The sequence below is a fragment of the Chlorocebus sabaeus genome, chromosome 2 (assembly GCF_047675955.1).
Source record: "Chlorocebus sabaeus isolate Y175 chromosome 2, mChlSab1.0.hap1, whole genome shotgun sequence".
Classification (NCBI taxonomy): domain Eukaryota; kingdom Metazoa; phylum Chordata; class Mammalia; order Primates; family Cercopithecidae; genus Chlorocebus; species Chlorocebus sabaeus.
Genome location: NC_132905.1, coordinates 38,384,298 through 38,670,256, shown reverse-complemented (window position 1 = coordinate 38,670,256; position 285,959 = coordinate 38,384,298). Strand labels below are relative to the sequence as shown.

General features: G+C 50.6%; 2 protein-coding genes across 15 annotated transcripts; one reads left to right on the top strand and one right to left on the bottom strand.

Moving 5' to 3' along the window:
* The first annotated feature begins 55,078 nt into the window (after positions 1–55,078).
* Positions 55,079–203,038, top strand: NOL4L (nucleolar protein 4 like). 8 transcript variants are annotated; one of them, XM_008020545.3, is made up of 11 exons: positions 55,079–55,876; positions 115,000–115,155; positions 121,865–121,976; positions 131,844–131,953; positions 171,582–171,723; positions 190,144–190,421; positions 192,361–192,546; positions 192,628–192,819; positions 193,115–193,237; positions 193,698–193,899; positions 198,304–203,038. In XM_008020545.3, the coding sequence occupies exons 1-11, from the start codon at positions 55,556–55,558 to the stop codon at positions 198,522–198,524; spliced, it is 2,043 nt and encodes a 680-aa protein (XP_008018736.1). In that variant the 5' UTR covers positions 55,079–55,555; the 3' UTR covers positions 198,525–203,038. The 8 variants fall into 8 exon arrangements, with proteins under 8 accessions (XP_008018736.1, XP_072863943.1, XP_072863946.1 ...); XM_073007842.1 differs by lacking the exon at positions 55,079–55,876 and adding an exon at positions 106,919–107,071; XM_073007845.1 differs by lacking the exon at positions 55,079–55,876 and adding an exon at positions 107,101–107,693.
* A 4,158-nt stretch (positions 203,039–207,196) lies between these two features.
* On the bottom strand, positions 207,197–282,203 carry ASXL1 (ASXL transcriptional regulator 1). Of its 7 annotated transcripts, none has more exons than XM_073007831.1 (13): positions 281,677–282,203; positions 273,807–273,889; positions 272,562–272,651; positions 271,177–271,285; positions 218,227–218,347; positions 218,053–218,150; positions 217,059–217,152; positions 216,437–216,589; positions 214,989–215,152; positions 214,794–214,890; positions 213,494–213,599; positions 212,559–213,192; positions 207,197–212,040 (listed from the first exon to the last, which is right to left on the bottom strand). In XM_073007831.1, exons 1-13 carry the CDS (start codon positions 281,731–281,733, stop codon positions 209,134–209,136), a joined length of 4,713 nt encoding a protein of 1,570 aa, XP_072863932.1. In that variant the 5' UTR covers positions 281,734–282,203; the 3' UTR covers positions 207,197–209,133. The 7 variants fall into 7 exon arrangements, with proteins under 7 accessions (XP_072863932.1, XP_072863937.1, XP_072863930.1 ...); XM_073007836.1 differs by lacking the exon at positions 281,677–282,203 and adding an exon at positions 281,209–281,362; XM_073007829.1 differs by lacking the exon at positions 281,677–282,203 and adding an exon at positions 281,113–281,211.
* Positions 282,204–285,959: the final 3,756 nt, after the last annotated feature.

Sequence of the window (285,959 nt, the reverse complement as noted above, 5' to 3'; positions counted from 1 at the left end):
TGGCTTACTGCAAGCTCCACCTCCGATAGTCACACCATTCTCCTGCCTCAGCCTCCTGAGTAGCTGGGACTACAGGTGCCCGCCACCACGCCCGGCTAATTTTGTGTATTTTTAGTAGAGACGGGGTTTCACTGTGTTAGCCAGGATGGTCTCCATCTCCTGACCTTGTGATCTGCCCACCTCAGCCTCCCAAAATTCTGGGATTACAGGTGTGACACTGCGCCCGGCCAAGTTTTGTATTGTTAATAGAGATGGGGTTTCACCATGTTGGCCAGGCTGGTCTTGAACTCCTTACCTCAAGTGATCTGCCCACGGCAGCCTCCCAAAGCGTGAACTGCCGCGCCCAGCTTTTTTTTTTTTTTTCACTATTTTAAAAAAATATTGTTACAGGGGGGAGGGATTGCATTGGGAGTTATACCTGATGTAAATGACGAGTTGATGGGTGCAGCACACCAACATGGCACAAGTATACATATGTAGCAAACCTGCACGTTGTGCACATGTACCCTACAACTTGAAGTTTAATAATAATAAATAAATTAAAAAAAAAAATATTGTTACAGGGTCTTGCTGTGTTGCCCAGGCTGGACTCAAACTCCTGCACTCAAACTCCTGCACTCAAGCAATCCTCCTGCCTCCACCTCCTGAGTAGCTGGGACTACAGGCTGACCCCACCATGCTCCTCATAATGACAGTTATGAACCCCATATTACAGATGAGGAAACTGAGGCTCAGGGAGGTGCGGTGATTTGCAGAGTGGAGCTGGGGTTCATTTCCAGGTTGGCCTGGTTGGAAGCCCATGTTCTGCCCACTTCTTGGCCTTCCGAGGAGGGGCAGCTTTGAAAGGTGTTTGTACTGTCCAACTGAGAGACTGTGTTACTGTTTCCCAGACTTGGGTAGAGGGAGAAACATCCAAAGGAAGAAGTCACTGTTCCCATAGCTCAAAGAGCAAGGATTGTTTTCAGCTGAGCCTGCTGTGTGCCGAGCCCTTTGCTGGGCTGTGGAACACCGTGGGTGGTGTCTGCTGCCAGGGACTACACAGGCTCGTGGCAGGGAGCCAGGGGAACAGGGCCCTGCATCCTGGGTAGGGGCTAGAGGCACAGGCTCTGGAGCCAGATAGTCGGGGCTGGTACCCTCCTTCTGCTAGTGGCTTGGGCAGCTACCTCGCTGCCTGAACTCTGTTTCCCTGTCTGAACTTGTTGGGTGTAAGAATTAAGTAAGTCAGAGCATCTTCAGTTGCACAGCACAGCTCCTGACACAGAATACACACTTGGTATCACCAGGTGAGTCAGGCCGACGTTACCGAGTGCGGGAGCAGGGACCTGGGACAGGGGCCACTGCCCGCCCCCTGCTTCTCTCTAGGGCCAGTGCATGGCAGCTAGCCCATGTGGAGGCCTGGAGACAGGTGGTCCACGGCTTCTGTGGCCATTTTTCAGGAGAGAAGAGGAAGCAAGGGCAGCTTTGCTGAGAAGCTGGCCTCCATCTCCCCAGCCAGACCTGGTCTCTCCTGTCTTCAAGTTCTGGGCAGCTGTTTTGCATTCAAGCACAGCTCCTGCCTGGCCCTGGGTCTCTGTCCTCTTCCCTTTGGTTACCCTCACCTCTTCCAGGGTGGCCACTGAGTGGGACCTCAGCCTCCTCTGGCATCCTGGACCTGCTGAAAATCTCAGCAGACCACCTCTGTGACCCTGGGCAAGTGACTTCACCTCGCTGATCCTCCTTCCTCTTCTGCAAACGGAGTCTCCAGCGCCAGGGTTAGCAGCGCCCTCCAGAGTCTGACTGTGACCCCCACTTTCTTGCTGTGGTCCCCTGAGCAAGTCACTCAGGCTCCCCAGCCTCATCTGCAATACGGAGGCAATTACACTTCAGAGATTTGAGAATTAACTGAGAAAACATACATGAAGCACACAGAACAGTGGTTGGGACATAGCAAGTGTTCAATATATGTTGGCCATGGTTATTACAATCCAGGCTTTCTTTTAAGGCTGTTGCAAAGAGCTCAGGGTCCTGCCCCAGAGACCCCACCCCCAAATGCCAGGTCCTTGGCTTCATACACAACCAGGCATGATGGCTCTTTGAGTCCTCACCCTGGCCTCTGCCCCTCCTGCCATCAGATTGGGCACTCTGCTTTGTATACACACACACACACATGCACACACGGAAACACACATGTACACAACACACACATGCACACACACGCACATGCATGTACCCGCACACAGGCACACACACAGGCACATGCATGCATGCACAGTGACGCAGAGGGCACTGATGTCTGTGGAACAAATTAAACAAAAGACGAAATGTGTGAGAAGAAGGCCAGGAGGCTCCACCTTTTGCAGGAAAGCAAGGATTCATTCATTCAATGAATTCTTACTGAACACCTATTATTCTAAGCACCGGAAATACCTCAGTGATCAAAACAGACAAAAACCCCTGCCCATGTGGAGCTGGCACTGTGGTCCAAGAGATGGACCCTAGTGAAAGTGAGCAGATGACATGGAGAATGTCAGTCGGTGATACATGCCAGGGAAGCTTGTAAAGTGCGGGTGGGGAGTGGGGAGGCTGTCATCTGAGAGGCAGTCAGGGAAGGAAGACCTCATGGAGGAGATGATATCTGAGCAGATTTGAAGGAGGCAAGATTACTGTTTGTTTGTCTACTCATTCATTTATTTTTCTTTTATTTATTTATTTATTTATTTATTTATTTATTTTTTATTTTGAGACAGAGTCTCGCTCCGTCGCCCAGGCTGGAGTGCAGCAGTGGCATGATCTTGGCTCACTGCAACCTCCTCTTCCTGGGTTCAAGTGATTCTCCTGCCTCAGCCTCCCGAGTAACTGAGACTATAGGCACCTGCCACCATGCCTAGCTCATTTTTGTATTTTTAGTAGAGATGGGATTTCACCATGTTGGTCAGGCTGGTCTCGAACTCCTGACCTCAGGAGATCCACTTGCCTCGCCCTCCTCCTAAAGTGCTGGGATTACAGGCATGAGCCACTGCACCCAGCCCTGTCCACTCGTTCATTTCATCTTTCCTCTAGGCAGTCAGCCAGCATCAGCAAACCTGTCCTTGGGCCTGTTCTGTGGCCTGGCCTTGGCAGGGTTGGGGAGGTAGAGAGCAGCCCAGCCCCTGTCCTGGGTGACTCTCAGGCTGCTGTCTCCCAGCAGTGGGCATGTGAACATGTCCTGCCCACCCAGTGAGAGTCAACAGAAGCCAGGGTGACCAGTCCTCTTGGTTTGCCCAGGCCTGAGGGCTTCCAGGACACTGGACTTTCAGTGCTCAAACTGGGCAGTCCTGGGCAGACCAGCATGAATGGGCCACCCCAACAGAGGCTGCCCTTGATGCCAAGGGTTAGACCAACTATCAGGGGAGTCCTCCACTTCTCTGAGGATGTCAGGTTTGCAAGGGACATGGAAGGGAAATGAGGCCTCCCTGGGTGAGCGGGGAGGACAGAGGTTCCATGGCTCAAGTCCAACAGCACATGGGGGTCGCAGGTGGATGTGAGGACGAGGCTGTCTTCCAGAGCTCAGTGAGCGATGAGGCAGGAAGGGATGACAGGGGCCTTGCGTGTCTGCAGAGGGGCTGTGCTGACTGTTGGCAGCCAGCCTCCAAGTAGGTGGGCAGCTCCTCTGTTAGCATTTTAGAAAGGCCAGCGCTTTGCTGTGCAAGGTTATCCACTGGGGCCAAAGGCAGAGGGAGCAGCGCCGTGTCCTTGCTCTCCCTTTCGTTGATTCCAGCAGGCGTTAAGCACCTTCCAAATCCCCAGCCCTGGCCAAGTGTTCAGATGTCTGTACTAGTTCAGCAAGACAAAGTAAGAGAGAAAAAGCAAATTGTGGCAAATCTGAGTGAAGGGTGTTCATTATACCATTATTTTTGGTTTGGACATTTTCAGAATAGTAATCCTGGGACCTATACAGCCCCTGGGGAAGAAAGGTAAGGCCGGTCCTTCCCCCAGCAGCTCGCCATCCAGGCAAGTATCTGGGCGTGCACACCCGTTGTTCAGTGGCAAGGGTGCTTTGTGTGCATGACCTCCCCAGTGGAAGGACCCTGAGGCGGGCCTGGGGGCTGGGGGAACTGTGCCAGATGGAGAGAGAAAGCAGAGGGCATTCAGACAGAAACAGCAGGAGTCAGAGCACATGGGCTCACTGTACATGGGATGGGAGGGCCACACGTCATTCCGGGTGGCTCCCTGGGGGTTTGTGCTGGGATGGGAGGAGGCTGGAAAGAGAAGTTGTGGCCTCATGGAGTTGCCTCCTAGAATCCGTCTCTGAAAATGAAAATGTGAGACTGGCCCACCATTACAAAATCAGAGAACACAGGAATGTTTCTTTTAGACAGGGTCTTGCTCTGTCACCTAGGCAAGCGATCCTCCCACCTCAGCCTCCTGAGTATGGGAATACAGGCACATGCCACCATGCCCAGCTAATTTTTATATTTTTGTAGAGACAAAGTATCCTCATGTTGTCCAGTCTTGAACTCCTGGGCTCAAGGAATCCAGCCGCCTCAGCCTCCCAAAGTGCTAGGATTACAGGCATGAGCCATGGTGCCCGGCTGAGGAAATTATTATTATTATTATTATTATTATTATTATTATTATTATTTTTTTTTTTTTTTTTTGAGACGGAGTCTCGCTCTGTCGCCCAGGCTGGAGTGCTGTGGTGCAATCTCGGCTCACTGCAAGCTCCGCCTCCCGGGTTCACGCCATTCTCCTGCCTCAGCCTCCCGAGTAGCTGGGACTACAGGCGCCCGCCACTGCGCCCGGCTAATTTTTTCTATTTTTAGTAGAGACGGGGTTTCACCATGGTCTCGATCTCCTGACCTTGTGATCCGCCCGCCTCGGCCTCCCAAAGTGCTGGGATTACAGGCGTGAGCCACCGCGCCCGGCCATATTATTATTATTATTAATTTATTTTTCTTTCCAAGATGGAGTCTCACTCTGTTGCTCAGGCTGGAGTACAGTGGCGCGATCTCGGCTCACTGCACCTCCCAGGTTCAAGCAGTTCTGCCTCAGCCTCCCGAGTAGCTGGGATTACAGGTATGTGCCACTATGCCTGGTTAATTTTTGTATTTTTAGTACAGATGGGGTTTCACCATGTTGGTCGGGCTGGTCTTGAACTCCTGACCTCATGATCTGCCCGCCTTGGCCTCCCAAAGTGCTGGGATTACAGGCATGAGCCACCGTGCCTGGCCCATTTTTATTTTTTATTTTTTTGAGACAGGGTCTCACTCTATTGCCCAGACTGGAATGCAGTGGCACGATCTTGTCTCACTGCAACCTCCACCTCCTGGGTAATTCTCCTGCCTCAGCCTCCAGAGTAGCTGGGATTACAGGCGTGCGCCACCATGACCGGCTAATTTTTGTATTTTTGGTAGAGACAGGATTTTGCCATGTGGGCCAGGCTTGTCTAGAACTCCTGGCCTCAAGTGATCCGCCCACCTTGGCCTCCCAGAGTGTTGGGATTACAGGTGTGAGCCACTGCATCCGGCTGAAATTATTTTTAAAAAGGAAATACAACCCCCAGGTTAGTCTATCACCAGAGATAGCCACTGTGAAGCATTTGACACATTTCTTCCTATTTTCTTTCTCTTTTTTTTTTTTAAGACGGAGTCTCACTCTGTCGCCCAGGCTGGAGTGCAGTGGCGCGATCTCGGCTCACTGCAAGCTCCGCCCCCCGGGTTCACGCCATTCTCCTGCCTCAGCCTCCTGAGTAGCTGGGACTACAGGCGCCCGCCACCGTGCCTGGCTAATTTTTTGTATTTTTAGTAGAGAAGGGGTTTCACTGTGTTAGCCAGGATGGTCTCGATCTCCTGACCTTGTGATCCGCCCGCCTCGGCCTCCCAAAGTGCTGGGATTACAGGCGTGAGCCACCGCGCCCGGCCCTCTTCCTAATATATTTTCATATATATACATACGCATGTAGATCTCCTAATAAAAAATAGTTTGCCTCTTGCTGTCTTTTACCTACAGTTACATCAGATGCATTGTCTGGTGCCTTTAAGTAGTCTCTGAAATCTGACTTCTCAGCCTTTTGGATGACTCCAGCCGGTCGTGGCCCCTTGGCAAGTATGGCCCCTTCTCATGCCTGGGCACAGAGGCCGTTTCACTCGTTTTCTGTAATAAAAACACCGCAGTAAACATCCTCCGTCCTGTGTAACCTCATGTCCACATTGCTGATTGTTTTGTTTATTTTCTGATACATTTCTAGACATGAAATGCTTGGAAGCCCTGCTGTGTCCAGAGCTGGCTAGGTACTCAAGGGAGGGTGTTGGGCTTCCCAGAGCCACGTGTCCACACCTGAGGACAGCCTGGACCCAGCTGTAGGGAACAACGTGCACTTCTTCAATGTCTCACTCTGTCTTCCACCGCTTTGTCCATGATGTCACAGTACCCCTTGCCTCCCCTCCCAATGCCTGTCTTGCTAATTCTTTCTTATCTTTCCAGACTCCAGCATAACCTTCTCCAGGAAGCTTTTCCAGAGCCCCCAGGCTAGGAACCTCCCCCCAACCCCTGAACTCAAGCCCCAGCAGCCTGTGCCTGCACCATCTCCATCAGAGCTGAATCTCTCTGGGTCTCTGGGTAACAGGTGCCATTTCTTTGTTGTTTTCTGTGTCCCCCAAGGACAAAGCTCAGGCTGGATTCATCTCGGAATTCCCACCACCAGGGGTAGAACTGGCTCTTTTCAATTTCAGTCAATGTTTGTTGAGCAAAGGAGTGAAGAGTTGGACAAATGAATGAACGCATGAAACAGTCCGGAGTGGGGAAGCTGAAGCTCAGGCATCGGGACCTGGGAGAAGCATCCAGTCCAGGCAGACGGGGTGGAGGGGTTCAGAGCAGGGGCCCCAAGTCAGGAGTGGGAGGCAGGGACGGCAAGACCTCCTTCCATGAAAGGAGGCTGGGACCGGGGAACCAGGTAGTGCAATGCGGTGAGGGAAGGGGGCTGGCAGGGGGACTGGTCCGAGGAGTCAGAGGCAGGAGTCACCACTGGGTTATAGACAAGGACATTCTATGAGAGAGAAACGTGTCATGGGCTCTGGAGCCCCTGTCCAGGTTCAAATTGTGACCCTGTGCCAGGGCAGCTTCTTTGTGCCTCAGTTTTTCCCATAAAATGAGGATACTAATACTTCATTCATTCATTTTTTTCCCCCTCAACAAACATTTGTTGTATGTCTGCTGTGGGTCCAGGACAGGAGGCTGAGAGGGAGCTGACCATCGTGGTCACACAGCTAAGCCCTGCAGCTGAGATCTGACCCCAGTTTGCCTGTCGCAAGTTCTGTTTGTGCCCCGTTGTCTGCTTCCTGGGGCTGTTATGAGGGCTGAAGAAGGGGCAGGCACAGAGGAGACACTTACTATATGATCATTGTCCTCCTAGAGTATCATCACCATCAGGTGGACTTCAGTGGCCATCCCAGGCCTCTACAGCTCAACCACAAGATCTTGGAGCATGTCCTTATCCCTCCAAGCCTGAGTTTACCTTTAGGGTGACCAACCATCCTGGTTTTCCCAAGACTGAGGGTTTTCCTGGCACAGGCCCAGGCAAACTGGGATGGTAGGTCACTGATATAGTTTGGCTCTGTGGTCTCCACCAAATCTCACCTTGAATTTTAATAATCCCTATGTGTCAAGAGCAGGACTAGGCAGAGATAATTGAATAATGGGGGCAGTTTCCCCCATGCTGTTCTCATGATAGTGAGTGAGTTCTCACGAGATCTGAGGTTTTATAAGGGGCTTCCTCCTTTGCTCAGCATCACTCTCTCTCCTGCCACCCTGTGAAGAGGTGCCTTCCACCATGATTGTAAGTCTCCTGAGGCCTCCCTAGCCATGCAGAACTGTGCGTCAATTAAACCTCTTTTCTTTATAAATTACCCAGTCTCGGGTATTTCTTCATAGCAGCGTGAGAACGGACTAATCCAGTCACCCTGGTTTTCTCATCTCTAATACAGGGACCACCTGCCTCCCAGGGCTGTTGTGCAGAACAGAAATAAGCCTACGGAAAAGGCAGAAAACCATGGAGCCAGAATTCTAGGTCTGGTTACATGAATACTAAAGACTTTTGCATGCCATGGAATTCCAGGCATGAAAAAGAACGAGGCGGTCCCGTGTACTGCTGTGGAAGAACCTCTGAGATACATGTGTTTTATTTATTTATTTTTTTTGTGAAAAAGGCCAGATACCTTTTTCTGGCCTTTGTGGGGAGTGCTTCTGTTAGTACCAAGTTGGGGGAGGCAGGAACACACATGCACGTGCTCCAGTGCACACATGGGTTCTCCCGGGAGGGGACTGGGGGCTGAGGAGAAAAGACTTGCTTTTCACTATACATCCTTTTGCTTTGTTTGAATTATTTTAACCCTTTGTTTTCAGTAGCTGGCCAGAAAACTTCCCAAGCTTCCATGTGTCAAAAAGAACTCACTGAACAAGATTAAAAGGCCAAAGTTAGGGAGTAGGAAATGTGTCTAGCTCAGGGCCCAGCATCTAAGGAGTGCTCTGTGAAAGGCCTTCTCCCCTCTCCCACTCCTGACCTTGCTGACTGCTGGGAGTACAGGGGCAACTCCCCCAGTGTGGTATTTGTGAGGCTCAAATGCAAGCCCAGGCTGGGGAGACTGCTCTGGGTTCCAGGCAGCATCCTGCCTAAGCCCTAGGTGTCCCAGAGGTCCCTGCCTCCCTTCTCTGCCTGTCTCAGGTCGCCCTCTGGCCAGTTCTGAGGTCCTGCCCCGGCTTGAGATGCAGAGGTGGCAGAGTTGGGCCCACCGCACAGGGTAAATGTCCTGGTTTCACATACCTCCAGCTCGCAGGGACCTGCGTATGCTGCTGCTGCTGCGGAAACCAGTTCTGGCTCTGCCCTTGGGGAGAGGGAGCCACAGTTGATTTAGGAAGAGGCTCCAGACGCAGCCTGAGACTACCAAGCAGGCCTGACCCCCACAGACCCTGCCTCTTGTGAGCGCCCAGACTCAGCCCTGCCTCAGGCTACCAGCCATGTGGCCAGCCACTTTTCTTCTTTAATTTTTAGCATCACACAAATATTTCAAGAAAATATTCTCATTGTAAAATCTCAAACAGTAATAAAATGTAGTGAATAAAAGGCCAAGTAATTCCTCTTTACGTCCTGAGCCCCATTCTATTTAAACCATTGTTGTCAGCTGGTCAGTGTATATACCTATACCCATGCCATGCCTATACCAATACCTGTACCAATATCTGTAGCTATTCCTATGCCACTACCCGCACCTGTATCATGCCTGTACCGACACCTATACCGAGACCATCTATATCTGTTTAGATGTGCATATTTTGTTTAAGTGTGCTTCTCACATGAGTAGTAACATTCTGTATGTTTTATTCTGCAAGATGCTTTCTTTTTTTTTTTTGAGATAGAGACTCATTCTGCTGCCCAGGCTGGAGTGCAGCGGCGCGATCTCGGCTCACTGCAACTCCTGCCTTCCAGGTTCAAGCGATTCTCGTGCCTCAGCCTCCCGAGTAGCTGGGATTACAGGTGCACGCCACCACACCCAGCTAATTTTTGTATTTTTAGTAGAGGCGGGGTTTCACTGTGTTAGCCAGGCTGGTCACGAACTTCTGACCTCAAGTGATCCACCCGCCTTGCCCTCCCAAAGTGCTGGCATTACAGGTCTGAGCCACCATGCCTGGGCTATTTTTCTTTCCCTCCCTCTCTCCCTTCCTTCCTTCCTTTCTTTCCTTCCTCTTTTCTTTTTTTCAAACAGGGTCTCACTCTGTTCCCCAGGCTGGAGTGCACTGATGTGATCTCGGCTCAATGCACCCTTGCTTTCCTAGGCCCAAGCGATCTTTTTACTTCAGCCTCCAGGTAGCTGGGACTACAGGCACACACCACCACGCATGGCTAATTTTTGTATTTTTTTTTTTTGTAGAGATGGGGGGTCTCACCATGTTATCCAGGCTGGTCTCAAACTCTTGGGTTCAAGTGATCTACCCACCTCAGCCTCCCAAAGTGCTGGGATTACAGGCATGAGCCAGTGTGCCCGGCTGATGCCTTATTTTTCACTGAACAACGTGTCATGGACATTTCTGAGCCAGTGCATACAGACCTGCCTCCTCCTCTGTGCTGGGCAGTATTCTGTATGGGAACTGGTTCATCCTTTATTTGCCCCCTGGCCTATCAATGGGCATTTCCATTGTTTCACGCCCACACACAGCCCTGAGCAGGCCTCACTGTGCACTCCAGCAGTTTCTCCAGGATAGGTACCCAGCTGAACCCCTGGCACTACTGAAGAGGACGGGTACCAAATTTGTGATTGGTATTATACTAAAAACTTGCCCTCTGGAAGTCCAAACTAAGCTCTCCTTATTCTTAGAGTTCCAATCACTCTGTTGGGTTGGCTTTTAAAGCTGGGCCAAGGAGAACTTTTCAACCATCTTGGCTTGCTCTGTTGGTGGGTGGGAGACAGGGTTCCCGGCCTGGGGCAGTTTCAGAGAGAAGGGGAAGAACTCGCCCAGTCCCCAAATTTCTGTCCCATCTAAATGCCCTCCGACTTGAAAATGGAGATAATAATAGAGCATCCCTCACAGTCATTCTGGGGACACTGCGAAAAACAGCCAGGATGGAGATCTGGTGCAGAGGGACGAGGATAATAACAGTCGTGGTGCAATGTCCAGAAGCCTCACCAGGCTGCCCGGAAGCCTCGCCATGCTCCAGGCACTCTTTGGAGGCCCACCACCATCTTCTCCCTTATGGTGCCTGACACACATCATTGTCATCACTTGCACTAATGCGAGTCCTACCAGTGGCTGGTGCTGGTTCTCACATGCTCCTCTGCATCACGCCTGATCCACATCGTTCTAACCCGGTGGCCTGTGAGTCCCCGTGGCTGACATTAGCTGCAGGGCTGGCCCAGAGCGCTGTCTCCCAAATTTGTATCCAGAATCCTTCCCCAATATTCCCAATGAAAACCCCAGGTGCTATGTGGACAGCTGGATCCAAAAGAGTTCTGGGATCAGTGGGACTTACTTACCCAGTCTCAGCTACTCCAAGTTCTGGGAAACAGTGGGTTCTTTGGGCCTGGGCCAGGCCAGAGCCTCAGTGTCCCCATCTGTAAGATAGAAGTGGTTGCAGTCAGACTGGATAATTCCAAAGTGCATTTTTGTTTGTCTTGGACCTCCTGCCCCACCCTCTCCAGCTTATAGTCTCAGAAAACATGCTGCTAAAAGGAATGGCCCAGTCTTGGCTCCTGTTAGCCTCTGTCTCAGGAGGGCAGGGGACCCAAGGACCAGGGAATCAGTCGGAAGTTCAAGTTCTACTCCTGACTTCAAGTTCTACTGTCTCCTTCTAGCTGCACCCCTAGGTGATGTTTGCAAAGGCCCCTGTAACTTCGTGGGTGCTTAGTCATGGTCCCTCTCCTTTCCCTGCCTGGGCAGATCCCCTCACTTTTCTGAGCCTCAGTTTCCTTACCTCTGAAATGGCTGTGCCTCCCTGCCTGGCTCAGTGCCAGGGCTGTTTGAAGCTAGCAGAAGATGCTGGATGGAAAGAACTTTGCAGGTAGAAAACGCCAGCCTGTTGGGAAGATTTATTGCTGGGACTGTAAGTGCGAGGTCCAAAGGCCATCGAGGCCGAGCCAGTCCCTACCGAGAAGGCTGTACCAGGGACCAGGCTGCTGTCTCTCCACCCGCACTAGCTGAGCAGAAGGTCTTCTCCCTGAGGCCCTAATGTTTGGTGGTGGGCAGGGGCTGGGCTCTATTTCAACAGATATTTACTCTTTTATTTTAGAGCGTCTGTCCTCCAAGCAGGGCCCTGGTCAGCGGCTCGATGACCAAGGCCTGGGGAGGGGCACAAGCAGCCTGAATCCTTCCCGTGCTCTCATCCCTCGTGTCCTGTGGATTCTCCTTCATTTTCCTTTCTCAACTGCAGCCCCAGGGGACCCTTGCCTCGCCCGTGGCCCCTTGCTACCCCCGCCACCTTGACCTCCTCCTTTGTGCTCTCCCCACTTCCACTCTGACCACCAGGATTCTTTGTGTGTGTGTGTGTTTTGTTTTGTTTTGTTTTGAGATGGAGTTTTGCTCTATCGCCCAGGCTGGAGTGTAGTGGCGTGATTCTGGCTCACTGCAACCTCTACCTCCTGGGTTCAAGCGATTCTCCTGCCTCAGCCTCCCGAGTAGCTGGGATTACAGGCACGTACCGCCACGCCCAACTAATTTTTGTATTTTAGTAGAGACAGAGTTTCACCATGTTGGCCAGGCTGGTCTCGAACTGACCTCAAGCTATCCACCCGCCTTGGCCTCCCAAAGTGTTGGGATTACAGGCGTGAGCCACCGAGCCTGGCCTCAGGAGTCTTTGGAAAATAAGATTTGAGCAGTCTCTCCTGCCGAGTGCCAGCCTGTGCAGGGTCCTCAGGGACAGTGGAGCCAAAAGGAGAGGAGACAGCGTCCCTGAGCTTTGTACCCTGCTAACCCCCGGCCACTGCTCCCTAGCTCATGTCCTGCTGGGATGCACCCCACATTCTACCACACAGATCTGTTCCAGCGCCAGACCACGCTTCCTCTCTCTCCCCTTGGTGCCTCCCCTCCCCAGCCTAGACCCCTTCCTTTCCCTCTGCCTTGACGCAGCCTGCTCCCAGGCTGGGTAAGGGGAGTCCTGGTCTGTGTTTCCTCAATGGAGTTAGCTCCTCAAATCCTATCTGTATGTCTCCTGAGGGGGTCCGTGAGCCCCACAGGCAGAGGCACACCTGCGTCACAGCAGGGGCCCTGAGCTCGACCCTAAGTGGCTCCTGAAATGCTCCTGGACGCCTGAATGAATGCCCTCCACCGGCCACCCGGGGCAGTTGGGAGTGTGAGACCTCAGGCTTGGCCCGGCAGAGCTATATTTAGACACCAGGGCCAGGGCAAGCTTCTGAGGCTGAGGAGGTGGCAGGGCCCACGGTGGGGCCCCAGGGGAACCACCTCATTGAGGGGACTGTCCCTGGGTGAGAGGCCAGAGCCCATTCCAGTTGCTTTGGCTTCCACTGCCCCCAAAACGGCAGAGGAAGGATTCTATTTGAACAAAGGAGGCTCTCTGGCTGGTTTGGTGTGTGTATTATAGCTGGAAAAAATAAGTTCTGGGCTGGCTGGTCAGCTCCAAGGGTGGCCCAGGACTGGCGGGCCGGGGAGAAAGTGGGGGTTTCCTGGCCAGCCCCTGGGCTGGTTCCTGTCTGCTGCAGAAGCCTGTATGACTGTCCTCCCCTCCATACCTCGGGCAGGCATCGTGCCAGGCCAGGGTGCGGCTGCCCGGCGGGTGAGGAGGGGCTGCCCTGGCCCCACTGCTCGCTGCCCAGCTCTTGGAGCGAGCTGGAGGCAGGATGGATGTTCGCAATAATTACCCAGCTGCAGCTTCCCCAGAGCTGCCGCCATAGCAACGGTGCCGGGCGCCCCAGCCGGCCAAGTGGCAGGAGGGGGATGTGGGCGCTGTGGGCAGGTCGGGGAGTGGGGTGGCACGAGCCCCAGGCACAGCCCCACTGGCTCCCTTTGTCAGCTCCCACACCGGCCCACCCCTTCCCTAGAGGCCGGGGGAGGGGGGCTTTGTCTGGGCATAGGAAGGTTGGCACAGCCCAGAGGAGGCTCCAGCAGACGCCCCATTCCCACTGCCAGGGCCCATGTGGCAAGGGGGAGCAGGTGTCAGGAGGGCTGGGAACGCTCAGGGTCCCCATGGCTCAGGGTTCAGTGGAGGGTGTGCTGCGCCCCACCTGGCGGCCCGCCACGCACCCGGGCTCCCCTGGTCTCATTGCCCACAGTGGCGTCTTCTTTTTCTAGAAGGGAGTGTGTGGGCACTGGGCGCTCCCTGGGAAGGACTCCACTCACCCTGCCTTGCAGGGGTCCTCTTGGAGCAGGCCTTGGGTGGAACTGGCTTTGGGTGGGGCTTTACCTGTGGGGGAGGCCCTGGGAACCCCCATAATCCTGCCCTCATGGTACCCATCCCCTCTGTCTGTACTAGGAAGCCCCGACAGCCCCTCCCTCCTGTGAACATTCAGTCTGATGAAGAGACTGTGGTTAGTCTGTTTTCCAGTTGGGGAGACTGAGGCCAGAAAGGTCTAGGACTTGTCTGGGATCACAGAGCTAAAGTCTGTGGAGCCCCAACCCCGTCCAGGGTTGCCACCATGGTCACCCGGCAGCACAGCCTGGTGGTGACCCAAGAGTGCACGGCCTGCGACCCAGGGGCCCGGCCGGCCTCGCTCAGTTTCAGTTTTCTCCTCTGTGAGATGGGGATGGAATTGGAGCTCTCTGTATGGGGTTGTTGCAGGGATTCGAGGAAACTGCATGGAACGCGAAACGCCTGGCATGTGGGCAGTGTTAGCTGCTATTGCTGTAGGAAATATTATTTTTTATTATTGTTGTTACAACACGTGGGGGTGGACCTCGATGTTCACCAAGGCCCCTTTTGGCTCTGGTCTCCTGGAGCGCTCCAGGTGGGCGCCAGTCACCACAGGCGTGCTGGGAAGTGGGAAGCTCGCAGCCTACTGAGGTGGGTGTTAATCCCCTGATCCCACAAGTGCATCTGGGTGTGGGCTGGGTGAGAGTGAGGGAGACATGGGGCTGAGGCGGAACCCGCGCTGGGTGATGAGACTCTGTTTATACAGAGTGACGGGGGCCTGTCCTGGGGTCATCCTGGAAAGGTCAGAAGAAGCACATTCTAGAAGGTGGCCTTGCTTGAGGAACCAAAGGGGAGCCAGAGTCCTGGAGCACAGGGAGGGACAGAAAGGGACAGGGAGACTGAAGGTGGAGAGGTCCACTAGGGAGGACCAGGCTCCTGGAGCTTCCAGGGCCACCCACGGAGGAGAGGGCTGTTTTTGAGACAGTCTTCCTCTGTCACTTAGGCCGCAATGCAGTGGCACGATCTTGGCTCACTGCAACCTCGACTTTCCGAGCTCAAGCGATCCTCCTGCCTCAGCCTCTCAGGTAGCTGGGACTATAGGTGTGCACCACCACACCTGGCTAACTTTTGTATTTTTTGTAGAGATGGGGTTTTACCATGTTGATCAGGATGGTCTCGAACTCCTGGACTGAAGTGATCCTCCCACCTCGGCCTCCCGAAGTGCTTGACTGCACCTGGCTGAGAGATTTTGGAGTGATTCTAGAAGCTGGGGAAAGCTGGCAAGGGGCTTTAAATAGAGGAGGTCAGTATGTATGTGTTGAATGAAGGAAAGCTTTATTCTGCCTTGGCCAACCACAGAGCTCCTCTCCCTTCACCTTTCCCTCCTTCCTGTCTCACACCCCCTCCCTCATCACCCCAGCCCTCCCTGGCTGGCTTAGTTTTGTCGTTTATCGCCACTGCCCCTAGGAACCCATAGTCATATGGTGGAAGATTGACAAGTAAAGGGAAGAATCCTAGTGTAGCAATCTGGACAATATGGAGGAGTGTTCTGAGGAAGGACAGCTGACACCAGGCCAGTCAGGGCATTGCCTGAGAGGGGTGTTGAAGGATTAATAGGAGCTCACTAGGCTGCCGAGGCAGAGGACACAGCATCTGCATAGGCTCAGCAGAGTATGCTGCGGAAGATTTTTAGTCGTTTCATGGGATAGTGACAAATAAGGGTAGCTACATTTATTGAGCACCCACTGTATATCCTAGTCTAGGGCTACACACGAGCTTATTGGAATCGCACAATTGAAACCCTGCTCCCCTTGTGGCAGACCTATTTCACTTTTATGGATGAGAAATCAAAGTTCAGATAAGTAACTTGCCCAAGGTCACACAGCAACCACAAAGCCCATGCTCTCAATGACCCAGGGAGTGGTAAGGGGTGGGTTGGAGAGACAGGCCAAGTTGGAACAGGAACGATCCTGAAGGCCAGACTAGGGTGTCAAGACCTAATCCTGGGGCCACCAGTGGCCCATGGTAGGGTTTTGAGTAAGAGCAGGGGGTCTGGCCTGTGTCTGAGACAAAGACTCTGTGACCTCTGTGGCAGGTGTACAGGGTAGCTGAGACCAGCCTGAAAGCTACTGGAATAGTCCAGGCGAGGGCTGACCCCAAGGGGGACATGCTTGGGGAAGGGAAGGAAGGGATGTCTTTAGGGGAGACAGTGAGGCAAATGCAAGGCCAGGGGAGCAGGCTGAGGCCACTGGCTGAAGTGCAGATCGAGATCGGAGTTCAGGTCCAATGAGTCTAACAGCGAGTTGACGCTCTTTCCTGCTTTCCAGCCAGTTGTTATTTCCCTGATATGTAAAAGACCACATCTTCTGGCTGAGCGTGGTGGCGGGTGCCTGTAATCCCAGTTACCCAGGAGGCTGAGGCAGGAGAATCGCTTTAACCCGGGAGGTGGAGGTGTAATGAGCCAAGATCATCCAAACTGCCCTCCAGCCTGGGGGAGAAAGTAAGACTCGGTCTCAAAAAAAAAAAAAAAAAAAAAAAAAAAAAAAGACTTCACATTTTCTCCCTTGTAAAATTATAGGCGTTTTTTAAAAAGGTAGGTGGGAGAGGGCAGTTCTTAACCCACAATGGCGACAATGGCGCTGGCTGCTGGTGGCTCTTGGGCTTGGTAGTACCACTGGGAGTTTTCTCCAGAGTCTCCAAGGTCCCCAACAGGCTGAAGGCAGAAGGCCTTGCTCGTGGTGGCAGCGACCCTCAAGTGTGCATATGGGACCCGGCGTTTGTGAGGGGTCCAGCAGGAGTCAGGCTGCCCTAGATCCGTTCCAAAAGTTGGTGGGGCTGCAGAAATTGGAGAAGCTTCTGGAAGTCTGGCAGCAGCACACTTGACCTCTCTCTCTGGGGTTCCTGAGGTTGGGCTGGTGAACCGAGGCCCTCTGGCCTGCCCGCTGCTCTGGGAATATTGTCACCAGCAGGCCAGGCAGGTGGCGGCTCGAGCTGCAGGTGCTGTGTCACCTGAGCCGGGGTCATGGCCGCTCCACGGGGGAGGGAGCCAGGCTCACAGCACAGCCTGCCCGCCGGCCCTCTTCCTCACTGCCACAGAGGAACCACGGCCAAGAGCCTTTCCTGGCTCAGAATCTGGAATGAGGATGCTGTTTTCTCTACCCCACCCACACCCAAGCCCCTACCAGGGGTCAGGTGCCAGTGGGAACTGCGACTGGGGAGAGGGTCCAGCACCTACAAGGCATGGCCCAGCCTGGCTGCCTGTCCCCCTGGCTCACTCTACTGCCCCCCTTTGCTGTCGCTCAGACATTTCAAGTACGAGCCTACTTCATGCCTTTGCACCTGCTGTTCCCTTTGCCTACAATGCCCTTTCCCCAGTGTCCCCAGGGCAAACTCCACAGTGCCTTTTTTTTTTTTTTCTTTTTTTCTTTTTTTGAGACAGGATCTCACTCTGTTTTCCAGGCTGAAGTGCAGTGGCACAACCATGGTTCACGGCAGCCTTGCCCTTTCCTGGGCTCAAGCGATCCTCCCACCTCAGCCTCCAAGAGCAGCCCTGGATTTACCTTCTGGCTTTGCTACTTAACCCTCAAGTGGCCTTGGACAGTCACCATTTTCAGCCTCAGTTTCCCCACCTGTCAATGGGGGCTGGTAGAAGACAGAATGAGATGGTGAGTGTTGGCCAGCCCAGACAGAGTAGACAGGAGGCTTGGGCTCCTTTCTCCTCTCCCTTCCCTGTCCTCTCCCTTCCCTAGGAGAGGAGTGGGGCCAAACCAAACCAAAACCAAACAAAATTGCTGGAAGCCTGACAGGCCTAACGATGGTTTGTAAGATGCCCTGCTTGAGCCGGATGTGCTGTCAGCTTGGCGTCCAGATGGGCACCCCAGAGCAGGGCACGCCTGGCCAGCGCAGTGCACAGATGGTGAAAGCACAGGAGGCCACAGCCAGGACTCCGGAGGCAGAGCCAGGACTGCAGCGACGGGCAGTGGAGGTGGCAGTGGCCCCTCAGCCTCCAGGCCGTTGCTTCCTCCTGGTGGGCCTCAGCTGCCCGGGCCGGGCTCTGCCACTGGTGGTTGCACTGTGGGACACCAAGCATCGCCAGCCTTCAGGAATCCTTCTCCATCCCTGACCCTGTCTCCCTGTGACAAGGCAGACAGCAGAGGTCACAGGAGCAGACAGGCTTGAGGTGGTAGAGTCAGGACATGAACCCCAGGCTCTGTCTGCACTGCCAGGTCCCCTCCAAAACACCCAAGATCCTTGCAGGGTGGGGCAGTCCCTCTGGCCTCAGCACTCTGAGATTTTCTTCTCCAAGAATCTTGCAAGGCAACCTGTGCAGCTTAGGCCACCACCATTCCCACCCCACAGATGGTACAGGGCACAGCTTCGTTCACTTTAAACCTCATTTGGAGCATGATAAACCCCTGCTCAGAGCCCACCATAGCCTTCTGCCGTCCCCGGAGGAATCCAGCACCCACGAGGCATGACCCAGCCTGGCTGCCTGTCCCCCTGGCTCACTCTACTGCCCCTCTTTGCTGTCACTCAGACATTTCAAGCACGAGCCCACCTCATGCCTTTGCACCTGCTGTTCCCTCTGCTTACAATGCTCTTCCCCAATGTCCCCGGGGCAAACTTCACACAGCTTTTTTTTTTTTTTTTTTTTTTTGAGACTGAGTCTGGCTCTGTCGCCCAGGCTGGAATGCAGTGGCCGGATCTCAGCTCACTGCAAGCTCTGCCTCCCAGGTTTACGCCATTCTCCTGCCTCAGCCTGCGGAGTAGCTGGGACCACAGGCGCCCGCCACCTCGCCTGGCTAGTTTTTTGTGTTTTTTAGTAGAGACGGGGTTTCACTGTGTTAGCCAGGATGGTCTCGATCTTCTGACCTAGTGATCCGCCCATCTCGGCCTCCCAAAGTGCTGGGATTACAGACTTGAGCCACCGCGCCCAGCCCACACAGCTTTTTAAAAATTTTTAAAAAAATTTTTTTGAGACAGGATCTCACCCTGTTGCCCAGGCTGAAGTGCAGTGGCACAACCATAGCTCACTGCAGCCTCGACCTTCCTGGGCTCAAGCGATCCTCCCATCTCAGCATCCAAGAGTAGCTGGGATCACAGCGTGCGCTACCACGCCGTAGAGATGAGTCTCTCTCTATGTTACCCAGGCTGGTCTTGAACTCCTGGCCTCAACGGATCCTCCTGCCTCAACCTCTCAAAGTGCTGGGATCATAGGCCCCCAACCCACACGTCTTCAAGTCTCTATTCTCACATCCCCTCCTCCTCCAAGCCCTCCCTGACCATCTGAAGGCACCTCCTCCTCAATTGGTATTCTTTGAGTCTGCTCTCTTCTTAGTGCTCGTATTATACTTATCTTGATTGCCTCTCACACCTCTGCCCCCGAGAATGTGAGCTCCAAAAAGCTGGGAGCTTTCTCTTATTCAAGGCTGAATCCCAGGGCCTAGCACCATGCCGGGTATAGAGGAGTCACTGATACATTTGTTGAATGAATGATCAAATGAACAAATTCATCACTCAGCAAACATTTATGAGCACCTATTGTGGTCAAGATATTGCTGTTGGTAGAAGACGCAGGGAACCAAATCCCTCGTACTGGGGCCTCAAGGGGACACAGAGCAGAGAACAGAAGGGAGGTAGTGAGGACCCTGATGGGCCTGGGTTCTTATCCAAGCCCATCCTCCATTTCCCAGCTGAATGGTCTGTGGCTTGGCATTTGGCCTGTCTGAGCCTTACAATCCTCATCTATAAAGTGGAATTGAAAATACCTCCCCATTACCCCACCCCAGCCTCCTCCCTACCAACCCACCCCAGCCTCCTCCCTACCAACCCACCCCAGCCTCCTCTCCACCCTAGTCTCCTCCCCACCCCAGCCTCCTCCCCATCCCAGCCTCCTCCCCATCCCAGCCTCCTCCCCACCCCAGCCTCCTCCCCACCCCAGCCTCCTCCCCACCCCAGCCGCCCTGGCAGATCTATACTCCATTATTTACATGGCAGCCAGAGGGGCCTTTCTTTTTCATTTTCTTTTTTCTTTTTTTCTTTACTTCCAAAAAGTATTTATTTATTTATTTTTGACTAGGTAACAAATTTGCATGGCTCAAAATTCAAAAGGTGCAAGAAAAGATGTAGAAACTATCCCTCCCACCCAGTCCAGCCAGCCGGGACTCCTCCTCACAGGCAGGCAGCTTCTCCTATTTTCATCTCTCATGCCAGAGATAATTTTATGCATATACAATACATACCTTTTTTTTTTTTTAAGCCTACAGTAGCATACTGTGCATGTGGTTCTGTCTTGTTCATTTTTCATTTGACAATTTAATCTGAAGACTTTTCAGAGGGTCTTTTATTTTTTATTTTTTTGTAGAGACAGGGTCTTGCTCAGTCGCCCAGGTTGGAGTGCAGTGGTGTGATCATAGTTCACTGCAGCCTCAACCTTCTGGGCTCAGGTGATCCTTCCCACTCAGCCTCTTCAATAGCTGGGACTACAGGTGTGCACCATCACACATAGCTAATTTTTTATTTTTAAAATTTGAGACGGAGTCTCCCTCTGTCATCGAGGCAGGAGTGCAATGGTGTGATCTTGGCTCACTGCAACCTCCACCTCCTGGATTCAAGCAATTCTCCTGCCTCAGAGTAGCTGGACATTCAGGCATGCGCCACCATGCACGGCTAATATATATATATATATTTTTTTTTGAGATGGGGGGGGGTCTCGCCATGTTGGCCAGGCTGATCTCGAACTCCTGACCTTAGGTGGTCCACCCGTCTTGGCTTCCCAAAGTGCTGGGATTACAGGTGTGAGCTACCACACCTGGCCTTAATTAAAAAAAAAATTATAGAGACAGGGTCTTGCTATTTTGTCCATGTTGGTCTCAAACTCTTACCCTCAAGTGATCCTCCCATCTCAGCCACTCAAAGCACTAGGATTACAGGCACAAGCCACTGTGCCTGGCATTCAGGGGATCTTTTTAAAATAGATAACCAATCCAATAAATAGATAAACCAATAAAACAGATAACCAATCCGTCCCCTGCAAACCAGCCCTGTGGCAGATCTTCATCATTCTTAGAATAAAATGAAAACATCTAGAGGGTCTCCCAGGAGCTGGCCGCTGCCGTCATCTCTGACCCCTCCTCCCACCTCCCTCCCGCTGGCTCACTGTGCTCCAGCCATGCTGGCCCCTCTCTGCTCCTCCAATACTGCAGGCAAAGCCCCTCCCAGGCCTCCTGCACTTGTGGTTCTCTCGACCTCTTCCTCTGAAAGCCTCTCAGCTCCCTCTCTGTTTTTCCAGGTCCATCATCAATTGCCACCTTCCCAGGTAGGCTCTCCTTGATTATCCTAACTGAAATCTTCCCCCTCCCCTCTGTCCCTTTACTCACCTTCGTTTTCTTGATATACCGATTACCATTTTTGAGGAGATGTATTTGGTCACTGTCTGACTCTTCCACCAGCCCGAGTTCCATGAAGTGAGAGCACTGGCTCTGTTTCGGTTACCGTCCATCCTGACACCGGGATTTCAACAAATACTCCAGCTGGGTGCAGTTGCTCATGCCTGTAATCCCAGCTCTTTGGGAGGCTGAGGCAGGTGGATCACCTGAGGTCAGGAGTTCAAGACCAGGTGAAACCTCATCTCTACTAAAGATACAAAAAATCAGCTGGGCGTGGTGGCAGGTGCCTGTAATCCCAGCCACTCAGTAGGCTGAGGTAGGAGAATTGCTTGAACCCAGGAGGCAGAGGTTGCAGTGAGCCGAGATGCGCCACTGCACTCTAGCCTGGGGGACAGAGCAAGACTCCGTCTCAAAAAACAAACAAAAAATCAAGTACTCCATAAATATTTGTTCTCTGAGCTAATTCATGGGTCCTCATTTTACAGATGAGGAAACTGGAAGTGCAGAGAAGGGAAATCCCTTGCCCAGAGTCAGGGTGGAGTCACTGAAAGTCAAACAGCCCAACCTCGGTTCCCATTGGAGTTCCAGCCTCCATTTCCTAGCTATGTGGTCTGGGGCTGGACTTTTGCCCCCTCTGAGCCCGCCAGTCCTCACCACCCATCCTGGGGTCTGTGAGGAAAATGAGATGGGTGTCCCTGGTGCTTTCCTGGGGGACCACCAGGAGCCCCACCTGGACTCGCTAATGACCATCTAATACAATGAGAAGGTTCCTGGCCATTTTTAAACAACAATCCCAAGGAAATATTTTTTAAATCCTGAGGCGTACTAGGGAACAGCTCTGAATTATTAACTGTTCAACAGCCCTGCTATATTTCTTGACAGAGTTTATTCTGACATGCACTATTTTCCTCCTGGTAATTTATGAAAAGTTCATTCTCTTCTTCAGGAAATTGTACCCCATTCTCCTGAGCATCCCACCCCAACTAGAATGTTTCCTGGGTAACTTCAACACACTTTTATCCTTATAATTTATTTTTTATTATTTTATTTTATTTTTTGAGACGGAGTCTCGCTCTGTCGCCCAGGCTGGAGTGCAGTGGCGCCATCTCGGCTCACTGCAAGCTCCGCCTCCCAGGTTCACACCATTCTCCTGCCTCAGCCTCCCGAGTAGCTGGGACTACAGGCGCCCGCCACCTCGCCCGCCACCATGCCCGGCTAAATTTTTGTATTTTTAGTAAAGACAGGGTTTCCCCATGTTAGCCAGGATGATCTCGATCTCTTGACCTTGTGATCCTCCCACCTTAGCCTCCCAAAGTACTGGGATTACAGGCATGAGCCACTGCGCCCCGCCGGGGGTGCTGTTTTCAGTAGGCGTCTAGGACAGAGGTCTCCATCCCTCCTCTCCCTGCAATTTTGTCCCCCAGGAGACCTTTGGCAGTATCTGAAGATTTTGGTGTCGCCACTGGGGGTGGGTGCTACTGGCATCTAGTGGGTAGAGGCCAGGGATGCTGCTAAATGTTCTACAGTGCCTGGGACAGCCTGCACAACAGAGTCATCAGCCCAAGTGTCACTAGTACTGGGGCTGAGAATCCCTGTGGTAGGGCCTGTGAACCATCACAAGGCCTTGAGCTTTTCCTCTGAGTGATCCAGAAGCCAGGAGAGGGCTTGAAGCAGAGGAAAGACACCACCTGTTTTAGAAGAACTCCTGTGACTGCTGGGCAGGAAATGGGCTGTATTGGGGAGTAGGGGTGGCAGATGTGTCCTCAGATGCCAGTGTAGAATCCACTCTGCCACTCATTGAACTCAGCACTAGGTGCTGCATACACAGCCACACACAGGACACCAGGGCCTGCCCTCCCTGAACTTATGTTCTACTCAGGGGAGAAAGACAGACAAAGCCTTGCTCTGTCCCAGGCCCTCGACTGGCTCCTCCCATCACCCTTGGGACCAGCCTCAGGGCCCCGGGGCTCTGTTGATCCCTTGCTGGCCTCTCCAGTACCCTACTCCTCCTCGCTTACTCCTGTATCCTCTGGATGTACCAGATGTGTGCTGGCCCTGGGTGGGGCAGGTCCTTGCAATGCAGTGTCCTCTGCCCCAGCGCTCACAAGGCCCTTCCCTCCTTCCCTCTTGATGCTTCTCTTTCTCTCTCTCTCTCTCTCTTTCAGACAGGGTATTGCTCTGTAGCCCAGGCTGGGGTGCAGTGGCACAATCATGGTTCACTGCAGCCTTGAGTTCCTGGGCTCAAGTGATCCTCCTGCCTCAGCCTCCTGAGTATCTGGGACTACGGGTGCGCACCAGTATGACCAGCTAACTTTTTCATGTTTTCTACAGACAGGGTCTCACTATGTTGTCCAGCTGGTCTCTAACTCCTGGCCTCTGGCAATCCTACTGCCTCAGCCTCCCAAAGTGCTGGGATTACAAGCATGAGCCACAGTCCATGGCCCCCGATTCTTCTCAGATGTTACCTCCTTTGAGAAAAGCTCCTCCACCCCCAGCCACCCTGTGGAAACAGCCTTTCCCTCACCTTCTCCCTTCTGGCTTCTTACTCTGCTTCTCTCCAGCCATCCTTCACGCTCCCATTCATCCAGGCTTCCATCTGTTCATTTGTTCATTCATTCACTTAACAAATACAGTGGCTCGCACCTGTAATCCCAGCACTTTGGGAAGCCGAAGAGGGAGGATCCCTTTCTTTCTTTTTCCTTTTTTTTGAGATAGAGTCTGGCTCTGTCACCCCAGACTGAAGTCCAGTGGTGTGATCTTGGCTCACTGCAACTTCTGCCTCCCAAGTTCAAGTGATTCTCCTGCCTCAGCCTCCCGAGTAGCTGGGATTACAGGCGTGCGCCACTGTGCCTGGCTAATTTTTGTATTTTTAGTAGAGATGGGTTTCACCATGTTGACCAGGCTGGTCTTGCACTCCTGCCCTCAGGTTATCTGCCTGCCTTGGCCTCCCAAATTGCTGGCATTACAGGCGTGAGCCACCGTGCCCAGCCAGGGGAGGATCTCTTGAGCCCAGGAGTTCAAGACCCATCTGAGCAACGTAGTGAGACCTTGTCTCTACAAAAAAAAAAAAAAAAAAAAAAAGTAAAAATTAGCCAGGCAAGGTGGCACATGCCAGTAGTTCCAGCTATTTGGGGGGCTGAGGCAGGAAAATTTCTTGAGCCCAGAAGTTTGAGGCTGCAGTGAGCTATGATCACACTATTGTATTCCAGCCTGAGTGCAGTTTATTTAAAACCTTTATATTTAAAATAAATAAACTAATACTCAATGAGCTTGACTTAGTGCCAGATGCTGTGCTAGGTACAGGGGCCTACGGGGGAATGGGACAGACAGCCCTAGGCCCCTGCCGGTTCGAGTCCCGGGGGACAGATGTTACTAATCATGCAAGCACATGCCTGCAGCTGTAAGAAGAACTATAAATACAAGTCCAGGCTGGGGGTCAAGGAGGGCTTCTTTGTGGAAGCAACTGCTGACTTGAGATCTGAAGGGGAGTAGGAGGTAGGTGGGTGAAGTGTGGGTGCGTTGGCTCTGAGGCTGGGGATGGGTGGCAGAGGAGTGTTCTAAGCCTTGGAGTGGATGAGATCATGGTGCCTGTTGGGGACTGCAAGGAGACCACGTAATAGCAGAGCATGGAGGGATCAGAGATTGTGTGCAGGCAGTGGAAGACGAGGGCCAGAGGTAACTCAGTCCCAGTAAGGAGCTCCAGGATAGCCAGTGGGAGACTTGAGGCAGTGGGAAGTGGGGGCTAATTTACATCATAACTCCTCCTACTGCTCTCAGAGAATGACCTGAAGTAAGGTCTGGAAGGCAGCAGGGAGCCCTAGTGATGGGTGCTATGGTGTCCAGGTTAGAGGGGGTAGGGCCTTAGTTGGGAGGTGGTAGGGGAGTTGGAGAGAGAGTTAGAGGTAAAATAGATGGGCCCTGGGAGTAGAGTGGATATGAGAACTAAGAGCAAGGGAGGAGTGAAGGGCTCATTTGCCCACTAAATTGCCCTTTACCTAAGTGGAATCAGGCAGGGCTCATGCTGGGCACTAAGGAGTCTACCAGTTCAGGGGCCCTTCTCTCCATCCATCCATTCACCCATCCAACCATTCACCCATCCACCCATTCACCCATTCACCCTCCCATCCAGCCTCCCATCCATCCATTCACCCATCCATCCTTTCATCCAACAATCCTCTCATCCAGCCTCCCATCCATCCATCCATTCACCCACCCACCCTGCCAACCAGCCTCTTATCCAGCCAGCCAACCAGCTGGCCAGCCAGTCAGCCTCTCATCCATCCATCTATTTTCCATTCATCCAGCCATTCACCCATTAATCCATCTAGCCTCCCATCCATTCATCCATCCATCCATCCATCCATCCATCCATCCATCCATCCATTCATCCATCCATCAACCCATCCATCCATCTTCCCATTCATCCCTCCACCCATCCATCCACCCATTCATCCATCCATCCTCCCATCCATTCATCAATCAGCCTCCTGTCCATCCATCCATCCATTTATTTATTCATTAATTCATTCATTCATCCATCCATCCATCCATCCATCCACCCACCTATCCATCCAGCCTCCCATCCATTCTTCCAGTCAGCCAGCCTCCCATGCACCCTACTATCTATCCATCCAGCCAAATGGCCAGCCAGTCAGCCTCTCATCCATCCATGCATTTGTCCATTCATCCAGCCAGCCATTCATCCATCCAGCTTCCCATCCATTCATCTATTCACCCATTCATCCATCCAGACTCCCACCTGTTCATCCATCCATCTATCCATCTATCCATTCATCCAGCCTCCCATCCATCCACCTGTCCATCCATCATCCATCTATTCATCCATCCATCCACCCACCCTCTTGTCCATCCATTCATTCATCCATCCACCCATCTAGCCAGCCAGCCTGTCATTCATCCAGCCAGCCAGCCAGCCTCCCATCCATCCATCTGTCCATCTATCCATCCACCCATTCATCCAGCCTCCCATCCATCCACCTATCCATCTATCATCCATCCATCTATCCATTCATCCATCCATCTGCCCACCCTCCTGTTCATCCATTCATTCATCCATCCACCCATCCATCCATCCAGCCACTCATTCATCTATCCATCCAGCCAGCCTCTCATCCATCCATCCATCCATCCATCCATCCATCCATCCATCCTCCCATCCATCCTCCCATCCATCCATCCATCCATCCATCCATCCATCCATCCATCCACCCATCCTCCCACCCTCCTGTTCATCCATTCATTCATCCATCCACCCATCCATCCAGCCAGCCACTCATTCATCTATCTAGCCAGTCAGCCTCTCATCCATCCATCCATCCATCCATCCATCCATCCATCCATCCATCCTCCCATCCATCCATCCATCCATCCACCCATCCATCCATCCATCCACCCATCCTCCCATCCATCCATCTATCCATCCATCCATCCACCAATCCATCCATCCATCTATCCATCCATCTATCCATGCATCTATCCATCCATTTATTTATTCATTCATCCATCCATTGATTCATCCACCCACCCATCCATTCATCTATCCATCCAGCCTCTCATCCATCTACCCATTCATGCATCTATCTATCCATCCTCCCATTCACCCATCCATCCATCTTTCTACTGTGCATTCCTCAGCATCTACTCTATCAGGCTGAGGGTTGAGACCCAGGAACCAGAAGGCCTAGGATTCAGCCAGCTAACACTGGGAATCTGGAAGTCCAGTTTCAGTCAGTGGATCTTAGCAGGGCTAGAAGGGGCCTTAGCTGTTGCAGAAGGCAGGTGCCATTGTTCCAGGGACACTAAGGCCTGGGGAAGCTCAGGGACCCATCTAAGATTACATGACTAGGCAGCAAGAGGATCAGGCCTGGAACCAGAGAGGCCTCATGCCTCCCACTGCAGCCCTTTCTCTATGTGTCTTGGTAACTGTGTGTGGCACCTGTAGATCCCCAAGGAAGCCCTGCAGCTGGCAGAGGAGCAGCCTTCTTGTGCCCAGGCCCCTTCTTGCAAGCCTCCTTGTCCCACCCCCACCCTCACCCCAACAGCTGCAAGAGAGACCTGGCTGGGAAAATGCTTCTGTGTTGCCCAAAGGGCCCTGGGATGCTGATTCATGGCTCACAGGAGCTGCCTGTTAAATATGTGGAGTTTGGCCTGTGCCTGTCTCTTTAAGGAGACCTTGGGCCTCCTTGCTCAGCCAACATTCCCTGAGGAACTGGGCAGGCCTAGAGGCTCCCCTGGCATAGGCCCACTGACTTCAAGTTGTTAAGGCAGCCTGGGGTGGGGCCCACAGGTCCTTGGGTGGGGCAGGGAGGACCAGGGGCTCAGAGGAGTCCTCCCTTATCCAAGATCCTAGTCTTTGGAAGGGAGGGAAACTAGACCCCAGACCAGGCAGCTGGACCCCAAAGCCTGGGTTCGTGGCGCTTGGGAGGTCCTGGGTTAGGATGACCAGCTGTCCAGCTTGCCTGAGACTGAGGGGTGTAACTGTGATGGTCCCAGGCAAACTGGGATTCCATCAAGACCAAAGCCATCCCCATGCCTGGGCAGGCAGCCTTCTCTGCTGACTGAGCTCTGTGGGGTGCAGAATTCCTGGATTCCAGAGGCTTCCCCACCTGAGACATAGCTGTGTGACCTTGGGCAGGGCTCCTAATATCTCTGAGCTTTCATTTCTTCAGCTGTAACATGAGGGTGTGGCCACTGCCCTGCCCCTTTCAAGCCAATGGGAGAATGCTGGGAGGTAATGGCTGCCAGAGTAACTTCATCCTTCATTTGAATCTCTGTGCCCTGGAACAGATGTCTTTTGAGCCTCTGGATAGCCCAATGTGGGGAAGAGGGTTCATTGATTCACTCAGCACAGGGCCTGGCGCATAAGAGGTGCTTAGTGCATATTGAATTAATGCATGCATGGAAAGTTAAACGTGCATCTGTGCCTCCTCTGTGCACAGAGCTGGAGAGACAGAAGAATAAGACCATCTTGGCTCTCAAGGAGGTCATCTTTCGTGGGAGGGGGACAGAAAAGGAGTCGGTGTCCAGAGTGGCCTCGTTTGGAGCTTCTGAGCTGTACTACTTCCCAGCCAGGAGAACTTGGGAAGCTCTCTTTACTGCTGCATGCCTCAATAATCTCCCTGTGAAAACAGCATTAAGAATGGCACCCTCCCTGTAGGTTGTTAAAGAAGTAAGCCATGTGCATACAGCTCAGTGCCCGGCATGGTGTCAGTTATTATGACTGCAAAATTGTTATGTGAGGGAGGCAGATGGGAGGAGGGAAGTTGCCAGGAGAGGGGGCAGCAGCATAGGGAAGAGCCAGGAACCTGTGAGGGTGACCTTGGGGAGGGTGCCTGGCCTCTGTCTCACTGGTGGTTACAGGAGGAGTTGGAAGCCAGCATCTCTTGGGCCTCTGGGGTCTGCCAGCTTGTGAGTCTGCACTGAACCTTCAGGAAGCTCAGCTCCCTACCATGGCGGGGCTAGAGGAGGTGGGGTGGAAAGGCTGGCACTCCCGGGTGCAAGCCCCTCGCCTGCCCACAGCTTGACTGGGCAAGGGTTGGATCCAAGCACAAATCATGCAGCTGGTTGCTGTGCCAAGCAATCTCCAGCCCTTTCACAGGACCACAGTCTAAATCCACGGCAGCTTAAGGTTCCCCACCCCCTGCTGAGCAAGGTCGGGGCAACCATTTCCTGTCCCAGAGCCACCTTTTCCCCAGGCCCTGTCCACACAGACCTCCTTCAGCTCTGCCAGGGAGGCCCTGTCATCCTCCATGAGCAGACGAGGAAGCTGAAGCATCCCTGAGAGCAGGCAGAGCCAAGAGGGCAGGATGTGGGCAGTCAGTCTCCGCCTGCTGCCTCCTGGGCTCCGGGGCATTCACAGGCCAGGGACAGATGACAGGGCTTCTCCCCTGGGGGAGGACACAGTGGCACCAGGGCATTATCCGAGACCACCACCCGTGCCAGCAGGCCTACAGCCCACAGGCTCCGGTGCCCAATGCTGCTGGTGTCTGCCCTGCTCCAGGATTCCTGGGGGACTCTGTGGCCAGGCTCACTCATGACGCAAAGGCCAAAGTGGCTCCAGCTGACTCCTCTGCTAGCTCAGGAGCTCAAGTCCAGGGCAAGGGGCTCCACAGTGAACCAGTGGGTAAAGGGTCCACAGCCTGCCATGCACTGGGCGGGCAAGGGTCCCGAGCCACTTCCGGGCACCCGCTCACTCGCTCGGCGGCATTTGCCATAATTATCCAGCCATCCCCTTCAAGTGTATGGCAACCATAGCAACAGACAGATGTTCTGTCCCAGCCACGGTCCACAGCAAGGCAGGAGCCAAGCACAAAATTTAACCCTTTCCAGCTCAAGCAGGCAAGGACGAGACTGGTCCATGGGCCCAGGGGCCCAGAGACCCCGGCCAGGCACCCAACCTTGCTGGACTCTGTTACATGGGACTACAGGAATCCTGAGCACCTGTTCACCTGTGATCCTTACTCTCCCTTGTTTGCCCCCTTCCACCTCTTCTACTTACATTTTCTTTCTTCCCAGGACCGAAAGAGGGGGATGAGGGATAGAGGTTGTATCTGAAAGGCTGGGGTGAGGTTGGTTGAGCTCTGAGTGCTAGTTACGGTGTAGGCTGAAGAGCACTGGATGCAGAGTTAAGTGAGCTGAGCCAGGCTCCTGCTGTGGTTCTGCCTCTGGTTTGCTGTGTAACCTTGGGCAAGTGACTTACCCTCTCTGAAGCTCAACTGCTGCTTTTGTACAATAAGGGGGGTAGACAAGTTCTCATTCCACAAATATTTATCAGTCATCTACTGAGTGTCAGGCCTTGTGCTAGGCCCTGAGGAGACTTCAGGGAACAGGATCCATGAGGTGCTTACACCCCAGTGAAGGGACAGGGCATTGACAATAGACAGGTCCACAATACATGGGGGTGCCTGGTATTTTTGTTAAATGCCATGGAAGACCTTAAAGGGCTCTCAGATGGAGAGCGAGAGGGGGTGGGAGCAGGGCTGCTTGAGACAGGTGGTCGGGGGCCTCTGAGGAGGTGACCCTTGAGCTGGGGCGCAAGTTGGAGCAGGAGCCAGCACACAAGGATTAGGGGAAGAGTCCCTGGCAGAGGGACCAGCCAGGGCAAAAGGCCTGTGGCGGGAGGGAATGAGCATGGCCATCTGGGAGCAGCGGGAGTGACCCACAGGCAGTGAACCGGGGAGGACAGGAGTAGTTGCAGTCCCAGCCGCAGAGGGCAGGGCATAGCAGCCGCCTGCTCTAGACTCTGGGAAGGTTCTAGCAGGGGCAACCTGGCCCAACTTCCCCGTGGGCTCTAGGCCCCCAGCGGGTAATGGCCCAGCCTGTCAGCCTGACCCCAGCAAATCTGGCTTCCCCCCGATGCTGATGGCCCAGCTCTAGGGAGACCAGGGCTTCAGCTGTTCCCCAGCTGGCCCCACTCACTGGCTCACTTACTAGGCTTTGCCCCAGAGGCCACAGGGCTGAGCCTATACCTGGGGCTCCTGACCCAGCGGGGCCCCACCTGGGTTAGCTATTAATGAGTAGAGCATGGGTGAGCTCCAGGGTGCACAGAGAGGGCCCCTCAGGCCAGCAGACCCAGGTCTAGCCTGCCTCTGCCACTCCTTGTTTTGTGGCCTTGGACTTAGCACTTAGCTTCCCCGAGCCTCAGTTTACTCTCCTGGGAAAGGGCTTAGTAAAACTTCTCCCTAGCTCAGTCCCACCCACCCCGCTTTCCCCTGGTTCACTCAACTCTGGCCTCACTTACTGTTTTCGGAACACATAGAGCTCAGCCCTGTCTCGCAGCCTTTGCTGTTTACTGCTTCCTCCACCTGGAATATTCTTCCTCCACGCGTGCTTAGTCCTTCACATCACTGGGTCTCAGCTCAGTGCCACCTCCTCAGAGAGACCACCCAGATCACCGCAGTCAAAATGGAGCCACCCCTCACTCCCATGTGTCTGAGCTGTACTTTATGTACTCATAGAATGTACAGATTTTATTTCTTTATTCAGCAATTATTTCCTCCATGCCTGGCACTGTTCTCAGTGCTGGGGACAGGGCAAGGAACAGAATAGACAGCTCCTGTCTGTCCTTCCCAGAGGGCACATCCTTGTGGATGAGACACACAAAGAAAGCAGGGAGAGGGATGAGGAGCTGGGGGGACTATGGCAATTTTAGACTTGGTGGCGAAGAGGCCACACAGAGCTGGTGACATCTGAGCAGGGAGCTGAAGGAGAGAGGCAGAGTTTGGGGATCTATGGGAGGGGTCTGGGGAGGACGTATTTGCCTCCCTAGCTGGAAGCTGCCTCCAGGGGTGAGGGCAAGGCATACCTTCTTGTTCCATTCTTGGTCCCCAGCACACAGTAGGTGCTTCATACCACAGTTGTCACTGCTGTCCCCATGGGCCCTTGGAGGATTATACATGGCCTGAAGTCCTTCTCGCATGGGGCCTGTACAAGTGGGCCCTGGAAAGCACAGTGCTGTGAGGAGAATCCACCAGGCAGCGTGTGAGGGCAGCTCAGAGAACAGGCCGCCACCGGGGAGATGGGGGCAGATCTGCAGGGGAGGAAGAGACAGGGGAAGGGGCTGGGGCTGGGTCTCCAGGGGCCTCCTTGCCACGCAGAGACTCTGGACATGATCCTGAGGGCCACCAGCAGCCACTGCAGGGCTCAGGGGAGGGGGTGACATAATTAGGTTCAGTTTTTTCAAGGCCTTTCTGGCATCCATTATGGGAAACGGGGTGGGTCTGAGTGGGGCCACGGGCTGGAGGGAGGCAGGGCCAGTGAGAGCTGTGGATAGCAGTGAAGGCAGGGAGGCCACAGGCCCCGCTGAGGGACTGGCAGGCATAGGTTGCGTTGCTACAGCCGCGCCCAGGCCCCTTGAGCTCTCACCCTGCATGCCCTCACTGTGCCCCTCCTGGGCACTCCTTCACCAAGAGCGGCCTGGCTCCCAGCTGCAGGCCAGGCCCTATTCTAGGCCCGGGGGAGGCAGCGCGAACACGGGCCCAAAGCCCTGCCCTCCTGGGAGAACCCACTACAAACATGGTAAAGAGATGAAATAGGTGGTGTGTGAGGAGAGCACAGAAGAGAGGAGGGAACAGGTCGGGAAGGGCCAGGCAGTGGTCAGGATGGTGGACAGGGCACGGGCTGGGCCTCCCCAGAAGGAGACTCCTACGCCAAGCCCCGAAAGAAGGTAGGACGTTTCTGCTGCTGCTGCTGGGAAAAGAACTTTCCAGGAGGCAAACACCCCTGGCAGGAGCTACAGTGGGTTCAGCCTGGCGGGGGAGGGAAACTGGGCAGGAGAAGCCATGGTCGGGCATGTACAGTCTCAAAGAAGACGTCTATGAGGACTGGGCTTTTCCGAGTGACACAGGAGCCACTGCAGGGCCTGAGCAGAGAGGGACGGGCCTGACTCCTGGGACGGGGCCCTCTGGCCGCCGGGTGGAGAGTTGACTGCAGGCGCGGCAGAGTGAAGATGCAGGTGAGATGGTGGAGGCTGGCCCAGGGGAGGCCGAGGGGATGGGAGCAGCTCTGGCAACTGAGATGTGTTTGGGGTCAGAGTCCGTGGAATTCACTGATGCAGTGATGTGGGATGTAAGGGAGAGACACAGAGTCAGAGACACAGAGTCAGAAACGGAGAGAGACAGAGAGTCAGAGACAGTCAGAGACAGAGACAGAGAGTCAGAGACAGAGACTGAGGGAGACAGAGGGACACAGAGAGTCAGAGACAGAGGGAGACAGAGACAGAGAGACACAGAGAGTCAGAGACAGAGAGTCAGAGATAGAGAGTCAGAAACAGAGAGAGACAGAGAGTCAGAGACAGAGACAGAGACAGTCAGAGACAGAGACAGAGAGTCAGAGACAGAGACAGAGGGAGACAGAGGGACACAGAGAGTCAGAGTCACAGAGTCAGAGACACAGAGTCAGAGACAGAGACAGAGAGTCAGAAACAGAGAGAGACAGAGAGTCAGAGACAGTCAGAGACAGAGACAGAGAGTCAGAGACAGAGACTGAGGGAGACAGAGGGACACAGAGAGTCAGAGACAGAGAGTCAGAGATAGTCAGAAACAGAGAGAGACAGAGAGTCAGAGACAGAGGCAGAAAATCAGAGACAGAAAGTCAGAGACAGGGACAGAGAGTCAAAAACAGAGACAGAGGGAGACAGGGGGACACAAAGAGTCAGAGACAGAGGGAGACAGAGACAGAGGGACACAGAGAGTTAAGACAGAGAGAGACAGAGACAGAGAGACAGAATCAGAGACAGAGGGAGACAGAGTCAGAGACAGAGAGTCAGAGACAGAGTGTCAGAGACAGGGGGAGACAGAGAGTCAAAGACAGAGACAGAGTCAGAGACAAAGACAATCAGAGACAGAGGGAGACAGAGGGACACAGAGGGTCACAGACAGAGGGAGACAGAGACAGAGGGACACAGAGTCAGGGACAGAGAGTCAAAAACAGAGACAGAGAGTCAGACAGAATCAGAGACAGAGGGAGATAGAGAGAGACAGACAGACAGTCAGAGACGGGGGTCAGAGACAGAGGGAGACAGATTCAGAGACAGAGAGACACAGAGAGTCAGAGACAGGGACACAGAGAGAGACAAAGACAGAGTCAGAGACAGAGGGAGATAGAGACAGAGTCAAAGACAGAAGGAGACAGAGACAGACAGTCAGAGACAGAGAGAGACAGAGACAGTCAAAGACAGAGAGAGACAAAGGGAGACAGAGAGTCAAAGACAGAGAGAGACAGAGAGAGACAGAGACAGTCAGAGACAGAGTCAGAGACAGAGAGAGACAGAGATAAGAGAGAGGCAAAGTCGGAGTGACAGAGTCAGAGGGAGAGAGACAAAGACAGAGGCAGAGAGAGAGATGCAGAGAGAGAAGGAATTAGAGACAGACAAGAGAGAGTTAGAGATGGACGGGGCAAGGGGTTGAGGATGACAGCCAGTGTTCTGGCCTGGGCCAGGGGAAGAATGCAGTTGCCATTCTCTGGGATGAGGAGGGTTGAGGGTGGAACTGATCCATGTGCAAATATCAGGAGATCCTGGAGAAGCCCAGAGGAGCTGTGCAGGAGAATGTGGATTTGTGGCTTTGGAGCTCAGGGGCGATGTCCAGGTTATTGATATCAGCATGGAGAGTAGCAGAGAATCGGTCTTTAAAGTCAGCCAGGGAGGAAGGCAGATGGAAAGGGACAGCAGCCCAGCGATTGAGTCCATGGTCCCCACCCTGAGAGGTGAGGGAGAGATGGGCGAAGAGGCAGAAAATGGACTGAGAAGGGGCAGCCAGGGAAGTGGCGGGAGGATTCTTCTCACAACCAGGAGAGGACAGCGTTTGAAGGAGCAGCAGGTGTTAACTGCATCTGATGCTACTGACAGGTCGACTGGGAGGGCCGAGAGATGGCGTTGGGCAGGTTTAGCAACGAGAAGATTCTTCATTTCCTCGGGAAGAGGAGGGGAGACCCTGTGGGGAGTGAATTGAAGGGAGAAGAGGGGAGAGAGACTCTGGAGATGGTGAGAATAGGTGCGTTTTCAGGGCGTTCCAGCAAAGGGCTGGAGAAAAACCAGACAGCTAGAGAAAAACGGGACATCGGAGAAGGGAGGGGTGCTCAGGGAAGGGTTCTTTTAAAATTCAAGAAAACCCAGCACTTTGTATGGGGAGAGTTTTTGAAGCGAAGTCTTAGGGATGACAAGAGGGAGGGGTCACTGAATCCTTCCCATGGCCCTGGACAGTGAGCAATATTATCATCCGCGCTTTATAGACATGGAAACCTCAGCCCAGCGAGGTGGGTTCTCCTGCCCAAGGTCACACAGCCGGGCAGTGGTGGCGAGTCCCTGCAACTCTTCCCGGGCCTGGGCTGTTATCCTGTTTGACAGATTAACTAGTTACTAGTCTGAGTTCACAGAGCAGGTTAGTGGCCAAGTTAGTAGGTCGATTTAACAGGCTGTGTGGGGAGAGGCTGTGGGAGGAGCCAGGAGTGACTCCTGGTGCTCAGCCAGTGGTGCCACTCCCCAGGCTGGGAACTGAGAGAGGAACAGGTCTTCAGAGCTGAGTTCAGTCACGGGTGTGCATGAGATTCTCCATCTGTGAGATGAGGCTGATCGCAGAGCTGACCTCACAGAGATCCTGTGAGACTCAAGCGAGCTGTGGTCAGTCCCAGCACACAGCAAATGCCGGGGATCTCGTGTTTGTTCTCATTTCTGAGTCTAGCTAGTTGGGTGCACAGTGGGACTTCCAGGCACCAGTGTACACAAGCAGCTGACTCCTGGGTGAGACTGGCAGGATGAAAAGGTTGATGGGAAGTTCAGGATGACATGGACCCTTCGGAGGCCCTTCCTGGAGGAGCCACACAGCTCTGAGTTTAGTCCTGGGTTTTGAGGCCCAGCCTTCAGGGGACCTTCAGGAGCCCTTAAGCAGGTCCAAGGGTGTGGCCTCCGGTGGATGAGAAAGGTCCTGGGAGAGCCTTCCCTTCTCAAAACCTGATGTCTTCACCTGTAGGATGGGTGTTCTGAGTCTCACGTTGTGGACATGTGGTGCCTGTGAAATGTGCTCACAAGTGTCCAGCGATTGCTCAGGGTAGATGGCCTGAATGAACCCTGGGGCTGAAAGTCGGGAGGGCTGGGCACCCTCCCTGCTCTGCCCTAATTTGCTGTGTGAACTTGGACACGTAGCCTAACCTCTCTGGGATTTAGCTGTGAAGCCTGGATGGTGTAAGGCCCCCCGCAGCATGTGCACTTCATCGTGATTTAGAGCGTCCTGATTTTATTAGGTGGTAACACCTTCCCTGCCCGCCCTGCTACACCTGAGTTTTTCTGCTACAAAGTCCTGCTTCTTGCCAGGGCAGGAGAGGGCAGGAGAAAGTACAATGCAGGTCATCTTGGCCTAAGGGTCCCACTCTGAAGCAGCCCTGCCCCAGGCACACTCTGAGGTTCCTAGAGTGGTATCTCGGGTGATCCATTCATTGATCTGGGACCCAGAAGCTGTGGATCCCATTTCTCATCCATCTTACAGATGAGCAAACTGAGATTCAGAGGAAACATGGCTCACCTGCCTTCAGAGCCTTCTCTTGCCACAACTCCAGGCCACCCCTGAGGAGCTGCCTGTCAGCAGGCAGGGATCACAGCCTCAACGGCATCCATGGGCCTCTGACCCTGGCTCCTTCACTAATTCATTCGGCCCATGGGCAGCACCTCCCATACACCAGGCTCTATCCTGAGTACTGGGGACACCAAGAAGACTCAGGCGGACTCCTGGCCTCCTCTAGTGGAAAAGACATATGTGAACAGAAACCAAAAGAAAGTGAGAGGGGACCGGATGAGGTGGCTCACGTCTGTAATCCTAGCACTTTAGAAGGCCAAGATGGGCAGATGGCTTGAGCCCAGGAGTTTGAGACCAGCCTGGGAAACATGGCAAAACTCCATTTTTACAAAAAATACAAAAAAAAAAAAAAATTTACTTGGGCATGGTGGCACACGCCTGTAGTCCCAGCTACTCAGGAGGCTGAGGTAGGAGGATCACTTGAGCCCGGAAGGTCGGGGCTGCAGTAAGCTATGATTGCACCACTGCACTCCAGCCTCAGCAACAGGGTGAAACCCTGTCTCAAAAATAAATAAATAAATAAAATAGAAAGAAAGAAATTGAGAGGGGCTGGGGTCACTGGGGAGGGAGTGATTCATTCTGATCTAAGGATCTGGGGGGGCTTCCTGGAGGAGGAGCATCCATGATGGCTCTGCAACACCAGGAGTGACTGTGACCATCTTGGGCTTCAGGGCACAGTTCACCTTCCCAGTCCCCAGTGAGGCAAGTCCTACCCTTAGTCCCACTGTACAGATGAGAAAACTGAAGATCAGAGAGCTGAAGTGATGTGTCCAGGGTCTTGTGAGAGGGGCCTGAGCCCATTCCCAAGGTCCTGGCAGGGATCGGTCCCAAGACCCACTGTCCCCAGGCCAAGGAGGCAAGGAAAGACCCCCGCTCCAACAGCCTCAACCCAGGAGGCCCAGGCCTTCCTCCAGCCTGGCGTCCCCGATGCCCAGTTTCACTTCCTGAAACACAGGCCTATTTTGGATCCTGCTGACTTCCTTTCTCACCCGTGGCCGTTCAGGCTCCGAGGACTGGGCAACCGTAGGATGGATCTGGTGCCCCTGGGCCTTTCCCAACCCGCTCTTACACCACCCTGGAGTGGGTGGAACTGCCAGGGCTGCCACCGCCTTCTCCCGGCCTGGCCCACCATGGCCTCTCAGGGAGGGTACCAACCGCAGGGGGCCTGGCAGGGCCCCTGCCACATGCCAGCTCAGAGGTCCTGCTCCCAGCCCATGCCAGCCTGAGCCAGACAGAGCAGGAGCCTTGGGCTGGGGTTCAAACCCCAGCCCCACAGCGTCTTGGCCTTGTGACCTCGTGCAAATTGTTTTCCTCCATGAGCCTCAGTTTCCTTCTCTGTGACAGGAGATTAGGGTGACCTCCCACCTAGAATTGTTAGGAAAACCACTCAAGTTCAGCACGTCATTACCAAGCATCTACCATGCTCCAGGCCTGTTTTGGGCATGGGCCACTCGAAGAACCTTGTCCTCAGGAAGCTGAAATCCTAATGGGGGAGACAGCTGGGAATAAACACTATGAATAAGTTCATTAGATGGTACGTTAGAAAGTGACGCACATTTTGGAGAAAATGGAGAGGAGAATGGCATGTGTGTGTGACGGGAGGAGATGTGGGGCCATGTTAGACGGGGTGGGGAGGCCTCCTGGGAAGGTGGCATCTGACAACAGGAAGGAGAAGATGGAGCCAGCCCCGCAGACATCTGAGGAAGGGCACGCCAGGCAGGGGCCCGGCATGTGCAGACGCCCGGAGGCAGGAATGCCAAGACGTTGTGAGTGTGCAGAAGCAAGGGGTTGGACGAGAGCCTTGAGGACACATGGCCAGAAGGGGTGGGGTGGCCAGAGCATGAGGCCCTCGAGGGCCAGACTCAGGACTTTCTTCTGAGTGAGGTGGGGAGCTACGGGGCTTTGGAGTAGCGGAGGGGTGCAACCTGACTCTCGTGTCCGCTGCTTCCCTCTGACTGCGTTACGAAGGGTGGGCGGTAGGGCCAGGTTGGAGGTCAGGTGCGGGGAGAGGTGCTGGGGTTTCAGCAGCGAGGCAGTGAGATGTGGTCGGATTCTGGTTATGTTTTGAAGGTGGAGCCAAAAGGATTTGCTGATGGATCAGATGGAAGGGGTGAGAGAAAAGGGCCAGGGGCAGACATGACTCCAGGGCTTTTGGCCTGACCCTCCCAAGTCTCCTGACTCCCATTCCACGCTCCTGCAGTCCAGTCAGTCCCCAGTAGCCAGAGGGGTCTCTTGAGAACCCAGGCCAGATGGTGTCTAGACCTTTCCAGTCCAGTGGCTCCCCATGGCTGTGGTCTGGAGTCGACACTCCTTGCTTGGCCTGGCCCCAGCCCACCTTCCCAGCCGCTCTTAAGCCCACTGGCCTCAGCTTATACTGTGTACCAGCCTCAGGGCCTTTCCATGTGCTGCGCTGGGTTCCAGTCTGTTCCTCACCCACTTGGTGGCCCTGGAGATGACACATCTTTTGGGGCGCCCTCAGTTTCTCTGTATGTAAAAGGATAAGTTTACACCTCTTGAGCCCTAAAGAGGGTTTTTGGAATTACAATCCATGGAGAATTGGGAATTACAATCCATGGAGAAGCTGCCCTTCTCTGCCCTTCTCTTGCCTGGTGAGATCTTGGGCAAGGTGCTTCATGTTCCCCGCTCTCTGAAGTCTTATCCACTTTCTGGGGTCTCTCTCAGGTACTTATGGCTGGAAAAGGAGAGATGTGTTCCTGAGATCATGTTCCTGGACGAGGGTAAAGATTCAGACAGGCTGGGGGCGGTGGCTCATGCTTGTAATCCCAGCTACTCGGGAGGCTGAGGCGGGTGGATCACCTGACGTCAGGAGTTCAACACCAGCCTGGCCAACACGGTGAAACCCCACCTCTACTAAATACAAAAAAATTAGCTGGACGTTGTGGCACATGCCTGTAATCCCAGCTACTCGGGAGGCTGAAACAGGAGAATCGCTTGAACCTGGGAGGGAGAGGTTTCAGTGAGCTGAGATTGCACCATTGCACTCCAGCCTGGGCAATAAGAGTGAAACTCTATCTCAAAACAAAAACAAAAACAAAAGATTCAGACAGACCTGGGTGGGCTGGGGAAGTTCCCTGCCCTGCCTTGAGCCTCAGTTTCCTCACTTGTAGCATGGTGCTCGTGATCGCTGAGCAGTCTGGTGACCACAAAGTAGGATGCCTGGTCCACTCAGTCATTCAACAAGCCTCCACTGAGTGCCTGTCAGTGGGCAGGGCCTGGGCTGGGTGCTATATACAGTGGGGACGAAAGATTCAGCCTTGCTGTCATGGAGCTGGCCCCTACAGGCACCAGGCAAATGATGTGATTGACTAACAGGGCACATCTCAGGCCTGGTTTCCTCGGGAGATAGGGCTGTACCTGCACTTCCCACCAATGCCTTCTGCCCAAGCTCTCCCCAGCCTGTCAGCCCCAGCCCAGGACCTCTCTCCAGGACTCCACTTCCCAGGGCTGACTCAACTCTGTCCTCACCCTTTGGTTCCTGGACTCTTCAGAGCAAGTGACCCCAAGAGCAGGCTCTGGGCATGAGACCTGTTTCTGCAAGTCACAGCCTATGGGACTTAGACAAGGCACTGGCCTTAGCCTTGGTTTTCACACTTGTAAAGTGGGAGAATAATAGAACCTGCTTTTTTTTTTTTTTTTTTTTTTTTGACGGAGTCTTGTTCTGTCACCCTGGCTAGAGTGCACTGGCGTGATTTTGGCTCACTGTAACCTCCGCCTCCTGGGTTCAAGCAATTCTCCTATCTCAGCCTCCCAAGTAGCTGGGATTACACGTGCCCGCCACCACGTCCAACTAATTTTTGTATTTTTAGTGGAGAAGGGGTTTCTCTACGTTGGCCAAACTGTTCTTAACTCCTGACCTCAAGTGATCTGCCCACCTTGACCTCCCAAAGTGCTGGAGTTACAGGTGTGAGCCACCATGCCCGGCCTTGAGCCTGTTTTTTATAGGGCACTTATGAGGATTCAGTGGGTTGCGGAGTAGCAGTGGGCTCAAGGAATAGTCGCTGTGATCTTTGAAGCCTTTCTCTGACTTTTTCTCCAGTAGCCCTGAGGGCACGAAGCTGGGAGCTGATACTTCTTACTCCAGAGCCTTGGTACAGAGAGAGGACTTAGTCACTCCCCTTGTTCCTGGCCAGGTGAGCTCTAGAGTTCATATTTATTAGAAACTGTCTCAGACCTTCCCTGCTCTGGGTGCTTTGTTCTATTGACTAGTTAACTCAGAATTCCCCCAGTTCACAGATGAGGGAACTGAGGCACAGAGAGGTTAAAAGCACCCGAGCAAGGTCACACAGCTGGCGAGTGGCAGAGCCAGGGTTCTAACCCAGGCCGCCTGGCACCATCCTGCTACCCAAACTCTTAGAGCACTTCTGCCAAATTATCCACTCCCACGGGTTGCCCTGTGGTGTGATCCATCATCTGAAGCTTCAGGGTCATCCAGGGTCAAGGCCAGGAATCCTCTGCCTCAGCCTAGCAGGAGAAAGGTATCAGAGTTAAAAAACTACAGATTCCCAGCCAAGCGCGGTGGTTCCTGCCTGTGATCACAGATACTCAGGAGGCCAAAGCAGGAGGATCGCTTGAGCTCAGGAGTTCAAGACCAGCCTGGGCAACATAGCAAGATCCTGTCTCTACAAAAAAATTTAAAAAATTAGCCAGGCATGATGTTGCATGCCTATAGTCCCAGCTACTTGGGAGGCTGAGGCGAGAGGATAGCTTGAACCTGGAAGTTGGAGGTTGCAGTGAATTGCGATCACACCACCCTGGGCGACAGAGCAAGAAACTATCAATTTATTTTATTTTATTTATTATTATTATTATTATTATTATTATTTTTGAGACGGAGTCTCGCTCTGTCGCCCAGGCTGGAATGCAGTGGTGCAATCTCGGCTCACTGCAAGCTCTGCCTCCCAGGTTCACTCCATTCTCCTGCCTTAGCCTTCCCAGTAGCTGGGACTACAGGCACCCACCACCGGGCCCGGCTAATTTTTTTATATTTTTAGTAGAGATGGGGTTTCACCGTGTTAGCCAGGATGGTCTCGATCTCCTGATCCACCCGCCTCAGCCTCCCAAAGTGTCAGGATTACAGGCGTGAGCCACCCGTCTAGCCGAAACCATCGATTTAAAAAGAAAAAAGAATTACAGATTTCTATTGTCCCCACCTTGCTGTTGACTGGCTGAGAACACCCTAGGCTGATCCTTGCCCTCTGTGTCTCTTCCTGCCTTTGTCAGATGGAGAGAAGAAAGCCCTTTCAGCTTCATCACCCCTGGGTCCTACCTCAGCCCTGTCCTGTGCCTGCCATGTGAGCCTTCCTCCAGCCAGCCTCCCTCTGGGGCTGTTTTCCTTGTCTGGCAAATGGAGCTGACGCTACCTGCCCTTGTAAAGCCCTCGGCTGGCTGGGAGAGCACCCAAGAGAGTGTAGACGTGGGTGTGCACTGCAAACAGCATGCCCCTCTCGGGGCTCCTCTTGTCTCCCAGCCCACCTACTGAAGGCAGGGCCTCTCACCACCTCAGCTCCCAGGGAAGGGTGGAGCCCCTCAGGTCCTCAGTGGCCTCCCCTCTCCCTCCCCACCAGGTCTGCTCTGCATGGGTGCCTGGAGGGAGGAGCTTCTGTGAACAGAGACAGCCCTGTACTGGCCCCAAAGAATGGGGAGGTCGTCTGCCCATCCATTCAACAGCTGAGCATCTCCTCTGTGCCAGGCCCTGTGCTGGGTGTCAGGGACACCGCAGGGACCAAGACAGATCCAGTCTCTGACCTCAGAATTCACAGCCAGGGGTGCGGTAGACAGTTCTCAACCCAGGAACGACATAAATGTGAAATGCAGGGGTGGGTAAGTATTACAAAGGAGAGACATAGGATTCTGTGAGAGTGCGTCCTGGAGGAGGGTTCTGGGGAGGTGTTCAGGAGGTGATGATGGAGCTGAGTGCTGTTAAGGATGAGTTGGAGTTAATGAGGTGAATTTGGCTGGGCGCAGTGGCTCATGCCTGTGATCCCAGCACTTTGGGAGTTGAAGCAGGCAGATCACTTGAGCTCGGGAGTTCGTGACCAGACTGGCCAACAAGTGAAACCCCGTCTCTACTAAAAATACAAAAATTAGCCAGGCGAGGTGGTGGGCACCTTTAGTCCCAGCTATCCAGGAGGCTGAGGCAGGAGAATCAGTTGAACCCGGGAGGCAGAGGTTGCAGTGAGTCAAGATTACACCACTGCACTCCAGCCTGGGTGACAGAGCAAGACTCCATCTCAAAAAAAAAAAAAGAAAAGAAAAAAAGTGAATTTGTAGTAAGCGGAAGAAGGGCTTGTGCAAAGGTCCTGGGGTGGGAAGGAGCTGGAAATTTCCAGGAAGCAAAGGAAAGTCAGTGTATCTGAACTGCCCAGTGATGGCCAGGGAGGTGAGCACGGGTCAGACCTCACTGGACTGGTTGTGGATTTCACAGAACCAAGAGAGAAGAATCTCAAAACCATCCAAACTCCTCATGGCACAGATGGGGAAACCGAGGCCCAGTTGGGTAAGGGACATGGCCAAAGTCAGAGAAAGTCAGGGGCGGACCCAGGGCTAGGACCCAGGCTTCCTAACTTCTGCCCAGGTCATTTTTTGCATCTGGGGAGTGGCCTGAGAATAGGCGGAGAAAACCAACCCGACTTAGCGCCTGCAGTGCGGTCGGAGTGCTGTGTGCATCTGCACATGCACACGCTTCACCTCTGGGCCCCTGGGCCTGAGACAAAGGCCTTGCCCTAGGAATCCCTTCTAAAGAGAGAAGAAAGGGAACCTGCAGAGGCGGTCTGATGCAGCCTCCTGTCACTGTCTCAAGGCCTCACCCCATTGTCGCCTTTGAAATGCTCGGTGGCCAATAGGAATTATAATCCCCATTTCGTGGATGAGCAAACCGAGGGAGGGAGAAAATGAGGCAGTGACCCCAAGTCCCACGGGATCTGTCAGTCAAAGCTGTCTTGACTCCTAGCTTAGTGCTCTTTCCTAGGTCAAGCACAGCCCAGGTTTTAGCCATCTGGCAGGGCAGAAGTCCCTCCTGCTGTCTAACTGAAATCTCTCTTGCTTTCATATATTGGCTTCTTGTTTGGCTTGCTGAAGATATGGAGAAGCTCTGTGTTCCACCTCATGGTCCCTGACTATCCATCTTGAAGGGGACTGAGCTGGGGGTAGGAGACTCAGGGACTTCCTCTACTACAACACCACAAATCTGAACCCAGGGTGTGAGTTTGCTGGGGTGGGGTGGGGAGAGTGGCAGGCCATTTGCCAGTGAGCCTTTCCTCTGAGGGAAGGTTCTGGGAAACCTCTATAAGAATTCCCCAGGGGAGAAGCCCTTCTGGATCGCCCCAAGGACACACTCTCCCTGGGATGCAGCTGCCCAGGGGCTGAGCTCACGGCCAGTGGCTGGCAGAACTCAAGGCCTCAGATCCACCCCCATGGCTACAGGCAGCCTTGCGTCTCCTGCCTGTACGACTTGCTTGTCAGAAACCACTCAACAAAATCCAATTTATAGAGCCAATATGAAAATGGGGGGAAGTTCTTCTAAACAAAAACCACCTTTTTTTCAAGTGAGGGAGGAGGAAGGCCCAACATCTGGGCTTCCAGAGAAGCAGGCCCCATGTAGGAGTTCAGCCCAGCCTGAACCTAGTATTTAATTGGCATCTTTCTCCGGAGAGACCACAGCTCTCTAAAGACGACAAGGCTCAGTGTGTCTGGTATTTCCTGAGAAATCTAAGGTTATAGAGATGCTGGTGGCAATTTATTGGGGGTCTACTATGTGCTGGGCACTGTGCTAAGTGCTTTTTTTTTTTGAAATGGAGTCTCGCTCTGTTGCCTAGGCACTGGAGTAAAGTGGCTCTTGGCTCACTGCACCCTGCGCCTCCTGGGTTCAAGCAATTCTCCTGCCTCAGCCTCCCAAGTAGCTGGGATTACAGGTGCCCACCACCATGCCTGGCTAATTTTTGTATTTTTGGTAGAGATGGGGTTTCACCATGTTGGCCAGGCTGGTCTCGAACTCCTGGCCTCAAGTGATCTTCCCACATAAGCCTCCCAAAGTGCTGGGATTACAGACGTTAGCCACCTTCCCTGGCCTATGCTAAGTGCTTTTATGTGGACCACTTCACTTACACCCTGACAACAACCCCATAAAGGAGGTGCTGTTATTGTCAACACCTTACAGATGAGGACATTGAAACTCAGAGGGGCTAAGTCACTCAGTCAAGGTCACACAGCTGGTGAGAGCAGGCACAAGACTCAAATGCAGGCAGTCTGGCTCCAGAGCCCTCACTCTTAACGTTTTGGGCCTGAAGCAGTGGGATGTAGAGAGGAGGGCACTAGGGGACAGAAGCCTGGACTGAGGGCCTAGATCTGCCATCGAGTGCCTGGATGAGCCTGTCCCTTTCTGGGCCTCAGTTTCCCCATTCCTAAAATGGACCAGATGACCTCAAACTGTTGCCTAGGCCAGCTTTGGCATTCTCTCCCTTTCAGGGAGGGTTGAAGTGCTATTATTAGCACATGAAAGGCTCTGAGAAGTCCTGCAGTAAAGAAACCCCAGTGAGTGGTTAACTGGAAAAGGTGACCAGCAAAAATAGTTACCTAATGGTTTGCAAGGATTTCGGGAATATGAACTTGGCTCTTTGTCAGGGAAGAAGGTATCCAGGTGGGAGAGAATAACCACATCAGGTGGTCACTGCATGAAGGAGACCAGCCGGGGAGCTTGAGGTGCCGGGAGAGAAGAGACATCTTACCCTGCCTAGCGGTCAAGGGAAGCATGGCAGACGGAGTGACAATCAAATGGGATCTTGAAGGATGAGTAGGAGTTTTTCAGGAAGAGAATTGGTGGGGAAGGGCAGTCCCAGGGATTGAGGGGAACAGCATATACAGATGATCCCCAACTTAACGAGGGACCAACCCACAATTTTTCAACTTTACGATGGTGCCAAAGTGATATGCATTCAGTATACTCCTTGACTGCAAAGGGGTTACATCCAGGTAAACCCACTGTTAGAATAAGTTGGAAATGCGGTAAGTTAAAAGCGTATTTTTGCTGGGTGCTGTGGCTCACGCTTGTAATCCCGGCACTTTGGGAAGTCAAGGTGGGTGGATCGCTTGGGCCCAGAAACTTGAGACCAGCCTGGGCCGTATGGCAAAACCCTATCTCTACAAAAAGTACAAAAATTAGCCAGGCATGATGGCACACACCTGTGGTCCCAGCTACTTGGGAGGCTGAGGAAGGAGGATCGCTTGAGCCCAGGAGGTGGAGGCTATAGTGAGCCATGATCTCACCACTGCACTTCAGCCTGGGCAACAGAGTGAGACTCTATCTCAGAAAACAAAACAAAATAAAACAAAACAAACAAACAAACAAACTCAGACTTTTGACTTACTTACAATGATATATATTTTTTGAGACAGAGTCTTGCTCTGTTGCCCAGGCTGGAGTACAGTGGTGCGATCTCGGCTCACTGCAAGCTCTGCCTCCCGGGTTCACACCATTCTCCTGCCTGAGCCTCCTGAGTAGCTGGGACTACAGGCGCCCACCACCATGCCCAGCTAATTTTTTGTACTTTTTTATTAGAGACGGAGTTTCACCATGTTAGCCAGGATGGTCTCGATCTCCTGACCTCGTGATCCGCCCGCCTCGGCCTCCCAAAGTGCTGGGATTACAGGTGTGAGCCACCGCGCCCGGCCTACAATGATATTTTCAACATACAATGTGTTTATCAGGACTTAACCACATTGTAAGTTGGGGAGCATCTGAACATAGTCTGAACATAGTCTTGCTGTTCAGGGGAATGGAAGGTTCAGTGTGGCTGGTACAGGGAGAAGTAGAGGCTGGAATAAGATGGTGAAAGGCCTTGAATGCCACACCAAGGAGTCTGAACTTTATTCTGGTGTACCAGAGGGGAAAACCTAGAGGCCAGGAGTGCAGAGAGGAGGCTGGTATAGCCATCTGGACCAGACCAGAGGGGGTCTGACTGCACTGAACAAACGGTACACTCGTCAGGGCTCATGGGGTTGCAGGAAATCCAGCACTGAGAGACCTAAGTGGAGATGAAAAGGGCCTTTAGGTGTGGTTGAATCCAGGGGCTCAAAGGGTGTTGTCAGAAATCTTTTTTTTTGAGATGGAGTCTTGCTCTGTCACCCAGCCTAGAGTACAATGGCATGATCTCGGCTCACTGCAACCACTGCCTCCCAAGTTCAAGTGATTCTCCTGCCTCAGCCTCCCAGGTGGCTGGGATTACAGGCAGGCACCACCATGCCTGGCTAATTTTTGTATTTTGGGTAGAGACGGGGTTTCGCCATGTTGGCCAGGCTGGTCTCGAACTCTTGACTTCAAGTGATTCGCCTGCCTCGGCCTCCCAAAGTGCTGGGATTACAGGCGTGAGCCACCGCGCCTGGCTGGTGTTCTCAGAAATCTGGTCACAATCACGGTGGTTGGGACACGGGATGCTTTCAGTGGCCTAGTCGTTCAATGCTTTCAGTGGTCAGGTCAGACCGGCTCCAGCAACATGTTCTGAATATGAAGGAGGCGGTTTCTCAAAGGGATTTCAGGACACTGTTACCAGGAGAAGAAAGTTGCTATGTAGGTAAAAGCAGCAGCCCATCTTGGTGGATGGTGAGTGCTGCGGACTTGAGAGGAGGATGGGCACTTTTCCAGCCCAGGCTCCCGGCAGTTCTGAGGCTGAGGCATGTAACTGAGGGCTGGTGTGGACAGGGCAGGCTTCACGGAGGAAATGGCCTGGAAGGAAGACCTGAGCAATTAGGTAGGGTCTGGGTAGACAGAGTGAGCATTGCAGGAGAAGGGGCCAAGAGAACAGAGGTGCAGAGGTGAGAATGAGCTGTAAGTGTTTGGCTGCCCGTGACATGCCAAGTTCAGAGGGCTGGTGGAGGGAGGGGAGGCTGAAGCTAGATGTTAGAGGTTCTCGAAGGCCAAGCACCCTCTGGCCTGACTAGCAGGCCTCTTACAATATATAGGTCAGGGGGAAACAGTGGCTTTATTGCTCAGCAGCCTCCCATGGCTACCCATGTCCCACCAGGGAGGCCCAAGGCTTAGCCAAGCATTCAAAGCCCCAGCATGCCCACTGCCTGCTTCTAGGGCCCTGGTGCTCTCCCAGGTGGGTGTGCCCACCGCAGTCCAAACAGATCACTCCCTTTTCCCTCCAAACCTCCACTCAGCTGCTTCTCTGGCCTAAAACACACTCTCCCTTTGGTATCTCCATCCACCCGCTGGAGGCCGGTTAAAGGTTTCAGCCTTAAGGAAGCCTCCCATGGAAAGGGCCTACTCTTAGTTTTCAACTCCCAGAGCTCTTACTTTTTATTTCAATTTATTTATTTATTTTGAGATGGGATCTTACTCTGTCACCCAGGCTGGAATGCAGTGGCCACTGAAAGCACCCCACGCCCCCCGGACCACTATGATTGTGACCAGATTTCTGACAATCACAGCTCACTGCAGCCTCCAACTTCTGGGCTCGAGCAATCTTCCTGCCTCAGCCTCCTGAGTAGCTGGAACTCCAGGCACACACCACCACACCCCACGAATTTTTTAAATTTTCTGTAGAGACGGGATCTCACTATGTTGCCCAGACTGGTCTCAATCTCCTGGCCTAAAGCAATCCTCCTACCTTGACCCCCCAAAGCACTGAGATTATAGGTGTGAGCCACTGGGTCTAGCCAAGAGCTTTTTTTTTAGTGTATGTGTGTGGTTTTTTGTTTTTTGTTTTGTTTTTTTTTTTTTTTTGAGACAGGGTCTCATTCTGTCGCCTAGACTGGAGTGCATTGGCATGATCTCAGCTCACTGTAACCTCCGCTTCCCAGGCTCAAGCGATTCTCCTGCCTCAGCCTCCCGAGTAGCTGGGATTACAGGCATGCACCACCACACTCAGCTAATTTTTGCATTTTTAGTAGAGATGGGGTTTCACCATGTTGGCCAGGCTGGTCTTAACTCCTGACCTCAAATGATCCTCCCATCTCGGCCTCCCAAAGTGCTGGGATTACAGGTGTGAGCCACCGCGCCTGGCCCGTTTGTTGTTGTTGTTGTTGTTTATGCCCGTTGGCCCAGCCAGCCTGAGTGGGGTGGGATGGCAATAATGTGCCCCGGCTTTAGAGCCAGGCAAATCTGGGTGCAAACCCTCCTCCTGCCCCTACTAGCTGTGCGACCTCAGCACGTTTAAGCCCTGTATGAGGCCTAAATGTGGTTATAGGTACGAAGTTCTTGGTGCATAGCAGGCCCTCATGCAGCTCTCACCATTTTGGTTGTTTGAATTATGTCCACTTTAACCCTCTGTGAGCTCAGGCCAGGCAGGAACCACATTTGTTTTTTTCTGCCTGCACTGCCTGGCACACAGAAGGGGACGGACTTGTAAGGGCTGACCTATCAGTTTTCCTGGGCTGGGCAGACCCAGGCTCCTCTCCCCTCCCTGCCTGGGTGAGGTTGGGGTAGGCCCAAGGGCCCTACACCTGCTCCCTGAGACTGACCCAGCAGGCTGCTGGGTGCCAGCATCCAGCATCAATAAATTACTGGCGAGTTCAGGTGACGGGACAGATCCAGTGTCAGCTTCCTTTGTGTCCTGCAGGGAAACTCAGGCCCTGGGATCCCCCTCCACACGCCTCCCCCAACAAGGGCTCCATCAAAATAAGAGTTGTCCACCTACTGTGTGCCAGGCCCCACCTAGGCACTTTGCACCGTATTTCATCAACACTTCGCAAAGATTCTGTAAAGCAGGCACTAACTTATTTTACAGATGAGGAAACTGAGGCATAAGGAAGGGAAGTGACTTGCCAAAGACAAAATGAATATAAGCAAAAAGGCCCCTGCTTCTCCAATTCAGCAGAAATCTTCCTGGATCTCATTGCAGTGTATAGTCAAAACACACTCACACACACTCAGGGATTTTCATTCATTCATTTGTTCAGTTAACACATATGGGACACCTACTATGTGCCAAGCACTGTTCTGGATGTTGGACATACTGCAGTGAACAGAACAGAGCCCTGCCCTCTAGGAATGTACATTCCAGTAGGTGAGATGAACAGAGACAGGAAACAAATACATACGTATTATAAAGGAAGGTGGCACTGAGTCTATGAGGATGAACCAAGTAAGGAAAGGGAATGGAGGGCCACTGGGGGACTTTTAAGAAAGGCAGTCAAGGAAGGCGCCTCAGGGGAGGTGACATGTGAATGAAATCCCTCGACAAGTTAGTTATCTTATCTCTTTATGCTTTACTTTCTGGAAAAAAGGGAATGCTGGACTCGAAGGGGTCTCAAACTCTGTGAGGTGGACAGAATTTTTTCCCACTCAGTCGTAATTCCACAGGCAGCGTGGCGTGGGCCTCTGCAGGACTAGAGACACTTTTCTTCTCCCCTCCACTTCATCCAGTGCTCCATCCTCCGGTCCAAAGGATCCTTAGGGCACTTAGGGCGGGGCTTCTTGAAGGTGCTCATCTGGGCTCCCCGCTCCCCTGCCATGCGTTCTCATAGTAACTTTTTTTTTTTTGAGACAGAGTCTCACTCTGTCGCTCAGGCTGGAGTGAAGTGGTATGATCTTGGATCACTGCAACCTCCGCACCCCAGGTTCAAGCAATTCTCCTGCCTCAGCCTCCGGAGTAGCTGGGATTACAGGTGCCTACCACCACACCCGGCTAATTTTTGTATATTTAGTAGAGAGGGGGTTTCGTCATGTAGGCCAGGCTGGTCTCGAACTCCTGACCTCAGGTGATCCGCCCACCTCGGCCTCTCAAAATGTTGGGATTACAGGCGTGAACCACCACACCCAGCCTCATGGCAACTTTTTGTTTTTAATTCTAAACCCATTTTTTTTTTTTTTTTTTTTTAAGACAGTCTCACTTTGTCTCCCAGGCTGGAGTGCAGTGGCACAATCATAGCTCACTGTAGCCTCTACTGCCCAGGCTCAGGCAGTCCTTCCACCTCAGCCTCCCAAGTAGCTGGGACTACAGGTGCACACCACGACTGCCGGCTAATTTTTTTGTACTTTTTTGTAGACACAAGTCCAGGCTGGTCTTGAATTCCTGGGTTCAAGCAATCCACCCGCCTTGGTCTCCCAAAGTGCTGGGATTACAGGCGTGAGCCACTGTGCCTGGTCTGTCATGATCTTTTTAAAGTCAGCTAGTCCCTGAACTTCACGGGTCAGGTTCCTCTTGTTTATTACTGTATTCCCAACACCAAGCATGGCGGCTGACATACAGAAGATGCCCAAACAAGCATCTGGATGATGGATGGGCATAATGACAATAAGAGCTAGCATTTGTTGAGTGCTTATTCTCACGACAGCCCTGTGAGTTAGGGATAATTGTTAATATTCCCATTTTATCGGCATTGAACACTGAGGCTTAGAGAGATTAGGGGACTCAGTCACCCAACAGCAGAGCCTGTTAGGAGAAGCACAATAAATGCTGATGGATGGACTGATTATGGAAGAAGCATAGTAGCATGGTGGCAAATGCTGTAGACTTCAGTCTAGCACCTGCTTTTTGAGGATAAGCCCATTCATTCATTCGTTTGGTTGGTTGCTTATTTATCCATTTATTCAATAATGATTAAGCCTCAGCTCCTGTGCTGGGCACGGGTCGACACAGGTAATGAGGCCATCGTGATTTGCTGTGGTCAGAGCTGGGAGGGGAAAAGCCCAAGGCTCTGTGTGTGTGACCAGAGAAAGCCCCTGATCCAACCTGAGAGGTCAGGAGGCCTTTCTAGAGAGGTGGGCATGGAGCAGCGGCTCAGCATGGCTGGCAGACTGCAAGGGGATGCTATGGAATAGGGGGATAGCAGGGGGTGGCACAAACTCTTGATGGAAGGGGCACCCAGTGATGGAAACTACCTCTCCCCAAGGCTCTGGGGCCTCTCTGTTCTTCCTAGCCCTTGGGTGGACAGGCCTCTGTGGGAGCCTGAGTCACTCTGCCCCACCCCAGGCCTGGAACTTCCTGTGGGCACAGTCAGGGCCACCTCACTGTCGAGTTGCAGGCATTCCCGCTCATCTGGGCCCAGGGTCAGAGATCAGTGAAAGGCAAGTGATCCAGGCCAAATCAGGCAAAGGCCAGGTGCCTAGTTCTGTCCTGCGGCCCTGAGCCTCTTTTCTCCTGTGGGACTCAGTTTACCCATCTATCAGAGGCACGGTTTGCACTGTATTCTCTGAGAACCCTTCATCACCAAGCTCTTGTGACCCAGTGCGTTACTATCCATATTCAGAGTGAGCCCTGGGGGCTTGGACTCACTGCACTTCGACTCCAGTCTCCCTTGGACACCTGGACTAAGTGTAAAAAAAAAAAAAAATCCAGAGGCTGGGTTTGGTGGCTCACACCTGTAATCCCAGCACTTTGGGAGGCCGAGGCGGGAGAATCACTTGAGCCCAGGAGTTTGAGACCAGCCTGGGCAACAAAGAGAGACCCTGTCTCTACAAAAAATAATTTAAAAAAAATAGCTGGGTGTGGTGGTGCATGCCTGTGGTCCCAGCTACTGAGGAGGCTGAGGTGGGAGGATTGCTTCAGCCTGGGAGGTAGACACTCCAGTGAGCCGCAATTGCACCACTGCACTCAGCCTGGGAGACAGAGTGAGACCCTGTCTCAAAATTTTAAAAAATGCAGAGGATCTCCTGGCCTTTGATTCATGGGGCAGCCTACTTTGTCCTTTGGCAGGTGTCTGGAATGGGAATCAAAAAGGAGCAGCTGCCCCCTAGGACTGTGATTGCATACCCCCAGGAGCTGGGCATTGTGGGAGACTTACCCCCCTCCCCCACCCACCATGCCCCTCCTAAAGGACCCCAGTGACACAGATAGGCCGAAGACTCAGGATCTGTTTCTGCAAAAGTGGGGATGGGCCCCAGTAGGCCGTTCTCACTCCTTGGCCGTTCTACTCTCCCAGGAGCCCTTGGGGCAAGAGGCTGGGACATGCCGGGTGCAGTGAGCTGTCACACAGTGGGGGGAACTCCAGACCTCTGACCTCCAAGACCACAGACCTCTGGACCCCTGCAGCTGTCCTCCGCTCCCCACTTCTTCTCTACCCCACAGTCTTGCTCGTTTAAAACTCGCCAGTAGCTCCCATAGCAGCTGGAATGCCATCCAAAGTATTTCCCAGGGTCTTCAAGACTCCTGCCCTCCAACCCCTCCTCCCTCACTTCAGTCTCACCACAATGGATGCCTTCCAGCTTCTAGAAAATGCCAATCTCCTTCCCACCTTGGGGCTTTTGCCTTTGCTCTTCCTTCTGCCTGGAATGCAGGAACAACATGCCTTGGCACCTGTCATTTAAGTCACTGCTCAGATGCTACCTCCTTAGAGGGGCCTTCCCCGATCTCCGTAAGAAAAGCAGCCCCTTCTATGCATTATTTGCTATCACAGCTCCCTCTCTCCTTCATGGCCCATTCCCTGGGCTGTTGTAATCAATAGCTGGTTTGTTCAATAGCCATCTTCCATACCCATTGGAGCACTCCTGTAGGGCAGGGACCTTGGGGATCCCATGACCATATCCCAAGCCCCTGCTGCACAATGGCTGCTAAACAAATGTTTATTGAATGAATGAAGCACAAAAAGTGTCAACAATGCCTGTCTTCCTCCTTGAATACTTTGAGGTCCCCTGAGGGAGAAAATGGCACTTATTGGGCGCCCATCACAGGTCAGGCACTCTCATCCTGTTGAATCTCTACATCTGTGACGTCCTGTCCCGTTATACAGATGATGAAGTAGGGGCTCCGTGGCCTGCCTGAGGTCACTCAGCACAGGTGTAATGATGGCTTCATTCCACCGGGAAGTAGCCAAGTGGGATCTGTGAGCATGAAGAATGCCATGCCAAATAATCGTCAGGACTCACTTCCAAATCTGACTCTACCCGAAGCCCATGTTCTTTTCATTATACTATACATTCTGCCGTGCCAGAACTCAGCCCAAGACTGACAACCAGGTTTTTAGCTTCTGAAAGGCAGGCAAAGATCCAGACTGGGTGGAGAGGTGGTCCGGCTTAGTGGTTATTGAAGTGGGTCCTGGAACTGGACGGAGAGACCAGGGCTCATACAAGGACCCCATCACCCAGGCACAGGGTATATTTGCCACAAGTTATCATTACCATTGCCAGGCTAGAGCATCTTTGCTCTCAGGAAGAGTCTGCTGGAAGGATAACTGTCAAGGGACACATAGAAAAACTCAGGGTCTGAGCTTCTTAATAACAGAAGCCCCTGCGCCCCTGGGGCTGGCCTTTGGGTAGTGACTTCCCTGCTCTGAGTGGTCACCTCTTAAAAACGGGCATGCATACCAGCATAGATCCAAAAAGAGCTCTTGGGAAGATAAAGAGGAAAAATGACTGTGGAGTTGTTGGTGTATATAAAGTAACATGAAATGTAAATTATCTAAAAATAATCTCCCATGTGAAATGCAGAGAGAGGTTGGGACTTGGGAGACCTCAAGGGTTCTTTCAGCATTTATTGGCACCTACTGTGTGCCAGGTGTTGTGCTAGGGCCTGTGCATATGAGGATGGGTCAGATATGGCCCTGAGCATCTGGAGCTCCCTTTCTACTGGGGGAAGTGAGCCAGGTATTTACAGAGTGGGGCTCTCTCTGAGCGCCGAAAGGGGAAGACTTTGTGTGTGATACGGCAGCAGGAGCCAGGTGTACATGAGCTGAAACCCACCCCTCCTTCCTGCATGACCTTGAGCAGGTCAGGCCACTTCTCCAAGCCCCAGGCCCTCATCTGTAAAATGGGGCCTTCCCCTCTGCCTCACAGAGTTGCCAGGACATGTCATGTAGTAGGTCCTGGGGTGGGGGACTTTGGGATGGGAGAAGCCAGTAGTTCCTAGGCAGGAAACGGTCCTGCACTAGCCAAAGTCTGGGCCTCAGGACTTGGATGGTGAATTGCCTGCAGGAGTGTCGTGGGGACATGGGGTGGATCCCAGAGGACAGCTGGGAGGGAAGTGCAGCAATTCCTCATGAACTGTTAAGGAAGTGGGGGATAGGGGTGCAGAAATCCTGGAAATTTGGCCTGTGCCTTTATTTATGTTGGAATTTCATTAAGGGGGAGGGGACCAGCTAGCTCTACCCAAGGTCAGATCTGCCCAGGTAGGAGGGGGGCGGTGGGGCCACCTGAGTTTACTCAGCAAGAGATTCCTGGTCAAGGCGCACCCGGGAAGGCAGGGCGTCTCAGGATGAGTTTGTGGATGTGTTGAGTGCTTTCTGAAGCCGAGGTGGGATTGGGCTGAGGCCACAGGCGACTTCCCAGGGGGCCCGGGCCTGTCCCAGAGCAGCGGAGCAGGCAAGCAGAGGCAAAGCTGGTCAAACTTCGGGGAATTCAGGGTGAGGCAAAAGGAGAGGAAGTTTGGGGGCCCCGAAGGGCGGCGATGTGGGGTTCCCCCAGGGGAACACTGCTCTTCTGGCTTTGGCTCACGGGAGAGAGGTCAAGCCAGTTGCGGGAGCGAGGGACGGGGAGCCTGCCCTACACCTCCCCGGCCGGGCTAAGTGGGGCGGGGCGGCCGGGAGGCCGGCTGCTGGGCCGGGGTCTGCGCCCTACTCCCCGCGGGACCGCCGCGTCCGGGAGGAGCGGGACCTGCGAAGCTCCGGGCCCGACCCGGCGCGGTCCCTGGGCTGGGCACTACGCTCCTGCGGTTCCTGCCCTCTCGGCGGCTGCGGGCGCGGCTGCCCCCGCGCCCCCAGGGGCCGGGCCGGGCGGGGCCTGGGCCCAGCGGGCGGGCGCACGAGGAAGGGGGGGCGGGCGGCGGCGAAGGCTGCGCCGCTCTAACAGGTGGGATCCCGCGGCGTGGTGGAGGCGGGCGCGGGAGGAGGAGGAGGAGGAGGAGGAGGAAGAGCCGCGGCAGCGGGAGCCTGAGCAGGAGCAGGATGAGCCGCGCAAGCTGACAGCCACTGCTGCCGCCCGCGCCCAGGCTCGGTCTCGCTCCCCGCGCTCGGGGCCGCTCCCCGCCTCCCGCCTCCCCCGGCCGCCCGCGGGGCGGCCCGCCCCCTCTGCACCTCCGGGCCCGGAGCTGCCTCCATCGCTCCTGCATCCCGGCCGGGGGGAGGAGGAGGCGGAGCAGGAGGCGAGCCGGAGCCGCCGCCGCCAACGCCGCCGCCGCCGCCGCCGCCCGAGCAGGACAGAGCGCGCCGCAGCCCCGCGCGTCCGGCCGCCGCCCGCGCCCATCCAGCAGCCTCGCCGGAGCCACACCGCGGGACAGCTGCGGCCGCGGCGCGTCCCGGCCCGGCCCAGCCCAGCCCAGCTCAGTCCCGGCACCGGGCGGCCCGGCGGCCGGCCCGCCCCCGAGGGCGCCGGGCGCGGCGGGAGGATGCCGAAGCCGACGCTGCTGCTGCGCGGGGGCTGGGAGCGCGAGCGCAGCCCCGGGGACTCGGAGCTGGGCCGCCAGTTCCGGGACTGGTGCTTGCGCACCTACGGCGACTCGGCCAAAACCAAGACGGTGACACGCAGCAAATACCAGCGGATCGCCGAGGTCCTGCAGGGCGGCGGCGGGACCGGCGCGGGCAGCGGCCCCGCAGCGGGCGAGAAAGGCAAGTTCCAGTTCTGGGTGCGCTCCAAGGGCTTCCGCCTGGGCAGCGGCCGGGAACCCAAGATGGGCCAAGTGGTGTATGTGCCGGTCAAGACGGGCTCGGTGAGTGCGCGCGCGGCGGCCGCGGGCGGGTCCCGCGGCGGGGCTTGGGGCGGGCGGGCGGGGGCGGGGTGGGGGTGTGGATGTGTGTCCGAACGTGTGTCCCTGAGGTTGTCCGTGTGTCGGGCCCGCCGGAGGCGCACGCGTCCCTGCTCACCGGCCCTTCCCGGCTCGCCTGGGCAGCGCTCCGGGTTCGGGGCGTCCCTGCCCCCCTCCGCGCCGCTGCCCGGGCCGTGGCCGTGCCGGGCAGGCTGTCCCGGGCTGCTCACCCCAGCATGTTCCGTCCTCCCGTCCCCTCCCCCCGCCAGCAGGCGGCTCCTCTGGAGCCCGAGCCTCCCCCCGCCCGCCCCGGGGCTGCCTGTCCCGGGCGCCTCGCGCTCCCGCCCCCGGGCCGGCTGGGCGGTGTGTGTGTGTGTGTGTGTGTGTGTGTGTGTGTGTGTGTGTGTGTGCGCGCGCTGAGGGTGGTGCCGCGGGGTAGGGGGGAGGGAGGCAGGGGCAGCCGCGGGACGGGGAGTCCGCCGGGCCTCCCAGCGCCAGGGGAAGGGGCCCGCCCGGGCACTGTCGCCCCGACCCCACCCGGGGCTAGCCCGGGGAGGGGCGGCCGGAGCCGCAGCCTGGCGCAGGAGCAGCCTCCCGCGGGTGGGTGGGGCGCCCCCTCAGCCCCCCGGGCCCCTCGCTCCCCCCTCACCGGGACGGGGGCGGCCTGACCTATCCCTCCCCTCCCCTCCCCCGTTCCCCGGGCCGGCCCGGTCCGGGCGGGGTGGCGTGGGGGAGGGGGCGGGGAACCGCAGCCGCCTAAAGGGAGGAGGCGGGCGGCCGGGCGGGGGCGTCCCCTCTGGCCCGGGGCGCCCTGGAGAGGGCGTGCGGCGCGGGCCCCGCGGCTCCCCCGCCGGGACCTCATTGTTCTGCAGAGGGTGGGGGCTGGGGGGGGTGGCCGCTCCCGGGGCGCTGCTGAGCTTTGAACTTTCCGTCGCCGAGACCCTCCATTAGTGCGTTCCGCCCCCGGCCCGGTCGGGCCGCGCCGGCCTCCCCCCGCCCTTCTTGCTCCCTCCCCGGCCGGAGCACGAGAGCCGGGCCGCCCCGCGCCGGCCTCCCTCCCTCCCCCGCTCTCCCGCTCCCCCCTCCGCGCTCCTCCCCCGGCCGGCCCGCCCGCCCCGCGCTCAGCCCCGTCCCCGGCCGGAGCGGGCTCTTCACACACAATTGATTCGGTCGTTACGAAAAGTGCACTTGTCCCCTCCCCCTCCCCCTCCGCGGCCGCCCGGGCCCGGCCCGCGGGGTGAGGGGGCCGCGAGGGAGGGAGGCGGGAGCCGGGGAGCAGATCCGGAGGCGCCTCCCCCCGCGCCCAGGGGACGGGGCTGCAGGCCGCGGGGAGTGGGAGCCGCGAGCGCGGAGGGCGGGCGGCCCATCTGCGAGGAGCGCTGATAACCGCGCTGCGGCCGCCAGCAGCCCATCTGCGCCGCTGCCGCCTCCGGCCGGACCGGGAACAGGGGGCCGGGGCCGGGCCGAGGGGCGCGCCGGGACCCGGTTCCCCGAGGGGGAAGCTGGGGCAGTGACCCAGCCCGCGCAAGGCTGGGATCCCCCCAGCCTAAATCCGCACTCTTGCTCAAACCCGGCGAGTCTGGGTCATTGTCCCCTCCCCCGATCGAGTCCAGGACCCCTCCCCCAGCCCAAATCAGTGCCCACTTTCCCAGATGGGGCGCATGGGTCAGCCCTCCCCACCCTGCCAGGTCGGTCCCCTCCTCGGTTCTCCCATCTTGGGTCACTGCGCCCCGCCGGAGTGCGGTTTTTCTGAGGTCAGTGACCCATGAGATGGTTGGCTGGGTCCTGCCTCCTACCCTAGGTCAGTGCCCTCTGCCATCAGGGCTTCCCGGGTAGGTGCCCCCCCCCCATCCTGGTTACACCTCCCTGAAGAGCTGGAAGCCTTGGCCCAACCTTCTTAGTCTGAGGCAGGACCCCTGAGTCCACCCTCTCCTGGAGTTGGGGGTTGACCCCCCCCAGACCTGGCAGCAGGCTCACTGGCTTTCTGTGTAGCTCAACTTCTCCCTAGGGTGTGGGCATCTGGAGCAGTCGTCCACTCTTTATCCACACAGCTGTAGAGGCTGAGCACCCCCTCCCCCATCCAGGCCACATGCAGAAACTGGGTGTTAGGCCTGGACCCCAGGTCCTGCTGGCCCGGCTGCTGGCTTCAGACGCTCCCTGAGGCCCACGCTGACCCTCCCTGCCTGCCCCTGGCAGCGCGACCGTCCCCAGTCTCCACCCTGGCTCTCAGACCAATAATGAGCCCTCCCTGAGGGACCACCTGCCTGGGAGGCAGAGAAAGGGGACCCAGGCCTCCCAGTCCAGGCTGCCAGGAGATCGACAAACACAACAGATGTGCCCTCCCTCGACAGCCCGCTGCTCGGGCTCCCCACGCCCGCCTGCCTGGCCTGCTGGTCCCCAGAGAGCCCGTTAGTTACCTGCCACTCGCCCAGCCAGCCGGAGCCAGGCAGGAGATGCCACCCCCATCTCCAAGTTCCTTCCTGGGGCCCAGTTATTATTTTTATATTTCCATTTTCCTTTTCACTGATCCAAGAGGAACAAATCCTGCTGGGAATTCTGGGGCAGCCATTGGCCTCTTCCTGGGAGGGGCTGAATGGGACCTCCTTTGAAAGGTGCAAAGGACATCTCCTACGGTCCCTGGCCTACACACACACACACACACACACACACACATCCCTGCCCCTGGTGTCAGTTGGGAGAGAGCCTGTAGTTTGGTCCTCGGTGGGTTTTTGTGAAGGTCATTGGGCCATAAACCTTTGTCCAAAGCATTTGTTTAGTACCCACAGGCCTTGTGCGGGCACTGGGGTGCTGGGGTGGGTGGGGCTCTGTGCCTGCTCCCAGGTCACCCAGATGTCAGGAGTGGTGGGCATAGCTGAGGACAGGATAAAAAAGCCCATGGGGGCTTCAAGAGAGAGCAGGTAGGAAGATTCCAAGGAAGAAGGGAGGTGGGAGTTGGGTCATCCAGCCGCGACAGGCCCCATATAGCCTCTGTCCCCAGGGTGGCCATGGTGTGTCACCTCTCTTCCCCATTGCTCTCTGGCTGCCCCCACCCTGGGCCTCCCTTCCTCCTCCCACAGCCATATGCGGTGCTGCGGTCGGGGCCCTCTCCTAGTCCCGGCCAGCCTCAGGTCGATGATCTGACACCACTTGTCCCGTCCCATCTGGCCCTGAGCTTTTCTGGGTGTGTGTGACAAAGGCTTAATCTGTCCGGACGGGCCCAGGGCAGAGAGAGGGCGAGGGGAATTACACTCCGCAGGGCCTCCTGCAGCTGGGGCCCGGGTGGGGGTGGGGCAGGGCGGGGGTCGAGGAGAAGCCTGGGCGTGGGGGGAGAGGCAAGTTGGCCTCCAGTTTGCAGGTTGTCACAGGAAGTAGAAGGTGGAAGCGGGGTATGGAGGGGAGGAGGGCGGAGTCCTCCACGGGCAGCTAGGGGTGCTGGTGGGGATAAGATCTCTTTATGACAAGAGCCAGCTGGGGGCCTCCTGGCCAGGCAAAGCCTGGTGAGGATTTATTTCTTACGTTTGGCCTGCTCCAGCCCCTGTGGGCTGCCGAGAGGGGGAAGCAAACCCGTTGGAGACAAGACCCTCCAATTCTGTTCTGGCATTGGCCACAAAGTCAAACAACCCCTTTCCGTTTCCTCTGGCGTCTCGGAGTAGAGCCGTCCACAGAGCCTGCGAGGGCCACAGGTTATGGCTGAGGTGGGTCTCTGGGCTGTCTGTCATTTCCTAGGATCAGAGAGCCCCGACTCTGTGGAGAGATAGAGGTGCTCAGCCCAACTGTACCATCTTCCAGATGGGAAAACTGAGGGCTAGAGAGAGGAATTTTCCATTTGTTGGGAGCTAGGACTGGAACAGGGTTCTCTGTGCACCGCTGTAGCTTCTCCGTGGACCTGCCACATGCCAGGAATCCCACCATTAGAGCCCCATTCCCCAAGGGAAACTTCGAGATTGCCAAACTCCACTCTCAACACCAGGCTTTTGCAAGCTGGACCCCAGGTGTTCCGCTACCCAAATTGACTAATGGTGGTCTTTTCCCAGTTTGCAACAACGTTCATTTAGTGGAAAGCCTTTTCAGTCCTAAGTCTGTCTCCCTAGAGCTTTTGTGTAAACCTTTGACACCTGCGGCCGCTGGTCTGGGCGGGAAATGGCCTCTGACTTAGCACCGCGTAATATGTGCTGTGACCTTTGGTTGAGTCCCTCAATATTTCCTGGTTTTCCCTGAATTATCAGTACAGCAGCTGTTTCGGGGGTCACCTACTGCGTGCCTGTCACTGGGCTGAGGTGCTGATACGCATCAGCTTATGGAATTCTCACAGCAGCCTAGAGGCCAGTGCTGTGATTACTGCTACTTTCACATGAGTAAACTGAGGCTTAGGGAGGTTCAGAACTTCCCCTAGTCCACACCAATGCCAGGGACCTTGCATACCTCTCCATTCTGACTTTGAAGGATCTTGCAACCTGATCCAATTTGAAAGCATAAGTCCTTCATATCAAGCTTTCAGTCCATTACACTTTAGTCTGAATTAGTTTCAAAGCATCCCTCTGATCAAGATGTCTGTATTCACAGGCTTGTGCCTGAGGCAGGACTGGCATAGCATAAAGTCTGTGGGCTTTCCTAGGGCTCATGAAGATGGGTGGGGAGGAGGAGGACGCCTCTGTTGTCCTGGGCCCTGGGGGGCTTTGGGAAGAAGGTTGACAGTGATGCCTGGCACAGGCCCCGTTTGCATTTTTCGTGAGTGGCAGAGCGTGCGTTTTTGTCAGTTACGCCTTGTGATTTGGGTGGCATAGTCCTGGGTAACTCTGGGGGGCTGCATTTCGGTGTCAGGGTGATGCAGACAGGTCAGGCTCTGCCTTCCTGGGGCCTCCCCTCTAAGTCCTGGGTCACTCTCTGCCTAGGGGTGGGGACACTGTGCACCCTTCTTCCTTGGGTAGGAGCTGGCAGGAAAACCTTCTCCTTTATGGCCCCTGCAGGCTGCTTTGCCGTCCCTGCATGTCTGGGAGGCTGGAAGGCCCATCTGGGACCTCGGAAATGCTGCTGGGAGGATTGGGGGGTGGGGAACCTATGGCTGGGGCTGTCTGGGGACCAAGGTGGAGGGCCTCAGGCATACCTGGGCTTCTTCAAGCCAGATCTTAGCTCAGAGGTTGTGCGACTGAATCCTGCACGTGTGCGCTCACGGGCTAGAATATGCATGTGCATGTGTGTGTGTGTGTAAAAGTGCAACTGTGTGGGTGTGAGTGTGCTGTTCCTATCTATGTGCAGGCTGGAAATGCTTGTGTGAGTGTGTGTGTGGAGTGTGTGCAGGACACAGGTGGAGAGGCTCCTCTGTGTGTTTATCGGCATCTATGTGAGCACCTGGGCTGTGGGCCTTGGCAGCCGCGGGTGTGACTGTGTGTGCGTGCACTCATGTGAGATCCGGATCGGACTCACCCTGTCTGTCTGCCAGTGTGGTGCTGTCGGGGTGTCCTCCATCATCATCAAGTCACCCGAGCTGCAGCCCTGGCCCCTGCCATCCCTGGAGTCTCAGCAGCTGGCTGAAGCCAAGTGGTGGCCATAAGAGGTGGTGCCATGCCCATGTCCCCATGACATGACTGCAGCCAAGGCATCTCCTTGTTCCAGCTTCCCACCGCCACCCCCTACCCGCCTCTTGCTATGGTCCTATAACAAAGCCAAGCACGGGGTGGAAAGGTCCTGGGAGAAAAGGCTCTGAACTTGAAGGGAGGGGGCCAGGGCCTATGGGGTCCTAACTCAACTGTTTAATTGCCACATGACCCCGGAGAAATAGCCTGCCTCGCCTCTCTCAGTCTCAGTTTCCTTTTCTGGAAAATGGGCTCTAAAGCTCCATTTCTTGGCAAACTGGAAAAGGCTCTGCTGTCATTTGAGGATGGTGGCTAAGGAATGTGCTTGAGGCCACCCTGCTCACTCATGTCAAAGCCAGGCCTACCAGCCTGGGGACATGGTGAGACCCTGTCTCTATACAAAATTTTTAAAAACTTAGGCATGGTGGCATGCATCTGTGGTCCCAGCTTCTCAGGAGGCTGAGGCAGGAGGATCACTTGAGCTCAGGAGTTAGAGGCTGCAGTGACCTGTGATCATGCCACTGCACTCCAGCCTGGGTGACAGAGGGAGACTCTGTCTCAAAAAAAAAAAAGAGAACCAGGCTAGGCCTATGGGCCCCAAAGCAGGTAAAGGAGCAGCTAGAAGTTGGTGACAGCACCCACCAGGGCCAGTGGCTTATTAGAACAAGAACTCTTGAGTCTGCTTTGATGTAGAGAATAGGTAAAGGGCCTGGGCTTTAATGCTACAGGGCCCTGGGTTCAAATCCCATCTCTGCCCTTTTATCAGTTTGGCCTTAATTTTCCTTCCTTCCCTGCCTTCTTTCCTTCCCTCCCTTCCTTCCTTCCTTCCTTCCTTCCTTCCTTCCTTCCTTCCTTCCTTCCTTCCTTCCTTCCTTCCTTCCTTCCTCTCTTTTTTGATGCAATATTGGCTTACTGCAACCTCCACCTCCCATGGCCTTAATTTTCTCATCAGTAAAATGGAGCTGTAATCATATTCTTTTTCTAGGAATGATGTGGAAATTAATGCTTTCATGCACGTAGGGCCCCCAAATGTAGCAAATCTTAGGGAATGTTAGCTGCTATGTGATCTCACTGAGCCTCAGTATTCCTCATCTGGAAAATGGGGATGGTGATGAAGGATGTTGTGAATATTAAATGGCACAGTGGAGATGAGGCACCCAGCCAAGTCCCTGGCATAGAGTAGGTAGGCAGCAACTATGAGTTCCCTAGAGGTTGTATCTGAGTCATTTCTGTGTCTTCAGCACTATCAGGGGCCTGAGAAATGTTGCACTGAATAGAACAGAGAAGGCTTTTTCTTTTCTTTTTTCTTTTTTTTTTTTTTTTGAGTCAGATTCTCACTTTGTTGCCCAGGCTGGTCTTCAGCTCCTGAGCTCAAGTGATCCTCCTGCCTCAGCCTCCCACGCAGCTGGGCTTACAGGTGGTGGACACTGCAGCTGGCCCCAGAAGTCTTGGTGAGGGATGGAGGTGTGGCATGAACCCCCAGAGCTGGGAACTTGCAGGCTCAGGGTCTCTTGCTGCCCTGACTGGTTCTTGCCCTGCAGTGAGCCTCCTTAGCTTTAGTTATGACATACAGAAGACTCCAGTGATCTCCCTGCCTCTGAATTCCTCCGAGGTGTCAGATCCCAGAAGTCAAGGAAGGGCGCTGGAGGGCTTTCCCAAGGCCAGGCAGGCACCTGCTGAGTAGAGGGACAAGCCTCTCGCCCTTCTTCTATATGGACCCGACCCCCACCCGGTCCCCGCCTTCTCCATATGGACTGCACCCCCGCCCGGCCCCCTGGCTGGGAACCTGAGTTCCTGGGGTCTGGATTTGTAAGGGGAACACATAATGGCGGGCGTAATGACTGCCTCCCTCCGGCAGGGGTCTGAGCCCATCTCCCAATTTTTCAAGCCCCTGCCATGTGCCAGATACATTATTCCATTTAATCTCCCCTGGGTTCTGTGAAGTAGATGAGAACTTGGTACCAGAGAGGCCAGGGGACCTCCCCAAGGCCCACAGTGAACACATGACTGGACTGGAGCTCCAGGACTCTGTCTGACTCTCCAAACCCCAGGGCCTGGAGGCGGGGTCCACGGGAGGACCCCTGGGAGTGAAGGCAGCAGGGGTGCCCTAGCTCTCCATCCACCCCTGGCTCGTGGTGCCCTCTCACCTTTAGTAAGGACACCCCACTTAAGCTTTCTAGACCTCGAGGCAGCCCTCCCACCTGGCCAGACCCAGCCTAATGGGAGACAGATGCCCCCGCTGCCTCTCGCCCATGCTCTTCCCCTCGGATTTCAACTGCAGCTGTAGGCCTGGCCTGGGCGGGCTGCTGGGCCAGCAGACGGGAGTGGGGGGGAGTGGGGAGACGGCAAAGCAGGTGGGAGGCTGGGCCCATCCTCTCACCCACATGGTTGTGGATCCCAGAGCACTAGTCCTCTTGGCTACCCTGGACATGGAGCTCCTCCCCTGCAGATGGGGAAACTAAGGCAGACTGGAGGGAACTCACTCAAGGTCCCACTGAGCTCCAGAGCTGAGTGTGAGCCTCTGGTTCCCAAGCCCAGGTCATTCATTCATTCACTTCCTCGCTGTCCTTCCTGCACAGCAGCTGCAGCTTTCCCCTTCCTCAGCCTCACCTGAGAGTCACTTCCGACCCCTTTCTCTGACCTCCTCTCCCTCCCAGTCCAACCCATTTGCAAATCCTGTTGATTCTACCTTCAAAGCACATCTCAAATTCTACCATGTCTCATGGCCTCCACTGCCTCCAGCCTGGTCCAAGCCTGGAGAGGCAGCTGCCTCCCCACGGGGCCCCCTGTGTCTACCCTGTTCCCTGCCCACATAACCCTTTCTTCCCACAAACAGCCAGAGGAAATCTTGGAAACCCCAAGTCAGGTTGTCTTCTTCCTCTGTCCAGAACCCACCAAGACTCGTCTCATTCAAAGCAAGAGCCATTGCTTTCCCAGTTGCCTGCAGAGCCCTGCACAACCTGGCGCTGGCTGCCCGCCGCTCTCAATTCCCGCTCCCCTCGTTCATTTGGCCTCAGCCACACTGGCCTGTTTGCTCTTCTGCAAACATGCCAAATACAGTCCTGCCCCAGGCCCCTTGCACTGGCCTTTGCCTAGCTTGGAATATTCTTTCTTCAGATCTCTGCATGGTCAGCTCTTCTCCTTCTTCAGGTCTTTAGTCAAATGTCACCTGCTCAGAGTGGGCCTCCCTGATCACCCAGTGAGGACCACCTTAGATCCCTTGGACCATCTCCCATCTCTCTTTTCTACTTGATTTTTCCTCTGTGGCCCTTATCACCCCGTGACATTCTACGTATTTCACTAGTTTCTGTGCTTAGGATCTATCTCCCCCAAGGCCATGAGCACCCACAGGGCAGACTGCATCTGTTTTTTTTGCTGCTGTATCCCCAGGACCCAGACCAGCCCCTGCCCTTAAGGGGCTCCCCACTGGGCAGGGGGGTTCAGCAGATGTCACAGAGCCGAGTTCTGAGAACTGCCCAGTTATACACAGAGGCCCTGAGGAGCTCCAGGGCGCAGACCCACCCTCAGGACAGGGCCTGAGAAGTCCTCGGGGAAGTGACATTTCACCATTTCACCTGGACCTTGAAGGCCAAAAAGGACTTTTCAGCAAGAGCAGAGCATGGGGAAGCTCATTCCGGGGGGGTGGGACTGGTTTTGGTGGGGGCAGCGTGGGCTGTGTACAACGGATCCCAGGGCCAATTTTCTTAGAGAAGCATGTTTGGAAGAACATTCTAGATGGAGTGGAGATGAGTAAATGGCCAAGTCAGCTTGAGAACCGCAGTGGGGTCCGGAGGGGGTGAGCTGGCACGATTGTTTGGGGCCAGATGGAGGAGAGGGATCTGAGGAGCCCATCGCATCAGGCACAGCAGGGAGCTCGCAGGAGGGTGCTTGTGTGGAGGGAGCTAAGGTCACACTGGGGTTTTAGAAGGAACGCTCAGATGCTGTGGTGAGAGGCAAGAGGGCGATGGAGAAGGAAAACCAGGCGGGGGCATAGCGAGATGAGGGGAGAAAGGCATGGTGGGTTTCCTCAATGGACCCGAGGTTGAGTGGCTGGGGCTTGGGGAGGTGGGAGTGGGGTGAGGGAGGCTAGAGGGTCACAGTCAACCCTGGGATTCTTGGGTTTAGGAAAAATGGGTGGTTTAGGAAACCGGAGTGCAGATCTGGGGTGAAGGCACAGGGGCAGGGTCTGGGACGCAGCATCCAAAGGTGTCCTCCCGGCTGGCAGCCTGTGGCAGTGAGAGGCTGCGGAGGGGACCCCGTGACTCAGGCCTCCGTGGGGCCAGCGTGGGAGTCATCGTGTTACCCAGGCACCCCCCCAGCTCCAGCTTGGAACCCTCCCCTCCCGGCTGGGACCCGACACAAGCTCCTGGGAGGCCTGTGCTTGGGTGGATGACTCATCGTTTTCTCGGCATCCCCAGGCTGAGGAAATGTTCAAGGAGACATGGGGCCCTTCCTTCAGCAGGCCAGGCCCTAACTGGATGCTGGTGAGTCAAGAACAACACAATCAGGCCTCCGGCCTTGTCTGAGGACAGCCTGCAGGGGTGCTTCCGAGAGGCCCTGGCTTCCACAGCCTTGCACGTCCTCAAGCACCCAGAAAGGCTGTTATGACCCCATTCTACAGGTTAGCAAACCAAGGCACAAGCTCTGCTGGGCCCCCAGCTAAGCAACCACTAGATGCCTCAGTTTCTTTGTCTGTAAAATGGGTCTGATGATTGCTCCTCCCCTACAGGTTGTTGGGAAAAACTAAAGGCAAGAATCCATGTGAAATGTTTAACCAGTGGGCTTGTCATTGTCATGGGGATGTGGAGAGGAGTCTGCCCGGGCAACAGGGGCTCTTGACTAGGCAGAGCCACCGTAGGGACATCCAGAAGGCAGTATGGCCAAGGACAGTCCTGCATTTGGATCCCAACTCTGGCACCAGCTGTGTGGTTCTAGGCAAATGGCTTGCCTGCTTTGATCCCTGACCCCTTTTATATAAGGGGGTGATAAAACCCATACCCCAAGGGGTAGCTGGGAAGATGGTGTAAAACCAAGCCTGTCAGGCAGGCCACAGAATAGGGGCTGCTGCTCCATCTTGGGGTCTCTCAGAGCAAAGATCCTGAAGCCAGGCAGCTGTGAAGCTCCCAAGGGTAGCTCTGAGGCTCTCTGTGAGGTGATATGAAAGCCTGGGCTGAGGGGAGAGAGAAGGGAGATAGCTCAGAGGGCTTAGGCTGGGAGGCTCCATGGAGGATGGATGTTCTCTGGAGCTCTTGAGGTTGGGACAGGAGCAGGCTGGGGGTGAAGGGCTTTATGTTGATTCAAGGCCCCTGCAGGTCAGCAGAGCAGTGGGGGTCTGGAGCCAGGGGCTGGGTCCAGGTTCTGCCACTTTTACTGCTGTGCAGTCTTGGGTAAGTTACTTCCCCTCTCCAAGCCTCGGTTTCCTCATCTGTAAAATGGGATGATAATAGCTATCGATTCAGTTATATCCTCCTTGTATGCTATTGTATAGAAGTATCTATACCAAGGTGTGGACAGTCAAGCCCTCAATGAAAGGGAGCTGTAATGGGGATTATGACTGTGATGGAATCAATAACCCTAGAAGCTGTGATGAAGCCAGGTGAAGCAGTGCCACCAAGTGGGTCTCTGGAGCTCAGACTGGCCGGGGTTTCAATGGATCTCTGTGACTCATTAGCTGAATGACCTTGAAGCAAGTTGCCGCCCCTCTCTGAGCCACAGTTTTCTCATCTGTAAAATGGATCCAGGCCAGGCACAGTGTTTCATGCCTGTAATCCCAGCATTTTGGGAGGCTGAGGTGTGAGGATTGCTTGAGCCCAGGAATTTGAGACCAGTCCTGGCAATATAGCGAGACCCTGCCTCTATATAACTTAAAAAATTAGCTGGGCATGGTGGCGCCATTCCTGTGGTCCCAGCTACACTTGAGCCTGGGAGGTTAAGGCTGCAGTGAGCCATGGTTGTGCCACTGCGCTTCATCTAGCCTGGGTGACAGCGAGACCCTGTCTAAAAAAAAAAGAAAAAAAAAAAAGGGGATGCAATAGTATGACATATCTCTCAGGGCTGCCTTGGGGAGGTGAAGAGAGACTCCATGCCAAGTGCTCAGCTTGGGAAACAAGAGCTGCTCTTTGCTTATGCCTGTGGCGTGGCCAGTGGCAGTGAGACCTATGGACATGGCGTCTGGGGCAGGGGCAGGGGACACTGGAGCAGAGAACTGCAGAAGAAGCAGTGGGCAGAGGTAGAAGTGAAGCCAGAGTGCGTGCAGGGAAACTGGGCTGGGGGGCTTCCAGGAGGGTGGTGGTCAGCTGGGTTTGCCTCCAGGATTGATAGGGCCCCAGCCCCCAGATTTGGAGGAGAGGGGGCCTTGATGGAAGCCAGAGGGCAGAGGGACGGCGCCGAGCCAAAGGTGGTGGGAAGCGGAGGCTGGGAGTCCTGCTGCTCCAATCAGAGGCTGGTCATCGGGGAGCAGGGGCGAGGGGCAGTGGGCTCCACAGAGTCCAGGCTGTGCATTATGGGACTGAGAGCGGGTCTGAGAGCCCTGGGTTCGAATCCTGACTCACCAACTGGCTTGGATCCATCTTAACTTCTTCCATTCTCACATCTATAAAATGGGGAGAGCGATGTCAGCTGCTTCTTGGAGTTGCTGTGGGGAGAATCTGGAATACATGAAGTACTCAGTCCCTGTCTGCTGCAGAGTGAGAACAATGGCAGTCATGACACAACCAGTATTGTCCAGCGCTTAGGAAGTGCCAGGCCCTGTGCTAACACTTTATGCACACAACCCCATGTGATTGTCCAAACTTGGTGACCGCTGTGATCCTTATCTCGCCAATGGAGATTCGGAGGCTCAGATATGTTAAGTAAGATGAACAAGAGCACACAGCTGGGAAGAGGCAGAGCACAGACTCGAGCTCGCACAGGGAAGGGTTGTGTCCTCAGCTCCTTAAATCGCCGTCCTTCTGACAGCAAGGCTTAGATTCTGGGATCCTCTGTGGCGTTACCTGGTCTTGGACCGTGGTTCATCCCAGGCTGGGGAGTCGGGTGTGAGTCTGCCTGGCAGAGGGTGCCAACCTTGGGATATTAGGCACAAGTAGGGTCTATTGGTAGGGTTCACCCTCAGGGATCCCCCAGAGATTCTGCAGTTCAGGGAGGGTACAGAGTAGCATGGAGCCCCACAGCCAGCTGCTGTCCACTGCACGTCAGCCGAAGCTGGGAGAGCCTCCTGCTGGCTCCTGGGGAAACCAGGCCTCTGGCCGCAGCGGGTGGGGCCTAAATGGGGAGGTGCAGCCCCACACCCAGCCCAGGCCAGCTACCAGCTGCCCCAAGAGCAGACGAGTGGCCAGTGCATGATCTTGGGCAACCCCCTAGGGGGTTAGGACAGGGAGAGCATGCCTCGGTGGCTGGGGAGGAAGCAGGGAAAGCCTCTGGTGAGGAAAGGAGCCATGCAGTGGGGAGAGGAGGAGATAGGCCTCCTAGGAGGGGGCAAGGTGGATGAAGGTACACGAAAGAGGGTTGTTTTAAAGCAGTACACGCACATGATTTAAAACCCAAACCAAAACTGGCAGTTGGCTGGACATGGTGGCTCACGCCTGTAATCCTAGCACTTTGGGAGGCCGGGATGAATGGATCACTTGAGGTCAGGAGTTCGAGACCAGCCTGGCCAACATGGTGAAACCTGGTGAAACAAAAAACAAACTTCTCTACTAAAAATACAAAAATTAGCCAGGTGTGGTGGTGAATGCCTATAATCCCAGCTACTTGGGAGGCTGAAGCAGGAGAATCTCTTGAACCCGGGAGGCAGAGGTTGCAATGAGCCAAGATCGTGCCACTGCACTCCAGCCTGGGCAACAGAGCGAGACTCCGACTAAAAAAAAAACAAACAGAAAAAACACCCAAAAATAACAAAAAGCAAACCAGCAATTCCCTAGGGCCTGATAAGTGGTCATCCCATCCCATTTCCTGCCCCCTGGTTCCCCTGCCTGGAGGGGTCCACTCCCTTCTGTGCCCGATATATTTGGCTCTGGAGTGGGGTTCCTCGGTTTGAATCCTGAATTCACTGCATACTCAACTGTGTGGCTTGGACAACTTGCTGAAGTTCTCTGTGCTTCAGTTTCTACATCCAAAAAAGTGGGAGTACTAATGGGACCTGCTTTCCTGGAGGCTGTAGTGAGCATTGAGGGCTTCTTAAGGGTGGTGGTTGAGTGCTCGGTGAGTGTTGGCCATCATCACTGCGGCTGCTGCTATCATTATTATTATCAATTATTATTGTGCATATATAGCTAAGCACGCCCTGCTTGCAGTTTTAAATGCCCAGCTCCCCGTGCAGGTCCTAATGCTCAGTTTTTGTGGTTTTGCCTATTCAGGAAAAAGAGAGGTAGAGGTAAGAGGTCAGCCCAGGGTCAATCCAGTGGCCCCAGACCTTGAGAATGGCCTCTGGTGTGGGCGGGTTTTCTGGATACCCGCTGGGCCCCAGGAAGTAGCTGCTGCTTCGTGCAGGGCTCGTGGTTTGGGAACTCAATCCCTGTCCCTGTGCTGGGTACACAGGGTGGCCGTGGGGACAGGAAGGGGAAGGGGACTATGGAAAGAGCCCTTGGTCAGGCCCCAGAAGATGGGGGCTCAAGGCCTTCCTCTGCTGCCCCTTTGCGGTACCATTCTTGGAAAAGTTCCCAAGCTCCAAGCCTTTGGACTCCTTATCAGGAAGGTGGTGCCATTCTCTGAGCTGCCGTGGAGAGCCAGCGCAGCGCCTAAGATGTGATGGAGGATTGGAGTGTTCATCAGGGACCCCAGGGATCCCTGCCCTCAGGAGGATTTACAGTTGAGTTGGGAATGACGGTGTCATTGATAAGATCCTGGTTCAGGAGGTATTAACACGTAGCTGAGAAGAACCCAGCCCTGGGTTGGAATCTTGGCAGTGCTGCTTAGTAACAGAGTGACCTCGGGGAAATTAATTAACCTCTCTTGCCCTCAGTTTCCTCCTCTGTACAATGGGCCTAGCAATAGAACCTGCTGTTTGGGGTTGTTTCATGCTGGTAAGAGACGTAGCCCAGGGCCTGGCTCCTGGCAAGGGTCTGTGATCGCAGCAGTTGTAATTATTTTAAGAAACTCAGACTAACACGAGAAACTACCAGCAAATGATACAGGGCTGCAGGCAATCCATTCATTCATTGATTTGTTCAGCACATTTTGACTGGTGCCTGCTATGTACCAGGTCCTGTCATTCATTCCATAAAGATTGCCAGAGCACCTACTCTCCACCTACAGCTAGGAGCTGTGCTAGGTACTGCCTCCGTGGTGGTGAACAGGACTTGATCTCTGCCCTCTCAGAGCTGGGAGTACCAGGTACCCCCCTGGCTGGAGGTCAGGGGCAGCCTAGGGGCTGGTATGCTCTCCAGCTGGTTGGCTTAGGGAGCCAGCCCCTCTCCTGGTTGTGCCAGGCTTGCTGAGCTCCAGGACATGGCTTCTGCCTGGAGTCCCCCATGCCAGCCCTGCTGCCCTGGTGTCTGGCTCCTCTGAGCCCCCCTTTCCCAGGAAGTAGTGCTCTAGGGAGTGTGAGAGTGCAAGGCTTTTTTCATCACTACACCCTACCCCAGCTCTTGTCACTGCCTCCCCAGCTGTAGCACTCATTGTCCTCCCTCTTACTTCCTCCCCACTTCACACTGTGGCCAAAGTGCTGTGTAAAAAATGTGAACTTGACCATGCTCCTTCTCTGCTTAAAACTCTCCTGTGGCTTCTCTTCACTCTCCAAGCAAAAGTCACCACGACCTGCAAGGCCCAGCTCTGGTCCCTCTCTCCAGTTCCTTGGCCTCTGCTCACTTTCCTTCAGCCACACTGGCCTCCTGGCTGTTCCCCTGGACTTCACTGGGCTCTGCTGAAATGTCACCTCCGCGGGGAGGCCCTCCCTGATTGTCTTTTCAAAATGTCATTGGTTCCCATCACTCTCCAGCCCTTACACTACATTTGGAGCCCTTATGGATATATGACAAATGCTGTGTTTTTGTGCGTGTTTCTCTTGGGCTCCATAAGGACAGGAATATTTGTTGTCTTGTTCACTGCTGAGTTCCTAGCACTCAGTGGATATTTTTTAAATGAATGCCTCAAGCCTCGTCTTTATCCATTTTGTGCCTCAGTTTTCTCCTTTGCAAAATGGAGAAGCAGAGCCGTTGTGGGGCCAACATGAGGGCTGGCGAGATGGCCAGGGTCCCCCACAGAAGCAGCCTGCAGTCCCATCAAGGGGGGCCCGACCTACCCAACAAGCAGGCTCTTCCAGTCCCAGGATGGAGAGACTCAGGAGCCTGGTGGGGTCAGCAGGGCTGAATCATCATGGGCCTCAAGCCCCATCAAGAGGATTTCCACTTCCTCTTGGCCATGTTGGGAAGCCCAGGTGGGGCAGGGGCACAGGCGGTGGGAAGGAGGGAAGGAAACTGGCTTGAAGGGAGGTGCAGGGCTGGGGAGATATGGCTGGATGGCCCCATAATGGGGCCCCAGAAAGCCGGATCTCAGGGATTGGGAGCCATTGAGTATTGTAGAGCAGGAAGAACGAGGGGAGGGAGGTGTTTAGGGAGTGAGTCTGGTCCAGTGTGTGCGGGGCAGAGGCTGGAATCTGAGGTCCAGGGAGGCTGTAGGCTCTAGGGGGCAGTGCCCTAAATGGGAGCAGAATTTACAGGAATGAGGGGAAGGGGCTGGAGGCGTGAATCAGTCTCCTCCTCATCAGCTGCTTTGCCCTCCACAAAGAACTCTTCACTCATTTATCCATTTAGCAACCTGGAGAGGGCCTCCTGGGGTGCACTATTGAGACCCCTAGATGTGGTTCTTGCCTTGGCAGAGTTCAGGACATATTGTGGGGAATAGATGCTACATGGCACAGTTACGGCGGTGGTGGTGGCAGTGGTGGTGCTGACGGTGATGATGGTGTTGGGGATGGTGGGGATGGTGGAGATGGTGGTGAGGATGGTGATGGCGGTCATGATGATGATGATTATAGTGGTGATGGTAATGGTAACAATAGTGGTATTAATGGTGGTGATGGTGATGGTGATGGAGACAATGATGTTGATGTGATGATGATGATGATGGTGGTGGTGGTGATGATGGTGATGAAGATGATGGGATGGTGATGATGGTGTTGATAGTGATGGTGATGAAGATGATGATGGTGATGGTGGTGGTGATGATGGTGATGAAGATGATGGTGATGATGATGGTGGTGATGATGGTGATGAAGATGATGGTGATGATGGTGTTGATAGTGATGGTGATGAAGATGATGGTGGTGGTGGTGATGATGTGATGAAGATGATGGGATGGTGATGATGGTGTTGATAGTGATGGTGATGAAGATGATGATGGTGATGGTGGTGGTGATGATGGTGATGAAGATGATGGTGATGATGATGGTGATGATGGTGATGAAGATGATGGTGATGATGGTGTTGATAGTGATGGTGATGAAGATGATGGTGGTGGTGATGATGGTGATGAAGATGATGGGATGGTGATGATGGTGTTGATAGTGATGGTGATGAAGATGATGGTGATGGTGGTGATGATGGTGATGAAGATGATGGTGATGATGGTGTTGATAGTGATGGTGATGAAGATGATGATGGTGGTGGTGATGATGGTGATGAAGATGATGGTGACAGTGATGATGGTGGTGGTGGTGGTAATGATGGTGATGATGGTGATGGTGGTGGTGATGACAATGGTGGTGATGGTGATGGTGTTGATGGCAATGATGGTGTTGATCGTAGTGTGTCAGCTCACGTTTATTGAGCACTCACTGAGTGCCAGTCTATACTAAGTGCTCCCTGTGTGTTTGCACACTGGGCTCCTGCAGCAATGCTCAGAGGTGCTGAGATCTTATGCAACTTGCCCAAGGGCCCCTGTGAGCAAAGGGCAGCACCCAGATGTACACTCAGGCAGGCGGCTGACCAGCAGCTGCTCCCAGCTATGGCCACCTGCCGCTTCCAGCAGGCAGTTTCCTCCTTCTGTGTGGGGCTCAGCACAGGGAAAGTGTGTGAGTCTGACTTGCCAGAGCAGAGTTTGAGGTCTGGTTTTGCCCAAGTAAGTTTGGACAAATGGTGCCATGGCTCCTCTGCCCTCAGCACCTTGTCTGTGAAAGGAGAGACCCATCCTCCATGAAGGCCACCAGGAAGGCAAGGAACTGCCACCTCGCCATGGCAGCTAGTGTGTCTGGGGCAGATCTCATTCCCTAAATCAGGAGGAAGAAAGAAAAGAAAGCTCTGTTCTCAGCCTTGCCTCTGGGAACCGGAATGGGGAGTGGGGCAGGTGGGAAGCCAGGGTCTCTTGGAAGGACACATTCTATACAACCACATTGCTGTTTCCCCCAACACAGGCCCCAGGGCAGGGGCTGTTCTCCCACCCATTGCTGGCTCCCATATCTCTCAGGAGGGGAAGGAGGCAGGGACCCAGGCTCCTGCACCCCCGATTCTAGCAAACCCAAGCTGATCCCATGCCAGTAAAGAGAGGGGACAGATGCCCAGGGCTGGGGGCAGAAGGCCAGGACATAAATACTGCCCCTGCTCTTCCTGTGCAGCCTGGGGCCCACCAGCTTTCCTCTCTGGGCCTCAGTTTGATTCACTTGTTCAAATATTTGCCAAGCACTGGCTCTGTCTTAGACACCCTACTCTGGAGGCATAAACAAAATCCCTGCTCTCAGAGAGCTGACGTTCTAGGGCAGGCTGACAGTACCCAATAAACAAGGAACAGGCCCACTGTGTCCGACGCTGGTAAATGCGTGGAGAAAAGTAAAGCAGAACCAGGGGATCTTGAGGGGTTGGGGCGGGAGGTGTTAGAATTTTAAACAGGGTGTCAGGAGGGCCTCAGTGAGAGGCCTTCATCTATGAAGTGTGACATTTTGAGCAAAGCCCTGTAGGAGGTGCAGGAGCAAGTTATGCAGGAATTGGGTGGAAAAACATTCGAAGTAGAGGGAACAGCAAGTGCAAAGGCTCCGAGGCAGGAGTGTGTCTGGTTTGAGGAACTGCAAGGAGGCCAGTGTCCCCAGCTCCTCCCACCCCCTGTATCTGGGAATCAAAAGACCACATTTTACTCTGCAGGACCTTGGGCCTCAGAACAAAATGATTTCTGAGCCCTCATAGCCCATCCCCACGGGAGTCAGTGATGCCAGCCTCTTACGTGGGGCTGGGGCAGGTGCCTTGCTGCCCATATCTTAAAAGTGCTGAGTGGGTTTGAGGACCCATGGGGACTCGGAAAAGAGGCCACCATCATCTAGCTCCTCACTATGAGTGGCGGATTCTCAGATGGCCCTGGATTCGAATCCTGGGTCCACTGCTTTCCAGCCGTGTGATCTTAGGCAGATCACTCTCTGAGCTTCAGTGTCCTCAACTGCAAAACAGGGACAGGAGGCCCATAGATCTGGGTTGCAATGGGACTTACAGAGACCACTCTGGGAAGCGTGTGTGTAAGTGCCCAGCCTGGGACCTGGCTGATAGGAGCTTCTCAGTAAATGTTTATTTTTATTTTCTTATTTGTTAAGACAGTGCCTTGCTCTGTTGCCCAGGCTGGAGTGCAGTGGTGCGATCACAGCTCACTGCAGCCTTGACCTGGGCTCAAGCATCCCACCTCAGCCTCCTGAGGCTGGCACTACAGGTGAACGTCACCACACCCAGCTAATTTTTTTTTCTTTTTTTTTTAATTATTATTTTTTTTAGAGATGGGGTCTTGCCATGTTGCCCAGTCTGGTTTCCAACACCTCAGCCTCCCAAAGTGCTGAGATTACAGGCATGAGCCACCGTGCCTAATGTTTATAACCAGAACCTAACATTCTGGTATGACTCTGAATTGTTTTCAGAGTTGTTGGATATTTGTCCTATCACTTGAGTCTTCTAGGAACCCCATGAGGAAGACGGAACAAGAAACAATAGCCCCAGTTTACGGGGGGGGTGAGTTGAGGCCTGGAGAGGATGTGTGACTTGCCCAGGGTAACAGTGAGACAGGACTGATGGGGGGCTAGGACCAGGCTGTCCTGGCTCAGACAGCCTGGGGGGTTCAGGGCAGGGGAAATCGTCCAGCGCCCTTACACCCCTCACCACGAGCAGCCCCATGCATGCACCTCCTGCACATGTGTGCTATGCAATAATAGCGTCTTTCAGATTTGTGGTCCCGGCCAGGTTTTGTAAGGCACGGCTTGGTGGGACAGGAGGTCTGTTGTAAGGATGTTGAAAGGCTGGGAGCCTGGGGAAGCTCAGGCCACAGGCAGGCAGAGTCTGGGGCAGGTCTCGGCAAGAAGAGGAAGAGGTACCTCACGTGACCGTCCACTCGGCCTGTGTGTCCATCCGGTGTCTGGCCTGGCTGGGCTGGGAGGGCGGGGTCTCCAGACTGTTCCCTCAACAGCCTGGCCCCAGTGCCTTGTCATCCAGATGCCCGTCCCTGTCAGCTTCTCTGAGCCTCAGGACAGCCCTGTGAGGAGCTGCAGATGAGGAAGCTGAGGTTCAGAGAGGCACATGCCTGGTGGGGTTTGGACCCGGGCCTGCCTGATCCCAAGCCCCAGGGTGCTAGTCACAATTCGGGCAGGTACTGGCAGACGGGCTTTGTGCCGGCGGGCCCCCTCCTCCCTGGGCCAGCCTTCCTGGCCACGGCACATCCTCCCAGCCCTTGACAGTGGGCCCTGCCCACAAGTCTCTGCTCCTTGGTTCCTGCAGCCTGAGTCTCATCTCACAGGGCTCCTGGCCCCCGACTCTAGCTGCACCTGCTTCAGCCCCACTGAGGCACTGGGCTGCTGGACCCCTCAAAGGAGCAATCAGGAAGCCCACCTTTGAGCAGCACCTCGAAGGGCCAGATATCCTTTCCCCAGTGCCCACACAACTCAGAGATTCCTAGCCCATTTTACAGATGAAGAAACGGAGGTACAAAGAGGGAAGATTGTGTCCTGAAGCACACAGGACATACGAGGCAGAGCTGGGACTCCAAAGCCCAGCTTCTTCCATTCTGTAGCCTTCTGCCCTCAGTTTCTTCCACTGCAAAATGGGAGCCTCGAACTAGACAGTCTCAATTTAGATCATAGTGAGAATAGTACAAGCTCAGCAGTGAGATGGGCTGAGCTCTAATCCTGGCTCCTTCATGTCCTAGCAGGTGGCCTTGGGCAGTCGCTTCATCCCTGTACCTCAGTTTTCTCCCCCGTAAATGGGGCTGAGAGCAGTATCAACCCATGAGTGGCTGTGAGGTTCCATAAGCAACACATGCAGAGCATCCAGAAGATGCTGGAATGTTCGTGGGAGTCATCCGCTTTTTCAATCTATAGCTCCCTGTCCACCTCCCCTGCAGTGCTCTGAAGGATGACAGGGCCATGTTAATGCTCTCTTCTGGCCTTCCTGGGGCATGGCCGCGTGGCCCACACTGGACAGAGACTGTGTGGATGTGTCATGGGGACAGAGAGACATCCCAGGGCCCACCGTGGCGGATGGCAAGTGGCAGGGAGCTCTGGATGTAAAGCCGGCTCAGGCTGCACCCAGGCAGCCAAGGGCGCCTTTGTCCCTTTGTCTCCTCTCGTGCAAATTAGCAATTACCTTTCCTGCTCCTGCAAGCTCGGCCTTTCCTGGGAGAATTGCTCCAAAACAGCCACTGAGCAGGCAGGAGCCGCCTGGCTAATTAGCGGGTAGCCGCCGGGGACAAGCTCAGGGCCTAGTGACCAGAATTGGGGCCACAGCTGCCTGGGGGCTGCTGCCACCTTGGCCGGGAGACCAGGCAATGTCCTGGGCTCTGGGACATCATGACTTTTCCATCATGGGGTGTAAGTCCTAGCGCGATGGCTTGTCAGCTGTGTGATCTTACATAAGTCACTTGGCCTCTCTGAGCAACAGTTTCTTCATGTTTAGTATTATGTGGGTTTTGGAGCCCAGTGCCTAAATGGTGCCTGTTATCAGCTGGTGTTAAGATTACTGCTGTTGCCACCGCTGCCATTGCCTTGGGCCTGGGCTGGCTGGCTCAGGGTGAGAGAACATGAGGAATATGCAAGCCCTGTGATGGCCCTTGGGGACCCCGTAATGTTGCCTGAGCAGCGCAGGCAGCACAGGCAGCGGAAAAGCCCAGGGAGGCCTCAGGCCCTAAGGCAAGAGGGAGGCTTCATCTCTCCAACCCCAATCTCCTTTCGGTCCTCTATAAAATGGAGTCATCAAGGTATTGGTTGGCCATGTGCCTAGAATAGGGCCTGACCCAGGGCAAGTATTCTGTAAAGGTGAGGCTCTCTCCCTCCCTCCCTCCACCCTCCCTCCCCACTCTCACTCCCTCCCCTCCACTCTCCCTCCCTCCACCCTCCCTCCCCACTCTCCCTCCCCTCCACCATCCTTCCCTCCACCCTCCCTCCTCATTCACCCTCCCTCCCTCCACCCTCCCTCCTCATTCTCCCTCCCTTCACCCTCCCTGCCATCCACCCTCTCTCTCCTCCACCTTCTCCACTCTCCCTCCCTTCACCCTCCCTCTCCACTCTCCCTCCCTCCACCCTCCTTCCCCACTCTCCTTCCCTCCACCCTCCCTTCCCACTCTCCCTCCCTCCACCCTCCCTTCCCACTCTCCCTCCTCACTCTCCCTCCCTCCACCCTCCCTGCCCACTCTCCCTCCCTCCACCCTCCTCCCCACTCTCCCTGCCCTCCACCCTCCTTCCTCATTCTCCCTCCCTCTACCCTCCCTTCCTCCACCCTCCCTCCCAACTCTCCCTCCCTCCCTCCACCCTCCCTCCCCACTCCCTCCCCACTCTCCCTCCCTCCACCCTCCCTTCCTCCACCCTCCCTCCCCACTCTCCCTCCCTCCCCTGCACCCTCCCTCCCTCCACCCTCCCTCCCCACTCTCCCTCCCCTCCACCATCCCTCCCTCCACCCTCCCTCCTCATTCACCCTCCCTCCTTCCACCCTCCCTCCTCATTCTCCCTCCCTCTACCCTCCCTGTCATCCACCCTCTCTCTCCTCCACCTTCCCCACTCTCCCTCCCTTCACCCTCCCTCTCCACTCTCCCTCCCTCCACCCTCCTTCCCCACTCTCCCTCCCTCCACCCTCCCTCCCCACTCTCCCTCCACCCTCCCTCCCCACTCTCCTTCCCTCCACCCTCCCTGCCCACTCTCCCTCCCTCCACCCTCCTCCCCACCCTCCCTGCCCTCCACCCTCCTTCCTCATTCTCCTTCCCTCCACCCTCCCTGCTCTCCACCCTCCCTGCCCTTCACTCTCCCTCCCCACTCTCCCTCCTTCCCCACTATCCCTCCCTCCACCCTCCCTCCCCACTCTCCCTCCCCACTCTCCCTCCCTCCACCCTCCCTGCCCTCCACCCTCCCTCCCCACTCTCCCTCCCTCTACCCTCCCTGCCCTCCACCCTCCCTCCCCACTCTCCCTCCCTCCACCCTCCCTCCCCATCCTCCCTCTACCCTCCCTCCCTCCACCCTCTCTGCCCTTCACCATCCCTCCCCACACTCCCTCCCTCCACCCTCCCTCCCCACTCTCCCTCTGTCCACCCTCCTTGCCCTCCACCTTCCCTCTCCTCCACTCTCCCTACCTCCACCCTCCCCACTCTCCCTCCCTCCACCCTCCCTGCCCTCCACCCTCCCTTCCACTCTCCCTACTCTCCCTCCCTCCACCCTCCCCACTTTCCCTCCCTCCACCCTCCCTGCCTTCCACCCTCCCCACTCTCCCTCCCTCCACCTTCCCTGCCCTCTACCCTCCCTGCTCTCCCTCCCTTCACCCTCCCTGCCCTCCACCCTCCCCTCCATCCTCCTCATTCTCCCTCCCTTCACCCTCCCTCCCCTCCACCCTCCCTCCCCACTCTCCTTCCCTCCACCCTCCTTCCCCTCCACCCTCCTTCCCCTCCACTCTCCCTCCTTCCACTCTCCCTCCCTCTACCCTCCTTCCCCTCCACTGTCCCTCCCCTCCATTCGCCGCCCCTCCACCCTCCCTCCCCACCCTCCCTCCCCTCACCCTCCCTCCCCTCCACCCTCCTTCTCCAGTCTCCCTCCCCTCCACCCTCGCTGCCCTCCTCAGGAACACAGCAGCTCCTGGAGCAATAGCATGGTGGAAGGGCTGTCAGCTTGTGGCTTGGGGTGATCAGGGAAAGGCCCCTCCCACAGGAGCAGAATGGGGAGGGCCGAGGGCTGTGGATGCTGAGTGAGAAAAGGACTGGCAGCCAGGCCTAGGGCAAAGGGTGCCAGCCGGGAAGCTGTGGAGGTCGAGGGAGGGCAGAGATTCTGGATATAGGATACCAGGCTGGGAGCATTCTCCCCGCTGGCTGGTGACTCGGGGAGGAGATCTCCCAGGGCTACAGAGAGGGTGTGGAGCAGGGGAGGAGTCCCTGGCTTGGCCTGGGGAGTCTGGGCTGGGGAGATTTTCTGGCCAGTATACCCTAGGGCTGAGGCTCACTAAGGGGCTAAGCAGAGGGTGGGTGTCCCAGGTAGAGGAGACAGCCTGTGCAGAGTCACGGAAGTGCCATTTAAACCTGAGGTAGGTGGAGCTGTAGCACACAGGCCTCTAGTACTCAGCAAGTTGGCCTGGATTTTATATGGGCACTGGGGAGCCTAGGAAGGTTTGGGGCAGGCGATGTTGAGGTCTGATTTTCAGAGTCAACGTACAGCACTGTTAGTCGGGGAGGTTGAGATAGTGGCTGAGATAGAGAAACCGGAAGCCTGATGGGCGGGTGGTGGGTGGAAGTCAATCTGACATCTCACGCTCCCCAGTGTCACCTAGGCAAATGCCATTCCTCCTGGAGCCTCAGTTCTGCCTATGGCCAGTGAGTGGACTGTGGACTTCCTGCCTCCCTGAGTGCTTAGGGGTGAGAATGGAATAGTCCTGATGGCCTGCCTGGAGCCAGGCACCCTATGGTGCCTCGGAGTAAGCGCGCCCGTGGTCTTTCACTGACCACTTGCTATATGCTAGATATTTTATTATTTATTTATTTGAGACAGAGTCTCACTCTGTCACCCAGGCTGGAGTGCAGTGGCGTGACCACGGCTCATTGCAGCCTCAACCTACCAGGCTCAAGACATCCTCCCACCTGAGCCTCCCGAATAGCTAGGACTACAGGCACGTGCTGCCATGCCCAGCTAATGTGCTAGGTACTTTACACGAATTATATTGTTTCATTCTCATAACCACCCTTTTAGGTTCTCCCCATTCATTGAGGAGGAAACTGAGTCACAAGGGAGAGAAGTAACTTGCCCAAGAGACGAAGCTGGGATTTGGGCCCATGCTGGGGTGACCCCAGAGTCCTCACTGGTTGCTCCCCCACACTCCTATCCCCAAACCCAATCCTGGCCGGGGCGTGGCCCCGTCCCCAGCCAGTTCCCCAGGGCCCAGTTAATCCCCTCTCAGGGCCACCAGCATGAGAGCCAATTAGTGCCTGCTGTGCTGGGGGCACCACACCTGTCCCCTGCTGTGGGCCCCCCAGAGCCCCAGCCCTGCCCAGATCCTTTGGGCACACCCTTGGCTCTGCAAGCTGATGCTTCTTGTATTGCACCATTAAGAAAAAGGACTCAGCCCTGTTTTTTGTCAGGGAAGCTAGGGGAAAATAAAGCCAGTGAGAGAAGCATTCCAGCGTCGGGATTTTTCCAAGCCTCGGCTGGGCCGCCCATGGAGTGCTGTCTTCCCACTGCAGGCTCCCCTCATCCTTCCAGCACCCACCTACCTCCCCCAGGAACCAGGCTCCAAGGGCCCCCGTGGTCCCTGGTGACGGGGGCTGCTGGTGGGGTTGGCTGCGGTTTCTCACCTGCGTGCCGGGTCTGGCTCCAGCGAGAAAGGAGGAAGAGGGAAAAAAAGGTCCTTGAGATGGTGACAAAGGTCTGAGTGTGGGCCACAAGAGCAGCCTGTTTCCAGGCAACTGCTATACCCTGGGCTCCCCATGGTGGCGGGCACATCCGTCATGCCATGGCTCGGCTCTGGAGGGAGTCAGGCCGCCCCGGCAGTCCAGGCACACTGCCCACCGCCCCCAAGCTCCGGCCCTGCTGGGGACATGAGGCCCCTCCGGCCGGCACTGCGTGAGAACGCCTGGTGTTCTCGTGGCCGCTGCTGGCTAAGCTCCTACTAGGTGCTCAGCCTCAGGCCTGGTGCACGTGGAGCATAGTTGTCAATCATCAATCCCATCTGTCATTCTGTCCATCCCCCTATCCAACCGTCCAAGATAGAACTGTGGTTTAGTGCGCAGGTTCTGGAGGGCTGGGTTGAAACCCACTCCACCAAATTTTTGCATTTGTCCTTCAGTGCATTGCCCCACCTTGCTGGCCTCAGTTTCTTCATCTGTGAAACGGACATAATAACAGTTCTTACCTCACAGGGTTGTTGTGAGGATTAAATCACATAATATAGGTAATGCCTTAGGCACAGTGCCTGCCACATATTAAATTTGCTAAATGTTCATTGTTTCTCTTTTTATTATTAATTGTTTGTTAGGTGACAGTTGGGGCAGCAGGTAGCATGCCATCTGTGGCAATCAGATAGACCTGGGTGGGGGGCGAGTTTGCCCCACTTTGAACTGTATGACCTTAGACAGGTGGCTCAGCCTCTCTGAGCCTCAGTTTCCTCTTGACTACACTGGGGAAATAATAGCTGCCTTGACACACTCCCCTCCCCAGCCTAAGTGTGAAACCCCATCTCTTGTCAGGAGGATTAGCAGTGTCCACGTGTGCCAGGGCCCCACCCTGGCCACACTCAGTACTCACAAGGTCATTATTCAACAGGCCACGATTGGTGCCCACTGGGTGCCAGTGTGAGGGCTGGGAGAGGAGTCAGGCCTGGCAGGGCGTGGCCTTACCAGCACTCCCTTCCCCTGCCTTGGGGCTGCCCAGCCCTGCCCCCCATCCTCCAGCTCCTTTGTGAAAAGAACCTCTGCGAGTGCCCTGGAGCGAGAAGAGGAGGACAAGAAGGCAGCCCGCGTGCCAGGGGGCCGGGCACACCGTCGCCTTTGTCTGGGCCACCCTGGAGGCAGAGGGAGGCTCGGTCCCCCAGGGCAGGCCACACTGCTGGCCTGCTGGTGGCTGAGGGAGGCCGCGTGGGCGGCAGGGCCTGGGCAGGCCCAGGCTGGCAGCGGCCCCCTGGGACAGCTTGGCCCACTCAGGCGAGAGGGATGCCCACGCCTGGGAGGAGGGCGGCAGCCAGCTTGGAGGTGACTGTGTCCTTCTGGGGCCTGTTACAGACACACCTCAGTACCTACTAAGTGCCAGGAACAGTGGCAGCCACTGGGCCCTCAGAACTAGGCCATGCATTCCAGTCCTGGCGCCTGGGGGTCCGGGTTGCAATGCCTGCTCCGCTGTTTGACAGCTGTGTGGTCCAGGCAAATTCCCTCCCCGGTGTAGGCCTCCATTTACTGGTCTGCAAAATGAACGTAATAACAGTCCTACCTCAAGTGCTCCGAGCAGTGCCGGGAACAAAGAGAGCTCCCAGTAACTCTGGGAAATTTGTCATTGACTCTGCCCTTGAGGAGAAAGGGCTGAACATTTGTTGAGTTCCTACTGTGTGTTAGATTTCTGACCTGAAGAGAATGCAATTCAAGAAACATCTACTGAGTACCTACTACGTGCCAGCATCTGGGCTGGGCTTTGGGGATACCTGAATGCAAGACCTGGGGCAGGGGTGTGGAGATAGAAGGAAAAGGAAAGGGAAGGGACATTGAGGTATGAGATCCTACTATGTGCCAGGCTGTTTGCTGAGCACTGGGAGTCCAGAAAGGAAAGCAGTGGCCCCTGCCTTCATGATAGGGAAAGACAGACATCCAGAACCCAATGATTATGACCCAGGGTAGTCCCTTGGGGGATACCTGGGGGCCAGGGAAGGCTTCCGGGAGGAGGTGATCTGGAATCTTGGCATTATGGCCACGCTACAACTCTCTTCTACAACAGCCCCATCATGTTGTGATCTGGCCTCAGTTTACACATCTGGAGATACGGGACACACTACCCAAGGAGGAATAGACTTTTTCCATCTGCGATCGGCTCACCTTCCCTTGCGCTGGTTCTCAGCGGCCCCTCCACTGCTTCTGCTCTCATCCAGGCTGCAGCGGCTCTTGCTTCGGCCTGCCGGCTCCCTCTCTCCACCCAGCAGCCAGAGCGATCTTCTGAAACATAAATCACACATCATCAGTTCCTAGCCTAAAACCCTTCAGTGGCTCCCCAGGGGCTCTTAGGACAAAGACCAGACTCCATACCACAGCCTGCAAGGCCCAGCCAGACCCAGCACCGCTGACCCTCCAGCCCCACCAGTCAGAGGAAAGGGGCACAGTCAGGCCAGATCCTCCACCTGCCGGTGCAGCTGGAATCCTTGGTTACGGCTGTCAGGGGATGAGTGGTGTGGGGTAGTGGGGCAGCCGTGTACCCAGCCAGCTGTGTGATCTCAGCATACAGTCCCTTTCTAGATCCGTGCCTCAGTTTCTTCATCAGTAAAACAAGAGGGCCTCAGGGGTGATGCCCTCAATACTCTCATTCAGGGTGCTGAGGCCCCTTGGACTCTTGTGAACTCACCCCCTTACACACACCCTAGGGCCTCCATGACAGAATATTTCATGCCCTCCCCAGATCTGATCAAAAGAAGAGACCAGCAAATCAGGGTGAGATTATGATGTGGATTTCAGCAGCTGTCTTGATCGTAAGGAGGAACTGAGGCCCATAAGGTGAAGTGACCCTACTGGGCTCATTCTCTTAGCCAAGCTCCTCTGTGGCCAGCTGTCAGTTGTCAGCAGCAATGACACAGGGCAGCAGCACTGGGAATCCCTTAAGAGAGGTCATGCAAACTCGGGAAGCTGGGGATTTTAATCCCTTCACTTGAAATCTAGATTTTATTATTTTTAATTTCAACTTTGTTTAAATATACAGTGCATTCACATTATTACTGTTACATTGAGACAGGGTTTCATTCTGTCACCCAGGCTGGGGTTCAGTGGCATGATCACAGCTCACTGCAGCCTCCACCTCCCCAGGCTCAAGTGATGCTCCCAAGTAGCTAGGATTACAGGCGCGTGGCACCATGCCTGGCTACTTTTTATATTTTTTGTAGAGACAAGTTTTCACTATGTTGCCCACGCTGGTCTCAAACTCCTGAGCTCAAGTGATCCACCCGCCTCAGTTTCCCAAAGTGCTGGGATTATAGGCATGAGCCACTGCGCCTGGCTGTGCTCACATTATTTAAAATGCAAAAGTTTAAAAATACAAACTTTTTCTTTCCCCCAGCCATTCAGCGTCCTTCCCAGAAGGTTCCCCTGTGACTGGTTTCTTGCCTGTCCTTGCAGAGATACTTGATGCATGTGTAGGCAAATGCCGGTGTGCGAAATTCATTTTTAGCGCTAGAAGGAACTGGTCATTGTCTGAGTTTGCCCCCTGCCCACCATTAAGGGCTTGCCTGAGGTTGCAGAGCTTGGCAGTGGGTAGAGCCCTCCGCCATCCTCTCCCTGCTGGAGCACTGGGCATGCCCAACCGAGGAGACTCGGAGAGGCTGGCTGGGGTTGCTCTGACTTTGCTGCACAGGAGGCCGAGGAGGCTCCTGCCTCCAGAGCGTCTCTTCTGTATAAGCAGTAAATAGAGACCGAGGAGATGTTGAGAAAGTTCTAATTAGCTGCACTGAGCACTTGCAGCACCATCAGAACACAAGTGATAAGGAGGCTTGGTGCTTGGACTCAAATCAATGGGACTGCAGGGGCAATGGGACTGCAAGGGCAGGACGGTGGCAGGGAGATTGCTCCCTGGCCAGGGCGGGGATGCGTGAGGGTGGACCCCACTTTATGCAATGAGCTCAGCAGTTTGACCCTGCTTTATGTAGTGGATAGGCTCTGTATTACAGGTTTCAGAAACATTGTTTCAACCCACGCATATCCCTGCCTGGTAGACACAGTTAACCCCCTGTAACAGCTGAGGAAAAGTCCCAGGGAGACAGAGTTCCTTGGCTGAGATCACATGGCTGGATTTAAAATCGGGTCTACCTGATTCCTAGAATTTCCCACCCTGCTTTGCATCAGGAGCTTGATCAATATCACACAAGCTGCCTCCTGCATAGTCACGTCACTGGTGCAAAAGGAGCAAGGTGTCCGTGTGGCCAGCCACTGTGGCTCCGGCACTTCCAGCTCTGGCTCCACTATTAACCGGCTGTGTGGCCTTGGGCAGGTCACATGCTCTCGGTGGCCCAGGATCTCTGCCAGGCCCACCTCAGTTCAGATCAGACCTGCCCAGTGGAATGAACGGAGGAGGTAGAGCAGTTTCCCCTGGGGCTGAGGACTCTTGTGTCACCAGATGCCTTCGCTGATACGCCTGGAGATGGGACCAGGCCAGAGTTGAGATTCACAGATCAACCAGCCTCTGCTCGGCTGTGTGACTTTGGATCACTCTCTCCCCCTTTCCGAGCCTCCACTTCAAGTCTCTGGGCCCCCGGGGATGAGCATTTGGAAAAGGGAAGTTTGGAGTGTAGCCCAAGCTGGCAGGATTTGGGTAGGGCTGGAATAGGGGATCAGGAAGAACAGGGTTCAAGGAAAGACAGACACAAGTAGCAGAGGACGAGGTACCTTGTCTTTTGCTGACTTCAGGAATGAGTTTCACATTTTTCAGCAAGGATTTGATTTAAAGTCACTGGACAAAACTGAGCCTGACAGACCTGAGGGGCTCCAGGGAAACCCCCTGAAAGGAAATATTTGCTGAAGAGGATTGAAGTTCAAAAGTTCCAGAGGCCGGGCGCGGTGGCTCACGCCTGTAATCCCAGCACTTTGGGAGGCCGAGACGGGCGGATCACAAGGTCAGGAGATCGAGACCATCCTGGCGAACACGGTGAAACCCCGTCTCTACTAAAAAAATACAAAAAACTAGCCGGGCGAGGTGGCGGGCGCCTGTAGTCCCAGCTACTCGGGAGGCTGAGGCAGGAGAATGGCGTAAACCCGGGAGGCGGAGCTTGTAGTGAGCCGAGTTCGTGCCACTGCACTCCAGCCTGGGCGACAGAGCAAAGACTCCGTCTCAAAAAAAAAAAAAAAAAGTTCCAGAAGCCTTGGTGGTGCTGTTTTGGTCGGGGAATAGAGGCACAGAGGGAGGCAGGAGAGCTCCCGAGGCTGCAGAGCCTCTCTGGCTCTTCCCTTCTCATCTCACTCCGCACATATTTAGGGAGAACCCACTATGCACCTGACACTGTGCAGAGACCAAGGCAGATCCCGTCTGTGCCCTTGTGATTGTCACCATCTATGGAGGACACAGCCATTAACCAAATGGTCACAGAAATACACAGAATACTGTGGTCATGAGAGGCGCCGTGAAGGACACAGCATTCACAGGGTCCCAGCTTGGGAGTAGGGGTTCAGGGAAGGCTTCTCGGAGGCCACCTAATGAGTCTGCCTGGGCAGCCATGACAGAGTAACACAGACCGGTGGCTTAAACCACTGACATTTTCTCACAGCTCTGGCGGCTGGAAGTTCAAAATCAAGGTGTCAGCAGGGTTGATTTCTTCTGGGGCTTCTCTTCTTGGCTTATGGACAACCACTTCTGTCTGTGTCTTCTCATGGTCTCTCTGTGAATGTCTGTGTCCTAATCTGCTCTTCTTATGAGGACATCGGTCACGTTAGAGTGCGGCCACACTAAGGACCTCATTTAACTTAGTCATGTCTTGAAAGACCCTGTCTTGGCCAGGTGCATTGTCACTCCTGTGACATCCTAGCACTTTGTTGTGATCTGGCCTCAGTTTACACATCTGGATATATAGGACACACTACCCAAGAAGGAATATACTTTTTCCATCTGCGATCAGATCACCTTCCCATGCACTGGTTCTCGGTGGCCCCTCCACTGCCCCTGCTCTGGTCCAGGCTGCAGCGTCTCTTGCTTCGGCCTGACAGCTCCCTCTCTCCACCCAGCAGGAGAATTGCTGGAACCCAGGGAGTCGAGACCATCCTAAGCAACATAGTGAGACCTCATCTCTATGAAAAAAAAAAAAAAATTAGCCAGGCATGGTGTTACATGCCTGTAGTCCCAGCTACCTGGGAGACTGAAGCAGGAGAATCACTTGAGCTCAGAAAATTGAGGCTGCAGTGAGCCACGATCACTCCACTGCACTCCAGCCTGTGCAGTAGAGCAAAACTCACTCTCAGAAGAAATGTAAAAATTTTAAAAAAGGTCCTGTCCACAAATACAGTCACATTAACAGGGGTCAGGACTTCAACATATGAATTGGAGGATGCACAATTCAGGCTGTAACAGGCAGTAACACTTGAGCTGAGGCCTGAAGATCAAGTAGAAGTTAACATACACCAGGAAAGAAAGGGTGTTTCAGGCAGAGGGAGCAGCCTGGGCAGAGGCCAGGTGCCGAGAGGGGGCACATGGTGCAGATGTGGTTGGGGGAAGCCAGCGTGGTCAGGGTGCAGGGAGGCCACGGAGCGGGGTTCAAGAGGAGGCCTGAATCCCAGTTTGGCTGCTCCATTGCTTTGTTACTGGATCCATTTCCAGTCCTCGGTTTCCTCATTGGGGAAACAGCAGTAATCAAAGTTAGCCTTTTGGGGCTGGGAGCTGGAATGAGGTCATATACTTCTAAAATGTCTTGCCCCATGCCAGCTCCTAGTAGGCGCTCAAGATGAATTAGCTGTCCCTTTCTCCTCCCTTCCTGGACCACCTTTGGTCTCCCTAGCCCCCCGTCCTTGTCCCCTACCCTGATTTGGATGACCTGGCTTGAGATCCTGAGCTCCAGGGCCAATGACTCTTAACAAACAGTATTGTGACTCATCGAGGCCCTCTGGGCCTCCTGGGAGGCAAGGAGAAAAGGAGGATTTCCTGGGGGGTTTCCCAGGAGAGGGTTCCTGCTTCTGAGTGATACAGGACCAGGGGTGGATCCTCAATGAAGCTTCTGAGCCTCCTGTGATATTTGGGAAGAAAAGCTCCACCCTCCCCCAACACAACACTGTCTTTCATTGCAAAAGAAATGAATCTTCAGTGACAAGGGCCTCCTTCTCTTGGGGAGGTGTTTGCTGGGCATCTCTGCCGATGAGCCACTTTCTATCTGGCTGTGCAGCCTGTGACAAGTGCCTTCACCTCTGAGCCTGTTTGTTCATTTGCACTTACATCCAATACATTCTTTTTGTTTGTTTGTTTGTTTGTTTGTTTTGAGACGGAGTCTCACTCTGTTGCCCAGGCTGGAGTGCAGTGGCGCGATCTTGGCTCACTGCAAGCTCTACCTCCCAGGTTCACGCCATTCTCCTGCCTCAGCCTCCCGAGTAGCTGGGACTACAGGCACCCGCCACCACGCCCGGCTAATTTTTTGTATTTTTTTAGTAGAGACGGGGTTTCACTCTGTTAGCCAGGATGGTCTCGATCTCCTGACCTCGTGATCTGCCCGCCTTGGCCTCCCAAAATGCTGGGATTACAGGCATGAGCCACCGTTCCCGGCCACATTGAATACATTCTTAACATTTCAGTAAATGGTTTATTGTAGGGTCAGTTTAGATTTACAGTTACAAAGTTGCAAAGATAGTCCAGAGAGTTCCTGTCTACTCCTCACCCACTTTCTCCTGTGGTTAACATTTGATATTACTAAGGAACCCATCCAGGCACATCACTATTAACTAAACTCATACTTCTTTTTATTTCACTAGTTTTTCCCTAATGTCCATTTTCTGTCCCAGGATCCAATCATAATACTACGTTACATTTAGTTGTCATGTCTCCTTAACCTCCTCTGGTCTGTGACAGTTTCATAAGACCCTGTTTTATTTTGACAAATATTTCTAAGCACCTACAATGTGCATTGATCTGTTCTTTGTGCTAGGGAAAGAAACAGAATCCCATCTTCCGTGGAGCCTATATGTCCAGGAGTGGGGAGACAGACCATGAACCCTAAATGTAAATGTTCAATATATAGAAAAATAAAGCAGAGAATGGGGCCAGGGCTGGGGGCTGCTGCTTGAGATAGGTGTGGGGAGGCCTCCTGGAGACATGGGAGCAGAGACCCACTGGAGGTGAGAGACCATCCATGTGGGGATCTGGTGGGAGAGGATTCCAGGCAGAGAAAAGGATAAGTGCAAAGACCCTGCAGCAGGAAGTGCCTGGTGAGTAGAACCAGGAGAAGGCCAGTGGAGTGGGCTGGAGCCCTGGGTGTGGGGGTGAGTGATGAGAGGTGAGCGCAGATCTGTGTGGGGTACAGAGTGGGGTCGGGGGTGAGGGTGGAAGCTGGGAGGAGGCTGCTGCAGTGATCCAGGTGAACCAGGGAGAGAGGGTGGCGGCCTGGACCAGAATGGTGCCCATGGTGGGGTGAGAAGTGAGCCGATTCTAGGCCTGTTTTGGACTTGCTGGTGGAAATGGGGTGGTGCTGAAACCTTCTGGTAGGGCCTGTGTGAGGAATCTGAAGATGGTTGTGAGCAGGCTTGGTTGGCACACTGTAAAGTAGGATTCCTCAGGGGATCTCCTGTGCTTTCAGAGCCACCAACCAAGCTCATCCTCCGACTGAGAGCCAGTGAGTAATCTTAGCTTAATGCAGCTTCCACCTCCCAGATTCAAGCGATTCCCCTGCCTCAGCCACCCAAGTAACTGGGATTACAGGCACGCGCCACCATGCCTGGCAAATTTTTGTATATTTCAGTAGAAACTGGGTTTCACCATGTTGGCCAGGCTGGTCTCGAACTCCTGACCTCAGGCAATCTACCCCTCTTGTCCTCCCAAAGTGCTGGTATTATAGGTGTGAGCCACTGTGCCCAGCCAAAAAAGGTGTTTTTTTGTTTTGTTTTGTTTTGAGATGGAGTCTCTCTCTTGTCACCCAGGCTGGAGTGCAGTGGCATGATCTCGGCTTACTGCAACCTCCGCCTCCCGGGTTCAAGTGATTCTCCTGCCTCAGCCTCCCAAGTAGCTAGGATTACAGGCACCTGCCACCACGCCTGGCTAATTTTTGTACTTTTAGTAGAGACAGAGTTTCACCATGTTGGCTAGGCTGGTCTAGAACTCCTGACCTCAGGTGATCCACCCGCCTTGGCCTCCCAAAGTGCTGGGATTATAGGCATGAGCTACCGTGCACTGCCAGAATTTCATTATTAAAAAACAAAACAAAACAAAACAAACAAAAAAACAATTCATCAAGTACCAGTGTACTGTTAAAAAGAAAAAGTCCCCTTTCTGGCCCTGCCTACCAGTTACCCTGTTCCTCTTCCCAGGCGAAATCACTGTTATTTCTTGGTTCTCCTTTCAGAGATGTTTTATACTTATATATGCACATATGCAAATCTATTTCTGGGTTTTGTTTCTAGTTTTACACAAAATATGTTGTACATTGTTCTATAGGTTGCTTTTAATATAATAACTTTTTTTTTGAGATATAATTCACATGCCACACAATTCACCCATTTAAAATATGATTCAGGCTGGGCATAGTAGCTCACACCTGTAATCTGGCACTTTGGGAGGCCAAGGCAGCAGGATCATTTGAGCCCAGGAGTTTAAGACCAGGCTGTGCAATATAGCCGGACCCTGTCTCTACAAAACATTTAAAAAATTAGCTGGGCATAGTGGTGTGTACCCATAGCCCCAGCTACTCTGGAGGCTGAGGCGGGAGGATCACTTGAGCCCAGGAGTTCAAGGCCACAGAGAGTTATGATAACACCGCTGCATTCCAGCGTGGGCAACAGAGTGAGACCTTGTCCCTAAAAAAATAATAATAAATATAATTCAGTGGCTTTCAGTATTATATATTCAGAGATGTGCAACCATTGCTGCAATCAATTTTAGAGCATTTGCATCACCCCCCAAAACCCTCCATACCCCTAAGCAGTCACCCCTCCTTTCCTCCTGACTCCCTCCCCCAGCTAGGGAGACAACCTCTGCTGTGCTTTCTGTCTGTTTAGATTGGCCTTTTCTGGACATTTCCTATAAGTGGAATCATATAGTACGTGGTCTTTTGTAATGGATTTCTTTTACTCACATTTTCGGGGTTCATCCACGTTGTAGCATGTATCAGTACAGTCATGCACCACTTAAGGACATTTTGGTCAACAATGGACCATATATATATATGACAGTGGTCCCATGAGATGAGGATGATGATCATGATGATGATGATTATTTTGAGACCAAGTCTCACGCTGTCACCCAGGCTGGAGTGCAGTGGCATGATCTCAGCTCACTGCAACTTCCGCCTCCTGGGTTCAAGTGATTCTCTTGCCTTGGCCTCCCAAGTAGCTGGGACTACAGGCACCCACCACCACACCGGCTAATTTTTGTATTTTTAGTAGAAATGGGGTTTCACCATGTTGGCCAGGCTGGTCTCGAATTCCTGACCTCGTGATCCACCTGCCTCAGCCTCCCAAAGTGCCGAGATTACAGGCATGAGCTACCATGCCCAGCCTAAATTATTAGAATACTGTATTAATTTTTTTTTTTTTTTTTTTTTTTTTTTTTTTTTTTTTGAGATGGAGTCTTGCTTTGTCTCCCAGGCTAGAGTGCAATGGCACAATCTGGGCTCACTGCAACCTCCACATCCTGTGTTCAAGTAGTTCTCCTGTCTCAGCCTCCTGAGTAGCTGGGATTACAGGTACCCACCACCATGCCTGGCTAACTTTTTTGTATTTTTTTTTCTTTTTTTTTGAGATGGAGTCTCGCCCTGTTGCCCAGGCTGGAGTGCAGTGGCATGATCTCGGCTCACTGCAACCTCTGCCTCCTGGGTTCAAGCGATTCTCCTGCCTCAGCCTCCTGAATAGCTGGGATTACAGGCACATGCCACCACACCTGGCTAATTTTTGTATTTTTAATAGAGACAGGGTTTCACCGTTTTGGTCAGTCTGGTCTCAAACTCCTGACCTCATGATCTGCCCACCTCAGCCTCCCAAAGTGTTGGGATTATAGGTGTGAGCCACCGTGCCTGGCCACTTTTTTGTATTTTTAGGAGAGATGAAGTTTCACCATGTTGACCAGGCTGGTCTTGAACTCCCGACCTCAAGTGATCCGCTCACCTTGGCCTCCCAAAGTTCTGAGATTATAGGTGTGAGCCACCGCGCCTGACCTATAATACTGTATTATTGTTTACTGTACCTTTTGTATGCTTAGATATGTTTAGATATACAAATATTGGCCGGGTGCAGTGGCCCAGCTACTCGGGAGGCTGAGACAGAAGAATCGCTTGAACCTGGGAGGCAGAGGTTGCAGTGAGCTAAAATCGCACCATTGCACTCCAGCCTGGGCGACAGAGTGAGACTCCGCCTCAAAAAAACAAAAAATCAAATATCATTGTGTTACAATAGTCTACAGTATTCAGTACAGTAATAGGCTGTGTTATCTAGGATTGTGTAGATACACTCTATGATGTTCGCACAACGATGCAATCACCTAATGACGCATTTCTCAGAACCTATCCCATCATTGACACTTGACTGTACTTCATTCCTTGTTATTGCTAATAATATTCCATTGAATAGACATACCACATGTTACTTATTTATTCAACAGTTGATGGACATTTGTGTTATTTCCTCATTTCGGCTATTTTGAATCATGTTGCTATGAACAGTCATGTACAAGTTTTGGTGTTCACTTATGCTTTTTATCCTCTTCCATGTAGGAGTGGAATTGCTAAGTCATATGGCAACTCTATGTTTAACTTTTTGAGGAACTACCTGTTTTCCAAATCAGTACATCATTTTACATTCCCACCAGCAGTGCATGAGGGTTGCAATTTCTCTATATTTTTGCCAGAACTTGTTATTTATTTATTTATTTTTGAGACCGAGTCTTGCTCTCTCGCCCAGGCTGGAGTGCATGGCGCAATCTCGGCTCACTGCAATCTCTGCCTCCCTGGTACAAGTGATTCTCCTGCCTCAGCCTCCCGAGTAGCTGGGATTACAGGTGCAGACAATCACTCCCGGCTAATTTTTGTATTTTTAGTAGAGACAGGGTTTTACCATGTTGGCCAGGCTGGTCTTGAACTCCTGACCTCAAGTTACCTGCCCGCCTCGGCCTCCCAAAGTGCTAGGATTACAGGCATGAGCCACCAGGCCTGGCCAAAACTTATTAGCTGTCTTTTTTATTAGAGCCGTCCTAGTGGGTGTGAAGTGGCATCTCACTGTGGTTTTGATTTGCGTTTCCCTGGTGGCTGATGATGTTGAGTATCTTTTCATGTGCTTATTGGCCATTTGTATGTCTCTATTGAGGAAATATCTATTCAGATCCTTGCCCGTTAAAAATATTGTATTACTTGTCATTTTACCATTGACTTGTAAGAACTTTTCTGTATTCTAGATACAAGTCCCTTATCAGATACATGGTTTGCACATATTTTACCCCAGTCTGTGAGTTGTCTTTTTGCTTTCTTAATGGTGTCCATTGTAGTACTAATGTTTTTAATTTTGATGAAGTGCAATTTGTCTAATTTTTATTCTATTGCTTGAACCTTTGGTGTCATATCTAACAAGTCATTGCCTAATCCAGGGTCACAAAGATTTATCCCTATGTTTTCTTCTAAGAGTTTTATAGTTTTAGCTCTTACATTCTTCAGGTTGTTTTTCCCACTGAACAGTAAATCTATGTGCTGTCAGTGCATAAGTATGTCAGAACATAAAGAACTTTCTCCTTCTTTTTTTACAGCTGTGTAGTATTCAGTTTTATGGATGTACCGTATTTTACTTATCCAGTCCCCTGTTAACGGACACTTGGATTGTTTATGATATTCTGCTCTCGCAAGACTTTAGTGAACATCCTTGAACATAGATGGCCATTTCAAGCATGGGCGAGTTTATACCAAGGAGTTGAATTGCTGCGTCCGAGGGCATGTGCTTTTGGAGATGATACAGACTGCCCTCCACAGACAGGGAACCAATTTTCACTCCCGGCAATAATGTCTAGAAAGTGAGCCATTCGTGTAATGACCGTGGTTACTGTATATTGAGCACTCAGTGTATGCTGGCACTGTGCATCCCCTCGTAATGACCCTGAAGGTCAGAATTAAAATCCCCACTTTACAGAGATCTCAGTTCACATGATCTATCCGACTTCTGATCCTATTTATTTTTCACCATTTGATTCAGCCCCCATGCCTTGGGAGTGTCTCCGACCACTTCTGAAATAACTACCAGAAAAATGCCAATTCACCCTGGAGAATCTCTAAGATCATACTTAAGTGTGCAAAAGGCAATTAAGTGTGGAAGCCAAAGGCAGTCAGTTACTAGGGAGTCTTGAATGAGCATCTGTTGTATGCCTGCCAGTGAGACGTGGTCTGGTTTAGGGGCTTAGAAGTCTAGCTTTGCAATTTGTCAGGCAGATGTAGGTTCAATCCTGACTCCATCCCACGCACCTTTGGCAACTTGCTTCTCTTCTCAGTGCCTAAGTTTCCTTATCTGTAAAACAGTATTGACAATAGTACCTACTGGGACATCAGGAGTGTTTAATACACATTGGCTATTATTATCCTTGTTGGCAAAGTGTTACAGGAAATTGAAGGCAAGAGACATGTTGGGTTGGGGATTGGGGGAAGGTCAGGGAAGGATTCCTGTGGAGAGAGAGAGGGCATTTGAATGAAACCACTCAGTTCTGGGCATTCCAGGCAGAGGGGACAGTGTGTGTCCAGGCACAGAGGCAGGATGGCCCCAGAGCCCATGGGAGGAGAAGCAGCCAGGGAGGCTGGAATGTCAGGTTTGTGCTAGGACCTCTAGGAGGAGGAGACATGGCTGGAGCTGCTTCCAGGGGCCTCAAATCCAGGCATGGGCATGAGTTTTTGGATGGCATTTGACAGGCAGTACAGAGCCATGGAAGGATAGTTAAGCTTGCAGTCCTGCCCAGTATGTCCCCACCTGCAACTCAGGTGCTTCCTTGGGGCAGGCTTCCCAAACCTCATTTCTTCTTGAGGGGCAGCCTAGGACACTGTTTAAGAATGAGAAAGCCAGGCATGGTGGCTCATGCCTGTAATCCCTGAACTATGGGAGTTTGAGGTGGGAGAATGGCTTGAGCCCAGGAGTTCAAGACCAGCCTGGGCAACACGGTGAAAACCCATCTCTACAAAAAATACAAACATTAGCTGGGCATGGTGGCTTGTGCCTATAGTCCCAGCTAATTGGGAGGCTGAGGTGGGAGGATCGCTTGAACGTGGAAGGTTGAGGCTGCAGTGAGTCATGATTGAGCCACTGCACTCTGGCCTGGGCAACAGAGTGGGATCCTCTCTCAAGAAAGAATGAGAGTTCTGGGGCCAGGCTGCCCGGGCTGGTCTCTAGCTCAGGTGCTTTGTGCTGTGTGACATTGGGCATGTATGTCACTTTCTTCTCTGGGCTGCAGTTTTCTCCCCCATAAAAGAGAGTTGTCCCAACCTCCTGGGGCTAGAGTGAAGAGTCAATGAGTTGATATATGTAAAGCACTTAGAGCAGGGTGAGGCACACAGTAAGTGCATGGTAAATGTCTGTTGTTACAGAGAAGGAAGGCAGTGGCATTAGATTGTCCTGCCTGTTTCTCAGATGGGAAAATCAAGGCCCTCTGAAAGTTAGTGAATGCCCAAGGTCCCTCTGGAGGACCAGGAGGACTCATTCATCACTTATTCTTTCAGTACACGTTTCCTGGGCACCTACTCTGTGGTCAGCTCTGGCAGATACTGGGGATGCAGTGGTGAACAAGATAGCCTCCATCCCAGGGAGCTCCTGACCCAGGGAGTTGAAAGTCAAGACTGTCATTGCCTCCACCGCCCATGCTTTCCTCTTGTGTCCCACCTGTGTCCTGCCCAGGCCATAAGGGAATTAGAATTACAGCCTTGCCGGGCGCGGTGGCTCACGCCTCTAATCCCAGCACTTTGGGAGGCTGAGCCGGGTGGATCACCTGAGGTCAGTAGTTCAAAACCAGCCTGATCATGGAGAAACTCCGTCTCTACTAAGAATACAAAATTAGCCGGTGTGGTGGCACATGCCTATAATCCCAGCTACTCGGGAGGCTGAGGCAGGAGAATTGCTTAAACCTGGGAGGCAGAGGTTGCGGTGAACTGAGATCACGCTATTGTATTCCAGCCTAGGCAACAAGAGTAAAACTCTGTCTCAAAAAATAAACAAATAAATAAAAACATGGAGAAACCCCATCTCTACTAAAAATACAAAATTAGGCGGGCATTGTGGTGCATGACTGTAATCCCAGCTACTTAGGAGGCTGAGAAAGGAGAATCACTTGAACCCAGGAGGCGGAGGTTGTGGTGAGCTGAGATTGCGCCATTGCACTCCAGCCTGGGTAACAAGAGCAAAACTCTGCCTAAAAAAAAAAAGGTCGTGCGCGGTGGCTCACGCCTGTAATCCCAGCACTTTGGGAGGCTGAGGCCAGCAGATCATGAGGTCAGTTGTTCGAGACCAGCCTGGCCAGCATGGTGAAACTCCGTCTCTACTAAAAATACAAAAATTAGCCTGGCATGGTGGTGCCTGCCTGTAATCCCAGCTACTTGGGAGGCTGAGGCAGGAGAATCGCCTGAACCCAGGAGGCAGAGGTTGCAGTAAGCCGAGATCGTGCCACTGCACTCCAGCCTGGGCGACAGAGCAAGACTCTGTCTCAAAAAAAAAAAAAAAAAAAAAAAAAAAAAAAAAGAATTACAAGCTAAGTGTCTTGTAAACAGGCTCTTCCTAGCTCCAAAATCTGGACACAAGAATAATGGGAATCCAAATATCTTTCTCTAGCCCGTCCTTCTTACAGACAAGGGAACTGAGACTCAGCACGCTAGACTAACGGCACATGCTTCTCCCTGCACCTCCAGCCCCTGGGACAGCGGAGAATGCAGCTGCATTCTGGATATAGTTTAAAGGGGGACCCAACAGAACTTGGCCATGGATGGGATGTGGGCTGTGAGAACCAGTGAGCTGTCAAGGATGCCTTCAGGGTGTCTGGCCTGAGCAAGGGAGATGGAGAAGCCTTCTGGGGGAGGAAGTTTGGTGATGGTGGCCAGGACTGTGGGCAGGGGGGCAAAGGGGGTCTAAACGCTTGTTGGATGAGTGGATGGATGTGCTCCCTGGCTCTCCAGGGGGCCCTAGACACACACTTGCTTTCAGATGTGTCCAGTCGGCTGTCCAGCGGCAGAGGAGAGGCCCATGCTGGAGATGTCAACCTGACATCGCACACGTGTGAATGGCCCCAAAAGATGGGCGAAGTTCAAGGACTGGAGCTTGGGGTTGTCAACATCAAGTGGTCCTGTCCAAAGTTCACGTTTTTCTTATGTCATGAAAAGTCCCATTTTAAAAAATGTTTTTATTCTTTAGAGACAGGGTCATGCTCTGTCACCCAGGCTGGAGTGCAGTGGCACTGTTATAACTCACTCAGCCTCAAACTCCTGGGCTCAAGTGATCCTCCTGCCTCAGCCTCCTGGGTAGCTGGGACTACAGGCAGGCACCACCATGCTCAGCCCCAACTTTTAAGTATCAGCAACAAACTCAAATTGTAATAAACCTCTGTAGGTTCCCCCAAATACGTCCATAGACCCCACTTGGCCTGAGACCTCCTGCTTAGGACCTGTGGTATGGGTCTGGAGTCACACTGCCTAGATCTGAACCTGGCTGTCAATTCCCAGCTGTGTGCTTTTAGCAGGCGACTTAGCCTCAGTTTCCTGATCTGTAAAATGGGAATAATAATAGTACTCACCTCTTGGTGTCATAGTACGGGTTCTTTGGCTGAGAGTCGTGATGAAAAGCTATTTGTGATGGATTTTACTAGTGACCAAGGCTGATGATGGCAAAGGGGAACAGTACACTGGATTTCAGGTTCACCCCGGGGTGGGATCCATCTCTGCCATTGACAAGCTCTGTGACCTGGGGCTGGTTTTAGACCCCCAAGAAAGTGGTTTATTGCTCTTGGAGTTGGGAGCTGGCCAGGATGCCTACTGAGGCCTCTGAGCCCCCACTGACCACCCTCCCTCCCTGCCTCTCTCCTTCCAGCCTCGCCCACCTGCCACCTCCCACCCCTCTACCCTGCAGCCAAAATGATCCTTCAAAAGCACAAATCTCAGCATGGTCTTTTCCTGCCTGGAGAAAAATCCTTGTTGACACCCTGCTGCCTTCAGGATAAAGCTGGAGAGCCTTAGCCTGGCGTAGGGAGGTGGGAGGTGGCCCTCACCTCTTTTCTGCTATCTCCTTTCACTAACTCTGCTCAGGTACCAGCTGCACACAGCCCCTCAGCACGCCTCAAAGGCCCCGTGCCTCTTAGTACTCCTTTCCCCTTCCTTTCTCCACCCACCCCCTGCCTTCCCATCATCCTTCCAGCAGCTCCTGGGCCCTGCTATACCTTGGGTCTAACCACTTCTCTCCCCCAGTGATCCAGCTGCCTCCTCATGGCTTCCCTGCCTCTCTCTCACCCCTTCTTCTCCATAGCCCATTTTCCACAAGCAGTCAGAGAGATCATTTAAAAATATCCTCTGGATGGTGTCACCCGCCTGCTTAAAATCTCTCTATGGCTGCCTGTTTCACGTGAATACAGCTGCCACCCCATCCATCCCTCCAGCATGTTCAGCACAGCCTCCCCACCATCCCACTCACCGCTGCCCACGACGCCGGCCGCCTGCCTGCCTGAGGGCCTTTGCACAGGCTGTTGGCCATCAGAGGTGACTTAACATCACACCTTCAGCAGAGGTTCCCTGTCCACCACCCTTTTCACGGGCACAAATAACTCGTTCAGAAGTCAGCCAGGTCTGCCTGTTGACTTTGTAACCACAGTGCCTGCCCCTGTTTTGTTTTTTTTTTGTTTTTGTTTTTTGTTTTTTGTTTTTGTTTTTTTTTGAGACAAGGTCTCACTGTGTCACCCAGGCTGGAGTGCAGTGGCGAGATCTTGGCTCACTGCAACCTCCACCTCCTGGGTTCAAGTGATTCTTGTGCCTCAGCCTCCCAAGAAGCTGGGACTACAGGTGTGCACCACCAAACCCAGCTAATCTTTTTTTTTATTTTTGTGACAGAGTCTCGCTCTGTCATTCGGGCTAGGGTACAATGGCATGATCTCAGCTCACTGCAACCTCCTCCTCCTGTGTTCAAGCGATTCTCCTGCCTCAGCCTCCCTAGTAGCTGAGATTACAGGTGCCTGCAACCACACCCAGCTAATTTTTGTATTTTTAATAGAGACAAGGTTTCACCATATTGGTCAGGCTGGTCTTGAACTCCTGACTTCAGTGATCCACCCACCTGGGCCTCCCAAAGTGCTGGGATTACAGGCGTAAGCCACTGTGCCTGGCCCCAGCTAATTTTTGTATTTTTAGTAGACACGGGGTTTCACCATGTTGGCCAGGCTGGGTATCACCCTTTCTGGTGGCAAAAGTGCCACTCATCCTTCAACATCCAGCCCAAATATCACCTCCTGTGTGAAGCCTTCCTTCACGCAGCCCCACTCCCTGCCCTGTTCCCAAGGGCCCTCTGGATCGTTCTTTTCTATTGCATCCCCTGACAGCAGAGCCAGCTGAGCTCCGTGGTGGCTTCCCGCGAGCTTTATTCTCTTCCCTTTCCCCCACACTCGACACGGTAATGATCACTCGCTGGCGAGCTCCTCAAGGCGAGAGCACCCCAGCAAGAGAGCTCGTGTTTATCGAGCACGGCTGTGTGCTCAGCGCTTTCCTGCATTCTCTAAAATCCTCACAACCCCGTGAGGTCGGTTCTCCTAAAAGCCCCATTTTAAAGAGAAGCCAGTGGAGGTTTAAAGAGGTTAAGTCACGTGCCCAAGGTCACCCTGACACCAGAGCTAGAGCTTGGAATGAATCATGGCAATGACTTATATATAGCACCTTCCACATGCCAGGCACTATTAAGGTGTTTCATCTTCACAAAAACTTTCACTGCAGCTTCATGTTATGGCTGGGGAAACTGAGGCATGGAGCGGTTAAGTAACTTGCTAAAGTTCAAGAGGTGAGTCAGAAGTGGAGTAGGGCCTGAGCACAGTGGCTCACACCTGTAATCCCAGCATTTTGGGAGGCTGAGGCGGGAGGATCTCTTTTTTTTTTTTTTTTTTTGAGACGGAGTCTGGCTCTGTCGCCCAGGCTGGAGTGCAGTGGCCGGATCTCAGCTCACTGCAAGCTCCGCCTCCCGGGTTTACGCCATTCTCCTGCCTCAGCCTCCCGAGTAGCTGGGACTACAGGCGCCGCCACCACGCCCGGCTAGTTTTTTGTATTTTTTTGTAGAGACGGGGTTTCACCGTGTTAGCCAAGATGGTCTCGATCTCCTGACCTCGTGATCCGCCCGTCTCGACCTCCCAAAGTGCTGGGATTACAGGCTTGAGCCACCGCGCGCGGATCTCTTGAGCCTAGTAGTTCGAGACCAGCGTGGGCAACACAACGAGACTCTGTCTCTACACAAAAAATAAAAAGATTAGCCAGGTATAGTGGCACATGCCTATGGTCCAGCCACTTGGGAGGCTGAGGTGGGAGGATTGCTTTTAAGCTTTGGAGGTCGAGGCTGCAATGAGCCATGATCCTGCCACTGTACTCCAGTCTGGGTGACACAGCGAGACCCTGTCTCAAAAAAATTTTTTTTTTAAAGAAGTGGAGTAGGATTTGAGCCCAGGCTGTCTGGCTGTTGGTCATCTCTTGGTCATGCTCTCAAACGTCATGCTGTACTGGCCATTGTAGCCTTCTCCCTCTGACCTGCCTGAGCAGCTCTCATTGTCTTGGTGCCCCCGAAACCTGGACTAGCAGCCAGCCCCAGGAGGCACTAGTTAGTGAGAGTGTCAGGAATAAGGGTGCAGGTAAGCCAGTGGACACGGGACCCTACCCCAGCCATTCCGAAGCTCTGTGTCCCGAAGCCCAAAGATGTGGGCACCCATCTCCTGGACTCAGTGCCCCCACCACCCGCCTATCCAGACAGCCCCAGGGAAGGACCAGATCCATAAACATGAGGCTCTACTTGGGCTGGGAGGAGTGCTGGGCACTGTAGAGTCCTCAATATTATTGCTTTATTGTCATTTAAATGGAGCCTGCCTCAAACAGGCCACCCAGTTCTAGCCACCAGCTCTGGACAAAACCCCCATTGAAAAGCCAATTACAATCACTCCATCTAAATTGTCATGGATTTGTATAGAAAATTACATCTCCATTTAGTCCTAAAGCGACGTCCTGGGCATGGACAGAGCAGAGGCTGGCCCATTTACCCCCGCCAGCTCAGCGCGGGTGCCGCGGGCAGACAGAAAGCCCAAGCTGCTGGGTCTTGGCCGGCCTGGGAACAAAGGCCAGTTTGTGGGGGCCCAAAGAGAAGCTGGGCCTCTGAGGGCAGCTCAGATTCCAGGCCTGGGCCGATGGACCCTGCACCGCCAGCTGGTCTCCCCTGCTGGCGGCTGTGGCCAGACGAGCTCCTGACAGCCGGCTTCAGGCGGCCCATCAGCCCCGTCACCATCCAAGGTGGCTGGAGCTTGGCTCATGTCCACGCTACCAGGAAATGAAGCTCAGGGAGCACTTGACTGGGATCCTGAGATCTTGGTTTCATTCATTCATTCACTCACTGACACATTCAGTGCCTGCTAGTAGCATGAGAAAGGCAATAGCGTAGAAGTGAGCTCCAGCTTCAGAGTGCCCTGCGTTCAGTTCCAGACTCTGTCCTCAGTAGCTGTGAGGCCACTTGCTTAGTCCTTTAGTTTTGAAATAGTTGTCGAGCACCTACTGTGTGCCAGAGAACAGGACAAAATGGTCTTTACTCTTGGGTCTTAAAGTTCAGTGCCCTGAGGGATATAAACAGGGGCTGACACAGGCTAGTATCCCCATTTCACCGAAGTGTAAGTAGGCAGCTCAGAGGAGCTGGACGTGCTGTATACAAGTGGGAAGGGCATTCCAGCCAGAGGGAACAGTGTGTGTGTGTGTGTGTGTGTGTGTGTGTGTGGAGGGGGTGGCGAGGCAGGTTGGAGCAGCACAGTGGCATGACACGAGGTCAGTGGGGCAATGTACAGACTGTGAGCCTCTTCTCTGAGCCTCAGTTTCCTCATCTGAGGAATGGGGGCGATGGCCCCAGCTGCTGGGGTCTTGGGCAAGGGCTCAGGGAGATAATGTGTGCCAGGTGTTCTGCGTGGAGCTGGGCACAGGATGTTTTTGGCTAACCAGGATAGCCTTAGTTAGACGACACTCTCTATGGGCCAAACACGGACCGAGGGCTTTCCACTCATTCACTCCTAACAATGACAGTCCCATTGGGGAGGGCTAGGATTCCCATCTCACAGACGGGGAAACGGAGGCAACAGCACAGCTCAGCTAATTATTTGTTCCTGTTCCAGTCATTCTGATTATGGGTTAGCCCAGGGCCTGCACAGAGAAGACCCTCAAAAAGGATTTGTTGAATCAGTGAACACATCTGGAAGGTCGGTGCCAGGCAGGTGTGGGGGCGCTGGGAGGAAGATTGCTGTGTACATGTGTGAAGCTGTGTGGAGTGGTGTGGGATTCTGAGCGTGGCTGTGGGCCTGCGTGTAACTGCGTGTAACAGTGTGTGAGACTGTCCAAGGACTGCAGATGGTTGCATGTGTGAGGCTATGTCCGTGTCTCTGTGACCTTAACTGTGTGTGACAGTCACACATTTTCTCCCTGAGTCCTTGCCCAAACGCCCAGTGGCCACAGGGGCTCTGTCAGACTGACTGTGTGTGTGTGTGACTGTGTGTCATGGCCTACACACGTCTGTCCGGGCCCAGAGGGACACTTGGTACCCTTCCTGGGATGGCTGGTGGGCCCGGAGGCTACCTCAGGGCAGGACAGGCAGGTGCAGAGATGAAGGGGTCAGAGTCCCCAACCTCCCCTGCCCAGCCCAGCAGACAGACCGGCAAATGGAAAAAAATGTTCACACCCGAGGCAAGCTGGTGGCTGCCCCACCAGGGACTGCTCTGTGCACAGAAAACAAGTTCTTCTGGTATCAGCTTGGCAGGAAGTGGCTTTTGGGTGGCAGGAAGCTGGATTCAGCTCATATCAGCCCTGGCCGAGGGGCAGGAGAGCAGTTATCTGGGGTTAAACAGAGTTACCGAGAAGTGGAGCCCCCAACACGCCTTGCCTGATAGAGTTGAGGGCACAGCCCGCCCCTGATGGCCCTTTGGAATGATGGGTGGGCGGTCTTGTAAAGATGAGCCCCAGGCCCCAGACAAGGCTCGTTGTCCACCTCTCATTTACTCCCATTTAGAAGATGTGCAGACTGAGACTCTGAGAGGCAATGACTTTTACAAGATCACCAGTTAAGTAGAGAGACAGAAGGGAAAAAGACTACAAGAAATTTACATCTAGAGACGAAAAAGGCAGGACAGAAGAGCAAAGAGAAGAGGAGTGATGGGACAGGATGGAGCTAGGAGTCACACGAATGCAGACAGCAGTGAAGCTGCACCATGGGAAGGCCTGTGTGTGCCCGCCACGTGCAAGGTCATCACGTGGACGTCACAGCTGACCTTGAGATCCTGAACCCATTTCCCAAATGAAGGGAGTGAGACTCAGAGAGTCTCACTGGCTGAGCCAGGCCTGGAATCCAGATCTGATTCCAAAGCCCAGGTTCTTTCAGGTCATGCCCCCATGCCCAACTTCCAGGGAAGGGAAGTGGCTCTTCTAAAACGGACACCCAGTTCCACTAGCTGCTTTCCTGGGTGCTCGGTTGAGGAATTCACTCAGCTGGCTTGTGGAGAGCCAGGGTTCAAACCTAGGCAGGATGGCTGCAGAACTCACGTGCTTAACCACGTGACAGGGTGTGCCCAGCGCTTTGCTGGAGCAGGCAGAGAAAGCCATGGCCCTGCCCTTGGGCTGGGACCCAGAGGGTCCAGCCACTGGAACAAAGCCCTACAGCTGGCAAGAAACTGAGTCTCCCAATGCTCAGCCCTAGACACTCTGTGCCGCCCCCCACCCCACCCCCACTGGAGCCCCTGGGCACTGGGCTCTGGTCCTTCTGCTCTCATCCCAAAAGCAGCTCTCAAGCTGTTCCCTGGCTGAGATGCGGATTTGAAGCTCAGTTTGCATGTCGTTTGCACATTACTCAGTGTATGTCAGAAGGTACGAACATCTCCCTTTCCGGGAGAGGGCTGCCGGGCCCCCCTGCCCTCCTCCAGACAGCAAAAATGCCAGCCGGCTAGACGGGAGCGACGCCCTGGCCTCTGACGGCACCCGCCTGCCGCTGCCTCCCCCATTCCCTCCTGGAGCCAAATTTAGGCAGCTCTGCTACTGAGAGATGGGGAGAGCGGAGGCAGGAAACGGTGAGGTTGGAGGCAGCCTGGCCTTGGCCCTCCCAGGGTGGAGCAGCCCCACGGGTGCCCCTGTCCCTAAAGCTCTGGGCGCAGCCTCCCCCCACCCCTCCTCCCACTGGAATGCTGGCGGGGTTGGGGAACACTGGGTTCTCAGCTGCAGCCCAGGGTGCTGGCTACCCCAGCCATGAGGGAGGAGGGAGGGAGGGAGCTAGGGAGGGAGGGAGGAGGTCATGGCCGGGGCAGTGGGGAAGGGATCAGATAGCCTCCTCCTGCCCCAGACACCCGCTGCCACTGGGGACACAGAGCCGGCTCTGCTTCTTGGACACTTCCTGTCCCTCCTTGGTGTGTACGCCCCAACCCTGGGACTGATTGTGGGTGGGGGGCAGGGGGCACAGCCAGGCCTAAGGGGACTGAACCCTCCCTGTCCCCCAAAGGCTCTCCCAGGCCATCTCTGACTTGGGCCAGCCTTGCAACTGAATGGTCTTGGTTCCCCTACCTGGGAAATGGAGGGAGTGGCCTAGAATGACTTCCAAGCAGCTTCCTGCACTGACAGCAGGAACTTCTGAGAGGCCTGACAGAAATGAGGGTTGTGGGCCAGGTGTGGTGGCTCACGCCTGTCATCCCAGCACTTTGGGAGGCTGAGGCAGGCGGGTCACTTGAGGCTAGGAGTTCAAGACCAGCCTGGCCAACATAGTGAAACCCTGTCTCTACTAAAAATACGAAAATTAGCCAGGCATGGTGGTGTGTGCCTGTAATCCCAGCTACTTGGGAGGCTGTGGCAGGAGAATCGCTTGAACCCAGGAACCAGAGGTTTCAGCGAGCAGAGATCGCACCATTGCACTCCATCCTGGGCTACAGAGCAAGATTCTGTCCCCAAAAATAAATAAATAAATAAATAAATAAATAAATAAATAAATAGATGCAGATTGTGGCAGTGGCTTTAGGCCTAGAAACTTCTTAGATTTCTCAGGTATAGCTAGGAGAGGCAGCTACTCACGATGCTGGGACAGAACCTGCGTGGGCTGAACTGTGGAAAGGAAGAAGAGGTGTGGGCTGGATTTCTACCACCACGAATCCAGGGGTGGGACTAATGGAGCCCAGTAGTTGGGATCCTGGGGTCTGACTCCCTGGATTTGAACCCCAGCTCTGTCACTCTGTACCTTGTGACTGTGGGCAAATTGCTTCAGCTCTTCTGTGCCTTCGCTTCCTCACCCTGGGGCAACAGATCTCTCGCTGCTGTTGCGAAAGTGAACTGAGGCCATGAGTGCTTGGCACACAGTAGGTGCACCGCGACGCCAGCCACCGGTGTGACTGTTTTGCCTCCCAGGACGGTTAGGAGGCCCCGGAGTCACAGCAGATGTGGATGTGGACGCGGTGGGAGGCGCTGTATCTTGGTTGTTAAATGGGCACAGGGATGGGGGGTTTAAGTCTGCGTGACCCTGGGCAAACGGCCACACCCCGCTGCGCCCTGGGCGGGGAGCAGCAGAAGCGCTGACCGCGGAGGGTCTGTGAGGATTACGGGAGATCAGGCTTGGCACGGCGCCTGGCACATAGCGGGCGCTCCCTGAAGGAGAGCTGGCAAGATCGAATGGTACCGCCCTGCACAAAGGACAGGTGGGCAGCGTCTCGGGGGGCGGGGCAGGGCAGGTGCGCCGGGAGCGGGTTGGCGGGGCCGGAAGGGGGACGCGAGGCCGGCGGGCGCGCGCGCAGCAGGTGCGCGTGGGGTGGGCGGAGCCCGCGCGGGCGGGGTCTCCAGGTGAGCGGGCGCGCGCCTGGAGGCTGGAGACTGGGGGAGGCCAGCCGCCCCGGCCCGCCGCCGCCGAGCGTCCCTGTGTCTTTAACGCCCCCGTCCCTGCGTGTCCCCCCCGCCCCGTTGGTGCGTCCCCCCCAAGCCGGGCTGCAGCCGCGGAGCCGTCCCCCCTGCACTGACAGCTGGTATCTAATTACTGTGTGAGAATGGAAAGTCAGGCTGTCCCAGCTCCGGGGAGAGGGGATTAACGTCTCCTGCAGAATACACTTCCTCTGGTGGGTTGCCATGGTTACTCTCATTACCTGCCTGCCCGCGAGGAGCCCGCGCGAGCCGCTCCAGCAGGCCCTCCGAACCCGGCCCGGCGCGCGCCTTCCCGCCCCTCCCCACCGGGGCGCGCGCCTTCCCGCCCCTCCCCGCCGTGGCGCACGCGCCTGCGCCGTGAAGAGAGTGCGGCCGCCTCGCCCCCGCCCCTGCCCCCCGCCCGAGCAGCTGTCAGCGGCGCGCGCGGCCAGCCGGGCCCCAGCGCGCGCTGTCAACAGTCATTAGCGCGGCCCGCTCCCCTCCCCCTCCAGCCCCACCTCTTCCCCCGGCCCTGGGTGGGGCCCGCACCTGGGGCTCTCCGCTCGTTAGCGCTCCTGGGCCGACTCCTCGGCCCGAGAGGGACCCGCCCGCGGGGCCTGGCTGACTCAGGGCTACCTCCTTTTGCCTAGGACACCCGCCTCGGTGACTCCCGATTCCTTGTCCTAGGCTGCGGTGCTCTGGGAGGCGGGTCTCCAGAGTAGCTGACAGAGCTCTTTACTGGGTGTCTTCTAGGGCAGGTACTGTTTGTGCATCATTTGGGTTCCCACATACTTCCTATGAGGTGGCGAAAGCGTTATGCCTATGGTGTCACCTCACACAGGAGGAAACTGAGGCCCAGGCAGGACAGCCCCTTGCCTGGGGTGGGGGCTGGGTTGTCCTTAGGCCTGTGACTTCACCTCTCGAGCACCCCCTGTGGCCCCCCTCCCTGTCTCCGCCAGGCCAGAGTCCTGCAGCCAGGCTCAGACCCTGTCCTGTCCGGCCGGCCGGGGATGCTGGACAGTGCCCCTCTCTCCAGCCCTCACAAGTCATTATCATTCGGATCTGCCTTTCCCCAGCCCCTCTCCTAACTGGGGGCACTGTGGCCCACTGTGCCCCTTTCTCTTCCCATTCCTTCCTCCACACCCATTCCAGACATCCCAGAGTTAACAAAACCCAAAAGAAAAAGAAAAAAGACTCAGAGCTGCTTGGAGGAGATGGCATCCTCAAATGTAGCGCTGTCGTTTGAGGGGCTGGTCCCAGGCACCTTTCTCTGTGGCCTGGGGTGTGCGTTTTGGTCCCCGGCGTGATTTGAAAGAAGATGGAGGTTCAGCGAAGCAGAAAGGAGGTCTTGGAATATGTGAGGCCTGTTCCAGATGGCAGGTGCGACTCGGTGGTGGTGGTGGCAGCGGCGGCTACGCGCTAACAGTTGGAGATTGTGCACAAGGGTGCAGAAGAGGCAGGTGCTATATTGAGTCCTCAGCGCCTTGTTTATGTATTTATTTATTTATGGGGAGAGTGTGGTCACATCCCTCTGCCCCATCCAGGTCTACGAAGCTCAATGGAACTTTGGGTCCTAAAATTCTGGGGTAAATTCCTATTTTGGAGGATTTTTTTTCAGTTTCCAGTCCCCAGTAGGTAGTATTCAGAACCGAGAGAAATTAAAATACTGCCTTTGTCCCAGTGAAGCAATACCCTCTCTTCAATCACCTGATTGCCCTTTACAAATTATGACAGCTTCTCTTGGGGATGCTCAAGAGAGGGATTCTGGGTGTTTGGGTGATGGTCTTCATTCTGGTTTTCTTCTCTTTTTGTTCTCTTAGTTTAGTGTGGTTTTTAATTTCCTCTCCACCTCCTTCCCTTCCTTCTGGGGCCCCTTTGCAGGAGACTGACTCCTCCCCCTTGGTTCTTTTTTCAGCCCCACCAGGAGCTGAAATGAGACTTTGCAGGAATCCCCCTAGAAGCTTCCAAAACTCTGGTTCTGGCTGACTTTTTTTTTTTTTTTTTTTTTTTTGAGAGGGGGTCTCACTGCGTCACCCAGGCTGGAGTTTAGTGGTATGGGCGTGACTCACTGCAGCCTATACCTCCCCAGGCTCAAGTGATCCTCCCACCTCAGCTTCCTGAGTACCTGGGACGACAGTCGAATGCCACCACACCCAACTAGGTTTTTTGTAGTTTTTTGTAGAGTCCGCCTGGCGGCGGAGGGTGGGGGGAGGGGGTCGCCATATTGCCCAGGCTGGTCTTGAACTCTTGAGCTCAAGGGATCCTCCCACTGTCTCCCAAAGTGCTGGGATTACAGGTGTGAGCCATTGCACCCAGCCCTGACTGAATTGATTGAAGCTGGGTTTGGGGGACAGGAGGAATGACATGGTTGCAAAAGTTGGGAAGAGCATGCTAGTAATTAATAGGCAGGGTAACTTTTGTCTCTGATATTGGCCACTTTGATGGCCTGGATGGGATGGAGCAGCATCCTCACATTTGCCTGTGCCATCAGCCTCCTGAAGTCCTGGGCTCCCACACAAGTGGTAGCTAAAGATTTGCTTCCTTTGGGGTGGGCTCTACTGGCTGACTTTCTCCTCCAATAACAGTCCGTTGATTTTTATGCCTTGTCAAGAGCGGGATCTGAAATGCACCAAAAGGCATATCCTAAGGCCTTTCTCTGTGGTTTCTTTTTCTACCGTAGCAGAAACCCAGTTGAGAAATATCTCTGCTATTTAGCCGCATCCTCTCAACCATGGCCTCGACGTTGCTGGAAGGCACACTCTACTAATATAGTGATGGTGGCACACTAAATGGCACCCTGGTGGCCTAAAACTGTGATCCCACCTTGATAAGTATGTAACTTATCCATACCAGCAAGTGACTTCGAAGTTCTAATGGAGATGACAGAACTGCAATCCATTAGCAACTGGACTTCACTTCACCATCAAGGGCAGGGATCCATTTAATTGGCTCATATGGGGAGACAGGCAAGATTCAGTCTGATTCACGAGCTCCCTGAGGTCGCCCTGGCAGGAGCCTGTCTAATGCCGCGGTAAGACATGCCGGTCCCCCCTTAGGTCTGCAGCCTGGGACTTAGCAATCTTCTCGTGCTGAGCATTCAGATCCATCTGAGGAAACCAAGGAAGCCAGAAAGGACCTGCCAAGGGATGCCCTGCTTAAGTATTAATTAACTTTGCCAGGGAGGACTTAAAAATCTGATGTCAGGATGTGGGGCGTTCCTGCTCCTTCTATCCATAATCCACATTAAGTCTCTGGGCAGATGCCTTGAGTTTATACTAATGTTGCCCAATAAGATTCTTTTGTTCTCACCATTAGGAAAATTGGCCTTCATTGGAAATGAAAATATTAATATATTAGGCCAGGAAGCACAGAGCATGTCTATATTTAATGAGCCAATGCCTGTTTTCCTACAGTTACCTCCCTGTTTCAATCATGGAGACATTCTAATCAGCAATTCTCAAAATCTGTCTTGCATCAGAATCATCTGGGGTGCCTGTTAAAACCCCCAGAGCATCAGATTTGGTAGGTTTAAGGTGGAACCTGAAAATGTGCATTTCTAACAAGTTCTCTGGTGATGCCAATGCTGTTGATCTAAGGACCACTGCTGTAATATTTTGAAATATCAGCAGTATTTAAGTAGACATTTGGTGATTTTGTCAACGACCTGCCATCTAGCTTTTTGTTTAGAACCCAAATAGGCTGGTTTTAAGGGAGTTGGTGATGTCCAAGAATGTAGCTCCGTAAATGTGTAGTGGGTTTTTTTGTTTGTTTTTATTTTTGTTTGAGAGATGGGTCTTGCTGTGTTGCCCAGGCTAGACTCAAACCCCTGGGCTCAAGTGATCTTCCCACCTTAGCATCCTGAGTAGCTGAAACTACAGGCATGTGTCACCATGCCCAGCTTCTCCATACATTTTTAAAACTATTACCATGTCTGATTCTGTTGGCCTGGCTCTGGCAGGCTGTTTGGGGGTTGGATGGTTCGAAAGGATGGCATGTGTTACCATGGCAATGTTCTTCTCCATGCAGGAAGGCCCCAGAGGTTGATCCTGCACCAGTGACTGTGTTTTCGTGGTTTTTCCCATGGGGTGCTGCAGGGTTCCATTCCATTACTCCTGCTGAGTGTTTCCAGGAAGCTGGGATAGTCAGGAGGCTCCAGGTCCCTTCTTGATCCAGCCTGTAGATGAAGTGAACTTCCTTTGTCAATCCACTGCCCAGTTTGCTTAGGGCAATGGATTAGATGAAGCTAATTTGGGTACCAGGGAGTAGGCGGATGGCAGGGGCTTCCCAAGGCTACAGGGAAGGTGCTTTCTGCTCCCTTTATTAGTAGCTCTTCCCTTGCAGCACTGTCTGGATCCTTAGCCAGGGAAGGCCTGCCTCTCCTGCAGCCTTTAGCATGAAGGTTATTACCTCCATGGATGCGAGGGATAGCAGAGATGTCTGTGGCACGTGACTACTGTCGGATCCCTTTGTTGCTGTCTTCTCAGGGTTCTCCTTGAAGGCCACGCAGACATCCTGGCGTTCTTCCCCTAGGGTGTAGCACACATGGAATCCAGGTGGCCCCAGCTCACCAGAGGACAGTTCAAGGTGTGGCTCTGCAGCCCTTGTGTGTTTTGAGTTCTGGTTGCTCCAGGCCCTTTCCTTTCCTATGTAAATCTTTGCTGTAGAGGTAGTTGGATTACAGGACCCAAATTTGAACATCAAGAGAGAAAGTGATCAATTTTTAAAGAAGGAACTACTGAAAATTGCTTCCCTGAAGAATTTTGCTGGGATTAATTTTATAGTCACATCAGACCAGGTGCAAAGCTGTTGTTTACGAGTTGGCCTAAGAATGCAGGTGGGAAGCTGGGATAGAGACGGGCCATATGGGACAGTATGTTTTGCTTTTTTATCTGGGTTGGTCAATTACACTTTGACTTTTGGAAAGCTTATTCCAAGTTTGTGGGAGCCTTAGCATATTATTTAGGAATTAAATAAGACTGTGCATCTCTTCTGATGGTGGGTGTTACTGAGGGGGACCCATTTTGTCATGGGTCCCCTCTGGATGCGTTAGAGGGACCGGAGGTAAGAAGAGATTCCTAAACACAAAATGTCCAGACTTGGGAGGTCCAAGGAAAGAGATGAACATTAACCAAGTCTGTATGTGCTGGATGCCTGACATGCATGCTTGATCCTTGAATATCCCACTAGTACTTTTTAGGCCCATTTTACAGGTGCAGAAACTGACTTTCAAGAGGTATAGAAATAGGCGGGGCACAGTGGCTCACACCTGTAATCCCAGCACTTTGGGAGGCTGAGGTGGATGGATCACCTGAGGTCAGGAGTTGCAGACCAGCCTGGCCAACATGGCAAAACCCCATCTCTACTAAAAATACAAAAATTAGCCAGGCATGGTGGTGGGCACCTTTAATCCCAGCTACTTGGGAGGCTGAGGCAGGGGAATCGCTTGAACCGAGGAGGTAGAGGTTGCAGTGAGCAGAGATTGCACCACTGCACTCCAGCCTGTTTGACAGAGCAAGACTCTGTTTCAAAAAAAAAAAAAAAAAAAAAAAAAAAAGAGGTATAGAAATAAAGTGACCCACCCAAGGCCCCCAGTCTGGTTGGGGGAAATTTCTATCTCATCTACGTAAAATATTGTCTCCTCATCAGATTGCCTTCTTTCTCCATTCCTTCCCACAAAATTTTATCTCCTTCCTTTTCCAGAAATATCTGTGTTCTGGTCTGAAACAATTTTGAACAGGGAGGCCTACTGGCCTTTAAGCAGCTAAGCCTCCAGAGCTATGCCTCTGGATTCAGGTGATCCAAATGTGGCGGACTTCACTGTCTACTTAAAAATGGTAAAGATGGTGCATTCTGTATATGTATCTTACCTGAATTTAAAAATTCAGTGGAACTATCCCATGATATTCTTTTTAAAAACTGTTTTTTTTAAATTAAAGTTTATCACATATACAGAAATATACAGATTGTAAATGTTAAGGTTTTTGGTTTTTTTGAGACGGAGTTTCGCTCTTATTGCCCAGGCTAGAGTACAATGGTGTGATCTCAGCTCACCGCAACGTCTGCCTCCTGGGTTCAAGTGATTCTCCTGCCTCAGCCTCCTGAGTAGCTGGGATTACAGGAATGTGCCACCACACCCGGTTAATTTTGTATTTTTAGTAGAGACGGGGGTTTCTCCATGTTGGTCAGGCTGGTCTCAAACTCCTGACCTCAGGTGATCCAGCTGCCTGGACCTCCCGAAGTGTTGGGATTACAGGTGTGAGCCACTGTGCCCGGCCAAATGTTAAGATTTAATGACTTAATAAGTTGAACACACTTCTATAACTACTGCCCAGATCAACAAATAGAAACCCAGCTATATTCATTCTTAAGGTTCATTTTATTTATTTTCACCAATGTGAACCTCTGGTTAGAAGTGTCTTGTAACTGTACATCCCAAATCCAGATCTTTGCTGAGTAAAATTTTTTTAAAAGTCTAACTGACCTATCATAATATTTGTCCCATCTCAACCTGTCATGGCAGTATTTGAAGGGCCCCGTAATGCTGGACATTTATGGATCAATAGTGAGCAAGTTAGTCATTGTTCAGCCCGTACAGATGGCCTGAGATGTCAGAGGGGGTGGGATATCCCCCAAAAGAGGTAAAATTGATTCCCGAGAGAGGTTAAGAAGAGAAAGGTCATGGAACTTCACAGCTCACCTCATAAGTGAAGTTTGGGGAGGTTGAAGGGTTTGCCCACAATCTCAGAGCGAGGAAGCCGGACCAGCAAGTGGCTTCTCCTGTACACGCAAAGAGAGATATGCACTATCTGAGACGTCCCATTGAAATGGGTTCTGACCAGGAAGGAAGCCATTGGCAAGAGGGCCTGGTTGGGGCCAGTGAGGTCACCTCCCAGCGTCACCACTTAGGGACAGTGCCTGCATCCCAGATGCCCTTTGCCCCCCATCTGCTTTCTGCTCTTGGATGGGCTGCTGGTGAAGAGACACTACTGTTCGCCCGTCGTGGTGTGTTGGGAAAGCTACTGGGTGAAACCAAGACCTATCTTTGCCAGAACCTGTTGTGAGCGAGCGTCCCCTGCCAGTGTGGCCTGTATTCTCCTTGGACTACAAAGTCCGAGGTCTGAAGCCATCTCTGCCACCCACCAGCCACCGCACCTCAGGCAGGTCCTGACCCTAACAACCTCCCAGTGTTGCCCCGGTGTTCAGCTCTCTCATACCTGGGGGAAACATGGCGAACTGCAAAGCACTTCTTAATAACAATATTTATCTAGCAATCCCTGTACGCCAGGCTCAGTGCTAAGTGCTGCATGCACATCTCAGTTCTTCCCCGCAGTAGCTCATGGGAAAGGGGCTTCTGTTATCCCCATTTTACAGATAAAGGGACTGAGGCTCGAAGCACAGTAAATGCTTGGGGTCACAGGGCCACTTCCATGATGGGGCTGTATTCAAACCAGGGCAGAGTGTGTCCAAGTGTCCCTGCCCAGCTGCCACTTAGAACCACTCAGTCATCCAGTCATTATTTACTGACTACCTACTATGTGTCAGGAACTGATTTAAGTGCTGGAGAGACAGCTGAGAAGGAGCAGGTGAAGCCCACATCCTCTTGTTGCTGACATCCTTGAGTTGGGGTCCTTTGGGGAAGAATTCTCTTGGAGATGTGTCTTTGGGCACTTTTGGAGAAAAGCCTGCTTCCTTTTCCCCCAGATTCCCTCCATACGGCTTGTTCTTGATCTTCAAAGCCCCCTGACATCCCCAAAGACTCCCCTTAAGGAGCTGGCGGCTGACAGTCTAGTGTCCCTGGGTCTGCGTACCTCGCTTGCGGGGACTGCCTGCGCGGAGCAGTTCCCCAGCAGTCTGTTCCCTTCTGGGCCCTGGCCTCGCCCCCAGCCTCCTGCCCTGTGGTTTCCCTGCAGCCCCTTTCCTGCTGGAGGGGAGGACAGGCGTCAGCCCCACAGCTGTTTGCTATTGAAGGACCCGTCTTGCTCCTGGTGCACCTTGTCGGGCCAGCTGACACCACTCATGCCAGCCTGATAAGAGGCTCGGGGCCCATGGCCACCCCGTTCACACAGCCCTGCCACCTCCTCGTGGCCTCGTGCCTGTTATTCTGTACATCTCCACACACAAAGAGCCCGGGTGCAGTTGCTGGCGCTCAGCTGCTGGAGTGGGGAGGGCAGGCAGCCGCGAAAAGCTTTTCAGAAAGGCCAGGGCGGAGGCAGGAGTCACCCAGGTGATCAGAGCGGTTCCCCCGGGACCCCAGCCCAGGCCCACAGTGAAAGGTTACTGCTAATTGGCGAGCTCCTGATGGGGCCGCATCTATTTAGCACTCCCCCCTCCCCAGAGACTTCCAGGATGGTCTTGGCACAGCATGTGATTCAAGAGCTCCCCGCCCGAGTCTGGCACAATCTGTCTGAAATTGTGAACATGGAGCCTCTTGGTTTTTTAATTTGTGTTTTCGTTGTCGCCGTTCTCTGCCCATTGTCGCTGGCAGATTTCGTAACTGCAGCCACCCTGACTCTGGCGTCCCCCCTCCAGGGAGCCCCCTCGGCAGGCTCCCTCCCCTCCCCACCCCAAGACCCACTGTCAGAGGCATTGCCCGTCCTGAGTCCTGACCCATTGCCCCGGCCTCAGGGCCCAGTTCTCACCCCGCCATCATCCCTGACACTAACACAGCTTGTCCACCCTGTCGCAGGGGGCAGATGGCCTGTCGGAGCCGGAGGGCATCTCTCTGAAGCGGGTCGCTGTGGTGGAAGATTTCTTTGACATCATCTACTCGATGCATGTGGAGAGCTCAGCAGAGCCAGGCAAAGCCCCCAAGCACGCTGGGCAGAAGAAAACCTACCGAGCGGTGAGATTTCTGTCTCTTTGCCTCCACTGGCAGCCCCAGGCCTTGGCAGGAGGCCATGGGCTCCGCACATGTTGGGCTAGGGGGGCGGGGCAGGGAGCTGAGGCGTGATGAAACGGCCTTTCAGGATCTAGGGGGGCACAGGGCAAGGGCACGGCAGCCAGAGATGGCTCACAGGGCGAAGGGAGGGGATCTGTGGTCTGAGCACAAAGGAAAAGCAGGTTGAAGGGGGTGAGAGGGAGGGAAGGAGAGGGATGAGGGCAGGAGGTGCCCTCCTCTTCCCTGTTTCTGCTTCACTTGCTCCTACCTGACACCGCCCCCCCAGCCCCCTGCAGCCTGTTCTGGGGCTGGGGTGCTGGGGGCAGATAATGAACAGAGGAACAAATGCCTCCATGGCATGGCATTTACCGCATGCCAGGCCTGAGCTCTTTCTGTGTGTGAGCTCATCCTGTGAAGTCAGGACTGGGAGTTTCCCAGGGGAAGTCAGAGGACCTGCTCCCCACCCTCCAGGAGATCACAATTGGATTTGGGGTGGGGAGGCTGAGAGCAAAACAAGATACATGAGAAGCAGAAGTGTCTCCAAGGCTCACTTTGAGAGAGAAAGAACCCAGGCTCAGGGGCATTTAGCAAAGGCACTGCCAGATGCAGATGAGCCTGGGGGGCTGTGTGGAGAAGGTGGCACCTGTGCTGGCATTCTATGCTTTGGGGAGGCATAAGGGCAGAGAAGGCAACCTAGGGGCAGGGAGCGTCACAAATGCGGGAGAGGTGGAAATAGATGGGACTGGTCAAACCAGAGGCCCCTCCTCACCCTACAGAGGGGCCTGCCTGTGTTCTGATCCATCCCCTGCTGACCCACATGTGAGCCTATCCACGGCTCATGCACAGCTCTGAACCTTTTGTCCAGTGCCCAGGGAGGCCAGTAAAGCCAAGCCCTTCGTGCTCATTCAAGCCTTGTGGCAGTCCTGTGACCGAGGCACTGAGGACACATTTCACAGTTAAGGAAACTGAGACCTGGAGAATTGGGTCACCTGTCCAAGGTCAGATGGCAGCTGAGTTGCAATCAGCTGGTGTCCTCCATGCTGACTTTCTCTGGAGCTTCTAGAAATGTGCCCTTCTGTGTCTGGGCTTCCCCACCCAAGGCAGATGTGAAACTCCCCACCCCAAGTTCTTTGTATAAATAACTTTGGACTACATGGAGGTGGCTGTATAAGTCTATAATTTCCCCTTATGGTCTTTTTTTATTTGTTTGTTTTTGTTTTTGTTTTTAATGCAACCATTCGGTTAGTCCTTGTCCTCAGAAAATGGCTTTTGCCCTAAATGGATTTTAAGGATTGACCCATGTGCCAAGGGCCTCAGAGAGGTGAGGTGTCTGCCCAGGGAAGCAGGAGGTGGTGATGGTCTCCCCGCCCCTCCTGCTTCTCGGTCTGTGTGCTCTGGGAAGTGGCTTGTGGGAAGGGAGTTCTGAGGGTATTTCCACCAGAGGGCCATAGAAGAAGGAAGAGGCACCCAGGCTGGGGCCGACATGGGCCCCTTGGCACTGAGAAGACCACATTTTCTCAGCATTAAATTTACCATTGTGGGTGGGGCATGGTAGTTCACACCTATAATCCCAGCACTTTGGGAGGTCGAGATGGGAGGATTGCTTGAGGCTGGAAGTTCAAGACCAACCTGGGCAACATAGCAAGACCCCTTCTCTTAAAACAAACAAACAAACAAAAAAATTGGGGCTAGGCGCAGTGGCTCATGCCTGTAATCCCAGCACTTTGGGAGGCTGAGATAGGCAGATAACTTGAAGCCAGGAGTGTGAGACCAGCCTGGCCAACATAGCAAAACCCTACCTCTACTAAAAATACAAAAATTAGCTGGGCGTGGTGGCGCATGCCTATAATCGCAGCTACTCAGGAGGCTGAGGCATGAGAATCATTTGAACCCAGCAAACAGAGGTTGCAGTGAGCAGAGATCATGCCACTGCACTCCAGCCAGGGTGACAGAGTGAGACTCTGTTTCCAAATATAACAATAAAAAATACATTAAAAAATCCAGGCCCAGTGGTATATGCCTATAGTCCTAGCTACTTGGGAAGCTGAGGCAGGAGGATTGCTTGAGGCTGCAGTGAGCTGTGATCGCACCACTGCACTCTAGCCTGGGTGACAGAGCAAGACCCTGTCTCAAAAAAAAAAAAAAAAAAAAAAAAAAAAAAATTAAATTAAAAAAAATTCACGGTTGTGCCGAGCAGTCAGCATGTGCTCTACACCAGCACTTCCTATACATGTATGAAGGTTGCATGCATGAAGCAGGTGCTGTTGTTACCTCCATTTTAAGATGAGAAAACTGAGGCTCAGAGAAACACATAACCTACCTGAGGTTGGTCAGCTGACATTCAGCGCTGGGCCACCCACCCCAGAGCCTGTGCCCTGACCACCACACATCCTGCCTCTCTGCACCCCTCCTGTGGTCAGCTAGTAAGCCGCACGACTTGCTGTTGTCCAGGCGGATGGGCTGGAGCCAGCTGGATCATGTGATTTCCCTGGCCCTTTCGGTGCCCAGCATCAAGCCTCACCTACAGGCACTCTTTGGGCGGTTTAGGAAGGAAGGGGTCTGCGGCCTCCATGCTGTGAGGAGAGCAGGGCTGGGTTGGTTCTGCCAGCACTTGCATCCCTGGGCCAAGCGGACATCCAGCCCTTTGCTCTGCACTTCCTGGCTTCTCGTCCATATGCCTGCCGCGTGCCCCACTTCCCGCTGCCCAGCCTGGAGCTGGCACATGACTGGCACTGAGCCAGCTGGGCTGCGCACAGAGCTGGAATTTCAGCAGCAGGGCCAAGGCTGAGCTGAGCAGGCCAGGGCCCTCCTGCAGTGGGTGTGAGGCCGAGGGGGCTGGCACACCTCCCTCCTCCCCTGTGTGCCTTCTCTCCTTTTCCCCTTCTCCTCCCCATCTGTCACCCTTCTCATGCCACCCTTTTCCTTTTTTGGGGTCAGGAGGTGGTGCCTGGATGCCTTTGTGCCCCTCTTCATCTGCTCCCATTTTCCTCGACCCAAACATAGCTCTTCAGCCCCACTTTGCAAACTCAAGGCCCCCACCCATCCATGCCTGTGGAAAGAGCCCCCAAGGAAACCCCTGCTGATGGCTGTAGAGGGGCACAGCCTAGCCAAGGACTTTTTGGATCTATCTCTGTGTTTTGCCAAAGCTGAATCCTCGGACTGCCTGACAGTCTCTAGGGCACAGGGCCCCTCTGGATTTTTCCAGGCCTGGGATACTATAGAAGTCAGGACTGGCAGGGCGGCGGCAGACTTGTTCAGTGCACTAAAGGAGGCACATTATTTGGTGGGGAAAAGAGCTTTTTTGCATCTACTGCTGACCAGCCATGGATCAGATAGGGCGGCCAATGAGCTTTCTGAAACTGGCGGTATTCGAGCTGGAATTAGATGGCCATGTGCAATGGATAATACAGGGATTCCCATTTCGAGCAGGAAGTTGCTGTCTCACTTAGCTTCTCGTGTGACCTGAGGTCCAGAGGATCTCGGAGATCTCACCAGCACCAGGATTTGAGGAAGGTTCCAGCTGGTTCTACAGAGTTTCCTGAACTCACACAGAGGGCCAGTCCTTTTTCCAAGGGGTCTTCCTGCTTTTCTGATTTCTGCATCCATCTGGGTCAGAACAAGCCCTTTTGCTTCCTTTCTCCCTCCCAGGGTGCTGGTAGGTCAGATCAGGTTCCACAGTCCGGATCTAACTGCCCAGGCCACTTTGGAGTTGGGGCCAGATGTGGTCAGCAGCTGCTCCAGGCCCACCACGTGCTAATCCACCCGCAGGGCAGAAGAAGGATCTTGTAAAGTGGTGCAAATCCCCCCAATTGGTCTCATCTGTCTTTGTCGGCCTCTGAGTTGGGGAGTGAAATGGGGCCTTGCAAGTCAGCGACTCTGCAAATAGCTCCTGCTCTCTCTGCCAGTGAAGTCCCTGTTTTTTACCACCAGGAAAAATGTAAAAGGCAAATTCACATACGGGACTCAGTGTCTAGGCAGGAGGCCCGGGGAGTAAGGCAGCAGGCAGCCCAGGGCAGCGGAGGGCAGCTGGGCAGGGACAAGGGTCCTGGAACTTCCCCTCCTTAGACACAGCAGCTCTGTCTTTATCTGTTTCATGTTTTGGGCTTCAGTATATGAGTCTATTTCTAGAACAGGGTCTGCAGCTCTAAAACCATCTGAAAACCACCATCCTATTAAGTAGAGCATCTGCTAGGATTGTCCTCCTGGTTTCGACTCATTCTGTGGTCCTGTGGCCTTGGGCATCCATGCATTCAATCAGAAATGGAGGTCCCATTTCTGGTCCCAGGCAAGCCAGGAAGATGAATAAGATGCCTGCTGAAGGTTGCAGGGGGAAGGTTTTTTATCCTCTATATGGGTCCCTACTGCAGTGCAGAGCTGGGCTGGACTCTGCTTTCTGGACTCCCCAGGGAGCTCTAAGCCAGGCTTGCAGACAATCCCACCTTGCCTTGTGGGGCAGGGCTTCCCTCCCTGGCCCTCAGGCAGTTCCAAGGACTTCTCACCTGTCAGCCTTCTATCCTCCCCTTCCACCGTCTGTGGGACCCAGGGCCAGAAGGTGTGTGCTCAGCAGTCCTCATCCCTGTGGCACGCCAGCCAGCCTTTGCACACTGCTGGGGTCCCTGCCAAGGCCAGGATAAATGTGGCCACCACTCTACCCCTGGAGAGGGAGCCATTCCTATGCCCTCAGCAGGCCAGACAGCAAGAAGGGCCCTGTCCATCCTGTGTGCAACCCTCAGCAGAGCAGCCAGGCCAGGAGGACCCCCTGAGCACTTTAAAAAATATTTCTCTGCCCATTGGCAGGTGAGCAGGCAAGCTCCGGGTAACTCAGTAGGGCTGCCCTCATGGTAGGGACCTGACCCTCTTCTCCCAGCTGACTGTGCAACCCTTCTCCCGGGCCCTCTACTGAGCTCTCCTGAGGCCTGACCTAGGGTGCCACATCTCAGGGTAGCCGAGGGGCATCTGTCAGCCCAAGTCAGTTACTGCCCTCTGCTCGGCCTAGCACACGCCCTTCCCTCCTGCACGCTTGCTCCTGCAGCTGCCACCCTTCAGCCAGGCATCTCCCTCCAGACCCAGCAGGCCTGAGAGCAACATGCCCCCAGACTTCCAGGCAGCCCTGGGCTGGGGATGAAGCTTTCTGTGTGCATGGCAGAAAAGCCCCATCCCTCGGCTTTGACACCTGACAAGGACCAGCTGCATCCCTGATGTTGCCCTCCAATCCACTGCTCCAGTCAGAGACACTGGGGTTTGCCCTTGTCCCTGACCTCCAGAGGAAGGCAATCAGACAGGGAATTTGGAAGGGAGATAACTCATCAAGGAGCCTGCCTGCTCCGCAGAGCATCAAATCAGCTGAGAAATAACAATTGTGTCACCAAAATTAACTTCGCATTTGCAGCTGGCAAGAGTGGCCCCTGGACTCTGCCAGTGGGCTGAGCTGGAAGCCGTGCCTGAGCTGGTCCTCCAACGGCCCAGCCACAGCCTGGGGCACCCCAGGCCTTCTGCATCCCCCACAACTCCACTCCCCAGCCCTGCCCTAGCCCATCTCTACCCTCCAGCCATCGCAGAGATGGAGAAGGACATTCGTGCATTTCCAAAGGAACAAACCCCTGTAGTTGCTGGGGGAAGGCGGGGCTCAGCGCAGCCCAGAGCAGCCCCTCACCCTTGGCCAACTTTCCCAGCCAGGCTGTGGGCTGCGGCGAGGACAGCGGAACGCTTGGGTGATGCTGCCCCTTAGTGGAGAGAAGCGGGAGGACCCAGGCTCCAGGAAGCACATGGAAAACCAGGGAACCTGGGACTGAAGGGACTCTTTGGCCCCACCAGACAGCTAAATCAGGGTCAGTGGCTTTTCCAAAACCCAGAGCAAGAGGAAAGGGCTGGACACCTGGGCCCACAGCCACTTCTTCCCCACTCCCCCACCCAGCCCTTTTTTCATGTTCCCTCCCTTCTGTGTGTCTCTCCCCCAGCCCCCTGCATCCCTGTCCTCCTCCTTAACTAGGGAAGGCCCTCTGGAGACAACTGTGGAGTGGTGTCACCTGGAGCATGGGGTTTAGTCTGGCACTACCTTGAAAGTGCCATGTGACCTTGGGGAGTCGGCTCACTTCTCTGAGCCATAGTTGCCTGGAACATGGGGGTCCCGCAGTGCCTGTCTAGTTTGAAAAGTCTGGTACCTGGTACTAGCCCTTGACAGCTCTCCCTAAGAAGGTTCTTGACCTGTGAGTGATCACAGGAGATAGTTTGTTTGTAGGACCTTTGGTTCTGTATATGGGTCCAGGGCAGTGAATTTATCTGTGGGTCTCAGTCTATCCATCTCTAAGAGGGGAACTGCTCACCCTATGCTAGAGCAACGTTTATAAGCCCATTTTTTTCATAGCAGCTATAAAATGTTCTGAGGAATGTTACTTATTAGGATATAGGTTAAAGACTGGATAATGTTTAAAGGCTTTGCTTTTTCAATTTTTAACCTCCTTTATTGAGATTTTTAAAACAAATGGTTTTCCACAAAAGTACTGTCTCATTTCCACAGCTGAGAATCCAGGACACCTGCCCCTTGCTCCCGAAATCCCTGACTTTCCTTGCCAGAGCCAAAGCACTTGCCACCAAAGCTCAGACCTTGGTGACCTCATGGCCAAGTCGCCTCCCCACGGATCCATATAACAAGTGAAGCTCTTGTCTCCTCCAGATCGCAGAGACCTATGCCTTCCTCCCGAGAGAGGCTGTGACCCGGTTCCTGATGAGCTGTACAGAGTGTCAGAAGAGGATGCACTTTAACTCCAATGGCCTGGAACCCAAAGGTAGTGGGGGTGGCGTGCTGGAGGGCTAGGGCGGGGGCCGGCTGAGAGTTGACTGTCCCTGAAGATGCCAGCTTTTGCTGGCACAGAAAAGTGTCCAGCAGCTGTTGTTGCTAGCCCCAGAGGCCAGTATGGGTCCGTGGTGCTGCCCAAAGAGCCTCGTTTTGTTTTGTTTAACTTTTTTTAAATCTCAAGTTTCACTTAAAAACCAACCATACGGGCCAGGCGCGGTGGCTCAAGCCTGTAATCCCAGCACTTTGGGAGGCTGAAGCGGGTGGATCACGAGGTCAGGAGATCGAGACCATCCTGGCTAACACGGTGAAACCCCGTCTCTACTAAAAAATACAAAAAACTAGCCGGGCGAGGTGGCGGGCGCCTGTAGTCCCAGCTACTCGGAGGCTGAGGCAGGAGAATGGCATGAACCCGGGAGGCGGAGCTTACAGTGAGCCGAGATCGCGCCACTGCACTCCAGCCTGGGTGACACAGCGAGACTCCGTCTCAAAAAAAAAAAAAAACCAACCATACGAAACAAAAAAGCAAACAACATGTTTCCCCTGCCTCGCGAGGCCCAGGACAGCCCCTCTCCTCACAGCCAGATTCTAGCTGGGAATGGCCAGCCTACCCCGTTCTCAAAGTTCCATCCATGCCTCCCACTGCTTCCCGTGCACGAGCCGTGGTCTGGCCTGTACACTCCCTGAGACATGTGCATGCGTCCTCCCACCCACATACCTGCTAATGATATGTTTTCCCTGGTGCTTGTTTCCACCCTGTGCACACCCATGTGGCCTTTGATCAGTAAACCCATGGGGGACTGATGAGAATTTTTTTTTTTTTGAGACGGAGTCTCGCTCTGTCACCCGGGCTGGAGTGCAGTGGCGCGATCTCAGCTCACTGCAAGCTCCGCCTCCCAGGTTCACACCATTCTCCTGCCTCAGCCTCCCAGGTAGCTGGGACTACAGGTGCCCGCCACCATGCCCAGCTAATTTTTTTTTGTATTTTTAGTAGAGACAGGGTTTCACTGTGTTAGCCAGGATAGTCTCAATCTCCTGACCTCGTGATCCGCCTGCCTTGGCCTCCCAAAGCGCTGGGATTACAGGTGTGAGCCACGGCATCCGGCCAACTGGTGAGAATTTAAAATGTCCAGGGCAGGCTGGGCACAGTGGCTCATGCTTGTAATCTCAGCAGTTTGGGAGGCTGAGGTGGAGTGATTGCTAGAGCCCGGGAGGTGGAAGCTGCAGTGAGCCATGATCGTGCCACTGCACTCCAGCTTGGATGACAGAGCAAGACCCCGTCTCAAAAAATAAATACAATAAAACGCCCAGAGCACTCGTGACCACCAAAGTTGGTCCCTTGGACCGACGTCCATGCCTTCCAGCTCTGTCCTGCCCAGTGAGACCAGCAAGGACCTCGCTTCAGTACCCCCACACCCCCTCAAACTGAACATCCCAGAGGCTTCCAGTAAATCTGGGGGCCCATCTGTTTGCAGGTGGCTTTGGCACTGTGAGACGGCCCAGCACATTTGGCTGGTACAATTATAACACTGCCCTGAGAAATGGTGCCCAGGTGGGCGATTTATCAGGGTTTCCAGGACTGCCTGGTGCATCGTGCCAGCTCCTGGGCATTGGGCCTTTGGAAGGTGCTGAAGTCAGTGGGTGTTTTGCCTGAGGATGGAGATAGACTCGAATGAAGGGTGCGCCGTTTATCCAGGCGGCACTCAAGTAGCATCCCTTGAATCTGGGGAAGGAAAAATCCACAGCAAAGCCTGAACAGACAACAAAGAATCAGGAGCATGGGCGTCAAGCGGGGCTTTCTGCTCGTGTTCATTGTCCCTGACACACGTGAATGGCTTCTGACAGCAGCTGACTCACCAAATCCAGAGGCTCCCATGCCCTTGGGAGCCATCAGGCCACGGCTGTTTTATCAGGCACATGGGCCAACTTCAAAGCACGAGGGGCAGGAATGGATGTAGTTAATCCCTCGTAAATGCTGGTTCCCATGTTAAGAACAGGGCTTCAGGGCCACACAGCCATTCAGCTACTGTGTGTCCTGGGCAAGAGACTTCATCTTTCTGAGCCTCAGTTCCCCCATCTGTGAAATGGGGTTTATCAGAAGGCTAACAAGATGTGAGTTAGTCCCTGTACTTGGCATTGGTACAGGAAGACAGAGCTGTGGCTATTGTGGTTCCTGTGATAACGCGGGACACTCCCACGATGCATGCCTGAGCCAGTGATCCTGAATGCTGCTACCCACGTGGCCTGCCCCTGGCCAGGCAGCGGCTGCAACCCCTGGGCCAAGACAGCATTTGGTACCTGCAGATGGGCTAGAGGGCTTTCCCTGCCACTCTCTCCACCCTGCTGGGGTCTAGGCCACAGGGGCCAGGGGTGTGTGTCCTAGTGGTGGCTGCCTGGTTCCTGCCCACCCATCCACCTGTCCCCTCCCGTTCCTGTCCTCGTTTCCATAGCAGCTGGCGGAGTCAGACACAGAATTGCTTGCCTGGAGGAACAGAGGTGAAGCCAAGAGGGGCTCCGTTTGTGGGCTGCTCTGGGGTGTCTGAGGCGCCATCCACTCCCCTCCCCTGCCACGCATCCCACTGCAGTGTGGAGGGCGTTCCTCAGCTCCCCCTGCACTCCTCACTGACGGCTGCTGGGTCTCCCCATGCTGCAGGCTGCACGCCTCATCTGCAGGCTTCTGTGTGGCCAGGAGGGCAACGCAGAGCACAGCAGTGGCCTGCTTCCTCTCCTCACTGGCTGCCACCACCACGCCCCACCCCCAGGGAGGAGAAAGAGGCCAGGGAGGGAGGGAGCACACAGGCCAGGAGCCATCTAGAATATAAACCAGTGCTGTGGGCTCGCTGCTAAAGCCTATCTTTTCTGGGGCTTGCTTCAGGCCGGACAGAAGATGAGCACCATGCCCATTCTCACCCATCCTCCCCCATCCTCAGGCACAATGCCACCTCTCTGTCCCAGGTAGCGGAGCTTCCCTTTGCAGGGCGAGGAGAAGACGCTGAGGGAGCAGGAGCCCGGGGAAGTGGCGCGTGGCAGGGCATGGCCTTGGAGTCAGGCAGGTCTGATGTGCAGCCCTGTTCCCCACTACGTGTCCCTCGGCAGGACAGGGAACCTCTCTGAGCAGCTCCTGATCATTACAGTTACGAGTATCCTATGAGGTGTTAGTCCTGGCTTACAGGTGAGGAAACTGAGGCACAGAGAGGCGTTGAGGTGAAATCATTCATCCAGGCTCTCCCAGGAGATAGAAGTGCAGGCAGGAAACTGCATTTTCTCATCAGCAAAGTGGAAGAAATGCCATCCTTTCAGGGTGGTGAGGGTGAGCCTGTTGTGGCGGGCACCTGGGATGCAGCGGGTGCCTGGGGAGCATCACCCTGCCTCCTGCCTCCAGCCCGTGTCGTGGCCTGTGGTGCCCAGACACAAGGCTGCTAACGTCCAGGTGGCCCCACAGAGACACAAGGTCTGCTTCTACCCAGGTGGGGTCAGATGTGGCCCCCAGTCCTGCCAGGCAAGCACGCTGGATCCACACCCTGAACAGGGTTAGAAGGGAAGGGCTTGGTTTCTGGAAGCTGCCAGTGGAGAGTTTAGAGTCTGAAAGGCTCCACTGTCTGCTAAGTGGCCAGAGGCACTCGCCTCCTGGACCGTCCCCAGGTTCCCCTCCTCCTGCCCCCACTGAAAGCCTGCAGGTCCTATCTCTGCCCACCATGCTGGCCTCTGGATGCAGCTATATCCTGCTGTCTCCCAGGAACCCCTGCATTGCCAGCCCTCCCTTCTCCCTCTCCAGCTGCTGGGAAAGCAGAGCCTGCACCAGCCCCAGAGACAGGCCCAGTGTTCCTGCCCCAGGAAGGTGGGAGGGAGTGGGGACACGGGACAGGATGGAGGCTTTTTGAGGGCTACTGGGAGAATGCCTGACTTCCTGGCCTCATGTTAAAAAGAAACAAAGGAAGTAGAGTGGCCTTCTTTGCTCAGCGGTCTCTCCCCAGCAGAGTGGGGGGGCCTGGACAGCCCCATGCCCTCCCCCAGTGCCAGGAGCATAAACAAAGGAGGTGGCAGAGGATCAGGAAGTCTGAGGACGGGAAATTCCAGGGCCTCCTGACTCCACACTACTCTTCCACCAGTCCCTGAGGAGTTGAGGACAGAGCATGCAAACTGGGTGTGACTTCAGACCAGCCCAGCTCTTGGGGAAAGGAACCTTTGGAGGCATGTCTCTGTTTTCTTTGATGTGACAAAATATTGTTGCATGGTTGCAAACTGGGAGTAGCCAATGGGCAGCAATGCCAACTCTTCCTCAGCAGGCAGGTTGTCCACTTGGGTCTCCGCCCCTTCGCAACCAGGCCCAGACTCCTCTGCATGGTTTCCAAGGCCTCCATGCCTGGCTCCTCCTTGCCGGCCTGGCCTCTCCCAGCTCTCACACTCACTTGCTGTGGGACTGTGGGAAGGTTGCATAACTCCTCTGTGTGCTGTTGCCTCATCTGTAAAGTCAGGGTATTACTATGAGCACCCACCTCACAAGGTTCCTGGGAGCCTCTAACCAGAGGATATGTATGGAGCCCTAAGCAGGTGCTCAGGAGCTGTCAGCTGAGCAATAGATCATGAGTCCCATTCAGATCCTCTCCATGAAGCTTCCTTGAGCTACTCTGGGGCCCTTTCAGCTCTTCCTCCAGTGACCCTAATGGCCTCACATCCGTCCCACCCTGCTCATCCTTCACCCTTGTTTCCTGAGCCCGAGGACAGCCCCGCACACAGTTTCCTCACGTTCCCCACCCCGAATACATGCACATCAGCACTCCATGAAGACTTGCCCATTCATTGATTTACTTCCCCAGGAAGGAGATTTTTTTGCCGACTTTTGAGCTGGCCTCAGGCCTTGGATCTCTGTTTCCAAATTTGAACCCCCTGAGGCTAGCTGGTCTCACGGCCTCTCTGTGCCAGGCCCCCATCGTGCACACGTCCTTCAGTGCCCACCCCTGCCTGGAAGATCTTTCATACCTCTCTCTGGACCGAGAGTTCTTCGTGCTGTAGGTGAAAGCTTGTGAGAATCACCACCTGGTGTTCCCGCGAGGAAACGAGGGTCACTCCTGCGGTTGAAGTTTGCATTGGTTGATGAGTGCCATTGGCGCCCAGCTGCACAGGGCAGCGGACAACTTGGCTTGGCCCAAGCACCCACATCATTGATTATTCTTGAGATTGCATAAAACTAGGTCTAGTGCCTGGGCTGGTTTCCATTTTTCTTGGCAAAGAGATTTTGAAACATCTCTCTGGGCACTTCCTGTGCTTCTCTTGCCAGCAACGTGCTGGATGATTTAGGCTCCATGACCCTTGCTAGCTCCTAGCTCACTCTTCTCCATGGCAACAGAGTCCAGCAGTGCCGCACCGTCAGGTCATTTGTGGAGGCTCGAGTGTGGCACCCCGTGGTGATCATGGGGCAGAGAGGGGGGCAGCCTGTCTCAGCGGAGCCCAAGGAACCCACTTCTTCCTTGTTCACGTTTCCACCTGAGCTCGTCCCCCATCCTGGCATTTTTCTCCCTGGTGAGCATCTGACTCTGCGGTTCCCACTGGCCCCTGCTCCGTCTCTCTTTCCCGCTAAGCCCATCCTCTCAGTGTGCACCCACTTACTGAGTCCAGAACACCTGGGGCTCCTCATTGCTGAAAAGCTTGCCTGCCTTTCTCCTCATGGTGTGGTTGAGCTCTGACCTCCCACCCGTGGCTCCGTGGCTCATTTCCTCACCTAGAATGTCCCCTCCCCGCCGAGGTCCTCACAGAACTCTCATTCTGGAACGGCAAAATCCAGCATTTCACCTTACAGCAATGTTAGGTGTTCTCTGATGGGTTTAGGGGTCTGCTTGGAATGTTCCAGCTTCCCCAAGACCAGGGCATCCTGCCTTCCTCTTCTGAGCTCTCTTGGCTCACCTGCAGGCACCGGAAGTGGTTTCTCATCTCTGGAGATGCTGGGGCAGGTACAGGCCAAGGAAGACCTCTTGTCCCGCCTCCCAAGGGTACTGTCCTGGCCACTGTTTTATTTTTCCTAAGCTACCCTGTCACTAGCTTTATTAAAGATACTTTCTCATGAGCAGCATGACACTGCAGTCAGGACAGGGGCGACCATCAATGAAAGAACACAGCTGCCCGCCTCCATGCCTCCCAAACCTAGAGAATCCCTGCAACACCCAACAAAGGGCCGACCGGGGCCACGAGAGTGATGGGCACCCTTCACATTCACCGTGATGCTTAACAGCTTCTCACCAGACAGCCTCCTCTTAGAGGAAACAGAAATGGCAGAATTCTCAGTCCGAACATCCACCTTTGAAAACAGGACCCACGGCTCTTCTGAGTGATACCGTCTCAATGTCATCACTAGACTGTGCCTGACATATCGCATCCGGCCTGGTCAATGTATGGGGCTAGGGCTCAAAACCCCACTGAGGTTAAGAAAGTCAAATCTAGGTTGATGGTGGGGTGGAAACCCATTTGAGTTTGCCACGGGGTCGACCGGTGCGGAGGATCCCTGCCACCCAACCAAGTGGAAGTCTGTCTTAAAAAAGGGAGGAGGAGGGGGTGGTCCCTGTCAGGCCAGTTTCTTAGCCATTCCATTAGTGACGTTTACTTTTTCTTTTTGTTTTTTCTTGGGACGGAGTCTTGCTCTGTTGCCAGGCTGGAGTACAATGGCGCAATCTTGGCTCACTGCAACCTCCACCTCCCGGGTTCAAGTGGTTCTCCTGCCTCAGCCTCCCAAGTAGCTGGGATTACAGGCATGTGCCACCATGCCCAGCTAATTTTTGTAGTTTTAGTAGAGCGTGGTTTTTGTTTTGTTTTGTTTTGAGATGGAGTCTTGCTCTGTCGCCTAGGCTGGAGTAAGGTGGGACCATCTTGGCTCACTGCAATCCCGGCCTCCCGGGTCCAAGCGCTTCTGCTGACTCAGCCTTCTGAGTAGCTGGGATTACAGGCATGCGCCGCCACACCCGGCTAATTTTATTTGTAGTTTTAGTAGAGATGGGGTTTCTCCATGTTGGTCAGGCTGGTCTCGAACTCCCGACCTCAGGTGATCCACCTGCCTCGGCCTTCCAAAGTGCTGGGATTACAGGTGTGATCCACCACACCCAGCCAACATCTATTTCTTCCTCAACAAAGAATGAAACATTCTATGTGTGACAGGGTAGCTTTAAAGAGCAAACTAAGTTCTGCATTTCTGTAAAACTTGATTCAAAATGTTATTCAATCTGTAAAGTCACCAGAAGTACGCAGTGTCAAAGCCGACCTCCATCCTCTAGGCCCCAGCTATTCCGGGTCCCCACCTTTTCTGCAGGGCTGTTCCTATCCTTGCCAAGCAGGAACTTCCCTTGTCCTCTTTGGGTAGCTTCACCCCTTGTTTGCAGACTTTTTTTCTTTTTAAATTATGGTAAAATACTTACAGCATAAAAACTTGCCTTTCATATATATATGTATATATATATATATATATATATATATATTTTTTTTTTTTTTTGAGACAGGGTCTCTCTCACCCAGGCTGGAATGCAGTGGTACCTCAATATCCTGCGCTCAGGTGATCCTCCCACCTCAGCCTCCCAAGTAGCTGGGACTTCAGGCACACACCACCACACCCAGCTAACATTTTTTTACCTTTTAGTAGAGATGAGGGACTCACTATGTTGCCCAGGCTGGCCTTGAACTCCTGGGGTCAAACAGTCCTGCCTCTGCCTCCCAAAGTGCTGGGATTACATGCGTGAGCCACTGTGCCTGGCTTAATTGTTCCGTTTTAAAGATATTATATTCACACTGTTGAGCAATCATCACCACTACCTATTTCCAAAACCTTTTCATCACCCCAAACAGAAACTCTGTACCCATTAAGCAATAATGTCCCATTCCCTCAGCCTCCAGCCCCCAGTAACCTCGAGTTACTTTCTGTCTCTTTGAATTTGCCTATTCTAGATATTTCGTGTAAGTGGAATCATACAGTGGTTGTTGTTTTATGTCTGGCTTCTTGCCCTTGGTATTGCATTTTCAAGGTTGCAGGGACCCTTTTGGGCTATGGCTCTGGAGGGGCAGGTGGTATAAGTCACCCCTGGATATCCTCTGGACTTCCCGAACCTCCGCCCTGTCACCCTGCAGCCTGTCTCCTGGGCCTCCTTGTGATGGTAGAGGGCGCTTGGTCTAGAAGTTGCTCCCACTTTTCCTCATGCCACGGAAATCCCAACCCATCAGTGGGACTAGGCACCAGGGGCACCTTTTGATTAAAGGCCTGGGGCAAAATGAATCTGGCCTGAAGTCCTTGGAAGAAGGAGGAGGAAGCCAGATAACAAATAATTGAAACAATTCCTATAGCAGCTTGGCCAGAGATTTTAATGGTTATCAAGTTATGTCCCTACCTTTTAATTTCTTTAATCTGTTCCAAAAAGGCAAGAAATAAGATCAGAAATATGGAGCAATATTTATGCACAAGGATGTCCCCTGCAGTGCTGTTTATGAGAGCCCCAATGGGAAACAACCTAAAAAGCCAATCATTACGTAGTAACTTAAGCAAATTATGGTAAACTATTACATGGCCATAAAAATTCTACTTACAAAGCAAAATAAGATTCTTGATGTTGGGGAAAATACCTATGACAAAATGTTAAGGAAAAAAACTTTTTAAAAGCAGACTGGAATTCTCTGTATGCGTTATGAGATCATGTGTAAAAAAGAAAAATCACAGGGAAAAAATAAACAGAAGCATATGCCAAGCTGCGTGGTGCAATTACGGTTTTTAAATTTTTTCTTTACAACTCTCGGCACTTTGCAAATTCTCTGCAAAAAGAACATGCATCACTTTGATCTTCAGGACAACAAAGGAATAAATGGGAGGAGACTGTTCCTCTGCATATGATGAAGGAGGAACCAGAATTTGGGGGCTACTGAAGGCCTGACTCAGACCTGGGAGCCATATGGCACCTGAGGATGTTTTTGGGGGATGCTGTGGGGTGGCAGGATTGGGTGGGGTGAGAGTGGCATATGTTCACCTGGAACAGAACTGACTTAGACAATGGTTGGAAACACAGATGGCTTCAAGGGTCTGGCAAGTATCATAATTGATACTTGCAAATGAGCAAAACTGTACAGTACTATAAGGAGTGGTGGGGACTGTGGCAAAATGGGAGCCACATACCGTGCCTAAAAGAAGTGGCTGCTGAAGCGGCAGTGGTTGCCTGCCTTCAGGAGTGGGGGCCTCATGTGGCCAGACCTTATGCTCTTCAAAGAAGCCAAAAATTCATATAAATACGAGTGTGTGTGTTGAGGGGGTGGGTTTGTTGGGGTTTTTTTGTTTGTTTTTTAGAGACAGAGTCTCACTCTGTCGCTGAGGCTGGAGTGCGATGGTGCCATCACAGCTCACTGCAGACTGCAGCCTTGACCACCTGGGCTCAAGCGATCCTCCCACCTCAGCCTCCTAGGTCGCTAGGACTAGAGGCACATACCACCCATCTGGCTAATTTGTTTTATTATTGTAGAGATGAGAGCTCCCTGTGTTGCCCAGGCTGGTCTTGAACTCCTGGAGCCTGTGGCCCTTCCTGGGGCTCAAGCGATCCTCCTGCCTTGGCCTCCCAAAGTGCTAGAATTACAGGCATGAGCCACCGTGCCTGGCCTCATTGATTTTTAACATATGAAATCTCTAAAACACTGGCATCTAATAAAAAAAATATTTTTGACACCACACAGTCCACATCTCTGGGCCAGATGCGGGTGAGCCACAGAGTCTGCAACCTCTGACCAGTCCCTTCTCCTCCAAGGTGGCTTCCTCTTCCACGGGCTCTGTTAAATGCTCCCTGTGGGTGACAGGCCTGCAGCACAGACTGACAGACTGAAAGGGCTTTCCTTTTGTTCTTTCTGCCAGAAAACGAGCCTCCATCTCCACTGGTCTCTGGGATTATTGATTACAACATGCCCCTCACCTCCACCTACCTGAAGCAGATGAAGCTTCGAGTGATGAATTCCCAGGAGCAGGTAAGGCGGCCGTGTTCCCTCACCCCACCTGGAGGTGTCGGTGGCCAGGTCCCCTCACCACACCTGGAGGCGTTGGCAGCCCTGTCCCCTCACCCCACCTGGAGGCGTCCTGACTTGCCTGGCAGTGGTTGATTCTTTCCAAGACTTGGGGCCACAGCTTGTGTAAACACATGGGAAATCAGAGAGGCCCTTATCTGGTTATCTGGGCTGTCCAGGCAAGAATGTGTTTCTCATGAGAGGGTCTCCTGTGCAGACAGCCCTGCGGGTCTTCAGAGAGAAAACTTTCCCCTTGGGTGGGCTCGCGGGAGGAGGGGGAGGAGGGGACGTGGAAGGGAGGGAGCCGCAGCCCTGGCCCCTGGAGTTGTTCTCTCTCTGCTCTGCCCTTTATCGCTGGCCTCTGGCCACCTTCCCCCAGGGAGGCAAGAGAGAGTGGCTGCCTGCCTGTGGCCTCTGTCACTCTTGGGGCCCAGATGGACTAGGAGGATAGTCCTTGGAGGGTGGCCCTGGGGCCTCCTGGCTGTCCAAGCCTCCCCAGCTGGGGTTTGCCAAGGGCCATGAGACACCATGGAAACAGGCTATGAAAAGAAACTCCCTCTCGCCTGCCTTCCCACACAGTCCACCTCCTAACCCTTTGCAAAGCAAGTAGCCTGACTGTCTTTCAAAGAAGGACTAGGTGAGTTCCTCTCCACCTCCACTCCCCCGCCACTGCCTAAAACCAGGGTAATCACTTCTTGCCTTCGGCTTGGAGTGTTCTTGTCTCTTGTGACATCCAAACGCATCATGTCCTTGTGGCCCTAGCAGGGGACTGGATTCTTTCTCTCCCATTGAAAGATGGAGCAGAACTCGAGTCTGACTTCCAGCCCTGGGTGCGGCTGCCCTGTGCGCTGATCTCCTTGACAACCCCAGCATTCGTGCTCCAAGGGGGTGGTGGCTCCTCGGTCAGATCCATGGTGATGTAGCAGGGCACGTGCAGGTGGCATCTCTGGTGTGATACCCAGTTTGAGGACTTCAGCTGGGTGGCTTGAACCTGCAGAGCTGTGTATTCCTTTCAAGAGGCGGGGCGGCCAGCCCTCCTGTCCCCACCCTGTGCCCAGACCCTAGAGGCTGTGTGACATGGGCTTTGCTCTGAGTGGTAGAAGTGTTTGCTAGAACTGTGTCTCCCGTGTCTTCTCATCTGAGTGTGCCTGTTCTGGGATGGTTGCATCTCCAAGAAACTTCACATCATCACAAATAATTCCAGTGGGGAAAATGGACTTGGGCTGGGTTTCCAGTGCACAAAGGCAAAGTAGTTTGGGCTGCAGGAGTGTCGGTAATGAGGTGTCACTTTTGTTGTTGGTTATAGAATCCCAGCACCACTGTTCGGCCTCTGCGTTAGGTCTCCTCTGACTGCTGCTGAAGAGCAATCTGTGGCCTTTCTTTCCTGTAGCCATCCTCACTGTCACCGGCGACTGGCTTCGTAAACACAGTCATCACCGTGCTCATCTGTGCCCAGGAAGAATGGAGCACAGAACCGCACAAACAGCGGGGCGCACAGGCCCCGGGTTTCGTTTCCTACAGAATGGCACTAAATTCAGGTCACCCCTAGAACCAGTAGTGGTCAGTGTCGTGCAAGTTGTGATCTCTCACTAAAGAATCAGATATTTGTTCTGGTTAAAAATCCTTACTGTATCTTCACTTGCGTCAATGGAAGGAGGGGAGTTAAGACTACGGGTTAGGTGCTTTAATGAGGATTCAGTCATTCCACAAATATTTATGGAGCTCTGTTCTGTGAGCCAGGCTCACAGAAACAGGATTAGCAGAAACAGCAGTACCCCTAGATTTCCTTTCTTTCCTTCCTTCCTTCCTTCCTTCCTTCCTTCCTTCCTTCCTTCCTTCCTTCCTTCCTTCCTTCCTTCTTTCTTTCTTTTTTTGAGGCAGGGTCTCACTCTGCCACCCAGGCTGGAGTGCAGTGGCGCAATCTCAGCTCACTGTAACCTCCACCTCCTGGATTCAAGTGATTCTCCCGCCTCAGCCTCCCAAGTAGCTGGGATTACAGGCCCCTGCCACCATGTCTGGCTAATTTTTTGTAGAGACGGGGTTTCCTCATGTTGGCCAGGCTGGTCTCGAACTCCTGGGCTCAAGCAATCTGCCTTCCTAGGCCTCCCAAAGTGCTGAGATTCCGGCTGGCATCCCTGTATTTTCTTCTGATCTAGGGGAGACAGACACCAGCCAGAGGATCGCACACAAATGCCCAGCTCACAGCAGACGGTGATAAACAATGGAGGAAGTGATCAATGGGGCATTGCGATGGTGTAGAAGGACTTGTGGCACTGGGGTTACTTAGGGTGGGCTGGAGGGTGGACTGAGGCAGGGATCAGGGAAGCTGTGCCTCAGAAAGGGGTGCTTCAGCTGAGAGTGCAGTCTGAAGGGAAGAGAGTTCCAGGCCGAGTGAACAGCTTATGCAAAGGCCTTGTGGCTCAAGGGAGGACCAAGACTAAGACTGCAAGAGATTTGAGGGGCTGGTGTGGCTGCAGCGGCTGCAGCAGAGAATGTGAGGAGTTCTGTTGCTGAAGCAAAAGGGGGAAAGCCCAGTGTTGGGTGCATAAGCACCTGGTGAGTATCTGTGGATGAACCGAAGTTCATGACATAAGATGCAGAAATTGCCCTGGTGAGGCTCTGGCAGCTTCCAAAGGAAGGAAGGACTGTGGAGGGCGTTTGTCTCCAGGGTGCTCTGGGAGTCCAGTTGGGGCAGGGCCAAGATCAAGGTGGCCTCTGCTTACAATGGGGCTGGATGTGACTTCCTCAGCTTCATTAGTAGTTTTCAGGTGGGGGCCTCTGAATGTAGCCAGCTTCTTCTGAGTGCTGCAGGAGATGGAAGTTCAGGCCTGCCTTTCACCACCTGGCAGGTGAAGCAGCCTACTGCCTCGTGCCTAGAGCCCTTCATTTGTCAGTCTTCAGCACTCCGCGCAAAGCAATGAGCTCTCAAGGCCTCCGCCTCTTAGGCAGCACCGTTATCCCTGTTTTATGGCTGGGCACGTGGCGCAACATGAAATCACATGGCTCACCAGATTATTTATCTGCAGCAGCAAGGAAGGGCCAAGGACCCAGCAGTCTTTGATTCTTCAGCTTGAGTTAGAACTAAAAATACATATACTTGAGTTACTAGCTTATTTCTTGTGCAGCAAAGGCAGGCCAGGGTGGCTGAATGACTCCCCACCATCCAAACACAGCTGCAGGACAGGTTCGGCTGCTGTCAAATCCGATGTCCCAAGACAAGGCTTTGAGAGTGGTTTCATTTCATCACTCTGACTACAAAATGCCAAAAGAGGACATCTGTAGTGTTTGCAAAACTCTAATGCAGGTTACATGGAAAATAAGCCCAATACTAAAGTAACCGGTAACCAGGATATTTTGTTTTATTTAATTAATTAATTAATTTATTTATTTTGAGATGGAGTCTCACACTGTCACCCTGGCTGGAGTGCAATGGCGTGATCTCAGCTCACTGCAACCTCTACTTCCCAGGTTCAAGCAATTCGCCTGCCTCCACCTCCCGAGTAGCTGGGATTACAGGCGGCTGCCACTAGGCCTGGCTAATTTTTTTTGTATTTTTAGTAGAGACATCGTTCACTCTGTTGGCCAGGTGATCTCGAACTCCTGACCTCATGATCTGCCTGCCTTAGCCTCCCAAAGTGCTGGGATTACAGGTGTGAGCCACTGTGCCCAGCCAGGATAAATATTTTATTAATGCTGAACAAAGCTCTATGTCTGCAAACTTTGGGTAAGAAAAAATCTCAATAATCTGTTTATTTCCAACATCACGTATCCAAGAGACAAATGGTAAGGCAAGGAGAACATTTTCCCTCACTTTGCTTTGATCAATGTGCAGGTGGTGGGATTTTCTTGAGGGCTGGACAGAATCATGTTATTTGTAGGCCAGTTGTATCAGATTAATGTGCTAGAAAATGAGTCCTTCTCTGCAGAGGGTATTAGATAATCTGAAAATTCAATAACAAGAGTCACAGAAAGAAGAAAGATTCTTCTTAAAGTCTAGTTCAATGCACCCAATATTTATAGTGTCCTCAGTGTACAAGGTACCACTATAGGGGTTAGACTCCACCCTCTCGGGACCTCCAGCCTAAGACACAGACCACAGGAGCTGTCATCAAAGTGGCCACACTGAGCAGAAAATAGTGGAGTGTGGCCTGATCAAAGACTTTTTTATTTGGGAATACTCTTACAAAGATATAAAATGGAAATTGTATTTAGTTGTACAGAGGAAGGAGCCATCTTCTTGGAAGGGGCAGGGAAGGAAGATTTCATGAAATGTAGACTATCTCAGATAATAGCCGTTAACATTCTCTGATGAAGTGAGGCTCCAGAAAGGGGTGCAGACCATGCTCTTAGGGCCAGGTCCAGCCGGCAAGTGCCATTCTGAGCTGCTGATCCTTCAGGTTTGCTCTCAAGGGTGCGAGCAAGATGCCATGAGGCCTGCTGGGGTCTCTTCACACAGCCACTGATTTCGTTTTCTGTCTCATTTAGTTTTCTTTCATTCATATTCTTCTTCTTATTATTTATTTATTTATTTATTTATTTATTTATTTATTTATTTATTTTTTTGAGACGGAATCTGGCTCTGTCGCCCAGGCTGGAGTGCAGTGGCACGATCTCGGCTCACTACAAGCTCCGCCTCCCAGGTTTATGCCATTCTCCTGCCTCAGGCTCCCGAGTAGCTGGGACTACAGACGCCCGACACTGCGCCCGGCTAATTTTTTATATTTTTTAGTAGAGATGGAGTTTCACTGTGTTAGCCAGGATGGTCTCTATCTCCTGACCTCGAGATCCGCCCAACTCGGCCTCCCAAAGTGCTGGCATTACAGGTGTGAGCCACCGCGCCCGGCCCTTATTATTTTTATTATTTATTTATTTATTTAAAGACAGAGTCTCGCTCTGTCACCCAGGTTGGGGTACAGTGGTACAGTCTCGGCTCACTGAAACCCGGGTTCAAGTGATTCTCCTGCCTCAGCCTCCAGAGTAGCTGGGATTACAGGCGCCTGGCTAATTTTTTGTGTGTGTGTATTTTTAGTAGAAATGGGGTTTCACCATGTTGGCCAGGCTGGTCTCGAACTCCCGGCTCAAGTGATTCGCCCACCTTGGCTTCCCAAAGTGCTGGGATTACAGGTGTGAGTCACCACACCCGGCCTCTTTTTTTTTTTTATTTTTTTTATTTACACAAGTAGGCCTGGCGCAGTGGCTCACTCCTGCAATCCCAGAACTTTGGGAGCCCGAGGCAGGTGGATCACGAGCTCAGGAGTTCAATACCAACCTGGCCAAGATGGTGAAACCCCGTCTCTACTAAAAAAAATACAAAAAAAAAATTAATTACACAAGTAACACAGACTCAGCAGAAAAATGAGTCACCAAAAAGCAAAAGCATGGCAATGGAATATTTTGGTGTACACCCTTCCAGACTGTTGAAGAAAGAGGGGCGTATCCTATATGTATAATCTGCTTTGTTGACCCACATTATTCTGAGTCTCTTTGCCCTTTGCTGTTTCCACCTATCGAAGGAGCTGCCTCTGTGATTTTCCTGTCATTCATTCACACAGCTGTCCATACATCCTTTTTTTTTTTTTTTTTTTTGAGACGGAGTCTGGCTCTGTCGCCCAGGCTGGAGTGCAGTGGCCGGATCTCAGCTCACTGCAAGCTCCGCCTCCCGGGTTTACGCCATTCTCCTGCCTCAGCCTCCCGAGTAGCTGGGACTACAGGCACCGCCACCACGCCCGGCTAATTTTTTGTATTTTTAGTAGAGATGGGGTTTCACCGTGTTAGCCAGGATGGTCTTGATCTCCTGACCTCGTGATCCGCCCGTCTCGGCCTCCCAAAGTGCTGGGATTACAGGCTTGAGCCACCGCGCCCGGCCTCCATACATCCTTTTGTGTACTCTGAGCCAGGCACTGCTCCAGCTGCCAAGGAGACAGTGGTGAACAGGTCCAAGTCTCTGCCCACCGGGCTCTCCCAGTTCAATGAGAGAGACAAGAAAAAAAACAAATCAACACTCTGGGATCTGCATGAAATGCTCAGAGGAGCAACGGAGTGGGGACACGGGAGTGAGGGAGTGGGTGCTGTTTCAGGCAGATGGTAATTAATTAGGCGATTCTTCGGTGTCCAGCACACTACATGCTTTATCCCTCACTAGGTTGAGTTACTGTCCTCATTCTACAGATTTGACAACTGAGGCTCAGAAAGGCTCAGCCCTTGCTCAAGGCCACACAGCCTCTAATATGAATTGGAGCCCAGATCTCCCCAGCCCCAAACCTGTGCCAAACCCTGTTTCTCCCCCACACTCACCTGGATAAGGATGTGCTTTCTAGAAGCAGAGTGCTGACTGCAAATGCAAGCTGCCTGCGAGGACCACCCACTGCCCGTGGGCTTTGTAGAGGGACACCCTTGGCAGAGATGCTGGTGGCCTGCGTGCCAGAGGGCAGCAAGCACAGGTCGAGGGCTGTGTTTGGCCTGGGACCTGGGAGCCACCTTAAATATAAGGAAAATAAGGGCATATTGGGAGAGGACTGTGACAGGGCATCACCCCCACCTCCCTTGTGAATGCTATGTTATCTGCAGGGGCAATTTGATGTCTACATGATCCTTCCTGAGATGACAGTGTTGGAACTGAGGCCGCCTTGTAGAAATTAGCTGTGGAAGCAGAGACAACTGTGCTCCTTCTCCATGCCAGAGGAAGCCGAGGCCCAAAGAGGCTCAGGGCTCAGCTCTGGGCTCTGTCTGGAGGGAAGGACTGTGGGCACCTCCCTTGCCTCCCTCTCAGAAGTTCCTGGAGCAGAGCTAATGTCCCGCTAATAGTTTTAATGGTCCTGACAGCAGTGTGTGAAGTGGTGTGGCTCCATTGTCTGAGCCCACGTGATGGAGGTTCTAGCTTGCCCCCATTAACCTCTGCCTCCCTCTCCTCTACCGTGCTGTCCCGGCCCAGAATTTTCCTTGGGTCCTGGAGGGCAGGAGAGGAGGAGAAGACCCCTTCACAGACAGTGAGCTCTTCTTAGGAGAGGGGACAAAACAGCAGCCACAGAGCTGTTACTTGGGACAGAAAACAGACGGGGCTAGTGCCAGGCAGTTCAGGGACACTGGCTTGCTTATTTATTTATTTATTTATTTATTTATTTATTTATTTATTTTGAGACAGAGTTTTGCTCTTGTTGCCTAGGCTAGAGTGCAGTGGTGCAATCTCGGCTCACTGCAACCTCTGCTTCCAGGGTTCAAGTGATGCTCCTGCCTCAGCCTCCTGAGTAGCTGGGACTACAGGCACGAACCACCATGCCCGGCTAATTTTGTATTTTTAGTAGAGACAGGGTTTCTCCATGTTGGTCAGGCTGGTCTTGAACTCCTGACCTCAGGTGATCCATCCGCCTTGGCCTCCCAAAGTGCTGGGATTATAGGTGTGAGCCACCGCGCCGGGTCTGGCTTATTTTAAAAATGGTATTTGGGCAAGGAGAGAGGGCCTGGATGAGGGAAGCTGAGAGGTAACAGCTGGAGCAGGACCTGGGGCCAGGGGAGGCTGGAGCCAGTTTGGGGAATGGAGGAGAAGGAGGCCAGGACTCAGAGGAAGCCCGCTCCTTGGAAGCCAGGCCCAGGAGAGAGTCCTTCCTCAGTCATCACTGGGGAGCGAGGTTCGGATTTTGAGCAGGAACTTTCTCAGGCTTCCATCCCCCTAAATGGAGAAGGAAACAAGGCCACCCTGAAAAACTCTCCACATTCATTTTTTTAAGAAAACTGTAATAAATATATAAAACCTAAAATGTGCCATTTTAACCACGTTTAAGTATATAATTGAGTGGCATTGAGTATATTCACAAGGTTGCACAACCATCACGAACTATCTGTTTCCAAAATTTTTTCATCACCCGAAACAGAAACTCTGTATCCATTAAGCAATAATTCCCCTTCCTCCCCTCCCCCAGCCCTGGTAACCTCTATTCTGCTTTCTCTCTATGCAATTGGCTCTTCCAGGCACCTCATGTCATGGAATCAGACAATATTTGTCCTTTTGTCCTTCTGTGCGTCATGTCTCCAAGGTTCATCTATGTGGTAGCATGTGTCAGAGCTTTATTCCTTTTTGTTAGTTTTTTGAGACAGAGTCTCACTCTGTCACCCAGGCTGGAGTGCAACGACACGATCACAGTTCACTGCAGCCTTGCCCTCCCGAGCTCAATCCACCCACCTCAGCCTCCTGAGTATCTGGGACCACAGGTGAGCACCACCACACCTAGCTAATTTTTGTATTTTTTTTTTTTTTTTTTTTTTTGTAGAGATGTGGTTTAGCCATGTTGTCTGGGCTGGTCTGGAACTCCTGGGCTCAAGCGATCTGCCCATCTCAGCCTCCCAAAGTGCTGGGATTACAGGCATGTGTGCTATTGTACCTGACCAACTTTATTCCTTTTTATGACAATAATATTTCATTGTTTGGTTAGACCACATTTTGTTTATTACATTTATCTGTTCATGGACATTTGGGTTGTTTCCACCTTTTTGGCTAACTATATTTACTTTTTAATCATTATCTTTTCTCTTTCTTTTCTTATGAACCCTCTCAATCTCTCCCCTGCCCAGAAAGACCCCCCAAATATGGGCAGACACAAAGGAGAAGGAGTGTTAATGGGTTACTGTGAGAGACTGTCATTTACTCAAACAGTGCTGACTCGTGGGGTTCTTACCATGGAGAACCCAAGAGTACTGACTTAGACAACCATGTTTAGGAGCCTGATAGCAGTGATGACTCCCTTCTTTCCTTCCTCAGGCTGCCCTGCAGCCCAGGTGAGGTGGGAGTTCAGAGGAGTGATAGCGGAATGGAAACATGGCCTCGTCTCCTGCTGTGGCTCAATGTGTGTGACCTTTGATGGTCTCTTAAAGAAGCAGAGGTGGCCGGTGCAGTGGCTGACGCCTGTAGTCCCAGCACTTTGGGAGGGTAAGGCGAGTGGATCACAAGGTCAAGAGATTGAGACCATCCTGGCCAACATGATGAAACTTCATTTCTAAAAATACAAAAATTAGCTGGGCATGGTGGTACGTGCTTGTAGTCCCAGCTATTTGGAGGCTGAGGCAGGAGAATTGCTGCTTGAACCTGGGAGGCAGAGGTTGCCGTGAGCCAAGATCGTGCCACTGCACTCCCCCCGACGACAGAGCAAGACTCCGTCTCAAAAAAAAAAAAAAAAAAAAAAAAAAAAAAAGGAAGCAGCAGAGGTTCTGAGGTGTTTCCGTAAAGTTAAAGAGTAATCTCTATGGAATAGAAATAGAGTGTAAAACTTCTAAACCAGTAGAGTGAATAAAAGAAACACAGAAAACTTAATCAGTCCAGCAAGAGTGATTAAATGGGGAATAAATGAAGAAACCACAAAAAAGAGATTTATGTATACATATAAAATAAGTATAAATGAATATGATAAATAAATGTATATAATAAATTACATAAAGTAGGCCGGGCACGGTGGCTCAAGCCTGTAATTCCAGCACTTTGGGAGGCCGAGACGGGCGGATCACGAGGTCAGGAGATCAAGACCATCCTGGCTAACACGGTGAAACCCCGTCTCTACTAAAAAAATACAAAAAACTAGCTGGGCGAGGTGGTGGGCGCCTGTAGTCCCAGCTACATGGGAGGCTAAGGCAGGAGAATGGTGTAAAAACTTGCAGTGAGCCGAGATCAGGCCACTGCACTCCAGACTGGGTGACAGAGCGAGACTCCGTCTCAAAAAATAAATAAATAAATAAATAAATAAATAAATAAATAACATAAAGTAACATAACACAAGACCAAACTACTAAATATAAAAAATGTGAATGGGGGGCCAGGCGCAGTGGCTCAAGCCTGTAATCCCAGCACTTTGGGAGGCCGAGACGGGTGGATCACGAGGTCAGGAGATCGAGACCATCCTGGCTAACACGGTGAAACCCCGTCTCTACTAAAAAATACAAAAAACTAGCCGGGCAAGGTGGCAGGCGCCTGTAGTCCCAGCTACTCGGGAGGCTGAGGCAGGAGAATGGCGTGAACCTGGGAGGTGGAGCTTGCAGTGAGCTGAGATCCAACCACTGCATTCCAGCCTGGGCGACAGAGTGAGACTCCGTCTCAAAAAAAAAAAAAAAAAAAAAGAGTGAATGGGTTAAATTTCATTACACAGTATCATAAAAGGTTCAGATGGGCCTTCTTAAATGGCATTTGGTATTTACAAAAGACATTTATCAAAATGACACAAAAAGGAAAATTAAAACAAAAAAGAGGGAGTAGTGATAATGTTAAATAAATATTCAAGGCAAAAAAAAGCATTAAGTAAGGAAAAGTGTGATATTTTATGATGATCAAAGACAGTTTCCCAGTGACACTCCAGAACTTGGAGGTCAGCCCTTGTGGGAAGTGAGGAGGTCTGTTAAGCTTTGCTATAAGAGGCAGAATCTTTCTTTCTAGCTCTCAGCATATCTTTGCCATCTCCACTCTCTTTCCACCATTTGCAGATTTTGCTACTGTCTTGGAATAGCCATTTCTCTAGACTATTCAAACTTTGAGCATCTGTGTCTGCTCCTGAAAACGTGCATGGAGCAATAAGTGGGGTAGACCCTGTAGCATTTGTGAGGGTATGGGGTCTGCTGCTTTGGCTGCCTAGATTTTAGTCTGCCTCATTCTTTCCCCATGGGGCTCTCCCACTGAGGCGACCACTTTCCTCTCAGTTCACAGCCTCCCAGGCTCCTACCCGTCCCACCACCTGTCTTCCCTACTCCCAGCCTTGCTGGTCCGCCTCTGGCTTCTTTCCTTTGCTCTATCTTTTACCTCCTCTTGTTGTGTAGCTGAGCTGCAGGTGCCTTACTTGCCACCATGAGAGCACAGGAAAGGCCTGAAATGCCATCGGCAACATTTTCAGGATCTGAGAATCTATAGCCCAGACCTTCGTCCTGTCTCAGTAAATTCCTGGCCCTGTGGAAGGTTTATGCTACAGCAAGAAAACAAAAGCAACTGAAATACTGTCCTTGACCAAGCCTGCTGTTGTGATTTCCATAGGCAGAGGACGATTCTTGGCGCATTTCTGCTGTGAGAGGACATGCAGGTGGAGAAGCTGCTGTGAGCCTCTACCTTGTGCCCCTAGACCATCCACCACAATCCTAGGGCAGCTCACCTACAGAAATCACTTCTGGATGGCCCTTTACCCCTTTTTAAACAGTTTTGATTTATTTGCATTTTTTTTATGTTTATTTTTTATTTTGAGATAGAGTTTCACTCTTGTTGCCCAGGCTGGAGTGCAATGATATGATCTCAGCTTGTTGCAACCTCTGCTCTTAAGTTCAAGAGATTCTCCTGCCTCAGCCTCCCGAGTAGCTGGGATTACAGGTGCCTGCCACCACGCCTGGCTAATTTTTGTATTTTTAGTAGAGATGGAGTTTCATCATGTTGGCCAGCCTGGTCTCGAACTCCTGACCTCAGGTAATGTGCCCGCCTCGTCTTCCCAAAGTGCTGGGATTACAGGTGTAAGCCACCACACCCAGCTTGCATTTAGTTTTATTTTAATAGATAGAATACTTTATTATTATTTTTTTTTTGAGTCACCTAGGCTGGAGTGTAGTGGCATGACCCTCACTGCAACCTCTGCCTCCCTGGTTCAGGCGTTTCTCCTGCCTCAGCCTCCTGGAGTAGCTGGGATTACAGGCGCCCACCACCAAACCCAGCTAATTTTTGTACTTTTAGTAGAGACGGGGTTTTACCATGTTGGCCAGACTGGTCTTGAACTGCCTGCCTCAGCCTCCCAAAGTGCTGGGATTACAGGCGTGAGCCACCACACCTGGCCTAGAATACATTTTTTAAAATCATAGAAAAATAGCAGACCCTGCCCCAGCCTCCTCACTTCAATATCTACTCCCTAGGGACAGCCTCTTTTCTTTCTTATCTTTTAGCTGTCTCTTCTGGTATTTAACTCCTATTTCAAAATAACCTGCTTGTACTATTAGTTCTTGATTTTTCTGTTGGGGCTTTTGTTGTTGTTAATTTCTTGCTGTAGGAAATAAGTATTTGCACTCTTACACCCTCTCATAAATACACTTACTATTTCTCCTTCCTCTATCCCACAACATATCTATACCTCTCTATTTAGATAAATTGCTATTCATTGTTTATATTATTATGACTGTGTGCATATTACTCATAGCTGACCCAATTAGCATGCTATGATTACGTTTCCTTACATTTCCTTTCTTTGGATTCCCCAGAGTTAGTCATTGCCTCCTTTTCCCCATCCGTAGCTCTCTCTCTTTTGATCTTGCCTATGCTGTGTGTGTTGTCATTTTTATTTTTATGTACTCAAATGTATCAATTTTTTCTTCAGATCACTTCTGCATTTGAGTCTTAAAAAAGCTAATTCTGTTCCACCCCCATGTTTTCTTTTAGTAGTTTTATGTTTTCATTTTTTTGATAGACTATTTTTGAGAACAGTTTTAACTTTACAGAAAAATTGGGAAGATAGTACAGAGTATCCACATTGCCCACTCCCAGACACACACAGTTTCCCTATTATCAATGTCTTACATTAAGGTGATACATTTGTTACCATTGATGAACCACATTGATACATTATTGTAACTAAAGTCTATAGTTTATTTAGATTCCCTTAGCTTTTACTTAATTTCCTTTTCTGTTCCAAGATTTCATCCAGGATACAACATTTAATTTTCATTGTAACATTTAATTACATTTAATTGTCATGTCCCTTTAGTCTTCTTTGGGCTTTGACAGTTTCTCAGACTTTCCTTGTTTTTGATAACCTTGACAGTTTCGAAGAGTACTAGTCATGTATTTTGTAGGATTTAGAAATTTGATGTTTTTCTCTATATAAAACTGGGGTTATGGGTTATTAGCAGGAAGACCACAGACATGGGGCATTGTTTTCATCACATCCTGTTAAGGGTCCATAATATCAACATGATTTGTGACTGTCGCCATTGGCTTTGATCACACCTGGTTGAGATAATGCTTGTCAGGTTTCTCTGCTGTCAAGTGACTTTCCTTCTTTCCACACTGTGCACTTGGGAAGGAAGGCACCGTGTGCAACCCACACCTGAAGAGTGGGGAGTCATGCTCTGCCTTTTTTAGGGTGAATTATCGACGTAAATTATTTAGATTGCTCATGCATAGGAGATTTGTTTCTCCTCCCCCACTTGTTAATTTATGCAGCCATTTATAGAAGTCGGGACTCATAGCTGTTTATTTTATGCTTTGGTAATCATTCAATACTTCTTCATTTTGTTGTACAATTTGTTCTAGCTTTGGCCATCGGGAGCTTTTTCAGTTGTCTCCTGTGCTCTTTTGCCATACTTCATTGGTGTTTGGGGTTTTTGTTGGTTCGTTTCTTGTTTTTTTAGTGCTTCCTTGCTTTCTGGCACTGTAAGACTCCAGGCCCATCTTGCATATTTCCTGCCCCAATCCTAGAATCAGTCATTTCTCCAAGGAGCTCTGATTCCTTTTATTGGAAAACCATATTAAAAACCAAAATATCTGACCGGGCATGGTGGCTTACACCCATTATGACAACACTTTGGGAGGCGAGACAGAAGGGTCTCTTGAGTTCAGGAGTTCAAAACCAGCCTGGGCAACATAGCGAAACCTCATCTCTATACATTTTATATAAAACAAAACAAAACAACAAGATCTGGGCACTGTGTGTACTCATTGGTACTGAAGTGACCTTTCTTTTTTTTTCTTTTTTTTTTTTTTTAAAGACAGAGTCTGGCTCTGTCTCTCAGGCTGGAGTGCAGTGGTGCGATCTCGGCTCACTGCAAGCTCTGCCTCCCAGGTTCATGCCATTCTCCTGCCTCAGCCTCCCGAGTAGTTGGGACTACAGGCGCCTGCCACCATGCCTGGCTAATTTTTTGTATTTTTTGTAGAGACGAGGTTTTACCATGTTAACCAGGATGGTCTCAATCTCCTGACCTCGTGATCTACCCTCCTTGGCCTCCCAAAGTACTGGGATTACAGGCATGAGCCACCGTGCCTGGCCGAAGTGTCCTTTCTTGCAGGCCCTTCCGGCTGACAGAGAAAAAAGCATACATGGTTTTATTTTCATTTTTTATATTTAATCTTTGATCCATTTGGAGCTTATGCTGACATATTCTGAGATACAGATTCTGGTTAACCCTTTTGTCTCAGCATTGTTTGTTAAATACTCCACTTTCCCCCACTGATTTGAGATGACACCTTTAAAACATACTAAGTTTCCGTCCAAAACAGCATCTACTTCTGTTTGGTCCACTGGGCTCCTTGACTATTCATGTAGCAGCACCAAACTGTTTTAAGTGTGAAAACTTTATCACATGTTTTGATATCTAGTAGGAGTGATTTCTCCTTTGTTGGCTTTCTTTTTAAAAGTTTTGCTGGCTTTCAAGTTTTCATTACTTTGAAAAACATAATTTTTCCTTTTTTTTTTTCTCGAGATAGGGTCTCCCTCTGTTGCCCAGGCTAGAGTGCAGTGGCAAATCTTGACTCACTACAACCTCCGCCACCCAGGTTCAAGCAATTCTCCTGCCTCAGCCAACTAAGTAGCTAGGACTACAGATGCCCACCACCATGCCCGGCTAATTTTTGCATTTTTAGTAGAGATGGGGTTTCACCATGTTGGCCAAGCTGGTCTCAAACTCCTGGCCTCAAGTGATCTGCCTGCCTCAGCCTCCCAAAGTGCTGGGATTACAGGCATGAGCCACTGCACCTGGCCAAAAATTGTTTCTTTAATGCCTGAAAATGTGTGTATCCCCTTTTTGGTGGAGGAAAAATACTGCAGCAGCACCACCGATCTGCCTACATGAGCATTAAGCGAAGACACTTTATCCCAGGCTGCTTTGTTCACTGACAAACAGAGGTGGACTGTGAGCCAGGAGCACCATGAGCCCAGTGTCAGAATCGGGGGGCTCTGAACATGGACAGCACAGCATTCCCCATCCTCCTAAAATGGTATCACGCAAAATAGAACATTTCTTTTTAAAAAATTTTATTTTGGCGGGGATCAGTAGCTCACGCCTGTAATCCCAGCACTTTGGGAGGCTGAGGTGGGCAGATCACAAGGTCAGGAGTTTGAGACCAACCTGACCAACATGGTGAAGCCTCGTCTCTACTAAAAATACAAAAATTAGCCAGGGGTGGTGGCAGGAGCCTGTAACCCCATCTACTCAGGAGGTTGAGGCAGGAGAATCACTTGAACCTGGGAGGCGGAGGTTGCAGTGAGCTGAGATCGCACCACTGCACTCTAGCCTGGGCAACAGAGTAAGACTCTGTCTCAAAAACAAACAAACAAACAACAATTTTTTAAAGTAGAAACAGTGCCTCACTTTGTTGCCCAGGCTGATCTTGGACTTCTGGGCCTCCCAAAGAAAATAGTGCATTTCTTTTTATCTTTTTTTTTTTTTTGAGACAGGGTCTCACTCCCATTGCCCAGGGTGGAGTGCAGTGTTGCAATCACAGCTCAATGCAGCCTCGACTTCCCAGGCTCTCCTCTCACCTCAGCCTCCTGAGTAGCTGGGAACACAGGCACATATCACCACACCTGGCTAATTTTTTGCATTTTTTGTAGAGATGGGGCTTCACATGTTGCCCAGGCTGGTCTTGAACTCCTGGGCTCAAGCAGTCCTCCCACTTTGGCCTCCTAAAGTGCTGGAATGACAGGCATGAGCCACTGTGCCCTGTGAAAATAGGGCATTTCTAAACTTGAGAGGGAATGATTTCTCAGAAACCTTTTTTTTTTTTTTTTTTTTTTAAGAACAGAGAGGTGTGAAAAGCTCATTGTCAAACATCTTTTGTTATGGGGCATTATTTTTGCAATCAGTGTATGTTCTTGAACACCCTGAGGTACTTTCTAAAAACTTACTACAGTTTCCAAATGCTCACAGAAAATGAGCATTTCTTCTGTTTTGTGAGGGCAACCTGGGCTGGGAGAGGTCTGTCTTTTCTTTCCTCCTGCTTCCCTGAAGCTGTGTGGGAAAGTGGAAAACAGCCACCGCCCTGTTTGGAAAGCCAGTGTCTGATGGGGTTGGCAGATACCCCAAACCTGAACGGCTCATTGTCCCCAGCAGTTCCTTGAGGCTGGAGCCCCTTCCGGGCTGCAGACCTCCACCCCCACAAATGCGAGGATGCTGAGGTGGCCTTTCAACTTTATTATCTGGGGAAAAAAATGTACGAAGCACTCGTAATTTACTGGTGTGAGCAGGAAAGCTGCCTGGTGCCACAAGCAGCAACGCTGCATGCAGGGCTGACCTGGGGAAGCTTTGTGTGTGTCAAGGGAAAAGCTTGCAGAGGTCAGGAGCTGCTACCTGGGCGTCCATGAATGAGGGGAGGCAGTGGCTCTGTCTGGTCAGAGCTCTGGCAGTAAAACACCCCTGCCAGGTAGCCCAGGGAGCTGACTCCAGCTCTGTTTCTAAGGACAAGAGAGACCTAACAGGAAAGGAGACGTCTTTCCTGGGCTGGGCCAGGAAGGAGCAGCTCAAAACATCCAGATGGTCCCTGTACCAATGGCCGCCTTGTAACCGCCACAGCCTGATCAAGGTCCAGAAGGGAGTCGTGATCTTGTGGCTAAGTGCTGTTCCATTTTACAACTAAACTCCTCACTCCAGCTTTTGGGTGCCTCTTTCACCCAGAACTAGTGGGATATTTTGAGCAGGGTGCTTTCCGCAGCCCTCCCTGGTTTTCTTTGCTTTTTGTTTTGAATGCAGGACCCCTGATGGCTTTGTCAAGCCTTCTGCTTAAGACACTGAAACTCAGGCAGCTCAGCCCCCGGCAGCTGAGCATTTAGTGGTTGTGGCTTTTCCACAGGTTCTTGACCCACCCTGACTCTTGTCAGCCTGATGGGTCCTTTTCATGTGGGGCCCAGATAGGCCCCATCACCCCCAGCAAAGAGCAGCTCCAGGAGACCTGACTCCACGGGGCGGGTGGGTGGGCCAGGGCTTTGTAACCAGACCTGGAGGGTGCAGGAGGGTTTCAGACGCTTCAGCAGCTGATGTCTGGAGATCAATTAGAGATAATGGCTTTGGGTGGACTGGAAGAAGCATGGCCAAGCTTTTTCCTGGTCATGATTGTGTTTACCTCATTATCGGGCTTTTTTTTTTTTTTTTTTTTTTTTTTTGAGGGCGGGAGGGCGCAGTGTTGCTTTGTGAATTTGTGCTGGCTGCTTTGTTTTGCTCGGGGTGACTGGGTGGATCCCAGCAGGTGGGTAGCTCCCCCACCCCTCTTCAGACAGAGAGGCACAGCTTCCTCTCACGGCCCACCAGAACCTTGTCCTCCCTGCAACACAGCATCGTGTAGTTTTAAAGAAATTTCCTAGGCCGAGTATGGTGGTTCACACCTATAATCCCAGCACTTTGGGAGGCTGAGGCAGGTAGATCACCTGAGGTCAGTTTGAGACCAGCCCGGCCAACATGATGAAGCCCTGTCTCTACTAAAAATACAAAAAATTAGCTGGCTGTGGTGGTAGGCACCTGTAGTCCCAGCTACTCGGGAGGCTGAGACAGGAGAATCACTTGAACCGGGAGGCAGAGGTTGCAGTGAGCTGAGATCATGCCACTGTCCTGCAGCCTGGGCAACAAGAGTGAAACTCTGTCTCAAAAAAAAAAAAAAAAAAAAAAAAGGAAAGAAAGAAATTTCTTCCTTCATTCACTCAAAAAATCATTTCTGAGGTTCCTGCTACATGCTGGATGTCATTCCAAGCACAGAGGATACCCCAGTGAATGAGACAGATGAGGCACCCATCCCTAGGAGCTCACAGGCCTGGAGATGATAAACAAGGCAATATAAAAAAAATATATGCAAGAGGAAGAAATTTGGGGTAGATAATTAAACTAGAGTAAGATGACAGACTGTGCCTCAGGGCGAGAAGGCCTCTCTGAAGAGGCAGCATCCGAGCCAAGGCCTGAATGGTGAGAAGTGGCCAGCCCTGCAGAGATGAAGTGGGAGGGCTTTCCAGGCACAGGAGACAGCATGTGCAAAGACCCTGGGGTAGGAACAGCAGTGGGGCTCGAATAGAGGAGTGAGGGGGAGCTATGCCTGGGAGCCGTCTTCAGAGGCAGCGCTCCCAGGGCCTGCCAGCCGGATGCTCATGTGTTGTGATATGAAGCCTAGTGGTGATCTTTCTCTGCCAGAGGGGAGCAGGGCAGGGACCTGGGCCTGTCTCAGGTCGAAAGTAGAGATGAGCACCTGAGAGGGAGTCCAGCAACTCTGGTTCTAGGTGTGCCTGTGCCCCACGGGTCATCTAACTTTTATTGGGGCGCAGTGATGTGGTCACAGCTCACTGCAGCCTTGACCTCCTGAGCTCAAGCGATTCTCCCACCTCAGCCTCCCGAGTAGCTGGGACCACAGGTGTGCAACACTGCGCCCAGCTAATGTTTGTATTTTTTGTAGGGATGGGGTCTCACCATGTTGCCCAGACTGGTCTTGAACTCCTGGACTTAAGCAGTCCACCCACCTCAGCCTCCCCAAAGTGCTGGGACATGAGCCACTGTGCCCCAGCCATCTAACTTCTTCATGCTGCAGCTTCCCTCTTACTAGATCAGCAGGTTTGGGTCAGACATCTGTGGCTTTCAAATTTTTCATTTTGATGGAGGAACCCCTTTCTTCAAGGGACTGTCTTCTGGGGAGGAAGTTCAGTGGGTCAGAGGTCAGCAGCAGACAGGCATGTTGCTGGCAATGCTGGGCACAGGGCCCAGAGCCCGCCCACCTGCCCCTTTCGTCCCCAGCAGCCCATCTGCTTCCTTCTGCACCACTCCAGGAACAGGCCTGGGCAGCCCTGAGCTTTGGCCTGCGGTGCCGAAGACAGTCGGGGAGAGGGGCTCGGTCCAGCGCAAGCACCAGCAGCCTCCTCGACAGATATGAGTCACAGAGCCCATGCCCTGCCAGCCCCTGGTCATTCTAAGGCTGTGGCATTTAGAATGGCTCTAAATACCTCAAGAAGAGGTAAGATAGAAACAGAAGATGTCCTTTAACTGGGATACTCCTGTGGCTGAGGAAGTGCCCAGGCACATTTGTGCAGCAGCCATGACAGTTTTCCCTCCTGCAGAGTCCACAGGTGAGGGAACTAAATGCTTGTCTGCTCCCCAGGCACCACAGTATGCACAGCAGGTGCCTGGACGTAGCACCCCTGTGTCCTCTTCAGAGTCAAGAGGCTCCTGTGTCCTCTTGAAAGAGAAAAGGCCACGTGGGAGTCGAGGATCCTTGCCATCTAGTCCACCCGCGGACAGGAGCCATGTGAACGAGTCAGGGATGCTTTTGACTACAGGCCCCCAAACCCAGCTGACTATAGCAAAACATGAAGTTATTTTACCCTAAAACAAGAAGAATGGAGGAGCCGCCGCTGGTGCCATTTTTAACATTGGGTTGGTGTCTCTGTGATGTTGTTGAGTCTTTTCCTCATGGTTGCAAGTTGCCTGCTATTGCTCTAACCTTGTCCATGTTCAAGGCATTGTGTTGTCTCATTGCTGCAAGAGGGTCACGTGGTTCCCAGTTGTAAGGGAGGCTGGGAAAGAAAGAATTTCATGTTTCTACCCTCTGGCTGAAAAAGATAAGGGAGAATGTTGATTCAGGGTATAATATCAAGAAAACTGGTTCACAGTCTCTGCCACAGCCTGGGCACCATCAACTAAACTTTGACAATCGCTTTGGGTGTTGAGATGCCAAAGGCTTGGGCAGAGAAAAAGAATGGTAAGGAAAGGAAATGGGGGAAGTGGGGAGGAAGGAGAAGAGAGGAGAGGGAGGCAGGCAGGGGAGCAGGAACAGCAATTGTTGGGGGCCTTCTGTGTGCCAGGTACCCCCCAGACACAGAATTCAGTTCCTCAGCACACAGGGACACTGAGGCTCAGCTTTAGAGAGCTTAAGTAATTTGTTTTTGTGTGTGGGGTTTTTTTGTTGTTGTTTTTTTTTGAGATGGAATCTCACTCTGTGGCCCAGGCTGGAGTGCAGCGGCGTGATCTCTGCTCACTGCAACCTCCATCTCCTGGGTTCCAGTGATTCTCCTGCCTCAGCCTCCCAAGTAACTAGGATTACAGGCATGCACCACCACACCCAGCTAATTTTTGTATTTTTAGTAGAGACCAGGTTTCACCATGTTGGTCAGACTGTCTTGAACTCCTGACCTCAGGTGATCCACCTGCCTTGGCCTCCCAAAGTGCTGGGATTATAGGCATGAACCACCGTGCCTGGCCAGTAATTTGTCTGAAGTCATAGAATTAGTAAGAAAGAGAGCCCTAGTCTCTCCAACCTTAATGCTGTTATTTCTCAAGGGAAGGGGTGGGGAGAGAGAAAGGAAAAAGAAAGCAACAGTCAGGGTAGGGACAAGCTGAGGCCGCAGCAGCGCTAGCACTGTCGGCTCCACGTGGACAGACCCAGGTCTGCTTATCTCACCACCGCGGTCCCTGCACCTGGACTGCGCCTTGGAATATAGTAGGGGCTCAGTAAATGCGTGTGGACTAATGACGGAGTTATTACTTAGTTTTCATAGTACCATCATGATCCATAACTAAGATTCGGGCGGTACTCTGTGCCCGGCGCCAGTCCAGCCCCCTTCAGCCATCACAGCAACCTTAAAAAACAAGCCCCTGCTGCTGCCTTATTCTAGAGATGAGGAGACCAGGGCTTGGAGAGTCAAGTCACCTGCCCGAGTTCACACGACGAAGGGCCTGAGTGCAAATAGAGCGTGTCCACAGCCGCCCACTCCCCTCCACACCTGAACATGACCCCCCACACCAGATTCAGCCCCAGAAAGGTCCCCGTGCAGCATCCCAGGCCCCAGAGCCTTGGGCCATCATCCACACTGGACCTGGGGGCTCTGTCATGAAGAGACTGAGGGCCCTGGCAGGAGGTGCTACCTGCCCCCTTCTCTTGGTAACCTGCTCCCGTTTCCCTGCATGGCTTCCTTGGACCGAGTGAACGTAAGCTAGTCTTGCAGCCCCACAGCCCATGGAGGGTCCTTACCTCTGCTCACCTGCCAGAGAGCCAGCTAGAGTTTCATCCCTTAGGCTTCCAAGGCCAGCCTCCTTCTAAGGCTTGTATGGAGAAGCCCTGGGGTCCATCCTGAGGCAGGGCCTCACAGCAGCCCCAGCCCATTCCCAGGTCCTGGCCCAAGGGAATTCTCTGGCTGCATCTGATTCGCTCTGGTGAGTTCCTCCTTCTGCTCTGCTGGAGGTCGGTGAAGCACAGCACCACATGGCCGGCTCAGTGGTCTCACCTTTGCAGGGCCTACCACACACCCTGGAGACCCACACATCTTAGTCCAGCACAGCCACTGGATTCTAGCTCCATGACTGTGGACGTGTCCTCTGCTCTCTGAGTGCCAGTTTCCCCACTCTTGGGTGACTGAGCGAGTCACTTAATCTTCCTCCCAGAAGCCCTTAGACTTCATGTGCACAATGGCAATGAATATCAACCTTGTTATTTGGTGGATTAAATAAGATAACACATGTACACTGCCCAGCACAGGTACCTGGTGTCCAGTGGGTCGCAGTAATTGACTACAACGAGCTCCAGGCTGCTCAGCCATGGAACCTGGCCTGGCTTGCTGCTTCCCCTTTTGAAACTTCTACTGAAGCATAATGCACATTCAGAAAAGAGCACCCATCACTCAGTTTCACAGCTCAGCCAAGTTCACAAACTGACCCCACCTCCTGTGACCCATATCAGATCAAGAAACAAAACATCGGCTGGGTGCAGTGGCTCAAGCCTGTAATCCCAGCACTTTGGGAGGCTGAGACGGGCGGATCACAAGATCAGGAGATCGAGACTATCCTGGCTAACACGGTGAAACCCCGTCTCTACTAAAAAATACAAAAAACTAGCCGGGCGAGGTGGCGGGCGCCTGTAGTCCCAGCTACTCGGGAGGCTGAGGCAGGAGAATGGCGAAAACCCGAGAGGCGGAGCTTGCAGTGAGCTGAGTTCCAGCCAGTGCACGCCAGCCTGGGTAACAGAGTGAGACTCCATCTCAAAAAAAAAAAAAAAAATTGGCACCACCCCAAAGACCCCTTGTGCTCCCTCTAGTCACTGCCCCTGGGCCAGGGTGACTACTGACCTGACTTCTAGGAGTATACATTGATTTTGCTGTTCTAGAACTTTATAGAATGGAATTGTACAGCATGTGCTCGTTTGCTCACAAGCATAAGTGTGTGAGAGTCATCTGTGTTATGGCATGCATCAGTAGTTTGTTTCTTTTCATGGCTGAGTAGTATTTCATGGTATGGGAGCGCCCATAATGTATCCATCCTTCATTGGTAGACATTTGGGAGCTGTTGTGAATAGTGCTGCTATGACTAGCCTACCAGTCTGCTATGTGTTTTTCTTCTTTCCTTTCTTTCTCTCTTTCGAGACAGAGTCATGCTCTGTGGCCCAGGCTGGAATGCAGTGGCACAATCACAGCTCACTGCAGCCTTGATCTCCCAGGCTCAAGCAATCCTCCCACCTCAGCCTCCACAGTAGCTAGGACTATGGGTGCATGCCACCATGCACAGCTAAATTCTTTTTGCAGAGACAGGGTCTTGCTATGTTGCCCAGGCTTATCTCGAACTCCTGACTTCAAGTGATCCTCCCAAAGTGCTGGGATTATGGATGTGAGCCACCATGCCCGGCCTACTATGTGTTCTTTAGGGAACGTCTGTGTTCATTTTATTGTGTACACACCTGCAAGTGGAAATGCAGGGTTGTGGCTGGCCTTGGTGTTTTCTCTGAGCCTCTCCAAGGGCACTAGAAAAGAAGGGAGGGAAAAGAGGCGTGTGCATTACCCATGAGAGTTACAAAGTGTGGCCTGTGTCCAGGATGGCCCACTGCATTCTGAGCTCTGTCGAAGACTTCAGAGCTGTGTTGGCAGTGGGCAGAATGGGGCCTGAGTGAGGCAGTGATGCATCCCTACTGTGTGCAGGGTAACTCTTCTAAGAACCTGTCCCAGCCCTCAGAGCGAATGGCCCAGTTGGGAAAATGAAGTTTAATGCAAGAAACAGGAAGTACCACAAATGCATCAGTTCAGAGCCAGCTGGGCGGCAGTCTGTGAAGTGATGTTGATTTGCCTGGGGTGGAAGTTGTCTTTGTTGACAGCCCAGGCACCTTTCCGCCTCAGGAACACCCATGCATCCTTCAGTGCCCAACTTAAATGTCACCTCCTCAGTGGAGCTCTCCCAGATCTGCTACGTCCTTCTCACACCCTGGGCACTTCCTTCCTAGAACGTTTCAGGACTATCCAGTACAAATTGGAATACACTGCCCATGACCCACAGGCAGGTCAGGATCCCATGATGTCACTTGTTTAATTTCTGTCTCCCCTGCTGGCCTGGAGGCTCCCTGTGGTCAACCCTGAGTCCATCCGTATTGTTCATTGCCATGTCACCTGCACTTGTCATGGTGCCTGGTGCGTGGTAGGGCCTCTGTACATGTTTTTGGAAGGTACACAGGCCTAAAAACGTGTGTGGTCAAAGCATGGAGGAGTCGCACATGGGTGACTGGGGGACAAAAGATGGCAAGTCCATCTGCAATAGAGTTCCCAGAGAGGAACAGAAGGAAATAAGGCCAGCAGGGCAGTGGGGCCTCCCAATGCCAGACCAGAGAGAGCTATAACTCGATTCTGCCGGTGACTGGGAGCTATTGAAGGTTTTGGAATAGGAGAGTGACATGACCAGAATTAACTGATGACATTTTAAAGCAAGACTTTTTGAAAAGGAGAATAATGAAATTGTAATTTTTACCTTTTATCGTGGTTTTCAGGAGAATGTATTTCAACAAGTCAGGCTCAGTTAGTTGTATTTGTAATGGAAAATTTATCTAAATGGAGAAGAATGAGGAAATAGTATTGGACTGTTTCTCCTAGATTTCAGCAAAGGTGTCAAACTGACTGTGAGGTTGCAGGCTGCTATGCAAAAATCATTTAACATAAAGAACAAGTGGATAGTCTGCGCTGCGGCCCAGCCTGCAGGTCAGGTGTTTTGAATCACAGGCACATGTGAAACCCCGGTGTTCTCCACGTCCTCCTCTTCCAGCCAGATGCCTTCCCTACTTTCCACCTGTTGCAAGCCTCCTACCTTCTTTGGTTCACAGTAAATGTCATCTCTTCCAGGAACCTTCCCTCTCACCCCCAGTCCCCCAGGAGAAACATCTCTCCTTTCTCCATAAATATGCTGCACCTAGAGCACCTCTTGGCTGTGATACTGCTTTAATTATTTTTGTTATGGTGTGGGCAGGGACAGTTTATGGGGTAGAGATGGATGCTAGCCCTACCTAGTAGGAAAACATATATATATATATATATGTAATGTGTGTGTGTGTGTGTGTGTGTATATATATATATTTGTTGAGATGGAGTCTCTGTCGCCCAGGCTGGAGTGCAGTGGCATGATCTCAGCTTATTGCAACCTCCCCTTCCCCAGTTCAAGTGATTCTTCTGCCTCAGCCTCCCCAGTAGCTAGGACTACAGACACGTACTACCACGCCCAGCTAATTTTATATTTTTAGTATAGACGGGGTTTTACCATGTTGGCCAGGCTGGTCTCAAATTCATGACCTGAAGTGATCTGCCCGCCTCAGCTTTGCAAAGTGCTGGGATTACAGGCATGAGCCACCATGCCAGGCCAGAAAACATATTTTATTTATTTATTTATTTGAGACGGAGTCTCACTCTGTCGCCCAGGCTGGAGTGCGGTGGTGTGATCTCGGCTCACTGCAAGCTGTTTCTCCCAGGTTCACACCATTCTCCTGCCTCAGCCTCCCAAGTAGTTGGGACTACAGGTGCCCGCTACGACGCCCGGCTAGTTTTTTTGTATTTTTTAGTAGAGACAGGGTTTCACCGTGTTAGCCACAATGGTCTCAGTCTCCTGACCTTGTGATCCGCCCACCTCGGCCTCCCAAAGTGCTGGGATTACAGGCGTGAGCCACTGCGCCCAGCCCAGAAAACATATTTTAAAGCCATAACACTGAGACAGGAATAGGTAGATCAACAGAATATAATAAAAATCCATACATAATAGAAAATTAGTATAAGATGACATTTCCAATTAGTGGATAAAGATGAGTTATTTCAAAAATGATATGTAGGCCGGGTGCAGTGACTCCTGCCTATAATTCCAGCATTTTGGGAGGCTAAGGCAGGAGGATCACTTGAGCCCAGGAGATTGAGCCTGAAGTGAGCCAAAATCGTGCCACTGCACTTCAGTCTGGGTAGCAGAGTGAGACCCTGTCTCAAAAATAAAAAATAAAAGATGGAATTAACACCACTTAGAAAGCCATTTAGAAAAAAATAAGCTAGATTCCCCACTTTGCTACTTACATTGAGATAAATAACAGATGGAATAAAGATTTGAATGTAATGAAGATACAAAGTTTCCAGAAGAAAATATGGGCGAATTACTTTTGTAATCTTAGAGTGGAAAAAAAAACTTTTGTTTTAATCTGGAGCCCTAAAGCCCTAAAGGAAAAAACAAACCAAAAAAAATCAGATGATATAAAAATGTAAAATTTCCATATGGCTAAAAAAACTTGTCATAAACTAAATAAAAAGACAAAAGGAAAACATATTTGCAAAATACATGACAAAAGATTAATTTTACTTATTTCCAAAAAGTTCTTACCAAAAAAAAAAGACCAACAATTCAAATAGAGAAATTGGCAAAGGATATGAACAGGTTATTCTCAAAAGAAAAAAAAAAGAAAGAAAAAGAAATACAAGTGCCCCATAAACACACAGTGCACAGAAACATCTACTTACATTCGCAAGTGAAGAGGAGCAAAGGAAAATAAGAGACACCATTATTTGCCCCTCAGATTGACAGAGATAAAAGAGATTGCTAATAGTAAGCAGTGACAAGTATGCCACGAAATGAATGCTGCTAGATATTGCTGGTGGCAGAGTGAACTGGTGTAGCATTTAGAGAGAGGGATGTGATCCTGACTGTGCAATTATGAAATGTACAATCCTGATACCGATGATGATAAAAGCTACCATCTACCAAGCACTCCCTCTGGAGAAAAGATCAAGATGTCTTTTAGGATCTAGCCTTGGCAGTCACACACGCTCATTTCCACAGTACACCACTGGTTCCACAGCCCTGTGCATTGTCATGGTACCAGGGTGTGAAACTGGGCGGTGAGGGTCATCATGGGCCATCTTGGAGACTGTCTACCACAGTTTGTAATCTCAAAGGGAAAAATTCGGTGCCAAATGCTACATTAAACACATGTTAAACATAGTGGATCTTTGGAAGGCCAAGGCGGGTGGATCACTTGAGTCCAGGAGCTTGAGACCAGCCTGGACAACATGGTAAAACTCCATCTCTACTAAAAATACAAAAATTAACCAGGCATGGTGGCGCATGCCTGTAATCCTAGCTACTTGGGAGGCTGAGACACAAGAATGGCTTGAATAAGTCAGGGAGGCAGAGGATACAGTGAGCCCGGATCATGCCACTGCACTCCAGCCTGGGTGACACAGCAAGACTCGATCAAAAATAAAACAAAACAAACAAACAAAAACATTGTGGATCATGTGTAGATGAGGAAACGGATGCTTAGAGAGGTTTAGGTATGGTGCCCAAAGTCATCCATCTAGTGTCAGAGCCAGAATTTGAACTAGTCCCATCTGACAACACTCTTTCCATTGGACCTCCTCGCTGGCCTCCCTGTCACCACTTCTGCTCCTTTATAATCTCATCTCCCTGATCTAAAAACGTAATTCATATTGCATCCTCTCCTCACTCCCAGTGTAAAGCCCACACACCTCATGGGGTGGGGGGGGGTGTTCAGGATGTTGGACACTTGGCCCTGTTTGCCCCCCGACGCTCATCCCTCCCGTCCTCCCCCTGGCCCACATTGCTCTAGCCACTCTGGCCACTGTTCCCTTCCTCAGCAGCTTTGCACCAGCTGTTCCAGTGCCCCCAGGTCTTCACCCAGATGTGAACTTCTGCCCTCTGGGGATTAGGACACCCAGTGGCTCCCTCCTGGGAGAGCTCTTCCCTGACCACTCAGCCCAGAACCCACCCTGGCCTCCACCCTCACTCCACCCCCATCCTCTGCCTCTCCCCTATCCGTTGTCCGCACCTCACTCCTCTACAGGATCTAAGAAGAGTCACACATTAAGTTTAGTTGTTATTTCTCTCTCTTTAATTCTTTGGAGATGGAGTTTCGCTCCTGTTGCCCAGGCTGGAGCACAAGGGCATGATCTTGGCTCGTTGCACCCTCTGCCTCCCGGGTTCAAGCAATTCTCCTACCCTAGCCTCCCGAGTAGCTGGGATTACAGGCATGCCCCCACCGCGCCCATCCAATTTTGTATTTTTAGTAGAGACCAGGTTTCACCATGTTGGCCAGGCTGGTCTCGAACCCCTGACCTCTGGTGATCCATCTGCCTTGGCCTCCCAAAGTGCTGGAATTACAGGTGTGAGCCACCTGTAATTTCTCTTTCATCTCATCATTTAGAAAGTCAGTTAGTGATAATGAATGTTTTGTAGAGTCCACGACTATTGTGTTGTGGAGTTTCTCTTTCTGGATTTCTTGTCTGATTGTCTCTTGAGGAGCAGATTCAGATGAAGTGCGTTGGGGAAGCACACGGCTCAAGTGATGCTGTGTCTTCCACTGCCTCCCTTCAGGAGCCGAGGACATCATGTCTGGTGGCCCCACTTTGGAGGCTGCTGAATTTGATCACTTGATTGGGAAGTGTCTGCCAGATCGCTCCATTGTGCAGGTACATTTTCTCTTCTGTCATTAATGCATCATTTGTGGGGATAAATTTTTTTTAATGCTTTGACATGCTTGAACAGTGTCTGCTGTGGTCACATTAAGATCCTATTTGTCCTAATAGTGGCAAACCAGAGTCCCATGGCCAGGTCCCTACCTGTGGGACATGCTCACTTCGTATGGGAAGCTGCATGAAAGGGGTTTGCTGCTTAAAAAGCCCCATCAGAGCATACCCCAATCATCTGTTTACAAAAGCACCCAGTGTCTTCAGAGGCTGGAAGGGACCTGGGGCAGCATTGCCCCCTCCCTCCCCTCCGAAGCAGATGGGAGCAGCTTTCTTTGCCATGTTCTCCTACCAGGCTGGGGCCAGAAGAAGGGACACATCACTGGGAGAATTAGTAGTCAAGAAACTAGGTCACCTGATTCCTCGTTGAGACTCATGCTGTGGCCACTTTAAGGAGGGGGGGAGTGGCACAAGGACACTGCAAACAACCTACACAAGGTTACTCCAGGAGTGGCAGCTCCTGCAGGAATAAGGATCTGGGAGATTTCCCAGGGCTTCAGCACACACACATGAAAACTCGCCTAATTTGCGGTGCTGCTCAACAGCCAGGTTTCTGCAGGGCTCTCAGCTGTTTTCTGTGGGTTGAGCAGGGCTGGGCTGTTTTATCTCAGGGATAGTAAATGAGTTCACATTTCATGCCTACAGAAAATCACTGCTCTGCCCTCCTGGGCAATACTAGCTCTCTTTTATTAGTCAGAGAAGAGGTGGGTTATCTGGGTTCAATTCCACCTTTGAACTTCAGTTGGATTTGGCTTTGTGTTTCAAGCTCAGATGTCCACCACTGCTGTGAAATAGTAATTCAGGCCAGGAGAAGTCAAAGGTCTCTGGAAATGTGGTGGGGAAAGAGGGAAATCCTGAGCCTGAATTATCTCATTTTCAGAGTGAGGATGGACAGTTCCCACGTTGGAAACACTCACATTTCCTGGATGAACTTAAGAGCTGTGGCCACCAGTTCATTCTAAAAATCATTATTGGGCACCAGCATGTGTGGATAAAGAAAGCCTCCCACCTGCCCCACACCACTGAGGATGAGAAGATCTAGTAAACTGGGGAGAGTGAATTGGTTTAAAAACACATTTGATTTCAGGAATAAAAGGTGCTAATGAGTAAATGTGCCCAAACCCTCTTTTAAAAAGAAAGTGTGAGTTTTCTATTGACAGCAGAGTCTTGAGCATGTGCAGAAGGAAGCCTGCGTGGCGCTAATGTGATGTCTTGTCATCGTTTTATTTTCCTGACGGGTAAACGCTGGGCTCTGAACCTGTGGGGTTGTACTTCCCACTCGCGGCTGTAGAGGGAGCCTTGTTTACCACAGATTGTTCACAATGCAAAGCTTTCAGAGGAAGAAAGAAAAAGGCTTTTTACAGAAAAAAAGTTGGAGGGTTAAAGGCAGTCTGTTTCAAAATTGCAAACAATTGCGGTGGCTGTCTCGTTTTCTCTTCTCTGCTGGTTCCACCGTGAATGAATGGTAGCGTAAAGAGTCAGTAGAAATTGCCCTTCCTCTTCGGATGCGACCAGAGGAATCAGGAGGTGGGATCCTTATCGGGGTTTTTTTAGTGGTTTTTTTTTTTTTTTTTTTTTTTTTTTTTTTTTTTTTTTTTGCAATTTCCCCACAGAATTCCACGAGGGCAGCTCCCCATCCTTGATGAAGCACAAGCTTTTTTCGAGGCTGATCTATGGTAGCGGAGGGTCTGGATTTGTAGGGGTGGGGTGGGAATGGGTCCCCTGACCCATTTTCTCCATCAGGGTCTAATTCTGCGGTTTGGTGACAAGCGTGTTGCTTTTCGGGCCGAGTCCGAGGTTGCTCGGAGGTCCAGGGCCCCCATCCCGCGACGCCCGTCCCGCCGCCTCCGCCCCGGGCAGGGGTCTGTCCGCCGGGGGGACCGCATCTGGGCTCCGCGTGGTCCCCCTCCCCGGCAGTGCAGTCTCCGCGGACAGTGCGTGCCCGGGTCTGGGCTGGAGCGGCGTCCCCGAGATTATCCTATTACTTTACAACTGTGGCTCGCGCGCCGTCAGGACCCGGCCCCGTGTGGGCTGGCGGAGCACAATGACCGGCAGCCGGGCGGGGGCGGGCACGCGGGCGCGAGCGGGCGGCGGGCGCTCGGGGTCGCGTAGATGTTTGGATCGAACAGGTGAGCGCCTCCCGGACTCTAGGGGGCCTGCGGGGGGCAGGGAGGAGGGCGGAGGGGGTGTAAACTAAGTGGTGGGAAAGAGACAAAGGAAGAGTGAAGAGCGAGACGGTACGGAGGGGGGAGGGGGAGGGGCGCGCAGGGGCAGCCGGTGGGCAGCGCGCCGAGGAGCTCGAGCTTGAACTTGATCAAGCACCGGGGGCCCTGCCGTGGGGGTGGGGCGGGGGCACGGCCTAGAGCCGGCCACGTGCCTGGCTTTCCCAGCCCGGGGTCTCGCTCCGGCCGCCCTGGGGAGCCGAACCCCGAGGCCCGGCAGCCCCGCCCCACAAGTACCCGCGTCCCTGGGGACCCAAGAGACGCACTGGGGTCGAGGGCTGCCCGAAGGGGTCCCGGACGCCGAGAGTTCCTGAGGGTGCCTGAGTCACTTTCTTTGGACCAAGTCTCCCTCTCCTGGCCTGACCGCAGACAGCCCGCCGGGTGCCCGCGCCCCCCAGCCCCCACCGGACCCAGAGACCGCGGCCTCCGGGAGCGATGGGTAGGCACAGATCCCAGCGCCTTCTTTCTGGGCTCAGCCCCTTGCAAGGATCTTCCTCGAAGCGCTTCCCCCTTAAGAGCGCTCTCCCCACCGAAGCGCACGGCTGCGCGTCCAGCGCGCCCTTATCCCCCCCTACCTGGCCCAGGGCCCCCTCCTTCCTCCTCTTCTCCCCCCGCGCCTCTCTCCCTCCTTTCTCCTCTCCCCTCTCCCTGGGTGCCTCCTTTTCCTCTCTCCCCTTCCCCCTCGTGCCCACTCCTCCCTCTCACCCGCCCCTCCGCCACCTTCTCCTGCTGCTCCTCCTACTCCCCCTGCCTGCGCCCTCCCTGCGCTCCCCTCCCCCCGCCCCCGCCCCCGCCCCCGCCCCGTGCCCGGTCCCGCCCCCCTCCCCCGCCTCCCCGTGCCCGGTGCCCCCTCCCCCTTCCTCCGGGCCGCGGCGCCGCCGCCGCTGCCGCCGCTGCTCGCCTGGGCCCTCCTCCTGGCCACCCCCGCCCCCGGGCCGGGCAGTGACGCGCCGCGGCGGTGCCAGCCCCTCTCCCCGGGCGGCCGCGGCGGCAGCAGCAGCAGCAGCAGCTGGAGCTGTGGGGCTGTCACCGCCGCCCGCCCCGCTCACTCGCGGATCCCGACCGCCCATCTCCGCCTCGCCTCCCGCCCAGGTACGGAGTCCGGCCAGGATCCCGACGATCGGGCCGTTTCCGGGGCCCCGGCCGCCGCCCCCCTTCTCCGGCTGCTGCCGCCGGCCGTTGAGCTGCGGTTAGGGGGGCGGGGGCTGGGGGTGGTTCTGGGGAGGGGGGCGCAGGGGGAGCTTCCTTTGCCGGGGCTGAGGAAGGGGGCGCGGGGGAGCGGCTGCGCCCTGGGAGGAGTGGGCTGGGGCGGGGGGCGGGTGAGTGTGCCCCAGAGTGTGGGGGGGCGATGAAGGCTGCACTGTGGGGGCCGCGGGGTGCCCGAGAGGTGTGTCTGGCCCTGAGCGCCCGGGGTCGCGGGGCGCACCCCATTCCCGGGGTGCGCGCCGCGAGTCCTGGGGGGCTGTGATTGTGCGCGCCGCGCCGCGGTATTGTGCGACGGCCGCTCGGTGTGCAGCGGGCTCGGCACCGCGTCCCGGGGAGGGAGGCGTTCGCTGGCGGCGGGGTGGGAGCCGGGCTCGGGTTGCCGCGGCCGCCACGAGAAGGGAAGTGGACTGTGTTTGGGGATGTGAGGACGGGAAGCGTTGAGTGGCAGGGAGGGGTTCCCCGGCGCGGCGCGGGGAGTTGAGACGCGGTTTGCAGAGTTGAACCCACTTCGGCAGGCCCGGGTCCTTCCCGGGAGGGGACGGGGTGTCCCTCTCAGGTGCACCGTCTGACCGGAAGCCGCGGGCGTCGGCGGCCCCTGGCAAAGGGGCCTTCCTTAATGAGGGGACACGGCGGGGCGGGGGCAGCCGGCCGGCTCGAGGGCGCGCGCAGGGGTTAAGTTGGATTTACACCTCCGCCCGCTCTCTCCTCCCTCCACCTAGTCCTCAAGGCTGGACACTTTGGGTGGGGAGGAGGAGGGAGTGCAATCCGCATATTTATTCCAGCCACTCGGGAGCAGAAATGACCCTGCTTCCACCCAGAGCTGCGTTTGCCCGAGTCCGGCCACCCCTACCGGGCTGCGCTTCCTGGGGGAAGTTCTCATTAAGCCTCGCTAATTAGCATTATTCCTGTAGAAAGGTTAAGGTTAGACCGTCCTTTTCCTTATGGGAGGCCCACCCCCTCCTCCCCATTCCCTACTCCCTCCCCTCTCCCCAAGAGCACAAAAGCACAGAAAGAAAGTGTGAAGAGGCTCAGATCAATGGAGAAGCCACAAACCCATTAATTCAAATGGAACCTTTTTTCCCCCTCTAAAACATTGATTTTCCTTTCTGTCTGCTCTGAGGGGAGATGAATAACCTCCTGATTTCACCTGAAATGGTGTTTGGACTCTGTGATTTCCTCCTCTTTCTGAGAAGGATTGTGGCTTGAAATAGATTGTCCCTTGAGATAAAGCCCTACTTATCCCAGAATCAGCTGGCAACCCCAGCCTGCCCCCACCCCAACTCACACACACCAAAAAGGGGGTGTGCGGAGAGGTGTTTGGGGGACCTCATGACTCTTCTGGGGAGAGCTGTCTGTGTGATGGGACCAGGCCCCTGTCTTGACCCCTGACACAGGCCAGATTCTAGACTGAATTGGTCTGGGGAAAAGGCCCATTTTATGGCCCAGGCCCCCTGGTAGTTTAACCCCCCGGGTAGTAAATTACCCCTTCATTGGAAAGCCATTAGGGCCTAAATGTGTCCTTGAATAATATCAAGCTCCTGTCTAATCCAGGCTCAGGCTGAGGCTTGCTTAATAGAGCAGGGTTTTAAGACAGCACCTCTAGAGCTGGGCGACACCACCCTATTCAGCACCTTCGTGCAGCACAGTGGGAACAGAGATCACTGCGGCCTTCCTCCCAGCTGAGAAGAGCCTTTGGGGAACTTTTCCTGTGGCCGCTACCCTGGGACTCTGTGGAGCTGGACCACCTGGGAGTTGCTCAAGAACTTTTTCTGTGTTGTCTGGGTGCCTTTCTTGGAAGGACAGCCCTGCAGGGGATTAGCTCACAGCGGCTCCCTTCCAGCCTTCCTTTTGGCTGGAAGATCCCTGTCTGCTGAACCTCCTCTCTCCAACCTCACTTTAAAGAAACCCCCATTAATGGCAGGGTCTGGGGTACCAGCGAGGCCCTCGTGGTGAGGAATGCTGATGGGGAGCAGCCAGGTGCCTTTGCTTAGGAACAAAAGCCTGTTTTCCACTCGATATACAGTGGGAAGGTGTGGGAAATGCTCACTTCCAGCATCCAGGCGTCCATGACAGCAAGGACAACAGGACCACATGTAGATGGGAGTACGCTGCTGACAGACGCGGTGTGCGTGTGAGTGAGTGTGAGGGAGAGACAGCGAGAATGACTCCAGTATGGTAGGTGATTGGCTGTGTCTCCGCTCTCCCTGCCTCCTATTTCCCAGAAGAGCTGGTGCTTGCATGGCCAGTAAGCAGAGGAGGCATGTTCGCAGGAAGGAGTGGGATTGTGCAGGGAGTGCTGGAAGGCTGGCCTCCTTCCCTGGTGGCTATGTGGGCTTGGGTTGTAGCCATGAAGCAACAGCTTTGGGACCCCACACCCTCAGGAGCTCAGACCACCCTCATATTTCATATATCTGTGGCTCAGACCACCCTCACATTTCATGTGTGCAGCCCTTTTACAACAAGGATTTGAACCCCTGATGCTTTAGATCCTGGGGGTTTTTCGTCTCCCATTAATAAGCCATCTGATGAACTGAAGTGGTTAAGTTGGGGTCACATGCGGTTCAGTACCTTCTTGGCATGCTCAGAAGGCTGTGTGTGTAATGCTCGCTGACATGGAGACAAGGGGGAGAGTCGCCTCTTGCGGAAGAATGTCCAGGGCCTGGAAGGGGCCTGCAGGTGCCCAGAAGGTGGTGCCTACCAGTGGGTTGAGAAGAGACTCCACTTTGGATAGAGCTGGTGCTGGGGCAACCGCCTGAGGCTGGTGTTCTTCCCAATGGGAGCTTTAGCCTCCTGTCGAACAAGCCTGGGGGCTTTATAGAGAGGGGTCTCTTTCCTGCTCGGCCTAGAAACATCCCCTGCACATCCCTGCCCCCGCCTTCCTCTGAAACACACACCCAGGGCTCCTGGTCAGGGCTTATGGCTTACAATTGCACTAAATTCTCAGCAAATCCTCCTCCTTTTCTTTCTCAAGCAAGCCGTAGAGATAGAATTACAGCTCTCAGGAAGGGTCTGGAAAATACTGTGTGAGGCACGCCCCAGGATCCCGGGTCCTGGAGGATGCAAATGGCTCAACTTCAGAGGCACCAGGAACCCAGTTGCAGAGAAATTGACCCCAGTTGTAAAATAATCAGGTTACTGATAGCACCTGCCCGTAGTTACAAGCCATGGATACAGTCCCGTTTCCACCATTTCCCCTCTGGTCTCCCGTTTTCTCCTCCTCCTGGGCTGGGCAGTGGTTGTGCTAGTTACCCTGCAGAAGAGGAAGGGCCTCAGAAGCTGGGTGGAGAGAAACTGAACCTGCCCATGAATTTTGGACTGAAGATAAGAGCAGGGAGGGTCTGGTCAGCTCCTCTCCCTCTGCCCCAGAGGCAGGGCTCCCAGGTTGGGGTGTGTCCCAGAGGCTGACTGGGTGCTACCCATCTGCCTGCCTAACTCTTAAGTTCCCTTTTCAGAAGATTTGGCTTTGGCTCTATTACCCTGTGACCCATGATGGCTTTGGTGCTGGAATAAATGATTGCTGGGTGGGCAAGGCCACGGACTTCAGGGTTTCCAAAGGGCAGAGGCTAGAGAAACCAGGGGGTAGCTGACTGGACAGTCACATGGGGACTGAGGAGACGGAACCCAGAAGTAATAGACTGCACACACTTTTCTTTTGTAAATAGAGACAGGGTCTCACTGTGTTGCCCAGATGGGTCTTGAACTTCTGGCCTTAAGCAATTCATTCACCTCAGCCTCCCAAAATGTTGGCATTACAGGTGTGAGCCATCACACCCAGCCCACACTTTTATTCTCTAAGTTTTGTTGAAGTTTGTTAACAGAAAGGGAGAAATTAGCCCCAATTCATCTGACATTCCAGAAGGGAAAAGTAAGAAGCACCCTGTGACCTCTGGGTGAGCCAGTGAGCACCTTGGGTCTCTGAGCAGGCCTGAGGCCTTGGTCACTCTCAAACCTGCACCATTGCCTCCAGCATGGCCCTCTGGACTTGGGTGTATTTTCCCCTTCTGCACAGTGGTCGTTGACAGATTCTGATCTGTGTGTACCTGTAACTGCCTTGTGATTAGCCTGCTTCTCCAGCCTTGGCTTAGGGTGTGAGTGAGCGACTGGAGCTATAGTCTGCCCATCTGCGACTGGGGGGCTTATACCCATGAACTGGACTGTGCTGCGCCAGACAGGTTGCAGAGGGTCTTGGGAAGTCTTCTCTAGCTCAGCCCTTGAAAGTGTGGGTGTTGAAGGGTTTGTGTAAGTCTGACCAAAACTTACTTTTGTATTGTGTGTTTTTGAAAAGTTAGGCTTAATAGACTTGATTTCTCACTTAAAAAAAAAAATTGCTGTAGCAGCCAGGTGTGGCAGCTCACACCTGTACTCCCAGCACTTTGGGAGGCCGAGGCACTTGAGCCCAGGGGTTTGAGACCAGCCTGGGCAATATAGTGAGCCCTTGTCTCTACAAAAAATTAAAAGTTAGCCAGGCGTGGTGGTGTATGCCTGTAGTGCCAGCTCCTTGGGAAGCTGAGGCAGGAGCCTGGGGGCTCGAGGGTGCAGTTAGCCATGATTGCATCACTGTGCTCCAGCCTATGTGACAGTAAGATCCTGTCTTAAAAAAAAAAGCCATAGCAGTCAAGATATCAGAATCTTAGAACCTCTTTCACAAAACTGGGGTTCACCTGGCAGAACCCTGGAGGCTGTGGGAAAACTCCTTGGGAGCTGGGGAGAGAACAATCATTGTTAGGTAACGAGGCAGTGTGTCCACAGTTTCTCCCCACTGCACCTACAGATGGGTCAGAATTTTTGCTGGTCCCTTTTCCTAGCTAACAAGGCCTGGTGTGAAGGAACCCTGCCTTGGTTATCTATGTCCCTAGCACAATGCCAGCACATAGTAGATGCTCAATAAATGTACATCAACTCATTGAAGAAAGTGAGCATGCATGAGTGTGTGTGTGTTGTGTGTGTGTGCGTGTGTAAATATAGCCTCATCACGCATGAGTTCCCTCTGGGCCTCATCTTGAGACACTTGGTCGTTAAGGAATCTGGTTCCTCCCATTGAAGGGAGGAGATGTGGTGAGGTGGCCCATGGTGCGGTGACACTGTGATGCAGGCTCTGGGCACAGACCGCCTGGGTTTACACACCAGCTGTGCTGCTGGCTCCGTGCCCCTGGGCAGTTGGGGCAGGAGGGGCAGGCCTTGCAGGGGCAGTTGTCAGAGCTGGAGCTAGGCCTGACATGGGTACCTGTGTTATGGGATCAGGGGAGGAAATCTCATAAAACCCTTAGCCTGAAGCCCCGTGCCTGTGGGCACTGGGTGCTCCTCCTAATCAGGTAATTTTGATGCCAGGTTAGGTGTAGCCCACCTTTTCCCAGTGGGACCCATCAAGGAAGTGAGGGGTGGAGGGGCGTTTGGGTGAGCAGTTCAGTGATGTGAGCCAGAGAAACCCTGGCTGTGTGTGGGGTGGCTGGCAGCAGCAGGAGGGAGGCATTACAGGGCACCCGGCTGCCACCGGCCCACCAGCCTGCATCCTGGGCTTCAGATGCCCTCCATTCAAGAACTATGCGCAATGGGACCAGAGTCCTTAATTGTCAAATTAATGCCGCGTCCTCATTAAACAACCAACACCATGCCAGGCAATTCAGTTGATTCAACAAGTCTCATTGCCTTGTGCAGGATTCAGAGGACATACAATCTGGTCCCCACTGTTGGAAGGACCTAAGGTTTTCTGGGGAAAGACAGGGCAGAGATCCACAAGACAGCGACAGCTGGATACAGCTTGGAGTTGGGATTGTGGCTCACAGCAGCAGTGTGGGTTCTAGGCGAGGGCCAACTCAGTTAGGAGGGCGTGTCCAGTCCTTGGCGACTGCACAGATCTGGCTGTGCCTCATGTTAGCCCGTGACCTTGGGCAAGCCCCTTAACCTCCTGGAGCCTCGGTTTCCTCATCTGTGGAGCGGGGCTGACAACTGTACCTACCTGGTGGGCCTGTAGTGAGGGTGAAATGCCACAAGCCCAGGGGAGCGCTGGGCCCCTGAGAAGCTTTGCCTTCTGTTGTTACGGTTTTGAACTTGGCTGAGTGAGGCCAGAGTGTGCGAGCCGTCCCCGCTGCTCCACCCTCCGTGTATTGAGTGGAGTTCAAGAGCCTTTCTCCAAGCTAGAGATGGCAGGTACGGCCCTGCCAGGGTTGCGTGCACTGTGGGAGGGGACCTTTTCGTGTGGCTCCTCTGCCCCGTGTGCCTGCCCACGCCTGCCCATAGTGGCCTCCTTGCCTCTCCTCAAACCCAGCAGCTTGTGCCCCACTTGCTGCTGCCTGTGCCTGAAAAGTACGTGGAGCCACACAGACCTCACGAGCTCCCCTTCTCACTTCTTGCAGGCCTCCGCTCCAGCGTTTCTGACCCGTGGGGTTTTCCTGGGCTGCCCTGGCAAACAGGTCCCTCTGCTCTCTCGCCCCGCTTCTGTGTGCTTTGCGGCCCTCATCAATGCTTTTCTGCTCATTGTCCATCTCCCTTGCGGATGAGGGGTGCCAGACAGGCCAGGAGTGTGTCTGGTCCACAGCTGAGTTTCCCAGCACCTAGAGGGGAGCTTGGCCCATAGTAGGTGCTCAGTAAATACCTGTCGAATGGATGGATGGGGAGTTTGGAGTAGGTGGCGCTTTCAACTGTTACTAGGATACTCTGTCTTTTAAGTCATGAGCATTTGAACAATACCCAGAGTCTTTCTCCTTCAGCTGTGACTTCAGGTCAATCCCTGAGCATGGCACCCCCTGGGCAGCCAGGAAGTAGCAAGGGGCCCACGCGAGATGCTCTGTTCCTGGTTCCTGGAGCCAGCATGGCAGGACCAGCTGGGAAGATGGGGAGCCGCCTGCCCCTTGCAGCCTTGCTCAAGGCTCCAAGGAACCTTCCCCCACCTGCCAGCCTCTCTTCCCCCTCCCCCTCGTCTCCCTCCATCCAGTTAGCACAGGGGAGAGTTTTGTTGTCCCTTTGTACCCTTTGTGCGGAGAGCCTTTTGAACGTGTGTGTGTGTCTGGGTGTGTGAGTGAGTTTTCATGAAGGAGGGCTGTGGGTGGAGGTGCTTGTGTTTGTGGAGCAGGCAGCCCGTGGGAGGGAGGCAGAGTGAGTGCGTGTGCCTGTGTGTGGGGAGAGGACACCAGAGGACATGTGGGCTCTGTCCATTCCCCGAGGCCCTGGGTGTGCCGCGTGGGGACTGCAGTCGTCACAGCCCAGCTCCTGTCCTCTGGATTCAGCAGAGGGTCCACACTGCACAGAAGCTATAAATTCCAGGAAACTCCCTACCAGCCCAGCCGGTGGGGGAGGGAGTGGAGGCGAATCCACACTGGTTCCCTAGCACTTGGAGCAGATGTGTCTGCCTCAGGGACAGCAGCCTAAGGAAGTTCCAACCAAAGTGTGTTTGCTCACTATAAAAGAGGCGTCTGTGAGGGGCCCCAGAGGGGAGGCTTGTGGGGTGCTCTGCCAGAGGTCCTCACTGGGGGCCCACAGAGGCCATTGTGTCTTGCTGGGGGGAGGCCAGAACTCCGGGTGTGGGAGCTGCTGGGTCATCTTTCTTGGTTTTACAGCCAGCTCCCAGGCACAGTTGCTTGCTGCTCCTGAAAGGCTGGGCCGGAGGAGGTGGGGGCCCTTCCCGCTGGAGGGCTGGGTTGAAGGGGCCCCGCCCCGGGGGTTCCCGGATGACTGGCCAAGGGCCGCCGAAGCCAGCAGCGAGGGGAGAGGAGGCAGGCGTGGTCCTCTCTAGCAGGCCATCCGGCTGTTTGGAACACCCTGGCGGCCCCCCAGGCCCTTGAGCTGAACCCCCTTTGCGGTCTGGTCCGAACCCTGGCCTGCCCCGCCCCCTTCCTTCTCTGCACTTCTGGGGCTGGCCCTTTCAGCCCTGGAAGCTGCCCAAGAGCGTATCTTTGAAGCACAGCAAAGGTTAGGAAGGAGGAAGACAGAAATGTCCTCTGGGCTGGGGGAGTGGGAGAAAGGAATTCCATGCATGCTTCATGGGAGTCAGGGCGCCGGGCCTGCTGGGGGCACTCAGCTCAGCCTCAGTGCCCGGTGGCTGGCATGTCCTGCTGCCCGCTTCTTGCCACCGGGTCCTGTGCAGAGTGAGCCTTAGTCCCTGGCCTGGGAGCAGGGAGCGGCAGCCCTTGTTTACAGCACTTGTTTCAACCTTGGCTCACAAGGGTAAGAGCCAGGCCCTGCCATCCGCCCCTGCAGGATGCGAGACCTCATAATTGTCTTCAATTACAGACAGCACCGGCCCTTAGCCTTGGCTTCCGACAGGAACCAGAGCTGGGGCCACTTCCACTGGGCAAGGGGGAGCACTACCCAGCCCTTACTTCAAGGTTTGAGGGCTCCCTGAGGCCTTCGGGGTACTCGCAAATGCCCACTGGCCCTGGGGTCCACTCACAAGGCTGCCTTGGGCCGATGAGAGCCCGTCCCTGCTGAATGCCCACCTTCTTTGTCCCTGCTCAGGATGAGACTTCTGTGAGCAGCGAGGATTTTGATATGAGCGACTCCACATGGATGTCAGCTGACCCGCACCTGGCCTCCAGCCTGAGCCCCAGCCAGGACGAGAGGATGCGGAGCCCACAGAACCTCCACAGTCAAGAGGACGGTGAGTGCCCCTTGGTGGCGGTTGAGGAGGGGCTGTGCCCGGCCCCTTGCTCCCAGTTGTCCTCAGGTGAGCGGTGTGGACATACTCCAGGGTGGCGGAATCTGGGCCAAGGCCTTCGGGTGGCCCACACCCAAGCTTGCACTGCCCCCAGCGTTCTCAGCATCTCCATGGGCCCCACTGCACCAGCCCCTGGCTCCTTCCTCCCAAAGATGAGGGAGGGAGCCCATGGGACTGGCAGCCTGTGAGGCCGGGGGTCTGCCTGATAGCCGAGATGCCATGGGCTTCTGCAATATGGGTTTCAGAGTTACCAGGGGCAGGCCTGGGAAGGTTCACTGTGTACCTAACCCAGAGGAATTCCGCTGCCCAGCAAGGGAAACGACCTGTGTTTCTGTAGCCACGTGTGAGGCTATAGCCCGGGTCACCTGGTGAGTGACCAGGCGGTGCAGCTGTCCACATGCGTCCTAGCCCCTTGGGATGCGATGCGGCTGGCTGGGGAGCTGTCTGGATTCTTCCCTAGTCCTGGCCCCCCTGCGCAGGGCCTGCCAGACAGCCTACTCCGGCCTCCCTTGGAATAGAGGCTTCCTTCTCAGGGATTGGAGAGTTAGGGTCAGGAATCAGACCCCAAAGATCCACCCTGGCCTCCATGTGGACTCCGCCAAGTGGTTGGGCTCTGGGGCCCTGGCATCTACCTTGGTGTGCCAGGGTTGTGAGGTGGCTCTGTGAGCAGCAGCCCGGCATCGCCTTTGTTTCTGCGGAGGAGATGGTTGGGGGCAGGGGATGAGTAAGCTGGGCCCCAGAGAACTGGGGTGTAGGAGCCGGAGCCAGCAATTAGGAGGGGTTGAAGGTCGAGGCCTGGAATGTGGGAGGGAGGTACGGGTTAAAAAGGGGTGTAATGTTAACTCTGTGAAACGGGTCAGCCTTAAAGAGTAAATAAGGGGTAGGAGCCTTGCTGTTTGGGTCAAAGTTCATCTCCATGGCAGAACCTGTGCGCCTGCCTCCCGACAGCCTTCTCAGGCCTGAATCCGGCTTTGTTTGGGAGGAGACCCAGCCTGGAGGCAGCTGGAGGTGTCTGGACCAGGGGCTAGGGAGCACAGGGAGTGGCTGCAGGAGGAGTGGGGTGCATGGCTGCTGGCAAAGAAAAGGCTTTTGTGCCTGATGCCTCGTGAGGTCTGCACGACCCCCTCGTGCTGCCAGCCTCCCAGGCCAGTGCTGCCTTCCAGCGTTCCCACGGTGGTGGGGACCCAGCGGGGGCAGCCACGTGCTCTTGGGGGCTCTGGGACTGGGACAAGCTCAGCAGCTGACCTCCCGCCTCAACTGAGCTGATTGAGGCCACACCCAAGGAACATTGAGGGCTGTGCCTGCAGAGCTCAACTGGGGCCGCAGGCTGTGGTCCCTGCAAGAAGGGTCTGGGACAGTTGTTCAGAAACCCAGAGCAGTGGGGCTGAAGGGGCCGTGGTCCCCCTACTCATTCCCGAGCAGATCTCTTGCTGTTATTCCCCATGACCACCATTTGAGAGTGGGATCTCTCTTGGAGACACGTCCTGGGGAGGTCTGGTGATTTGGGGGCTGTCAGGATCAGGTAGCTGACAGTGGCATTTCTGTGGGGTCCGTGGAGCTCCCTCAGCACCTGCTGCCCGGACGCTGGCTGGCCATGAGGACGAGGCTGAGAGATGCAGGGAGGCTGGGGGATCCGTAGGTCCCCAAGAGCCTGGTGCAGGGCCAGCCTGGGGTAGTCACACGCTGCCTTCCCCTCCTGGTGGACACTGGAGCTGGGACAGTGAGGATGCTGCTGACCGCGGGGCCGTAGGCCTCACCGTCCGCTCCGAGGCACTCATGGAGTTGTGGGCCACCCTGCTGGCCGGCTGAGACCCCGGGCAGGGCACAGGCCTTGGGAAGGCCCAGGCAGCTGGCCTGGCCTCTACTGCCCCTTCTGGGCCTGTGGGCCTGTTGGTATCTGTCCAGAGCAGTGGGTTTCCAGCCTGGAGTCCTGGGCCATCTTCCGGCCCCCTTGGAGACACACAGCCAGCCCCTCTTGAAGGTGCTCACGGTGCAGACATGTGAGGTCCAGCTCCTGTGAGTGAGTCAAGGGGCTCCCATCAGAGCACTCTCAGGCCCCTGTTATTGATGCAGGACTAGGTAGGGACAGCCCAAGCAGAGGCACCCACCTTAGCCCTCTGTGTGCTCCACTCCCCGCCTGAGGGTCTCCATCGAAGAAGCCCCCCAACCCCACTGATGCCCAGGTGAGCTTGGTGTGTGGGCTGTGGCCCTCAGGCCTCCGTGGAAGTCAGAGGCCTGCTGTCAGGTCAGTCTTGGTCTCTGCCCTGCCCCCGGGACTCGGTTGTGAACCTGGCCCGTTGTTGGTGCCTGCTGAATGTCTGTTATCCCGGAAGGAACAAATGAACAGACGTTTACTGAGCCCTGTCCAAGCACACCATTGCAGAGCAGATGGAGCTCCGCCTCTGATGGGGATAAGTTGGGTTGTTTGTTTCTAGGGACATCCTTCCCATCCGAGCACCTGGGCCTTTTCTCTTTGCCAGGAGTGTGGGGACTCCCAAGGCTGTGCTGATGACACACCTGTGTTGGTCCGTTTGGTGTTGCTACAAAGGAATACCTGAGGCTGGGTAATTTATAAAGAGAAGAGTGTATTTGGTCCACAGTTCCACAGGCTGTACAGGCATGGCACTAGCATCTGCTTGGCTTCTGGTGAGGCCTCAGGAAGCTTACAGACATGGCAGAAGGTGAAGGGGGAGCAGGTATGTCTTATGGTGAGAGAGGGAGCAAGAGAGAGGGAAGAGGTACCAGGCTTTTTTAAACAACCAGCTCTCGTGCGAACTCATAGTGAGAACTCACTCCATACAGCACCAAGCCCCTCATGACCCAGACACCTCCCACCAGGCCCACGTCCAACCCTGGAGGACACATCTCACCATGAGATTCGGAGGGGACCCAGATGCCAACCGTATCAGCACCCCCTCCCTGCTGACGAGTAATCCAGCCGGGAGTGATTTCAGGGAGCCAGGCGGTTAGCACAGATCTACAGCTGTGGATTTGTCGGGGCCCTTCTTTAAAGATTTTAACAAAAGCAGATGAAGGCTGAATGGCAGAGCAAATCCCATGGCGGAACCACTGAGCCCAAGAGTGCGTTGTGCGGATGCCAGCTCTCACTCCCCAGGGAGCTTGTCTCTGAGGTTCTCCCGGGGTGAGTGTCTGCTTGTCCTGAAACACAGTTGGGTTTCTGCCCCCAGCCCTGCCACTGTCTGCGAGTCTTGGTCTCCCAGACCTCTTTATACCAGCTCCCCACACTCTGAAGTCCTGGGATGCTCCTGGGTCCCTGCGATCATAGCTGCTGGTGCTTGGCAGGGAGCCGCCATCACAGTGCCCTCATCTCATGGGGAGGAAACTTAGAATCAGGGAGAGACTTGGGGCAACTCAGCCAGGGTTGGGGAGGTGCCAGCGCTTCTCTTCTCTCCCCTTTGGCAGGTGTAGGGGCCATGTGTGAGGGTCCCCAGAAGATGGGCAGGGGAGCTAGGGAACCAAAGAAGGCCCTCTCCGCATACTTGGGGCACTCCCTCCTTGGGGCCCAGGGCCATGCGGGCCAGCTCCTGCCATAGTTTCCTGCCCAGGCACGGGCCAGGTCCCCTAAAGACCCTCAGCTAAGCCCTGGCCGAGGCTTGAGCTTGGGCTTTCTATTGGGTCTGAACAGGGCTCTGTGCACATCATAGGGTGTGGAGGGAGGCTGGCTGCCTGAGATACTTTGTCCAGAGGCACTGTGGTCTGGCGTTGCCTGGGGGCTGAACAGCACATCCGTCTGTAATTACGCCCCCACTGGTGGGATGATCTGTTTGATGCAGTCTGCTCCCCAAGTACCATAAGCACCCTGAGAGCCAGGACTCCAGCACCCAGCACAGGGCCTGGCACCGCGCAGGTGCTGGGGTACTGTTTGTTGAGTGAATGAGTGGATGAAAATGAATGAATGAAGGTATGCACAGAGGCAGGTGAGCCAGTGCGCCTCCTGCAGGCCGGGGTTGGCCTGGGTTCCTGACCGGGCAGGCGGGGCCGCTCCTTCCGTTTCCCCTGGATGTGCTTCAGCAGGCCTCTCACTCTGCCCCTTCCTGAGCGGAAAATGTGAGGCCCGCCTGGCCTCCAGAAGGGATGGATGGGGGCAGGGAGCGGACATTACTCACCTCCTGGGCAGACAGGAAGCCAGCGCCAGGGGAGAGCGGGGGTCTGCTCGCTGGGCCTGCTTCCGCCTTCTGCAGGGTGGGCAGTCGGGGGATTGCTGAGCAAGAGTGGTGTGGAGCCCTGGCTGGGGCAGGTCAGGGCCTGGTGTGTGCGCCTCTCAGATGAGGCTGCTCCTCCAGCCTGGGCCTCGGGACACACTGGGGCTCCCGCACTGTGCAGGCCTGGGGCTGGACGAAGGCACTGAGGGCCCTTTGGCTCTTCCAGTTTCTTGGCCACTTTTGTCACACCAGCGTTGGCCTTGTGACACTCAAGGGTAATGAGCCCTGTCTCCACCTCCCTGGAGGAGTCTGGGGTTTGGTTGAAGCCAAACAGGCACCAGTGTGGGACCCCTGCCGGTTGTCAGCTTGCTGAGGGCAGGAGCCATGTCTTTGTAGAAATGTCCCTTATTTCTCCCCTTATTTCAGAAGTATTACAATGATTGTAGAAAAATAAAGGAGAAGGCCAGGCACGATGGCTCATGCCTGTAAGCCCAGCACTTTGGGAGGCCGAGGCAGGTGAATCACTTGAGGTCAGGAGTTTGAGACCAGCCTGACCAACATGGAGAAACCCTGTCTCTACTAAAAATACAAAATTAGCTGGGTGTGGTGGCGCATGCCTGTAAACCCGGCTACTCGGGAGGCTGAGGCAGGAGAATCTCTTGAACCTGGGAGGCGGAGGTTGCTGTGAGCCGAGATCACACCATTGCACTCCAGCCTGAGTAACAAGAGCAAAACTCTGTCTCAAAAAAAAAAAAAAAGAAAGGAGGAAAAAAGAAAATGAAAAATAATGATGTCTGGGGGGCCTATTTTTCTCAGACTTTTATATTATCTAAGTAACCAGAGCCTCGTTTTCTTTTCAATGAGGCAGTATTGGCACCACCTTTTTTCTCACTTAGTCATTGGCCTCCCTGACACTGATGTGGGCCAGCCACAGTTCGAAGGTTGTCCAGTCAGCCTAGTGACTAGGGGCCCATTCCTGAGCCCACTGTGTGCCCAGCCTGACCCTGTGAGCCCAGGGCTATACATGTCACTGTTCCACAGGGCAGGAAATGTCGTCTCCGAGGGGAAGTAACTTGCCCAGACCACGGGGACTGGGTCTCCCCAGAGCCAGCGTTTTGACCACTCCTGTGGAAGGACATTTGAGTCCCTGTTTGTCTTTCTTTTTTTTGAGATGGAGTCCCACTCTGTTGCCCAGGCTGGACTACAAATGGCACAATCTCGGCTCACTGCAAACTCCGCCTTCCAGGTTCAAGCAATTCTCCTGCCTCAGCCTCCCTAGTAGCTGGGATTACAGGCATGCACCACCATGCCTGGCTAATTTTTGTATTTTTAGTAGAGAGTAGTGTTTCACCATGTTGGTCCAGACTGGTCTCAAACTCCTGACCTCATGATCTGCCTGCCTCAGCCTCCCAAAGTGCAGGGATTACAGGTGTGAGCCACCGCGCCTGGCCAAGTCCCTGTTTTTCATTGCTGGAAGCAGGCGCCACAGGGTGCCCTTCAGGGCTGACCCCGTGTGGCCTGAGTCTCCTGTCCTGGGCTTTATTCCCAGGCCCTAGCACTGAATAGGTGCTCAACGAACGGCCACTGAGTCACTCTTGGAATAGATGGGGGATCAGAGAAAGGGCCTGGGACGAGGTGGCCTGGGAAGCCGGGCAGAGGCGTGGCAGCAGGGGGCTGGGAAGGGAGGAGGTGCCCAATGCCAGGGTTTCTTGGGTCACATGTTTCCAAAAGCTCCCTATGACCCAGGAGAGAAGCTCCAACCAGGAGAGAAGGGCAGAGAGGCCACAACCAGGCCATCTGGGGAGGGTCTGGCATGGAAGGGTTCTGGGAGGATGGAGTGGTCGGGCCCAATATGTGGCGTCCTGTAGGCAGGTCCTGGGTTCTGTGCCATGGATCTGGCCAGCCCTTCCCCAAAGTATGGTCCTGAGCTAGCTGACCCCCCAACTCTGGGCCACAGCTTATCTCTGTGACATGGCCTGTGGGCTGCAGCCCCTCACCCTGGCATGCCCCCAGGAGCTCTTAGTGAGAAGACCAAGGCTTCCTACCTTGTGGCCCCTGCTGCCCTCGGGTGGGGCCCTCTGCCACCTAGAAATGCAAACTGGGCAGCAGGGCGGGCCTCTGGGGAGCAGGTGTGTTGCTCGAGCGCCCAGGGCTCGGTATTTACAGTGGCAGCACTGTTGGCCTCTCTTCCTTGGCCTGGCCCCCTCCCCTGGGTGCCTCCTCCCTGGCCTCCAAGGGGTCTGCAGGGAAGCGTGGGGGCACACAGAGCTCAGATCTTGCTCAGCTCCATCCTTGCCAGGCAGCCTTGGGCGGGTGCCGTCCCCTTGACAGGCAGGGGTGATCATCTTGGCCCACCTTGCCAGGTGGTTGAGGACCAGATGTGGCCAGCACAGAGGCCCGCCAGGGGCCAGGCTGGGACTGGATGTGGGCAGTCTTCGTCACCTCCCCGAGATTCTCTGAGCCCTGCACGCCACCCCCTTGGTCCAGTCCTGCCTCCTCAGCCAGCCTGGTCTCCCTTGGTCCTCTCTGCCATGGAGGCCTGTGGGACCCTGACTGCAGCTTACCTCACAGCCACCCTCAGCGGCGTCCCTGTCCCTACTCTCAGCCCCCAACCACCGTCCAGGTCATGCTTCTTTGGAAAGGGAGCCGGGCTAGGGGGTCCTTGGTGTCAACGAGACCCAGGCACTCCTGAGTCCCTGTCCCTCCCTCCCCACCCACATGAGCCAGGCCCTGTCCAGGGACCCTGAGTTCCCAAGACGCTGCTTCTCAATCTGGCAAATGCCAGACCCATCCCAGGTGCCCACACTGATGGGCAGCTAAGCAGGCAGTGAGGAGTCAGTGCTGCCATCCAAGGAGAAGGTGCCAGGCAGAAGTGTGCCTCCGGCTTCTGGTACTCAGAGTGCCATGGGGTGTCCCCAGTAAGGGGTGAAGCCGTTTGAGTGAGGGATCAGGCAGGAGGCCATACGGCTGGTGGGGAAGGAGCTGGTGGGAGTAATGGCCAGGCCACCAGGGCTCAGAGACCATCACCCGCATTACCCCGGGGCCATGGCTCCTTCTAGTGCCCTCCTCAGGTGATGCCCACCCTCCCCAGGCCCAACCCTGGGTCACAGCAGCCCTCTCCCACCAGGGGGCACAGAACTCTGGCCTGCTGCTGACTCCCCCTGGACCCAACGCTCATGGCCAGACATCTGCCCTGGTCACTATTGCATGGCAGGAGGTGTGGCCCCTGTACCAGACTCCCTGGGTTGGCCTCTGAAAGGCCTCTCTTGCAGTAGGCTTTTAAGCCAAGCCTTCTCCCTAACACCTGCTCATTATGGCCATGTCCATTGCCCTCACCCTAATTCTCACAGCTGAGGCCAGAAACCAGGACTGGGCCCCATTCTCCGGGTACAGGTCCCACCCACCCCCACCCCAGGAGCAAGAGCTGTTTGTTCCTCCTCAAGGCTCCAAACACCCACAACAGATGAGCAGGCGGTGGCCTCCTGGCCTCCCCTCCCCCAGGAGCAGAGAGCTGGGGCCCAGGCCTTCCAGGGATTGGCTGTAGGCCACACTGGCAGTCCCCGGTCACAGGAAAGTGTCCATCATCAGCTGGGCCGCGGGCGGCACAGACAATGCTGGGCTGTGCTGGGCCCTGGCCCGCCAAGGGGTGAGAGACGCCGGGAGACAGCACCGAGAGATCCCTTTATCCAGGAGCGAGCAGGGCCTACACAGCCCTGGCCTTGTCCGGGGTGCTGGGGCCTTGGGTCTCCAGTGGACAAGCTCTGGGGCCTGACGAGCTGAGAGGTTCACCTACTGAGAAGGTGGGGAGGTGAGCCAGGCATGGTGGCTCACGCCTGTAATCCCAGCACTTTGGGAGGCTAAGGCGGGCAGATCACATGAGGTCAGGAGTTTGAGACCAGCCTGGCCAACATGGCAAAACCCACTTCTACTAAAAATATAAAAATTCCTGTAACCCCAGCACTTTGGGAGGCCGAGGTGGGCGGATCACAAGGTCAGGAGATCGAGACCATGGTGAAACCCCGTCTCTACTAAAAATAGAAAAAATTAGCCGGGCGCAGTGGCGGGCGCCTGTAGTCCCAGCTACTCGGGAGGCTGAGGCAGGAGAATGGTGTGAACCCGGGAGGCGGAGCTTGCAGTGAGCCGAGATTGCGCCACTGCACTCCAGCCTGGGCAACAGAGCGAGACTCCGTCTCAAAAAAATATATATATATATATATATATATTTATATTATAAATATATATATATATATTTATATATATATATATAAAAATTAGCTGGACGTGGTAATGGGCGCCTGTAATCCCAGCTACTCAGGAGGCTGAGGCAGGAGAATTGCTTGAACCCAGGAGGTGGAGGTTGCAGTGAGCCAAGATCACGCCACTGAACTCCAGCCTGGGTGACAGAGTGACTCCATCTCAAAAAAAAAAAAAAAAAAATGGAGGTGAAGGTGAGCCTGGGCCAGTGGGGCCATGTGGGGATCAGTGCCCTTGCCCCTTGTGGCCACCCCTCAGCCCAGGATACATACAGAGCTCTTGTCCAGCAGGCTCCTCTGTCAGGCCAGGCCCTCCTGAGGCACCTCCACCGGGAGCCTGTTCAAGGGTGACTTTCCCAGGAACCAGGAAGTGACCAGGCCACGTTGGCGTCATCACCCCGACCTAAGGACTGCAATGCACCAAACCCAGACTGGCTCCCGGGAGGGCTGGAGGACGCCTGTAGGGGCTTTGGGGCCAGGGCCCTGCCCCATGAATCATTCACACATGCTGGCCCGGGGTGGCTCTGTTTGCTCTGAGAACACGGGGAGCAGGCTGTGTGTGTCTCGGCTCGATCTTTGCACACTGAATTAGTGTTTATTTCTCACCGCCTGTGCTTGGCCTGGAGGACGGGGCCAGGGAGGACACCCACACCCCGGCAGTTCATCCTGGGAGCGCTTCCCCGGGGCATCAGGGGCCAGTAGGTGTTGGGGGAGGGGCTCTAGGAAATGGGGCAGTCTGGTAGCAGGGGTGGGGAATTGTCCCACAGTACAGATGGGCAGATCAAGGCCTTGGAGGTTCCCAGAATGCCTGAGAGCACTGGGTGGCCTAGGTGGTGCTTTGGGGCTGTCTGAGTGCTGCCATTCATCCTGGGTGATGGGCCAGTGACTTCCCCCTGGAGCCTCTGGTTCCTCCCTGATGTCTGCTGCAGAGGTTGGTTGTGCAAATCAGGCATGATGTGTTACCCACCGCCTGACACTTGGGACTTGACGCATAATTGGTGTCCGCCTTCCCCTCCACTGAAGGTGGTGTCTGTCTCCAGGGCCCCACCGCTTAAGCCACCTGTCCCAAGGCCTGAATATCATCTGCAGCTTGGACACCTGTCTAGGGGCGAGGACCCCCAGGGTCACTGCAGAGAGAAATGATTTCAGTTTTAGGGGAAAATCTAGGTGTGCGACATCTAATTCAGTAGCCAGGGACGGCTACCAAGCCTTGGAAAAGGCTAGTGCAGACAGGCGTGCAATACATGCTGCGTCTCGGTGGCTCCATAGGAAAGAAGGTGAAATACCTCAGCTCTGATAACACGGTGTCGACTATTTATTGAAATGGTAATATTTTGTATATATTGGGTTAAATAAAGTAGATGATTAAAATTGATTTTACCTGTTTCTTTATTACTTTTTAAAATGTGGGTATTAGGCCACTAAAATCCCTCATGTAGCTCACTCTCTGTTTCTGTCGGACAGCGCTGCTCCTGACTGTGAGGAACTAGATTGGCACCTGCCTGAGGAAAGAGTGACCAGAGTTTCAGCAGGAATGCCTGCTGCCCGGGCACTGAGAGGCACACACAGAGGAGGCACGTGCTGTGGGGGTAGAGGCACTGGCGCCCCAGGGCTGGAAATCAGGGGGCAAGTGTGGCACCCAGATGGGGGGCATGGGCTTTCTGCCCCATGGCTGGGGCTGGGTCAGGCTGTGTGAACCACAGGGACAGAGCAGGGTACTCAGGAGAGCAGCTTTGCAGGCAGCCGGGGCCTGAGGGCCACGTGGAGAATGTAGGTGCCCCGTGTGGCCTCATCACCCAGGATGGTAGGGTCCTAGTGTCCCCCATTTGACCTCTGTGCCCCTCCTGCCTTTCCGGAGGAAGAGCTGGGCAGCCCGCCCTGAGCCTGGTGCTCCTTGGAACTATGCATCATGTAAACACGGCCTGGGCGCTGGCCTTTGTCAAAGCAGGCAGGGGGCCAGCCCTGGGGAGGTGCACGCCTCAAATTCAGAGCGGAGTCAGCACCCCCAGACCACAGCCCAGAGCCCTGCTGTCCACGCCTCCCTGGCCATGGTGGGCCTTGGCTGCAGCAGTCTCCCACCCCCTCCTCCCCCGTCGCCTGTTGTGTGTGAATTATTGATGCCCCTCCCGTGTCCCCTGCCTGGCTGCTGCTGTGACAGTCTCTTGGAGGCGGCACTGCCTCCAGCAGCCACACCTCTGGACACAGAAGGCAGTCTGCACGCAGGGCCTGCTGGCCTCCAGTGGCCGTGTACCTGGCCTATGGTCCCAGGGATGATGGGCCTTCCCATTCTCCGAGCCTAGCCTGGGAGCTGGCGGGAGTCGCCCACCGGGAGAGGGTGCCACTGGCTTTGGGCCCCAGAGCGCGGTGTGGCGATTGGTGGTTCACACAGAGCTGGGCTTGTGCGGGCTGCGGGGCACTGGCGCCCACATAAGGGCATTGTTTGCTGAGGTAAAAGGGGTTTTTGTCTCCTTCTGGAGACGGGACAGAGGGAGGAACAATTTCCCCCATTCATCACTAATTCCTCCATTTGAATAGCAGCACATTGCCCCATGTTCAAATAGATGGGCACGGCAGTCCTTCCCTGCCCGCAGGCATTCTGGGCACAGGTGGTGGGCTCCGGGTCCTGCCCAGATGAAGGAGTCACCCTTTGCCACAGTGAGGAAGGCCTAGTTTTGTAGAAATGCTCAGAGGGGGTGCATCCCTGGCTACTTCCCCAAGTCCCCTCAGGACACCTCTCTGGTGCCCACACAGCCACAGGCTGGGGGCAGGCCCACCCTGCTGCCATCACGCTGGGCCCCAGCAGGCTGGCCTCAGGGGTGACCCTCCTGGAGAGGCCTCCTGGCAACAGCAAGATGGGGACCAGGTGGGGACAAGAGGTCACCTGGGCACCCTTAGATTCCACTTCCAGGTCCAGGTGTGGAGGGTCCATCCAAAACTCCCAGCTTCCCACTGAGCCTCCCAGCTGGAGGCCTGCACCCTGTGAGGCCTGTGTGCTGGGGCTTCAGTGCCCATGGAGCCAGCTGGGTTTCTTCACAGAGTCATAAAGTGCCAGAGCCCGGGAGGGCGTCAGCGGCAACTCCCAGGATTGTAGATAAGAGGAGGCCCAGGAGGCGGCAGTGCCCAAGGTCGCCTAGACTACAGGACCCTATACCTGCACCATCCTTGCCCAGGCCCCACTGCATTCCATCCAGCATGGGTTTGTGTGCCTATGTCTCTCTTAAATCAGTTTTTTTTTGTTTTGTTTTGTTTTGTTTTGTTTTGTTTTGTTTTTGAGACAGAGTCTCACTCTGTCGCTAGACTAGAGTCCAATGGTGCAATCTTGTCTCACTGCAACCTCCACCTCCTGGGTTCAAGCGATTCTCCTGCCTCAGCCTCCTGAGTAACTGGGACTACAGGCATGTGCCACCACACCCAGCTAATTTTTGTATTTTTAGTGGAGACAGGGTTTCACCATGTTGGACAGGATAGTCTCGATCTCTTGACCTCGTGATCCACCTGCTTCTGCCTCCCAAAGTGCTGGGATTACAGGCGTGAGCCACTGCACCTGGCCTAAATCACGTTTTTTTTTTAAGGGTTGTGGGAGGCAGAATTCCAATCGGATCAAAACCCAACTGCCCCCAGTCTCTCTATTCCTTCTTTCCCCAGTGACAGGCGTGTTCTCCTGGCCAGGTGCAGTACGGGGTGGGTGCGAGGGTTGCAGCCAGTCCCTCCCGTGGGCATCAGCCCTTCCGTGGGCACCACCTCCTTCTGTGGGTACCAGCCTCCTCAGGACTGAGCTGGACATCATGGTGAGGTCCCCATGCAGAGCGATCCCAGCCCCCAGGTCCCATCCCTTGGCCTCTGCCAGGGAGAAGACCCTGGACTACTCAGAGACCACGCCACTGGTGTGAGCCCGCCCCTAGCCAGCCTAAGCAATAAGGAAATTGTCAGTTCCCTCACCAAAACCTCTAGGGCCTTCCTAGGTGGCAGGCACAGATGCATTCCAGGGGATCATCTGTGCCCCCTGTCAGCCCTGCTTTCCCCGGCGTGGGCCTCCCTGCACCATGGGCCCAGCAACCCCAGGTAGAGAGTGCCTTCCCAGCCATGGCAGCAAGAGCCCCCGCGTGATGTCCTCGGGTCCAGCTTGGTCACACGCTCTCACCAGTTGCTGTGATGGGCTGACTGGCCAGGCCTGGGGCATGCACTCACCCTGGGGCGCCCAGGAAGACTCAGTTGCCCTCACCAGTGGGAGGGGTGTGATCTAGGGGGCAGCAGGAGCCATCCAGGCCCACCCAATACAGCTGCACCAACTCTGGGTCTCTAGGGCTGGGGCCGCTTCTGTGAAGGCTGGGCACAGGCCAGAGACACAATAAACACAGTAGTATTTCTTCCAAGCACTTATCCTCTCCTTGCAAATACTACTGTGGTAGAGGGGGCCGGGCGCGGTGGCTTACGCCTGTAATCCCAGCACTTTGGCAGGCTGAGGCAGGCAGATCACGAGGTCGGGAGATCAAGACCATCCTGGCTAACATGGTGAAACCCCATCTCTACTAAAAATGCACAAAATTAGCTGGGCATGGTGGCGGGCGCCTGTAGTCTCAACTACTCGGGAGGCTGAAGCAGGAGAATGACGTGAACCCGGAGCTTGCAGTGAGCCAAGATTGCGCCACTGCACTCCAGCCTGGGCAGCAGAGCGAGACTGTCTCAAAAAAAAAGTAGGTAGAGGGGTCAGTGTGCCAGAGTGGGGCGGGAGCTGAGCTTACCAAGAAGGTGACCTTTACGCAGAGCCCTGGAAGTGAGGGACTGCGCCAAGGGGACACCCAGGACAGAGTGGAGCAGGAAGAGGGAACAGCAAGTGCCAAGGCTGGGTCACAGCTGGGGCGGGTGGGTGAGCCGTAGGGGCTCACTGGAAGGGCCTGGTGGGCCCAAAGGAGGGACCTGGCTTCCAGTTGGAGTCAACTCAGCCTATGTGGCTACAGCTGGGATCAAATCCACTGCTTGTGGGGCCAAGGGACAGGCTGGACCAACCCCACCCCGAGCAGCACCTCTGCCCCTGCTGGTTCAGGAGGCGTCAGCCCTTTCCCCACCATCCCTGGGATGGCTTCTGCAGAGCCATGGCCCAGAGCCAGTGCCACAGTGGAGACTGGGGCAGGCAGGGAGGGCTTCCCTGAGGTGGTGGTGCTCGGGTTAGCACGGAAGGGTAAGCAGCAGTCACCGAGAGTAGGGAGAGACCATGGCTCAGGGGCCAGAAAGCTGGTGACACCCCTTTGGAGCCCCGTCTCCTCTGGAGCCCTCATGTTTGATTTGTCACTGCTGGAGCACAAGCCTGGAGGGTAGCAGTCGCCCCCATCCCCACAGTAGTCCCTCACTGGGCCCACCTCAGACTGTCACAGGCTGGGCTCCAGGATCCCCAGAAGCCCCCGTTGCAGTCTGGGAGAGCCTTGTGCGTCGGCAGTGGGTGAGTCATGATGTGAGAAAAGGTGGGGTGCAGGGAACCGGAGTTGCCTTTTGAGCTCCTGCCCCATCCCGGGCATCATCCGCACCTTAGAACCGTGTTTTATGGCCGTGGGACCCGCTCTGAAAGGAAACGGACGCTCCAGAAGGTGGAGTAGCCTCTTCCAGCCACTCCACGGCTCAAACCTGTGTCCTCCCCAGTCAGCAAAACATGGGCCTCAGGTTGTAGGCAGCTCCCCAGAGCGCGTCGTGCCAGGGCAGCTGTGTGGCGTGGCGTGATGGCTGCCTGAGCGGAGCCTGGGGGTAGGCGAGACCCTGGTGTCACTGGGGAAGGCAGGTTTTTGCGATCCATGTTGTGCCTCTGAGTGGGCTCTGTGTGTGCGGCGTGATAAAATAAGATAATGGCAGATATAAACTAGATATAAACTAGTCTATAAACTAGGGCTAAGGGGCTGTTTTTGTTCTGGGTTTTTTTTGTGTGTGGTAAAATGTGTGACATAAAATTTGCCATTTTAACCATTTTTAAGTGTACACTCCAGAAGCATCATTACTTCCACAGCTTGTTCATCCCCCCCAACAGAAACTCTGCACCCATTAAGTAATAACTGCCCATTCCCCCAGTCCGTAGACCCCCACTGTGCCTTCTGTCTCTGTGAATTTGCCTGCTCCAGATGCTGTGCAGAAGCAGAATCACTTGCCATCCTTGCCTGTCTGGCCTGTTTCCCACAGCCTCATGTTTTTGTCGTCCACATTGCAGCACTTACCCAAACTTTGTTCCTTTTCATGGCTGGATATTATTCCATCATATGAATAGACCACATTTGTGTACTCATTTACTTGTCGGGGTTTTTAAAAATACAAATAATGGGTTGGGCACAGTGGCTCACGCCTGTCACCCCAACACATGGAGAGGCCAAGGTGGGAGGATGGCTTGAGTCTTGGTAGTTTGAGATCAGCCTGGGCAATATAGTGAGACCTCATTTCTACAAAAAAAAAAAAAAAAACTTTAAAAATTAGCCGAGGCCGGGCGTGGTGGCTCACACCTGTAATCCCAGCACTTTGGGAGGCCAAGGCAGGCAGACTGCCTGAGGTCAGGAGTTCGAGACCAGCCTGGCCAACATAGTGAAACCCTGTCTCTACTAAAAATACACAAAATTAGCTGAGCATGGTGGCTGGTGCCTATAATCCCAGCAATTTGGGAGGCTGAGGCAGGAGAATCGTTTGAACCTGGGAGACGGAGGTTGCAGTGAGCCAAGATCGCCCCATTGTACTCCAGCCTGGGCAACAAGAACGAAACTCCGTCTCAAAAAAAAAAAAGAAAAAGAAAAAAAAGAAAAAAAAGCCGGGCGCAGTGGCTCACGCCTGTAATCCCAGCACTTTGGGAGGCTGAGGCGGGCGGATCACAAGGTCAGGAGATCGAGACCATGGTGAAACCCCGTCTCTACTAAAAATACAAAAAATTAGCTGGGCGCGGTGGCGGGTGCCTGTAGTCCCAGCTACTTGGGAGGCTGAGGCAGGAGAATGGCAGGAACCCGGGAGGCGGAGCTTGCAGAAAGAAAGAAAAATTAGCCAAGCATCGTGGTGTGCACTGGGGCGGGGGATCGCTTCAGCCCAGGAGGCAATAGGGCAGTGAGCCCTATTGACACCGCTGCACTCTAGCCTGGGCAACAGAGCAAGACCCTAAAAAAAAAATAAGCCATGTAGATCAGTCGCCAGTATTTTAAAATCAGTTTACATAATGGTGCAGATTTCCAGTTTCTTCTAACAGCTTGGAACACATGGCCATACGAGGTCCTAGCACCTGGTGCCTTACGGGTCTTATACACCCAACCACTTCCCTGGCCAGACTGGGGTGGCGTCTAAGTTAGGGGAGGTTCTGCCCTCCACATGTCGGTCCCCAGCCAGGCAGCCGGGGTCACAGCCCTGAGGCAAAGGTCTTGGTAGCTGGAGAGTCGGGGCCCCCGTGTCAGGCATCTGACCTGGCGGAGGCTCCAGGAGCACCCTGAGCAGCGTGTGAGTCTCAGGAGCTCACACCCGGGGAGGGCAAGTCCATCTTCTCGGGAAAACCTGATCGGGAGGTGGGTGATGGGATGTCACCTCTGGCCCCGTGCATGGTGTGGCACTGCAGCCAGCCTTGGGCCTGGTGCCTGTGATGAATGCAGTGACCACTGGCTTGCTGTGTGCCAGGCACGATGCCCACTGAGGAGCAGCCCCTCCTTCCAGAGGAGGAATCTAAGGCCCTCCAAGGTCAAGCAAGTGGTCTGTGAGGGTGGTGTTGGTATGTGAAGTCACACCTACAAGGTGGGTGAACGATGGGTCCCCGCAGCTCATGGGAGTGGGGGTAACCAGCCAGTATGGGTGTCATCCCTGTCCCCCATGGACCTCAGGTGCAGGGGCTTCTCCGGTGACAGGGTCTGTTCTGGTGGGGCAGATGGCCCTCACGATGACCCTGGGCCAGGTGAAGGAAGCACCAGGGTCCCTGGCAGGGCTGGACAGTAAGCTGGGGTTGGAGGCGTGAATGCCTCCTTCGTAGGGACAGTGGAGAAAAGTGCCAGCCTGAGGTGGCAGCGTGGAACCAGACCTTGAAGGCTGGCTGCCATCTGCTCAGCTGGAGGTATCATGGCAGACAGATTGTAGAGCCCCAGCAGAGGATAGTGAGGCTGGGCTGGGGGACTGCAGAGGTCACAGGACTGAGTGCCAGTGGCCATGGGCCGGACTTTTATTCAGGTGCAGGAAAGCATGGGACAGGGGAGTGAGGATTAGGCCTGGCTCTCACAGGCGGGATGTGGGTGGCCTGGGCGCTGGAGAGCAGCCAGCGGGGGCTGCATGGGGAGCTGGTCTGGTTCCCGGGTGGAGGACAGTGGGCACCCCCATTCTCACAGTTCACCTTCCCTGTTACCCACAAGGCTCAGTAAGGCACATCTGTCCCCGCGGGAGGTCTGGCACCTTGGTTGCAGTCATTACTTTGTTTCCAGGCCAGCATTCAGTAGGTGCTCAGTAAAGATGCTAAGGAATGTATTCACTCCAGACTGGGCGCAAGTAGTCTGTGGGGTCCTGGGGACTGCCAGCGCGGGCCGGGACTCCGAGGATGCAGCCAGTGAGGGGCGGCTATGGGCGGGCTTTGAGCAGAGCCCGGAGCCGCCCTGCGGGAGGATGGAGGGAGTGGTGGAGCTAGGCTGCCCGGAGGAGGACAAGACGCCTGGCCCAGGGGACCTGCGGCAGCCGAGGGGGAGGGGTGCACTGCGCCGCCGTGGTCTCCCATCCCCCTCTGCCCGGCCCGGCTGCTTGATGGGCAGCCTAGACCCACCCCCGGGCAGCCGGGAAGCCAGCAATTGGTTGGGGCGCTAGAGCCGCTCGGTCGCCATGGGGACGCTCTGGAGGCGCGCGTGCCCAATGCCCTGCACCGGGGACTAAATCTTCATAATCTGCCGGCTGGGAGGGTGGGGGGTGGGGTCCAGCGTGACCCTGGCCTGGGGGAAGGGGTGGCAGGGTTCGCTGTGACCACCCCTCCCCCATCCACGCTGGGTGCAGGTGCAGAGCCGCCAGGGTCACCCGTGCGTCCCTGGGACCCTCGCGGGTGCTCACCTGACAGTGACCCCGGGAGTTCCCGTGCAGCTTCAGCCTCTGCCGTCTCAGCTGAGCAAGCAGGAGGCCGGGACTGGAGCTGGGTGGGCAGAGAGGTCTGGAATGTATCTGGAACTGTCTGGTCTGCCAGTTAAAGTTTCCTCCCCGGTGCCCGCAGGCTGGCGGTGCCTCACTCTTCGCGGCAGGGGGCGCCCTCGCAGTGCTTTGCCGAGGCTGCCCACCCAGAGACGCCGGGCAGGCCCACTCGAGGCCCGCGTGCAGACCCCAGACCCTGCAGCCCCGGCTTGGCATGTCCCAGGCCACGGGGCCTGCATGGAGCACGGATCCGGGGGCCACCGTGCCTGTGCCTAGGCTGCCAGGGCTGAGCTGGGCTTGCTTGCAGGAGGGAGTGGATGGCTGGAGGTCACAACAGAGCCATCCTTCCTGCCTTGGGCAGAGGAAGGAGACATTTGAGGGCCCATTGTGGGTAGGGGCTTTGAGAGCTCGAAGCTGCAAGGCACTGCCGGGCAGCAGGAGCAGGGTGGGTGGGAGGTGCGGTCCTGGGAGCTGGGGAGAAGGGAGAGCCTGGCCGGGCTTCGAGGGCCTCCAGGGCCCTCTGGCAGGCCACTCACTCCTAAAGCCCTGGAGCTGGGCCTCCCTTAAGCCTGGACATAATGCTTGCAAGTTTGGGGTGCAGGAAGACCCTCCATGCCCTGCACAGCCCTGCCTGGCCACTCCCCTCCTGATGGTCCCTCTGTTCTGGCAGAGGGGACCCTGTGGCTGCATCAGCTAAGGCTGTGGGCTGGGGCAAGTTGCCTCTGAGGTGGGGTAGCAGCACTCATCCCCACCCAGGGATACTCATGAGGAAGACACAGGGTGGGATACTCCGAGGTGGCGGCAGTGGCCACAGTGCGTGGGATGGGGCCTCACACCCAGGCCTCTCATTCCAGATGACTCCTCCTCTGAGAGTGGCAGCGGCAATGGCTCCTCCACCCTGAACCCTTCCACATCGAGCAGCACGCAGGGTGACCCTGCCTTCCCCGAGATGAATGGCAACGGCGCCGTGGCCCCCATGGACTTCACCACGGCCACTGAGGATCAGCCCATCAACCTGTGTGACAAGCTCCCGCCGGCCACGGGACTTGGCACACCCTCCTACCCCTCCGATGGCTGTGGTGCCGACGGACTGCGGAGCCGAGTCAAATACGGGGTGAAGACCACCCCTGAGGTGTGTGGGGCTGGGGGCTCAGTCTATTTCTTTCTGTAGAGGGCTGTCGTGAGGCGAGAATGAAATTGTATACACCCAGAACTTAGCTGGAGCCAGCCGATGTGTGTGACACCAAGCCAGGGTGGTGGCTGTGGCTGGTATGCCATCGGGTTCCTGGTGAAGCTCTGGGATGGGAGATGGCTTGGAGTGTGCCCTCAAGCCAGGCCCCCTTCTCCAAGTCTGGTTTCCCATCTGTGAAGTGGAGCTGATGGTCCCTGCCTTGGTAGAGATGGTAGATGGATATGCATCCCCACGACCCGTCCCCTCCCCCAGAACAGCATCTGCTGTGGATAACAGCAAGTGGCCACTTTTGGCACAGCCAGGTACGAGGCCTCCCACTGCCTGGTTTCTCTGCGTTCCTGTCCCCATTTTATAGGTGGTGCAAAAAAGGGGCAAGGGCCCAGGCACGTGGGCAGTGGAACTCCTCCTTTGACCAGGCTGATGGAGGGTGGGCACAGCAGGTACTGCTACCAGTGGGCATCCCCCCTGCTTCCTGGGGCCTCCCTCACACTTCCACAGGCTGCCTCGGGGCCACTAAGGTTTCCTGCAGTAGCGCCTCTTCTCCAACCTGGGCCTGGGGCCAGAGGCGCCTTCCTGGAGCCTGCACCTCTGGACAGACTCTTCTCCCTCCCTGGCATCCTGCCCCTATCCAAGTCTGTATGTGGACGAAGTGACAGGCACCAGGCCAGTGACCCTAGGGGACCGACCCCTGTGGGCCTAGTCCCAGGGGGAGAGGCCTGTCAGGGGCCGTGCTGTGGGACCAGGTGCCAGGCAGTACACTTCTTCCTGGATTTGCTCCTCAGTGAGTGCTGTTCCCCTCCGGGGTGTGCCTTGGCCATGCTGCCACATCACAAGGTCTGACCATGCAGCCACCTGTTCCCTGAGCCTGCCTTACCTGCTAGATGCCAGCCTCCTTGAGGGCAGGGACAGTGTCCCCAGGCTACTGCCAGTCAGGATCTGAATGAGTAGATGGGACACATCGAAGGCACAAACTTTCCAAAAGGCAACAGTGGTCCTTAGCCATCCCAGAGCAGTGCCCCGAGGCAGGGGCAGGAGACAGGTGGTGTGGGAGCTGAGCCATGAAGGATGAGAAGATGGAGGAAGCACGGAGGAAAAGAGGAAGCTGCCTCTTAAGGAGAGATGGGCAAGGGGGCTTGTGGAGGAACTCGTGGTGGGAGCAGAGGGCTGGAGCCCTTCTCTGCTGGAGGACAGGAGACTGCTGGTGGAAGCTGGATCTGGTTCCCTTTCCCTTTCTACCCATATATTCTCAAGGGGCCACTGTGTTGTCCTGGTGGGGGTGCAGACAGGAGAAGGCCAGGCCAGGAGCTGCGGGAACACATCCTGCTTAATGGACCTGTCGCCTTGGCTGGCTACCTCGCCCAGCCCATCTGTTCCTCCTCCCGACAGACAGCATGCTCGCTGCTTTGGTGACAGCTCGGTTGTCAGCTTGGGGTTGTAGCCCCTTGGGGATCAGGGAGGAAAACCCTGAAGCCAAAACATATCTTGGCACAAGAGGAGGCTGGTGGGTGGTGGGAGTCCTTTCCGTGTCTGCCTTTCCCCTGCACATGTGGCAGGTCCTGGTGTGGACCTCTGCTGAGGAAACAGGTGACACCCTCCTAAGTGCTCGGCACCCCCAGGAGCCAGGTCTCTGCATATACTGTTGCAGTCGGTCCTCCCTGCGGCAGCCCAGGGAGGGAGGAGGTGGTAGCATTGCTGTCCCCATTGCACAGATGAAGGGAGCAGAAGAGAGGAGTGACTTGCTCAGGGCCTCGCAGCTGTGGCTCTCGTGGCAGCAGGGCGTGCGTGCCACCCTGGTCCCCAGGCTCACCACCTGTAGGAGACCCAGCAAGGGCATGAGCAGCTGCTTGGCCCAACCCTCTGCCTCTTGCCCTCTTTTTAGTCCCCCCCCTACAGCTCTGGGAGCTACGATTCCATTAAGACTGAGGTCAGCGGCTGTCCTGAGGACCTGACAGTGGGCCGGGCCCCGACGGCAGATGATGACGATGATGACCATGACGACCATGAGGACAATGACAAGATGAACGACTCTGAAGGCATGGACCCTGAGCGTCTTAAGGCCTTCAACGTGAGTACCGGCCGGAAACAGGTGGGATGGGGAGGGGAGCAGTGCCAGGGTCGGCCCTTCCCATGGCCCGTGTCTCTGCAGATGTTTGTGCGTCTCTTTGTGGACGAGAACCTGGACCGCATGGTGCCCATCTCCAAGCAGCCCAAGGAGAAGATCCAGGCCATCATCGAGTCCTGCAGCCGGCAGTTCCCCGAGTTCCAGGAGCGGGCCCGCAAGCGCATCCGCACGTACCTCAAGTCCTGCCGGCGCATGAAGAAGAACGGCATGGAGATGGTGAGTCCCTCCTCCCTGGCCCGCACTTCCCCTCGGTGCCGCCACTGACCTCCTGCCACACGCCCGGGATGCCCGGGCCCCTTCACCCAGGTCTTCCCAGGAGTCCTGGAAGCAAGTACCATAATCCCTGGTTTGCAAATGAGGGAACTAAGGCCTAGAGAGGTCATATAGCTCCGTAGACTGAGGCACTGGAGCCCAAACCCCACCCTGTGCCACCTACCCCTGGGGCAGGGTCTCTGCACAAGCCCAGGGCCCCCACGACCCCATGCTAGCTCCATCCCCGTTCTGCCTGCAGACCAGACCCACGCCACCCCACCTGACCTCGGCCATGGCAGAAAACATCCTGGCAGCTGCCTGTGAGAGCGAGACGAGAAAGGCAGCCAAGCGGATGCGTCTGGAGATCTACCAGTCCTCACAGGTACCTGCCACAGCAGCCACTACAGGGGCTGCTCCCAGGCAGCCAGGGAGAGCAGGTGCAGGGAGGGCAGGCCTCAGACGGGTGTGGACTGAGGGAGCTGTGATGGGTGCAGTTGGGGAGGGGCAGAGGGGAAACAGGAGAGCAAAGACGAGGAGAGGAGGTGGGTGGAGGTCAGGTGTGGTGTTCTCAGAGGTCTTCAGACCTCATACGGAAGCCTGGACTTCATCCCGAGACCAGAGGGCCCAGATCAAATATGCTGACAGCGAGATGAGCAGAGTCGGGAAAAGCCCCCAGCGGGGAAGGTGGCCGGGGGAGGGACAGACAGAATGCCGCAGGTCAAACCACAGCATTGGGTCCCAGGAGTCCTGGGGCCGCAGCATTTATCCACCTTGTGTCCAGGGATGGTAGTTGGGGCCAGCTGCCCCTTGGTTTCCCCAGCGCCCCCCTCTCCCCTCTGCAGGATGAGCCCATAGCCCTGGACAAGCAGCACTCGCGGGACTCCACAGCCATCACCCACTCCACCTACTCACTGCCAGCCTCCTCCTACTCCCAGGACCCTGTGTACGCCAACGGCGGCCTCAACTACAGCTACCGCGGGTACGGGGCCTTGAGCAGCAACCTGCAGCCCCCTGCCTCCCTCCAAACAGGAAACCACAGTAATGGTGAGTTGGGGGAGGCCTGGACTCTGGCTCCCTGACCAGCACCCAGTTGGGTCTGCAGAGCAGCCCCCGGCAGGGCAAGGGGTAGGGGGAAGCAGAGGCCTGTGATGGAAAGGGACTGCCTCACAGCACAGGGAGCAGGAGGGGCGGCTCTGGCACCCTCCCACTTCATCGTCTCAGCTGGTCCTTAGATTGGAAGGTGAAGGAGACTTAGCTGGTTAAAGCAAAAAGCTACCGCCCCCTTCTCACCGCCAGTGGCACTTGCTCCGCTGCTTCCCACCTTCACTCCCGGCGCCTCTCACTGATTCCGCTCCCCCAGGGACCCTGTGGGTGCCGAGTCCCAGCCAAGGGCCTGTTCTTGACCTGAGTTGAATCTCCACAGCCCCATCTCACCCATAGTGACCAAGGCTCAGTGAGACGGCTGCTGGCCTGGCCCAGCTGTGGCCCCGCTGGCCTGCAGGGCGGCTCCCTCCCCAGGCCTCAGCGCAGGGCCTGCCTTTCTAGGTGAAAGCTTTTCTCACCCGGGTGCTGGGCCTCAGTTCTTGCCCCTGCACTCATGGAGCCTACATCTGAGACACCCGGGGTGATGGCACACACCTGCTCCCTTGCTCCGCTGCTGTAGCTGGGTGATTCAGTAGGTGCTTTTCCGGTAACTTCCCAGGCTACTCTGCGCAGATGGGGCACAGACCATTAGAGGAGATAGCCCCCGAAGAGACAGAGGCCTCCTCATGGAGTCAGGTGCTGCCGTGAGCACGAACTGGAGTGGGGAACCTCAGACCCCTTTACTGTGAGGCCAAGGGAAGCAGGGGAGGAGTGGGGTCAGCCTGGTGGGTCACAGGACCTCTTGGGCCAGGCACTCGGGTTGTGTTCTGTGTGCAGGAGGAGCCCCTGCTAGGTTTTAAGCACAGAAAGGCCTTGAATTGTGTGGTCTGTCATTCTGTCTGCCCTTGTAAGAAGGTTTGAATGGAGAGAACAGGAGGCAGAAGCCGTGTGCTTTGGGGGTCTTTCAGAAGCCAGGGAATGAAGGGAAGAATTGAGGAACTTGAGTAGCTTGGAGAAAGGTGCCACCTGTAAGCTGGGGAACACTGGTGCGAGGTCTTGGCTAAACATGCCTGAGGATTCCCTAAGCCCCTGTCCTTGGCTGCAGGAGACCCCTCACTGTTCCTGGGCAGCAAGGGAGGGAGCTAGTCCCCACCCATGGCAGGAAACCCAGGCCGCCTCCACTAGCCTTGACCCTCCACCCCCCAGAACCAGGAAGTGCATGCAGGTCCCTGGAAGATTCGTGCCTGGGCTTAACTCCTCATCCCTTCCTAATGCCTCTTAACCTAAAATAAGAGGCCGCCTGGCCCTAATCCCTGAAGCTAAGGCCAGAGTGGCCGGCACAGTGAGAGGTGGAGTGGCTGTCCTAGGTGGGCTCCTTTCATTCTGGGAAGAAAAGCCATCCCATAGCCCTGCCCTCCCTACACATGGGAGTCTGCGGCCCAGCAGATGAGTGAGGGTGGCCTGGGGTCTGCTCCCTCCTAGCAGCAGGCGATGGTGACAAGCCTCTATCTGGTGTCCACCCAGCATGACCTATCTCAGGGGTGTTGCTGCCAGGTTCCCCTGACCCTCCTAAGGGCCTCTCATGGTGGGGCTGGGCCTCTTTCAGGCCTGCCCCGTTCACACCTGCCCAAGAGGCACAAATAGCAGCCAGAGAATGATTCTTCCAGGGAGGCGGCTGGCTCTGCCCTTGTGCATCCTGGGGCCTCAGTCTCCCATCTGTGAATACCCTGGTTCCTTCATGGTGGGTAGGGAGGCCACTGAGGCAGAAATCTGGTCATTTACCTCCTCGCCTGGGGCAGCCCCTGTCCGTGAGCACTAGTATCTCATCTGAAGAACATTGTTTAGATCCTCCAGCAGTTGAAGGAAGACGACAGGCAGCCACGTGGTTGCAGGGCCACCCAGCTCCACTGGCCTCCCCAGCCTCAGACTTTCAAGTGATTGTTCAATCAGTTTGGTACCTCGGCTGGGCAACCGTATTAATGGCTCAGAGCTCCTCACTTTGTTCATTATGTTGTCATCTGGAGATGCAAATCAGCTTAGATAGAATCAGGCTCACCCTGTCTTGCCTGGGGTGCTGGGTAACTCATGCTCGCTCCTATCCCTCTACCCACCATACAGTAGTCACTCGGCAACCTGAGCATCTGGCTGTAACCAGAGTCTGCAGGGGATGTCTCCAGATCAGATTGGCCACAGGAAACAGGGACCTTCTCCTTTCCAAGCCTCAGCTACTGCCCAGGAGAGAAGGGAGGAAGCTCTGAGCACAGGCATGAACAGGATAGCACCTGGGGAGAGGAGGAGAAAAGGAAGGACCTGGGGCCACTGCTCATGTTGACTATGCCAGGAGGCTCTGGCCACTCCCAAGCATGATGCAGAGGGGACCAGAGCCACCCTAGAGGGAACCAGACCCTCTCCTCCCCATCCCTCTGGGTCCAGCCCCTGCAATATCCAGAAGCCAGCAGAGGTACTCCTGTTCCCAGCTTCTCAGTCCCCCATTGTGACAACACCTTGGGAGTCAGTGACCTGCTTGGCTGCTGTTTCCAGACACGGCCCCAACCCCTTCCCCCTGTGTTTGACTTTAACAGACTTAACTGTTTCCTTAACTCTCAATTCCAAGGACGCTGTTTAGAAAATAGTTCCTAGGACCTCCTCCTTGGTGTCCACGTTCTCTGGCCAGAGAGGAAATAACCCCATGTGACAAACTGTCCCATCTTAGGCTCCTGCTTCCTTCCCCATTCGGGGACTGCAGCAGCTTCCTTTTAGCAGCAGTCAGGTTCCATAGTTTATCCCAAGATGTCACTTCCAGTCTGGATGCCTCCAGGGACAAGAGCTTGTCCCTCTCTCTTCATAGCAGCATAAAAACTGCCATGGAGATGCAATCATGAGTGAATGTGGCCATCAGAACCTTCAGGGTAGTTGGGGGAGTCTCACACCCCCGTGGAAGAGAAAGCTGTGGGTAAGGGACTCCAGGGGGAGGGCAGAGAACAGAGAAGCTGACCTGGCTGCATCAGAGAAGGCTTCCCAGGGAAGCGGCAGCGCTGCCTGCACCTGCCCAGATTCTCTCTTCTTCGGCTGCTTCTTGCTGTGAACACCTTGCAGGATGCTTTTCAAATTCCAGGAGCTTCCAGGTCTCCTGGGAGCCCACTCAGAAAGCCCTGAAACCTGTTTGGAAGCCCTTCCCTACTGTGCCAGTCTAGGCAGGCAGGCCTCCTGCGGGCTGAGAAGGAGCCCTAGCCTGGGCCGAGTGTTTCACACCCGGCATCTCAGCTTCTGCTCACAGCAGCCGCTTAGTTTTGGCAGACGAGGGCTCTGAGGCCCACAGAAGTTAAAGAATTTGCCAGTGAAGTAGCAGAGCAGGACTTGAATCCACACTTTCCCGACTCCAAAGCCAGTAGCTTCTTGGGAAAGACCAAGAGAGGACAGGGCCTGGCGGTCCCCTCCCCAATATGCACACCCCTAGTGTGTTTTAGAAGATGGCAGGCTCCCTCTTTGCCATCATCATCTGAGGACAAAGGGCAGGCAGTTTCTCCAGAAACCAGTCTGGGTCTTGTCCTGATCGTTCGGTCCACATTCCCTCGTATCCCAGCAGCATGAACCTTCCACCTCACTCAGGCACAGGACTCCTCCCAGGAGGGGGCATTCGAGGTGCTGAGGCTTAGCAGAAAGAGGCTTCACACAGCCAGCCCCTTCCTCCATCCACTGGCTGCCACGGTCCCTCCTGGGGGTGCAGTTATGGCCTGGCCAGTCTGGCCTGTACCTCTTCCTCCAGACAACCAAGGCAGCTGGCCTCTCTCCAGCTGGACAGAAGCACATACAGATGTTTCTTCTCCTGGCCTTTTGTGGCTCCACTCTGAACTCCTGGGCTTTCCCCACACACATCTCTCAGGTGTGTTAGGCCCCTGCCTACCTGCAGAGTTTCCTGCACACCATCTCCCCTTCCAGCCTCGATGTCTGGGGTGGGGAAGAGCACATGGATGGGTGCTGCTCCTTTAGGCATGCTGGCAGAGGCTTTAGCACTTGGCCCACAGTTCCTCAGTGGTGGGAGTATTTCCCATTCCCACGCTCTGCTCACCACACTGAGAGGCAGATCTTAGGAGTTCCTTTGCCCCAAGTCCTCCTCTTCCTTACCTAAAACCAGATCTTTGCAAGATCACCCTGAGGATTCCCTGAGAACCCTGTCACCCGCAGGCCCGTTCTAAGCACTAGGGATAGAGCCATCAGGGAGATGGACCAGAGCCACAGACTCCAGTGTTCAACTCACAGTGGGCACTAGGCCATAGGTTATGACAGCGCCAAGGAAGACACACCTCCCAGATGCCAGGCAGGGTGGCCGCTCCCTCCTCACCCTACTTCCTTCCCTCTTCACAGGGCCCACGGACCTCAGCATGAAAGGCGGGGCCTCCACCACCTCCACCACCCCCACACCCACCCCCTCCAGCACCAGCACCAGCAGGCCCGTGCCCACCGCTCAGCTCAGTCCCACGGAGATCAGCGCCGTGCGGCAGCTCATCGCGGGCTACCGGGAGTCTGCTGCCTTCCTGCTGCGCTCTGCAGACGAACTGGAAAACCTCATCCTACAGCAGAACTGACCCCAGCGGCACCTGGAGCGCACTGCCCTAGGGAAAGAGGCTGTCCCAGCCTGGACCCAGCTTCCTGCCTCACCAGTTGGTACATTTTGTTTTTGAAAGAGGTGGGATCCAAAAGAGCTGTTTCTAGCCACACTCCAAGCACCTGAGACTTTGGGCACAAGGACACTTTTTTTTTTTTTGGAATCTCACCACACGGGTGCTCTGACCTGCTTGGAAGAGGCCAACGGGGCAGCTCTGGAAGGGTTGGGGGCTCCCCTGACAAGGCGCTGGGGCTGCAGCTCTGTTTAGAATCACCTTCGTGGACCCTGATGTTAGAATCCCACCCCCAGATAATTACCTTTCAAGTCTTAGGTGAGCAGAATTGCATATTTATTGAGAAAAACAAAGTGGACCCTTTCTTCCTCTCCCCTTAGTAATTTATTTTTCTGAAAATGGATTCTTTTGTGTTTGTACAGATTGCTAGTCTGTGTCTGTCTGATCAGAAGGATGTATCCCCATACCTAACATTCCATATCACTACACTGATGTGGGCTGGGGCCAGGGGTAGGGCGGGTGCCAGGCTGGCTGTTCCTCTGCATGCCTGGCGCACCCTGTGGCCGCTATCCCATGGCCAGGCTATCCTGTTGCAGATCCCAGTGCTGCCACAGGGACACCACCAGGTACCTCCCTAGGCACCGCCAAGCAGGAGGACCTCACCCACACCCATGGCAAAGCAAAACAAAAGAGGTACCCCCACCCCATTCTCCAGAAGCCCCAGTCCATGGTCACCTGTATTCTACCTCACACTCCAGCGTGGGCTTTTTCCAGGATGTGCCCTGAGCCTGTTCTGAACAGCTGTCAGTCACCCCAACTCCCCCACACAATGTGTCTGCCTGGGAGGTAAGTCCAGACTGGGTGTCCAGGAGCTGGAACCCAGAGAGCGTCCTGTCCCTAACCAGCCACTGCAGTCCTCTAGCTCTGGCCCTCTCGGCTGCTTGACAGGACGGACTGCTGGGAGATGGCAGCCGGTCGGCAGGGCCCTTGCCCTCACACCCCGCTGCCCAGAAGCCAGGTCTGAACTTCTGTGCACAGGCCTGGGCCCTAAGACTCCTGCCAAGAGGGGCCGCTTCTTCAGGGTGAGCCCCGGCTGTCAGGCAGCTGTGAGCTCCAGGGCGGACTGCAGCTCCCATCCCCTTGCGCCATGTTTGGAGTAAAGGGATCAACGGAAGTGGAGGAGCCACTTGGGGTTCTCCTAAGACCAGCCCTTCTGGAGGGGCCAGTCCTGGAAGAAACCCATAATCCCTGGAGTGTGAAAAAGGGCAAAAAGAAAAAGCTGGCCTGGTTTCCTTCCTCCCTGATAGGCACTTCCTCTTGCTCAGTGCAATACCTACCAGTGCTGCTAAACCAGGGATTCGCCCAGACCTCAGCAGGCCCCCAGGGCCTCTCCATGCAACACTCCGTAGCCATGACAGCAGCTCTCTGCTGCCCGCCCCTGCCCAGAACTGGCAGAAGCCCTCTGTTGCCTTTCCTCCCTCAGAGCAGCGAGGCCCCAGGGGAGCCAGGGCCGAGTGGATCCTAGGATGGCCACAGAGAGCCACTCGCTCCTAGAACAGGCACCCCTTCCCAAACCAGCTTTTCTGCAGCCAATTGCCTGTTGCAGCTGTGGCCACTGCCTCCCGGCACTGTGGCAGACTCCCCCCGAGGAGGGACAGGGAGGGGGCACCAGTGAAGATGCCCCATCCTGCCTCAGGTCCAGAAGTCTGAAAGGTAGGGTGCCTACCCCGTGCTTACTTCCGGCCCCTAGAGGTTGGGGGTGGTCGTCTCTCTCAAGTGGCCTCCAACAACCCACCCAGCCACACCACCTCTGCCTTCCATCTGACCAATCCCCAGGCCTCTGGTCAGGGCCAGGACACCTGAGACTCACCCTTAGCACAGCACAACCTCCAGTGCCCAAGGCCTCTCCCACACCCCAGCCATCCACACATCCAGCCCCACCTGCTCAGTACTACTCCCCTCAACATTTGAATTCGTGTAAATATTTATTTTTGTGTGTGAACAATACTACAAAGTAATCAGTGAGATCTTTTGCAAAATGTTACCCCAGGCAATTTGTGAGAATCTTAATGTTAAAACCTGGCAGAGACAATCGCCACCCTAGAATTCCTGGTATCAGTTACTTAACATGTCACTTCTCCTCCCAGAGGCAGTACCCAAGCTAGAGGTGGACCGTTCGCATTTCTTGGCAGACAGGAGTGAGAAAGACTGGGGAAGGGGCTCCCTCCCGCTACCCACACAAGGATTAGATCTAAAGATCAGCATAAGCTACAGTTTGAAATCACGTTTTTCTGAGTTCAAGCTGTTGGAACTGACCACCTGCCTTAGTACTGCGGCAAGAGCATAGGTTCAATGTGTTTTTTCAAGAGGAAGGAAAGAATATGTCAGTGGTTAAAGTCCATTGGGCCTCCCAGGCCCCTCCAGGACAAGGGATTTCATCATGTTGACCCCACCTCTTGGGTGGGCTCCTCCTTTCCAGTGAAACTACCCCTGAAGCCCTGGAGATGGCAGAATCAGGAGCAACTTTCTGCATGGGAACAGGATTCCATTTAACTGGCTCAGTCAGGGAACTTGTTCTGTTTTGCTTTTGTTTTAAAAGATACAGCTTCAACCCCTTCCCCCTACTCCTGACTTGGAGGGCACCAAAGAGCTGGTTCTGATGAACCAAGCTCGCTGCTGTCTCACCCTCACCAGAGAGACTGCCTTCTCCCAAAAGGAGCTCCCAAAGCCCTGTCCCACAGCCATTTACACATCTTTTGACGGGCCTCAGGGCACAAAGTAATCATTTGGGATCCTAAGTTAAAAAGGAAATGCAAGAGTAGGATACTCCAATTCCAGAGTCTTTGCAGGGGCTAATCCCACGAGAAGGGCGGCATCAGAGAAGTGGGCATTGGTCTTAGTGGTGGACCATCAGGTAGACAAGTGATAGTGTGTGTAACCCATCTGAAACTCATTTTACCGTCGCCACCCTTACAGAGGACAGTTTATTCCCAAGGACAGTGCTGACAGGGAGGGGGACAGGCAGGGAGTTAGGAGGGTTTTCGAGGATTTTAAACAGGTGGAGCCCATCCATCCCTATTCCCAAGGGCCACTTACAACTCCAAGGGTGGTTATAGGATTAACTACCAGTTCATTTTCAAAATGCTGCTTTGAACTCAGAGGGTTGATACTTTTAATTTGTAATTTTTTGTAAAACTTTTTACAAAATAGTAAAGTATTTCACCAGAATACCAGTTTCAATCCGTCCATGGTCTGATTTTTATATAATTTAGTGGTGCTTTAGAAACTTTGTTTTGGTTGTTTCTGAGCTAAACAGCTCAATCCTTTTTCGCCTGTATCTACCTAAGACCAATGTGAACCTTTGTATTTTTGCTCCTAATTTTGGACTCAGTGAAAGTGTACTGTTTACATGTACAGATGCCCCCAGTCCCTGTGTGTTCTGCAAGACTTGCTCTTGAGGAGGAAGATGCACCTCACTAAGCTCATCTGCTTAGCAAAGCCACAAACAAAAACCTCTCACTTTTTACCTACGTTTCCACCTAAAAATACAACAAAAAACCTACACCATATAGAACTCAGATTGGCTGAAAAACTTTCCACCTGGTAGATGGCCCATATGCCTCTATTATGTGGTCCATTTAGGAGCAGGAGTCAGAAGAGAGACCTCCTATTGGCTGCTGGTGGGTAACTGCATGGACAGAGGAAAAGGGAGGGCAGGACTTTGCTGCAGAGCTATGGGATGAATGTAGTTCTTCCCTGGGCAGCCTGGGAGTGGGAAGGTCAGAATGACTCACGTGGCCTTCAGGATCAAGCCAACCAGGATTTAGGGACAACCCAAGAGGTCTTTAGTCCTCTGGCATGATTTAGGCATGTTTTGGAAGAGCACGAGTTCTGTATCTGATATGAGATGTTAAGACTTTCAGTGCAGACAGTACAAGCCATTTCTTCAGGGTTCCTCTGGGGGCAGCTCCTTCATGAGGTCCCACCTCTGGGGAGGGGCACAGGACTCCAGATAGTAAGCACTTAAGGCAAACAGTGGATGGCACCAACTTTAAAGGTGACTCTGTTAATCAATGGCTTCACCTCTAAATTATATTTTTACAGATAATGCACCTATGCAACTTAACGTGGCTCTTCTAAGCAGGTGAGGACTTCCTCCTCAATGCTCTCTATAAAAATCATTTGTGTTCTATATAGTGAGTTTTACCAGTAAATGTGGCTTAATATTTTAATTCTTAGAATGTGTCTTCTGTACGTGATGCGACTAAATTCTGTTTTGTTTGTGGAATGACTAGCACAGGCCGACTCCCTCTCTCCCTCACTTAACAAAAGACCAATGAGCTGTTAATCGAGCTGTTATCTCCATGGTATTACTTGCTAAATGCACTGATTTCATAAGTATGTGGAATCCTTTTCCTTTTGAATCTGTATATCATATATAAGACTGAATCTACTTAATAAACACTGAACAACAAACTGAATGCTCTGCTTCCACTATGTCCTATCAACAGCAGCACCACCTGCCACTTCTCACCCTTCCTCATCTAGTCTGGCACTGAAACATCTTTCTACTAGTGGAATCTACTAGCCAACAGTATGGCACACAGAAGGTCCTCAGTGCATTTTCCAGAACAAATTAACCTGTAATTCCAGCACCTCATCTGTTAGAAAGGGAAGGAAATGAACCTTTCCCAGGCGCCCTTCAGTTGCTGAGCACATGCAGAGCTCTCATGCACCGTTTTAAATCTCAGTTCCCTTACCAGCCACACGCAGACACACAGGCACACGGAGTACACGCCCTGCTGAAATTCAGTGACCAGCAAAAAACTTGCTTTTCCACAACCTCTCACCCTAGCTCGTGGGCAATTGACTGAAACCAAATTCCCATAATAATCCCTAAGTGCTAATTTGGAAAACTGAGCAAACACGATCTCTGGTTCTGAACCTTCGGTGCTTAACGTTCCATTCTATGCAAAACCTTGGATCCCACCTTGAAGGAAACAAAAGGGCTACTTTTTCCAAAGATACTTATTTGTGCTGATTTTTTTTTCATCCTATATATGTGGTTTAGGTTAAGCTTTAAGGAAAAGTTGTAGGAATATGGCTGGGAACAAACGTGATCATGGATTTAAAAACTTTAGGTTGGCCGGGCGCGGTGGCTCAAACCTGTAATCCCAGCACTTTGGGAGGCCGAGACGGGCGGATCACGAGGTCAGGAGATCGAGACCATCCTGGCTAACACGGTGAAACCCCGTCTCTACTAAAAACACAAAAAACTAGCCGGGCGAGGTGGCGGGCGCCTGTAGTCCCCGCTACTCAGGAGGCTGAGGCAGGAGAATGGCGTAAACCCGGGAGGCGGAGCTTGCAGTGAGCTGAGATCCGGCCACTGCACCCCAGCCCGGGCGACAGAGCAAGACTCCGTATCAAAAAAAAAAAAAAAACTTTAGGCAAGTTAAAAGCATACATTTTACTGCTAAAATTGTGTGTGTGTGTATATGTGTATACATTTATGGGACTTATTAAAACCTTATTTATTTTTTTAGACAAAGTATCACTCTGTTGCCCAGGCTGGAGTGCAGTGGCAGGATCTCAGCTCACTGCCTCCAACCCTCCAGGTTTAAGCAATTCTCTGCCTCAGCCTCCAGAGTAGCTGGGATTACAGGCATGCGCCACTACGCCCGGCTAATTTTTTGTATTTTTAGCAGAGACAGTGTTTCACCATCTTGGCCAGGCTGGTCTTGAACTCCTGACCTCATGATCCACCTGCCTTGGCCTTCCAAAGTGCTGGGATTACAGGCGTGAGCCACCGCGTCCGGCCAACCTTGATTTTTAAATAATGACATAATCCTTTTTCTCATAGAAATTCCGTACAGTAGCCAAATATATAAAATGGAAAAGGGCATGACCTTGGGGCTGAGACTCACTGAAAGACAGGAGGAGGTCCGGGCACAGAAGAAGATGGCCCTTGATGCCTCCGTTTTCCCATGGAAGTGGGGAATCAAGGGGCAGCAAATCCTCAGTTAATACCACGGAAATTCCTTGTCCTGCCTAAAATGATCACCACTGAGACTGCTCAAACTATTAAGACTATTTGAAACCCACAACCTGGGACAACAGCTCCAGAACACAGACCCCGTTGGCCTGCTGGCCAGCCCCGCAAACACTTACCTCCTTCCACAGGAAATGCTGCTGTTCCACCGGAGCACTGGGATTCCCGCTCGCTTATTCCAGTCTGGCTTCTTTAAACAGGGCTCCACACCACTGTTGTTAACAGTGGATAAAAGACTTCATCAAATGGGAATGTCCCCTCAGAAGAGTGAACTAAAATGTACTCAACGACAAAACAGGCAAATCTCCCTTTATGAAAAACAACTTAAAATGCACTAGGGAAGCGTAGTAGTTACATTTCTTTGCAAGAAGAATCCTTGCAAAATCCTATCTTCCCTTAATTGATCTTTTGTATAAACACAGATTTTATTAGGTTTATTCTCAGCTGGTAGTTTTTAAACACAGGGCCCCAGCTGCCTAAGGAGCTGGTAAATCCTGACACAGTACGCAAAACTTTGTGAGGCCAGGTGTGCTGGCGGCAAGATTGCTTGAGGCCAGGAGTTCAAAACTAGTCTGGGCAACAGTCTCTACAAAAAATTTTAATATTAGCTGGGCGTGGTGGTGTGTGCCTGTAGTCTGAGCTACTTGGGAGGATGAGGTGGAAGGATCACTTGAGCTCAGGAGTTCGAGGCTACAGTGAGCTGTGATCATGCCACTGCAGTCCAGCCTGAATAGAGTGAGAGTCTGCAAAAAAAAAAACCCAAAAAGCTTTGTATGTGCATTCCATGGGGGGAGAGTTCCCAAAAAAACGATTAAGACCCACCCATATCAGGTAACACAGAACTGACAACTGCTGTTCTTACAAGGCGTCCGTCTACGGCTTGTGGTAGAGATGTTCATTCTAGGCTTTCAGATTTACCAGAGACAATAGGAAGCGTGGGGATGTCGTCCAATTTTGGAGCAATCTCCAAAGTTCCACATCCTGCCCCTTCCATGGCTTCAAACAACACTCACACATAAGGGCAACACAGCCTGGGTCCTCTCCTCTCCGGGAGACAGGGCAGGCAGATGCTTTGGCCATCAAGACCCCTGATGGATGCAGGTAGCTCTTTTTAGCAGGCACACATACCCACATACCCCTCTCTCTAACACAGTCTTACTGCAGGCTGGATAGCAAATAAATGACACCTTGCCAGGCCAATACCATTTTTCCTATATTCTGAAACATTATTTTCCCTGTCCTTTGGACCATGAGCAAAATAAACCTTCCTGACCAAATATTCAATCTAAACTCAGGACTACACCAACCTTTGGTCAGGTCTGTGGCCTGAGACCAAAAGCCAGGGTCCAAAGGGACTTCATACCCTGCATCACCCCTCAGCGCAGCGGGCACAAGGCCTACATCCTGACAGCTCCTTTCTGGAGCAAGAGTGAAGTAGGTGGCAGTAGCTGTCTAGATTTCTACTGTAGTTCACCTGTTATTGTCTTGGCCTGCTGTGAACTAACAGTCCTCATGTCCTAGGAGGCAGGCACTAACAACCTCGTGAAGTAGGAACTATGACACCATTCACAGATGATAGTCGGCAGCCTGGTTAAATAACATGGCCCAGGACCACAGAGCTGGCGTGTCGCAGAGGCTGTACTCTAGGAACTCACTACACCATTCTGCCTCCCCGAGGAGAGGCAATAGGCACAGGAAGGTCCCGATCTGGGACCCTAATGCGTTCTGAGCTCCTGCAGACGTAAGTGGGCAAATGGGTCCTGGGACACAAGGACACATCACCACCACCAGGCAGTTGCTCAGTCACTACTGGGCCTCCGAATCATCAGTTCTCAAAACTGCATGTCGATCAAACAGCAGCACTACAAAATGGCAGCTTGAACTGCCCAAAGGATATCCCACCACAAAGTGTTTCCTCCAATTCACAGGAAAAAATTAATGAATACATGTTTAAACTCCCATCATTTGGTCTTTTGATTTATATACTAATAAAATTATTTCTGATAAGCACAAAGTCAATGTATTTACATACTCTAGAGACGTCTGAGGACTTCTCAGTCAAGAAGTCAATCCCTGAAGCAGACCATCTACTCAGGCTCACTCAACTAGCATCAGACACCCCACCCTGGGCCAGCACCTTCCTCTCACTGCCACCAGAGGATAGAGAAAGAGGTGCTTGGGGTTAAAGTTTTCCAAGGTCAGAGCTAGTCACCCTCCTACAGAAGACCACTGACCATTAGGAAGCCACTTGGCAACCTCAAGCTCGGTGAAGCTGTTTGGACGAGCTGCTCAGAGGGATGTCACAATTTATGACTCCCACTCACCAGGGGAAACATTCTCATTGCTCTCGGTAGATTGATGACTGCACTCTACGTGGTGAAGTCTGCCAAGTCATGAACAGCTAAAGACCAGTGAAGCTGCCAAGTCATTCCTTTTGGACTAACCTCCCAAAAGAAGAACTCCAAGTATAAGAACAGTAGCTCCAGAGCCAAGGTGAGGACAGCTGGCGTCTACTCCTTCCCTTCCAGCTCAGCACTTCAGCTGACCTTCCCACACCAGCGAGGCAGCCACAGATGACTGAGACCACAACTGCAGGTTGTACAGTTTATTGTTCCAATACCACAACAGACATACAGAAGCAGTGCTTTCTCTGGGCAGCCCCATGGACCAGATCAGTGTCAAACTGTAACCTTGAGTGTCCCCAAAGGTTCCAGCAGAGGGAAGAGGACTGGACGTGCTTGGGCCTCTGTTCCCGGTTTTTGGTAAACAGACACTTAAGTTGGCAACTTTGACTTGGCCAATACTGCATTCTAAATCACATCATTCCCAACTTGTCACTCATGCTTCAGATGACGAAAATGCCACATCAGATTAAATGAGAAAAAAACCTTTCAGACTTGTTGAAGTCATACAAATTTTATACTTGACCTAAATTAAGCAAGGACCCTCAATTCTGTAGTAAGTCAAAATACAAGATATAAGGCAGGAAACAAGGCAAAGGGAAAACACACACAGGGGCATCTACTTGCTGGAAACATGTTGGGAGAGAGGCAGGAGTAGGCATGGCTTTGTTTCTTCCCAAACCTGCCCGATGTCAAAAGTATGTCAAAAGGAGCCTCACAGTCCCAGGAGAGCATGGTCCCAGGTATTGCTGTGACAGGTGGTGACCCTGGAGCCAGATCTGGAAGGCCTTCCTGGGGGCTGCCCAGGGAACTCACCCATGAATCCAGAAGCACTTAACACTGGTGGTGGTGATTTGTCACATATGGCAGCGAGCAGCCATTAAGGCTGTAGGAGGAGAGATGTGAAAAGCAAGATGAGTTTGCTTGGCGGCGTGTGGGCAGGCTGACTGTGGCTCTGCAGGCTGCAGCAGGTTCACCCGGTGACCCAACAGGGCATCGGGCAACCTGGCAGGTCACAAGTCAATGGTATCACCCTCACGTCGAGCAGCACAGCACTCAGTGGCTCTGACAACAGGTGTAGAGAAGTAATTACACCACTTTAATGCAATGATGCTGAAGATGTAAAATTAAGAAGAGACGTTCATGTTCTCTGTACAATACATCCATTTACAGAATCAGCCAATACTGTGTACAACATATAAATACATGATAAAACATTAGAGGTGCATAGAGCATACTTACAGAAGCCAAAAAGTTCACTTTATACATCCAAGAATAGAGTTAAAAATATAAAAATATGAAACACACACTGCTTTGAAATGTAAAATGACTTTCACATACACAGGTGCGTGGAGATGCCCACTCCCATAGGGTCCAAAGTGACAGGGAAGATGTCAAGCAGAGGAATTCACCTGCAAACGTCTGGACAGCTGACTCACAAGGTCTACAGATGGCATTTTCATAGGAAAGACAACCCTATTCCCCAATCCCATTGTCCAAGCAGAGCTATTCAAGGTTCCAAATGATCCTGTGGGCTAGTGGATCACACGGAGACAGGAAAGTTCCAAATTTGCTCCGTCAACTGGCAAATGACTCAACTGTGACCCTAAGGTCAGCACGTGCACCAGCCCCCTGGCGGGCAATGCTGGGAGTTACTTTAACCCTGTGCTGCTTTCTTTCCTGGCCATCAACTCTCCAAAGTAGAAGAAGAAAAGATGGCAGGGAGGGGGCAGTGGAAGACTGGCATTTCTACTTAGTTCAGGTAAGTTAATTCCCTTGATGGAGAATGCAACCTTCTTGCTTCAGTTTCAAGTCCCTCTGGGAGTCAGGCAGTCCCCCCACCACCCACAACCCCACTCCATGCCACATCAGGCTCTGTCTGCAGGACAGCTCAGGCTGGCTGGCCTTGGGCAGCCCAATGGGTTATACCCAGGAAACCCCTCCAGCAAGACCAGAAGGGTCAACAAGAGACAGAGGGCTTTAGCACTATAAATTCTGGGGGAAGGCAAGAGTGCTCCTGCCTAAAAAGAGTATTGTATCAATGATATTCTGTATACAGATTTAAGATCAATCATTATCAAAATACACACACTAAATATACAACGTTTCCCATGGCCATAATTTATTATCTCACCACAAGGCACAATACACAGAGCTTTGAGGGTCCAATACAGTCATCATGACAGAATGCACCGCAGCCTTGGCACATGATCATGGCTTTCAGGCTGCACGCACACTGGAGTGAGATGCTTTCCACTGTGCTGCTGTCAGTGAACATTTGCAAGGAAAGTGATGCACTGTGGCTCGCACCAAACTTTGCTTTGTGGCTCAGCTGCACCACACTTCCAGCAAGGCCTTTGGGAAAGGTGGGAGAGCTGGAGGAATAATTAAAGCTGGTGGAACTCAGCTGGAGTTTAGAAAGCTTCCCATAAAATGCCTGCTTGATGCTGAGTTGGGAGGGGAGAGAAGGCGGCTCCAGAGGCTCACTGAGCCCCTTCCCTGGTTCTTGGGGTAATTTCCAGAAGGGCAAGTCCATGACAAAGGGCATCCCTTGCAAGTGACCCACCAGTTCCAGGGGACTATGCCCAGTAGCTTTCCTGTTCTCGGCATTTGCCTTAAGAGGACCCCCCACAAAAGTCTTCTCATTCTTGACGCTGCCAACAGAGGCATGTGGCTTTGGAGCCCAGTCTTCCCTTGGAGTCTGTACCCCACCAGACATGGAGTTTGTGCTTGGTCCCAACTTCCCACTGGGAAAAACTGGAGGGATCTCAGCAGGCAGAGGCATCGAGTCTGCAGGCCTGGGGCACTGAAGGGTTGCAGCCACATTCCCAGAGCCAAAAAGCTTCTTCCCTTGGCCTGTAACATTGCTCTGATCACCCAGGGCCCGACCTGTCTGCTCTGGACCAAAGGAGATCACATTTGGAGATGAGAAACGAGGTGTTCTCGAGGTAGTAAGATCTCCTGGGCTCTTGCCTGGAGCAGCATTTGAATTACTGTCCTGTGACACGGCACAGACTTCCTTTTGATCTTCACAACTAAAGGAAGAGAACTGCTCTTTGGAATCCATTTCTTCCAGTTCCCTAGAGGAAGTAATTGGATTTGTCACTGAATGGAGGGAGTCAAAACTTGGGACTGTCTTGGAATTCTTTTGGGGTGCTCCAGGAGCCTGGGTGACCTCAATCCTGGCAAGACCAGGGCCTGTTTCATAGCTATCTGGTAGAGGAGGCTCCTTCAAAGCCCTTAAAGAAATGGGGCTGCTTCCACCAACCGTGCCACTGTTTTCTTCAAGACCATGTAAAGATCCCAGGCACAGGGAGCCATGGCTCTGCTCGTTTGTAAGCGGTACTTGTGGGGCTTCTGGCGTGCTGTCATCGTGGGCTGGTGGAAGAACCTTCTCTAGGGGCAAGTTACCCTGCAGCAACTGTATCACAAGTGGGTTAGTGGCCTCAACTGAGGACCCAGGCCTGGACAGGCACATGACTCTTGGCTGGTACTCAGTATTGGCCAGTAGTAGGGAATCTGGGATCTTCTGGCGGACCGCACATACTCGAGACACCCAGCTCTGAGGAGCAACCATCCCATCTGTCCTTGTAACCAGACGCAGGTCACCATTCACCTTGGACAGTGAGGCAGATTGGTTCCAACTGGGTTTCTCATCCTTGTTCACCGAAGATCCCTTTGTCACTGCAGCTTCACTACTGTCAGCCTCACTGCTGTCCTCCGTGAGGTGACCTTCAAAGTCAGAGGCTGTATCTGTGGACTCACTGTGAGGACTCAGTGCTTCAGAGTCTCCGCTGATTTTCAGCTTTTCAGCGTCCATCTGTTGACAGTAACTGCCAGTGCTGTCATTGCCTCCTCGAGATGGCACAGTCCAGAGTGAAGTAAGGCTATCAGTAGGATCTAGACCCTCGTCGGCTGTCAAACCCCCAGGCAATGCAGGAAGGGTGGGAGCAGCTTTCTCCCACTCCTCTCCAACCTGGGGCTCAACAGATGGTACATGTTCTCTGGATTCTGGTTCAGGCTGTTTCACTACGTCATCATTCGATGGGATGGGCATCCAATGCACACAACTGTTAGAAACGAGAGCCTTGGTTTTCAAGTTTTCTTGTCTAGTATCACTTTCCCTCATAGGAAGGCATGAGTCACCAAGACCTAATTTGTCATCAAACGGTCTGTTCTGCAGGCAATCAGTTGATGAGGATTCAGGTGTAGAGCTGGGGGTCACATTTACAGGATCCTTCATAGTGGGATGACTGTCAAGAGTCTGGCCAATTCCTTTCTCTAATGTATCATCTCCCACTAGAGACGGAATAGGACCATTGTCTGTGGGAGTGGTGGGTCCTCGTTCCTCATCATCACTTTCCCAGGAAGTGGTGCCAGACTCACATTCAGTTCTAACATCCAGATGCAACTGAGGCTGCTCCACTAATCTCTCAGCTACTGAGGTTTGGGAGGACAGTGGGGGCAAGGCCTGGCATGGCTGGTCCCCAGTGGGAGCAATGGGGAGTTGGGAGGCATCTCCCAGCCCATCTCTGAGTCCAACTGAAGCTCTCTGTAGAAGGCAGTTTTCCTCTTTTCTCAGAGAAGCCAGGTCCTCTCTCCTCGCTCTGCACATGGCAGTTCCGGCCTGGGTATGCTCCCCATTTAGAGGATAAGGCGGCAGTAGTTGTGTTCGCTGTAGATCTGACGTACACTTTCCAGGGGTGCTCGGGCCTCCCCTGGGCTCAAGGTGGCCACAGGCCTCACCACCATCACCACTGCTGCCGCCTCTGCCACCTCCCTCATCGGTGGCCCCGCTGCCACCTCCACCCGGGCCACCCCCCCCTCCGATGGCAGTGGTGGCCGCCTCTCTATGGCAGTCATGACCTCTCGCCCCTCGGACCTGCAGAGCACGGGCTTTAATGTCTGCGAGGGTCCTGGCGCCAGTCCAGCCCCGGCAGGAGGACTCCGTGGTGGGGATGATCCGGGGGCATATCTGGTAAGTGGGCTGACCTTTAACCACCCAGGGTGGTTTGATACGTGAAAGTTGAATCTGCAAAAAAAGAATTAGAAAACAGTTTTAACTGACTGGGTGATCTGACCTAGGGACTGTAAAGCAAAACTAGGATTCTAGTAGCTTAAGGGTCATGGCATACAGAATCAAATAATTTCCTTAAAACAATGAAATCATCATAGTAAAATGGCTGCCATAACACCACGCCATTCAGAGAAGATTCTGCTCAAGGGCTGTTATATGCCACACTTCTAAATTTAATTTCTGGTGGGACTGTGTGAGTCACTACAGCAAAGAACCTAACACTATCTTAAAAAGATTTTAAAACTCCAAAGGATTTTGACCTCTGGAGATAACTTCAACAGAGTGAACAAAAAAGTGAGGAAGAAAAGAACCTATCTCACTAAACTTTAAGGCTGTCTCAAGAAAGCCTCTCATAAAAGGCTCTACATTCCCACATAATTAACTTCAAGGCCCCAGAGTTAAGGGCTCTATAATCTCATGACCCTCAAAGAAAACCTGGCTCCAGGGCAGCCAGGAATCAAACAGTCTCCTACCCGGATGGGCGGGACTTTGGGCTCCTCTTTAGTGGGCTGTGGCTTTTCGGTGTGAACACTTTCAATTGTGTTACGAAAGGACTGACGATCTTCAAGCCGGGGCTTCTTTTCGGGAAAGGATGCAGAGGCCGCCTGCTCAAAGGATTTCCTCTTCTGATCCTTGGGCTCCTGATCCACAGTCTCCCGAGGCAGACTAGGAATTCTGTCTGGAGATGCAGAGGCACGTGCCAAGTTGTCTGGCTCAGTCTGGATCCGAGAAGCCACAGACTCAACTGGGAATTCGGTACCCTCTGGGTCGGGTGCTGCAGAGGATGTGCCTGGCAGATGGGGACTGCTCAGCCCTGCTGGGTCAGTCTTAGCCTCCCCATCCTTGTAGAGGGGAACATCTGAGGCCACAGATTTTGCATCCTTAGCAACCCCTGCTTGTTCTGGCTCCTGTTTTTTGTACAGATTCCTCCTGGCTCTGGTTCGGAGATCTGGCCGAGAGCGTTTCTTAAAATGCCCATCTCGCTGTCGGGTGGCTGGACCACGCTGTGAACGCACTGATTCTCCTGGGACACACAAGCCACTTTTGATTTCGGCCTCCTCCTGGCCCACGTTCTGCTGCAATGACTCTTCTTTGGTCAAGCCCAGCCTGCAAATCAAAATCACACCATCAGTTTCAGGCCAGAGTAGACATGTCTCTTTCATTTCTATGAATAATATGGACCCAGAAACATAGATATCTCAGAACAAAATAAATCTGCATGGTGCATAACTCTAACCATAGAAAAACTTCTGTTAGCTTCACTATGAATGGCATTAAGATAAATGACCCAAGTGTCATTGCAATCTCCACACTGTTGTCCAACATGTAAGTAATACACTACTTTGAGACCATCTACCTCTATCCCCTCAAAACCCCAGACCAGGACTCATAGCTCCAACTGCCTTACTTCTGTCCATAGTAGTCTTCAAAGAACTTTTCTTTCCATTGTTCCACCTTCTTTTCCTTCTCCATTTCCTGTCGTATCCTGACTTGCATTTCATGAGTAAATTCGCCTAGGGAGAAATAAACCTCTTCTAGTAAGTGCATTCGGGATATTAATGTCTGTCTTATGGACAGCTGAATCTCCCAGTTTTAAAACATGTCTCTTCTAGAGGCTCTCTCACATCACGCTCTTATAGGGACAGAGCTAACACGTCTACTATAAGGGAAATTCACTCTTCCCTAAAGTGAGACCAAGCAACTCCTTGATCGAAAAAGCAGAACAACAAACAAAAGAACCATTCTTATTTCCCGTGTAGACAAAAAGTTAACATAGTAGGCCTGATTGTTTATTCTTAGAAAGGCCTACTTAAAAGAACAGCTGTTGGCTGATATCTGGGAACTTACGATTTCAGGAGGGTTCCCAATCACCCTAACTGATGAGTTGTTCGCTGTGCCTAAATTGTTTATGCAAACAATATGGCTTATGCTGAATACCTGCCTTCCTTCTGGGAATCTGGAATCTTGGTATGTGCCAAGCAGTGGCTTCCTACATGATCTGGCCTTGATAAAAACCCTGGGCACCAAGTCTTTAAACAGGTTTCCCTAGTAGACATTTCATACATGTTGTCATAACTTGTTGCTGTGGTAATTAAATGTGTCCTGTGTGACACCACTAAGAGAGGACCTTGGAAGCCAACACATGGTTTCCCCTGGACCTCACCCCATGTGCCTCTCCATTTGCTGATTTTACTTTGTATTCTTCTGCAGTAATAAACCACAGCCCTATACATATAACTATATGCTGAGTCCTGCTAGCAAATCATCAAACCTAGGAGTGTTCTTAAGAGCCCTCTCAACACTTTTCCTACAAAATTAAATAAATAGAAGCTAACCATCACTCCAAGTGACAATGCCTAAAGACAGAGCATGATGGAGCTTGTCAACTCCACAGTGTACTTTCCTCCACCCTTCCAGACGATGCCATGATTACTGGAATAGGTGTTTATAGTTTTAATGATAAAAAGGAGATGAAGAATGAGTATATACATACAATATAGTGAAAGTCTAAACCTAAACACTCTGTTATTTCTTCAGAGCTGTGTGGCACATTAATACCCACCACATTTATTGGTAATGAGGAAAGCCTGTCTTATACTAAATAACCCTTTGAGAAGAAAGAGCTTGGATTTTAAGTACCAGGAGACATGCAACACCACACATGTCAGGTGCCTCGCAAGCCATCTGAGATGATCAAGTCTACGTACCATCAGCCAGGCGCTCCCGCCAGCTCTGAGCCGCATGGGTAAAAAACTCGTTATTCAGTGCACTGCTGCTGAGACGCAACAGGCCATCTGTCCCCACCTAGAAGGATCAAGGGGGAAAAAAGTCCTAATAAATAAACTTAAAAGAGAACAGAAGCCCATCCAGAAAGAGGCAAAGAGGAGGCTGCCCATGTGCACCTGTCTGTCTACTTCAGGCAGGAGGAAGAGGAGCTGCTGCTGGAAGTGTGATGGTAAGGCATGGAAGGTCCGAGAGTTGATCAGGGCACGGAGGTTGGTGTTGACAAGAATGGACCCAGGTGTCTCAAAATCTATTTCTTCCCCTCTGTTACGCTTCATTTGACCTATGATTTTTGAAGCAAGAAGCAGCAAGGTATAGATTTCAGCTTTTTAAAAGAAAAAAGCAAATGCCAACTGATGGGAAAACTTTGGTGACAGCACCCAAACTACCCAGAAGTTATCTGCACACAATCTGCTCAATCCATCCTAACCTGCATGTTACAATTGTTCTTTCCAGGTTACTGTCACTGCCATCAAACCTAGGAGAACACTTGGGGTTGCGTCCCCTCAGACAAAACTCTGTACCGTGCTGTGTCACAGCCTGAAAAGGACACTTCCCACAGAAAACCAGGCAAGGGGCAGGTTCTGAGCTTCCCTCCAAAGCTGGAGAACAGGTTCCACAAAGCTCAACTGGAGAAATCATGGAAATTGTCTAAAAGTAAATCTAGTTAGTCTACTATAGAAAAATCTGCAGAAGCCTTCTATGAATGGGCTGGAGAGGGATGATCTCCATGCAGAAACGTACTAAGCACTGTTCAAAGCCAACTGAGATGCTAATACCTCTCACAGAAGCCTCAGCAAATGTTATTTTTATGTGAAAAACTCACTAGGACTAGAGACCTGTGAGACCTTAGATTGAGCACTGCTGATGAGCTAGAAAAGCAGCAAGACAGCAAATCTAGTTCTCACATGGACAAAGGTTTACTCTAATTCTCAGAAGCAAAAAGTTTGTCTTCTTAATGGTTTCATGTGGCTCATCTACAAAAAAACCCAGCACGTGGGCCATTAAGAATTAAATCCTGAAATAGCAAAGAGCATACCAGTACTGCAAATAACCCTAATGGGGGTGGGGTGGGGTGAGGGGTGGGAGATATAGATACAGCACTACTGAATTTGTTTGCATCCCCAAAATTCAACACATGCTTCCACTCAACATACTGACTAGGTTGGAAAAAAGGGAGCATCTGATAGAGACTACAGATGTTGGGAATGAACGTGGCAGAATGCTACCGAAGAGAGAAAAGGGGTTTTGGAATTCTTCACTGAGAAGCTCAGAAGCAGTTTTCACTCACTCAAACACTTACTAAGCAGTACAAGGCAGGCATAGACTAGGCCTACAGGGACATACGAGAAACTATGTGGCATCATCTCTGCCTGAAAGGAGTTCTTACAGTCTAGCAGAGAGCTACAAATGAAATCATCAAACTACAAGGTAAAAATAAATAAAAATAGAGGGCCACCCAAGAAGTAAAAATAAACTGGTAAAGGAACTAGAATAGAAGACATCTTCTCACTAGGCCTGCAGGGGCCCCCTTTACAGGCAGAGAAATAAGTGCCAAGCCACTCACCTGTGGCTGGCTTCCGGAAGCCTCTCAGGAGCGGGGCAGGGTCCTGGGCGACCTCGGCCTGGCCACGAATAGCAGCGCTGCCCAGGGCCAGAGAGCCGCTGCTGCTGCTGGACGGGCTGCCGCTCTCGCCATCAGCGTGGCGGCCCGAGAACCCTGAAGGCACAGCATTCCACTGGTCAAAAGTATCACAAGCCGCGCCCATGGCTCTCAGACAAGCTCACTTCTCCCAGCTCTCCCTGAGATGCTGCCAGCAATACTGGGATACTTCCATCTCCCAGCCTTAGGCTGAGAGAAACCACCACCTCATGGTCTGGCTTTAAAAATACCACCTTACAGATGCCAAACCGCCATCTTTATTTGTATAGCACTACACCTTTTACAAAGCACTGGCACAATCAAATCCTCCACTGGATCCTCACGACTGCCTTGGGAGACAAAGAGGAAGGCACACGGCAGAGCCCAGCACTAGAACCTATGGCAGACCTCACCCACTGGCAGGGCTCTTGCCTGTGGCCCGACAGCTCTCCTGGCATCACACTATTAGGTCAGAAACTGTTGACAGAGAGGGGCCAGGTCCCCAGGACCTAAGGAAAAAGCATCACAACCATGAGTTTACACATACCTGATGCAGATTCCACGTGGGCCCCGTTTACCTTCAGAGGAGTCAGGACAACTCGAGGCAGCATCACCCCAGTCTTTTTCTTTTGTTTGTTCGCCTACATTCCCAGAGAGAACAAAAAGAGAGCCCAAATCAACTGCAGAGCCACAAAAGCATTCCCTGGCGACACTATCTCTACTCACTCTCTTGTAAAATGAAGTTCGTCTTCAACCAGATCTGTCGAATAATGCTGACGAGAGCACTGGTTAATGTTACTGAGCTACGTGCTGGTCACTGTGCCAAGCATCATTCCAAGCTACAAAACGTACTGTTATCCCCATTTTACAGGCAAGGAGTTTTCCCAAAGTCTCAAGGATAGTAAGTGCAGGGTCACCATTCAAACTGCTCACTCCCAATCTCCTGTTCTCACTACTCTGCACTAACCACACTTCTCCCCGGATGTTCACATGTATATTACAAGAATGAACAGAATCAGGCTGGGCGTTGTGACTCACGCCTGTAATCCCAGAACTTTGGGAGGCTGAGGCGGACGGATCACTTGAGGTCAGGAATTCAAGACTAGCCTGGCCAACATGGCAAAACCCCATCTCTACTAAAAATACAAAAATTAGCCAGGTGCAGTAGTACGTGCCTGTAATCCCAGCTACTCGGGAGGTTGAGGCAGGAGAACTGTTTGAACCCCAGAGGCGGAGGTTGCAGTAAGCGGAGATCACACCACTGCACTCCAGCCTGGGTGACAGGTGCAACTCAATCTCAAAAAAAAAAAAAAAGAACTAACAGAATCACTCAGCCAAGGTAAAGAAAAAGAAAAAACTCACTCTGCTCAGACCTACTGTTCACTTTTCCTACGGCCCACTGTTAAATGCTACTAACAGCTGGAGACCAGACTTCTATTCTTCACTCTCTGAACATGTCCACAGCTCACAACAGAAGGAAGCATCTTGCCTTGTACCTGTCATCATTCATCCTCCCGGGTTAGGCTCTACCTCTTCCTTACCTGTGAGGAAGCTCTGTAGCTGTCCCTGGGATTGGAAAGAGGTCGACTCTGAGATTCTGTAGAACAGGATGCATTCGAAGATGTTTCATCAAGAGATACTGGAAGAAAGGAAAATAAAGGTTAGTCCCTAGTGCCCGCTGTGGCTCCCTCACCCATCCGGTAAAGGGTCCTTACCATCGTTTTCACCACTCACAGTGCTGGCTTCATTAGACCCACAGCTCTCCACATCAGCCGTGTCCTCTGGCTCCTCTGCCTCCACTGTAGCCGGATGGCGGGACCACTGCAGGGCATCCTTCTGTGATAGCAAGGTACAACTCAGGTGAACAAAGCCCTACAAATTCTTAAAGCAAGACAGTCATTCCTAAATGTGTATGCTTTTGAAAAAGAGGGATTTAGAATACTGACAAGTTCCTAACCCTTTCTGACCTTTTTCTCAACACGTTCTTTTCATAACTATACCATCAATAAAGATACACTTTTGCATTCAAACATTCATTAAACATTTATAGGGTGCTTCCTATAAGCTATACCATGTTGGTTCTGGGGAGGGTGGAATGCTAAGGAGCAAGAATCAGGGTCCGGCTCTCAAGGAGCTCAAATAAAGCAGGGGGGGTGTCAATTAAACTGATTACAATACAAAGTACAGTACATAAGTGAATATGGAGAGCAGTGGCAGCCCAGAAGAGGGGGCACCTAACTTCAATGAGTTGAGCGAACGATGGCATGGAGGTGAATAACGATCAGGGAAGTAATACTTCCAAAAGGATGTGTCACTTAAGCTAGGTTTTGAAATAAATTAGCAACTAGACAGACGGGTTGGCAGTAGGGAGACTGCAGGAAGTTCTAGATAGTGGGATGAGCAAATGTGAAAGAATATTCCAAACTCAGGGAAACTACAGGTGTGGGGAACTAGGGTGTGGGGAACTCAATATGTAGGATGCTAGAGAGGGCACGAGGGCAGATGATAAGACCCATGTGGAGGGATCAAGAATTTGATTGATCTGGAGTCACTGAAGGATATTAACTAGGGGAATGATTTGGGTTTTCGGAATTTCATCTGGCAATCACAGGAAGCCTGGAGGCAGGAAGAAGAGTTAGACATTATGACAGACATCCACTGAAAAATGCCAAAGATCTAAACCAAAGATTGTGGCCACAGGGTTAGAGTGTAGAGGAGAACTCCATCCCAAATTTCACCTCCTAAGAAAAGCTTCCTCCAATAGACTATATGCAGACTCAGAATTAAACTCTACCCATTCCCAAGAACTTTGGAGCTATCTCACACCTCAAAACTACAAAGAGTATGGATGAATACTGGCAGTTGGAGACAAGAAGAAGGTAAGTTGGGGCAGAGGAGAACATCTTCTTTGAATAAAAGTATGTAAAAAAAAGAGTTGATAAAGTCATGATTCTGCTAAGAAGGCACCATAAATTTAAAAGCAGTGCCCACAACAATCTAACTCATCAATTTCATGGGTCTCTTGATCCACTACATTGAAGTTTCATCAATTTATTTTCATTAGTTTTAGCCAAACATCACGTATCTTAGAGTTTAAAAACAAAAAATTTTAAGGTATTTCCTTCAATGAATACTAACACAGGTAGCCATTTTTTAAAAAGCTGTAGAGCATTTAATGACAAGAGAGACGCTGACACAGCAAGCTAATTAGGCAGTTAAATTCATACCATATGATTCTATCATCTTTTTAAAAAAATGAAAATTTGTCTGAATGTGTTTGCACAGAAAAACGCAAGAGAAATTCTTGCTAAGATGTTGACCACTACCATCTCTAGGTGGCAGTTTTTTTGTTTTTTCGAGACAGTCTCGCTCTGTCACCCAGGCCGGAGTGCAGCGGCATGATCTCAGCTCACTGCAACCTCCACCTCCTGGGTTCAAGCAATTTTCCTGCCTCAGCCTCCTGAGTAGCTGGGATTACAGGCGGCTGTCACCACGCCCAACTAATTTTTGTAGTTTTAGTAGATATGGGGTTTCACCATGTTGGCCAGGATGGTCTTGAACTCCTGACCTCAGCTGTTCCACCCACCTTGGCCTCCCAAAGTACTGGGATTACAGATGTGAGCCACCTTACCTAGCCTAGGTGGTAGAGTTTTATTAAGTGCTTTATATTTTTTTCAATTGTGGGTATTTTCTACTATTAACGTGTATTGTTTTCTGTGATCAAGAAAATAACAATGAAAAAGAAAAATCAGGTGCATCTAGCTTTACCAAGAGCTAAATCAAAATTTCCTTCCTCTAAGTCCTAGAGTCTGGGGAAACCAAGTACTGTTTACAAATCTCATTAATTAAACAAACGAGAATAGGGCCTGCTTGTCTGCAATTCAAACTACCCAGAAGTTTCTAAAGCCATGCATTTTCAGTAAAAAAGCAATGAGGAAAACAAAACTTTTAAGAGCAAGATTTGCTATTCTAATACTGCATAATTTTTATTATACAGATAGGGTCTTGGTCTGTTGCCAGGCTGGTCTCAAAGTCCTGGGCTTGGCCGGGCGCAGTGGCTCACGTCTGTAATTCCAGCACTTTGGGAGGCCGAGGTAGGCAGATCACTTGAGGTCAGGAGTTCGAGACCAGCCTGACCAACATAATGAAACCCTGACTCTACTTAAATACAAAAATTAACTGGGTGTGGTGCATGTGCCTGTATTCCCAACTACTCGGGAGGCTGTGGCAGGAGGATCGCTCAGGACGTGCATGTGGCAGTGAGCCAAGATCTTGCCATTACACTCCAGCCTGGGCAACAGGGTGAAACTCCATCTCAAAAAAAAGAAAATAATAATAAATAAATATAAATGCTGGGTATGGTGGCTCACACCTGTAATCCAGCACTTTGGGAGGCCGAGATGGGCGGACCATCTGAGATTGGGAGTTCGAGACCAGCCTGGCCAATATGGTGAAACCCCCTCTATACTAAATATACACACAAAAAAATTAGCTGGGCCTGGTGGCACACATCTGTAATCCCAACTACTTGGGAAGCTGAGGCACAAGAACCACTTGAACCTGGGAGGTGGAGGTTGCAGTGAGCTGAGATCATGCCATTGCACTTCAGCCAGGGCGACAGAGTGAGACTCTGTCTCAGAAAATAAAAAATTAAAAAAAAAAAAAAAGAATCAAAATTCTGTACTCAAGCGATCCTCCCGCCTCAGCCTCCCAAAGCGCTAGGATTACAGGCCAATTCTACAATTAGCCACATCCAGCCAATTCTGCATTTGTAAAAGATCATTAATCTTTTCATACAAACTGTGTAAGTTTGACATAATTGACTTTTCATACATTAACTCTATATGTATGACAAAAACGAAATGGGTTACTGAAAATAACAGGTGCCAGAAAACATGCCCTAGGATTCAAGATTTTAACATTTTACAACAATAATTTCCATCATGAAGCTTTTTAAAAATTAATAATGGGTGATCTTTCACTGAATCCTACATATAAAAAATTCTATAGGCGGGACACGGTGGCTCATGCCTGTAATCCCAGCACTTTGGGAGGCCAAGGCAGGTGGATCACAAGGTCAGGAGTTCGAGAGACCAGCCTGGCCAACATGGTGAAACCCTGTCTCTACTAAAAATAAATTAGCCGGGCATGGTGGTGCATGCTTGTAATCCCAGCTACTCGGGAGGCCGAGGCACAAGAATCACTTGAACCTGGAAGGCAGAGTTGCAGTGAATTGAGATCATGCCATTGCACTCCAGCCTGGGAGACAGTGCAAGACTCTGTCTTAAAAAAAAAAAAAAAAAAAAAAAAAAAGAACCAATCCTTCACCACACACAGTTACCATGAGAGGGAGAGTGTGAGATGGGAAGTGTGAAAACAATTAAGATCTACTCTCAGCAAATTTTAAGACACTGGGATATTCTAATGTGAACTGCATACTAGATGGTACTGCTGCATTAATGTTAAATTTTCTGAGTGTGATAACTGTATTGTGCTTATGTAGGAGAATGCCCTTGGATCAATGTATACTTCCTCATCTCCTTCCCCTACTTTTTTAAAATTAAAGTTTAATTTAAACACAGTGAAATGCACAGATCTCAGGTGTACCATTTAATGAGTTCTAACAAATGCATATCAAGACATAGAACATTTCCAACACCCCCAAAAGCTTCCTTGTGCCCATTCCTAGTCAATCCCTATTTGAAACCACCCCCTCACCCCACTAAGGCAATCACTGTTCTGACTTCTGCCTCCATAACGTACTTTTGCCTGTTCTTGGTCTGCATGTAAACGGACTCAAACACATAAATTCTTTTGTGTCTGGCTTCTTTCACTCAGCCTGTTTATGATATTCATCTACGTTGTTGGATGCATCAGTAGTTCATTATTTGTTATTACAGAGTAATATTCTCATATATGAACATTTGTATATTCTCTCTTGATGGACATTTGGTTTATTTCCAGGCTTTGGCTATTATGAATAAAGCTATTATGAACATTCTTATAAACTTTTTGTAGACATGTTTTCATTTCTCCTGAATAAGTATCTAGGAGAATTGCCGAGTCACAAGATGGATGAAAGCTAACTTCATTTAAAAAAATGTACACTCCCAACAGTACTTGATGAGAGTTCCAGTTGATCCAAATCCTCACCATTATTTGAAGCTCGCAGTCTTATTTTAGCCATTCTAGTAGGAGTATAATGGTACCTCATTGTGGTTTTAATTTTAATTCAGAGTGCTAGAATTCAATGATTTTAATGTTAATTTGCCTAATGTCTCAAGATGTTGAGCACTTTTTCTGAAGATCTTTTTTTTTTTTTTAATTTTACTTTATGTTCTGGGAGACATGTGCAGAACGTGCAGGTTACATAGGTATACATGTGCCATGTTGGTTTGCTGCACCTATCAACCCGTCATCTAGGTTTTAAGCCCTGCATGCCTTAGGTATCTGTCCTAATGCTCTCCCTCCCCCTTTCCCCCAACTCCCCGACAGACCCCAGTGTGTGATGTTCCCTCCCTGTGTCCATGTGTTCTCACTGTTCAACCCCCACTTATGAGTGAGAACATGAGGTGTTTGGTTTTCTGTTCCAGTGTTAGTTTGCTGAGAATGATGGTTTCCAGCTTCATTCATGTCCCTGCAAAGGACATGAACTCATTCTTTTTATGGCTGCATGAGAACTTTTTAATATGCTTATTGGCCATATTCATATCTTCCTCTTTAAGTATCTGTTCAAGTCTTTCGCCCATTTGTTTTTTGAGTTGTCTTTTTTTTTTTTTTTTTTTGAGACGGAGTCTCACTCTGTCGCCCAGGCTGGAGTGCAGTGGCCGGATCTCGGCTCACTGCAAGCTCCGCCTCCCGGGTTCACGCCATTCTCCTGCCTCAGCCTCCTAAGTAGCTGGGACTACAGGCGCCCGCCACCTCGCCCGGCTAGTTTTTTTTTTGGTATTTTTTTAGTAGAGACGGGGTTTCACCGGGTTAGCCAGGATGGTCTCGATCTCCTGACCTCGTGATCCGCCCGTCTCGGCCTCCCAAAGTGCTGGGATTACAGGCTTGAGCCACCGCGCCCGGCCTGAGTTGTCTTTTAAAAACTGTTGTTGTAGGAATTCTTTATTTTGAACCTTTTTGATACTGATGAGTATATATTACTTTTACAAATACATTTTGAACATTTTTATATGGAAAGAAATTCAATTTTACAGGAAAGCTTGAGCTTTTCATTCTACTTCTGCAAGAGTAAACAAAGATGACTTGCTTTTTATACTTTTTACTCACATTCATCTATTAATACAAATAAGTGTTTCTAAAATGCATAAAGTATACTAGTTTGGCAAGGTAACTAGAAAAGAAGTTAGTGATAAAAAAAAAAATAAACTATCAGTAATAAGTAAACCAAAATAAAATGTTCTCCCACAGGTCAGATGTTTCAAAAAATACAACACACTACGAATGTTAACAAATCTGAGCAAAGGAGAGCTAACATTTAAACTGATAAAAAGTTTAAACTGCCCAAGATTAGATTCTGAAGCAAAAAAAAATAAATAAAATAAGCAAAATGTCAGTTATGCCTTTCCTTATATCTTTCCTGAGCAAATATAAATACTATCTCTTAGGAGAAGGCTGACAAAAACTGAGAATATACCAACCATTCAACAGTACACTAGAATTCCTTTCAATGCATAATAGAAACAAGGGATTAGAAGAGATAAGCATGTCATAATTTCCAGACAGCATAATTATTTACATTAAAGATCCAAGAGACTCAGACCTAGTAAGAGATTTTGGCCACACTGTGACATCTGCGATCATATGGAAAAAAAAAAAAAGAAAGAAAGAAAAAGAAAAATCAAGTGATACTAACATCACCACTCAACACCATCAATTAGAAAATTTATCCATTGGCCGGGCGTGGTGGCTCATGCCTGTAATCCCAGCACTTTGGGAGACTGAGATGGGTGGATAACCTGAGGTCAGGAGTTCAAGACCAGCCTGGCCAACATGGTGAAATCCCATCTCCACTAAAAATACAAAAATTAGCCCGGCATGATAGCACATGCCTGTAATCCCAGCCACTTGGGAGGCTGAGGCAGGAGAATCGCTTGAACTGGGAGATGGAGGTTGCAGTGAGCTGACATGGTGCCACTGGATTCCAGCCTGGGCAACAAGAGCGAAACACCACCTCAAAAAAAAGAAGAAAGAAGGAAAAAAAAAAAAAAGAAAATATATCCATTTGCCAGGGTTGAAGAAAAAAGAAAATATAATTTATAACAAAAAAGAACATAAGTTACCCAGGAATAAATTCCACAAAAGAAATATAATCATTTTATGAAGAAAATATAAAACTTTATCAAGAAAGGTTTAAAACCTTAAAAAGGTCAGGCGTGTTGGCTACGCTTGTAATCCCAGCACTTTGGGAAGCCGAGGAAGGAGGATCACTTGAGCCCAGGAGTTCAAGACCAACAAGAGCAACGTAAGGAGACTCCCACTTCTACAAAAAAATCCAAAAATTAGCTGGACATGGTGATGTGCACCTATAGTACCAGCTACTCAGGAGGCTGAGGTGGGAGGACTGCTTGAGCCCAGGAGTTTGAGGGTGCAGCGAGCTATGATCTTACCACTGCACTCCAGCCTGAGAGACTGTCTCAAAAAAACAAAAACAAGACCCTATCTCAAAAAAACAAAAACAAATCCTAAATAAATGGAGAGCTATACCATGTTCTTGATGAAGAAGATTTTCTATCATAAAGATGTCAATTTGGCCAGGCGTGGTGGCTCAAGCCTGTAGGGAGGCTTGAGGTGGACAGACCACAACATCAGGAGTTCGAGACCAGCCTGACCAACATAGTGAAACCCCGTCTCTACTAAAAATACAAAAATTAGCCAGACGTAGTGGCACGCACCTGTAATCCTAGCTACTCAAGAGGCTAAGGCAGGAGAGTCGCTGGAACCCGGGAGGTAGAGGTTACGGTAGGCTAAGATCGCACCACTGCATTCAGCTCACTGCAATCTTCATCTCCTGGGTTCAAGCACTTCTCCTGCCTCAGCCTGCTGAGTAGCTGGGGTTACAGGCACCCACCACTATGCCCAGTTAACTTTTTGTATTTTTAGTAGAGATGGGGTTTCACCACGTTGGCCAGGCTGGTCTCGAACTCCTGACCTCGTGATTCACCCTCCTCGGCCTTCCCAAAGTGCTGGGATTACAGACATGAGCCATCGCGCCCGGCCAATTTTTGTTTTTTTTTGTAGAGATGGGTTTTTTGCCATATTGCCCAGGCTGGTCTTGAACTCCTGAACACAAGCAATCCACTCTCCTGGGCCTCAAGTGCTGGGATTACAAGTGTGAGCCACCACACCCAGCCTAAAACAAAAGATTCTGATGAAAATTTGTTTCGTTTTTGTTTTTGTTTTTTTTTTTTTAAAAAACCTACACAAACATATTGAAGTGTATAGAAAGTTAACAGATCCAAAGTCAAAATGCAACTTTGGAAAACTGTGGCTAAAATAGTCCACTAATGACGTTTTAATTTTCTCATGAAAATCCTAAAGAAGAATTAAAACTAATAAAGCAATCTCCATGCATGCTTGAGAAAAGGCTTCACCATTTAAACAAAATACTTAACATAAAAAGGTTCTACTGAATGTGAAATCCATTTGCATTATCAAAAGCAATTTCAATATTACAGCTGTCAATGAAAGAAAAGGAAGAGCTGTTATTTAAAAAATGAACACACTCTTGAAATATAGTTTAAATAAATTGTCTGAGTTCTTACTAATAATAAGAAAGGAATTTCTATCAACCAGAAATAAATTATTGTAAGTTGCCACCCATAGCTGAAAGTAAAGTTTCTAGCTAATGGTGACCACAGGCCCACAATCCCTCATCTGAAATCTTTGGGTCTAAATGTGTTGTAGAATTTAGAATTTCTTGAATTTTAGAATGCTAATATATGCATATATTGTATATTATCACCACCAGCAACCCATAATCGAACACATTAATTAAAAAAAAATAAAATGTAGACAAAGACCAAGTGAAATAAAATAGGCTAACCTAGCCCTCTAAATCTACATCAGAGCTTTGACACCAAAATGAGTTTGGACAGGTCAGGTTTTACTACTAAATCAGTCAAGGGGAAAAAAATTCAGTTCTCATAATATTTTGGATTTCAGAATTGTTAATAAGGGACTATAGATCTGTATCAGGCATCTGAAGAGTTCATCATTAAACACAAGGAAATACATACAGATTTTTTAAGCATAAAACTTGATGTTATGATCATAACAAAGCACATTTCTCAAAACTTTTAAAAAAGATTTGTAAGTTTTATAATTCTATTTTTCTCATCACAATTACAAAATGCAAAGAAAATGCAATGAAATCATTTCACCAATCCCCATAGAAAGAGCCTCCAGGTCACTTCCATTTTACCCAAGCATACAATATGAAAAGGTAAGGGAATAGTCCCTTAGAGAAATTCTCACACATTTGTACATGCAGACTAAGGATGAGTGTTCTGCAGTGTTTATAACAGAGATTAGAAAACAGTGAAAAACATACATATTCATAACAGGAGACTGGATAAATAAAATGTAGCTATACTGATATGGCACACTATTAAACATTAAAGAGAATAAAATACACCTATATAAACGAACACACCACATACCTCAATATGAATAGGAGGATGCATATTAAATTAATGATAGCAGTTGCTACTGGGAAGAACAGGGGCAACAGGCCAGGGTGGCAGGTGGGGACAGAGGGGGTGGAGTTTGGCATAAAAGCCAAGGGCATTTCCCACTTTCTCTGTACAAAGGCTTGAGCTTCCATATTTAAACATGGCAAAATAGAAGTTGCTTAAGGGGTATAAAATAACAGTTAAATAGAAGGAATAAGTTCTAATATTCAATAGTAGAGCAGGAAAATTATAGTAAACAATAATTTACTATATATTTCAAAATTACTAGAAAAGAAGAATTTTAATGTTCCTAACACAAAGAAAAATGTCTATGCATTGCATACAGGTATCAAAATATCACCTGTACCCCCAAAATACATATAACTATTATATCTCAATTTTCAAACGTACTGCATTGCATCTACAAATCAAATTGGAAAGAAATGACATCTTTATGATATAGAATCTTCTTAAGAACATGGTATAGCTGCTCTCCATTTATTTGGGGTTTATTTTGATTTTTCTTTCTTTTTTTAATATTTTTTATTTTGTTTTCTTTTGTTTAATGTTATTTGGGGGGTGTGGATAAACATGGCAAAATGAACACATACTTCTTTGCATCCTCCTGAAGGTTCACTAGAATGGCTATAAGGGAATAGTAAAAGTATACATGCATAAATACAAAGAGTAAGGGAAAGGAAAAAGGCAATAGATGAAGGATGTCAACAGAAATCTGAAAGATGGAGAGCAGGAAGATAAGAAGTAACTGACTCAGCAAAGAAGGAAGTTGAAGTTTACGGCTGCAGAGGGAAAAGCCACAAAAAACAACCCAGTGCTTCAAAAAGCCCAGAGCAGGCAGGGAAGTGGGAAGCACCAGGAACCACTGCAGACAAGAGTTGAGAGGCAGTGGCTGAGAACAGGAGAACTGTTCAAACTCTGAATAAGAAGTCAGACCCCCCATCAGGTCTCCTTCCTGTCCCTAAACAGTAAGGCAATACACTTCTCCCGCTCCAAAGGAAAACAGATTTATATTCTGATTAAATCGAACCAGAGAAGTTCTGGAATAGAAGACCAGAGGCACAGCTCAAGGGATGGGGGATGCAGTGAGATGCCATACTCTAAATAAGACCAATAAGTCAAAGACCACATAGAAAATCGTGACGCAGGCTGGGCATGGCAGCTCACACCTGTAATCCCAGCACTCTGGGGGGCTGAGGCAGGAAGATCATCTGAGGTCAGGAGTTCAAGACCAGCCTGGCCAACATGGCGAAACCCCGTATCTATTAAAAATACAAAAATTAGCCAGGGGTGATGGCGGGCACCTGTAATCCCAGCTACTAGGGAGGCTGAGGCTGGAGAATTGCTTGAACCCAGGAGGTGGAAGTTGCAGTGAGTTGAGATGGCGCCACTGCACTCCAGCCTGGGCAGCAAGAGCTAAGTTCCATCTCAAAAAACAAAACAAACAACAACAACAAACACCAGAAAAATTATGACGCCACTACCTTCCCTCCCCACCTTGGCTCCCAAAGCGCCCCAAATAGTGGTAGTACTATGACCCCAACCCTCAGCCTACTCTCACATAGATGGCAAGAGATGAAAGGATTTCTCCTCCTGGAAAAAGTGACCAGCCTAGGAGAAAACACCTTCAGAAATGGATAACACGAGGATCCCCTAAAAGCATCTAGGTCCCCACCCTCTATCACAGCCAATAAACACTGCTAACACAGGATCCATCAGTTTGCTCACTGTTGAGTGACCTATCAAGAACCACCAGCTATTTAAGCACATTGTTATGTGAAAGACAACCACAATAAATAGAAGGAGAACTGAAAGGAAACAAAGACAAATAAAATTTCACAGTAAATGTTCTCAAAGAGCCCCAAAGCAAACACAGAGTGCTTTTTTTTCTTTAATGAGATATGGGGTCTTGCTATGTTGCCCAGGCTGGACTCAAACTCCTGGGCACCATAGCAATTCTCCCACCTTGGCCTCCCCAGTAGCCAGGACTACAGACAAGTACTACAGGTTAGCCAGAAATTTTTTTTTTTTTTTAAATAAAGCAACATTAAAGAACATAAACAATCTGCTAGAAATTAAAAATGAGATGCCAAAAACAACAGATTATCTCCTAGAGAACTAATCAAAAAAAAAAAAAGAAAAAGAAACTCCATTAAGAAAGTCCTACATCCAACAAATAGAAGGTCCAGAGGAAGAAAGCCAAAAGACAGAAATAATATAAGAAATTTTCCCAAAATGAGAAGACTCCAGTTTCCGAGTTTAATAAGGCAAAATACTCAGCATAATGAATGAAAAAGACCCATTCCACAGCATTATCATGAAATCTCAAAACACAGGAGAGAAACAGATCCTAAAATCTTCCAGTCAGAAAGAACACATGATAACCAGAAAATACAATGGCATATTTCTCAAAAGCAGCTTTGAAGAATGTAGTAAGAGTAACATCTGGAATTCTGAGCCCAACCAATAATTCAGTGTGGAACACAGAATAAAGACATGTAAGGCCTCAATTTACCTCCTAGGCAACTGTTCTCAAGAAGCAACTCTACGTGAACTTGCTCTACATAAATGTATTGTGTAGAGAATGCACACACAACTAAAGGGGTAACAATAAATGAGATTTGTGTGAGATCTAGGAAAGGCAGGACATAAATACAGGAGAAAGTGAAGAGAATTCCCGAGGTACGTAAAAGGAAAGTCTGAGGAAAACAGCCACATGCATGTCAAAAGAGTAACCAACAGGCCCTAGTTTGCCCAGGAGCTTCCATTTTTAGCACTGAAAGTCCTACACCCCGGGAAATCCCTCAATCCTAGGCAAACCAGGATAGCTGGCCACCTTACATCACAAACTGTCCATGCAGAGAGCAGGAAAAAAGATGGCTCCAGGACCAAACATTCAGAAAGAAGAATGAAATCGATATGTTGAACACATCAAGAATTGTATAACTGTTAACAGCACTGGGTTTCATCTTTTGTTTGTAACCCATTTTGTTTTTATTTCTCATCTTTGTTATTTTATCTACATATTGAATTATGTGAAATATAACATGGTTACAAATCAAAACTATATAAAAGGTTATACTCAGAGTAAGTGACACTGCTCCCCCGCATCCCTTCCGTTTTCATCCCCCTCCAACTCTCCATTCCATTCCTACTAGTCCCCTAACCAACCTCATTGTTTCCGGTTTATTCTTCTTGTGTTTCTTTTTGTACAAATGATAATATACACATCTATTTTATTTCTACTTCATCCTTAAACAACAACAACAAAAAAATCTGCATGCCTCAGAGAGTATTTTGCACTTCAATTTTTCATTTAACAATATATTCTGGAAATCACTCTATGGTTTCATAGAAAACTTCCTCATTTTCTTCTCAGCTGCATGATACTCCATGATGTTGATGTATCGAAGTTTATATAATCACTCCCTCATGTACCACCAGCATTTAGATAGCTTTTAATATTCTGCAACTACAAATACTACTGCCTTGAATAACCAAATGGAAACAATGGGTCAAAAGGTATATGCAAACATAATTTTACTAATAGTATCAAATTCCCCAACAAAAAAAAAGTATCAACTTGTTTCTTGACCTGGGGACAGTGGCTCACGCCTGTAATCCTAGCACTTTGGAAGGCCAAGGCTGGAGGATCACTTGAGCCCAGGAGTTCAAGATAAGCCTAGGCAACATAGTGAGACCCCCATGCCTGGAAAAAAAAAAAAATTAGCCGGACATGATGCATATACCTGTAGTTCCAGCTACTTGGGAGGCTGATGTGAGTTACGATGCCACCACTGCCCTCCAGCCTGGGAGACAGAGTGAGACCTGTTTAAAAAAAAAATTATTTCTTAAGGGTAATGCAACAGTGCTTGTTTTCCCACAGCACTGAAAAGAGGAAGTGGTTGTGATACATTTAAAATTTTTACTGACATATACTTAAAGTGAATAACATAACCACACTGAAGGGGCACAAGGATAGATCTAACCCAAGTAATTCTTCAAGTATTTTGACTACGTATCCTTAGGCTAAAAACCTAAATGAACTATAAACAAATACTGAGTTCTAGTTAGATTTGTTTTTCCACAGTGGAATGGGTTAACAATTATAAAACTACTAAGTGTTTGTACTAAAACTGAGCAAGTAGGTAGATACAAAGTACATAACAAGAAGCCAGATTGCTCAATGTTGGAGTAGCAAGACACATATATAGAAGGGTAAAGTTAGAATGAAACTCCCAGTAAGAGATTGACTTCAAGGTATTAGTATGAATACTATATTTACCTACAGACAGACAAATAGAGAAACAGGTATAGATGTATACATGCATACCATTCTAAGCTAAAAGAAACCAGAGCTCCCCAGGAAAATGGATAATTCCAGAAGTGGGACTGGGAAAATACAAGTTAAGCCCAGAACATCTTGCTGGGTCAGAAAGCAGGTAAGTAAAGAAGTGTTCAGGAATGAGGAGGACACATTAAAAGGACACAAAAGCTGGAGTACATGCAATTCCACTGGCCAAATCAGAGACAATTTGTACATTAAAAATGATAGTAAGATTACAACTCAATAATAAAATAAGAATCCATGGGTAGGGCTGGGCATGATGGCTCATGCCTACAATCTCAGCACTTTGGGAGGCCAAAGCGGGTGGATAACTTGAGGTCAGGAGTTCGAGACCAGCCTGGCCAACATGGCGAAACCCCATCTCCCCTAAAATTATAAAAATTAGCCAGGTGTGGTGGCACAAACCTATAATCTCAGCTACTCGTGAGACTGAGGCAGAAGAATCACTTCAACCCAGGCGGCAGAGGCTGCAGTGAGCTAAGATCGCATCACTGTACTCCAGCCTGGGCAACAAAGTGAGTCTTCATATTAAAAAAAAAAAAAAAAAAAAGAAGAATCCATGGCCGGGCACTGTGGCTCACGCCTGTAATCCTAGCACTTTGGGAGGCCAAGGCGGGTGGATCGTTTGAGGCCAGGAGTTGGAGACCAGCCTGGCCAACATGGTGAAACCCCATCTCTACTAAAAAGACAAAAATTAGCCGGGCATGGTGGCAGGCACCTGTAATCCCAGCTACTCGGGAAGCTGAGGAAGATGAATCACTTGAACCCGGGAGACAGAGGTTGCAGTGCCGCCGAGATTGTGCCACTACATTCCAGCCTGGGCAACAAAGTACATGAGACTCCGTCTCCAAAAAAAAAAAAAAAGAAAAGAAACCATAAATTCACAATGAATAGGGGGAGAAATTAAAGCTCTCCTTTACTGAAGAATCACAACTAATAATGTCAGATAAATGGCGGAACTTAAAAAAAAAAATCACCACTTGACAACTCTCAGAGTACTAATTTTTTTTTTTTTTTCAGACAGAGTTTTGTTCTGTTGCCCAGGCTGGAGTGCAGTGGCAGGATTCAGTTCACTGCAACCTCCATCTCCAGGGTTCAAGCGATTCTCCTGCCTCAGCCTCCCCCAGTAGCTGGGATTACAGGCGTGCACCACCACGTCTGGCTAATTTTTTTGTATTTTTAGTAGAGACACTGTTTCACCATGTTGGCCAGGCTGGTGTCAAACTCCTGACCTCAGATGATCTGCCCACCTCAGTCTCCCAAAGTGCTGGGATTACAGGCATGAGCCACTGCACCCAGCCTCAGAGTACTAACTCTTTTAGGTAGGAATCCTTCATCAGTGGATGCTAAAACCAGTGAATGAAAGTATGTGAGAGTATTCATATAGTCTCAAAGTACAGTAAAACCCCCCCACCCAAAATTTCACTTTCCACAGTTTCAATAACCTGTGGTCAACAGCAGTACAAAAATATTACAGTATTTTGAGACAGAAAGAAGGACCATATCCACATAACTTTGATTACAGTATATTGTTGCAATTGTTATATTTTATTCTTGTTGTTAATCTTTTACTGTGCCTAATTTATAAATTAAACCTGTGGGGCTGGGCACAGTGGCTCACACCCGTAATCCCAACACTTTGGGAGACCAACGGAGGAGGATCACTTGAGGCCAGGAGCTCGGGCCCAAGCTGGGCAACAGAGTAAGGCCCTATTTCTAAAAACTAAATAAAGGGATAATAAAATAAAATGTATCATAGGTACGTACGCATAGGAAAAAACACAGTATATATATAGGGCTTGGGACTATCTGTAATTTCAGGCACCCACTGGTCTTGAAACATCCCCAGCAGATAAAGGGGACTACTGTATCTCTCTACAAGGTACTATTTACAGGAGAGAAATAAGGCAAACACCACCTTAACCAAGTGATTGAAGTTTTCATTATCAGAAATCAGACAAACAAGTACCACGGGTCTCCTGATAAAATGTACTGAGGAGGACATGCTGAGGTTCCTGTCAAAAACATTACTTTAATAATGAAAAGCATCAAGACAAATCCATATTGGAGAACTTACTATTAACACAAAATAAATGGTCTGTACTTTAAAAAAAATTAAGTCATAAAAGACAACGTTTGTGAGAACTTTTTCAGATTAAAGGAAACGAGATTTGACAAACGAACGTACCATGTGATCAAGGATGAGATCCTCAAACAGAATTTTGCTTTATAAGTAGCATTAGAAAACAACAGGTAAAATTTCAGTAAAATATGCCAATTTTTTTTAAAAGATGGGGATCTCACTATTGTTGCCCAGGCTGGAGTACAGTGGCTATTTACAGAGTGATCATGACATACTGCAGCCCTGAACTCCTAGGCTCAAGCGATCCTCCCACCTCAGCCGCCTGAGTAGCTAGGACTATAGGTGTATACCACCAAGCCCAGCTCAAAGTATGCACCATTAGACAGCAAGCAGTACCATATCAACATTAATTTTCTGACACTGAAAATTGCAATGTGGTTATGAAAGAGAATGTACTTGTTGTTAATAACTATTTAGAGGTTAGGGGGCATTATATCTGCACTTTAGTACATGAAAAAAATAACATGTAGATAGAATTATAAAGCAAATATAATCGTGTCTGAAATTATGTCAAAATTACAAGTTATTAAAAAATTAACTCTATACCTGCTAGGGCAAAAAACTGGGAAACAAAATTTTGAAACAAATTACATTTACAATAGCATCGAAAACAAAAATACTTGAGGCTGGGCATGGTGGCTCATGCCTATAATCCCAGCATTTTGGAAGGCCAAGGCAGGGAGATCACGAGGTCAGGAGTTCGAGAACAGCCTGGCCAACATGGTGAAACTCCGTCTCTACTAAAAATACAAAAAATTAGCCAGGTATGGTGGTGCATGCCTGTAATCCCAGCTACTAAGGAGGCTGAGGCAGGTGAATCGCTTGAAACCGGGAGGCGAAGGCTGCAGTGAGCTGACATTCTGACATTGCACTCCAGGCTGGGCAACAAGAGCAAAACTCCGTCTCAATGAAATAAATTAATTTTAAAAATTTTAAAAATAAAAATACTTGAGAAAAAAATGTTAAGGCATGCAAGACCTCACTGGAAACTATAAAACACTAAGAAAAATTAAAGATGATAATAACTGGAGATTATACCATGTTCATGGATTGAAAAAAATCAATGCTGCTGAGAAGTTAAGAAGACTACAAAGTCAACATAACCCCAGTCAAAATCCCAATTCTTTTAATTGGTAAAAATTGACAAGTTGATTCTAAAATTTATACGAAAACGCAAAAAAGGCTGGGCATGGTGGCTCTCACACATAATCCCAGCACCTTGGGAACTTGAGGGAGGAGGATGGCTTGAGCCAGAAGTTTTGGGATGCAGTAAGCTAGGACTGCGCCACGGCACTACAGCCTCTCGACAGAGAAAGACCTTGTCTCTAAAAAAGAAAGAAAGAAAAATAAACGCAAGGAACCAAAAGCAGTCCAAGCAATTTTAAGAAAGAAGAACAGAGGATTCACACTACTAACACTATCCAATTTCATGACTTACTAAAATCAGGAGAGTAAAATATTGGTATAAAAATAAATAGATTAATGGAACAGAACAGAGTACAAAAACATATCCTTAGGTATGGACTCAATTGATTTTGGACAAAGGCACCAAAGCTATTCAATTTAAAGAGGGGAACATCATTTCAACAAATAAAGCTGAAACAAGATAAACACGTAAAAACGCAAACCTGAATGTCTACCTCAAACCATATATAGAAATTAAGTTTAGGCCAGGCATGGTGACTCAAGCCTGTAATCCCAGCAACTTTGGGAGGCTGAGGTGGGCAGATCACCTGAGGTCAGGAGTTCAAGACCAGGATGGCAAACATGGTGAAACCCCGTCTCTACTAAAAACAGAAAAATTAGTCAGGCATGGTAGCAAGTGCTTATAATCCCAGCTACTCAGAAGGCTGAGGTAAGAGAATCGCTTGAACCTGGGAGATGGAGGTTACAGTCAGCCAAGATCGTGACACTGTACTCCAGTCTGGGTGACAAAGCGAGACTCCCTCTCAAAAACAAAAAATAATTTGACATAAATCGCACACCTAAGAGCCAAAAATATGAAGGCAAAAAATATTTTTGTGCTACTATTAATAGATACGCAAAAATTTCTAAAAACACATTGTTTTAATGTGGATAAAACAGACTTCCTCAAAATAAAAAAACTTCTAATCAACAGACACTTTAATAAAAATGCAAAGGCATGCCAAGCCAGGCAAGGTGGCTCAGCAGCACTTTGGGATGCTGAGGTGGGACGATCACTTGAGCCTAGGAGTTCGAGACCAGTCTAGGAAACACAGTGAGACCTCATCTCTACAAAAAATAGACAAAGATAGTCAGGAGTGGTGGCACATGTCTATAGTCAAGAGACTGAGGTGGGAGGATTACTTTGAGCCCAGGAAGTTGAGGCTGCAGTGAGCTGTGATTGCGCCACTGCACTCCAGCCTGGGTGACAGAACAAGACCGTGTCTCAAAAAAAAAAAAAAAGAAAAGAAATAAAAGGCCACAGACTGGGAGAAAATATTTGCAATACACATACTCAGGATACACTATGTATCGAGAGAGAGAGAGAGAGAGAGAGAGAGAATTTCAATTCTTTTTTTTTTTTTTTCCCCGAGACGGAGTCTAGCCTGTTGCCCAGGTTGGAGAGCAGTGGCGCGATCTCAGCTCACTGCAACCTCCACCTCCCAGATTCAAGCAATTCTTGTGCCTCAGCCTCCTAAGTAGCTGGAATTACAGGTGCCCTCTACCACACCCAGCTAATTTTTCTGTATTTTTAGTAGAGACGGGGTTTTACCATGTTGACCAGGCTGATTTCAAACTCCTAAACCAAAGTGATCCACCTGCCTCAGCCTCCCAAAGCACTGGGATTACACGTATGAGCCACCACACTCAGCCTATGTATTTTAATTATATAAACCAAAACAAAAAGACAAACCAATCTTTTTAAATGGGAAGAGCTGCCATTCTCTCCCCCCAAACTAGCCTTCCCTTCCTTTAAGTGGTACACAGCAAGGTAGGCATTTATACAAAAGTGGGGGCCTGAGGCTAGGTAGACAAGAGTAGAGAGTCAGAGGCTGAGTGAAACACAGAAGGTATCTGTGTGTATCTGAGTGTGGTATGACATGGGAGTCTAAGATCAAGAAGAGTGAAATGCCCAAACAGGGAATGACAAAGGATAGGGTACTGAAGCCCAAGTGGGTTGAGGAGGGCAGGTATATGGGAGAACACCCTGATGTGACTGGTCAGAGCTTAAGTGAGTGAACTCATCCATGGGATGAGAGAGGAGTCAACCCACCACAGGGTGTTGGAGTCCAAGAGAAGTAAAGAGAACATCTGCATGAGGAAAGGGCTGCAACAGTGAGGAGTGGGTGATTAAATAAATAGGTAAATATATTAGGGATAACAGGAAAAAGAGAAGACAGATTTGAGAGAGGGTCTCACTCAGTAGTGTTGGCTGGAGTGCAGTGGTGCAATCTCAGCTCACTGTAGTCTTGACGTCCTGTGCTCAAGCAATCCTCCCACCTCAGCCTCCCGACTAGCTGGGACTACAGGCATGTGCCACCACACCTGGCTAACTTTTTTTTTTTTCCGTATAGATGATGTTTGCCACGTTGCCCAGGCTGATCTTGAACTCATGTGTTCAAGCAATCCACCCGCCTCAGCCTCCCAAAGTGCTGGGATTACAGGTGTGAGCCACTGCACCCAGCCCAGATTTCTTATTGTTGGAAAAAGGACTTATAACTATGGAAAGGGAAAAAACTAGAATGACTGCATTAGAACTTGTATTATTGGGGTAAGCTCATAGTTTTCAACATATTTAGATAAAGCTGGATATAAATATAGATTGAGTGAACATATGTGTATGTATGTAAATATACTCATATATTCCTTAGCCCCTTCCCACTGAAAGGAACTGGGATCACCAACACTCCAATAGCAGCAAACATACCTAGAAACTAGATCTTAGCTTCTAAATATGACTGTATATAATATTATTAATTTTTTTTGAGACATTGCACTCCAGCCTGGGCAACAGGAGCAAAACTCCATCTCAAAAAAAAAAGGGGGGGGAGGGGGGGTAAAAAGGAGCTTTATAGTGATGAAGGATGGCAGACACTACCTGAACCAAGTGATCAAAGAGATAATTAATAATAGGACAAACTGAAATAAAGAGCTACCTGACAGGATGCACCAAGAACCTAGCATCACTTCTCTGCTATACCTGACAAAGATGCAAAACCTGAATCCAATTATGAAAAAATTCAAACTGAAAAAGATTCCACAAAATAACTGGTCTGTAGTCTTCAAAAGAGTCAAGGTCACGAATATCAAAGAAAGATGAAAGAACTGTTCTAGAATGAAGGAGACCAAAGACATATGACAACTCCATGCAACACATAATTCTGGCCTAGACCCTTTAAACAAAAAGGGCATTACATGGACAATTAGCTAAACTTTAATGAAATCTGAAGATTAGATGGTAATAATGACTCAATGTAATTTTCTGAATTTTATGAACATATTGTGGACATGCAGCAAGAAGAATGTCATTAACTTCAAGGCAAATACACTAAAGTATTAATACTAAAGTATTAAGGGTAGGGCCAGGCACGGTGGTGCACACCTGTAATCCCAACACTTTGGGAGGCTAAGGCAAGAGGATCACTTGAGCCCAGAAGTTCAAAAAATTAAAATTAAAAAAAATTAACCAGGCATGGTGGCACACACTTGTAATCCCAGCTACTCAGGAGGCTGAGGCAGGAGGATCGTTTATGCCCTGGAGTGAGCTATGATTCTACCACTGCACTCCAGCCTGTACGATACAGTGACAGACCCTGTTTCAATAAATAAATAAAAATATTAAGGAGCAACTGGGCTCTAAAATGGGTCAGGAAAAAATAAAGTTCTTTGTACTATACTTGGAACTTTATGAAAGCTTAAAATTGCTACAAAATAAAAATTATTTTTTAAATGGGCAAAACTAATAGAAAATTCACACAGGAAGATGATACAATGGTCAGTAAGCATATGAAAAGGAATTCATCATCAGGGAAATGCAAACTAAAACAATGAGATGTGAAAAGAAAGCATAATTATTTATATCAATGCAGAAACTTTGAAAACATTCAACACAAACATTCATGATAAAAACTCTCAGTAAACCAGGAATAGAAGAAAACGTCCTCAACTTGATAAAGACCATCTATAAAATATCTATAACTAACATCATACTAGTGGCGAAAGACTAAAGGTTTTCTATCTGAAACCGGGAATAAGGCAAGGACGTCCACACTAAGCACTCATATTCGACAGGGCAAACAAGTCCCAGGCAAGAAAAGGAAATAAAATGTACACATATCAGAAAGGAACATATTAAACTGGCCCTATTCACAGATGATATGATGGTCTAACAGATAAAATCCCAAAGATTCTAGAAGAAAAACTTGTAGAACTAATAAGTGAGTTTATAAAGGTCACATAATATAGATCAACACACGAACATCAATAATGTCTATATATTAGCAATCAACAATTAGAAACAAAAATTAAAAGCACAATTTCATTTATAATAGTTTACAAAAAAAAAAACTAGCTATATATCTAACAAAACTGCACAAAATATGCATGCTAAAACCTATGAAATGCTGATAAAAAACATCAAAGATGACCTAAATACATTAAGTAAAGGAAGAGGCACAGAAAGATAAATATTACATGTTGTCACTCCTATGTGGGAGCTAAAAGAGTTGATCTCATGGAGGTAGAGAGTAAAATGATGGTTACCAGAGCTGGGAAGCGTGCAGGGAGATAAAGAGGAGTTGGTCAATGGGTACAAACATACAGTTAGACAGAAGAAATTAGTTCCAGCATTCAACAGCACAGTATGGTGACTGTAGTTAACAATAATTTTTTGTATATTTCAAAATACCTAGAAGGGAAGAGTTGAAAAGTTCCCAACATAAAGAAGTGATAAATATTTGAGGTGATGTATATCCTAAATACCTTGCTTTGATCATTATACACTAAATGCCTGTATCAAAATATCACATGCACCCCATAAATATCAACAATTATGTACATTTAAAAAGACAACCTAAATAAATGTAAAAAACATATTATATCCATGAACTGGAAGACAACATGGCCAAGATTCACTTCTCCCCAAACTAACCAATGGGTTTAATGCATTTATTATTGAAACTCCACCAAAATTTATTGTAGATAATACGATTCTAAAATTTATACACAGCCAACTGTGGTGCCTCATGCCTTTAATTCCACACTTTGGGAGGCTGAGCAGAAAGACCACTTGAGCCCAGGTGTTTGAGACCAACCTGGGCAACAGGGTGACACCCCAGCACTACAAAAAATGTAAAAATTAGCTGGGAGTGGTGGTGTACATCTGTAGTCCCAGCTACCTGGAAGCCTGAGGCAGGAGGATCCCTCGAGCTCAGGAATTCGAGGCAGCAGTGAATTATGATCACACCCCCACACCCCAGCCCGGGCAACAGACTGAGGCCGTCTCAAGAAAATAAATAATAAATAAATAAATAAAATTTCCATGTAAAAGACAAAGAAACCAGAATAGCTGAAACAACTCTGAAAAAGAAAAATGAAGGTGGAGGAGTAACACTACCTGATTTTAGGACTTACTATACAGCTACATTACAGAAACCAAGACAGTACGGTATTGACAGAGGAATAGATGTATAAGTCAGTGAGCCAGAACAGTATGTGTAGGAACAGAACTTTTCACAAAATATGGCCAACTGACTTTTGCTAGAGGTGAGAAAGCAATTTAATAGAGAAAGAATAATCATTTTAAGCAAATGGTTTTGGAATAATTGGCCCCCAAAAAGGAAAATGAACATTGATAAAACCTTACGCTTAATTTAAAAATTAATTCAAATGCGATCACAGACTTAAATGTAAAGCATACAACTTTTAGAAAAAAAACATAGGAGAAAATTTTGTTAGCCAGAGTGCTTAGATACGACACCAAAAAAAAAAACACTATAAAATTTAAAAATAGATAAATTAGACTTCATAAGAATTCAAACCTTTTGCTCTATGAAACACACTCTTAAGAAAATTAAAAGATTAGGAGAAAATATTTGCAAATCACATATCCAACAAATAACTTGTATCCTAGAACACTCAACAACAAGAAAACATCCAATTTGAAAATAGAACATAAACTACACCAAAGAGAATATTCAAATGGAACCTAAGTACATGAAAAGATATTCAACATCATTAGTCATTACGGAAATGCAAATTTAAGGCATGAGATACTACTATCCACCTATTACAATGAACAGAAGGAAAAATACTGACAATGCCAAGTGCGAATAAGAAAGTGAACAATTGGATTTCTCATACATTGTTAGTGGGAATGAAAAACTACCACCACTCTGGAAAACAGTGTAGTCGTTTCTTACAGAGTTAAGTATACAGGTATCATATGACCCAGCAATTCCACTCACAGGTGGGTATTCATCCTAGAAAAATAAAAATATTTTCACACTGAAATCTGCATACAAATATTCACAGCAGCCTTATTTGTAATAGCCCGAAACTGGGAACAACTCAAACGTTCTTCAGTGGGGCCAGGCACAGTGGCACATGACTAATCCAAGCACTTTGGGAGGCCCAGACAGGAGGACAGATTGAGCCCAGGAGTTGGAGACCAAAAACAAAGCAAGACCCCGTCTCTATTTTTAACTGGGGGGGTGGGAAATGTTCTTCAATGGAAGAACGGGTAAACTGTAGTGTGCCCAAGAATAGAATACTACTCACCAACAAAAAGAAACACTGTTAATACATAGAACTTGGATCGGTATCAAAGGCATTTTGCTGAGTTAAAAAAGAAAAGTCAATCTCAAAGGTAACATATTATATGATTCTATTTACAGCAGTCACCACTTACCCTTGCTTTCAGTTACCCATGGTCAACTGCAGCCTGAAAATATTACAGTATTTTGAGAGAGAAACCACATTCACATAACTTTTATTACAGTAAATTGTTATAATTTTGTATTACTGTTAAATCTCTTACTGTGCCTAATTTATAAATTAAATTTCATCATAGGTGTACATGTATAGTAGGCCGGGTGCAGTGACTCACATCTGTAATCCCAGCACTTTGGGAGGCTAATGTGGGTGGATCACTTGAGGTCAGGAGTTCGAGACCAGCCTGACCAACATGGTGAAACCCCGCCTCAACTAAAAATACAAAAAAATTATCCTGGCATGGCAGCATGAACCTGTAACCCCAGTTACCCAGGAGGCTGAGGCCGAAGAATCGCTTGAACCTATGAGGCGGAGGTTGCAGTGAGTCAAGATCACACCACTGCACTCTAGTCTGGATGACGAGAGCGAGACTGCGTCTCAAAAAAAGAAACACACACACACGCACATACAGTTCAGTACTACAGCTGGTTTCAGGCATCCACTGGGGTCTTAGAACATATCAACACAGATAAGGGGGGACTACTGTATTATGACATTCTGAGAAAGATAAAATTATAGCGAAAGTGATACAATTCAGACAATCGGTGGTTGCTGAGATTAAAGTTGGTTGGTGGGGGGGATGGGGGAAGGACATGATGACTACAAAGGCATTTCATTAAAATGATGGACTACTTCTATAACCTGACTGTAGTGATAATTACATGAAATCTATACATGTGATAAAACTTCATAGAACTGTACATTAACCATGCCAACTCAAAAGAGTTCATGTGAAAATACGAAATAAGGCATGAGGTTTAGTTAATACTATTATACCGATGTCAAGTTCCTAGTTTTAAATAACTATACTATGGTTATGCAAAATGTTATCATGGGGGAAGTGGGTGAAAGATACCTCAGACTCTGTATTATTTCTGTAGTTTTTAGTAAGCCTACAATTATGTCTAAAAGAAAAGTTGAAAGAAACTTTTCAAGCACAACAGGGACCAAATTTACCCTCACCTTAAACCACTAAAATAACTAACAAAACATGAAATAAACTATAGCTTTCAAGACGCTGCATAGCAGGCAATGAGAGACAGTGATCCCCGAAAGAGGGGAAACCAAAGATATGAGTCCTATGATTGCCAAACTTAGTGCCTGAAGAGAGTTTCCTGGGCACCATGCAGAAGCACAAGGCCTATGGAGGCTGCAGAACTCAAAATTGAAGAGACAGAGCTCAGCTGAGAGTGCAGGACTTAGGCAGCTAGAATTCATGGGACAATACCACATAGTAGAGGGCTGCAGCAATCTAGAGAGGAAATCTCTCAAGTACTCAGCTAAGTACTCACTGGCCCATAGTGTGATGAAACTACCCAAGACCATGGGCAGCAAGGAGAGGAAAACAACACCCAAAAGAATTACGAACAGTACTCTGCCCTTACCCACTCAAGTAGCTATCAGACTGGAAATCTCAAGACAACCCTCAAGATTTGTGAAGAATCTTGTCTCAGAGGTGGGGAAGAATTAGCCATAGACCAACTACTACACTGTTACCAGCTAACAAATCTTACAAACAAGATCTAAAAGAATCAACGGTTTTCAAGTGACTTAACTGCATCCAATGACAAAGTTAAAGAATATATGTAGAAATACAAATATCCCCAGCACCCAATGAGGTAAAACTCACTATGTCTGACATCCAATCAAAGATCACCAGGCAAAAGGCAGGGGAAAAAAAAGTATACTAAAGAGAATAGTCAATTGTAACCAACCCTGAAATGACACAGATGTTAGAATGAGTACACAAGGACATTATAAGAGTTATAACTGCATTTCATATATTCAAAAATTTAAGCAGAGACAGCAAAGATTTTTTTTTTAAACCAAATCAAAATTCTAAGGATAAAAAAGGTAAAATATGGCGGGCATGGTGGCTCACGCTTGTAATCCCAGCAATTTGGGAGGCTGAGGCAGGCATATCACTTGAGGTCAGGAGTTCAAGACCAGCCTGGCCAACATAGCAAAACCCCGTCTCTACTACAAATACAAAAATGAGCCATGCATAGTGGCGGATGCCTGTAGTCCCAGCTACTCGGGAGGCTGAGGCGGGAGGATCGTTTGAAACCCAGGGGTGGAGGCTGTAGTGAGCTGAAATTGCGCCACTGCACCCCAGCCTGGGCAACAGAGACTTGGTCTTTTAAAAAAAAAAAAAAAAAAAGTAAAATATGTGATTTTTTTTTTTTAAATGCTAAATGTGACTAATTTCAGATTACACACTGCAAAAGAAAGTAAATTCAAAGGCACAGAAATAGAATATTTCAAATAAAACACAGGTTAAAAAAAAAAAAAAAACTATCAGTAAGCTATGGGGCAACTTCAAGCAGCCTAATGTTTGGATAAAGATACCTGACTAAAGAGAAATCAGATGGAAAGTAATTTGAAAAAATGGCAAAAAAAAAAAAAAAAAAACAAAAAACTGAAACCTGAAGAAAACTATAAACCGACATATCCAAGAACATCAATGAACCACAAGCACAATAAACACAAGAAAAACCATACTGGCATATCATAATCTAATGCTCAAAACCAGTAATAAAGAGAAAATAATAAAAACAGCAAGGAAAAAAAAGCATGCAAAATACAGAACAAAGATAGCAGATTTCTTGTTAGAAACAAGGTGACAAGACAGTGGCATATCATTTTTAAAGTACTGAGAGAAAAATAACCTGTCAACTACGTATTCTTTTTTTTTTTTTTTTTTTTTTTTGCAACTAGTCTCGCTCTTGTCACCCAGGCTAGACTGCAGTGGCACGATCTTGGCTAACTGCAACCTCTGCTTCCCGGGTTCAAGCAATTCTCCTGCCTCAGCCTCCCAAGTAGCTGGGATTACAGGTGCCTGCCACCATGCCCAACTAATTTTTGCATTTTTAGTAAAGATGGGATTTCACTATGTTGGCCAGGCTGGGCCGACTCAGCCTCCCAAAGTGCTGGGATTATAGGCACAAGCCACCACCCCAAGCCCAACCTTTATTCTTAATCCAGCAAAAGTATCTTAATAAAACAAAATCAGCCACAAATGGCTACATACACTATGATTCCATTTGTATAAAATATCCAGAACAGGTAAATCCACAGAAACAGAGCAGACTAGCGTTTGCCAGAAGCTAGTGAAGGGAAAAGGGCAGAGAGAAAAATGCTTAATAAATACGGGGTTTTCTTTTAGAGTAAAAACAATATTTTGGAACCAGATAGATATGGTGGTTATCCAACACTGTGAATGTACTGAATGCCACTTAACTGAGCACTTTAAAATGGTTAAGGCTGAGAATCGCTTGAACCCAGGAGGCAGATGTTGCAGTGAGCCGAGATCACGTCACTGCACTCCAGCCTGGGTGACAGAGTGAGACTCCGTCTCAGAAAATATACATAAAATAAAGAATAAAATAAAATAGTTAATTTTGTTATGTGAATTTCATCTCAATTTTTAAAAGAGAAACAACCTATTGATTCATGTAACAACATGAATGAATTTTAAATGTATTTTTCTAAGGAAAGAAACCACAGCCAAAACGATACATAACAATAACTTTATAACGGTGTTTCGATTAGATACTATAAGGCTACAAACGAACCGATCTATACATAAATACTATACTACAATTGGTAAATTTGTTTCACATCTAAGGAAACATGACAACTAAATGCAATGTGGTACTCCGATTGTGTACTGTAACAGAAAAATAACAGTGGAAAAACTGATGAAATGCAAAGACATTATAGGCGTGAGCCAAGGCACTTGGCCTATACTTTTAAACTTACTTCTCGGCCGGGCGCGGCGGCTCACGCCTGTAATCCCAGTACTTTGGGAGGCCGAGACGGGCGGATCACGAGGTCAGGAGATCGAGACCATCCTGGCTAACACAGTGAAACCCCGTCTCTACTAAAAAATACAAAAAACCAGCCGGGCGAGGTGGCGGGTGCCTGTAGTCGCACCTACTCGGGAGGCTGAGGCAGGAGAATGGCATGAACCCGGGAGGCGGAGCTTGCAGTGAGCTGAGATCCGGCCACTGCACTCTAGCCTGGGCGACAGAGCGAGACTCCATCTCAAAAAAATAAATAAATAAATAAATAAATAAATAAATAAATAAATAAATAAATAAACTTACTTCTCAGAGCAAGCTTGTCCAACCTGTGGCCAGCAGGTCGCACACAGCCCAGGACAGCTTTCAATGCAGCCCAACACAAATTTGTAAACTTTGAATGTGGCCCAACACTAATTCACAAACTTTTCTTAAAACACAATTGGCTTGCCACGGTGACTCACGCCTGCAATCCCAGCAGCATTTGGAAGGCCCAGGCGGGTGGATCACTTGAGGTCAGGAGTTCGAGACCAGCCTGGCCAATATGGTGAAACCTATCTCTACTAAAAATACAAAAAATTAGCTGGGAGTGGTGGCGTGCGCCTGTAATTCCAGCTACTTGGGAGGCTGAGGCAGAATTGCTTTAACCTGGGAGGTGGTGGTTGCAGTGAGTCGAGATTGTGCCACTGCACTCCAGTCTGGGTGACAAAGTGAGACTCTATCTCAAAAAAAAAAAAAAAGGCCAGGAGCGGTGGCTCACACCTGTAATCCCAGCAGTTTGGGAGGCCAAGGCAGGTGGATTACAAGGTCAGGAGTTCGAGACCAGCCTGGCCAACATGATGAAATCCTGTCTCTACTAAAAATACAAAAAAGAAAAAGAAAAATAGCCAGGTATGGTGGCTCACATCTTTAATCCCAGCTACTTGGGAGGCTGAGGCAGAAGAACTGCTTGAACCTGGGAGGCGGAGGTTGCAGTGAGCCAAGATCACGCCACTGCACTCCAGCCTGGGCTACAGAGCACGACTTCATCTCAGGAAAAAGAAAAATACAGGAGAAAAAAAAAAAAAAAAAAGCCACTGTGTGTTTTTTTGGTTGTTTTCCTTTTTTTTTTTTTTTTTTTTTTTGCAATTTTTAGTTTTTAGCTCATCAGCTATCATTAGTGTATTTTACGTGTGGCCCAAGACAATTCTTCTAATGTGGCCCAGGGAAGCCAAAAGATTGGACACTACTGTTTAGAGTTATTTCAAAATAAACACATAAAAAATGCTAACTTACATATGTAGTATGTGACCTTATGTATAAACAAATATGTATACAGAGAGAGAATGAGAGTTTGAGCTCAAAAATTTTTTTTATATTACCATTAGGGGAATAATTTAAGTGAATCCTACTGGTGTAGGCACTGAAAAGTAATACAGTGACAATATCAGAATTGTGCTTTAGAATTATGCTGACAGTAGTTTGTACACTGCATTAGAGACAGAAAAAGTCTGGGAACTAGAGTGCCAATTAAGAAGCTAATGCAACAATTCAGCAAGAGGGAATTACTCCCTAACTAAGAATGTTAGGAATATAAGGAAAAAGATTGTTATAGCATTAAATAAGAATAAATAAGGAGGGAAATGAGAAAACATGTATATCTGTATACCCTTACAAAAATAAACACACAAAGGATAAGCCCTACCTAACAAAGCTAAAAAGCAAGCCTCAAAAGAATTAGTTTCCAGCTACCTCATTTGCACTCCAGAACAAAGCTCAAAAATACCGACATGAATACAAAAATATCCACAACCCAAAGTAAAATTCACAATGTCTTTCATCTAAACAGAATGTATTAGGATTATAAAGAACCGGGAAAATCTGACCCATAATGACAAGAAAAATAGAAGACATAAAAACAGACCCAAAAATGATACAGAGATGAAATCAGAAGAGATTATGAAGACAGTTATTATATTTCACATGTTCAATATTGAGCATGCTAAGCAGAGAAATGTAAGATGTTTTTTAAGAAACAAACCAGACGCCGTTGCTCACGCCTATAATCCCAGCACTCTGGGAGGCTGAGGCAGGTGGATCACCTGAGGTCAGGGGTTCAAGACCAGCCTGGCAAACATGGTGAAACCCTGTTTCTACTAAAAATACAAAAACTAGCCGGACGTGGTGGTGCACGTCTGTAATCCCAGCTACTTGAGAGGCTGTGGCAGGAGAATCGCTTGAACCTGGGAGGCAGAGGTTGCAGTGAGCCAAGATCATGCCACTGCACTCCAGCCTGGGTGACAGAACGAGACTCCGTCTCAAAAAAAAAAAGAAAAAAAAGAAACAAACTGAATTTTTAAAGATAAAAGGTAGAATTCTGGATGACAGTAACAGCAGATTTAACACAGGAAAGATAAAGACTAGTGAAATGAAGATACATCAGTAGAAACTACCCAAAACAAAGAGAATAAAATGACTAAAAAAACAAACAGTGCGTCAGTGAGCTGAATGACTACTTCAAGCAGCTAAATATACATGTAATTACAGACTCCAGATGCGGTGGGGAAGTACAAAAGAAAAATATTTCAACAAATAATAGCTGAATACTTAAATATTATCCAAGAAGCTCAAGAGAATTCAAACACAAGAAATATGAAGCAAACTACAACAAAATATATAATAAACACATTGCTGAAAAGCAGTGATAAAAAGAAAATCTTAAAAATTAACCAAAAAAGGCAAAAAAGATAAAATGCTCACTGAAGAACAAAGATTAAAATAACAACAGATTTCACAGGAGAAATAATGCAAGTTAGAGACAGTGGAGCAACATCTTTAAAGTACACAAAGAGAAAAAAAAAACCTGTCAACCTAGAATTCTGTATCAAAGGAAAATATCTTTCCAAAAACAAGAGGAAGTACTTTTTCAAACACACAAAAGCTTAAAGGTATTACCAGCAGACCTACACTGCAAGAAACACATTAAAGGAAGTCCTCTGGCAGAAAGAAAATCTGAACTGATGAGAAAAAATAAAGAAAATCTGGCAGATGAGAATCTGGAACTGCTCATAGGCAATAAAGAACACCAGAAATGGAAAATACATAAAGTAAAAGACATTTTTTCTTACTTTTAAAATCTTTTTAGGCCAGGCACGGTGGCTCATGCCTGTAATCCCAGCACTTTGGGAAGCCAAGACAGGCGGATCACTTGAGCTCAGAGTTTGAGACCTGCCTGGCCAACATGGCAAAACCCCATCCCTACTAATAATACAAAAATCAGCCAGGCATGACGGCGTGCACCTGTAATCCCAGCTACTCAGGAGGCTGAGGCATGAGAATCACTTGAACCCAGGAGGCAGAGGCTGTGGTAAACTGAGATTGCGCCACTGCACTCTAGCCTGGGCAACAGAGTGAGACTCCATCTCAAAAAATTGTTTTAAAAAAATTGACTACTTAAATGAAAAATAATAATGTATTGTGGAGTTTACAACATAGGTACAAGTGAAGTGTATGACAAAGCACAAAGATGGAGAGGAAAATGAAGTGTACTGCTGTAAGGTTCTTATAATGTAGGTGAAGTGGAATAATATTAAAGACCAAGTTTCACAAGTTGAACTCAATAAACACTAAAGCAGTCACTAAAATAACAAAGTGCTAATGAGCCAAGAAAGAAGCTAAAAATGAACCACTAAAAAATTCTCAATCCAGGCCAGGCATGGTGTGGCTCACTCCTGTAATCCCAGCACTTTTGGAGGCCGAGACGGGGGATCACTTGCAGTAAGGAATTCGAGACCAGCTTGGCCAACGTGGTGAAACCCCATCTCTACTAAAAATACAAAAATTAGGCCAGGCACGGTGGCTCACGCCTGTAATCCCAGCACTTTGGGAGGCCGAGGCGGGCAGATCATGAGATAAGGAATTTGAGACCAGCCTGGCCAACATAGTGAAACCCTGTCTCTACTAAAAATACAAAACATTAGCTGGGAGTGGTAATGGGCGCCTGTAATCCCAGCTACTTGGGAGGCTGAGGCAGGAGAATAGCTTGAACCCAGGAGGCGGAGATTGCAGTGAGCCAAGATCATGCCACTGCACTCCAGCCCAGGTGACAGTGCAAGACTCCGTCTCAAACAAACAAATGAAAAAAAATTAGCCAGGCGTGGTGGCAGGCACCTGTAATCCCAGCTACTTGGGAGGCCGAGATAGGAAAACTGCTTGAACCCAGGAGGCAAAGGTTGCAGTGAGTCGAGATTGCACCACTGCACTCCAGCCTAGGTGACAGAGTGACAGTCCATTTAAAAAAAAAACAAAACAAACACACACCACATCGGACAAACAGAAAAGATGGTAGATTTAAACTCTATAAAAATCAGTAAACGGTCGGCCGCAGTGGCTCACACTTGCAGATCACAAGGTCAGGAGTTCGAGACCAGCCTGGCCAATATGGTGAAACCCCATCTCTATTAAAAATACAAAAGTTAGCTGGGTGTGGTGGCAGGTGCCTATAAGTCCCAGCTACTTGGGAGGCTGAGGCAGGAGAGTCACTTGAACCCAGGAGGCAGAGGTCAGAGTGAGCTGAGATCGTGCCACTGCACTCCAGCCTGGGTGACAGAGCGAGACTCCATCTCAAAAAAAAAAATCAGTAATCACATTAAACATAAACAGTCTACAAACTCCAATTAAAAGGCAAACACTATTAAACTGGATAAAAGCAAGATCCAACTACATGATGTTTGAAAAAAAAAAAAAACAACACTTTAAACATAAAGACACAGGTGATAAGTATTTTTAAATAGAAAAATATATGCCATATAAACACTAATCAAATGAAAAGCATGAGTAGCTATATTATTATGAGAAAAAGTAAATTCTGTCATTTCAAAATAACAGAGACCAATTTATCAAGACGACGACAATCATAAATGTTTATGTACCTTATAAGTAAATTTCAAAATACAAGAAGCAAAAAACAAACAGAATTGAGATTTTAACACCCTCTCTCTATAACTGATAGAATAGAAAATCAGTAAGAATACAGAAGACTTGAACATTATCAATCAACAAGCCAATCAACATTAATAGAATGCTCTACCTAACAACAGTAGAACACACCTTCTTTTCAAGTGCCTGCGGAACCTTTATCAAAACACTTTATTCTGATCCATAAAACAAGCCTCAATCAATTTAAAAGGATTCAAATCATACAAGGTATGTTCTCTTACCACAATGGAATTAAATCAGAAATCAGTAACAAAGATCTCTGGATTTTTATTCCCCAAATATAATACCACACTTCTAAATAATCAGTAAGTTAAAGAATAAATCAAAAGAAAAATTAGATATTTTAAGCTGAATGAAAATTAAAACATAGCATATCAAAATGTGTTGTGTGCATTAAATGTCTATCTTAGAAAAGACAAAAGATTTTAGGGACAAGTGCAGTGGCTGCCTGCCTCAGCCTCCCAGCACAGGCGTGATCTGCCAGCTTCAGCCTTCCAGCACTTTGGGAGGCTGAGGTGGGCAGATCACGAAGTCAGGAGTTCAAGACCAACCTGGCCAACATAGTGAAACCCCGTCTCTACTAAAAATACAAAACTAGCTGGGCATGGTGGCAGGCACCTGTAATCACAACTACTCGGGAGACTGAGGCAGGAGAATCGCTTGAACCCAGGAGGCAGAGGCTGCGGTGAGCCAAGATCGCACCATGCACTCCAGCCTAGGCAACAAGGGCAAAATTCCACATCAAAAAAAAAAAAAGAAAAAAAAAAAGTCAGCTAGGCTTGGTGGCACACGCCTGTAATCCCAGCTTCTCGGGAGGCTACAGTGAGATAACTGCTTGAGCCCAGAAGTTAGAGGCTTCAGTGAGCCATGATCATGCCACTGGCACCCTAGCCTGGGTGACACAGCGAGACCTTGGCTCTAAAAATAAATAAATAACAAGTAGCTAGATGGTGGACTTAACTCAACCATATCAATAATTAAATGCACATGGTCCAAGCATCCCAAGTAAAAGACACATTAGGAAAAATTAGACACACATTAGGTCCACGCATCCCAACTAAAAGAATTAGGAAAAAAAAAAATCAAGGTCCAACTACAAATATAATGAAACAGACAGTATAACACAAAAGGACGGAAAAAATATACCATGCAAAAACTAAGCATGAATAGAATTGAAGTGACTATACCAATGTCAAAGTGAATTTCAGAAAAAAAAAAATATTGCCAGGAAGAGTAAAAATTTTACTGAAACACAAAAACCTTGGCTGGGCTTGGTGGCTCACACCTGCAATCCCAGCACTTTGGAAGGCCAAGGCAGGAGGATTGCTTGAGCTCAGAAGTTCAAGACCAGCCTGGGAAACACAGCCAGATGTTATCTCTACTAAAAATCAAAACTTAGCCAGGCATGGTGACACACACCTGTACTCTCAGCTACCTGGGAGGCTGAGGTGAGAGGATCGCTTGAGCCTGGAAGATCGAGGCTGCAGTGAGCTATAATATAATCTTGCCATTGCACTCCAGCCTGGGCAACTGAGTAAGGCTCTGTCTCAAATAAAACAAAAACAAAAACTTGAATGTAAGATGGTGAAGCCACTTTGGAAAACAGCTTAGCTATTTCTTTAAAAGTTAAACAGAAATTACCACCCAATCCAGCAATTACTCCAAGGTTTATCTACCCAAGAATAATGAAACTGTATGTCCACATAGAAACTTACACACAAATATTTATTCATAGCAGCATTACTCACAGCAGCCAAAAGGAGGAAGCAGTCCAAATGTCTATCAACTGAAGAATGAATATTCAAGCAAAATGTGGTACATCTGTACAATGAGATACTATCCCGCAATATACAGAAATTAACTGTTAGCCAGCTGTAGTGGTTCACACCTGTAATCCCAGCACTTCGCAAGGCAAAGGTGGGAGGATTGCTTGAGGCCAGGAGTTTGAAATCAGCCTGGGCAACAGAGTGAGATCCTGTCTCTACCAAGAAAAAAAAATTAGCTGAACATGGTGGTGTGCGCCTGCAGTCCCAGCTACTCAGGAGGCTGAAGTGGGAGGATTGCTTGAGTTTAAGCCTACAGTGAACTATGATCATGCCACTGCACTTCAGCCTGGTGACAAAGCAAGATGTTGTCTCCAAAAAGAAAAAAAGAAATAAAAATTGCTAATACACATCACAAGACAAATAAATCTCAAATACTTCACACTAAGTAAAAGAAGCCAGACTCAAAGGGCTATATGATGTAGGATTCAATTTATATGACATTCTAGAAAAGACAGTACTGCAAGGACAGAGAACAAATCAGTGGTCACCAGGAGCTGGGGGTGAAGAAAGAAGCTGACTACAAAAGGATACAGGGAAAGTTTCTGGGACGATGAAACTGTTCTGGATCTTAATTATGGTGGTGGCAAAGCACACTGGCTCATTCCTGTAATCCTAGCACTTTGGGAGGCTGAGGCAGGAGGATCATTTAAGGCCAGGAGTTTGAGGCTGCAGTGAACTGCGATCATACCACTGCATTCCAGCCTGGGTGACAGTGAGATTGTCTCAAAAATACATTTTTTTAATTAAAAAAGCATCATGGGTGGTGACTACATATCTGTATATATATCTGTCAAAACTTACAAGACTATACAGACAAAAAAGGTGAATTTCCTGGATTTTTTTTTTTTTTTTTTTTTTTTTTTTGAGACGGAGTCTCGCTCTGTCGCCCAGGCTGGAGTGCAGTGGCCGGATCTCAGCTCACTGCAAGCTCCGCCTCCCGGGTTCATGCCATTCTCCTGCCTCAGCCTCCCGAGTAGCTGGGACTACAGGCGCCCGCCACCTCGCCCGGCTAGTTTTTTTGTAGTTTTAGTAGAGACGGGGTTTCACCGGGTTAGCCAGGATGGTCTCGATCTTCTGACCTCGTGATCTGCCCGTCTCGGCCTCCCAAAGTGCTGGGATTACAGGCTTGAGCCACCGCGCCCGGCCAATTTCCTGGATTTTAAAATAGGAGATGGTAGCACCAATAAAATATACAGCATACCCTGACTTATGATTTTTTGAGTTTATGATGGTATATGAAAAAGATATGCATTTAAGAAAAGCCATACTCCGACTACTTATACAACTACTGTTTTTCACTTTAGTATTCAATAAATTATATAAGATATTCAATACTTAATTATAAAATAGGCTTTGTGTTTGATGATTTGCCCACTGTAAACTAATGTAAGTGTTCTAAGCACATTTAAGGTAGGCTAAGTTAGGATCTACAGCAGGTTAGGCGTATTAAATGCATTTTCAACTTAATATTTTCAACTTACGGTGGGTTTACAGGGACATAAAAACATCATAAGTCAGGACCATCTGTACTAGGATAATAGTATTCAAGCCATATATGGCATACATTTAAATAGCACTGTTAAAATACCAAATATAACTTCAAAACAAATTTGAACTAAAGAAATCAAACTCTCACAAAGCTGTATACTTGTACACTAAAAAGGGTGAATTTGGTTGTGCGTGGTGGCTCACGCCTATAATCCCAACATCTGGGGAGGCCAAGGTGGGCGGATCACCTGAGGTACGGAGTTCGAGACCAGCCTGGCCAACATGGTGAAACTCTGTCTCTACTGAAAATGCAATAATTAGCCAGGCGCAGTGGCAGGTACCTGTAATCCCAGCTACTTGTGAGGCTGAGGCAGGAGAATCGCTTGAACCCAGGAGGTAAAGGTTGCAGTGAGCCAAGATTGTGCCACTGCACTACAGCCTGGGCAACAGAGCAAGACTCTGTCTCAAAAAAAACAAGCGGGAGGGAGTGGTGAATTTTACTGTACGTAAATTATACCATAAACTGACAGGAAAAAAAACAAGATACTATTGTACACCCACGATACCCACGCTATGGAACAACAGGAAATTCCCATGTACTGCTAGGAGTGTAAAATTCATATGATCACTTCAAAAAACAGCTGTACTACCTAATAATGAGGATCAGGTGCAAAAGCTACTATTCAGTCCCATTCCCAGCAACATATACACCTCAGAAGGGAATGCACACATGCATCAGGACAAACATACACAAGCACTAAATGCAGCACTGTTTGTTACAGCAAGAACCAGAAATAACCCAAATACATGCTAAGAACAGGTAAATCATACAGCACATTGATAGCATAAGACAGCACACAGCAGAAAAGTATTTCTATAAATGCACCAACACAGATCAAGCTCAAAAATGAGAGGCAAAAGCAGAAAATCAGAGAAAATACATCCACCAGTATGATTTCACTGACATAAAAATATTTTTTAAAGCAGGAAAAACTATTATTTAGGACTTAAACTTCAGTAGCACATGTGGCTTAAAAGCAAAAGAATCATTAATATGAAAATCTGAACAGAATATCTAAAGCAGTGAGAGAAAGGAAAACGCTCTGAGGCTCCAAAGGGGTGTATACTCTGGAAGGGTGGAGGAAAATAAATAAATAAAATAGAGGGTAAAGGATGTTCTGTTTGACAATGGTTAGCTGTGGGGGCACGCAATTTATTTTTAGCTATTATTCTTTAAAGGAACATAAACTTTGCATATACGTATTTTAAAATAAATTATGTATTTCATAACAAGAAAAGTAAAAACAATATATTCCCACAATAAAAACATACATGCCCAGGTCTTATAGGCATGATCTACCAAAAAGAATGAATAATCACTATCTTTTTTTTTTTTTTTTTTTTTTTTTTTTTTTTTTTTTTTTTTTTTTTGAGACGGAGTCTTGCTCTGTCGCCCGGGCTGGAGTGCAGTGGCCGGATCTCAGCTCACTGCAAGCTCCGCCTCCCGGGTTTACGCCATTCTCCTGCCTCAGCCTCCCGAGTAGCTGGGACTACAGGCGCCCGCCACTTCGCCCGGCTAGTTTTTTGTGTTTTTAGTAGAGACGGGGTTTCACCATGTTAGCCAGGATGGTCTCGATCTCCTGACCTCGTGATCCGCCCATCTCGGCCTCCCAAAGTGCTGGGATTACAGGCTTGAGCCACCGCGCCCGGCCAATAATCACTATCTTAAAGAGACTACTACTGAGAATCAAGAGAGGAAAAACAGCACAGCTTGTTTTCTTAACAAAACTGGACAAGGCCTGAAATTAGAATACGATATAACACTTGTAAATTACAGATGCAAAAATTCTAATTTATAATTTATAACCTAAATCCAGGAATGTATATTTGAAAAGAAAATCATGTTGAAGTACCATTTATCCTAGAATGCAAGGATGCTTGAGCACTGGAAAAAAAAAAAATCTATTAACATAACTCGCTATATTACCAAATTAAAGGAAATAAAATATATCCCTTTACCCAAAGGAATAAAAAATTTGGCCAAGCATGGTGGCTCACGCCTGTAATCCCAACACTTTGGGAGGCTGACGTGGGTGGATGACCTGAGGTCAGGAGTTCGAGATCAGCCTGGCCAACATGGTGAAACCCCATCTCTACTAAAAAACACAAAAATTAGCCGGGCATGATGGTGCATGCCTGCAGTCCCGGCTACTCCGGAGGCCGAGGCAGGAGAATTGCTTGAGCCTGGAAGACAGAGGTTGCAGTGAGCCAAGATCAAGCCACCGCACTCCAGCTGGGGCAACAGAGCAAGACTCTTGTCTCAAAATAAATAAATAAACAAAATATCTTTGGTGTTGAGGAGGGTGGCAAGAATGGAAGGAAGGAGACCAGTTAGGAAGCTACTAAAATAACCTAGGAGATGAAGGTGCCTTAAACCATTCTGGTGGCAGAGGGAATGATAAAATGAGATATATTCTGAAGGTAGAGCTAACAGGATTTATTCGTGATTACATGTGCCACAAGAGCAAAGGGACAGACTCCAAGATTGATGACTCCCAGGTTTCTGATTTAAAAAACTTATAAAATGGAGTTCCCACTAATTTACACAGGCAACTCAAGGGTGGAACAGGTTGGTTTTGCACAAGTTAATTTTGAGATGCTATGAGATATCCAAATAGAGATATTGAGGACATAACTGAATATATGAGTCTGATGTTCAAAAAGGAATATCCAGGATGGGGATATAACTTGGAAGTCATCAATGACAGAGAAACAAATGGAGAAGCAAAGAGAATAGTTAGCAAAGCAAAGGAATATGAGATCTAAGTGTTGCAGAGGGAGATGCTGAAAAGAACCAAGCAGATTCATCCCCTGAACTGCTGACAGGCTAAGAACTTAAACCAGACAAGGATGGAGTATGGAGTGGAAAACATAGGGATTATTAAAAGTGTGCATCAGGGCTGGGTGTGGTGGCTGATGCCTGTAATCCCAGCACTTTAGGAGGCCAAGATGGGTGGATCATGAGGTCAGGAGATTGAGACCATCCTGGCTAACACAGTGAAACCCTGTCTCTACTAAAAATACAAAAAAATTAGCCAGGCGTGGCGGCAGGCGCCTGTAGTCCCAGTTACTCGGGAGGCTGAGGAAGGAGAATAGCATGAACCTGGAAGGCGGAGCTTGCAGTGAGCTGAGATCACGCCACTGCACTCCAGCCTCGGCGACACAGCAAGACTCAGTCTCCCCCCAAAAAAAAAAAAAAAAAAAAAAAAAAGCATGCATCAGGAGACAGACACCTTGTACTTCAGAACCATGCATCAAAGTAAAAACCACTTCTCCACTTCCATAAGACACAGGGAAGTCACAAAACCACAATGCACTGAATTCGCCAGTAATATATAAGATCCTGACTCTCAAGCATCACACCTCAATCAAGGATCAGCAGACATCTGAGTAAGACTATGATGTGAAAGAAACAGGGCATGACAAATAGAAAAGCCTGGGCTGGATATTATATACATAATATTTAAATTATTAATTAATTAATTAATTTTTTGAGACAGGGTCTTACTCTGTTAACCAGGCTAGATGGAGTACAGTAGTACGATCTTGGCTCACTGAAACCTGTCTCCCAGTTCCAGTGATTCTCGTGCCTCAGCCTCCTGAATAACAAAGGATTACAGGCGGTGCACCACCATGCTCAGTTAATTTTTTTTTTTTTTTTTTAGAAGAAGGGGTTTCGCCATGTTGGCCAGGCTGGTCTCGAACTCCTGACCTCAGGTGTTCCTCCCACCTCAGCCTCTCAAAGTGTATGAGCCACTGCACCTGGCCTAAATTTTTCATTTGTATTATGAAATGTTTTTCTAACATAAAGTTAAATACTGACAGTATCAGAACAAATGGCTAGTTTCGCACCGGCTGAAAAACCTGTAAAATCATTTCCCAGACCTGAGACATGAGTCCCTAGACATAATAGCACAAAGAGTGAGAAAAGACCCACATCAAGGTACATAATCGTGGAAAAAAAGATTCTAAAAACTTTTGGGGAGAGGTAGCAAAAAAAAAAAAAAAAAAAAAAAAGGTCATACACAAAAGATCAGGAATCAATATGGCATTTGATTTCGATTTCAGGAGTAACACTGGGCCTGGCGCGGTGGTTCTTATCTGTAATCCCAGCACTTTGGGAGGCCAAGGCTGGCAGATCACTTGAGGCCAGGAGTTCGAGACCAGCCTGGTCAACATTGCGAAACCCATCTCTACTAATTATACAGAAACTAGCTGGGCATGCTGGTGCACGCCTGTAATCCCAGCTATTCTAGAGGCTAAGGCATGAGAATTACTTAAACTTGGGAGGTGGAGGTTGCAGTGAGCTGAGATCGTGCCACTGTACTCCAGCCTGGGCAACAGAGCAAGACTCTGTCTCAAAAAAAAGTAACCCCAAATATGACTTTTTTCTTTTGAGGAACAAAAAAAAAAACTTACACTTTGGAGGTTTTCAAACATTCCATTCCATGAGAAAAATTATTGCTAAACATTCCATACTACACATTTCCATTTTGACACTAAAAATTACTATTGTAAATCAATTCAACTGTTGGCATTGAGAAATGCTGCCACCGCACATCTTCTATGTGTTTTTCCACTGCCTTTATTCAACAAACATTTATTGAATACCTACCAAAAGAGCTCCTAAGGCTATAAACAAGAACAAAATAATACAGATACTCTGCCCCTAAGGCCCAGTCAGGAGAGACACATCAAACAATCACCCAAATAATTATAAACTTATGATAACAAGTAAGGTTCGGACACAGGAAAATCCAATTTAGAGATAAGCGAATGATCCTCTTAAGAACTGAGGTAACTTGTCAGCTCTTGAAACCTGTGGCCAGGAAAAAGTGGAGGATAAAGAGTTCAAAATGAGAAATCCTGAAACTGGAAAAAGCTTAAGGAATTCAAATTTCTGAAAGAAGGGCAGTGTGGCCAAACAAGGTTTGGATTTTTCTGCAACTGCCGTGGGAAACCATGGATAAGTATCAAACATAGATCTATCATAATCAAATTATGTTTTGAAAAAAATCCCTCTGGCCACTGGATTAAAAGGAGCAAAGCACTGGATCATAAGGGGGCGAAGTGAAAGTAAGTAGATCAGGCAGAAGCTATTTCAGTATCCAGCATAGGAGGATAATTTAGGATAGGGTGGTGGCAATGGAAATTAAGACTAAAAAAAAAAGTTGAAGTTTTAGAAGTATATTTGTCAGGACAGATAACTTTCCAAAGAAAACCAGCCAGAGGGGTCATCTGTATTTCAAAAGAGAAGACTAAAACAAAATAATTAGCTAATGCGTTTAAGAAGTATCATACAAGCAAAGCCCATTTAGCACCACTGCATCAAAAAAGATAGCATCATTCAAAAGAAATTATACATATTTTTGCTCCCTACTCCTCTCATGATGTACAAATTAATTAAGATATTCCTCTAGAACCTTGAGCATGCTTCTCAAACATTTGAGAACTGACTCATTTAGTTGAAGCTTCAAAGTTCCTAACCTGTCCTTTCTGTATTAAAGACAAATCTCTCAACCAAAAGTGTTACTTTGTATAATTTACTTAAACTCTCACAGGCAATTTCCTCATTACTTCAGGACATGGAAACATATTTACACTTCAAAAGGACCAATATAAGGAGTATAATGTCTGTCTGGAATACAGATAGCACTCAAACATCAGGCTCCATTTTTTCTTCTAGATTTAGCTAAGCTAGAAGCAACTTTCTTAGACTAAACAAATTCTTCAACTAACTCTCCCCCAAAAGCCTGACCTGAAGGATTGAGATCAAATGCACAGTTTTCATACTGGCTGACCCAAAGAAAAGCTTATTTTTTAAAAACACAGTCCCAAGGAAGCCTAGAGTATGTACAATCTTCTCATTTTCCCAGAACCCTCATGCTTTAAAATCAAAAAGAAACATTTATAACCTTCTTGTTTAAAAAAATACATCCCTTTAGCACCTCTGAAGCAAGCATCCTGCCCACTCCACTAGGCTACCACAAAATCATCCCAGTGCTGGCGCTTTTCAAACTACTGCTACTTAACCTTTACCACCTCATTTTCACAGGGCTCTGAACTTCAGGAGGTAGGACAAAAGGCAGTTCATCTCTTGGGCATAAAACCAGACTCTGGCCAGCACCCTGAAAGCAATCAAGTTCTCTCTTCTCCCAGAACTAGCTAGGAATACTGACAATGGAATACCCCTTCTTTTGAAGATAGATCCAGATGTCCTTTGGGAATCAGTCAAAGAAGGAACCTTTTACCACATGAGGGGTCAAAGCCTCCCTTAAAACCAGATTGCTGGTCGGGCACAGTGGCTCACACCTGTAATTCTAGTACTTTGGGAGGCCAAGGCAGGTGGATCACTTGAGGTCAGGAGTTTAAGACCACCCTGGCCAATATAGTGAAACCCCATCTCTACTAAATATACAAAAATTAGCCGGGCATGGTGGCACACACCTGTAATCCCAGCTACTCGGGAGGCTGAGGCAGGAGAATCGCTTGAACCCAGGAGGCGGAGGTTGCAGTGAGCCAAGATACACCACTGCACTCCAGCCTGGGCAACACAGCAAGACTCTGTCTCAAAAAAAAAAAAAAAAAGGTGAAGCCCACAAGAGATGGAGAAACTGAGCCCTCATGCTTGTTTCAAAAGCAGTTTCAGAGTCATCCATTTATATTCTGCAGTTCCATTTCATGCGATACTAGCGTTTTACACCCGCAGTTTTTAAACAACCAATTATACCTCTTCAGTGTTAGAGACAAGTGGAGATACCCAAGTAATACATGAGGTGCTATGCTGTACCTCAGTCCTTGACTCCTATTCCAGTGCTCTTACTACCACCATGTATCTCACTCAACCTGGCACAGAAAAGAAAACCAACAACTATTTAAATGCCAATATAATAGAGAGTGCAAAAACTCAAGCCATAAGGAACAGGTTCACATTTAAGGATATGAAAGGCTACTTTCACTTAACAAGAACTTTCACTGAAGAGAATAAAACTGACATTTTGAGAAATATCAAGGAACTTACAAGATCCTTGAAAAGATGAAGTGGCCAAAGGTCAGAAAACCAAGAGAAAAAACTTTATTCTAAATTGGCATAATGAAAAGAAATCAAATCAAAGATTGAGTCCTGGGTTCTAATCTCAACTCAGCCATATACAATTATCATATAGAAGTATGGTATAAATCCTTTCATCTATCAGAAGTTTAGTTTTTATCTGTAAAATGAAAGTGAATTAGACAACTTGAGAGCTCCTCCCTCACTAAAATTCTAGGATTCTAAGCATTAAAAATCACATGTATTTTATGAGATTCACACAGACTACATAAGTTATTATCTAAAATGTCGCTACCAATCATTTTTAAACAAATGCAAAATTTCTTTTTTTTTTTTTTTTTTGAGAGAGGGTCTTACTCTGTTGCCCAGGCTGGAGTGCAGTGGAACAATCACAGCTCACTGCAGCCTCAACTTTCCAGGCTCAAGCAATCCTCCCATCTCAGCCTTCCCAGTAGCTGGGACCACAGGCATGCGCCACCACACTCGGCTAATTTTTTTTTGTAGAGATGAGGTCTCCATATGTTGCCCAGGCTGATACCAAACTCCTGGGCTCAAGTGATTTCCTGATGACTCAGTCTCCCAAAACGCCGGGATTATGGGCATGAGGCACAGGGCTTGGCCTCTTTTTTCTAACAAGATGATCAAAGTTCAAAACTCTAACAGGAATAATATATCTAAAAAACACCTAGAATGTTTAAACAGTTCCTAAGGGTTCAGTTTCTCCCTTCAGCAATTAAAAGGAACCAGATTATGGCCACAGTCTGGGGAAGAAAGGTTTATTTCTAATGTCAGCAGATTATTCCACAGATTTATGCAGAATTGCTCTAAAGACAGCAAGAGGCCAGGTGTGCTGGCTCATGCCTGTAATCCCAGGACTTTGGGAGGCTAAGGCAGGTAATGTTTTCTTCTACTACTTCTACCACCGAAGTCAGCTTTTTTGGTTGCATTCAGCCAATATTTATTAGTACTTATTATGTGCAAGAAGTTACCGCAGAATTTTCCAGGTAAACAAGCTAGCAAATGCAAGAGCCCTAAAGTGTACCCAAGATTGGGGTGTTTGAGAAATAGGCTGAAGGCCACAGGATGGCTGAAACACGATGAATGACCAATTAGAGTGCTAGGAGAACCGTTTGAGAAGTAGGCAAGGGCCAAGCAGAAAAGTGACATGATGTGACTTGCATATTTTTTTTTTTTTAGACAGAGTCTCGCTCTGTCGCCCAGGCTGGAGTGCAGTGGCGCAATCTCAGCTCACTGCAAGCTCTGCCTCCCAGGTTCATGCCGTTCTCCTGCCTCAGCCTCCCGAGTAGCTGGGACTACAGATGCCCGCCACCACATCTGGTTAATTTTTTTTTTATTTTTAGTAGAAACTGGGTTTCATGTGTTAGCCAGGATGGTCTCATCTCCTGACCTCGTGATCTGCCCGCCTTGGCCTACCAAAGTGCTGGGATTACAGTACAGGTGTGAGCCACTGCACCCGGCCATGACTTGCATTTTTAAAAAGGACCACTTTGCTTGCTATGCACCTATGAAGTCAAAAATGCCTTTCAAATGTTAAGCTCCATGATTTTATTGTATCTAAACCTAAGCTTACTCCAGTCATTCTTTTCTTGGTATTTAATGGTAAGTAAATCATTTGGGTTTTTTTTCGTTTGTTTCTTTGTTCGTTGAGACAGGGTCTCAATTAGTCACCCAGGATAGAGTCCAGTGACTTGATGTTAGCTGCAGCCTCAACCTCCTGGGCTCAAGCAATCCTCTCACATCAGCTTCCCCAGTACCTCCAGCTACAGATGCAGGCTACCACACCTGGCTAATTTTGTTTATTTTTTGTAGAGACAAAGTTTCACTATGTTGCCCAGACTGATCTCAAATTCCAGGGCTCAAGCGATTCTCCCACCTTGGGCTCCCAAAGTACTGGGATTATAGACATAAGACAACACACCTGGCAATAAGTCATTTGCAATTTTCTATTAAATGTGGAATTGTACACAAAAATTTTAATTGTAATTATTTAACATTGTAAAAATGCAGTAATTATCTAACTGTGTTCCTCCTTTGCTTTTTCCTTTATTTGCCAACTATGGATTTAAATGGAAGATACTTTAAATGTAGTCATTTATTTCTTTTTTTCCTTTTTTGGGGGGTGGGCGGGACGGAGTCTTATTCTTGTTGCCCAGGCTAGAGTGCAGTTGCACAATCGGCTCACTGCATCCTCCGCCTCCCAGATTCAAGAGTCTCCTGCCTCAGCCTCCCAAGTGGCTGGGATTACAGGCACCCACCACCACACCGAGCTAATTTTTGTATTTTTAGTAGAGATGGGGTTTCACCATGTTAGCCAGGCTGGTCTCGAACTCCTGACCTCAGGTGATCCACCTGCCTCCCAAAGTGGAGCCATGACATCTTATGTAACAACAAAAGTGAATAATGTTGGCTGGGCACAGTCACACCTGTAATCCCAGCACTTTGGGAGGCCAAGGCATGTGGATCACCTGAGGTCAGGAGTTCAAAGCCAGCCTGACCAACATGGCAAAACTCCATCTCTACTAAAAAAAAAAATAATAATAATAACAAATAAACAAATTAGCTGGGTGTGGTGGCCTGCACCTGTAATCCCAGCTACTCAGGAGGCTGAGGCAGGAGAATTGCTTGAACCCAGAAGGTGGAGGTTGCAGTAAGCTGAGATTGCACCACTGCTCTCCAGCCTGGGTGATAGGAGACTCTGTCTCAAAAAAAAAAAAAAAGACAAGTCTGACAGTGAGTGCTGGAATCACCATTTACGAACCCAATTTATTTGTGTGTGTGTGTGAGAGAGAGAGTCTCACTGTGTTGCCCAGGCTGGAGGCAGTGGTGCAATCTCGGCTCACTGCAACCTCTGCTTCCTGGGTTCAAGTGATTCTCCTGCCTCAGCCTCCCAAGTAGCTGGGACTACAGGCGTGCACCACTACACTCAGCTAGTTTTTATATTTTTAATAGAGACATGGCTTCACCATGTTAGCCAGGCTGGTCTCGAACTCCTGACCACAGGTGATCCACCCACCTCGGCCTCCCAAAGTGCTGGGATTACAGGCATGAGCCACCAAGCCTGGCCTATTTAATTATATTTAGTTGAGGGGTTTTTTTGAGACGGGGTAAGCATAAGCCACCATGCCCAGCCTGGACCCTATTTAAACTCAGCAAAGACACAACCACCATTTCACAAAAGCATGGTATTTCAGCATGAAAGTCCTAAGAATGTACAACACTACAAGGGAGTTCACAGTGATCTTATGACAACAGGAAATCCCAAGTGTGAAAAACAATACAAATCCTACCTCTAACCGGGCAATAATCAACACTGACAGATTAGGAAAAGCTTAAGAAAAAAGAATTCAAATCAAGAACTCAAAGTAGAGATAATTTTCACCTATCCCACCATTGAGGACTAGCTCCAAGTACTGATGTAAGCATCTATATATAAAATATCAAATACACAGGTTGAGCATCCCTAATCCAAAACTCCAAGAAACTCCAAAATGGAGTGCCAACCTGACGCCAAAAATGGAAATTTCTACACCTGACCTCACATAATGGGTTGCCATCAAAACACAGTCAAAGGCTGGGCACGGTGGTTCACGCCTATAATCCTAGCACTTTGGGAGTTCAAGGTGGGCAGATGGCTTCAGCCCAGGAGGTCAAGACCAGGCTGAGCAACATGGCAAAATCCCATCTCTATTAAAATAAATAAATAAATAAATAACACACACACAAAAATTACTCAGCCACAGTGGCATGCGCCTGTGGTCCCAACTACTTGGGAGGCTAAAGTGGGAGGATCGTTTGAGCCCAGGAAGCTAAGGTTGCAGTGAGTTGTGATCACGCCACTGCACTCCAGCCTGGGCGATAATGGCATTGTGGTTATGCAGGAAAATGTCTTTGTTCTTTTTTTCGCTTTTTTTTTTTTGAGACCAAGTCTTGCTCTGTCACCCAGGCTAGAGGCTCGGCTCACCGCAGCCTCTGTCTCCTGGGTTCAAGTGATTCTCCAGCCTCAGCCTCCCGAGTAGCTGGGATTACAGGCGCACGCCACCACTCCTGGATAATTTTTTGTATTTTTAGTAGTGACAGGGTTTCGCCTTGAACTCCTGACCTCAAGGTGATCCACCCGCCTCAGCCTTGCAAGTGCTGGGATTACAGACGTGAGCCACTGCACCAGGCCATGTCTTTGCTCTTAAGACATACCATCTAAAGTGCTTAGAGGTGGCTGGGCACGGTGGCTCATGCCTGTAATCCCAGCACTTTGGGAGGCCAAGGCAGGCCTTGAGGTCAGGAGTTCAAGACCAGTCTGGCCAACTATGGCAAAACACCGACCAGATATGTCCCCTTGACCTTGGCCTCCATAACTGTAAGAAATAAATTACTTTTCTATATAAATTACTTTAGGATATTCTGTTATAAGTACTAGAAAATGGACTAAGACACTATGGTACTCCTTCAATTTTTATATAGGTTTGAAATTTTTCAAAATAAAGAAACGTAAAGTAAAAAATAAAAATATGTATTTAACACCACCTTGGATTATGGTGTTTATTGGACAGACCTGAGTTCTCAAGTGATCAAGATGATAATCAGCTGGTTCAGATCTTTGATATCCTTTCTCATCTATTCCTGAGTAACAATAAACTAAATGCCTGCACTTCTGGGGGACAGTGTGGTGTTAACGAGGCATATAACAAGAGACTAGTTAGTAATCACACATTCATGGTTGGAAATCTGGAATTCTTAAAACATTCTTCAACAAGAATAAGGGGCCGGGCACCATGGCTCACACCTGTAATCCCAGCACTTCGGGAGGCTGAAGCAGAGGATTGCTTGAGCCCAGGAGTTTGAGACTAGCCTGAGGAACAAAGTGAGACCCCCCACCTCCATAAAAAAAATTTTTTTTTCATTAGGTGCAGTGGTGCATGCCTGTGGTCCCAGCTACTGGGGAGGCTGACAGGAAGATTCCTTGAACCCAGGAGCTCAAGGTTGTAGTGAGCTATGATGGTGCCACTGCACCATCTAGCTTTAGGCCACAGAGCGAGACCTTGTATCTAAAAATAAAAAACTGGCCGAGCACAGTGGCTCATGCCTATAATCCCAGCACTTTGGGAAGCCAAGATGGGAGGATTGCTTGAGCTCAGGAATTCAAGACTAGTGAACTCCCACCTCTACAAAAACTACAAAAATTAGCTGGGTGTGTTGGCACACGCCTGTTGTCCCAACTACGAGGGAAGCCGGAAGGACTGCTTGAGCCCAGGAAGTCAAGGGTGCAGTAAGCCATGATTGTACCACTGAACTCCAATCTGGATGACAAAGTGAGACCCTGTCTCATAAAATAAATACATACATACATACACACACACACACGACATGTCTATATGTAACACCATGGCAAGTGGTTCAAAATATATTAACTGAATGAAACAAGCAATGATGAAACTTTTTCAAATATTAATTATTTAGGTTACAGGTATCTGAATTTTTCTTTTTTGAGGTAAGAGTCTCTGTCACCAAGGTTAGAGTGCCGTGGTGCGATCTCAGCTCACTGCAACCTCCACCTCCCAGGATCGAGCAATTCTCCAGCTTCAGCCTCCCCAAGTAGCTGTAATTACAGGTGCCCACCACCACGCCCAGCTAATTTTCACATTTTTCGTGGAGACAGGGTTTCACCATGTTGGCCAGGCTGGTCTCGAACTCCTGACCTCAAGTGATCCACCCGCCTCGACCTCCCAAAGTGCCGAGATTACAGGCATGAGCCATCACAGCTGGCCACAGGTAGAATTTTATGGGTGACTTTCATTTTCTCTGTTGCATTTATGTATATTGCTTTTATAATAGGTCAAAAAAATTAAGACACACACATAATTAACCAAGCTAAAATTTTACCAAACCCAGAGGAAAGCATTCTTCATTCTGGCTCTGAGACATGAGCTAGATGCCAGATGCAAATCTAGGGACAGTTTCATCAAAATTGTTTTTGAGATGGAGTTTCACTCTTGTCACCCAGGATGGAGTGCAATGGCACGATCTCAGCTCACTGCAACTTCCATCTCCCGGGTTAAAGCGATTCTCCTGCCTCAGCCTCCTGAGTAGCTAGGATTACAGGCGTGCGCACCCACGCCCAGTTAATTTTTGTATTTTTAGTAGAGACGGGGTTTCACCATGTTGGCCAGGCTGGTCTTGAACTCCTGACCTCAAGTGATCCACCCAACTCAGCCTCCCAAAGTGCTGGGATTACAGGTATGAGCCACTGCGCCCAGCCCATCAAAATTATGAACAATGACAGACGAGGTGGCTCATGCCTGTAATCCCAATACTTTGGGAGGCTGAGGTGGGTGGATGTTTGAGTCCAAAAGTTCAAGACCAGCCTGGGCAACAAAGTGAGACTGTCTCTACCAAAAAAAAAAAAAGAAAAACAAAAAGAAAATTAGTAACAGTATTTATCATCAAATGATCAAATGTCAAAAGAATAACGAAGGTTGGGTGTGGTGGCTCACGCCTGTAATCCCAACACTTTGAGAGGCCGAGGCAGACGGATCACGAGGTCAAAAGTTCAAGACCAGCCTGGCCAACATAGTAAAATCCCATCTCTACTAAAAATACAAAAATTAGCCAGGCATGGTGGTGCACGCCTGTAGTCCCAGCTACTCGGGAGGCTGAGGCAGGAGAATCACTTGAACCTGGGAGGTGGAGGTTGCAGTGAGCCAAGATCACACCACCACACTCCAGCATGGGTGACAGAGCAAGACATGGTCTCAGGAAAAAAAAAAAAAAAAAAAAAGAATAACGAAGTACAAAAATGTAGCCATTATTCACTAAATTCGTTCGTTAAATATATATTTATTGAAGGCAACTATGTACCTAGTACTGTGGGTAATGAATAAAATACAGACTCTGCTCTCAAGGAGTTTACAGTCTAACTAGAGAAACCAACCAAGCAAACCATTAATCCATTATAAGAGCACAACGAATATCAGAGAAGTGATGCCTGTGGATGTAAAAGGCCAATGAACAAGATACTATGAAGGATAAGCAACATAAAGCCAAAAGCAGTTAAGATGAGGTACTGAGCAAATATTCAATTAGCACGTCTCAGATACAAGCTGTAGACTAACAGACCACTCCCAAGCTTACAGCAGGTTCATACGATGGTGTTTATTCAAAGATATACTACAATTAAGATGAAGGGGCCTGGTGCAGTGGCTCATGCCTGTAAAATTAAGATGAAGAAATATAATTCAGTTCACGCATAAAGCATGTACTATGCCAAGCAAGAATTCTGCCCAGAGCCAAATTACAAACATAAATAAAACTCAGTTCCTGCCCTTAAGATACTCATAGAAAAAAGTAACTATCCTTCCTTTTAAAAATAGAATATACCATTAACAGGCGTATTTGTAATAAACATATAATATGTATTAAATAATTACAACTGTATATAATTACAACATATGTAACAGTACACTATATATATGATAATAGAGGGCCAGGTATGGTTGCTCACACCTGTAATCCCAGTGCTTTGTGAAGCTGTGGTGGGAAGATCACTTGAGGCCAGGAGTTTGAGATCAGTTTAACCAACATAGCAAGACTTCATCTCTACAAAAAAATTTAAAAATTAGCCAGGTGGTGGTGTACGCCACTCGGGAGGCTGAGGTAGCACTACTGCTTGAGCCCAGGAGTTCAAGGCTACAGTGAGCTATGATTATATCACTGCACTCTAGCTGTGGACAACAGAGTGAGACCCTGTTTCTAAAAATATAAATTAGTATTACATTAAAAAATAATAGACCAGCTGCAGTGGCTCCTGTCTGTAATCCTGGCACTTTGGGAGGCCACAGTCAGTGGATCGCTTGACCCCAGGAGTTCGAGACTAGCCTGGGCAACATGGCAAAACTCCTTCTCCACAAAAAATACAAAAAAATTAGCCAGGCATGGTGGTATGTGCCTGCAGTCCTAGCTACTCAGAAGGCTGAGGTGGGAAGACCACTTGAGCCTAGGAGGTCAAGTCTGCAGTGACCTGTGATTGTGCCACTGCACTCCAGCTCAGGTGACAGAACAAGACCCTGTCTCAAAAAATATATAATATTAATAGAAAAGTGCTATTAACAGGCAATTAAGGATGATAAACCTCAGATCATCATAAAGGCTATCATTTATTAAGGACTGACTCAATGCCAAGGATGCACATTCCACCAAAAAGAGGGGTTAAATCCCTCCCAAGTTACAAAGCTAGGTTTTCGTTTTGAGACAGGGTCTTGCTATGTGGCCCGGGCTGGAGAGCAGTGGTGTGATCACAGCTCACTGCAGCCTCTATCTCCAAGCTACCCTTCTGCCTCAGCCTCCTGAGTAGCTAAGACTACAAGCACACACACCACCGCACACACACCACCATGCAAGGCTTTTTTTTTTTTTTTAATAGAGATAAGGTCTCATGCTCCCGAGTTTCAGCAATCCTCCTGCCTTAGCCTCCCAAAGTGCTGGGATTACAGGTGTGAACCACCACACCCGACCCTACAAAGCTAGGTTTTGAGCTCAGTGGCTCTGTCTCTTCCAAGGCTCAATCACAAGAAAAGTATGCAAAACTGAAAGGAAAAAGACGACCAAACTACTAGATATAAAAACAATACAGAAAACAGCACAGATATCTGACCACAAGACAAACTTTATTTATATATAAAGACCAAGTTTTAAGGCTTCATGTTTTATAGTTGGTATTTGTTCAGGTATTTATTTTGAATACAGTCCATCAAGAAAACAAAACTTAAAGAAAAAAGTTTGTACTGACCGCTACAATTTATAACACACTATGGAAGAATGAAAGGGTCAGCAACAAATTCTGTTTCTCCAATGTCGACAAGTCATCTTATGTCTAAATCAGGGGTCGGCAAAGTACAGCCCCAAATCACATCTGACCTGCAGCCTGTTTTCATAAGTAAAACAAACATCTGTAAACAAAATACTCTTTTTTTTTTTATTGGGACACAGCCATGCCCATTTATTTGGGTATGGCTGCTTTCCTACTACAAGGACAGACCTGAGTGCTTAAGACAAAGACAGTATGATCCACAAAACGAAAAACATTGATTTTCTGGTCCTTTACAGAAAATGTTTTCAGACCCCTGGTCTAAATGATTGCCATATATATCACAAATGGTGGAAAACTAATTAGCCTGTTCATTTCAGCCCTATTTAAGCTTTATTATGAACTCTGCCTGATTTAAATACTCTTCCTTTATAATTACTGTCACTTAGTAAATGTTAATGAGTTTTTGAATTTCCACAACTATGTTCACATTTCAGTTATTTTCCATACAGTAGGTCTTACTTTAGCTGCCCAGTAATTTATTCTACACATAATTACTACAACAAAATCCTAATTAAGGCACATCTGTGGCCTGGCGCGGTGGCTCACGCCTGTAATCTGAGCACTTTGGGAGGCTGAGGCGGATAGATCATGAGGTCAGGAGTTCAAGACAAGCCTGGCCAACATGGTGAAACCCCGTCTCTACTAAAAATACAAAAATTACCTGGGCATGGTAGTGCACGCCTGTAATCCTAGCTACTCAGGAGGCTGAGGCAGAACTGCTTGAACCTGGGAGGTGGAGGTTGCAATGAGCTGAGATTGCACCACTGCACTCCAGCCTGGGCAACAGAGCGAGACTCCATCTCAGAATTAAAAACAAACAAAAAAAAAGGCACATCTGCAATTATCCCCATACATAGTTATGCTTCAATTTTGTACAATCTACAAAGATACAGACAAGCAAAGATGAACACACAGACAAGAGCTGCTATGACTAAATAATTTCTAATATCCGATTCATATTCGAACACTTCAAAGTGCCATTTACAACTAACAGCATCTGGCCAGGTGTAGTGGTTCACGTCTGTAATCCCAGCACTTTGGGAGGCTGACGCACGTGGATCACCTGAGGTCAGGATTTCGAGGCCAGCCCGGCCAACATGGCGAAACCCCGTCTCTATTAAAAAAATTTAAAAATTAGCTGGGCGTGGTAGCACGTGCCTGTAGTCCCAACTACTTGGGAGGTTGAGGCAGGAGAATCTCTTGAATACGGGAGGCAGAGGTTGCAATGAGCCAAGATCTCGCCCCATTGCACTCCAGCCTGGGTGACAGAGTGAGACTACGTCTCCAAAAAAAAAAAAAAAAAGAACAACATCAGTGTCATCTGACTGCATAAGAAATGCAAATTCATGGCCCCTATTCCAGACCTACCAGGTGATTCTTATGCACATTAAAAGTCCAAGAATCACTGCACCAAGACAGAGTTTATATCACTTACCTTGAGTGTGAAAAGGCTGATTCGGCCAGGCAGTTTATAAAACAACCCCTCTCCTCCTCTTGAATTGGAATGTAGCATAGCATTGAGGCATGCGAGAGGGGACGTCCCACTGTAAAACCACAAAAGAATGGATGAGGGTCATACAATCCATCTGCCTAAAGACCTAATCCCTCCAATTCATTCTTAAATGAGAAAAAGCTAAGCAAGAAATACAAAAGAAAAAATCTCATGACAATTTCACTGTGAAAATAGTAAAAGAATAACCAAATGAAATTCACATAAATCACACTCAGGGAACTCTGGAATAAACATTATGTGATACTTGAAATCCACACCTAACACTTCTTCAGTGCTTTTTGACAATATAAATCAAATTTTCAAGAAATTTAGAAAAACCACACAGTTTTTTCAAATTATATTTTTATAAATAAAATTTTAATAAAATTTTACTATTAAAAGTTTCCTAGCCTCTATATTTCAATTTACATATCATACTCAGAAACTGCCACAGATTATCACAAAGAATCACAAAATCAATGGTCCTTTGCCAATAAAACAAGAACTTTTTTTCCAGTTAAACATTTTCTAGTAAGTAAACAAAAAGAACAGTATTTCATTTGTTTTTTTTTTCTCTGTTGGGAGTGGGGAGATTCAGTTTTATTCTGTATCTACGCGGGAACAATTATTTAAATCTAAATGCAAAAAGACAGTCAAGTGGATTTAGTTCCCAGTAATGCTTAAACATTAAACTGAAACAATGGCATACTCAGTTGTTTCATGGTCCTTACCACAACAGCAGGTTGCGAAACAGTGACAGTTCAGTGCGAAGGATGCTACTTACTGAATCTTAAAATAGAAAAGCTACCGAAAATATCAACAAATGCCCATTATTAATATTAACTGAGTTTGGCACTAGCATATTAGTGCTAGGAGTCACCTGTGCACCCTCTTTTCCCTCTCCCCAGCATGTTAAAAAATATATAAATAGCTTAAGTAAGCCTCTTCGCATGTTTCAGAACTAGAGGCCCTAATTTATGCAGTGTTAAAAATAAATTCTGAGTCTAAAAAAACCATTAAAAAACTATTACTTATTTTGCCTTGGAACACACTGGATGCTAAAAAATTTTTCACCAAGAACCAATCTCTAAAAGAAACCTTGTGCAAAATCTGGAGTATCAAGTGGGTGTGCTAGCATCTCTGCTACAAGGAGAACAGCATGCTGGCACAGCTCTTCTGTGACTCCTACATATTATACCTCTGTCTACAAATTACAGAGTTGCTCACTCATCATGAGCCACCATGACTGCTTCATAATTCCTCTAAGAACAAGAAGCAGAAACAAGTTAAGGTTTTCAATTCCATATGTCCCAAAGGGACTCATTTACCTTCTATAGGCAAAGTGGTCCAACAGCAATGCAGACAGCAGCATGATGGGAAATAGCCCATAAAAACAAAAATAAAGCACAATTATAACACTACACAGTGGATAAGTACAAGTCAAATAAATGTGATGTAGACAATCTTAAATCTTCCCTCCCCACAAAACATCAACTTGAGAATGTTTGAACTGACAACAGGAAAGTGAGGGCCTTCTGACCCTAAAAGGTCAATTTGCTAAGTTTGACTAGCAAAAACATGAAGTTTGCTCTGAGTCCCGGGCAGAGACTGTAGTGCTCTCTTCTTTCCTCATTTAAGGACTTTTTTTTGTTTTGTTTTGTTTCGTTTTTTAAGACGGAGTCTCATTCTGTCGCCCAGGCTGGAGTGTAGCAGTGCAATCTCAGCTCACTGCAACCTCAGTCTCCCGGGTTCAAGCGATTCTCCAGCCTCATCCTCCCAAGCTGGAACTACAGGCTACAGGCGTGCATCACCACACCGGCTAATCTTTGTATTTTTAGTAGATACTGGGTTTTGCCATGTTGGCCAGGTTGGTCTTGAACTCCTGACCTCAAGTGATCTGCCTGCCTTTGGGATTACAGGCATGGGCCATCACACTCAGCCCTTTTTTTTTTTTTTTAAAGTTTAAAGTTAGGATAAGGAAAAAGAAAGATTAAAGATAGTCACTGGCTTTCAGGCCAGCAATTCTATGTTTCTAACTTGTTACTTCTCCAGGAAAACTATGCCATAAATTTAGAAAACAAAGGTCACCTCAAAATTTAGTAAATTCATATAATATATGACTTGAATTAGCAGGGGGAAAAAAGTCAGTGGGTTTTTTATGTTGATGAGACCACCGTTCTTTTATCCTAAAAGAAAGAACTTCAGGGATACAGCATAGAAAAAAGGGTAGTGTTAGGCACAATAGAGGCTATCAGGTCTGAAACTTCTGAAACAGCACAAGAGAAAATGTGCCCTGCCTCCTTACACAAAAAACAAGCTCTATGCCAAGATTTAAGGAAGAGCAAGGAGATGGGGAAAGCCACTGCACCTCTAAATGAAAACAAACAGATGTTCACCCACTGCTACCCCTCCACTCAGACAACACACAATTTGGGAAATGGATAGTTCTACTTCACTATCAGACACAGAAGCACAAACATATACACAGGTTTACTTACTCATATCACTATACAACTACAGAAAGACACATGTCCTATGAAACCCTCACGTTAAGCAACAAGAACAATACAAACCTCATTTCCTTTAGTCCTTCTGCCTCTATGACCTGCAGAATCTGTTTTGGTGTCATTGGAGCATCCGAGTAGTTTTCTAATACCTGAAGAAATATAAACGTCCTAATTTCAGTGTGCAATTTCCATTTATATCCATCCGTCCATATATCATGGGCTAAAGTTCTGCTATGAGGTACCACTGGTGACAACTTACTTTTTCCACAGTTAAAATTACTTCAGAAATCAAATCACACATACATCCAGTTACTGAAAGTTACTGCAATTAACTGAAATGTTCAAATTCTCAATTCTAAGGATGCATATCTTCTCAGCATACATTGTATAGTATGTGAGACCTTAGCAACTTTGGTTACTGTTTAACTTGATGCTGTTAATACTGCTAAACCACAGAATATATAGCACTGCACAAGAAACATGAGACAGAAATGCATTCACATTTTCTTTCCCAAGGAAGTTTAATTACTACCTATACATACATATATTATATATGTGTGCAAATTCATGGCCCCTATTCCAGACCTACCAGGTGATTCTTATGCACATAAAAGTCCAAGAATCACTGCACCAATGCTTTTGTATTTTAGTAGAGACGGAGCTTCACCATGTTGGCCAGGCGAACTCCTGATCTCAGGTGATCTGCCCACCTCAGCCTCCTAAAGTGCTGGGATTATAGAAGTGAGCCACCACACCCGACCAAGTACCCATATTTTTAAACGGTGCTTTTTGCCACTGTGTTGTTAATCTGTGGTGTTAACTGCCACAGTACGTTCTGCCATTTGGCAACATGATGCTATGATTCTGCATGACTGGTGCAATGAGAAACAGAATATCCCATTTATGTTAGCATCATCTATAACCAAGTCATGGCAGTATTGCAGTATTTTCTTAGTGTGCAACTGCAGCTCTCTTGCTTTAAGAGTTCTTAGATATGTTATTCTTCTAAAAGAGGAAAAAAGCTGTCAATATCTTTGTACTTTGTCTACCTGTGCAGCTACTGAGGGTACTCCAAATCAAGCTAACATCTTACAGTCCATTTAACTACCATAACCAAGTACTGCTGTCACAAGCAACACATAAAGCAGTAAGTCTGATAGGACACTGCTGTCTGCAGCCATACCACCCTGGACGTGCCCGATCTTGTCTGACAGGTCTGCTGCGGAAGGTACTCTACGAAAGAACATAAGACCTCAGCACTAAAGTCAAGGTTTGGAGAAGGTACTAAAATAAAACCCCTATTTCCTATGATCCTATTCTTTGCTTCTCTTTTCAGATTTTCCATTCTCCATGGGTAACATTATCGTCTCAGTTTCAGCTACTACCTAAATTCTGATAACTATCTAATCTCTACCTCTAGCCCTGACGTCTCCCCCAAATTTCAGATTCAAATATTCAGTTATGTACTGATTGTACCCCTTCATTATCTACTCTAATTCAGCTCTACTCTTAATTCATCGAATTGGCAATTCTAATTCACCTCTTCTCCAGACCCACTCTTCTTCCTGTATTCCCTACCTTGATTGACAGCCTGTATAATCACCTAATTCAGAAACGCAGGTGTCATCCTTCTCTCTCATCTGTCCCCCAAGTCCCAAAACCAGTCTCTTTCCTGACCCAACACAACAACCTCTTAATGTCTATCCCTCCATCCAGTTCTGCTTTCCTCAAATCCATTCTGACTCTGTTGTCATCCTTCAATCAACAAACACATGCAACACCTACCTAGTGCCAGGCACAATTCTAGGGATTCACAGTAAACAAGACCAAATCCCTGCTCTGGTAGAACTTACATGTTATAGCCTGAGGTCAACCCAGCAAAGCAAACCTACTCTCATCACTTTTAACTCTAAAATCCTTCAACAGGCCAGGCACAGTGGTGCACACCTATAGTCCCAGCTGAGACTGAGGCAGGAGGGTCACTTGAGCTCAGGAGCTCCAGGATGTAGTGCGCCATGATCCTGCCTGTGTATAGCCACAGCACTCCAGCCTGGGTAACACAGTGAAACCTCATCTCTTTAAAGAATTTCTGAAAATGGGGGCCGGGTGCGGTGGCTCACGCCTGTAATTCCAGCACCTTGGGAGGCTGAGGCGGGTGGATCACGAGGTCAGGAGATCGAGACCATCCTGACTAACATGGTGAAACCCTGTCTACTAAGAAGTACAAAAAAACTAGCCGGGCGTGGTGGTGGGCACCTGTAGTCCCAGCTACTCGGGAAGCTGAGGCAGGAGAAGCTGAGTGCAGTGAGCTGAGATCGCGCCACTGCACTCCAGCCTGGGTGACAGAGCAAGACTCCATCTCAAGTTCAAAAAAAAAAAAAAAAAAAGAATCTAAAAAAATATATGGCTGGGTAAAGTGTCTCACACCTGTAATCCCAGCACTTTGGGAGGCCAAGGTGGGCAGATTGCTTGAGCCTAGGAGTTCAAAACCAGCCTGGGCAACATGGTGAAACCCTGTCTCTACAAAAATATATAAAAAACTAGCTGGGCATGGTGGCGCATGCCTGTAATCCCAGCTACACAGGAGGCTGAGGTGAGAGAATCATGAGCTCAGAAGTGGAAGCTGCAGTGAGCTGTGATGGCACCACTGCACTTCAGCCAGGGTGACAGAATGAGACTCTGTCTCAAAAAATAGTAATAAAAATAGAAAGCAAATAAAATCCTTCAACAGCTCCTTAATCACATACTGCAAAAGCTGAAGCTTCCAAAGTCCACTGGCCCACTGGTAAAGAACAGGATCTAGAGTTAGATTCAAATTCTTACGTTCTAAACTGGGGCAAATTACAACCCAACCTGAACCTAGGTTCTCTTTTGAAGGATACTGATGTCTTCCTCTCAGAGTTATTGAACAGATTACAGACAATGTAAGTAATGCCTACAGTGCCTGGCACAGAGTAGATGCTCACTGGCCTGGCATATGGAACCCTCACAATCTGGTCTCTGCCTGTCTCTACCCATCCACAATGACACTCCACAAACTTTATGTTCCAATAATTTGTAGATATAGCTAATTCTCACACTTTGCAAATACACACACTCCCTCTCACCCTTTCTCTCTCTCTCTCTCCTGCTATGTGTTGTCACCAGCTCCTGCTTATGCCCTCTGTGACTGCCCTAACTCCTAGTTACCCTTCAAGATTGAGCTCAGAAAGCACCTTCCTCCAGGAAGCCTTCCCTGATCTCTGCCAGGCAGAAGTAAAAGTCTCTTTTCAATGTCCCCATTGTTTCATAACACATACAATTATCTTCCAAACCAGGACAGTTGAAAGGAGAAACTATTCATAATTATGACTGGACAAGAGGCAGCAACTGGGATATCTGTTTATGATTTATACAACTATGATAACATGTATCATGACTATAGTAAAATTCTGTTCCTGTATCTGGACCTTCTCCATCCCCAGACGACCGTAAGCCCTGAGGGGGCAAACCTCATCCACCTTTGTATTCCAAGAACCTAAGTGCCAAGACAGGCAGTACTGACTTGAACAAACCTACAATAAACCCTGGAACAAGCTACTAATGTTCACTGCCACAGATATCATTTCTTTGATACTAACTAAATGAAAGCTGAGCTAGCGAATTTTTATAGCATTTTTTAAAAGAAGCATGACTCAAATAGTAACTACCAATTATTTAAACAGCAATCAGAAATAGCCTGAGAATTTAAGACAGGGGAAACAGAATCTCTAAAGGGAAGTTACATCAAAAGATACAAAGCATTCACTTCTATTAAAACTGTTTATGCCTCCAGCTTTTGGTATAAGAACAAGTCAGCAGTGTTCTATTCCTAGTCTCTTTCTAGACTACATTTAAAAAAAAAAAAAAGTCTTCTCTTACTTCAAAGGTGAAAAAAAATGTTTGATGTAAGAACTGGTCAGTCACGAATCAAAGTAAAAGATAAAGCATGCAACAAAGAGTTTCTCAGAGCCAGGGAGAATCCATTTAGGGTCCTCAATTTAAAGGGAAATCCCCTTGCCTATTTCTCCCAAACAAACTGTTCATAACAAGTTGGAAGATATCCACCCAACCACGTAAGGTCTACGTCTTACATCTAGAAAAGACAATACTACAAAATGTGTGAAAGAAAGAGTATCTATTTTTCAACAGCATAATTAAACATCTGCAAAAATCAATCTCCTGGGGTATACTACACTGAAATTCTCAAGAAGAATCTTCTTTCCTCTGCAAAAACAATTTTTTAAAAGGATTCCCAGTTACACTCTAGTCACCAGATTGCTCCTGGGGTCAGGAGCAATCTGAAAGTGTTCCCAAGGAAGTGCATACAACTGCCATTGCAAGGAGTCCAAATTCACCTGCCCAAAGAAAAGAGTAGTGTTCAGGTGTTCTAATGTTCAACTGTCCTACGTTCCCTCCTGGTCAAGTTTCTCTCAGTCCAGTGTTAAGCTCTCACAAATTCTCCAGCACACAGTGTTACAGAAACTTTTTTTAAACATTAAGAGGGCTATTTTTTTCTTTTGTTTTGTTTTTGAGATGGAGTCTCACTGCCGCCACTGGAGTGCAGTGGCGTGATCTCGGTTCACTGCAACCTCCACCTCCTGGGTTCAAGTGATTCTCCTGCCTCAGCCTCTCGAGTAGCGGAGGTTACAGGCATGCACCACCACCACGCCGGGCTAATTTTTGTATTTTTAGTAGGGACAGGGTTTCACCATGTTGGCCAGGCTAGTCTCGAACTCCTGACCTCAGGTGATCCGTCTGCCTCAGCCTCCCAAAGTGCTGGGATTACAGGCGTGAGCCACCGCGCCCAGTCTAGGACTCTTAAATAAAAGTTCCCCCTTACCTACCATCCAGTCCCATCCAAAGAAATGGAAAATTCTAAAACAAAAAACACACAAAAGATACACAAATTACATATCACATTCTCATGAGTCCTTTTTTTTTTTTTTTTTTGAGACGGAGTCTCACTCTGTCACCCAGGCTGGAGTGCAGTGGCATGACCTTGGCTCTCTGCAACCTCCACCTCCCGAGTTCAAGCGATTCTCCTGCCTCAGCGCCCCCCACCCCTCCAAGTAGCTGGGATTACAGGCATGAACCACACCTGGCTAATTTTTGTATTTGTAGTAGAGACTGGGTTTCACCACGTTGGCCAAGCTGGTCTAGAACTCCTGACCCTGTGATCCACCCACCTCAGCCTCCCAAAGTGCTGGGATTACAGGCATGAGCCACCACGCCCAGCCTCATTATTTTTTTAGAGTCAGGATCTCCCTCTATCACCCAGGCTGGAGTGCAGTGGCACAGTCATTGGCCACTGCAGCCTCCAACTCCTCAGCCTCCCAAGTAGCTAGGACCACAGGTGTGCACCACCATGCCCAGCTCATTTTGTTTCTGCTGTTGTAGAGACCGGGTCTATGTTGCCCAGGCTCATCTTGAACTCCTAGCTTCAAGTGATTATTCTGCCTCAGCCTCCCAAAGTCTCACAAATCCTTTTTCACATGTATAACACCACCATAAAGTAATTCCTATTCATAGACTAGGCGCGGAGGCTCACGCCTGTAATCCCAGCAATTTAGGAGGCCAAGGTGGGCAGATAACCTGAGGTCAGAAGTTCAAGACCAGCCTGACCAACATGGAGAAACCCCCATCTCTACGAAAAATACAAAATTAGCGGGGCATGGTGGCACATGCCTGTAATCCCAGCTACTAGAGAAGACTAAGGCAGGAGAATCACTTGAACCTGGGAGGCAGAGCTTGCGGTGAGCCAAGATGGTGCTATTGCATTCCAGCCTGGGCAACAAGAGAGAAACTCCAAACAAACAAAACAAACAAAAACAAGGTAATTCCTATTCATATTACTATTTTTAATGAAGAGCCTTAGAAGAAAAAGAGAAATAACTTACTCTGATAATCCAGTTTGAAGTCAATGATAAAACAGACAGAGCAACCTCAATGTTGAAGTTCAGACCACAGTAAATTCGAGAATCTAGAGAGACTTCACAGTGGACCCCAAATTCCTAAAGTCAACTAGTAAGAGCCAACAGAACTTTGAAACAGATTTTATAATTCTGTCAAGACACAAATAACATAGGATTTAAAGGTACTTTCACCTACCTCTAACAAGTAAAACTCTGGCAAGCAAATTTCCTTGGGTGCCCAGGGTCATAAACACCCGCATTAACAGGAACACCAAGGACAATGTCAATGAACACACAAAACTCATCGTCCAGGAGAATGAGAGCTCTCTCCCACTCCCCATCAGGCCTATATTTGTTTCCAGGTAAAGAACCATTAGAGAAATCCTGAAATTTCTACAAGATCCTGAAAACTAGCCCGAGCTTCCAATTTTGACTGAATCAGGAAAAAAAAATATTTCGGAACCTCAAAATCTTCAAACTTCACATGCCAGGCCAAAATAAACTGAAGCACAAAACTTCAGCATACAAACAATTGCTATTTTTGTTCACTGGGCAACAAATGACTAGGGAAGAGGACAGCAAGCACCAATGAAAATTCTGTAGCCCAAATTCCTTCAGTTTTTATAAATCAGTAACTTTCACAGACTTCGTACTTCAGGTTTGTATCAACCCCACCCCCCATACGGTCTTTTTTTTTTTTTTTTTTTTTGCACAACACCTTTGACGCAGAAAACTCACTTCAAAATAAGAGAGAAAATTAAGTCTGAGCTTCACTTATCATTAAAACTGAATTACGACAATTACATATAAACTACAGAGTGTCAAGAGACACTTATGCTATCCGCACCACAACCTCCCTGTGTGACAGATCTTAGGAACTGACATCTTAGTATAACCTGTTACTACTGGTATCAGCAGATGTTACACGAGTACGTCTCAAAGTCTGAGCTTTGCGGGTGCAATCCAAAAGGAAGCTATTTCACCTGCAAGTCCTCTAACGCTCTGAACACAAAATTCACAACCCCCATCAGCTGAACAAGGCGGCTTCAAACACTCAAATTACGCTCTCCCTTGCTAATCCTCAGTGAACAATGTCTCTCAACAGAGACACTTTGTCTTTGTCCAACATACATTCTTTGCAAAGTGGATTCAGTTCTCCTCAAAGTACCCATTTCCAGTCCAGCTTCTGAAGGCAAGCACCCTAGTCAGCGTTTCTCAAAGTGGGGTCCGTGAGCCACTGCGTTTCAATCACCTGCGGAGCCGGTGAAAGCGCAGATTCCCAGGCTCTATCCCAGACCCTGAGGCTCAGCAGGTCTTATGGAGGGCCCTAGGAGGAGCGTTACTAACCGCCTCTCAGGTGTCGCCCACAGGACACTAAAGTTAGAGAACCGCTGCTCAGGATTCAAGCTGGGAGTAAGCACTTTCTTCCCTCCACGCACCAGGTTTAGATTGGTAAAGCTCAAAATGCCAGTGGCGTCCTTGAATGGGGGTCGCTTTTTCACCCCCGGAGTCAAAGGCACCACCCCATTACCCACCATGAAGCGAGGGAGGGGCTTCCGACCCTTCCCGGAAACCCAACTCCCCCGGGTGAATGAACGAAGCTGCCCCAGACCCCCAGACGCTGCCAAATAGTGGGGGAGGGGAGGCGGGACCCCGCTGCCCAGAGGGGGAGGAGCCGGCCTGCCAGCTCGCCCCTCCGCAGGAATTTAGCTGGGCGGGGGGTGGGGGGGATGGGGGGGTAGGGGGGGGTGGAGGGGGGGTGGGAGGGGTGGAGGGGAGGTGGGGGAGGGTGGCGGGTAGGGCAAGCGGAAAAAGGCGCCACATCCCATCCCGGCGGAGCGCTCCCCACCCCGCGCCTTGCGGGGCTGTCCGGTTCTTAAAGGAAGATGGCCCCGCCCCCTCCCGCGGTGGGCAGGGCCTCGCCCCTCCCCCTCCAGTGGGGGGTTCGCGGCGAGCCCACCCCCACCGAGCCCCACGGAGCCCCCCTCGGCTACCCGCCTCACCAGGCGCGCGGCCTCGGCCCACGTGCGCTCCTTCTTCTTCTTCTGTTTGTCCTTCATCCTCCTCCCCGGCGGCGGCGGCAGCTCCACGCGGGACCTCTGGGCTGGGCGGGCTGGGGCGGTGGCGCGGGGCTGGGGCGGCGGCGGCGGTTGGGGGGGGTCGCGTGGCAGCGGCGGCGCGCGAGGTCTCGGGTGCGGCCGGGGAGAAGGGGCGGGCACGCGGGGACCGGCTGGCGCGAGAGCGGCGGTGGGGGAGGGGCGGCGGCGGCTCCACGCGCCCGCGCTGCGTCAGTCGCCCACGGCGGCAGCGGCTGCTGCCCCGCGATCGCTAAGGAATGCGGCGACTCCGCATAACCACGAGGTCAGAGGTCACGGCTCCGGCCTCCGCTTTCCAGCTCTGCTGAGGGACCGAGACAGGACCGGCGGCGGGGCGGGAGGGCGAAACGCGGCTTTCCCTTCGGCGCCCGGGTGTGTGCGTGTCTGCCGTGGGTGTGTGTGAGTGTGTGTGAAGAGTGAGGAGGGGGAGTGTGGGGTTTTTTTTTTTTTTGAACAAAAACAAACCGAAAGGACAGCTGGGAGTCGTAGTCCCAGCGGCCTCTCTGGCCTCCCCCGCTCCGGAAGAATATGGCCGTGTGAAGGGCGTGGACCACACTTCCCGGCGTGCCCCGCGGCCCCTTCCGCTCTCCCTCTGGCGTCCTCCGCCTAGCACCGACCTCAGCTAGGAACGGGGACGCATCGCTGTTCGGGGAAGGGCCTGGGTAGAGTCTCGCGAGGTGCGGGAACTGGCTGGGTGCCTGAGGGATTCTGGGAGGCGATGCTGGGAAGGGGCGGTGGCTGGGCTCCCCCGGCCGCCCTTAACCCCTTAGGTGCTTTTTGCCTCAGGACCTCCGGGCGGGTGCGGGTGGGAAGTGAAGATGGGGAGCTCGACTCGCAGCTCCCACTTCGTGCTTCTCCTCGCCTAAATGGTTCTCACCTATACTTCTCGTAGGGGACGAGAGGCAGGACTTTCCCTTTAGGTCCCCCCTAAATGACTCACTGCCACATAATAATGAGACAGAAAGACCTTCATACCAGTAAAACGGTTATTCCATGGTTGATGGACTTTGACGGTTCCTCATTTCCTCCTATGCTTTCAGGCCGCTGTTTATTTGCAGAGCCTGCGTTCTTACCACTTGAGGAACTTGGTGATACGTTGACGGGTCGCATAAAGGACTTGGACTCTGGGGCCATACTGACCAGAATGCACCTGAGTGCGTTTTTAGAGGCAGTACCCTGGAGAGAACTCAGGCCCTGGAGTCCAACGCACCTAGACTGGAATCTTGGCTGAGTCACTCCCTGGCTGTCCACTCAACCTGAGCCTCAGTTTTCTGATCTGCATTTGTCTTGTATTTCATGGCATTATTGGAATTAAAATTAACATAAAATTCTTGACAGATTGGAAGAGGATGTGAAGGGAGATCTTGACATTATTAGGTTCGCATGATTTGGCGCCTGGCATAGAGCAAATGTTTAATAAATGGTGGCTGTTATTACCAGGTGAGAGACAATGGGCAATGTACTTAGCCTCTCTGAGCCTTAGTTTCAGAACCTGAAATGAAATTGAGAGCGCCCAGCACATAGGTTTTCTGTACCTATAGGTTCAGTCGTTGTCCAGAAACATTTCTAGATTCCGTCTTGAGTTGGATTGATGCCAGCTCTTAAAAACTGTGAAGGCAGGATCAGTGGCCACATTTAAAGGTTTCCCTGGGTGAGGAAACACACCCCCCACTCCCTAATGTTAACAGGTAGCAAGAGCCAGTATTGACAGGAGACCATTATGGTGTAGCCCAAACTCTAATGCCAAGGGGTTCAATGTTCTTCTAATACTGGTCACAGAAAACTTTTGAGTCTGGTAAGCAAAATCCTACAAAGGGAAAAGACTGCAAAGTTAGAATAAGACACCTCTTAAAATCTCTCTAGCTCTACCCTGAGAGAAAGGAGGAACTACCGTCCCCCAGAAAACTGTTTGACTTGATTTTTTACAAAGGATTTTTAGCTTTTTTTTTTTTCCAATCTACAACTGATACAGTACTCTTTGGCAAGTCATTTGGCTTCTTTCAGATGTCTTCTGAAGTAGCTTTACTCCCCTCTGATCTACAGGGAATAACTGAAATTTACATGTTTAATACAGGCACTGTGGTAGACAGAATAATGTCTTCCCCCCTTGCTCAAAACCGTCCAAGCCCTAGTCCCTGGAACCTGTGAATATGCTGGGGTTTTTTTTTGTTTGTTTGTTTTGTTTTTTTTTTTTTTTTTTGAGACAGAGTTTGGCTCTGTTGCCCAGGCTGGAGTGCAGTGGCGTGATCTTGCCTCACTGTAACCTCTGCCTTCTGGGTTCATGCGATCCTCCTGCCTCAGCCTCCCAAGTAGCTGGGATTACAGGCATGTGCTACCGCACCCAGCTAATTTTTGTATTTTTAGTAGAGACAGGGTTTCCCCATGTTGGCCAGGCTTGTCTTGAATTCCTGACCTCAGGTGATCCGCCCATCTCAGCCTCCCAAAGTGCTGGGATTACAGGTGTGAGCCACCGTGCCCAGCCAGCATTCTTTGGCAAAAGATACTTTGCCAGTGGAAATAAAGCCCTTAAAATAAGATGATTCTGTATTATCTGGGTGACCCCAATGTAATCACATGAACCCTTAAGAGCAGAAGAGGGAGGCAAAAGAGATGTCTTGGAGAGATGAAGCAGAAGAATTCAAAGTATGAGAGGAACTCAGCCCACTGTTGCTGGCTTTGAAAGTGACCACAAGCCAGGGAATCCAGGCAGCCTCTAAAAGCTGAGAGGAAGTCCTGCCAAGAGCCAGCAAGGAAATGGGGACTTCAGTCCTATAACCTCACAGAGCTGAATTCTGACAACCTGAATGAACTTGGGAACAGATTATACCCCCTCCCCAACTCTCCAGAAAGGAATATAGATGCCTTGATTTCAGCCTTGTGACACTGGAAGCAGTGAATCAGCTGAGCCATGGAATCCAGACATCGGGCCCACAAGAAGTGTGAAACAGAATTGAATATTGTTTTATGACACTAAATCTGTGGTAACTTCTTACAGTCCCAAAAGAAAGCTAATACAGGCATCATGGGAACACCTTTCTTTCAGCGAACACTGCCTGACTTCAGTTGGGTCAAACCATGGGGGAATCCAGATGTGAATATTTCAAGGTCTCGGCCCTTGCAGAATCAAACAGAAACAAATGACAACATCATAGTTAAGTGTGAAAACAGAGTATGTTCAGAGAACTGTACAGATGTGTTAGAAAGTTGGCTTTAGTCATTAAACCTTAAGTAGATGTGATTTTTTAAAGTTAATGAGATTCATGAGTTTATTTTCTTGTCAGAAGCACCAACAGACAAAACAGTTGGTGTGTGTTTTTCTGTTTTTTAATCACAGTGCTTTTATTATAGATTATCTTCAGAAGTTAGTGCAGGTGGCAGGTGGAACATAAACAGGACAGATATTCAACCCTGCCTAGTTTGGGGATGAGTCACCGTTTTCAAACTGCACAGTTATGAGCAAAGTGCATATTCAAGAACCAAGTTAACAGGCCACCAGCAGACACCCAGGAATTCCCAGCGGGACACATATATCCCATGAACTGCACTGCAAAATAATACATTATCATTTGCTCTGCACGGCAGCAGGCCTGTGTTTGAATCTCTGCAGTCTTTCTCCATCCAGCTCTGTGGCCTTGGGCAAGTTATGAAACTTCTCACTGACTCAGTGCCGTCATTTGGGCAGCAGGGTACATAGCAAATTCAAAGAATGGAACTGAGATTAAATGAGATCTTTGTAAAGTGCCTAGCACATAGTAGATACTCACTAAATACCAGCCCTCTTTGCCTCCAAAACGTTTTAGTGTCTAAAGTGTAAAATGTGCCTCATTGTTTATACTTTGAGTGAACCAAACCTTGGAACAGGGTTTGCTCCTGAAACAAATGTTCTCACTCAATAATAACATCCCCATTTTCAAATGAAGCTGAGGTTCAGAGAGGTCAGATTACCTCCCCTGGGTCCAGATGATTAAATGAGATGACATTTGCTAAATAAACTTCCAGCATAACAGATGATCAGTACGTGTATAGCTCTCCTTGTCCCTCCCACATTTAATTTCTTCATGTGACTTTGGTTTAGTGATTGTGTTCATGCTACTATCTTTGGTTTCATCATCATATCCCCAATGCCTGGCACAGCCCTGGCACATGGTAGGCACCCAATCTGTTGAATAAATGACCCAATCTCAATAATT

Excerpts from the sequence above, each read along its gene's own strand:
- NOL4L (XM_008020545.3), top strand. The coding sequence starts at position 55,556 with ATGCCGAAGCCGACGCTGCTGCTGCGCGGGGGCTGGGAGCGCGAGCGC. Across the intron at positions 55,877-114,999 it reads TGCCGGTCAAGACGGGCTCG|GGGGCAGATGGCCTGTCGGA; the intron begins GTGAGTGCGCGC and ends ACCCTGTCGCAG. Across the intron at positions 193,238-193,697 it reads AGATCTACCAGTCCTCACAG|GATGAGCCCATAGCCCTGGA; the intron begins GTACCTGCCACA and ends TCCCCTCTGCAG.
- ASXL1 (XM_073007829.1), bottom strand. The coding sequence starts at position 281,211 with ATGGTGGGTAATGGGGTGGTGCCTTTGACTCCGGGGGTGAAAAAGCGA. Across the intron at positions 215,153-216,436 it reads CTTCCGGAAGCCAGCCACAG|GTCAAATGAAGCGTAACAGA; the intron begins GTGAGTGGCTTG and ends CAAAAATCATAG. Across the intron at positions 213,193-213,493 it reads GAAGACTACTATGGACAGAA|GCTGGGCTTGACCAAAGAAG; the intron begins GTAAGGCAGTTG and ends TTTGATTTGCAG.